The 243,095-nt window shown below is 39.7% G+C and overlaps 3 protein-coding genes and 1 pseudogene across 15 annotated transcripts; 2 read left to right on the top strand and 2 right to left on the bottom strand.

Moving 5' to 3' along the window:
• Positions 1-12,680: 12,680 nt before the first annotated feature.
• On the bottom strand, positions 12,681-15,059 carry DCAF16 (DDB1 and CUL4 associated factor 16). The gene has a single exon (XM_081098590.1). The coding sequence runs from the start codon at positions 14,935-14,937 to the stop codon at positions 14,287-14,289; it is 651 nt and encodes a 216-aa protein (XP_080954716.1). The 5' UTR covers positions 14,938-15,059; the 3' UTR covers positions 12,681-14,286.
• A 14,031-nt stretch (positions 15,060-29,090) lies between these two features.
• Positions 29,091-54,725, top strand: NCAPG (non-SMC condensin I complex subunit G; the record flags this gene model as incomplete). Its single annotated transcript, XM_081098580.1, has 21 exons — positions 29,091-29,201; positions 30,095-30,295; positions 31,199-31,427; positions 34,130-34,275; positions 34,563-34,647; positions 36,500-36,692; positions 37,319-37,468; positions 40,302-40,442; positions 41,184-41,307; positions 42,446-42,535; positions 43,238-43,417; positions 43,760-43,870; positions 45,644-45,763; positions 48,212-48,439; positions 49,316-49,497; positions 50,526-50,700; positions 50,975-51,136; positions 51,351-51,489; positions 51,865-51,951; positions 53,497-53,566; positions 54,509-54,725. The coding sequence occupies 21 exons, from the start codon at positions 29,091-29,093 to the stop codon at positions 54,630-54,632; spliced, it is 3,048 nt and encodes a 1,015-aa protein (XP_080954706.1). The 3' UTR covers positions 54,633-54,725.
• Positions 54,427-204,684, bottom strand: LOC308524245 (ligand-dependent nuclear receptor corepressor-like protein; the record flags this gene model as incomplete). 12 transcript variants are annotated; one of them, XM_081098480.1, is made up of 8 exons in its annotated part: positions 54,427-57,059; positions 72,661-77,465; positions 85,379-85,469; positions 87,253-87,504; positions 131,284-131,413; positions 132,331-132,410; positions 143,119-143,184; positions 204,307-204,460. In XM_081098480.1, the coding sequence occupies 8 exons, from the start codon at positions 204,455-204,457 to the stop codon at positions 57,046-57,048; spliced, it is 5,589 nt and encodes a 1,862-aa protein (XP_080954606.1). The 12 variants fall into 12 exon arrangements, 10 of the variants coding, with proteins under 10 accessions (XP_080954606.1, XP_080954615.1, XP_080954614.1 ...); XM_081098488.1 differs by lacking the exon at positions 72,661-77,465 and adding an exon at positions 65,348-65,374 and having other exon boundaries at positions 55,318-57,059; positions 204,307-204,485; XR_013996393.1 differs by lacking the exon at positions 72,661-77,465 and adding an exon at positions 85,568-85,644 and having other exon boundaries at positions 56,600-57,059; positions 204,307-204,457.
• Positions 204,685-229,011: 24,327 nt separating this feature from the next.
• On the top strand, positions 229,012-230,248 carry LOC308511357 (eukaryotic translation initiation factor 4E type 2-like; annotated as a pseudogene). Its single transcript has 2 exons — positions 229,012-229,178; positions 229,724-230,248. The product of its transcript is annotated as a eukaryotic translation initiation factor 4E type 2-like (transcript).
• Positions 230,249-243,095: the final 12,847 nt, after the last annotated feature.

Genomic DNA, 243,095 nt, shown 5'->3' with positions numbered 1-243,095 from the left:
CGAGTCTTTAGGGACCCAGACTCAAACGGGAGAAGCGGGTCTGCCTGGCTTCGGTCAGAGCGAGTGCAGCTTTCTCTCCGAGCTTTGCAGCGGGGCTGGGACTCAGAGAGGCAGAGCCCCTGGGGACAGGACTGAGAGCCGCCATCACTGCTCTCTCCAGCCCACCCTGTTGATCCTGTGCGATCCGCCCTGCCCAAGCCCTGCACAGAGGCATTTGCCGGATAGCCTCAGGCAAAGGCTAGATTAGCACCTCCCTAGAGGACAGAAGTTCTCTCACTGCAGACACAGCTGATTCTCATAGCCACTTGGCCTGGAGGTCAAACCCTCCCTGGAATTAGCTACAAGATTTAACTATAAGACTGCGCACAAAGACCACTAGGGGGTGCACCAAGGAAGCATAACAAAATGCGGAGACAAAGAAACAGGACAAAATTGTCAATGGAAGATCTAGAGTTCAGAACCACACTTTTAAGGTCTCTCAAGAACTGTTTAGAAGCCGCCGATAAACTTAATGAGATCTACAAGAAAACTAATGAGACCCTCGATGTTATATTGGGGAATCAACTAGAAATTAAGCATACACTGACTGAAATAAAGAATATTATACAGACTCCCGACAGCAGAATAGAGGAGCGCAAGAATCAAGTCAATGATTTGAAATGTGAGGAAGCAAAAAACACCCAACCGGAAAAGCAAAATGAAAAAAGAATCCAAAAATGCGAGGATAGTGTAAGGAGCCTCTGGGACAGCTTCAGGCGTACCAACATCAGAATTATAGGGGTGCCAGAAGATGAGAGAGAGCAAGATATTAAAAACCTATTTGAAGAAATAATGACAGAAAACTTCCCTCACCTGGTGAAAGAAATGGACTTACAGGTCCAAGAAGCGCGGAGAACCCCAAACAAAAGGAATCCAAAGAGGACCACACCAAGACACATCATAATTAAAATGCCAACAGCAAAAGATAAAGAGAGAATCTTAAAAACAGCAAGAGAAAGAAACTCAGTTACCTACAAGGGAATACCCATACGACTGTCAGCTGATTTCTCAACAGAAACTTTGCAGGCCAGAAGGGAGTGGCAAGAAATATTCAAAGTGATGAATACCAAGAGCCTACAACCAAGATTACTTTATCCAGCAAAGCTATCATTCAGAATTGAAGGTCAGATAAAGAGCTTCACAGATAAGGAAAAGCTAAAGGAGTTCATCACCACCAAATCAGGATTATATGAAATGCTGAAAGGTATCCTTTAAGAAGAGGAAGAGGAAGAAAAAGGTAAAGATACAAATTATGAACAACAAATATGCATCTATCAACAAGTGAATCTAAGAATCAAGTGAATAAATAATCCGATGAACAGAATGAACTGGTGATTATAATAGAATGAGGGACATAGAAAGGGAATGGACTGACTATTCTTGCGGGGGAAAGGGGTGTCGGAGATGCGGGAAGAGACTGGACAAAAATCGTGCACCTATGGATGAGGACAGTGGGTGGGGAGTGATTGCGGATGGTGGGGCGGGAACTGGGAGGAGGGGAGTTATGGGGGGAAAAAAGAGGAACAAATGTAATAATCTGAACAATAAAAATTTAATTAAAAAAAAAAAAAAAAAAAAAAAAAAAATTTAAATCACTTACGGTGCTCATGCAATACAAATCTAAGTATTGTCCAGAATATTGACATGGAGCTAGAACTTCTCAAATTTTGCTAAACATAAAAATTATCAGGAGCTTGTTAAAAATATTTATGACTCCCCACATCCGAAATCTTGACTTAGTGCGTCTGGGTAAGGCATTTTAAACAATCGCTTCAGTGATGCTGTTGTGGATGGTACCAGACCCCACCTTGAGAATTGCTTTAATGGTGCAACCAAACCGCGTCATGTCCCTCTATGTATTTTTGCTTTATAATTTATGCTATGACGCGGCAATTTGACTCCTACCCAAGAGGGATGAGTGCACATACCCACCAAAAAACACAGGTATAAGAATACTTATTGCAGCTGTATGTGTAATAGCCAAAAATTAAGAGTGGCTATTTCTGGGGGAGGTACAGACTGGGAAAGGGTGCTAATGAAAAAGAAACGTTTTGCTCTTTGATTTCAGTGTATACATTGTGATATGAGTGTATCCATATGTGAAAAAACATCATGTACACTTATGATTAGCACACTTTACGTACTTCACTGTAGGTTTATTATTCCTTACTTTATAAGAAAGGCAGATGGACAAATTGGTCTGGCATGGTTTCCTTAATGGATTTTTGTTGTTCTTAATCCTCACCCAAGGATATTTTTCTATTGATTTTTTTAGAGAGAGTAGAAGGGAGAGGGAGAGAAGAGAGAATCACCGATGTGAGAAAGATCAGTTGCCTCGTGCACGCACCCCAACCAGGGCCGGGGAAACTGCAACGGAGGTACATGAACTTGACTGAAATCGAACCCAGGACTCTTCAGTCCATGGGCTGACGCTCTATCCACTGAGCCAACCATCTAATGGATTTGATGACAAAGAAAAAAACACATCACCACATAATCGTATGCAATTAAATCAAAATTTATTCTGAGAACATGTAATCCTATATAATAAAAGCCTAATATGCTAAGTGTTCAGTCATCAATTCAACCAATCAAAGTGTAATATGCTAATGATATGCTAAGGCCACTCAACCACTCTCTATGACGTGCACTGACCAGTAGGGAGCAGACACTCTGACCGGTAGATTAGCTTGCTGCTGGGGTCTGGCCAATTGGGACTGAGTGAGACAGGCCAGACCGGCTCTGGAGCCCTCCTGCATTCCCTCCCTGGCTGGCCAACATCCTGTATCCCTCCCAGGCCCCAATCGTGCACAGGTGGGGTCCCTAGTCTTGGCCTGTGCCCTCTCACAATCCTGGTTGAGGGACCCCCTCTCCCAGAGTGCATGAATTTTGTGCACTGGGCCTCTAGTAATAATATAACAAAGTACAGAAAAAACCTCAAACATAAAACTCACAGGAAAAAAATTTAAAGTGCAATGTAGGAGTATATTATGGATCTGTCACTGGATTTAACTATATTTTGATGGCAAAAACAGTATGGAAGATAAAAAACTATGACACTTCAAAATATTATTTTTAAAGATGTAGATAATTTATTATGCTTTTGACCCCAAAAAGGTAAAATCGAAATGAAAAACTCATTGAAATGACTGCTGTAGATTATGCATCATTTTTATAAATAAACATTTTTGAGACTTGCCTAAGCAAGGGACAGTTTCTTTTACAAAATAAATTATTAAATAATATTTATTTTCTGAAAAAAATTTCTGCAGTGCACACCTTATTGGAAAGTGAGCACTTATTGCAATTGTGGTTTATGATGCCTAAAGGATCAATTTGCTGACACTACATTTGTACTATATATTTTTTTTTGGGTGCAGTTATTAACTTTAATGTAACGAATTCTAAAAAAAGAAAGTTGCTTTCCTTTAGAAAGAAGATGACAGAGCAATTCAGGCACATAATTAATACATAAAAAGTCTGGCCTGACCGATTTGGCTCAGTGGATAGAGCGTCAGCCTGCGGACTGGAGGGTCCCAGGTTAGATTCCGGTCAAGGGCATGTGCCTTGGTTGCAGGGCACATCCCAGGTGGGAGGTGTGCAGGAGGCAGCTGATCGATGTTTCTCTCTCATCAATGTTTCTTTTTTCTTTTCTTTTTTTAGATATTCTCCTTAAGAAGTATTTTCATTATCTCCCTGAAACAACAATAATTTTATTACCTTACAATTTCTGTGGGTCTGGAATTCAGAAGGGCTCAGGTGGGTGGTTCTGTCTGAATTTCTCATGTAATTGTATTTAGGTAGTGGCCAGAGCTGAGACAGCAGAGGGCTGGACCATCTGCAAACTCACCATGCAGCCCATCCTCTCTCCTTCTCTCTATCTTCATGTCGTCTAAAAGCCTCTCCATGTGTTCTCTCCTATGGGCTAGTTTAGGCTCTTTCTACCAGGGCAGCTGCAGGGTAATAGAATTTCTTACCCAGCAGCTCAGGGCTTCACAATCTGTGTCTGATCAAAGGAGCCCGAAGCTTCATTGTCACTCATGACCCAGCCTCTGAGGTCACGTGGTGTCACTTCCACCACATTCTATCCGTTACAAAGGAATCACAGGTCCACTCAGGTTCAACTAGTGAAGTTACCTTCTATCCATTATTGCCGGGGTCCAACCCCAGCAGGTCCAGGGGTCCCCAAAGGTGTAGACGGAGTCGGCGAAGAAGGAAGGGCACGGAGACAGCGTTCAGTTGATCAGCAGCCTAGCCAGGATCTCCAGCCAAGTTCTGGTCTCGATCTCCAGAGAGGTTCTGCTTAGGATCTCCAGCCAGGTTCTGTGTCCATGTTCTCTTGCTAGGTTCTCCAGGTTCTCCAGCCAGGTTCTGTAGCCATGTTCCCTCGCTAGGTTCTCCAGCCAGGTTCTGTCCAGGTTCTCCAGCCAGGTTCAGTCACCAGGTTCTAGTCAGGTTCTCTTGCCAATTTCTGTAGTCAGGTTAAGTCCAGGATCTTTTGCCATGTTCTCTCCAGCGAAGTTTTTCTGCCTCTAGAGAACATTCTGTGTAGGTTCTGTGCCAATTTCTGTCTCTCTCTGTCTCTTGCTGTCTTGTTACATCTGTATTTATACCAGTTGATTCAATCCTATCAATCTCTATCCCAAAGGTTAGGGCGTTTCTTATCTCCAATCCAGGGAGTAAAGATTATGTAGCTTAAGCATGATTGTTCGTAGTTAAAGTGATTAATTTCCCACCTGGCACTTAGTTAAGAGGTTTTATTCCCTCCCTAACTTCAGGGGAAAATCCCTACCTGGGGAAACAACCTTTCTCAGAGACCTTGGTTAAAACACACAGTGCCAAGAAGGTGAGCAAACATATTAAGAACAGTATGCCATATATGCCAGGTCCCTTGAAACAGCAAGCATGGACCGGCTCCCGGCAAATTCCCCTTTTTTATTTTTTAAAAGCAGGCATTAAAAAGAAAAACCCCAAATGCTCTCTTGTATCCATTTTAAGAGTAGGATTGACGCTTTCCACTATTACCTGAGTCCTGATCTATCACCCCAGGGAGAGCTTGCCAATCCTGCACTTTCCCGGGGTGGAAAGGCTGCAGTGGGGTTAAGGATAAGGCTCCTTGGGCCTACCTTCTCCCATGCCTTTACATTTACCTTTCCTTCCTCAAAAAAGCATGGACATATTTCTTGTATAAAACGTTCTGTCTGACTGGGAGTAACCTTAATTCCTCTGCTAGCAAACATATATGTTAAAAGATCAATACAGAGTCTTTTTTCTTTAGACTCAGTATGGCACATCTTCTTAATCTACAGATCAATACAGAGTCTTCTTTCTCTGGACTCAGTATGGCACATCTTCTCAATCTAAGTTCTGTACTATCCACCTTCTTACCCTATTTATCCTCTATAGGGGGGTCTGTAGCACCCTGGTGGAGTCCTATCCGTCCCGAGTGTGGGGGTTTTCAAGGGGGGGGGGGCTTACCTAGGGGAATCCTGTTCCAGGGATTCCCAAAGGTGTGGACGGAGTCAGCGAAGACTATCCACCCTCTTCCTACGGTGGAGTCCTATCCATCCTGAGAGTGGGGCTTACCTAGGGGTCCCTGTTCGGGCGCCATATGCCGGGGTCCAACCCCAGCGGGTCTAGGGGTCCCCATGGGTGTGGATGGAGTCGGTGAAGAAGGAATGACATGGAGATAGCGCTCAGTTGATCAGCAGCCCAGCCAGGATCTCTAGCCAAGCTCCGGTCAGGATCTCCAGCGAAGCTCCGGCTAGGATCTGCAGCCAGATTCTGTGTCCATGGTCTCTTGCTAGGTTCTCCAGCCAGGTTCTGTCCCGGTTCTCCAGCCAGGTTCTGTCACCAGGTTCTAGTCAGGTTCTCTTGCCAATTTCTGTAGTCAGGTTAAGTCCAGGATCTTTTGCTATGTTCTCTCGCTAGGTTCTGTCTCTAGGTTCTGAGGCCAGTTTCTGTCCAGGATCTTTTGCCATGTTCTCTCCAGCGAAGTTCTTCTGTCTCTAGAGAACGTTCTGTGTAGGTTCTGTGCCAATTTCTGTCTCTCTCTCTCTCTGTCTCTTGCTATCTTGTTACATCTGTATTTATACCAGTTGATTCAATCCTATCAATCTCTATTACAAAGGTTAGGGCGTTTCTTATCTCCATTCCAGGGAGTAAAGATTATGTAGCTTAAGCATGATTGTTCGTAGTTAAAGTGATTAATTACCCACCTGGCACTTAGTTAAGAGGTTTTATTCCCTCCCTAACTTCAGGGGAAAATCCCTACCTGGGGAAACAACCTTTCTCAGAGACCTTGGTTAAAACACATAGTGCCAAGAAGGTGAGCAAACATATTAAGAACAGTATGCCATATATGCCAGGTCCCTTGAAACAGCAAGCATGGACCGGCTCCCGGCAAATTCCCCCTTTTTTATTTTTTAAAGGCAGGCATTAAAAAGAAAAACCTCAAATGCTCTTTTATATCCATTTTAAGAGTAGGATTGGCGCTTTCCGCTATTACCTGAGTCCTGATCTATCACCCCAGGGAGAGCTTGCCAATCCTGCACTTTCCCGGGGTGGAAAGGCTGCAGTGGGGTTAAGGATAAGGCTCCTTGGGCCTACCTTCTCCCATGCCTTTACATTTACCTTTCCTTCCTCAGAAAAGCATGGACATACTTCTTGTATAAAACGTTCTGTCTGACTGGGAGTAACCTTAATTCCTCTGCTAGCAAGCATATGTGTTAAAAGATCAATACAGAGTCTTTTTTCTTTAGACTCAGTATGGCACATCTTCTTAATCTAAAGATCAATACAGAGTCTTCTTTCTTTGGACTCAGTATGGCACATCTTCTCAATTTAAGTTCTGTACTATCCACCTTCTTACCCTACTTATTCTTTATAGGGGGGTCTGTAGCACCCTGGTGGAGTCCTATTCGTCCCGAGTGTGGGGTTCTCAATGGGGGGGGGGCTTACCTAGGGGAATCCTGTTCCAGGGGTTCCCAAAGGTGTGGACGGAGTCGGCGAAGACTATCCACCCTCTTCCTACGGTGGAGTCCTATCCGTCCCGAGTGTGGGGTGCTTACCTAGGGGTCCCTGTTCGGGCGCCATATGCCGGCGTCCAACCCCAGCGGGTCCGGGGGTCCCCAAAGGTGTGGACGGAGTCGGCGAAGAAGGAATGACATGGAGATAGCGCTCAGTTGATCAGCAGCCCAGCCAGGATCTCTAGCCAAGCTCCGGTCAGGATCTCCAGCCAGGTTCTGTGTCCATGGTCTCTTGCTAGGTTCTCCAGCCAGGTTCTCCAGGTTCTCCAGCCAGGTTCTGTAGCCATGTTCCCTCGCTAGGTTCTCCAGCCAGGTTCAGTCACCAGGTTCTAGTCAGGTTCTCTTGCCAATTTCTGTAGTCAGGTTCAGTCCAGGATCTTTTGCTATGTTCTCTCGCTAGGTTCTGTCTCTAGGTTCTGAGGCCAGTTTCTGTCCAGGATCTTTTGCCATGTTCTCTCCAGCGAAGTTCTTCTGTCTCTAGAGAACGTTCTGTGTAGGTTCTGTGCCAATTTCTGTCTCTCTCTGTCTCATCAATGTTTCTAACTATCTCTCTCCCTTCCTCTCTGTAAAAAAAATCAATAAAATATATATTGGACGTGGAGGGAAACACACTCAACAAAATGATTGTCCAGGTCACATTAGCAGTTCATTGAGTTATCCAAAGTCATGATTAGTTTATTTGTCACATTTAGGACTGAATGTTCTTGAGCATCTCCAGGAAGGCCTGCGGGGATGGTGCCTCCACATTCTGGAAGGTGTTCTGGACTCTGCGGTACAGCATGAAGTATTTCATATTCAGGCAGATGAACCCGAAGTGGTTCTCATCGAACAGGATGAAGACTCCAGGGAAGCGCCCGGTGTAGGCTAAGCCATATGAGGTGTTCATGCCATAGAAACACATCCTGCAGGTTCGAGGGTAGTTCTGGTCTCCTGAGTCCACGCCCACAGGCAGAACAAACGGGACAGGCTGCTCCTCCAAAGCTGCAGCCCCGGACTCCCTGACGCTGGGCTGGGCAGGGCTCTGCCAGCCGTCACCCTCGCTTTCCTCAGTCCCGTCTTCTTGCTGCTGCTGCTGCTCCCGGATCACCTGCTTGTCAATCTTCCTGACCACGCAGGAGAGCTCCTTGAAGTTGCGGAAGAACTCGCCATCTGGCAGCTGGATGCGGTGCATGAGGTGGATCTCTAACCTCTCGATGGAGTTTCCGATGATCTGGGTGACGCTGGCATACTTTCCATGGAAGCTGAGCATGACAGTCGCTGTGCTGTAGAGATTGCAGTTGCCTTGGAAGAGGCCGGGCCTGATGAGGTCGTCCGGGTGGTGCGGCGGGAGGTAGAGGCGTCTGAAGGTCAGGCAGTCATAGTGATGTCTGTCCTTTTGCACCAGTCCCGGCCCCAATTCTCTTCTAAGCGACCTTGGTATATAGGTTGGGCAGTCTGTCTTGCACTGCATGGTGAACCTGTCCTTCCAAATCTGCATGTGGCGGTGGTGGGGACTGCTGACGCGGCCTTCCATGCACTCCACCACGGCTGATTTCCCCTCCGTCAGGCGAATTCTGAACGAGGGCTGGAAACATATTGGGCCATGCACATGGGTGATAAGGCCAGGCCTGTATATCCAGCCAGTAATGCATACACCATACACCACGACATTCAGCAGTCCTCTATTTCCTCTATAGTCATTAACTAGCTGCCACAATCCCAAAATGTGTCTGTATGGGTGGAACAGCTTCAAATAGACTTCTCGATAAGACATACCGATCACTTCCAGGTTCTGCAAGTCTTCAGGAACGCCAAACTCTTTGCGGCAGCGCCGTCTCCAGATGCTGTCGATGTGCAGGATGTGGTGGAATTTGGTGCAGACCTGGGCCAGGCTGAGCAGATCGGTGCCGGGGAGCTGGGCGAAGATCTCCACCAGCATCTCCACCGGTAGGTCCTGCAGCGAGCAGTGCAGGGGTGGTGGGGGCCGCATGTGGCTCTGGATTCCTCCACTCCCCCAATAGCACCCGGCTGCCCTGTCAGCCTCGAGGTTATTTTCTGCAGGGGCCAGGGCCGGGGCAGGCTTGCCCTCAGCCGCAGCCATCTCAGCTGGGCCTTGGCCCTGCTGAGGACATCGACATCCCTGCAGAGAGCCCAAGCCGCAGCTGCAAGCGCACTCCTCCATGCCTCCACCTGTAACAGCCACCATCTGTACTATATTTTAAAGTGACTACTAAATCTTACTACTAAAACTGTAATAATTACATTTAAAAAAACAAAAATTTCAGATTTATTTTTGTGACACAGTGACACCCATCCAAAAATGTGTATTTGGTATATTTCTAATTGTCTCATTTTATTACTAACCTAGTTTTCTATGTAATTATCTTCTTTTTTCCCTAATTTCCCAATATCTGTCTCATTCTTTTCTATGTTTTCCATATGCTCACTTTGTCCCAAGTTTTCTCGAGACGTACTTCCTGAAACCCCATCCTACTTACTTGACACAAGAGTCATCCTGGGATTTTTCCTTCATTGTATTCCTTTGTGAGATCTTATGTTTTCAGGATCCCACGCCTTCTTAGATTACTCCTTTGTTTTGGGGAGGCACATCCTCCAGTAGCCTAAGGAAGGGTACAGGGTAAGGTAAAATTTTGAGACCATGCAAGTCTTGACCTTTATTTTAGCCCCATACTGGATTGGCTGGATATAGAATTCTATATCAGAATTTTTAAATTTGAAGGCCTTACTTTCATAGTCTTCTAACACCCAGTGTTGCTACCAAAAAGTCTAAATGCCATTCTTAAAACACCATTTTCTGTAAACCTTGTTTTCTCCCTTGGGAAAGCTTTAGGATCTTTAACCCTGGGATCCTAAAATATCATGATGTGCTTTTGGATTTTTTTAATTCATTGTGATGGGCACTCCGTAGATTGTTAGCTTAGGAGACTCATGTCCTGTTTTTGGGATATCTTCTTTTTGTTCTCTATTCACCTGTTCTCTCATTTTGAGGCTCTTATCAGATGTTGCATCCCATTCTGATCTTATTTTCCTATTTTTCATGTCTGCCTTTTTATTCTACTTTCAGAAATTTCTTCAGCTTATCTTCCAACACATCTACTGAATGTTTAATTTTGACTTCCCTATTTTTCCCAATACTTTTATTTTCTGATTCTTCATTTTTTAAATAGCATCCTGTTATTTCATGGATGCAATATATTCTCCTAAATTTCTGAGAATATTATAGCTTCTTTGGGAGTTTTATGTTCCCTGCACTATTTCCTGTTTTTTTCCCCCCATGGTTCTTTTGTTTTGGTACTCATCTTTCATTGTTGAAGGTATCCTCAAATGTCTAATGATTCTTAGCCACCAGCTCATGGTGAGTTCAAGTGACTGAAAGCCGTGTCTGAATGAGCAGGGTTTCACTGCTACAAATAATTAAGTGGCCAGTTGTTTTGTTTCTTTTTTAATTGTTCATCTTTCTGGATTGGGTGGACAGGGCTGAGTGCAAGCCTGGCTACCAGATTATGTAGCTGGTGGACAAAAGGGACTGATGGCTCATAATGTTAATACATTCTCTCATCTTCGTGTTTTCAGGATAGTACCTCACTACCACTGTCCCCCAGGTCCCAGTTCTTAGTCTAACTGGGACTTTGGTTCAATTTCTCCAGAAACAAGCCTCCAATCTTTGGCAAGAAAGAGGTATAGTCACCTGGCTACAAAAGGAGGGCACAAATAAACTTTTCAAATAATCCCCTTGCTTCCAACTCTGCTCCTCACCCTCACCTTTCCGGGTACCTTGTGCTTCAAATCCTTGTGTCTTTTGGGGGCTCTGGTAGGAAAAGACAGGTGATCCAAATTTGTGGACTTTTCCTGAAATGAAGAAGAGCTGCCAGAACTGTGCTACTTATCAAGTATTAGAATTAAAATACTTAATTTTTCCCTTCATTGCAAAGAATGAGAAAGTAACTCTTTTAAACACACACAAACAAGAAAACAACAAACCCAATCTACTACCTTTGTATGCCATTGTCTTGTGAACTTAGCATACACAACCTAAGTCTGTGTAAAATACCTACTTACTTTATATCCTTAGCTGATTTTACCTTGCGGGGCTTAACGGTTGGAGTGTACCTTCACATGAACTTACACATTTGGATGGCTGCCCTGCTTTAAAATATTTTAGAACCAGTATACGGATTAAGCTTATTTAATATGATCAGAGAACAGAAATAGTATCAATAGCCAAATGATTTGGGATAATTTATTTTGGCTCAATAGATTTTAAAACAAATATCTTACGTATATAGTATCTTATTTAATTTTGCACTCCCAGTATCTGGATTATAATTCCTAACATTAGATGAATGACTAAATTTCTAACTAGAGATATTTAAAACTAATGGGTTGTCCCAAAAGATAATGAGTTCTCTAACAATGGAGCCCAAAATCAGATAATCATTTATTAAAGATGTAGGAGTATTATGCATATATGTATAACCCATGGACACAGACACTAGTGTGGTGAAGGCCTGGGATGGGCTAGAAGGGGCCAATGGGGGAAAAATGAGACATATATAATACTTTCAACAATAAAGACAATAAATTTTTTTTTTAAAAAAGGAGTAGTTATGTATCAATAAGAAAATAACCCAAGTGACTTCTAAGGTCCATAAATTGCTCTAACAATCTACTCTAACACTGTTTTCATGAGAGTAGTTTAGTCGGATAGTTGTGATAGGAACTCCGGAGGATAAGCCCCCAAAGCTGACCTAACATCTGTCCTCCTCCTGCAATGCATTGATGTTTTTTCTTAGGAAGCAGATGGGTTTAAAATACATGATGTGGTCTTCTGGGCTCAAGGTATTTGGACAACGTCAACAAAAAGGAGGCTGCCTATCCGTTCTGTGAGAGAATACCTTTAACATTAATGTCCACTGGTTTAGAAATCCTGTTTCCTTAGTCCTTTGATAAGTATTTCTATAGAGAATAAATGTGCCCTTCTTTATCCTAATTATGGTGACTGCACTTGACCAAAGGCACATGTAAGGTGAGTATGAAAGCGGTAAACTCACCCCTAACCCCACATCCATGACGCACAAAAAGAAGTGAAGGATTAAGGCTTATTCGGGTGCCTATCCTTTTGTGCAACCTGGAATTACTTAATGTGTAAACAAATGGGTTCAAATGTGGGTCTTTTTTTGTTTGTTTTTAATATATTTTATTGATTTTTTACAGAGAGGAAGGGAGAGAGATAGAGAGTTAGAAACATCGATGAGAGAGAAACATCGATCAGCTGCCTCCAGCACATCTCCCACTGGGGATGTGTCCGCAACCCAGGCACATGCCCTTGACCGGAATCGAACCCGGGACCCCTCAGTCCGCAGGCCGACGCTCTATCCACTGAGCCAAACCGGTTTTGGCTCAAATGTGGGTCTTGACAACATCTCACATTATCCTCTTCAAGTATGTTTCTTTCCCAGAGTTGCCAAGTCACCTCCTATCAGAGACACTGTATAGACACAGGCACTACATATACTGATTTTACTTAGCACTTAGTGAATGTTGAATATGCCTTAAGCACAGCAGGATCTATTTCATTTGTTGAGAATAAATGACCATACTCTGTTCAGCATGTACAAAGCTGTTGGTTTATTCAGCTGCAAAGTTGGGGAAAGGATTCCTTTAAGAGTGAATAGCAAAAACACGTTTATGAACAAGGCATTTTTATACATACACGCACACATGCAACACACACACACACACACAGAAAAAGGAACATATATAAGTACATAAACATCAACATATTTTTAGATTTCTCTATCTTTCCCACCTCCCCTTAAAAAACAGATTGTAACATTTTAAAAACCAGTTTCACAGAAAACATCTACATAGGAACAGTTTCTGATACATTCAGTTACACTAACAGTATGATACGGTTTCAGTTCAATAATTTTCCACTACCAAACATTTTTTCTAGCCCCTCCTTTTTTTTCTTGAAGACAACTAAGGCTCAGCAGAAATACCCATTAGGTTATAAACATCCTTCTATCTCCTAAAGTTGCTACACATTTATAGAATTTGTGATTCCATTAATGCTTTAAGGTTTTGATGCCATAACTGTAGACAGTTATGGAGAATAGGAAAAAGCAAAACTAAAATAAGGGTGTATAAGATAAATCGTTAACAATCTATTTTCTGAATCCTTTAGATGCCGTCAACCAGGATCATACAGTTTTCAGTCTTTATGGTGTGAAAAGATCTAACGGTCTCATGCGTTTTATTTATGTTGACTTCTACATTTTGACTCATCTAAATAAACACTGCAAGGCCCATTTACAAGAGTACATATACTTCCTTGTTCAGATAGATCTAAAGCTAATCTATGTAGGAAAACAATGATACTAAAAAACTCTAACTTCAGGTTATATTAGGCTGAGACTTTCCATAGTAAGGTTCTTTACAGTTAGAAGCGATCCTGGAAAGTTTGCAATGGATGGGAAAGTGCATTAAGTGCTGCTCCAGGAAACATACAGACTGAAACACTTTAATCCACTAGCAGTTAGTATAGAAAACATAAATGCTCTCTTAATAATCCTTTCTCTTTGGTCTTTTGGAATGTATTTTATTTCCTCTTGACTAAAGTCTGGGTGCCAAGACACAGGAAATATATTTCTTATAGAACAGGTGCCTGTTTAATGCCATGTGCAGACCTATCTATATAAAAGCTGTGAGATATATCATATTCCCACCATTTTCTTTTGTAGTTATTCAATTTTAACTACCTCCCTAAAATTAATGTCAGAGAAGAGTATGCTTAGGAAGGTACTATTGGGAGTAGCTAACCTCCCACTTTCCACAATGGCTGTTGTGAAGGCTGGGTAAGAAAAGAGAGAGTAGCCTACTCTGTCCTTCCCATTAATCATTAGATACCTAGAGTTAGAGTCTATTCAGTTAGGCAGAGTAAATTGGGGGGAGAACTGAATGAGAATAGTCAATTGATTTTTTGCAACAGTCCCTTTTTACGAATTCTCTATTGAAGTTCTTGTTTTATCCACAGGGTCTGTCAAAGTGAGTGCTCACATGCATATTTTCTGTAGTTGACTGATGGACCTCTTGGATATTCAGCTTGTCAGGACAGGGCAGTTTGGTTGAGAAGGCATTCCTTTCTCAGCTCTGGGCTGTGTAACTTGTACTACTTTCTCAATCAGAAACATAGGACACCAGAGCAAATGGTGAATCTTTACAGTGATGCAGTTAGGAGTTTGTTAACTGCCTTTTGGAAGTCAGTGTAAGAATAAGTGGTGTTGATGGGTTCAGTGCGGGTTGTTTCCTTAACTGTTTTAGTTAACCAGCCACAGCAACAACCAGAAACACATGAATTAGGGATCTGTTTTAGAAATTCAGGGATGGGAGTGGCTCTACTCAAAGTTCGGCTTAACTGTTTGGTGGCAAATTGCAGTGCTCCATTTAGAGTGGCGTGATCTCTGGAAAGCCGGCTGGGACTTGTCAGCGGCTTTTGAAAAGGTGGGACTCCACAAGAAGCCAGAGGTGGCCACTCAGGAATCGGCTCCAGTTTGGGTACACAATGGGAGCAATAGGAGAGTCTTAGACCTATCTCTCGAAGTATATGGACCGGTGTGTCCTGATCTAAGAGTCTAGCATGATATAACCAGGAATTAGGATTTAAAGGTCTCCAAGTAGTTGAATATTTTAAAAGGCACTTAACCTGCCAGGCAAGACTCTCCAGACGTGTCAGGTTGGGCACTACAGGGTCCTCTTCTTCAGAGTAATCCCAATCTTCCCCAAAACTCTCATTTAGGTAGTTAGCACTTTCTTCTTCCTCACTTTCTGATTCTGTTAAGCGATCAGGAGAGGGAATTCTGGGACCCATAAGGATAGGAAAGAAGGAACCAGAAAGAAGTAACAATTGAAGCCAGCAAAACACTAACACTGGCAAATAGAACAAAAGATGAAAAATCCTTTCACCAAGATTAACTTGCCTGTTTCTGAGTCCGTTACACACACAGGATGCCTTTGGCTTGCACCACTATGCAGTTGGAGATTATGTTGTATAGTCTTCACTTACAAAGAAGACATCGTGGTTCTCAGGACCAGTTCAGTGTGTAAAAGCTAATCACTTACCAGCGGCACAGGTCAGAGTCTCTCCTTTAAATCCTGGCTACCCAAGAAGAGAAGGGGTCCTCATATAGGCAAGCTGATTTTCTTAGCGTGGTCTCACCTGGCTGTGATACTGTGAAGAGACACTTGTGTCCTCTGTTTTGTTGTCAGGGATATTATATCTACTTGGTAATGAAAAGAAGCTCAGTGGTCGGCTTCATAGTCTGCTGGTGCAGCAAATTTTGTGCAGGGGATGGTGGGATGACTTGTCAAGGACATCTGCTATGAACGGATCCGACGTTTTCCATAAGTGGTACAAATGCCCTTGGAAATTGGTGACTTAGCTGTTGGATGTCTGGAAAGGTAGCCTTCACCTGTAAATGAGAAGACTAGACACATGATATTAAAGCCTGAAAGCACTAGGTAACATCACTGTCTGTCTAGCTATGAGTATCCAAGAACATGGATGCTGAACAAGAAATCTTCTTAACTTTCCCATCTCTATTTCATAGGCTTAGGCAGATTTTCCTATTGGGAATGGTTCCTAAAATCATAAAATTGGGAAGGAGAGCCTAGGCCCATTTTAATCCTTTGTTGGTACATATCTGGGCCAGTTTTTTTTTTTACATATGCAGTTCTAGCCCAGAAAATTACTTCCACAAAGCAGATCCCTTATGTCCCAAACTCCAAGTAGAGAGCTATAAAACTATTTTATATTCTTTTACCTTTAGATATGCTTGGTGGGATTAGTTTTAAGATACGTGTCCTGCTTGTACAGCTGCTAGATCAGTGGTTCTCAACCTTTTGGCCCTTTAAATATAGTTCCTCATGTTGTGACCCAACCATAAAATTATTTCGTGGCTACTTCATAACTGTAATGTTGCTACTGTTATGAATCGTAATGTAAATATCTGATATGCAGGATGGTCTTAGGCGACCCCTGTGAAAGGGTCGTTTGTTTGCCAAAGGAGTCTCGACCCACAGGTTGAGAACCACTGTGCTAGATATTAATTAGGACTTCTGCTGGGACCCAGAGGTGGTAGTCATGTGACCCCACTCTACAGATATGAGAAGATGGCAGGTATAAATCTTAATATAATAGGAATTACACTGAATGTAAACAGGTTAAACTCACAATTAAAAGGCACATACACCGAATTAAAAAAATGAAATAAGACTCAATAATATGTCGCTAACAAAAGACATTTTAAAGCAAAAAAAAAACACACAAAAAACACACAAAAGAAACCACGCAGAAAGGTTAAAAAAAAATGATGAAAAAATATAGCAATTTTAACATACAACAACAAGAAAAGATTTTAAGCCAAAAATTATAAGGAACAGAGATGGATGATAATATTGGTAAAAGAAATTAAATAAAGTGATATACAGTTAAATCCTCACTTAACATTGCTAATAGGCTGTGCAATTTTAAACAAAATGATGTTACCATAGGCTAATTGACATAAACAAGAGTTAGGTTCCTATGGCATCTCATCAACATTATAAGGAAGTGACCTTGAATGAAACGATGTTATTCAATGTTACTGAGGACTTGCTGTTCTTATCATATATTCACCTGAAAACACATATTCAAAATTTCTCAAGTAACCACTGATAGAACTGAAGGGGGATATATAAGCAGAGATACAAAAAGCATTAAAAACAGTTAAAATATTAACATACTTTGAGTATTACATAAGTAAACAGGACAATACCAACCAATACAGTGGGGCCTTGACTTCAGAGTTTAATTCGTTCCGTGACGGAGCTCATAACTCAAATTACTCGTATGTCAAATCACTGTGACGTTCGCTGCACCAACTAGCGGTGGGGTATCTGAAGCTGGCTTGTAACCCAAATTCGGCCAAGAGACGGCTCATATCTCAAAAAAACTCATTAGTTGGGACACTCGTAAGTCAAGGCCCCACTGTAGGTATTTGAGTATGCACACACACAAATAGATCATGCATAAGGTTATAAAGTATAATTAGGGTCATTTCATTCAGACTAAATCTCTGACCACAATACAAAAAAAGCAGATATTAGGTGTTACTTAAAAGTAATCCCCTGGGAAGGGCGGGTTCAGGGTGGAGGTCAATGGGAAAAAGACAACAAAAGGGACATCTGTAATACTTTAATAAAGATAAATTAAAAAGAAAAAATAATCCTATGCTGAGACATAAATGATTCAGGGGTTAAAATGGAAATTATAAAGGATATTAAAAATATTAATACCGAATAATAATATAGACTACCTGCAAGGCATAATTTATAGGACATGGCCAAACCAGTACATAAAAGAAATGTATAGCTTTGAATACACTGATGAGAAAAACAAGGAAATTTAAATATCTACAAGTTTAAAAATAAATATCCACAAGTTAAGAATTCAAGATAATGCAAAAGAGCAACAGCAAAATAAGGCAGGAAGGAAATAATAAAGGCAGAAATGAAATTAGTATATAAAATAGTAATAAAGACAGATAAAACTAAAATATTTTCTGAAAATATGAAATAAAAAACAAAACTGGCAAGACTTATCAAAAACGTTTAAAAATAACAAAGACTAAAAAACAAACAAACAGGACAAACATACTAAAGTAGGAAATTCTAGATGAAATGGCTAAATTCTAGAATAAAACACTGAAATTCATACAGGAAGAAACAGGTAATTTTAATAGAATAAATTAGTAAGTATTAAAGAAAGGTAAAAAGACCCTATGGTTTTATAACGGAGTCCCACTAATTCCTAGAAGATTCCTATCTATTTTACATAAATTGTTCCAGAAAAAAAGAAAAATATGTATAAACTGACTAACTCCTTTATGAATATAATAAAATATTAATTCTAAACCTAGATATGAACCAAACAGGAAAAGTATAGGCCCATTTCACTTGCAAAAATTCCAAATATTACCCAACAAGACTAAATGTGTATTAAAGAAAAATATGTTATAATCAGATAGAGCTTATCCCAGGAAAAGACTTTCCCAACTTGGGAAAATTTCTAAAATAAGTCAATAAAGCAAACAAATAAACAACAGAAAAATTTATCAACTTTGGATTTTTAACCTTTGTTAGTTCCTGATCAACACCTATTCATGCTTTAAAAATCAAAGTAAAACATTCTTACCAAACTAGCAAAAGAAAGTTACTTTCTCAACTTGGTAAAGGTTATTAACCAAAATCTTTTAGCAAATAAAGGGTGTCCCAAAATTCACGCAAGAAGTAATTTTGATAGAAAATACAGGTTTATAATTAAAAATTGTAAATTTCTTATTGATACAGTATAGGGTTATGTATGGAATAGCATATCAGGTAAATGGCCTCCACAGCTTTGCTGGCACATACCACACTCTTTTGTTGAAATTTTCCATGACCGTTTTGCATAAATGTGGCTGAATTTCATTGATACAGCACTCAATTTCCTCCTTCAAGGCATGGGTGGTCGTGGGCTTGTTGGCATAAACCTTAGACTTCAAAATACCCCAAAGAAAAAAGTCCAATGGCGTTAAATCGCATGATCTGGGCGGCCAATTCTGATCACCAAAATGGGAAATTAGACGACCAGGAAATGACTCATGCAATATTGAATTGTTTCTCGGGCTGTATGGCATGTGGCACCGTCTTGTTGAAACCACATGTCGTCCACATCCATATCTTGCAATTTAGGTACAAAAAACTGGATTATCATGTCGTGATAGCGAGCACCATTAACTATTATTGCCTGAACAGCCGCATTTTTGAAGAATGGTCTGATGATGCCTCCAGCCCCAAATCCACACCAAACAGTGACACGTTGTGGTTGCATTTGTTTCTCAACAATCACTCGTGGATTTTTCTGAACCCCAAATGCGACAATTTTGTTGATTAACCAAGCCATCAAGATGAAAATGAGCCTCATCGCTGAAGATGGTTTTGTTTGAAAAATCAGCATCCACTTGTTGTTGTTCCATAATGCATTCAACAAACTCTCTTCGCTGTGCGTGGTCAGTAGGCTTCAGTTCTTGAGTCAACTGAACTTTGTAAGCAGGGAGATGCAAATCTTTCGTGAGAATACGCTGTAGAGAGCTTTTTGAAATGTCCAATTCTTGACCACGGCGCCGAATTGATGTCCCTGGACTCTTAGCAACACTCTCACGAACTGCTTCGATGTTTTGTGTTGAACGACTTGTTGAAGGACGGCCAGGGTGTTTAAGATCACTAACTGATCCAGTCTCCCTAAATTTTTTAATTAATCTCTTCACAGTTGATGAAGTTAAATCACTATTCCGACCATATTTTGTACGAAAATTGCGAACTGTGGCTGCCAAACCTTCATTATTTTTAAAATATTGCTCAACAATGAAAATGCGTTGTTCTTTTGTGTAGCGCTCCATTTTTAATAACCCTGAACTGTCAGCTGTCACGCTTTTTTCCCCTTGGCAACACTTTACGGCACAAATGGCGTAAAATTCAAATCTTGTGTGAATTTTGGGACACCCTTTATTATCCTAAGTGAGAAACTTTAGATATATTCCCTTAAAAAAAAAAAAAGAAATTAGATAAGGATGACTATGAAGATTGATAATGACAAAGAACCAAAAGTTCTAATCAATGTTATAATAAATTTAAGACTAACATGTAAACAATTAAAGCTAATAAAGAGCTCAACAAAGTTTCTGGATCTGAGATTAACCATGTATGAATAGTCATTAATTTATTTATATAGCACATTATTTGCTACATACTATTCTAGAAACTGCTTAAATGTTAACTTGTTTTAAAATCTCCTACAAACCCTATTAACCCTTTTCGGTCCAACGTCGAGGCTGACTCGACACACCAGGCGCTAGGAGCAGGTCCAACATCGAGGCTGAAGTCGACACCGCAAACCGGTTCAACATTCAATCCTGTCAATTAATTTGGACCAGACTGTTTGAATTCCAAAAATAAAATTGGACTGCAAAGGGTTAAGATAGGTACTTTTATTGTCCCCATTTACACACGGCTTAAGCTACTTAGCCAAGGTCACACATCTACTGATAGTCAGAATTTGAGCCCAGGGCACACTTAATTTCTATACCAGTAATACTAACTAGAAAATGCATCACAGAAATACCTTTCACAAGGTAAATTACAAGGTCAAAAAAATATGAATTTAATCACATCAAAATAAGAACAAAGTTTACAAATCAACAATAAGTAGCAACTTCAGTAAAGAAATGGGCAAAGGACAAAAACATCCCATTTACAGAAGGGAAAAGCCACAAGTTATTAGCCATGTGAGTAAAGGGATACCACTTTATTCCATTAGTTTGGCAAAAAATTAGAAAGCTGGACAATATCAGTGAGGAGGCTAAAGGAACCCCCTTTAGAAACCAACAATTATAGACTGGGAGAACCTTTCTGAAGAGCAATTGGCAGCACTACTTAGCCAAACTATTTACACACCTCATGATCTAGCAATTCTACTCTTGGGTAAATAAAGCAAAAGAAATTCTCTTAAGACCAACATGCATTCTGGTGCTTTATCTTTGATGGTAAAGAATTAGAAGCATTCTAGGTTTCCATCACTGGAGGAGTGGCTAGGTAAAATGTGATGAAAACACATTAAAGTATACATTGCAAATGGTTGGACTAAAAAGCATAGCTCTAAATGGAAAAAGCAAAACCCAAAATAGTAAATCCCATTTATGCCATTCTGTAGGAGTGATTTAAAAAATGAGTCAGTAAGCATCTCCAGTTTCAAATACACACTGAGTTGTAGTAATAAGGTTATATAGTATGGCTTCATGTCCATACTATATTAGTATGTAGTAATTAGTACTAGTCCTTTAAAAAAGTATTTCTTTGGCTTCTATACGTTCTATTTATCTACTTCAGTTCCCAACAGTGTCTGGTACATATTAGGGACTTAGCAATCTTTTTGAAAAAATTAATGAGCGCCGAGACTGGTTTGGCTCAGTGGATAGAGCGTCGGCCTGCGGACTGAAAGGTCCCAGGTTCGATTCCGGTCAAGGGCATGTACCTGGGTTGTGGGCACATCCCCAATAGGAGATGTGCAGGAGGCAGCTGATCGATGTTTCTCTCCCATCGATGTTTCTAACTCTCTCTATCTCTCTCCCTTCCTCTCTGTAGAAAATCAATAAAATATATTTAAAAAAAAAAAATTAATGAGGGAATGAAGAAGGGCTGCTGTAACTGTATGTACAAATATGTTCAATTTTTATTTGAGGGAGCCAAAAATTCCCAAATTATACTTAACTGACTTGTTAATATGTTGGACAAAAATACATTAAAGTTTTTTAAAGCAAGATCAACAAAGATGATGCTACTAAAGCAATATAAAGGGAACTGTTTATAACTTCATCTTTAAGAGAAACAATGCATACAATTTCAAGTTTACAATATTACCTAGTTCAATCTGAAAAAGAAAAATTCAAAACATACCATAAGTCTTTATTTTATTGAGACAGGAGAAGCTGTTGGCTTTTAATTCTTCTGTCCTCTTATATTTTTATTATTTTCCTTCCAACCAAATTCCATCTGCAAGATCATTGAATACATTTCAGTTAATTGCATTACTCAAAACATGCTGTAAAAGGCTCACTCAAGTAGAAATAAGACAAAGTCTCTTTGCAGGCATATGTAAATTCTAGAATGAACCCATTACTGTTTTTTTCTTTATATCCCATGTGCAGAGTTTTCCCATATCAAAACTGAATTACCACACCTATTCTATATATGCTCATGTATAATTTACCTTTAAAGAATGGGTTTTCTGTAATTTCAGAACTAAACAGCCTTACCATACAAATTCTTTAGTTTTGTTATTTCTTCAATTAAGTTTCCCAAGGACAGGAAAAGATTTATTCCCAAAGTTGCTATTATTTGTTCTTTCCCCCCATAGCACTAAAAGTAAAATTCAAGAAATAGGTTAAGCTTCAAGACAATGAAACTATGGTGTTTAAATTGTGATGTAGCTTTTTTTTTTTTGTTTACCAGCTTTATTCAAGTATAATTGACAAATTAGGTATTTTAACATGATGTAATATTTTGATAAATGTACTCACTACAATTACCACAATCAAACTAATTAACATTATCACCTCAGTTACCATTTTTTGTGGGTGGTGAGAACACTTGAGATCTACACTTTTCAAGTTTCAAGTATACATACTAATTACTAACTATAGTCACCATGCTGTACATTAAATCTCCAGAACATACTCATCACTGAAAGTCTATACCCTTTGACCAGGATCTCCATAGTCCCTCCACCTTCCAGCTACTGGTAACTTCCATTCTACTATTAAAGAGTTTGAATTTTTTAGATTCCACATATAGAAGGATAATGCATTATTTAGCAGAATGTATTCTCGATTGATTCATGTTGTTGCAAATTGTAGGATTTCCTTCTTTTTAAAAGACTGCATATTCCATTGTATCTCACATCTTTATCCATTCATCCATTGATGGACACTTAGGCTGTTTCCACATATTAGTTACTGTGAATAATGCTGCAGTAAATGTGGGAGTGCAAATACATCTTTGAGATAGTGACTATTTCCTTTGAACATATATACCCAGAAGTGAGATTGCTGGGTCACATGGTTGTTCTATTTTTAATTTTAACTGAGGTGATAATGTTAATTAGTTTGATTGTGGTAATTGTAGTGAGTACATATATCAAACTATCACATCATGTTAAAATATCTAATTTGTCAATTATACTTGAATAAAGCTGGTAAACAACAAAAAAAATGCTACATCACCATTTAAACACCATAGTTTCATTGTCTTGAAGTTTAACCTATTTCATACTATTTTCTAAAACGGCTGTATTAACTTACATTCCCACCAACAGGTATAAGGTTTCCTTTTTCCCACATCCTTGCCAACATAGTTTTCTTTTGGCTTTTTGATAATAGCCATCATAACAGGTGCCATGTGTTATCCTATTGTAGTTTTGACTTGCATTTCCCTGATAGTTAGTGATGTTAAGCACTTTTCATATACCTGTTGGCCATTAATATGTCTTCTTTGGAAAAATGTCTATTCAGATCTTTTGCTCCCATCTTTAATTATTTTTTGATATTGAGTTGTATGAGTTCCTTATATATTTTGGATATTAATCCCCTTTGGAATAAATGGTTTGCAAATATTTTGTCCCACTGCAAAGGTTACCGTTTCATTTTGCAGTCTATTATCTTTTAAAAATGTTTCTAGATTATAATGTTCAAAAAGTACTGAAAATGTTATTAATCCTAAAAAAAAAAAAAAAAAAAAGAATTAAAATATAGTTAGGCTGACCTCTGGTGGCCAGATGCCTCATCCTTTGGTAACTGACAAAACTGTATGAAGTTGCCCCTGGCTAGTTTGGTTCAGTGGATAAGTGTACACCTGTGGATTGAATGGTCCCTCAGACTGAATGGTCCCAGGTTCAATTCCGGTCAAGGGCAAGTACCTTGGTTGCGGGCTTGATCCCAGCCCTGGATGGGAGACAAACAAACGATGTGTCTCTCTCACATTGATGTTTCTCTCTGTCTCTCCTCCTCCCTCCCACTCGTTAAAAATCAATGGAAAAATACTCTCGGGTGAGGATTAACAACAAATGAAGTCATTTCTCATTTGTGGCAAGACAGCCAACTAAAATACAGTAAAGGAAATAATATTGTTAGAAACTTCAAACAAAGCAACGAAGGTAGTAGGCACCCAAAGCATAAAGAGAGCTGAGCAAGTAAAGGCCATACAATAAGAAAATGCCTCCAAATATTAGTTTGTTCTAGTAAGTTTAACAGTTGATTGACTTTACATAAAAAACAAATGGAATACATAGAGGTTCTCAAAGTAAGAATAGTTCTGTACTATCCGATACTAGATTCACTTGCTCTAGGTATCTACTGAGCACCTGAAATATGGTTAGTGTAAAATAATGCCCAATTTCAAAGACTTAGCAGGAAAAAATGTAAATTATCTCATTAATTATTTATGTTGATAACATGTTGTGGGATTAAGGAGTGAATACCCTTTCTAGGCTTCTTTCACCACAACTTTCTGGGCAGTCTACATTTAAGCTATAGTGAGTTTATAAATGTTATCAGTATCCATGCATTCTTAGGCCTCCACATGTTTCCTTTAACTTAACTAAAAATGCTTTTTCAGGAATTAGACATCTTGATAATTTTGAAATTATGGGCAACCCAAATGCTTTCACATTCACTACTTTGAATACCTAAAACAGAGGTCCTCAAACTTTTTAAACAGGGGCCAGTTCACTGTCCCTCAGACATTCCACACATGCACACTGCGGGCCCGGGATGAGTCGCCTGCTAAGCAGGACAGGCAGCGGCAGCAAAAACACCCAGCGGGCCGGACAAATGTTTTCAGCGGGCCATATGTGGCCCACGGGCCGTAGTTTGAGGACCCCTGACCTAAAATGCTTAAGGAATTAGGAATATGAAGAGAATGGATGAATAAATTATAGCATATTCATATAACAGAATACTATAGCAACCTGTGCCTCAGTTTCCTCATCTTAAAAGAAGATAAAAGTTACTTCACAGGGGTTGTTTGTAAAGATTAAATGAAATAGAAACTAAGATGGCGGCATAGGTAAACACCGGAAATTGCTGCCTCGCACAACCACTTCAAAAATACAACTAAAAGACAAAATGGACATCATCCAGAACCACAGGAAGGCTGGCTGAATGGAAATTCTACAACTAGAAGGAAAGAGAAAAGCACACTGAGACTCAGAGGAGGTGCAGAAGTGAAGTGAAGAGGTACGGAGGTGCTGGAAAGGGCTGGCAGCTGAGGACATGGTTGTCTTTTTCAATTGGGAGGGAGTCTCAAGTTCCTGACTGCTCTGAACTCGTTCCAGGCGAGTCTTTGGGGACCCAGACTCATATGGGGAGAAACTGGACTGTCTGGCATCGGTCAGAACTTGAGGGTGGCTTTCTCTCAGAGGTGCTTGCAGCGATTACCGGGACACTGAGAAGCAGGGCCTCTTAGGACAGGACTGAGGAGCAGCCATAGCTGCTTGCTCCGCCCTGTTGATCCCCTGAAACCCCACCCCACCCAAGCTGTGCACAGAGGCTTTTGCATATGAAAGGCCTGGCCCTTTGCAATCTGAAATTACCTGACAAACTGCAGCTGGATCAGAGAAACCCAGAACATCCAAAAGAAGGCCCAAGGCCCCAGAGCAGCTTGCACTGCTTCACAGCTGGGGTCCTGCTGGGTATCCTCAGGCAGAGGCTAAATTAGCACCTCCTTAGATCCAAGAGCCAGAGTACCCAGTGGTCAGAGTGGGACCATCCAGATTACAACCCCTCAGATCCATAAGGGACACACTCAGGGGGCAGATTCAGTGAGCACCAAAGCCCCACTGAAGCAAATCTTGCCCCAGAAGGGTGTCTCCAGCACAGAAGTTCTCCCACTGCAGACACAGCTGATTCTCACAGCCAATTGGTCTGGAGGTCAATTCCTCCCAGTGATACCTACATCAAGGCTTAACTACAACAAGACTGCACAAAGCCTGCAAAGGGGTGCACCAAGAGTGTCCACCTCCGGTAATTGGGGAGGCTGACCCACTGGGCCCTATAGGACACCTAGCACACAAAGCCACTCTATCAACACAGGGAAGCAGCCAAAACGCGGAGACAAAGAAACAGGTCACAAATGACAGAAATGGAGGAAAGCAAACTACTGGATATAGAGTTCAAAACCACACTTTTAAGGTTTTTCAAGAATTTTCTAGAAACCGCCGATAAATTTAGTAAGACCCTCAATAAGTCTAGTGAAACCGCTGATAAATTTAGTGAGACCCTCGAGGATATGAAAAAGGACCAACTAGAAATTAAGCATACACTGACTGAAATAAAGAATATTATACAGAATTCCAACAGCAGACTAGAGGATCGCAAGAATCAAGTCAAAGATTTGAAATACGAAGAAGCAAAAAACACCCAACCGGAAAAGCAAAATGAAAAAAGAATCCAAAAATACGAAGATAGTGTAAGGAGCCTCTTGGACAACTTCAAGCGTACCAACATCAGAATTATAGGGGTGCCAGAAGAAGAGAGAGAGCAAGATATTGAAAACCTATTTGAAGAAATAATGACAGAAAACTTCCCCTACCTGGTGAAAGAAATAGACTTACAAGTCCAGGAAGCGCAGAGAACCCCAAACAAAAGGAATCCAAAGAGGACCACACAAAGACACATCATAATTAAAATGCAAAAGACAAAGAGAGACTCTTAAAAGCAGCAAGAGAAAAACAGTCAGTTACCTACAAGGGAGTACCCATACGACTGTCAGCTGATTTCTCAACAGAAACTTTACAGGCCAGAAGGGAGTGGCAAGAAATATTCAAAGTGATGAATAGCAAGAACCTACAACCAAGATTACTTTACCCAGCAAAGCTATCATTCAGAATTGAAGGTCAGAGAAAGAGCTTCACAGATAAGAAAAAGCTAAAGGAGTTCATCACCACCAAACCAGTATTATATGAAATGCTGAAAGGTATCCTTTAAGAAGAGGAAGAAGAAAAATGTAAAGATACAAATTATGAACAACAAATACACATCTATCAACAAGTGAATCTAAAAATCAAGTGAATAAATAATGTGATGAACAGAATAAATTGGTGAATATAATAGAATCAGGGGCATAGAAAGGGAGTGGACTGACTATTCTTGGGGGGGGAAGGGGTGTGGGGGGTGCAGGAAGAGACTGGACAAAAATCGTACACCTATGAATGAGGACAGTGGGGGGGGGGTAAGGGCAGAGGGTGGGGTGGGAACTGGGTGGAGGGGAGCTATGGGGGGAAAAAAGAGGAACAACTGAAAAAAAAAAAGATTAAATGAAATAAAGTGCTCACACCAATGTCTGACACCTAAGTGTCCACAGATGTAAGTTCTTATTATGAAAATATCAATATGAATAAACCTCAAAAACAGTACTGATTGAAAACGGGAAATTGCATATTTGAATATTCATATTAGAACATGACAACAATTGAGTATACTTATTCAGAGATGGATTATAAATTATTAATATATAAAAATTAACAGTGAATTTAGAAAATCCTTTACTACTGGCTCTAACAGTAAAGTGCTCACACCAGTATCTGGCACATAAAGGTCCACAGATGTAAGTTATTATTATGAAAACTAGAAGCCTGGTGCATGAAATTCATGCACGTGTGTGTGTGTGTGTGTGTGTGTGTGTGTGTGTGTGTCCCTCAGCCTCGCCTGCGCCCTCTGCAGTCCGGGAACCCTCGGGGGATGTCCAACTAATGGTTTAGGAGCAGGCCTAAGCTGGCAATTGGACACCCTTAGTGCTGCTGTGGAGGTGGGAGAGGGTCCTGCCACCGCTGCTGCACTCGCCAGCTGTGAGCCCAGCATCTGGCTGAGCGAGCACACTGACCACCAGGGTGCAGCTCCTGCGTTGAGTGTCTGCCCCCTGGCAGTCAGTGTGCATTATAGTGACCGGTTGTTCTGCCAATCGGTGGATTTGCATAGTAGCCTTTTATTATATAGGATATCAACATCAATAAACCTCAAAAACAAGACTGATTGAAAAAAGGAAATTAAATACTTGATTATTAATATTAGAACACAAAACTAAATAGAGTATATTTATTCAGAGATGTATTATCTATTATTAAAACAAAAATTCAGTGAATTCAGAAAATCCGTTATTGCTGGGTAGGGAAAGTGATTCAATAGGAAAAAAGATGTTTGGGCAGCTCTGTAATCTACTTCTTTCTTTATACATATATTTTTCATTGATTTCAGAGGAGGGGGAGGGGGAGGGGGAGGAGATTGGGAGGGAGGGAGGAAGGGAGGGAGAGAGGGAGGGAGGGAGAGAGAGAGAGAGAGAGATCAATGATGAGAGAGAATCACTGGCTGCTTTCTTCACGCTCCCACTGTGGATTGAGCCTGCAACCCCGGCATGTGCCCTGACCTCCTGGCTCAGGTCCAGGCCGGCTGTAATCTATTTCTTTAGATGGCTGAGTACCGAGATACTCACTCTGGTTTGATATAATTCACTTTTTTAAAAAAAAGTTTAAAGGCCTAGTTCCCCCCGAACGCAGCGCTCCAAATTTCTTTATCTCAACGGCCCTGCAAACTTCGGAGCCACTCTGCTCTCCGAGCACACGGTCGCTACGCACTTGGTGAACGAGGCCCGGGAAGCTGGCGCGCCTGGAGGAGGCCGCCTCAGTTAAATGTGCCTGTGTTCGCGGGGTGCCCCGCCCGCGCCCCTCCCCGCACACCTCCCACCGGCCGGGGCCCAAGGCTGGCAGACAGCGGCCCGCCTCCATGAGGGGCCCTCCGGACGGCGCCCTCAGCCCACCCGGAACGTCTCCCCTCGCGGCAGAAGCCAGGCCGCGGCCCGGCCCTCAGCACCCGCTATCTTTCCCTTCTCGACGGAGCTCCAAACGAGTCCCTCCTCCCGGCCTCTCCTGCTCCCCTCCCGCTGGATTCCCCTCAGCAGACTCCCGTTCTCACCCAAGGAGAATTTTTTTTTTTTTCGCCTCACGCCCTGCCGCACAATCAGGCTAAGCCCAGCGCCGCCACTCCGCTCGCCCTCTCCGTCGGGTACTACTTCCGGGCGAGCCTTGGCCCCGCCTCTTCTGAGAAACGCCACTTCCTACCCGAAAACGGTTGGAGAAACCCTGAGCGCACGCGCCTCAACCGCCATGTTGGAGGTGGGTGATCGCTCTTCCCGCTCCCGCCTCCCGCTGCCGGCTCGGCAGTCTCGCGACATTTCCCTCTCCCGCGGGAGTTGTTTAAACGCTCTGGCGGTAACCACGCCCCGCGAGCTCCGCGGCCCGCAGCGGGGAGTCGGAGAGGACTTTGCGGACTGGGCTTGTGGTCAGTGGGTCCGGCTGCAGCCGAGCGCAGGCAGGACAGGTCCTCGCGGAGGCGCGCCACCATGGGGGCCGAGAAGAGGCTGCTGTCCATTAAGGAGGCCTTCCAGCTGGCGCAGCAGCCGCACCAGAACCAGGCGAAGCTGGTGGTGGCGCTGAGCCGCACCTACCGCACGGTAAGCGCGCCCGACCGACCCGAGGCCCCTCCGGACTCGGCGCGCTGCCAACCCCACCTCCTTAAACCTCGCGTCCTGCGGGGATCGCCCCCACCCCCCCTCCCAGCGGCCTCCGGCGCGGACCGTTATCCTTTGTAGGCGGCGAACATGGGAGAGAAACGTTTGCGGGCACCGAGGCGACCTGGCACCTGTGTTGGGTGGATGCCGAGCTGCGGTTCACCCCGCCGACCGTCACTCCACCCATTCCCACCTCTCCCCATGGTTACATGGAATCAAATCGCCAAATAGCAAGTTCATTATCAGGGCCTGGCTCTTGCTATAAATGTATAAACACTTGTTTGTTTTGAATGGAGCCGTGAGAAGACTAGAACAATGAATTTCGGGGAAATAAAGTATTTTTTTGGGGGGGGGGGTCCAAGAAACATTGTAAGTCAATCTAATAGGAGTTGAAGATGTGAGACAGATGTGAAAGTTATAGCAAAAGCAAGTTTCTGCGCAGCAGGAAGGCTAAATAGGATCAAGCATGAAAGCCACTGGTGATCTTGAGTTCACGAAGCATATGTTTACTAAACTGGTACCCAGGCATATTGAGAATGAAAGGATGTTGGGGTGCGGGGGGGGGGGCGGTGTTGGGGTGCGGGGGGGGGCGGGGGGAAGGAACCCTTTCATTGTCAAAAGTCATGATTCCCCCCCCCCCCCCGGAGAAGTATTTAATTTCTCAGGAGAGAAATTCATACACATTTATTTCCCTTTCGATGGTTTGGATAATGCAGAGTTTTCCACATGACTCAGTTTGTCTGAGTTATGGCTCATGCATTGAGCATTCTTAGAGTAATGTTGGTAACATAAGGATTTTATCAGTGCAGTTTGTGAAGGTTTCTTTTGTGCTTCAGATGGAGGATAAAACAATTTTTCACGAGGAGTTCGTGCATTACCTGAAGTATGCTATGGTGGTCTACAAACGTGAGCCGGTTGTGGAGAGGGTGATAGAATTTGCAGCCAAGTTTGTTACTTCATTTCACCAGTCAGATGTGGAAGCCGATGAAGAGGAGGACGGTGGACTTTTAAATTACTTGTGTACTTTTCTGCTAAAGGTATTATGAAAACTAGAAATTGGGGGAAGTAATTGCAGAAAATTTTACTCTATTAAAAGGGCCAGGGGAGTTTGTATATTTTAGAGATTGACATACCTGGTAAATGACAAAATGCCTGTAAAGGAATCTGCTTTTTATAGGAAACACTAAAACTGTTGTTAAGATAAAAAGGTGGACCTTTTTAAAATTTTTATTTTATTGGGGTGACACTGGTTAACAAAATTATACAGGTTTCAGGTGCGCAGTTGTGCAACACAAAATCTGTACACTGCATTATGTGTTCACCACCCCAAATCATGCCTCCATCCATCATCATTTCCCCCCCCCCCCTGCAATGCCCTATAAAAGGTGGACTTTTAAAATAACACCAGCATTAAATTTTTTTTTTAAATATATATTTTTTATTGATTTTTTACAGAGAGGAAGGGAGAGAGATAGAGAGTTAGAAACATCGATGAGAGAGAAACATCGATCACCTGCCTCCTGCACATCTCCCACTGGGGATGTGCCCGCAACCCAGGAACATGCCCTTGACCGGAATCGAACCTGGGACCTTTCAGTCCACAAGCCTACGCTCTATTCACTGAGCCAGACCGGCTTTGGCAGCATTAAATTTTTAATGACCTCTCTAAACCAGTTCTTCCATACATTTAAATGAGTCCTCTACTTTAGAAGTAAAGTAAGAGTTCCCTACAAAGAGGAATATGCTCTTCTAATTTAACAAACACTTCAGACTGTATTTTTGAGAATTTATATGTTTTTAGTATGCATGTGGATCAAGGGAACATAGTTTTTCTGCAAGTATTGAATTGTAATTTCTTGAATTCTAAACATACAGAGTTCAATGATATGTGATTATTTAGTAATGGTATGTGACTACATTTTGGTTTGTATCCATTTCAGTCTCATGAAGCAAACAGCAATGCTGTTAGATTTAGAGTATGCCAGCTCATAAACAAACTCTTGGGAAATATGCCAGAAAATGCCCAGATTGATGATGATTTGTTTGATAAGATTAATGAAGCCATGCTTATTAGATTGAAAGATAAAATTCCAAATGTGAGGATACAGGCAGTTCTGGCTCTTTCAAGACTTCAGGATCCCAAAGATGATGAATGCCCAGTGGCTAATGGTATGTGTTGCTACCTAAATTCTTTTTCAGTTTTGTTGACTTTGTTAAATTATCAGTAGATCAATTTTTTATTATGAACTATATATATGTGAAAGTATAAACATGTATCCTATATAATAAAAGCCTAATATGCTAAGTGTCTAATCCGCCTGTCGGCTGTTCAACCAATCAGAGTGTAATATGCTAATGATATGCTAAGGCCGCTCAACAGCTCCCTATGACATGCACAGACCACCAGGGGGCAGATTGTCAACACAGGAGCTGCCCCCTGGTGGTCAGTTTGCTCCCACATAGGGAGCCCCATGCAGCCAGGCTCATGGCTGGCGAGTGCAGCAGTGGTGGCGGGAGCCTCTTCGCCTCCATGGCAGTCGGACATTCCCCGAGGACTCGCAGACTGTGAGAGGGTGCAGGCCGGGCCGAGGGACCCCCTTCCCCCTTGAGTGCACAAATTTTGTGCACCGGGCCTCTAGTATGAATATAAATGATTAAAAAAGAAAAAACAAAACCCTCCCTAGCCCGTTTGGCTCAGTGGATAGAGCATCAGCCTGCGGACCAAAGGGTCCCAGGTTCGATTCCGGTCAAGGGCACATGCCTGGGTTGTGGGCTTGGTCCAACATGCAGGAGGCAGCCAATCAATGATTCCCTCTCACCACTGCTGTTTCTATCTCTCTCTCCCTCTCCCTTCCTCTCTAAAATCAATAAAAAAAATATTTTAAAAAATAAAATCAATAAAAATATATTTAAAAAACACCCAAGAAGATACCACCCAACTTAGAAAAATAGAGCATTATCAATAACTTTGGAATCTAACTTACGTCCCACCCCACTTACATCACTCTCTCAGAGATAATGATTATCCTGGATATTTTAGGTGTGAAATGGTACACATAATAATAGTGTGTAACACACGTTTAATAAACATGTACTTGATTATGAACCTGGGGAAAATTTGAGATGTAGAGGTAAATACATATTTAAATTCAGGAATGGATTTTGTTTTGGTGAGTAAAACCAGAAGTTATTTCTTTTCAGAACTCATTAAAAATCAAAATAGTAATGGCTCTTCATAAAGCCATATTAGTTTTCCTTTTTGTTTAAACAATTAACTACATGTGCATACCTAAATAATGTTAAGCTTTGCCTATCATTTTGTATGCTATATGTGTCATACTATATTTTTCTGTATTCTTTATTTTTAATTGTAGCATTCATTCATGTTGATCTGTATATTTGCTGTTTTATAGAATGCTGTGGTATGAACATAACACAGTTTATTATTTCCAATACTGATGGACCTTCTAGTTTTTGGTTATTTTGCTTTAAAAAACTTGTTTCTATGAACTTACACGTGGTTTTTAGTGGACAGGTTAGAGTTTTCCTAGGGTATATATGTGCATTCAGCTTTACTAGACAAAATACAAGTGTTCTGTAAAATAGTGTACCAATTAATAGTCCCAATAAAAGTCTTCATTGGTCTATATCCTCTCCAATGTTTAGTATTGTCAGATTTTAAATTTTTTATTTATCTGGGTGTGTGATATACTAGTATGTCATTGTTATGTATCTTTTTGGAAATTAACAACCAGTATTTCTTCTATTATATAATTCCTGTTAATGTGTTCTCCCTATTTTTCTGTTGGTTTGTCTTATTGACTTATTGGAATTCTTTATTCTGTGAATTGTAGATCTCTTCCTATTTTAGATGGCTTATAGTTTCACTCTTTTGGGGATGTCTTTTGTTGGACAGAATTCCCAATGTCAAAATTATCACTCTTTTAATGTTTTGCACTTTTTTAAAAAAAATATATATTTTATTGATTTTTTACAGAGAGGAAGGGAGAGAGATAGTTAGAAACATCAATGAGAGAGAAACATCGATCAGCTGCCTCCTGCACATCTCCTACTGGGGATGTGCCCACAACCCAGGTACATGCCCTTGACCGGAATCGAACCTGTGACACCTTCAGTCCGCAGGCCGACGCTCTATCCACTGAGCCAAACTGGTTTAGGCTGTTTTGCACTTTTTATCTTTAAGAAATCTTTCTCTACTTCTGGGCTCATAAAGATAGCCTAGGTATATTTTGGGCACTCTTCTGTTCATTTTTCTCTTTGTCCCTCTTACTAGCTTTATAATCAATTTTGATAACCAGTGATAGTGGATATTTTTTGGTGTGAAATGGTACACATAATAATAGTGTGTAACACGTTTAATAAACACGTACTTGATTATGAACCTGGGGAAAATTTGAGATGTAGAGGTAAATACATATTTAAATTCAGGAATGGATTTTGTTTTGGCGAGTAAAACCAGAAGTTATTTCTTTTTAGAACTCATTAAAAATCAAAATAGTAATGGCTCTTCATAAAGTCATATTAGTTTAAAAGTAAACTGCCAACTATACTAGACATTCTTCTAAATCTTGAAGAGTAGCAGAGACATAATCCTGGTGGTGGATTTTCCATGTTCTGTAAGGCTGTTTGTTTTTGGTTTAGCCTTCATGCTCAATCCATTGAGTAATTTCCTATTCTGTCCTTATTAAGGGAAGTTGACAGAAGAAAATCTTAAGCTAGAATAAATATGTCAGACTAAAAAGTGATATTTTTATCATTTTAAAGATACTATGCAATATCAAAATGTGCGATATGACTGTGGTTAAAGAAATATTTCTTTAATGTACTAAAATATATTGTTTTATTTTTAGCATATGTTACTTTGATTGAAAATGATTCAAATCCAGAAGTTAGGAGGGCAGTGCTATCATGTATTGTACCATCAGCAAAGACTTTGTCAAAAATTGTAGGACGCACCAAGGATGTGAAAGAGGCTGTCAGAAAGCTGGCTTATCAGGTAAATAAGTTCAATATCTCTTGTAGGCATATTCTTAAAAGACAAAAAGCCATATTTTTAAAATACTTTGAAAAATATTTGGCAAATAATAATGATTTCTTTAATTGAGATTTTTTATGTTCGGAGAGCATAGGTAATTTAAGTAGAATCTTATTGCATTAACTGTATTACCAAATATTAATTTTTTGGAGATTTTTGTGTCATTTTCTTAGATGAAGGTGTTATTGCTAGTTATGAAATGTAAACTATGTTGAGTTTAATGACCGTTTTAATATTATCTCTTTAAGGTTTTAGGTGAAAAGGTTCATATGAGAGCCATGTCCATTGCTCAGAGAGTAATGCTCCTTCAACAAGGTCTTAATGACAGAGCAGGTAAGATAGACATCTTCATATACAAAACTTTTGTAGATTCTGAGTTCAGACTTAAAAAATTTAGGAGACAGGTTTCCTAAATTAAGTCAAATAAGCCTATTATCTCCACAACCTGTAAATATTCATCTTGGTGTATTGTATATAAAACATTTTCTAAAATTAGAGATCTTGATACTTAGAAGGAACAAAGCTTGTTTCAGTTTTCCTGTGTTTTACAGATGGAGAAACTATAGCTTAAGGCTATAGAGCTAATTTATATCAGAAATAGGGCATGATCTCTTTTTCAACTCTCCTTTATTAAAATGCTATCTTGCCCTGGTCTGGTGGCTCAGTTGGTTGGAGCTCCCTCCCATACACAAAAAGGGTTGTCATTGGAGTCCCAGTCAGGGCACATAGCTAGGTTGTGAGTTCTCCAGGGAGTTGGGGGTGGGGTGGGGGTGGAGGAGCAACCGATTGATGTCTTTCTGTGTGTGTCTGTCTCTCTCCCTCCTGCTTTCCTGCCCTCTAAAAATCGAATGAAATCATATCCCTGGGTGAGGATAAAATAAAAATGCTATCTATCCCCTTTGTGGGTATCTTGATATGAATGTTTTCTGTGCATTAGAAACAACAGTCAGGAATGGTCATCCTATATCAGTGATGGTGAACCTTTTGAGCTCGGCGTGTCAGCATTTTGAAAAGCCCTAACTTAACTCTGGTGCCGTGTCACATATAGAAATTTTCTGATATTTGCAACCATAGTAAAACAAAGACTTATATTTTTGATATTTATTTTATATATTTAAATGCCATTTAACAAAGAAAAATCAACCAAAAAAATGAGTTCACGTGTCACCTCTGACATGCGTGTCATAGGTTCGCCATCACTGTCCTATATAATAAAAGCCTAATATGCTAAGTGTCCGACCGTTTGACCATTCAACCAGTTGCTGTGATGCACACTGACCACCAGGGGGCAGACGCTTCCACTAGTAGGTTAGCTTGCTGCTGGGGTCCGGCTGATTGGGACTGGGCGAGATGGGCTGGACATATCCTGGAGCCCTCCTGCGGTCCCTCCCTAGCCCCAATCATGCACCAGTGGGGTCCCTCGGCCTGACCTGCATCCTCTCGCAATCTGGGACCCCTTGGGGGATGTCAGAGAGCTGGTTTTGGCCTGGTCCCCGCAGGCCAGGCCAAGGGACCCCACTGGTGCACGAATTGGTGCACTGGGCCTCTAGTACTAGTATAATTTTCTTAGGTTTTTTTGTTGTTTGTTTTTTCCTCTTCCTCTTAAAACTAGAGAGTCTGTTTATAGGAATGATGAGGAATAATCTAGTTTAAATTTCCAATCTGTGTAAGAAGGCTAAGGTAGCTTAATTTTGCTCTAGCAAGAAAACCTGAGTTTGAAAACATTTTTATGTTACAGGACTAATGATTAGTATGACTTTAAAAATTAATAGGTTTGTTCAGTGGTATATGCTTGTATGATTCACTACTGCAAATAGCCACATGTGTAATAGATAAGTCAGTTAACAAGTGAAATAATAGGTAGTATTATGTAGTCTAGACTAAGACCTGAAGCTTACTGGACCCAGGGAAGAAAGAATACAAGATGTGATAATGGTTGTGTATTTGATTCTAGCCCTTCTCATTTTTATTCAGAAATGGGCATCATGGTGATTTTCACAATATCATTGTACTTCTGTTTTTTTCATTGGCATGCTTTATTCTGCTTCTTAGTTTCTTTCTATTTTTATTGTAAATGTTAACTTTATGTTAGCACTGATCTGATAAATTAATTAAAATAGACAAAATACAGGAAATGGAAGCTAGAGGGAGCCTCTGTTCATCTATGTTTCAAATGACTTAACAGAGGCTGTGAAACAAGCAACACAAAAGCATCTTCTGCAAGGCTGGCTGCGTTTCAGTGAAGGAAATATATTAGAGTTGCTTCATCGGTTGGATGTGGAAAATTCTTCTGAAGTGGCAGTCTCTGTTCTCAATGCCTTATTTTCAGTGACTCCTCTTAATGAACTGGCAGAAATCTGTAAAAATAATGATGACAGGTATATAAACTATTCATTATTTGAAATGTGAGACTGATGAACTTCTATAATGAAAATTAGTTCCCTCCCCCATTACTTCAAATTGCATCAATACTCTTTATCCCTCTTATTTTTTTTTTTTACTCTGGTGGACATCTCCTACCCCCCTTTTTCCTCCCTTGTGTAAGAACTCACTACTTTTTCATAGACTACTTTAGCTGCATTTTTAAAAAATTTTTTTCCCTTTATTGATTAAGGTATTACATATGTGTCCTATCCCCCCATTACCTCCCCTCCCCACCCCCGCCACTCATGCCCTCACCCCCCTGGTGTCTGTGTCCATTGGATAGGCTTATATGCATTTTAGCTGCATTTTTTATTGTTTATTTTGTTACTTTGATTTTTGCATTAACCTACCATGGAAAGTTGAACAACATACATCCTATAGTTTGCTCATTTGATTTTTATTTATTTTTTTTGTTTAAATATTTTCATTCTTTTTTTGTGATAACTTAGTGACTTTGCAGTTTAAAAGGATAGTGGTTTCAAATCAAGTTTGCTTCTTATTCCTATTTTTATATTCAGTTCAAAATTTTAACTGGATATTAAGATCATGCTTCCTTTTATTTTCTCCCTTTTAAATGAAGGAAATTGATTCCAGTGGAAACATTAACTCCTGAAAATGCTTTGTATTGGCGTGTCCTTTGTGAATATTTGAGGTCAAAAGGAGATGAAGGTGAAGAATTTTTAGAGCAGATTTTGCCAGAGCCTGTGATATTTGCAGAGTATTTACTCAGGTAAAAATTTTTCCTTTGGAATGTACTTGTGTTGCCTCCATGTCAGTCTCTCAGCTCCCTCCCTCAAAGGCAGGCTTGATTGGAAATAAGTTGAAAACCATTTTTTTTTTGATAGACAGAGATAAATAGGTATGCACATTGAGTCTTTCTGAAGAAAGAGTAAAGTCAGTATGTTTAGGGATATTTCCTGAAAACTTAAGATGTGATTATGTACATTTTTCCATGAAATTGATGATGATGTGTTACTCTGAAATTGGTTAGAAACCTTTTCTAAGTGGCAGATAGCAAATATGTGAGAGTCTGTGGGCTATCCTGTCTCTGTCACAATGACTCACTTCACTGTGGCAGCGCAAAAGCAGGCAAAAACAAGAGAGAATGAATTAGTGTGACTGTTTTTCGGTAACACTTTTGTCGATTTTATGGATGCTGAAATTTGCATTTCATCTGATTTTCACATGTATATATTTACACATGTATATATTTTCACATATATTAAACTACTATTTAAAAATGAAAAAATCTTAGCTTGCAAGCTATAGAAAAAAACCAGTAGGCTGTATCTCATGCATGGGCCATAGTTTTCCAACTGACAGGGTAGCATTTGTGGCCAGTACTTAAGACTGTAAGCGTTTGGCTTTTGTTTTCAAATTTTTTTCCTTAAATTATTTAAATTACTCTAATTTTATTTATTTCGCATTAAAATTATACAAATAAAATATGAATTCATTTTTGTCAAAATTCCAATACAGATATACAGTATATGTATATGATACAGTATCATATGTATATGATAAAAATGTGGAATTTCCTCTTTTATCTGCTAATTCCTCAATCAGTGATTTCTTTGGGTTAACAACTAAACAATTTGGGGTATATACTTTCAAACCTTTCTCTACATTTACATACATGTATACTAAATGCAGAAATGCTTTTTTAAAATATAGCGCACTATACATAATTTTTTTTGTTTTTTTTAACTACTGGTGTCTGAGATCATTATATGTTGGTGCATATAAATATATCACAGTCCTAACAGCTTATCACTCCATAATGTGGTAGTGTCGTTTGAATTTACTCCCCTGTTAATGGACATTTTATAGGTGTTTACAATTTTCACTGATGTTATAAGTGTGTTAAACTTCTTTGTACATTTTTATGTATGTTTGAGATTTTGTGGGGTTGATTCCCAGAGTGGAATTGCTGGGCCAAAGATTATATATATTTTCATAAATATTGGTGTGTAGATTTTTAACCTTACGTTTTTGATGCATTTATAAAAGCTTCTATATAATATGAATTATAGACCTGAATTTTCTTTGCATAAAACATACTATTCTGCTTTTGATTATAAAGGTCTCACATATAAATTAGGGAACAAAGCTCTAAATGCATTTGAGTCTCATATGCAAAATATTAAATTCAGGACAAATATCTTAAATGTGAGCCAATATGAAAACTTAACAGTTTGAGCTCATAGTAACATCATGAAAAACATGTGTAAATTTACTAATGGTAATTATTTCAGGCTTTAACATTTAGTTAGAATATTCATTATAATGCTGTTTGGATCATGTTGAAATGTTTCCAAAAGAAATGTGTTTGATGTAATGCTTAGTAATATGTATTAATATAGAAGAAATAAGTGCTTATAGAAGATATAGAATATATTAAAAATATGAGAAAATGTTAAATATTTAAATAACAGGGGAAACCTCATCAAAGACTGCTTCACAAATTGATTAATTCTTAGTTCATATTAACATGTATAGAGCGTGGTTACTTATATTTCCTTTGTCATTTAATCTGTGAGTTTTGAAATAACTTCAGTCAATTTGTGTTTTTTTTTACCTACAGAAAAGAAAACTTTAAAAGTTGTATTTTAATTATTATTGAAAGAATACTTAAGAAATAGAATGCTTGAGAGCACTCTCTCAATCTGTTGAGATTTTGCTTCCTGACAATTGTGGTCAGTTTGTCTCAAACTCACAAAAATTCTCTAAAAAAAAAAAAAAAAGAAATAGAATGCTTTTCTTTTTGGAGCAAAATTACTAGGTAGGATTAATTTACTCAAGTAAAGAAATAAAATTAAGTGGAAAATTGTTTCATGATAGTCTCAAGAATATATATTCAGGCATTTTGTAGCAAGAAGAGTTAATTACTCAAGGGTAATTGATGGTGCTACTCAGTAGCACCTACACTAAAATAAAAACAATACAGAGATTAGTAGAGCCCCAAGCAAGGATAATACAAATTCATGAAGCTGTCTGTATTTTCCTGATTTTTAAAAGGTCATTGTATTCATGGATTGCTTGTGTAATTACTATTATTATTACTACTATTCTTTTAAACAAAATAGTGGTTAATTAGGGATTATGGAAGATCAGCTCTTTATGAAATTGGATTTTGGAAAATGGATTCAGAACTTTAAAATTGAGAATACTAGTGACATATACCTGAAACAAATATAAAATACTGAATATCAAGTATAATAGAAAAATAAAAAGATTAAAAATATGAGAATACTGTTGACATTGAAATAGTTATCAGATTGAGAGAACTAAAATATGTACCGCTTGAAAATTTCCCATAGTAAATTTGAATCTTCAATGAAAATACAGTTTTCAAATTCTTTTGCTTCAAGTCAATAAATTTCTGTGCAAAAAAATTCAGGATGATAGCATGGAATTTACTCTGTAAACCAAATTAGTACCACATGGTATAAACATCCATATATTTGGATTACTGTGAACTGAAAAAAAGACTCTCGTCACCTAATGGGGAGCTGTTTAATGTTTCTTAATACGTCCTACATTTATTACTTTTCTTGTTTTAGTTATATTCAGAGCATTCCAGTTGTTGATGATGAATGCAGAAATGATTTTTCTTACATTGGACATTTGATGACAAAAGAGTTCGTAGGTCAGCAATTGATTCTAATTATCAAGTCTTTGGATACTAATGAAGAAGGAGGAAGGTATGTCTAAATGTTAACTGTAGTTTGAATTTGTTCTAATTCTATATTGAAATATAGCCTTGTTATAATATAATTAAATATACAGAGTGGGCAAAAGTAGGTTTACAGTTGTTCCTATGGAAAATCAGTAAAAATACAAGAATAAACTGTTTTGTGTACTCACAAATGTAAACCTACTTTTATCCACCCCTGTATTTATCCTAGTTCTCTAACATGTTAAAAAAAGTATTCTCTCTCCTCATATATATGTAATATATAAAAGGAAGCATACTCTTCTCTCTCTCCTTGTCTCCTCCCTCCCCTGGAGTGTGTGTGCATATAAAATATGTGAGGTCTTTTTTTTCAGGAGGAGTCTTTATTTTTTTGTTTACTTTTAAATTTTATTTTATGAGGTCTTAATTCAATTTCTTTAGAATAAATCAATGAAATTGCAGGTTTATGCATAAAAATATATTTGTCTTCATGACAGGGCTAGTAATACTATCTAAAAGGTTTTATTCACTTCTGGTATTTTGTCATTTCATTATGTTGATTTATAAAAGATTATAAGGCCATTTATGATTTTGTTTGCAGAACATAAATTTTTGATCTAAAATCTCCGTATATTTTTTTGTCTATAGTGATAAATGTAACAAAGAACTGAGACAAATGTGATTTAAGTCTGCAGAAGAGGAGAAGAGTTAGAGATAAAATGTGTTTCTGCTGTCATATTTAAATTAAAATAGTTCTTTTTGAATGCAGGAAACGACTGCTGGCCATTTTACAGGAGATTCTTACTATACCCACAACCCCAATGTCCCTAATTTCTTTTCTTGTTGAGAGACTGCTCCACATCATTATAGATGATAATAAGAGAACACAAATTGTAAGTAATTTTCTTCATTGTTGATAAAATTATGAGGTTTTGGTTAATGACTGAGGATTGTCTTTTTTTTTCCTTCAGTACTTTTGCTTTGTCTTTAACTTTTAATTTAGTCCTCTCTCAAATCAAATCAAACCTCTCTCTCTCTCTCTCTCTCTCTCACACACACACACACACACACACACACACAAAATATCTCCTCCTCTTAGAATACTTACCATTGTGTTGTATCAATTTGAAATGCAGCCGGTTAGGGAAGAGGTGACTTTGGGCATGGTCACTAGAGTATTTGAGAGCTGGCTCAAGTTACACATACCTGGGTTCAAGCCCCCTCTGACATTTTCTGGCTTTGTGATTTTGAGCAAGTTATTTAATTAAGATTTTTTATTTGTCTGCGAAATGGAATAACAATAAAACCTACCTTTCATGAACTGCTTTGTAAATACAGAACTAAATGTTAGTATAATATTACTGTTGCCAAGTGTTATTTTCTCTGGGGTAGCCAAAAAAGACAGACCTTTATTATTGCTTTTTGTAAAATCTTAAGTTAATTCACAGGTTGTCTTTTCCAACCCCTTCCTATAAATACATACTTATACATAAATCCCTTCTACGACATTCCTAGTTAGTGGTTATCCAGTGTCTGCTTAAGTACCCTCATTTGGGATGTAGCCTTTTCCTGAATTGGCTAAATCCAATAGCTCTGAAAGGAAAGTCTTTAGTTATGCTGTTATTATTTATGCATTGTATATCCAGAGGAACAATAAGAGTATTCTATTTCTTATATTTAGCTCCCATGAAACTGAATAAGGGAGGGAGGTGAAAATTTTAAGCAGAGAATTTTAGTTTTATGCTACCTAAGGTTAAGCACAATATTCATTTTTTCTGTTTCTCAAGCATTATTTGAGAACTTAATCTTCAGTATCTGTGTGCCTGTTATCTTCCATAATAATTAGTTTTTAGTCCGATGTATTTGGTAATTTTTTTCTAAAATTGTCTAGCAAATAGAATGTGTACCATTTTTACTTGTATATTTTGCTTTATTTTTCAAGAGATTCTGGATACTAATGAGTTGTATGTCATTTTCTGAAATAGAGCATATATTACAGCATGTATGCTGAATTATAACTTTACTTACCAGGTTACAGAAATTATCTCAGAGATTCGGGCACCCATTGTTACTGTTGGTGTTAAAATTGATCCAGCTGATGCAAGAAAGAAAGAACTCAAGGTAAATCTCTTATGAATTAAAGAAATGCTTGAATATACTAGTAATGTAGTTCTGCAAGTCTTTTATTCCCTCTTGCTGTACATTTTCAGAATTGTTCTCACAAGGTAAAATTATTGATTAACCTATATAGTAAAAGGCTAATATGAAAATCGACCGAACGGCAGAATGACTGGTCGCTATTACACGCACTGACCACCAGGGGGCAGACGCTCAAGGCAGGAGCTGCCCCCTGAGGGTCATTGTGCTCCCATAGGGGGAGTGCTGCTCAAACAGAAGCTGGGCTCACGGCTGGCGAGCACAGTGGCGGTGGCGGGAGCCTTTCCCGCTTCCACGGCAGTGCTAAGATTGTCTGATGGCTTAGGCCCGCTCCCCTTAGGGAGCGGGCCTAAGCCATCAGTCAGACATCCCCTTAAGGGTCCCGGACTGTGAGAGGGCACAGGCCGGGCTGAGGAAACCCCCCTTGAGTGCACGAATTTCGTGTACTGGTTCTCTAGTTAAGCTATAAGAGTATCTAAAATGTTGTCAGATTATGTTAATCAGAAAGATTTGCAGGTCTCTATTTCAGGAAGACTACAACTTTGTATATGCCTGGCTTAACTTCTGGGACATTGAGATGTTATATTGTACTCTTCAGTTTGCTACAGATTTTCATATTAATAGTTTTTGTTTGGTATTTACACAATCAATTTATATCTTTCCTAGATGGCTGAGATAAAAGTTAAACTTATTGAGACAAAAGAAGCTTTGGAAAATTGCATTACCCTACAGGATTTTAAGCGAGCATCAGAGTTAAAAGAAGAAATAAAAGCATTAGAAGATGCCAGAGTAAACCTATTGAAAGAGACAGAGCAGCTTGAAATTAAAGAAGTCCATATAGAGAAGGTATAGATAACTTCTTTATACAAAATTTCAGCTGATATTTATCTCAACTAAACTGGTTTTTTTAAACCCAGAAAGCTGCCAGAATATATTTACTTTGGAGGGCTTTTTCACAGTACCATGAATTAATATTAAAATATTTTTTCCCCTCCTGTTCCTTTCTATTTTGTACTTTGAGAGGCCTTAATTAACTTTAATTATTGTAGCTAGGACTTTATTTGCCCCCTCATGTGCTAAAGTCTTCTTCTGCCCTGGCTGGTGTGGCTCAATTGGTTGGAGCGTTGTCCCATGCACTGAAAGGTCATGGCACATACTAATGCTGAATATATTGTGTTTCATTTTTAGAATGATGCTGAGACACTACAGAAGTGTCTTATTTTGTGTTATGAACTGTTGAAACAGATGTCTACTTCAACAGGGATAAGCGCAACCATGAACGGCATCATCGAGTCTTTGGTATGTTGGTGGCCTTTGAAGCTTTATTTTAGTGCACTCCTTCCTCACTTTATAAGTAAAATTTTCTCTGGGGTTTAAAGGAATGAAAGGATGACCATTTTAAATATCTGGTAAATATAAATGGTAAAAAAAAAAATGCAGTGGTTGCAATAATATTGTGAAGATTAAAGGATCTGGTATATAGTTAATTCCTTTAAACATTGTGAAAAAATTAATTTATGCTGGGAAGAGATATTGAATATTTTAATTCCTTTACGTATTGGAATCTTGCTATATAGTAAGAGTAGGAAAAGATACATGGTGAGCCCTGTGAAAGGAGTTTTTTTTATTTATTATATATTTAAGAGACTTTTTATTAAAGTAGCCCTTCATAGGTAATCTCCATTTTACTGAGCTTAGGGACATAAATACTGCAAGAATCTAGAACAGCATTGTCTGATAGAAATATCATATAAACCTCATGTGACTTTAAATTTTCTAGTGGCCATGTTTAAAAATAAAAAAGGAACAGGTGAAATTAATTTTAATATCTTTAACCCGATCTACTCAAAATATTATAACTTCATCATTTACTCAGTATTAAAACTATTGAGCTATTTTAAATTCTGTGCTGACATACTAAGTCTAAGAGCACATCTCAGTCCGAACTAGAGACATTTCAAGGCTCAGTAGTCACATGTGGTTAGTGGCTACAGTCTTAGACATTGCAGCTGTGGAGTCTTCTTTTTTAGTTGTGTACTCATCCAAACAAATTTTGAATGTGTTTAAGTTCTTCCAGGATTCTCCCAAAATTGTTTTTATTTGGGATTAGTGAAAAACAGCTAATGAATGTGATCTAAAATTTAGATTTTGGGTTGTCATGAGTTTCTTAATTCAGCAAAGAAGACCAATTATTGTTTATAACAGTTTAGAGCTTTTGATTAAAACTAGATTCTATTAAACCATTAGAATTTATTATTATTTTTAGTGAAGCAGATGTCATCAGTGAAAAGTGATGCTTTTAAGGTTCTACTTGCATACTTCATGTCTAGTAGTAATTGAAGTAGTAAATATATACAATGGTGAGGGAAGAAAGAACACAAAATTGAATGGTCCTAAAGATTTTAAGTATATAAACCAGCTACATGTGGTTATTAAAAACTAGTTTAAACTGAGATGTGCTATTAGTATTAAAACATTGGGTTTTGAAGACTATAAATTACCTTAAATTTTAAGTATTGATTACATGATTTATGATAATCTTTGGGCTATATTGACTAAAATAAAACATGCTAAGATTATTTTCACTTGTTTTTACTTTAATATGGCTACTAGAAAATTACAAATGACTTACGTGGCTTGCCTTATAGTTCTACTGGACAGCACTGAGTGGGAGGCATCACAATCAGACCAATGAAATAAGCGAGAGCAAAGGGTAGCAGTGAGATGCTACTGAGGAGGAGTTCACAGTGAGGGATTTCATTTGTCACGTTAAGGACTTTTATCTTCGGTCTCTGAGCATTGGGAAGCCATTGAGAAAGTTTTAGCAGGTGGAGGAGGAGGAATCTCATGATCAGATTATTTCACTCGGGCTGTATTCTTCTGTTTAGCAATTTAATATTTACCTTTTCAATTGGAAATTGAATTCTTTGAGTTAATATGGAAATGTTGGTATACAAAAATCATACAAAAATTATTTTGAACGTTTTTAATATAATATTGTAAACTTTTTTTTTTTTTTTATATTGTAAACTTCTTGTCCTGGTAAAAATTATAACCTCTAATTCATTTTAGATTCTTCCTGGAATAATAAGTGTTCATCCTGTAGTAAGAAATCTGGCTGTTTTATGTTTGGGATGCTGTGGACTACAGAATCAGAATTTTGCAAGTAAACACTTTGTATTGCTCTTACAGGTAGGATTTATCTTGTGACAAAATCTTGATTGCTTTTTCTAATATACTCAGAATCTGTGATGATAATGCTAGTACTCTAAATTTAATATTATTGAAAATGATGATTATGGTGACTTTTAGAGACTCAATTTTTATCTTTTGATTTTTCTTATTCAAACATCTCTGTAGAAAAGGGGTGAAATGTCAGTTATTTAAGGATTTTTAAAATTAATCATATAGTAAATACTTATTGAGTGCAAGTTATATGCCCAGCATTATTCTAGGCTTAGAAAAAAATAAAATAGGGTGGTACATTTTAGAAGAGAAAATACAATGAAAAATAAACAATATATAGTACAGTAGGCATCAGTGATTCTGCTAGTAATTCTAAAGGAAGTTCTTGTTTACTGTTGTGAAATATAATGGCTTTTAGGTGACCAGGAAATAAAATTGTACATTTTTAAAGAGGTTTTGCTAAGAAATTAGAACAGAAAATTCTCGACTTCAGTTTCCTATATTTTTAGGAGTTTAGGGTCTTGAAGTGTTAGATTGACTCTGGTCATTACTTTTTTTTTTTTTTTTTACAATTAAAAAAAATTTATTGGGGTGACATTGATTAATAAAATTATATAGGTTTCAGGTGTGTAATTCTATGACATAGCATCTGTATATAGCATTGTGTGTCCACCACCCAAAATCAGATCTTTTGTCACCATATATTTGACCCCATTTACCCATTACTAACCTTCCCTCCCCCTTTTCCTCTAGTAACCACCATACTGTTATCTGTGTTTATGAATTTTTGTTTATTTTTCTTGTTCATTTGTTGCTTTCAGTTTTATATCCCACATTTGAGTGAACTCATATGGTTCTTTTTCTGAGTTATTTCACTTAAGCATGATATTCTCAAGATCCATTCATGTTGTTGCAAATGGCAGTGTTTCATCTCTTCTTATGGCTAAGTAGAATTCTATTGTATATATGTACCACATTTTCTTTATCCAGTTGTCTATTGAAGGATGCTTTGGTTGTTTCCATGTCTTGGCCCCTGTGAACAGTGCTACAGTGAACAAATGGGTACATGTACTTTGGAAATAAATGTTTTCAAATTTTTTGGATAGATACCCAGAAGAGGGGCTGCATTTTTTTTCTTTTTGAAGTGAAAGAAAAAATCTTAGTAGAACATTTGATAGTGAAGGGTTCATTTATGTCTAACTTACGAAATAGTTCTTTTTGGCTCTAAAACTGAGGTAAAACATTCTTTAAAAGGTCCTATATACCATTGTGAATGCTGCGAAAAATTGTAAGTTGTTGTAGTCAAGCTGGAACCCTGATAGAGGAGATTGACAGTTATGCAAAATTTCTAGTACGGCAGCAAAGGAAATACCATTGAACTCTTTAAAAAATATTTATGTTCACTTGACCTTTATAGAGGAAATGTGAATTTTGATCCTTTTAACTTTTGTTGACATAATATCAGTAATAATAATAATAATGTGGTTTGGTCATTTCAGACAGAAAAAATGGAGTATGAATTTAATGCTCAAGAGTGTCCTGGAGTATTTTGTAGTGATTTAATACTAAGTCATCTCTGTGAGAGCGAGAGAGCGAGAGAGAGCGAGAGAGCGAGAGAGGAGTGCGCTGTGGGAGCCTTGGTTCTGTTTGCGCCTGTATAATATTCTGTAGTGAAAAAGACTTGATTAACTTCTTTCAAATCAAACCAGTCAAGAGCAGCCTAGTCATGGAATTAAAGTTTTATTTTAATTTAAACAACTTTGATCTCTAAACTTACTTTTTCAGGCATTTGATATTAATATTTGCTTGAATAAAATAACTGTTTTTTAAATTAAAAACGTTGTTTGTGAATGCTGTATTCAAATGAAATAAGATGAGTTACATGTGAAATTTTGTACATTCTAAAAGTAATCAATATAGTCAAGCAGTTTATCACTCACCAAAACTTAAGTCATTAAAGATTATAGTAAATCTCTTTATAATAGAAATATTCAGCTCTATTTGTCATGGTTGTGAGATTTGTTATGTAGGAATTCAGTTTTCTTATATCAGGATAGATCACACAAATTGCCAGGCTTTCCAGATCACCTCCAGTCCAGTTCACTGAAAATGGAATTCACTGTTAATGAAATCTGAAATTAGCTAAGAAGAGAAAATCAGAGTTGAACATTTTTTAAAAAAATAAAAGGAACAAATAATATAATTCAGCCTGACACTAGTTCCAGACTTTTTTGACTGAAGATGAACTTCTTCTGAAGAAAATATAACTTATGGTACAAATAAATAAAAACAATAACCAAAAAATGGAAATTTCAATTGGTTTTGAAAAATGTTCTATGTAGGCTTGACACCGTTCTGAAATTAGACTGAGAAAATAAGATACATGTTAATTTTACGCAGCATAACCAAAGTTTACTGAATTCCCTTTTTTTGTTGGGGGCTGTTTCAATTTAGGTTTTGCAAATTGATGATGTGACAATAAAAATGAGTGCTTTAAAGGCAATCTTTGACCAACTGATGACATTTGGGATTGAACCATTTACAACTAAGAAAGTGAAAGCCGTTCAAAGTGAAGGTGTAGAAATAAACACTGATGAAGAGCAAGAGTCAAAAGAAGCTGAAGAAGTGACTGCTACAGCCAAGAATGTTCTGAAACTTCTCTCTGATTTCCTAGATAGCGAGGTAGGAAATCATCACAGCCCTGTTATTCCGAATTGTCATTTTCAGCATGTATGTTTATGTTCCTTATAATGTTTAGGCTACAGTTTAAACTTGGCTGACATTTAAAAATTTTGCCTTTTGACTGTCATAATTAAATTCTACTTTCACTTCCAGTATACCTAGCTCCTTGCTATCAAATTCCATGTGCCAAGAACTGCAGTGTAACAAAAATGAAATGGCTATTGGAAGGGGTTGCATTCATATTTTCATCTTTTTCCCTGTCTTTGTGATTTATGACTTAAAATATTTTTCCCCCAAGAGTCTTAAGAAATATTGATTTTTTTTTACTAAGGTAAAATTGACATAACATGAACTAACAATTTTAACTTGAACAATTTATTGGCATTTAGTACATTCACAATGTAGTACAAGCACCACCTCTAATTTTAAAAAAATGTTTTCATTATCCCAAAAGGAAAGTTAACCCATTAAGCAGTTAGCCTATTTCCCTTCCCACCAGCCCCTGACAACCATGAATCTGCATTTTGTCTCTACAGATGTAACTATTCTAGATATTTCATATAAATGGAATTATATACAGTATGTGACTTTGTGTCTTTCACTTAGCTTGTCTTTGAAGATCATCTATGTTGTAGCTTGCGTCAGTACTTCTTCTTATAGCAGAACAATATTCCATTTTACATACATGCCACCAAGAGTTTAGCTGTTCACTACCTTTTGATTATTGTGATTTGATAGTTCGGCCTTTAACAAATTCATAATAACATGAATGATTTTGGATAGTTCAGATAAAAATATTGTAGGACAGGCTACATTTTAAAGCTTAAAAGGAAATACAAATAAAACATTTCTTTTAATGAAAATCATTTTTATTAGGTGTCTGAACTCAGGACAGGAGCTGCAGAAGGACTAGCCAAGCTGATGTTCTCTGGGCTGCTGGTCAGCAGCAGGATTTTGTCTCGTCTTATCTTGTTATGGTACAATCCTGTGACGGAAGAGGATGTTCGACTTCGACATTGTCTAGGCGTGTTCTTTCCCATGTTTGCTTATGCAAGCAGGTATTTATTCAGCCCTATCACTGAGTCAGAATCTGATTTGAAGTTAAATTCACGTTCCCCAGGATCATATCTATAGTATTGTTTTGTTTATTTTTCTTCAGTGTTAAGTGGTGAAATAAGAACTTACTAGAGTTTATCTACCTGAATTACTTGGTTCTTTCCAGATTAAAATGCACTGTGACTTGATGGGATGAATTTTATACATAATACTAGAGGCCCGGTGCATGGATTCATTCATGGGGTCGGGGCTCTCAGCCTGGCCTGCCCCCTCTCGCAATCCAGGACTCCTCGGGGGAAGTCCGACTGCTGGTTTAGGCCCCCCATTCCCGCATGCCTAAATAGCAGTCGGACAACCCCTGAGGGATGTAGCTGTGCACCAAGTGGCAGGCAGCCAGGGAGGAGCCTGAGCCGGGATCAGGCGCTGTGCCGCTTGCACTCATCCCGGCCTGCTGCGCCTGCTGTCACTGCCCAGTAGTGCTGCCGCAGGGTCAGGAGAGGCTCCCGACGCCATGACAGATATGCTCCCCAGCCGTGAGCCGGGCTTGTGGCTGAGCAGTGCTCCCCCTGTGGGAGCACACTGACTACCAGGGGGCAGCTCCTGCGTTGAGCATCTGCCCCCTGGCTGTCAGTGTGCATCATAGTGACTGGTTGACCAGTTGTTCCATCGGAATGGTCACTTAGGCTTTTATATAGATACTAGAGGCCCGGTACACGAATTTGTGCATGGGTGGGGTCCTTCAGCCTGGCCGGCTATCGGGCCGTCTTGCCCAGACCCCATAGGGCCCAATTGGGGCTGGCTGGGGTGAGGGACTGTGGGAAGTTAGATGGCCGTGGGAGGTTGTCTATGGGAGTGCACTGACCACCAGGGGGCAGCTCCTGCATTGAACGCCTGCCCCCTGGTGGTCAGTGCGCATCATAGTGTTCAGTCTACCGGTCGTAATGATCACTTAGGCTTTTATATATATAGATATTTTTAAGAATCATGTGCTTTTTCTTTGAGAGTATACTTTCAAATTGTTTTTCAATAGGACTAATCAGGAATGTTTTGAAGAAGCCTTTTTCCCAACTCTGCAAACACTGGCCAATGCCCCTGCGTCTTCTCCTTTAGCTGAAATAGATATCACTAATGTTACTGAGTTACTGGTAGATTTGACAAGACCAAGTGGATTGCATCCTAAGGCCAAGAATTCCCCAGATTATCAGGTGGGTGTGAATATGTCAGCCTATGGATGGTAGGGCTGATTAGGATGCAGGTCACTGTTTTTTGTTTTTTTAAAAAATAATCCCTCTGATGCCTTGAATAGAAGATACATTTTGATCTTGAGATTTCTGGGAAGAAATATGTTAAATTTGGTTTTAGACATTTTGCATTTGGGATGATGGCAGATAATTAGTTGGAAATGTTTGTTAGATGTGTAGGACTGTAGTATAATCATGCCATTTTCAATTTACAAAGATTTTTCTCTTGCGTTTCCAGGCCTTAACAGTTCATGACAATTTGGCTATAAAAATTTGCAATGAGATCTTAACATGTCCATGTTCACCAGAAATTCGGGTCTATACAAAAGCCTTGAGTTCTTTAGAACTCAGTACCAATCTTGCTAAAGATCTTTTGGTTCTGTTGAATGAGATTCTGGAGGTAAAGTAGTTTCTAAGTACTCTTATGTATATATTCTTATCAAAGTAAAATTATACATGTTAGCATACTGTGACTTTGCTCATTTGAAGTAAATATTTTCTTCATAGTTTAATAGAATTTTAGAATGTCTTAAAACAACTTGATACCAGCATACAGCTTTTTTGCAAGATTAGAAAATGCTGTATTTAAAAAATGTTAATGTTTTCTATTATAGCAAGTAAAAGACAGGATATGTCTGAGAGCTTTGGAGAAAATCAAGATGCAGTTAGAAAAAGGAAATAAAGACTGTGATGAGCAAGCTGTGGCAGCACAGGATGCCAGCACAACCACGACTGTGTGTGAAAACGAAGAGGGTAACAGCAAACTAACCTGAATAAGATTCTGTCCTTCTCATCTTTACTGAGACACATTTTTTTATCTTATAACATGTGGTTGGGTTTCAGAAATGAAAAGGAAATTTTTCTAATTAATCACCTTGGGAAAGCATATAACTGCTAAGTGTTTATTCTACTTTTACAATTTTTTGGTGTACATTTTTCACCATATGACTGGGAGTTTTGCTTACTTGCCACTATTCACATCTTTTGGAACACTGATTTATGATAAATTTTCAATAGCTGCTAATGGGGCTGGTTGTGATTTCTGTTTTATGAAAATTTGACTTAGACCATTTAAAGTATTTCATGAGGCTATTTTTTATTTACATTGTTGCATATTTCCTATAATAGAAAAGAATAAAGAAGTATGTGTAACTCCTCTCAAGGATGTAAAAGCAACCCGAGCGTCAAAATCCACTCAGCGAAAGACTGTCAGAGGTAGTGCACGGATTAACTAATTTTATAATACAACTTTCCAAGCTTGTTTTCCAATGAACTACTTACTTTGCAAGTTTCCTTATCTTTGTTTCCATAGGGAAAAATGTCTTAGGTATTCTTTGCTTTTTAATTCTTTCAGCTGATAATTAGGTTTTGCTGTGTCATCTAAAAGATGGTCAGTGTTGCTCCAAGTGCTTTGGTATGAAATATGATGCAAAAGATCATATTGTAAAGGATTATTTGGATTAAGGTGATTTTTATCAGTAAATGATCAGTGATGATTTTATATTATTAGTTATGTTCTAGTCTTTATATGGTTAAGCAATTTTGTACCTTTTATTTGCCTAGTATTTTTCTGAGTTTCTGTTTTCCTTTTTTCCCCATTTTATTTTTCCCCAACATAATTTATTTCCCAAGGGATATCCATTAGGGGACTTGTTGGAATAATGTAAATGTTGACTATTAGGGGATCACTTGGGAAAAAATCTGTAATTCAAGACTTTTTTATTGTTTTATTATGTTATTACAAAAGCAATGCATGCTTATTACAGAAAATCAGGAAATACATCCAAGCATACCAATATAAAGAACACTAATAATACCACCCATGAGCCAACAATTATTTTAATCCTTGAAAATGTTTTTGAGGTCTTTTTCTTATGCATTTTATATTTTTGTAAATAAAATCTGTCCATAATATTTTGTAGCTAGTCAGTTAATTAAGTGCTAATTGCTGGGTGTCCCAAATTAGTCCCATATTGTTGGATATTTTCTTGGGGATAGTTACATTAGAAGTAAAAGCAAATACGTAAGGTTTATTGGTGAAAAACCAACAAGTCTCACATGAAAAAGTAGGGTTTACAAATTTCAACCAAATAATCATATGAAAAATATAGTTTTAATAAGATTGCTTTTAGTTAGATACTATCCCATTAGACTACCACCTTTTTTCTGACAGCTCAAACTTTTAAAAATGTATTGTTATAAATGGGGAGCATCCCAGGCTAACCTTTGTCTTCTTAACCTTGTAAATTTCTAGCAAGTAGAATTTTTGCAACTTCCAAAAACAATGAAGATTAATTTTTATACTGAAATATGTTTTAGAACATATTTGGATTGGCCATGTTTATGTTTGAATATTTTCCAAGAAGCCATTACTTTATTGATTCAAGTTCTGTTTCTTTAGGACCTGTTATGGGCTTAACCTTCCTACCTTTCTGCTTTAATTTTCATTAGCTTCTCCATACACTGTACTATAAGCATAATAGAGGTTCTTTCTTTACATAACATGTTTTTCACATGCGTCTTTCCTCATTATTAACTGAAACTTGCCTATTTATAACTTAATTTCCCCTTGCCTATTATCAGAGCTTACAAAAGAAATTAATAAATTAATAAATTTTAATCTTAAGTTCCTTTTCTCTGTTGATAATTGGTATCAAGGAGGAAATGTGTTAAAGAGGGAAAATAAAGGACTTAGGTAGCCCAGAAATAGATTAAAAACAATTAAGCAATTGATAATTTTGATAACAAACTGTCTTTAAGGACGGAGAAAAGTGACAGCTGCAGCCAGGATTAGCAGGAGACGACAGACTTCTGAGGCTGACTCGGCAAGGTATGTTATGCATGTGTAGAGTATGTAGAGGTCTACTTTTTTTTGGGTCTAGAAGTAGAAAAAAATTGTATGGTGCTTCTACTGGGACAGAAAAACTCAACAGATAACAAGATAATCAGTGAAAACCATACATGGCTATGTCTTGGACTCCACTATCAAGAGCATTTGACTTCCTATGGCTTATTTGCTTTTTCTATTAGTTGGCATGGCCTTTACTTCTAGGTAGTCATCTTTAATATGTTCGTTCAATTTATATTTCCATGTATTCTTCTAATTACATGGTCATGTGTATATGACTCCTCTAATCTTGAATTAGCAACTCTTGAGATTTAGGTTTGGGTTCTCTACATTTATACTTACAGAATAATTCTGCCTATAATTTGGGTATATTAGTATAGGGCTTATATTTGGTTTCTGCCAATTAGCCACTGTTGGAAGCCAACAGTTGTAGCTCTCTTGCATTCATTTATTCATTGGTAAAACTGTATACTTTCAGTATATACTTTCAGATTAAGTTTTGACTAAATTTAAAAATCTTTTGGGGAAACATGCTGTTTACAGTGTTTTAGGATTTTATTGCCTAAATCAAAAGAACTTAATTTTTTTCTTCCATTTCTTAAATTCTCAAAAAAACCCTCTTTTGGGCAGTTGTTATGGTCCCTGTTTAACAACAACCTTCACTACAAAAGTTTTTTTTCCTTTTCCTTATGTATAACACCAGGTTCCACATAGATATAAAAAGAAATTAGCTACGTTTCCCATACTTTCAGTTTGCTGGATAGCCAGTCTAAGTGTTTTGGTTTTGGTTGAGATTTTAGTTTTAAGCTTACTGGAATCAGGATATCAATTACACACTGTCAGAAACAAAAAACGTTTTATTTACAAATAAACTGTGGTTTTAAAGCTTGTATTTAAATTGGTGTATTTTCAAAATCTGTTTAGTGATCATGAAGTTCCAGAGCCAGAATCAGAAATGAAGATGAGATTACCAAGACGAGCCAAAACAGCAGCACTAGCAAAAAGTAAACTGAACTTGGAGCAACTTCTCAATGAAGATATAAATTAGGCGAAGAGATGATGGAGGTGGAGTCCTTTTACAAATGTCTTTTACAATTATTTTAGTTCTTTGTTTAATAAACTTAACCCTTGTGTCAACATTAGAAAAATTTTGCCTGATGTCTTATAGGACTTTCTGCCATGTGATTCCACGTGACTTTGGCCTGTATGAAAGCATCAGGACACGTCTGTCAATGCGCTCCACAAGCCATCTGCATCAGTCACAGGGATTCCATCAGAATCCAAAGTGGGCCCAGGAACCTGGTTTTTAAACTGGCTTTCCAGATGATGCCTATGAACTCTCACATTTAAAATCATGGCATTGTGGGCAACTTTTAAGTGTAACTAGCTAATGGTTTGCATTTGAGAAACTTATGGCAGATCAAACACAGATGAACACATTTCCAATCTCAGAACACATTTAAAAAACAACACCCCAAGGGCAAGTGAAGTACCACAAACTTGCTAGAAATGAGCTCACTTTCAGGGAGGAGGGCTAGTATAATGAACCAGAGTCCTCATCGTCCAAGTTCAACAGTTCTCATTTTGATTTTGTTTTGCATTTCTTATACTAAACACATTTTTGATATGCTGTCTGAATGGGTAATCTCTTTTCCTAAAATGATGCTGTTCCCTGGGCTGGGGAGATGTTCACATGTACATTTTAATCATATACTTGCTTTCTGTTTTTTTTTGGCATAATACTATTGTGGATAAAAAATACTAGTGGGAAAATAATGTGACAGGAAGTCCTCTACATACTAATTTATGGGCGTTATTTTTTCATTATCAACTTATTTTCTGAAATTGGCACTTGCCTAACTTATGAAATGTACTGTATGAAATCAGTCCCCTTTCCTCAGGCAACACCCAACAAAACACCTTTTCTTATCCATCTGTTAATTGACTTTTCTCTTTATTATTCAGAATAGAAATGCCCTAACTTTGGATCTGTTTTAATAATTGTGCTTTATTTATCAGAGGCCATTTATTTAAAGTGATGTTCTAAGATGGAGCTGAAGATTATTGTGCTTTTTAGAACCAAATTGCTATATTACATACATATATATGCGCTTTATAAAACTCAAAAATATAAAAGGAGCCTGAAAGTTACAAAGAATGCTTATTAAGCAAAAAGCATGATAGTGATATAAACAATGAAAAATAGGTGAGTTCCATTCTGTTGGCTCTTTTTCTGTGCTTCAGATTCTTTATGTAAGTCTTCTTTTGTTAAATCCCCATTTAAAAAATTTTTGTTTGGGGGTGTGTGGAGTAGGGAGAAATAAGGACTTAAAATGTCCACAAATTAAATTCCATTTACCTCATAGCCAGGCTATCAAAGAGACTACCATACTTACATGGACCACCAAATCAAAGCTTTCTTTATCTGGCTGGGGAAAAAACAAATTAAGCACCAAACCTTTAGTATTCTTACTGTTCAAGTTTTAGACACAATCACAAAGCTATTGCTGAAGCTATGCTTTTGCACTTTTAGAGTTAAAGGTAAGGAATATCCTGATTTAAAAGAAAAAATCCCTTTCCACTTTAAAATAAATGGCTAAAATACCATAAAATCAGTAGATATAAATCCATTTACCATTTTTCTTTCAAAACTGGTAACTTACAGAAACCAAATAGTATTCTTGTCTGTAAGGGGCACACATTTGCTGAAGAGTAAATGTGCAGTTGTGCTATTGTTCTCACAGACTTGAAAGGTTTAAAAATACAGAGAAAGAAAACTGATCAGCTCAAATTCTATGAATGGAAACATGCTACTTGATAAACTGTGATCAATTTTTCTCTCTATAGATAACGTTGAAAATGATATACTTCTAAGAGAGACCCTTGCCTTTCACCAATTCGAGGTAGTTGGTATCCACCAGCTTTATAACTGTTCATGGGTCAGGTCATCATCACGAATCTTTACACTTCCAAATCACGCAGTACGTCATATATTAAAACTTTGTGCACAGAAATAAAATTGGGGACAACTATGTATTTAAACTTAGGGCATACAAATTTCACAAAATACCATTAAAGAGAAACATCAAAATCCATCTGTACTGCAAAATTCCACAATGGTCTGATGTAAAACATGTAAAAAACATACAAAGAATATAATCAAAGTGATTAATGCTAATGATATATAAAGACAAATCACAGGACTAGAAATATTTCAAGATCAATTGGTAAATGCTTATTGTTCAGCAGAAAGAATATTGACGTACAAAATAAGGATAGTGCAAGGAGAACTGCAATCTATTTCTCTTCACTTGTGAGATTTTGGTTTTGAACTGTACAGCTTGCTAGAGATGCTGTCAAATTCAGATTCCATTCAGTGGGATGATTAAGGCACATCTTAATGGGGTTCAAAGGGCTACTTGCTGTATTCCCATCAGACAAATTCAGTTTCTCATCATTTTTCATTTGTAGCATGCTGGAAAAAAAAAAAGTGTAAAGCATTTCAGTTTTACTTCGGTTTCAAAGAAATTATCAACCTTGTAAAAGAAAATTTAGTTTTATTATTGGGACCTCTAAACATTAGAGTGGACAGAGCATGTATTATCCTGAAAGTATTTTTTTGTTTATAAATAAATCCTGCCTCCTTACTGAACTGAATACACAATAAGCCAGGTACTTGAGAAGTCAGTCACTCAGATACCACTGGATAAAGATCACTGCATTTACAGATTTCGTCAGTATATTTCAGAACTGAACTTGGCAGGATTCGTCCCTACCATGAATCAGAGCCACTTTGAGACAAGAAGGAATTAACCTTTGTTGAATGCCTACTAGGCACATTCACATGTATTATCATTGAATTTCATAACAAGCAAGGTTAGTATATTCATCCTCATAATAAATGATAAAAGTCAGTCTTGGAGACTTATGTACAAATATGCCTGAGGTTATGAACTGGACTACAGTCCCTGCTCTTGCCATTATGCCTGCCTACTAGCTCTCTGATGAAAATCTTTAGACTCAGAAACTTGAGTGTCCACTCGACATGCAATGCACATGTAATCCTGAGCCTTAATGAGTCAGTTCACATCTTCAGATGTGAACATTGCTTATAAACTAACGGCTCGCTATACATTAGTTGATCCTTCTTAAGCTTTATGTAACCACACAGGTCTACGATCCTGTTAGTAAAGACGAAAATGAGCTGTGTAGCTAGTGTTAAGTGACTTGGAGTTGGTAAATGGCAGCAGCATCCAGACTTCAGTAGCATTTCCTGATGTCATTTAAAAATAGTAAATCAGTGTTGGTGAAAGTCAGAGGTGGGGTGAGAGACTGGTGGAGGGGGAGGAAAGGGGAGAAAATGGGGGACATCTGTAATCTCAACAATAAAAATAAAAAAATATAGTAAATCACTTAAGCCAAAACATAGAGATGTGAATAATAGGATTCTATTTAAAGTAAATCATGGCCTGATATGTGACAAATCAGAGATCCAAAACAACATCTTCATTCATATCAGAAATTTTAACTGATTTTTGATAATATTTACATTGGTTACTATTAGACTGGTGTGTCCGCATGGACCTCAAATTCTTTTATTTTTCAAGTTGACAAAGCTCAGATAAAGCAGTAATGTTTTCCCTTCCTCCAAGGACTCTAGTCTTCAAATTTTTATTATTTGTGTTTACAAAACAAAAAAATCTGATGTACACTTCTCTGAGAAACTCTAAGGCAGGCCATGAAAATAAAATTATATTAATTGTGGTAGATAAGTACATCAAGTATCCAACAAATCATGGTCATAAAAACCTTGTTTTCCGTTAAGTTATTTGACTGACAAAGGTGTATTCATTACAGAAGAATACTTTAATAACCACAGGATTCTTTGCAATACTGTAAAGACAGTTTTTTAAAGAAAACTTCTAGAGAGTGTAGTCTAAATTTGGGCACACAAACTCCAGGAAGGCACAAAACTACATATGCATAAGAAGAAAAAAAATGTTAGTGCTAATACAGATTGACATGTATAATTAACAAATATACACTTAAACCTAGAATTCTATCAAAATCTCAGCAATGTTTACAGTAGCATTCTTGAGAGTAAAGATTTAGGGGAAAGAATGTAAAGACCCGGATTCTAATTCTGACACTAATAATAATCAGTCTTATTCACCTTGGACAAATAACTTTAGCCCCTTTCAGTTTAATTTTCCTCATCTGTAAGAAAAAAAAAAATGACAGCTTCCCTGCTTACCTTCTATATTCCTGATGATCTAATGAGAGCCCATTAACATGCTCAAACCACACAGAGCTATAGAAAAATGCAAAGGGTTAGTTAACACTGCATATTTTGGTGAAAGGAGGAAGAAGCTGGAAGAGAGGCTCTTACTGTAAACTAGATGGTAGGTGAAAACAAGGGCAAGGGGTGTAGAAATGCTTATCTCAGCATCTGTTTTTAATGTTTCTGGGCTTTAATCCACCCTAAATGACAGCCTCTATACCATTTGAATGGAAGCTTATAGAATACTAGAGGCCAGGTGCACAAAAATTTGTGCACTCAAGGATGGGGAGTCTCTCAGCCCGGCCTATGTCCTCTTGCAGTGTGGGACCCCTTGGAGGATGTCCACCTGCTGGCTTAGGCCCGCTCCCTGGGGGATCAGGCCCAAGCTGGCAGTCAGACATCCTCTGGAAGCCCAGCAGCCTTCAGTGGATGTCCACTTGCCAGCGGGGAGCAGGCCTAAGCTGCAGTCGGACATCCTTAGCGCTGCTGAGGCGGGAGAGGCTCCCACCACCACCGCTGTACTGGCAGCTGGCAGCCTCGCTGTGGCTAAGCAGAGCTCCCTCTGTGGGAGTGCACTAACCACCAGGAGGCAGCTTCTGCATTGAGCGTCTGCCCCCTGGTGGTCAGTGTGTGTCATAGTGACCAGTCATTCCCAGCCTTTCTGCTGTTAGGGTCAGTTTGCATATTACCTTTTTACTATATAGGATAGAGGCCTGGTGCATGGGTGGGGGCCGGCTGGTTTGCCCTGAAGGGTATCCCGGATCAGGTTGGAGGTCCCGCTTGGGGTGCCTGGCCAGCCTGGGTGAGGGGCTGATGGGTGTTTGCAGGCTGGTCACACCCCCTTTAGGGTGGGGGGGTCCCCACTGGGGTGCCTGGCCAGTCTGAGGGGCTGAGGGCCGTTTTCAGGCTGGCCAAGCCCTCCTGGCTATGGAAGCTCCTAGCCTTTTTTAAATTTTTTTTTTTTTATTCTGGGATTTATTTACCTTCTATAATTGAAACTTTGTAGCCTGGGTGGGCAGGAGGGAAGCTTGGCTTCCTCCATAGCCAGGGGAAACCCACTCCTGCTCGCTCCAGCTTCGAGGCCACGACTGGCTGAAAGCAGGTACCTTGAAACTTTGTTGCTTTGAGTGGAGCTCAGAGCCGCCGTGGCAGCTGGGAAGCTTGGCTACCTCCATCATTAGGACAACCAAGTGTCCTGCTTGCTCCAGCTCGTGGCTGCTGTCCGCCATCTTGGTTGGGTTAATTTGCATATAGTCGCTCTGATTAGCTGGTGGGCGTGGCTTAAGGCATAGCAAAGGTACAGTCAAATTGCATGTTTGTCAGTGTAGACTAGAGGCCCGGTGCACAGATTCATGCACTGGTGGGGTCCCTCGGCCTGGCCTGTGGGGATCGGGGCCAAAAATGGCTCTCCAACATCCCGAGGCAGTGGTCGGCAACCTGCGGCTCGCGTGCCACATGCGGCTCTTTGGCCCCTTGAGTGTGGCTCTTCCACAAAATACCACGCAGGCGCGCAAATACAGTGTGATTGAAACTTCATGGCCCATGCACAGAAGTCGGTTTTCGGCCTGGGCGAGTCTATTTTGAAGAAGTGGCTTTAGAAGAAGTGGGGGTACGTTCGCTGAAGTCGACCCCTCAGATTGAGGATGTTTTTAGCAAAGACCAGCTTAGGAGTACCCTAATTAATAACAATGTACCTACATATATAGTTAAGTTTAAAAAATTTGGCTCTTAAAAGAATTTCAATCGTTGTACTGTTGATATTTGCCTCTGTTGACTAATGAGTTTGCTGACCACTGCCCTGAGGGATCCTGGATTGCGAGAGGGTAGTCCTCGCATGACACACCCCAGAATCAGGCTCCCTCCTCCCTGGTTCCAGGTGCGTCACCTGAGAACTGCAGCTGCTAAGTCACCGCAGCTCGGCAGCTCCTGCGTTGTGTCTGCCCCCTGGTGGTCAGTGCGTGCCATAGCTACTGGTTGGAAAGTCTGCCACCTGGTGGCCACTGTGCATCATAGCTGCCGTTTGAACGGTTGCTTAGGCTTTTACATATATAGATATGCATTTGCAAAGTATAAGAGATGAAAAACTTTTGTGGGTCATAGAAATACAGTTATCATTTGTGACTTAATGGTTACTGGTAATTCTAACAAAAACAATGTTTTAAAAATCCAGCTCTAATAACAAACTTGCTTTATTACTGGAAAAATGTTATGGTTCATACAGACAACACACTTTAATGCAAGCTAGCAACTGTAGGAAACAATAAAGTTTAGTGTGATTAAGGTCTGAAAATATTTATGGAGCAGTTGCTGTATGTCAGGCACTATGCTAAAGGTCTTTTTTACATTACCTCATTCAATTCTAACAGCAACACATTGAGACTCAAAGAAGTAAAATGACTTATCCAGGTCACATAACTGGAAAGTAGAAGTCTTCAGGACCTATGATCTATGACTGTACCCTGCATACTAACTCTTGGGTTGTAATGTTTTCATGATTCTCCATGTTAATATCCATTTATATACTACTTCAAAAATACTTAAAATATGGTAAGTGTCTGATCCGCAGATTTCAGACAGAAAGGAATCCCAAAGGGCTACAGCGATAACTAGGTGAGCTATATATTTAGAGTATGAAGTTTCCTCATATTTAACTAAATAAGGAGCTGCTAGTCATATCTTTCAGTTTCTCAAGGTAAAGAAAGAAAGTGTTAAGGCATAAACTAATATTTTTGAAAGCTACCATTTAGGTTGGGTTTCACAAACATATTGATCTTTTCAAAGGGAGAAAGAAGTCAGTTGTATCGGGGGGAGAAACTGAATTCTGTGTTGGGACTTGGAATTGCAATAGCTACTAAAGTAACTGAAACCATTGAATTTGAACTCATCTGAATTTTAACTTCAAATTCTGGAGTTAGGTTACTTTGATGAGTTACTCTATTCTTTTGCTATCACCATTTTCTTCTTATTCCTAACCCACTCCAATCTGGCTTCTAGGTCTTTGACTCCATGGAAATAGCACTTACTAAAGTGACCAATGATGTCTAAGGTATGATGTTTAAATCAACTTTTTTGCCTTCCTAACATTAAACACAGTTGACCATTTCTTCTACTATGGACTTTACTGTGTATCTCCCATGTTTACATGTTGAAGCCCTAACTCCCTATATGAAAAGATACAGGGCCTTTAGGAGGTATTTAAGGTGAACTGAGATCAGAGGGTGGGTCACTATTCTGATGGTATTGGTATGTCTCTAAGTCAGAGGTCTTCAAACTTTTTAAACAGGGGGCCAGTTCATTGTCCCTCAGACATTCCACACATGCGCACTGCAGGCCAGGGACGAGTTGGCTGCTAAGCAGGACAGGCAGCCGCGGCAAAAACACCCGGCGGGCCGGATAAATGTTTTCGGTGGGCCGCATGTGGCCTGCGGGCCGTAGTTTGAGGACCCCTGCTCTAAGTGGAGGATACACCAAAAAACAGGAAGGTGGTCATCTGCAAGCCAGGATGAGAACTCTTATAGAAAAGGAACCCTTCAGACCTTGATCTTAGATTTTCCAGCCTCCTGAACTGTGAGAAAATAAATTTCCATTGTTTGCCACACAATCGATGGTTTTATTTATTAATTTACTGTTATTTTTTTTATGGCACCTCAAGAAGAGTAAGACAACCTCTTTCTTGAAACATTTTTTTTTTTTTTTTGGCTTTTGAGACAAAACACAATATTGGCTCTCCTCCGCCTCTTGTTTCTACTGTATGTCCTGCTCTCCCTGGCCAAGGAATGTTGAAATTTCTCAAGGCTGAGTCTATCTAGGCTTTCTTTTCTCCTTATCCTATAATCTCTTAGGGGTTCTCCTCCTAATCAGTTTCAGTCAGCAATGATATCCTAGATGTCTCCACCCCACCACCGCTATGCAATACTTCTTCAGAAAGCATTTTTCCGAGTACTCAACCTAAATAGCTCCTCTGAGAAATTTCTTAAATCTTCTGATTTCATTACCAGAATTTACCACTGTCTTGTGTTTTCTATTTTATTTTTCCTCCCACTAAAATACAAACTTGGTGAAAGTAAAGATGCTTGCTGGTCATACTATTTTCAGCACCTAGCATATAGAAACTGGATAAATATTTATTTATTTAAAAAAAATATATTTTATTGATTTTTTACAGAGAGGAAGGGAGAGAGATAGAGAGTTAGAAACATCGATGAGAGAGAAACATTGATCAGCTGCCTCCTGCACACCTCCTACTGGGGATGTGCCTGCAACCAAGGCACATGCCCTTGACTGGAATCGAACCTGGGACCCTTCAGTCCGCAGGCTGACGCTCTATCCACTTAGCCAAACCGGTCAGGGCTGGATAAATATTTATTAAAAAAAAAATCTGGGACTTCTGGCCACGAGGAAGAACTGAATTTTATTGTAAGTTGCTCACCTTAAGCAACTTACAAAAACAGACACAATATATGAAATACTGTTTTTTGTTTGTTTTTAAGACTGGGTGACAGAAATTGCAAGATGACAGTGATCCCCGAAAGCAGGGATGCAAAGGATGTTAAGTGCTGAATTTTCTCTGGCTACTGCTTGGCGAGTTTCCAGGCCCCAGTCTAGGAAGAGGAACCCAAAATAGCTTAGCTTGGAAATCTTCCTGAAATGAGAAGACAAACTTTGGAGGTGAGGGAGCCCACGTCAGCTAGATTTTGTGGGTCAGTACAGGAGAGAGAGCTGTACAGAAGGAGCTCCAGAGATCTATGTAGGGTTCCCCTGGCTTCTGTAGATACTGATTTGTGCATGACTGTTTCCCAAGGCTTTGAAAAAAAACTACTGAAAAGGACCAGGCAGAAAATCCCTAGATAGAGACTTTATAGGATTAGATATAATCTATTTTCCCACCAGCAAGAATGGAAAGACCTTCTAATACACGGGCAGGATACAGTCTTAAGTTATTGGTACTGCCTACCAGGTGGCATAAAATTAGCTCTAGGACAGGGTTTCTCAACATTGGAACTACTTATATTTGGAGTCAGATGATTCTTTTTTTTTTTTTGTTAAATATATTTTATTGATTTTTCACAGAGAGGGAGAAAGATAGAGAGCCAGAAACATCGATCAGCTGCCTCCTGCACACCCCCCACTGGGGGCGTGCCCGCAACCAAGGTACATGCCCCTGACCGGAATCGAACCTGGGACCCTTCAGTCCGCAGGCCGACGCTCTATCCACTGAGCCAAACCGGTTAGGCAAGTCAGATGATTCTTTATTGTGGGGACTGTTTTATTATACATTGTAGAATGTTCAGCAGCAACCCTGGCCTCTACCCTTTAGGTGTGGCAATAAAAAATGTTTCCATACATTGCAAAATATCCTCTGCAGGACAAAATCATCACCAGTTGAGAAACACTGTACTAGACTAAAGGCTATTCTGGCTTTGCCTAACAGTGCTCAAAAGCAACATTTGAAAGAATAAAAATGTTTCTCAAAAGTTAATGATGCCTAGAATAGAACCCTAATACATTTAAGGCATTGAAAAAAAAAAAATCCAGCATACAATGCAAAAGTGACAATGGCTAGCATCAAATCAAAATTTCCAGGCATGCAAAAAACAGGAAAACATAGTCCATAATGAGGAGAGAAGTCAATCAATAGAAACTGACAACACAGACTGTAAAATCAGCACACAAGGAAGTTAATGCAGGTTATTTTAAATAGACTCCACACAGTCAAGAAATTGAAGAAAGCACAAATATGAGGAGGATGTATATGGCAGATACAAAGAATACTAAATCTAAATTTCTGGAGGTGAAAATACAAGCGTATGAAATGAAAAATCACCTGGAATTTATCAACAGCAGATTAGACAATGCTAGAGAAAAGGTTAATAAACTTAAAAACACAGAAATAGTATAATCCAAAGTAAAACAAAATAAATGGACAAAGCGTATTTTACAACCATAACTGAATTAAATTATAAATCAGGAGACATTTCTGAAAGAATAAATTAATGGGGGTCTAGATTTCTATATTTATATAACATAAAAACAAAGTTAGAAACATGAATTTTCCAGGTTGCCTGAATTTGGAATTGTGGGGAGGTAGAAGCCAAGGTTTTGTTTAAAATTAAACAAACAAACAGAAACACAAGATAAAACCTGGCAGGATGAAATCATTCAGATACCTAGTCTGCTTTTATTTTTGTAATTAAATGACAGGTACATTCAGCAGACTTAACATTGTAATCACAGAGTGCTCAGCTCCACCACAAAGAAAACTGTAGAAAGCCTAGGAAAGTGAAGTGGGGAGGGATGGCAGCCAGTAGAGCTGAACTAAGATTTTGAATTCCTATATGAAGAAATAGAAAAGAAAAAAGGGGTAGAAAAGGAGAGAAGAGAACACTTGGGGAAGAACATAAGGTGTGAAGCACCAAGATCAATCTCTTTCCAACAGGTGGTAGGGCCTGGTTAAGGAAAAGAAGGATGACCCTTGAACTTACCTGATATAGACAAAGCAGGTCTGGAGGCTGCAGGGAGAGAATAAAGATTTACAAAACAATAAAATTGGCACTCATGGCTCCCCTAGCATCACTCTGCTGGATGCAGACAAGTCCTGTCCCACAGAGAGAAGACAACACTACCTGTCAGAAATACACTGCATTGTATGGGAGGAGGGAATGGACAACAGGAGGGAGTGGATGGTGTTGGGTATGAACTGGATATAATAATCTACTAAAAAAAAAATCCAATGACTTTTTTTCTAGCCACTCATATAAAAATTCTATTGATATAAACAGGGGTGAGCACACTTTTTCTGCAGAGGGCCAGGTGAATATTTTAGGCTTTGGGGGCTCTATATGATCTTTGTTGCAACTACTCAGCTCAGCTCCTGTGGCACAGAAGACGTGTCTATGAAAGGGCACAGTGGTGCTCCAACAGAGCTTCACTTACAAGTGTGCCATGGGCCAGACTCGATTTAGAGAATTATCTTTAAAAATAATTTTATACTCCATACCCACTGGTATGGAAAGTCAGCCACATTATCTTTCTTTAATTTATACTTAATTATGTTGCCAAAGTAAAAACAATTTGAAATATTTGTTGATTAAAGGGAATGGTTTTCCATGAAAGACATGGAGCAATTAGTGAAGCAGGATATCCTAAAATAACTCAATGATGGTTGACAAAGTAATGGCATATAGATATTCAAGAAAAAGTCTAGAAAAAACACCAAGACAAGGAATTCTCAAAGTAGCTGATTTATCTATATATATAAAAGCCTAAGTGATCGTTACAACCTGTCGACCGAACACTATGATGCGCACTGACCACCAGGGTGCAGACACTTAATGCAGGAGCTGCCCCCCGGTGGTCAGTGCACTCCCATAGCCAACCTCCCGCGGCTGGCTAACTTCCCGCAGTCCTTCCCCCAGGCCAGCCCCTATCGGGTCTGGGCGAAATGGCCCCAATAGCTGGCCAGGCTGAGGGATCCCACCTGTGCACGAATTTGTGTACCAGGCCTCTAGTAGTTTAATAAGTATTATGGTAAAAATCAGAAGCTTTTCATGACCTAAATTCTTCTCTTTACTCAGTTCCTATGAAAATGACAATAGGGAAAAAATTAAATTGTAAAGAGAATAACTTTTAAAAAATTCCTGATTTCATTATAATACTTTAAATAACAGAATAAAAGTTTTAATAGTTTTACCTAAGGCACTGGCAATTAGCAAAGTGGTAATATGAAGTCCATATAAAAATGAATGTCAATGAATTTACTAATTTTTACATTAATCCTACCAGACCTGAGGCCCTGAACCTAACTGTCCCCTATACCTGGGCTCCTGAGCATTAAAGAGAAAAAAACCAACATGATATAGAAAAATGTTAGTTACATGCAAACAAGTGGTTAGAATAAGATGGAACTTGGAGACATTGTAGAAAATAGGTCTACCTTTCATCTACCTTTCATCTAGTGCCAATATTCCACCTTTGTGTGGAAATTACTGAAAAATTGGCACAGCAGTCTGGTAGGGTTAAAATATCTCTCTTCCTTTCATCTAGTTCTGACCAAGTTAAAATTGTGGATTAATTGAATTGAGAAGACACTGATCTCATATTTAAATTCACAAATTATTTTCTCATGATTTGCAATACCTACAGTAAAGCCACCTGAATGCACTGCCTCCACACTCTGCCTTTAATTCAGCACTTAAAATCCTATACAATAAAGAGGTAATACGCAAATTGACCATCACTCCAACACACAAGATGGTGGCCCCCAGGTGGACACAAGATGGCCACCACAAAATGGCCAGCAGGGGAGGGCAGTTGTGAGCGATCAGGCCGGCAGGCGAGAGCAGTTGGGGGCGACCAGGCCTGCAGGGGAGGGTAGTTAGGGGTGACCAGCTGGGAGCGACTAAGCCTGCAGGGGAGGGCAGTTAGGGGCGACCAGGGTGGCAGAGGAGGGCTGTTAGGGGTGACCAGGCTGGCAGGGGAGGGCAGTTAGGGGCAATTGGGCCGGCAGGGGAGTGGTTAGGGGGTGATCAGGCTGCCAGGCAGAAGCGGTTAGGGGCAATCAGGCAGGTGAGCGGTTGGGAGCCAGCAGTCCTGGATTGTGAGAGGGATGTCCCATATTGGAAAGGGTGCAGGCTGGGCTGAGGGACACCCCCCCCCCCCCGCATGAATTTTGTGCACCGGGCCTCTAGTCCTATATAATAAAAGGGTAATATGCAAATAGACTGGACAGCAGAACAACCGAACAACCAACCAAAGTGTAATATGCTAATGATATGCTAAGGCTGCACTCTCTGTGACGTGCACTGACCACCAGGGGGCAGACAGTGGACCAGTCAACCAGTCACTATAACGTGCACCAGGGGGCAGATGCTCCCACTGGTAGGTTAGCTTGCTGCTGGGGTCTGGCCAATCAGGACTAAGTGAGATGGGCTGGACACACCCTGGAGTCCCCTCACTGGTCCCTCCCAGCCCGATCGTGCACAGGTGGGGTCCCTCAGACTGGCCTGCACCTTCTCACAATCTGGGAACTCAAAAGAAAGTAACTAAAATTAAAAAAGACTACATTATTATTTCCAATAGTCATATTCCATTTTCACCTCAAAAATCATGTCTTGTAATTAGCCCTTCACATACCCCATTTTGCGCTCCCCCCTCAAATATATACTGCATGCTATTAGAAAAGACTCTTTAGAATTACACCTTGATCATATAGTTTCTCATTATTCACTGAATGAATTCTTGGCTTGATCTCTTTGTCCTTCTATTATACCCACTTGGTGGTCCCAATAACTATCAAACCTACGGGTCCATCTTTCTCCATGCTTAGACTCTGGCTGCAGAGATAAAATCACAAAACTGTTCAATATTGTTATTTCTTGAGACGGTATTTTTAATCTTATCCACATTATCAACATCCATTATAGAACTCTTGATTCATAGAAAATACTCAAATATCCTCAATATTTTGCCTATCCTATATAATAAAAGCCTAATATGCTAAGTGTCTGGTTATCCGTTCAACCAATCAAAGCGTAATACGCTAAGACCACCCAACTGCTCGCTATGATGTGCACTGACCACCAGGGGGCAAGACACTCCAACCAGTAGGTTAGCTTGCTGCTGGGGTCTGGCCAATTGGGACTGAGTGAGACGGGCTGGACATGCCTTAGAGCCCTCCTGTGGTCCCTCCCCAGCTGGCCAACCTCTGCATCCCTCCCCAGCTGGCCAGCCCTTATAGGCTCCAATTGGGACTTGGCGAGACAGGGCTGGACATGCCCTGGAGCTCTCCCGTGGTCCCTCTCTGGCCCTGATTGTGGGGTCCCTTGGCCTGGCCTGTGCCCTCTCCCAATCCGGGACCTCTCGGGGGATGTTGGAGAGCCGATTTCAGCCTGATCTCGCAGGCCAGGCCGAGGGACCCCACTGGTGCATGAATTTGTGTGCCGGGCCTCTAGTGAATTTATAAAGTGTTTTGTGTCCTCATACATACCCCACTCTTCTTATGTTTTAGGAAAGAAGTGACCCTGATGGCCAAGGCTAATCTCGCTAATGATGCCTCATAACATCCAATAATCAACTCAGGGGCTTCAACCCAACTTTCACTGCTTGCCATCTCATTTTTGTATCTTCAACCTTTTATTTTCCACTGATCTTCCTATTAGCATTTAACATTTTTTAAAAACCTGCCTTTAACAGGGCTTCCCTTTCATTACTTCCCTATCTCCTCTCCAATCATAGCCATTTATAGTTTCTGTGCTAATTTCCTTCATTTCTTCGTCCTGCGTGTACTCAATCATTAGGTTCCTTGCTCTGTTAGCCCACAAAAACTGCTTCCTCCCAAGTCAACTATAATTGATCTGTTATCAACAGTCCACACTGCTATTTTCTCCACTGTTGTGACACATTTCCTTTTCATCGCCCTCCCCTGGTTCCCTCTCACCTCCTGACTAATCTCATCAGTCTATTGTACACATCTTTTTTTTCTCCATATTTTGGGGCTCTGAGATCCTAGGCTCTTCTCATTTCACCTGAATAATCTCTCCCACTCTCATGGCTTCAATGACTTGCTGATACCCAAATCTTTATCTCTAGCTCAGACTTCTCTCCTGAGCAAAAAGGCCCTATTAACTAATTGCTTTCTAAACACCTTTTCTTGGGTATCTCACTGAATACCTCAAATTCCTTATGTCTAAAATCGAATACCCTGAGTGTTCTTATACCTCAGTGCAATTACTATCATTTGTCCAGATACTTAAGCCAAAAACCTGGATGTCATCCTTTATTCCTCTACTCTCTAAGATGTATTGATTCTACTTCACAGAACTTTCAAATACATCTATTCTTCTCCATTAATGTCACTATTAGGGCTCAAATCATTTCTTTTTTTTATGAACGTACAATTTGGACGAAGCTTCCCTAGGTAGCTTCATCTTTTGCCATTTTCCCATTCACCCCATGCCCCATCCTTAATCCCTATTTTATGACTCAGCTATTTGGACAAAATTATGTAGTGTTCCAAACAAGCCTTTTTGTCACCCTGATTTTCCACAAGCATTTTGCTTTGCTGAGACACTCTCCCAACTTCTTTCTACTACTTTGGCACCCTTCTAATCTCAGCTTAGATATAACCATATAGGAATCCTTGCCCAATTCTCCAAACCTGGGTTCAATTTCCCTCCCATGTGCTCCTACAATCCACCTCCCCTGCAATCATAGCACTCATCTTTCCACTGGAGTTGCCTATTCACTGTTCCCCAAGAGATGATGAGCTCCGTGAAAGAACAAACCATGACTTTAACCCTTTAGCCATTAAAACATATACTATCCCTCTTAAAACAGAAAATACACTGTATTTGTTGGATAAATAAATGATGTCGGTCTTGTTTATCTACTTAAGTAGAAAGAGAACTTTTTGAACCTGCTACATGCCTAAGAGCATAGTGTAGGCATTCATTAAATATTGAACAAAGAATAGAATGGAATTGTATTTCTTCTTCCTCCTTTCCACGTCTACAGATATATAGCAATACAAATGTAGTAAAGTATAAATATTAAAACTCCTATGTATTAAACTATATCTGAACAGTTAATTTTGAAATGTACAAAAATAAGACATTCATTCATGGTAGAAGCAAAACTTTCCATCAATAGAAATAGTCTATAATACATTATATACACTGAACTAGAATCTTTCTAGAAAAGCCCTATTGTTAAAAGTCTCTCAAGTCTCCACTCACTAATTATTCTATGAAAAGAAGAACACATATAAAACTAATAATGAATTTTAGTGTCATTTCCAAAAAGGCAAAAAGAAATATGAAATACCAAATATCATGAGCAAAAAAATATTTCAAGAAACATTTAAAAATTAGATAAATATAACAAATATTGTGTCAAATACAACTCTACAAAAATGTCTGATTAAAAAAAGAATGTTAAAAAATAAAGAAGGAAAGTTATCAGTAAAGGATAAATAAAACTTTAAGCAGAACAGGAAAATAGTACTAATAATTTTTAAAATGTAAAAACAAGTCTTGCTCTAATACTAATTTTCTTTTTACATAATACAAAATGATTTTGAACTTAATTTGAAAAGTAATAATTAGGCATCTTCCATCCTATTTTTCTAGGGTAACCTAATATTTAGTGCGATGAAGAATCATATTAAAATAAATTTTATACTTAGACCTTAGGAAGGTACAATGGCTAAGAAGCTGAAAGGACAAAATACAGTTCTTTTGTAAAATGAATTAATGCAAACTACCTTTGGTAAACTCAAACAGCATGAAATGAGGATGGTATAAAGAATTAAAAACGAAACACTACTTTATTCTCCACTCATGACAGTCTTTTAAAAAGATGTGTGTATATTTTTAGGTGACTTTTTTTAAAAATCACTATCAGGCTTCCCCTTTTTTTCCTGACATACTATTTGTTATAATGTTATTTTTAGTTATCCTGAAGGTAAAAAACAAAGAGTATAACTTTAGATTTGATTCTTGTTTCAGAATGGGGACTAATTTTAAAATTTTAATAATTGAATTTAGTTAAAATTTTTAATCACTGCATGTTAGATATTATTGAAACAGGTATTTTAAAGTTACCTCTTTAGTTAAATAATTGACTCTAGGGGGCCATAAAATTCAAGTTTAATTACTACTTTTAATATTTTAATGTAAGATCTGATAGTACTTTTTTCACTTATAAAAATGTTTTAAAAGGTAAAAATAAAGTCACCAATACCTCCCCAACCCCCAGAAAAATCCCCTAAAGTATACAATGTAACAATGCAATCACATGAAAAAAATCCTTAAATTTCCAGTGTAACCTGGCACTCTTTCGTGTCAAGAAAGAAATCTACAAGCACTACCATACGTGTACTTATCTTGAATTATCAATAAGCAGAGTTAGAAGTGGCTACATTAGCAACTAGTGTTCATAGCCTATTTCTGCTAGGTTCTAAGAGTAACAGTTTCCCTGAGGCACCAATGTCAGGTTAGTATAACAGAGAAAAGCATATAACTGCTTGATAAAGTAATTTCAGTTTGCATTACCTTAAAATTATCTATATATGACTTTCTCCCTAGATAGGCTATGGATTATCTCTTGAAATAAATCCTTATCTTTATATCCATGCAGTCTAGTTCAGAGTCTAATAGGAATAAATCTATTCAACAAGTTTGATTAGTTGAAAAAAAAATTTTGTTCCTTGACACTATTTAAATAAGCTGAGTATTAAAGTGGTTCACAAAGCAGTACCAAAGGGCATAATGACTTAATGGTGAATGTGAGACTGATATCCTAGAATTATTATATATGTTATAGCCTTTATTAATTTAGTAATGAGACAGAGTCTTCTTTCCACATGTCTGATCTCAAAGCTATTATCAGATGATAAACATAAATTAATCTGTAGTATAGTAAGTTTTAGATTGTTACTTGGGCTTATTTATCTATCAAATTGTTTTCTGTATTTTATATTAGATTATATTAGATAAAATGCAAAAGTAGATAATATAACTTTTATATTAATGGTACATGTTTAGAGACTTTCTATGTCTCTACTAAATATATTTTAATTTGCTTGAAATACTGAACACATTATATGTGGGGAAGTGCACTGGTACATTTAGCAGCACCTAATTTCACGAGTTTCATACTAGGTGCCAAGAAATTAGGTTGTCCAAATATTTTGGAAATAAATGAAAACTCAATCAGCTGTTTCTTTTCTACCCATTATCTTATACTTTACTCAAGGCACCTACAATGAAACTTTAAAATTAAGTAGAGAAAAACTTACCTACTTGGGATTTTGAATAATAGTTTGCCATTTGTCCACTGTTGCAAGACTGTCGTTTATGTCTTTTTGTTGACATTTCTGTGGTCTTCCATGGTGGTCTTTTTCTTTTCTTCAATTTGCTAAGAACTTCAGAGCCATCAGGAGTCTTGTCATAATTAACACATTTATTTAATTTACTACTGTCAAGTTGGCCAGGAAATTTATCAGCTGCAGGACTATTTGATTTAGCATTTTCTATTTCTTTAGATTGCTTTTTAAAAGAATGTTGCCTAGCAGAATGGGATCTTAAGGTAAAGCGCTTTGATTCTTCCATATGAGTCTGATGATTACTTCCACTGTTAACAGATTCAGGTGAGTAAATGATTGTATTTAGCTTAAAAGTATTTCTGTGTTCAAGGTAGTTGATTTTTCTCAAAAATATTCTACAATCTTTTAAGGTTTTTGACCTCCAATTACTTGGACATACATTTCCTAGTCTTGGTCCCCTTTCAAAATCTTTTTGGCTGCTATTTGTTCCATTTTCCTTTGCTTCCGACTTATATTTATTCTCTAAACTAGCATGTGTTCTAACGTCAGACACTGCCACCCTCTGTTGCAAAAAGTCATTCCTGATCTCAGGTGGCAAAATAAACTGATTACCTACTGCATTTTTTCCTTGGAGTGGGATATCAGCATTTGGTCCTCCCTCAGTCTTACTAAAATATTGGTTCTGGCAGTAAAATCTCAGGTTCCTCCTTTTAGAGATCCAATTAACTGTTCCGTGGTTGTGCAGCTTTCCCTCTCTTCTCCACCTTTCATGTCGCAACCTCTTAAACTCTGTTCTTTTGAATCTACCTAGTGTTAAATTATTTTTCACATTTAAGAGTGGAGAGCTAACCATTTTATGCAGTATATGCAACTTCCCTGATTTTGAAGGAGAAGATAGTGCAAATTTTTTAAAGTGCTTTCGGAAGGGGCTGGTATTAAAATCAGAGTATTTGGTCCCTAATTTAATTCCTCTGGTATTTATTACTTCGAAAGGGTTTCGAGCATTTGCTTTTCTAACTAGTGAAAGAGACTGTGTTTCTGTCGTTTGCATAAACCAGGTACAGAGTTCATTCAAATCATATTTTTTCTGAAAAAGCATTTTTACAGGTGAAACGTCAAGTTCTACAAGACAGGTTTCCAAAGGGTTTGCTATTTTGAGATTATTACTTTCAGTGTCTTCCCTTTTTGTATGAACATAATTTTCAGCTTCATCTCCACTGACTTGTACCCAAGCATTTGTAATTTGCTCATATCTATTATTTAATGCCTCTAATAAGGAATCGTTCGAAGCAGAAGCAGCCCACCACCTGAGCAAAGGGTTTGATGAAATTATAGGGTCCAAAGATACTTCAGAAATGGGTATTAATTTATCTTCCAAACATTTTTTTGCATTCCTTAAATTTCTAGCTCCTGGTGTACCTTTGGGAGCTATTTTTAACCTTGACTGCCTATTTTTTTCCTTCTGACTTTTGCCTTTCTGCAAATGGAGTTTATATGATTTATGAAGCAGAGTATTTCTATAAATAAGTGAGCTAGAAGATGCTAATGAATGTAAGAAATGCAGAGATGGTTTTCGGTCCCTAATAGAATGTCTCAAAGGTATAGCAGCAACCATACTTTTTGATCCATTCTTGAATAGGTCAGCTTCAGCGTGCCTTGTATCCATCTTATTGCATTGAGAAGCATACTTTTCTTCAGGCAAACTTTTTTCCAACATAGTCTCTTGTTCTAAAGGAGGTAAACAGCTGCTAATACTCACTGCTCTCTCCTGAGGTGAAATTCTATTAATAGTTACAGATATACCAGAAATTTTCACTTTTGCAGGTCTACCAGGCTTCCTAATTATTGCCAAAGGCTTCTGATTTGGTCGAACAATGCTCTTAGAAGGTTGAGGTATCACAGACTTGTTCTTGATAGGTCTAACATATTCAAAGCCCAAGATCTCACTTTCAGTTGTCAAACTTGAAATGGCACTTATTCTTTCACCCGAGTCAAGTTCAAATTCTCTAATATTTCTGAGATTATTACATTCAGTTGGAAAATCAGTAACCTTACTGTTTAAAGATGTAACATTGCTGATGCTTACACTTCCTTCAGAAACATGCCTTTTAGTTCTTCTTGACCTTCCATAAATAACAGTTACAGTAATAGTCTTTTTACAAATACCTTCCTTTACTTCTGATAGGGGAGATTCTGGGCTTTTCTTTCCAGCACTAAAGGACTCATTTTGGCAAATGGTAGTGTCTGTTTGATCAGTTTTCGGTTTGGGTGGTCTTCCAATTGGTCGCTTAATCTGTTTCACAACCTGGGGACCTATTTTTTTAGGTCTACCTGGTTTTCTTTTAAAAGATGAATCAATTGCACTGTTTGAATTTTCCATAGGTTCTTCCTGTGGCTTATCGCTATTTGCATGATCGATAAACGTTTCAGAAGATTCTGCTGTTTCTGTTGCACAATTTAATTTTAGTTCTTTTTGAAGGGTGTCACTACCATTACGATTAGAACTAACATTTTCCAAGTTAGCATTTGGAATGTCCTCATTTGTTTCTGTTTTTTTTTCAATTATATGATGGTTTGGACATTTTTCAGAAGAAGGAAAATCAATGTTTGATTCAGAATTATTGACCGAAGTTAAAGTATATTTGACTCCTTCACTGCTTTTAACCTCAGATAAAAACATGAGTTTGATAGGACTAGAATAATTGGAAAAAGAAGAGCTTTTGGTGGCTTCATATTTTGTTGGTATAGTCTCAACAGAGGAAATCAAGCTACCTGTATCTAAAATAGATGACTTTTTCAGATTATCAAGTCTTTTGTTATTCAAATCTATTGGATTGCTTTGGATATTGTTGGATACTGCCACAGATTTTGATAAACTCTGCTCTTTGCATGTCATTCTACTTACAGTAAGAGTTATATTTCCACCAGCATTTTGATCTTTACCATCAACTTCTTTCAATTTTTTGGATGCTTTATATCCTTCCAACAACGACTGATTATTCCAAGACTTCTTGGCCATATTTATTGTATCTTCCAAACGTTCCACAATAACTTGTAAATTAGAATTCATTGCAATTTTGTTTAAATCTATACTGTGTGAGCTTTCAGTTTGAATACATTTCACCTGATCTTTTTTTTTTGTAGATTCAGAAACCTTTTTGGCCTTAGGGGATTTTTTGAGAACATAATTATTTGTTACATATATAGAATACCATCCTGGAGGCACAATATTTCGTTTAGTTCTGCTCAAAAGTCCAGGAACATCACATTTCAAAGAAGTTTGAGTATTTTCTAGTTTTGAATTCTCATGATTTTGCAAAAAACTTTTTCCAGCTGCAGATTTCTCCTGTGAATTTCTTATGCTCATTTTCTCAGGAATAGTTGTTTTGAAGCTTTCTGAAAATGTGTCAAAAGCCAGGTTAGTATCTAAATTATGAAGGGGTAGTTCCAAGGACTGTAATGCATAATCTGGTGAAAATGATATTTCTGCATGATTGCTGTCTTGAAGGTTTTTAGAATTTTGTAAAGAAGGCCCTTGGCAATTATAGAATTCTTCTTTGTCTGTTGAAAGTATCACATTATTGCATACCAATTTCCTTGAAAATTTTTCACTGCATTTTTTTCTTACAAAGTTTTCATCAAGACTAGCAAGTTCTCTTTTTATCTGTAAAGCCTGCCTTCTAAACATGGGTGAATCAGGAGAGTGGTGCATTGCAAATAATGTTTCTTGACGCTTTCGAAATCTTGTCTGAATAATTTTATTTTCTAGCTTTTTATCATGTTGACTCAGTAATTCCATAAAACTGTAATCACTGGCCTTTGCATTATGCAAGAGGGAAGTTATTAAATCTCTCAGTTTTAAATCATTATCTGTATTACAATCACTGCTAGATAATTTTATAAGGTTTGTCGTATCTGTAGTTTCTATTGATTTTAATTTTTCATTAATACGATCCATTAAATCTTGAAAAATTACAGTAGTTTCACCTTTTTCATGATTTGTAGTACAATTATTGCTGCCTTCCAAGAGCAAAGAATCAGAGTTACTGGATATTTTGGTTTTATGTGTTTTACCTTCATGATCATCTTTGTCATTACTTATTTCTGCTGGTGTGAGGAATGGAGGTTGGTTAATGTTTGTTTCAAGTCTGTTATTTTCTAAGGCTGAAAGCTCTGAGATGACATCTTTCAATTTTTCAAATCCTTCAGTCTGTACAGGTGATAATGGTGGGGGTGAGGGACTTCGAGATCTACAAATATCTTCAAGACTAACCGAAACATCACTGAGTACTTCCCTCGATGAAAAAGGAGTATGAAAGGCCGATTTTGTAGAGTGAATGTTTGGAAACAGTCCAGAACAGCACCTGTGAGAAGTATAACTGTTTGCAATTCCTCTATTCACTACTGTCTTAATGTGTTCAATAGTTACAGTTTGGCAAGACAAACAATGTAAATCTTTAATACAGACTGGCAGAGGCACAAAACTAGGGCTTTGTCTTTCATTTTGTAAACACCCTCTTTCTGCCAGCCTATATTCACAATGACAGAATAGACCATGTATATCATCTTCAATTAGAGGCTTTTGAGATTCTGAAGACACAGTATAAGATGTATTACAACAGCAAAGAGAAGCAGCATTCTGCTCTTGGACTAGAAATTTCAACATTGCCAAAACTTGTTGCTGGTGATGTATGCACAAAGATTCCAAAACTTTGCTTAATGCTGATTTTCCTTTTTCCATTTTAGTAGCTTCCTCTGATTTTGCATCAACAGTTGAACTAAAAATAAAAATCAAACAAAAAATGAATTACAGTAAAAATATCAATATTATAAGGAGTTATAATTTTAACAGAGTTTGAACAAAAGATATTTTGATATTGCTGGACTCCTAATTCCTGTAGAACTGCAATAATGGCATCTTGATTATTGTTTAGCAAAAATATACTGAAGCACTGATGATAATTTCCTGTGACAAATGAGTCAAAACAAAGCCCAAATTTTTTGATATAAAAGTTGATGATTATAGATATGACTATATTTATAGATTGTTAATGTTTAGTTCTTTGAATATATTAAGAATATTTAATGGAAAGTGCTTCACCAGGAGTTAAATTTTTTGTAAACATTCTGTTATTTTGATAATTATCAGTCTGTATTACTGCAAATAAGAAAAATAAGATGTATGAGAAAAAGCTTATCTTTATTTAAATATATATTTTTTCAAGGTAATGGAAATACAATTATTAATAAAAGCTTTGTCACAAGAAAAATTAAGGGATTTAGATTTCATAAATAACAAAATATCTTTTCTAAGATTAAGCTCCAGGCATTTTAACCTATTAAGAAAATTATTTAAGCTATTTAAAAATGAAATCTATTTTTAATTGATTTTAAATACTAAAGTAATTACATTGAAACTAAAGGCATTACTTACCTAATTATTTAATTTCAAATGGAAAATGTCCACTTCAGAAACTAATATACATCTAATTTTAGCTAAGGCTCATTATTACTTAGCAACGAATGTAGAAATCTAAATTTTTTTTTAAATCCAACTACCAGCAGTAAGAAGATAAAATATATAAAAGAATTCTGTTTCAGAAAAGTATCCATTTAAATTAAACATATCACCAAACTCTGTACATGAAAATAGCCTCCCACTCCTGACTTGTTATATTTGTTAGTGCTAGTAGCTCCTGGTTTGCAAAAATTTAGGGTTGGAATTGGGATATGCTGATTATGAATTGCTACAGAAGAATGTATTTTATTTAATAAAAAGTTATGTTCATGTATATTAAAAATTAGAGAATTTTTCTTTTAAAATGAAAAGTGAATTTTTTTATTTTGTTCCCTAAATATCACTTAATTTGTTTCACAGTTAAGTATGCAATATTTTATCTACATTTTATAAAAATTGTTATTTGAATAGGAAAAATACCAAAGCAAATTTTGAACATTAGATCAATTTTTGCAAGGAAAAACGACAACACTTTACTAGATTCAACCAATATTTCACTAAAACTAGCATATGATTTAACATAAATAGTTATCAAAGTGAGAATAGATATGAAATTACAATAAAACTTCTTAAATCCACTGCCACCTCTAGACAGATGAAAATAGGACATGACCCCTGTAACTTTTCCTTTCTGAAAATAAATTTTCATAAGTTTTATCATGGCTGGGAGTGTAAAATGATGCAACTAACTCCCAAGATTCAATATTAGATCATTTAAAAAATATATGTAGAGAATAAAAGCAGGAGGAAATGTTAGCTATCAAATATAAATATAAAAATAAAATTATGCTCTTTTTCAGCAAATTAAACATTATAATTTTCACATAAGCAAATGAAAACCCAGAAAAGTTCTGATAAGCACGATTCAACAGTTTCTTTAGTTATGTTATGGCCTATTAAACATATCTGTGACTAACCAGTTAAACAGAGATTTGACATGGTTCTAAAGAAAATACATTACACTGTATTTTAAGGATTAATATGCTTGCCTAATAGTTCCTGAAATGCTTAAGTGATTTTTTCTATTAGTAAAGCCAAGTAAAATAATAAAAACTAATGGCTAGTGTTAACTATTCTGAGCTGCAATAATCTTGAAAACCACAAGATTTTTATATTTCTCTTCTGACATTCTAAGGATATCTATCTTTTAAAAGAGTTTCTTATTCAGTTTATTACTTCTATTAATGACATTTAAAAAATACCACAGTGGCTAGTAATTTCCACCTAATGCTATATGAAGAATAGCTTAATAAAGTTCCTAATTAGATATTCAGATTAGATTAAATTCAGTTATTAGATAACTAAGTCCTCAAATCATAAAACTACACAATATGCTTGTCTTCAAAATTCTTTTTCATATTTAATGCATGTTAAAATCTCAAAACCCAATATATGAAACCTAATATAAAAAATAGTTGAATACACATACGTCTACAATCTAGAATTTATTCCCAAATGATTACATAAAGGTTCTAAGATTGTACCTTTCATAGATGCCTTTTTTTGAATGCTAAGAAAGTTTCAAACCTTTTGCTATTTGATTTAGAAACCAAAACACCCTGCCTATTCTTTCTATGTTACTATCCGTTTTGCCCATTACAAGTTTTGTTGTTGAGATAGTTTTGGAGAAAGTCAATTTCTAATATTTAATATTAATAAAACTGCTTCCTAAAATGATTAAAGAAGTCATGTAGTCAGTCTTTTTCTTTGCTTTTCTTTTTTTTCTTTTACTGAATGAGTAAATCAATCACACACAAACAGTGTTGTAAATTTAAGTGCAAAAGCATTGAAGTGCTTTACTACAAATTACAACCTAGAAACACGTTAACTGAACAATTAAAATTCATACAATCAGATTTAGATATATAACAACACAAAGTAGGAACAGAATTACAGTACATTACAACACAAGACAGATACATGAATTCATTAGAAAATATTGTAATAAATAATTCATGAATTATAGTGCAATTGATTTATGCATAAATATAACTAATTGCCTAACAATCAGTTTATATTAACAAAATCTGTCAAAATCAAGGCAGCACAGAGTTTTACTAAATTACTGCAACAATGAAAATACTGCAATTAAAAAACAAATACAAGTATTTGTACTGTAAACTAAAAAAATCAGTCTCACTAAAGTTAGTATACAATTTAATATAAAATTGTCATTAGCTACCAGAAGTAGTTTAAACAACTTTACTGAACAGTAGTTTTCTAAAAACAGAGGCACTGTTTTTTTCTTTTCCTTCTTTTTTTTTTTTAAATATAAAATACTTGAGGAACATTCAAATAAGTAGAAAGCACATAAGGTTTGCTTTCACCTTCATTAAAAGTCTGCTGAAACTGGATATTTCAGAAAATTGTCAATTGATAAATAGTAACTGGTAACTAAATTCATAAAGTACTTTGAAAGTTTAACATAAAGAACATCTTAATAGAATCACTGGGGAGAAGGGGCACCCATAAATTTCCCTGCCTTTCCTAGTTTGTATAATCAAAAGTTAACTCAATAATTAGAAACACTTTGTTTCTTTTCAAAGTCATGGGTTATTACCTATAAACTATCAAAAAATATTTAATTTACTATTTCTGACCAAAAATAAATAATACAAGTACTAAAATGCTGCAAATGAACTATAATATTACCTATAAAACTACTGATCACTGTGAAGTCAATAGCAAAATGATCCCTGATTTTATGAATCCTGTAAAGTTTTTGGTCAGGTCATCTTTTAAATGATATAAAAGTTCTGTTAAGTATCCCTTTACTATAAACTTCTCAATCAATTTGTTAATGTAAATATACTGTGAGGAATAAAAAAGCTCAATACAATACAAATGTTATGTAATGCATTCAAGCCCCCAAATTTTTGCAAGTAAAATTCTGTATAAAGAGGTCAATAAAATTGTGTTGAAACATTACTTTATCTTTAACTTTGTTTTTTAGTGGGAAGAGGGGTAATAGATTAAATAATCCAAGTTCTGGCCCTCACAAAATATGGCTTAATTCTTTAAAAAGAAAGATGACCCTGACATCTGCTGTTTTGCAATCTATTATGTATACTTTCTTGAAAAAGAAAAGAGCAAGAGGATTCATCATACCCTACTATGCAGGTAACATTAATAGCTAAAGAGTGTTCAGTGTACATCTAAGAGACCAAATAACTACTTGTTTAGTTCCCACTCTTCAGTTTCTTTAAACATATGTAAGCAGTTTTAAAATGTAATAGCTGAAAATCTCTTTAGTATTACATGTATATGTGATTATTAGATACACACAAACACAAGTGTAATAACACAAGTATTTGACAAGGTGCACTTTTTTTTTTTTTAAATTCAGCTTTTGGATTTACAAAAAGTGGCTTAGAGAAATGATTAAAACCTGAATTTTAACAGAGAAAAGGGGCACTCAGAGAATTTTGAATATATGAAGCAAATCCCCATTCTTTAAATGGAGGCACATGCTTTATAATATAATATTTTACTACTAAAACGGCATACTCCATAAAACCAACATGGATACTCTGAACCACATTTTTAAACTGCTATATAAAAATTACTGGTCTCTCTACGAGTCTGGTAAAAGTTAAAATGCACTGCCCAGCTTCTAACTACCCAATTAGTAGAGTTTACATTACTGAAAGTTCAAAACAGCTTCAGTGTTAAATATTTGTAAATCTATTCAAAACCCTGAACAAACTGCAAATTTGGTTATTAGCAAAATGATAATGTTTCGCCCACCAAAATGAAATCTGTAATTCATTTTGATAAACTGAAAATGTTTTGAAATGTCACAGCAGCAAATATATTAAAGTTACACTGAGGTTTTTCAATAGTAGGAGTGTATCACAATCCTTAAAATTTAAAGTAGTCATAACATCAACTAACCAGCACATTTAAACCAAAATTATCATTCTCAAGCTTTTTCTGTGCACATTATAAACATGCTCTAAGTTGCATTCCAACTTTCTTTTCTAACCTTACAAATTAGCTTATTTTTCAAATAAAAAACAAAATTAAATTATTTTAATAATTAAATTTAAATTACTTTTTGTTCTTAGTATTCCACCTTATATTAAAGAATTCTATAGCTTCTGGGGTTAACCATGTGTCAGTTTTTAAAAAAAAGCATATATCTTAAAAACCCCAGCATCCTGCTAAATCAACTATTAAATGATAAATATTGAATTTCATTATATATATAATTTAAGGTTTTCTTTTCAATTCCTGGTGGATGCACTTGAGTGCATTTCATATTTCATAGAATGCACTACAGTGTACTAATACTGTATATATTAATTTTTCTTAGTATGGAGATAGGTCTCTATTTAAACTTTGATTGGTTGTTTGACATACTTACAATCACTGTAAGTATGTTATATTAAAATGTCTACAAACGATTAGTATCATCTTTCCATTATAAGATGGTTCAACTGAATGGCTGGAGTGGTCTTTCACCAATAAAAATGTTTCACTTGACAATTACTTGTTTTCCCACAACGCTTTATGCTATTGACTACTAAAGAAAACCTGAATCTTTTTCACCTATTTATACAAGGATTAAATACAAACTATCAGAAGTAAGCAATTATATAATCTGTCCACAGTGAAAACCCTGAATAAAACTTTTTCAAAAGGCATGTAAGTGGTTTTTGAACTGTAAAATTTCATGTCTCCTGTCAGAGTGAGCATCTGTATTTCCCACATGTGTGTATATAGACATACAAATACACACCTGTGCACGCACACACACGCAAACACACACACAAACACACACACACACAAACATTTTCCTAACAAGTAATCTACACAGGCTTGCTGCTGTTTTTGCAGCTGCCAGTCCCTGAATCTGTCATATTATATAACCCAGTGTCTGGTAATCGGAGTTTCTTCTTCGGAGGAGTCTTCAGTGTTCCAGATCTTTCTTTTACCTTGTATTCTAAAGTGCTGTGAGGTACCCCATAAATTCCTTGTGCTTTGGAAACACTCATTTTTCCGCTCATTACCATTGCAATAGCCTCTTCCATTATTTCATGATCATATTGCCGATAACGGCCACGTTTTTTCCTGGGCTGCTTATTATCTTTTCGATCCAATCCATCTTCAGTATTTTCAGAGGTTCCATCAACTGTTCCATTTTTAGAATTAAGACACAAAGGAGAGAGGTCCCCATGTATAAAATAAGAGTCAACACTTGAGTGAGTTATGGGCCCAGAACATTCTATTTTGTTCTGTTTAGGGAGTATATTTTTCAGTTTTTGGAGAGCTGATCCTTCAAGGACGGGAGAGGTTTTGGAAACTTGATACACAACATCCAGCAGACCAGGACCATCAGGTTGTGGTTTTGAAACAGAGCTTACTCGTAGCTGAGGAATTTTTAACTGTACAGTAGGATGTGAAGTTTCATATTGTAGGCTTTCATTTTTTTCTTTAAATTGAGTAACCATTTTCTGTAGAGTTAACTGATGGAGGTAACTGGAAGCTGTTGGGAATTTTAATTCTGAGGTTTCAAGTAGATTGAGTTTACTTTTTTCTGTGCGCTCTGCTTGAGCTCTTGCCCACAAGGCTACTTTCTGCAGCACTGCACAAGTTTCTTTACTGTCTTTATATGAATAACTATCATTGAAATCTCGAGTTTTGTTTTTAAAAGATGCAGGCTTCCCTGCTGGTAAGGCTTCTAAGTGGAGAAGTAAAGTTTTTTGAGGTATGCCATAAAGTATGCCTGCTTTATTTATGTCCAGTGCTCCAGACTGAATGTCTTTCAAAGCTTTTGAGAGCAAACCATCTGCAAACTCAGCACTTCTTTCCACATAGTCCTCTCTGTTTCTGTGTAGTCTCCTGGATGGATGGAATGAAACGATGGTAAACTGATGCATGAGAGACTCTCACACAGCTATGGAAGGGGAGGGTCCACTCCTTTATTATACTCCTTGCTTAGGTAACATCACTGCTTATACACTTTTAAGTCTGTGAGATGTAGTAGTTACTCCTTATCAAAGCAAACGCTACAGTCCTGGTAGGACAATGTGTCAATCATACGGTGGCCTCAACAGGCAGACCTTCCAAGAACATAAAATCCTAATTCAGTATTTGTAAAAATATTCTCATGATGTTGCTATTCCTGACAGATGCTTGCAGAGCAACACTTAGATTTTTTACTTGTACAATTAGAGATCCATTATAAAAAAAAAACCCAACCCAAATCCTAAAGGAGTTTTTGTTAGTAGAAACGTGACGTTACCACTAAACAAGTAATAAAAGAGTCAACCCCTTTAAAGGAAATTTGTAGCAGTAAGAATACTTCCAAACACAATATCTCATATTTCCACAAGACCCATTTTTCTCTAGACAAAAACTTACAATTGGAAACAAGTAGATAAGTTATATTTGGGTAAAATAATTTTAGATTTTATAAATGTTTTTTTCTATTTCCAATGTATCATTGTAATTTCAAAGTTTCTCAAACAGAAAGCTTAATTTACCTCATGATTCAAAACCTACTACAGCTTTAGTTTAAACAAATTACACTCTACATCTAAGATTTAAATGTGACAAAAAAGCTTTCCGTGTAGTTTGTTAATGGGAAGATGCAAGTTACAAAAAAAATCCAAAAATCCAACAGAACAGCATTTCACTACTAATTACTTACTAATTTAGTAACAGATTTTAATCAAAGCATAGAAGGACTTTTTGTGGTGATTACTAGATATATTACATAGTCTGCCACCACGCCTAAAGCATAATGGAAAAACACACAAACACTATAAACTAACTATAAGAATTAGTTAAGTACAGTACTTTTAAAATTTATTGTTTTAAAAAATTAAATAGTGAAATTACATATTTCCCTTAAATTTGTCTCCTGAATATGGAATTTAAATCCTCTTTACTTGTCCTGCTTCTTAGTTTGTATTCTATGGTTAAGTTGGTAGTTCATTTTAGTAACATGAACTAAAGTTTGGTGATTGTTCTGATAACTTTTCTTTAACAGAAAGAATAAAAAAGAAAGAGAAAGGACAAAATGGAAGGTATGAGAGACAAACACTTATGAGTGACAAAGCCTCTGGAGGAAACTATATATGTCAATCTACTCAGAGTAGCATTACGAGTTCTCTGCAGAGATAATTTTATATTAATATTAAGTTATATTTCCTGGATATTGCTTACCCAGCCATTGAATTTTCAGAAGGATCACATATGGATGACTCTTCAGATTTTATGCTGATTTTCTTTGTAGAGAGATCTAACACTCCATCCCCTATAATTTTTGCAAGAGAAAAAACTTTATATTTGTAACAGATTAATGAAACAAACAGGCTATGATATAAAACCTGTTTAAAATCAACCCTTTGTCACCTTTCCCACTGTTTGCAGTGCACAGCCATCTGACTGCTCATCCATGACTGTTTCTATTCAAGGCTGCCCAGACGATACTTTGGGAAAGTAGGAATGATGTCAATTGCACAAAAGAGAGCATAGAAAATATGATAATAAGTAAGAACAATAATTAGCATTTATTAGAACTAACAATATGTGGAACATATACTTTAGGTAAACTGTGACTGCATAACCAGTGTGTTTTTAGAAATTACAGTGTAAAATTTTACTATTTTAAACAACTGAAATGAACAACAGTTGAGTCAGTGCCTATATAATATGTCATGGTTATATACGTGATTGAATGAAGATATAACTTATAACAATATAACACTTTAGGAAAAATAGCAGCTAGAAAACACTGCCTAAGTATTTGTTATTAAAAGATAGTTATTTTAAATTACTGTTATAATAGTGAATTTACATGAGTAAGATTTCAATGATTCAGATATACTGTAACAGGACAACTTCAGGATCAAGGAGAATAAAAATAAACTCTGAATTTATAACACATCAATAAATAATACTGTTAATACTACTATATCTTTACTGACAGCTAAAAATTGAAAATTTAAACTGTAAGAAAGGAGTCATTATAAAAAACATATGCTTAAAAATATACTCAAAAATACTGTTGGGTTTTTAAAAAACAATCAAGTGGGTTTTACTATTATTATACAAATCTACTTAATACTTACGTGCCCTAGCAAGACACAAAGATGAAAAAAATAAGAACATATCTCGCCCATAACATACTATGCATAATTCAATAATAATTTTATTGAGTGCTTAGTATGTGCAAAGCACTATTTTAAGAATTTGGAGAGCAGCAGTAAAAATGGCATACAAAGTACCTATTCTCATGGTGCTTAGGACCTAGTGAGATAAGTCATACATACACCACCCCATCACCACCCAACATATTTTAGATTGAGGATAAGGGCTCCTTAAAAACAAACAAAGAAGAGTAAGCTGATATTTTTCTGGCTTCAAGGATTGACAATAATTTTCTTAACTTGTGTTAATAAAAGCTACTTGTTTTATCTTTTTGAGTCAAACACTTATTTGGTATCCTCTATAAGCACTTAAAAGGCCCTTGCCCCCTTTCCTCTGTAAATTATGGCTCTTCTTTCAATCAACTATTAGATAAATCCAATACAGTTCTCATCATTCAGGCTCTTATGAAAAACAGATCTCTATATAGTTAAGTACAAGATTACATTATATTTATCACATATATTACCTTTTCTTTTTCCCCAGTTACATCAACAATTGAAGATAAATCAATTTCTTTTTGTTTTTCAACTAAGTGTAAAAAACTGAATAGGAAGTGTTTACTAAATGTTCTCAGCTGTATATTTTTAAAAATAATTTTTATCATATACATCTCTTTATTGTATACTTTGCTTTTAAGTTGCTTTTAAGGATTCTCTCACCATATACTTTATTGTGAAAAGAGATTGAGAGCAACTCAAATTTCTTTTTTTATAAACAAAAGTCAAATGCAATACAAAAGCTCAAATTCAGCACTTCTTGCTAGTCCATATACATAGGCTAATCACAAGTAATATTACTTCTGAAGTTTATCTATAAATATAACATTACATATATTTAAGAATATTAAAACATAAAATTATATATTACACAAACACAAAAAGTCTTACCTTGCTGAGTATTTTGTTCTTGCATTCGATTCACAGTGAGGTCTAAGGGGCCTTCCTGTTCTTCCTGAAGGGAGTTTTCTGCTTGGTTCATTTGGATACTTTTACATATTAGACTTGGTCCAATTGAACCATTTCTATTCTCTTGAATTTTACCACTTTTTGAAATATACTCAATTGCAAACTGACGTATCATCTTTTTCATTAATTCCTGAGCAACTAGGGGAATGTTAGGATCACAGTTCTGAGGAAGATCTAGAGAAGAAATAAGTATAATAAGCATTAAAAACGGAAACGCAAAATAACAATATTTAAACTTATCATTTTTATTACAAATTAATAATTTCAGAAGTCTTTTTAGTGTCAGTCTGTAATTGCTAATGGTTCCTAGGACTTTGCAATAGAAACCCTATAGATTTAATTAGTATTATGATAACAACTTCAAACTTGGCACATTTAACCATTTCTTCAAAATAACATTTTTGTTCACAAACTAAAATATAAGTAAGAAATTAAGACATAGAAAGCTCAGCAATATGTCCAATTATTAGATTTTTAATTTAAATGTGTTCTACTAGATATTAAAACACTTTAGTATGTGAATATAAACTATACATAACCAAATAAATTTTAACTTAATATACTAAGTGCATGCATTAACTATTAAAGAAAACATCTAAACTTTCATGATTGTTAATTACTATTTAATTCTTCAATTCTGTCAAATATGCATTTCTTATACAGTTTAAATGTCATCATCAAGGATTTATTTTTCTTTTTAAATATATTTTTATTGATTTCAGAGAGAAAGGGAGAGAGAAAAACATCAACGATGAGAGAGAATCATTGATCGGCTGCCTCCTGCATGCACTTTTCTAGGGATCTAGCCCACAACTCCAGCATGTGCCCTTGACCAGAATCAAACCCGGGACCCTTCAGTCTGCAGGCCGACGCTCTATTCACTGAGGCAAGCTAATTAGGGCTGGATTATTTTTCTTTCCTCAACATTTTATACTTAGAAATTTAAATCATAAACAATATTTTATTTTAAAGAACAGTATAATCACACAGACAGCCTTGACCAAGTTTCAAGAATTGTTAGCATTCTGCCACAATCACTTTCTTTTAACTTCTTTTGGTTTGCAGAACTACTAAAAATTGTAGAATTATGACATTTCACTCCTACATGTTTCAGCAAACATATACTAAGATTCTCCTATAAAAATGACAATATCATTATTACGTGCCTTAATTAATCCTTGATCCCCAAACATATTGATCAGGTACAACTATAATGATCAGCAATGATTTTCAGTTCTACTTGAAACTTGTACAAGAGGTCAAAACAGTTGAATGATTTTAGTGAGAGGTACAGCATAAAGACAGACCAGTTATGAACACAGCATATAATAGTGATAAAGTATTGGTATTGGGGAGGGGGATTGTTGGTGGCTTTTCACATACACTTCTGGCCTCAATCCAATGCTTTTATTTACTCTGTTCCTTCAAAGGTAGAATGGCTGGTAAATTGGGAAGTATGATTATACTTGATTAGGCTCCATAGAAGTGGTCCTACTTCCTGAGATACTAGTAACTAGTTCAATGCTCCTTAAATGCCTCAACTCTTACCCAGGCAGATCAGTGTTATGTTAATAGGTCTGCATTGATCCAGGGCTATTTGAGACAGAAGGGTCAACTCTCTTTAGTTTGAGGGTTCAGTATTAGCTGGAGAACTTGCCTAAGACATGTGAAGGCAAATCTTTGAACTAGTATTTATTGTTACAGATCCCAGATTCTAAAATGCAAGAATGTTTGAAAACATACTATTTGGAGGTGAGAAGAGGCAACAAACACCTCCACTATGATCAATTCCATATTTGGTAGCAAAAAGTGACCTATGATAGCAGGAATCTATTTATGGTCCTTGCAGAAATAGAAATATATTTGATCAATGGTGCTGAACCAGCTGGAGATGTTACATAATAAACTTTTCCATTATATTACATCTTTAAAAAATATTTTAAAATTCAGAAGAAACATCTGAGAAAAGGGACTGTGGGCCTATTTAAAAAAGTTAACATTTTAACCTTTACATTTATTCTTTGACCCAGTAGGAAAGAGAGACAGTATTGGTTTGGGGGTACTGGAGAAAAATAGACTTAGCTTATCTCCATTTTATAGTTTCTTTGTTCACAAAAATGGAAATAACAGAACCTTGAAAATCATAATAGGACTTGTTCACAGCATATTTTTTTTTTTAAAAAATATATATTTTATTGATTTTTTACAAAGAGGAAGGGAGAGGGATAAAGAGTTAGAAACATCGATCAGCTGCCTCCTGCACACCCCCTACTGGGGATGTGTCCGCAACCAAGGTACATGCCCTTGACCGGAATCAAACCTGGGACCCTTCAGTCTGCAGGCCGATGCTCTATCCATTGAGCCAAACCAGTCAGGGTGCTCACAATATATTTTAAGATTATATAAGATTGCAGATCAAATACTTGACATTTTTACAGTGTGGTAAACATTAGCTCTTAATTATAGTGGAAATAACAAGATAAAAAGATGCAAGCTAAGCAATTATATTTTATTTAAATCACAAGATGTCAAATAAGTAAAAATATTAAGGCAAATATAAAATTATTAACTGGGAAAATAAAAAGGCATAATATCTAAGCCCATGTGATATTTTTTGGTATAGCCCAGTGGTCGGCAAACTGCGGCTTGCGAGCCACATGCGACTCTTTGGCCCATTGAGTGTGGCTCTTCCACAAAATACCACCTGCGGGCGCACACGTACAGTGCGATTGAAACTTCGTGGCCCATGCGCAGAAGTCGGTATTTTGTGGAAGAGCCACACTCAAGGGGCCAAACAGCCACATGTGGCTGGCGAGCCACAGTTTGCCGACCACTGGTATAGCCCATTACCACATGTAACCTAAATAAAGTGATTTACCAAAACAAAAAATTTCCATGCTGCCCATAAGGATTTCAGTTTATACCACTACTTGATTATTACCTCCAGGAATCTTTGAAGGTTTCTGTGAACAATCTTCTTCACCTTTTTTCAAACTTAATTTTGCTTCACATTATGTGTTAAAAGGAAATACTGAATGTACTTCTAGGTATTTTGGTTAACTGTTCTGTAATTTATTGATCAATGTCACCTTATAAATTTAAAATAATTAAATTTTCCAAAAAGAGCAAACAAATACTTTATGATTGAGTTTAGAGCTAAGTTTTTAATGCAGAATAGATATCACTATTCTATTCAATTCACCTACTCAGATTTTGCCCCTTTATATTGGGGAATAAGTCTATGTGTGAAACCAAAGGACTTGGCAAAAAATAAATTAAAAAATAAGATAAAAAAGAGAAAAAGAGAGACAATAAAAATGCTGCTCAGTTGCTAATTAGCTAATGAATCTTCTAAATTACATGTACAAGCTATTATAATTACATAAAGCAAATGAGTTAATTAAAGATCTAGGCCAGGGATTAAACTCGTTTTGAAAGATCAGGCAAATAAGAAATATTTGGCTAGAAGATAAAATGTTGCCACCTGGAAATGGTGTCTACTGCCCTCAAGAAGACAGAAGAGCCTGGCTGGTATGGCTCAGTGGTTGAGCGTCAACCTATGAACCAAGAGGTCATGATTTGATTCCTGGGCAGGGCACATGTCCGGGTTGTGGGCTCAATCCCCAGTAGGTGGTGTGCAGAAGGCAGTCAATCAATGATTTCCTCTCATCATTGATGTTTCTTCTATCTCTCTCTCTCTCCCTTCCTCTCTGAAATAAAAAATATATTTAAAAAAAAGACAGAAGAAACTTATTTTTGCCCTATCTTTTCTTTTCTCAAATTTAACTAATTCAAAGTTTAACATGCTCTTTGTGGTAGCCAGTATCAAGACCGTCTGCAATGATTTCCACATCTTGGTTTTCTATTGCTGTGTAGTTCCTTCCACATTGTATCAGGGGTGGTATGTGTGATTAATAGCATAGCACAGAAATGTAACTCATTTCTGATATTAGGTTATATAGGTATGTGGTTTCTATCTTGGATACTCCTGAATATTGATGTTCGCTGCCTCCTCTCTGCTCCCACCCTTACTCCATCCTTGCATCTCTCTCCCTTTCACTACAATTCTGGAGGAATCCATACTGTAAGCAACCCTATACTGAGGCTCATAAGAGTTTGATGTTCTTGAGCCAAATGAATGAAACTGGAAGAAGGTACTCCAGATCAATCAAATGCCATATGACTGCAAACCTACCTGACCCCTTGATTGCTGCCAAGTGAAAAACTGCCAGAAACATCCAGCTGAGCCTCTCTCAGATTTCTGGCTCAGAGAAAATGTGTGATAATAAATGTTTGTTATTTTAAACTGCTAAATACTGGAGGTAATTTGTTAAACAGTAAAAGAAAAATAATAAGATTATGGTATACATTGGTGGGATGCTGCTGTATTAAAACCTAAAATGTACATATCGCTTTAAAACTAGACAGTGGACTTTGGGGAGAGTATTAAATATAAGTCTGAAATACATTGAAGAAATTGTGAATAGAAGCTTCCTGGTCTTTGATAAAGCTGGAGTGTGAAGACTTGTAGAAAAATGAGGTAAATGTTATTGGAAAGTGAAGGAAAGAATATACTTATGTAGTGGCAAAAAGACAATACTTGTTTGTAGTAAGTTGGAAAGTAAAAAATGTGCCTAATGAATTGGGTCATCTATTTAGGGAAATTTCTAAGCAAAGTGTTGACATGCCTTTTGATTTCCTCTTGCTAATTATCTATACTAATAAAAGCCTAGGTGGTCCTTGCATTGTCACAAGATGGTCAGCAGGGGAGGGCAGTTGGGGGTGACCAGGCCTGCAGGGGAGGGAAGTTAGGGGTGACAGGCCTGCAGGGGAGGGCAGTTGGGGGCGACCAGGCCAGCAGGGGAGGGCAGTTGGGGGCCATCAGGCTGGCAGGGGAGGGCAGTTGGGGGTGATCGGGCAGGCAGGCAGAAGCGGTTAGGGGCAATCAGTCAGGCAGGCAAGAGGTTAGGAGCCAGCAGTCCCGGATTGTGAGAGGGATGTGGCCTAAACTGGCAGTCGGACATCCCCCGAGGGGTCACAGATTGGAGAGAGTGCAGGCCGGGCTGAGGGACACCCCCTTGTGCACGAATTGCATGCACCAGATCTCTAGTAGTAAAATATAAGGAGAAAGATATACACTAAAGGAAGGACTATTAAATAAACAAAAAAACAGGTCTTAATTGTTTTGAAAATTTTCAGTCAATACAGATAGTAAATGAGTCTAAAATTAAGAAAGGTTGAGAGCCCTAGCTGGTTTGGCTCAGTGGATAGAACATCGGGTTGCAGACTGAAGGGTCCTAGGTTCGATTCTGGGCAAGGGCATATATCTCAGTTGCAGGCTCAATCCCCATACGGGAGGGAATCAATCAATGTCTCTCTCTCTCTCACATTGATGTTTCTCTCTCTGTCTCTCCCCCTCCACTCTCTCTGAAAAATCACTGAAAAAATATCCTCAGGTGACGATTAACAAAAAAGAAAGGTTGGGCAAAGGCTAAACCAGGGGAACAACCAGGAAAATATGGTTCAGAAAGCTGATGGGTTTTCTCCAAATTTGACCTTCTTAATAAAGTTTTGGGTATCATTTGAATTTTTCATTTTCATTGTTTTGTGGGAGGAATTTCACTCCACTCTTCCAAACAAAGAACTCTGGAAGTAACCAAAATCTTTTGAGAAAGTGTCTATTCAAGAACACTGGTTAAATCTCTGTAAAAACAACAAGCTATATAACATTTCAAATTGCCCTATTCCTATCCTCCCATGATAGTTCTGAGGTAGCCTTCCCCAACACACTCACAGTTCCTAAGCAAAGACAGAATCTCATGGTCCTAGAAATTTAAGAAAATCTCTGTTCAATCAACAGTTAACAACTACCTAACTAAGAAATGTCAGTGGCCACAAAATAAGAAAAGTGACTTCACAAATCAGTCCAGGAAAGTCACTTACCAAATAAGTGACAATAACACACAGTAACAACAACAAACTCTGAGGTGGGGGATAATCTGATTCCCATGGCTGTCACATTGTATAATTTAAAACATCCAGTTTTTGAAACAAAACATTATGAGAAATGCAAAGCAAGAAGTAGGGCCTATACCAGTGGTTCTCAACCTTCTAGCCCTTTAAATACAGTTCCTCATGTTGTGACCCCCAATCATAAATTATTTTCGTTGCTACTTCATAACTGTAATTTGGTACTGTTATGAATTGTAATGTAAATATCTGATATGCAGGATGGTCTTAGGTGACCCCTGTGAAAGGGTCGTTTGACCCCCAAAGGGGTCGTGGCCCACAGGTTGAGAACCACTGGCCTATACAAAGGAAGAAAAAAGTCAATAGAAAATGTCTCTGAGGAAGTGGAGATATTGGACCTACTGGATAAAAAGTTTAAATTATCCATTTTAAATATGTTCAAAGAACTAAACGAAACCATGTATAAAGGAATAAAGGAAAGCATCAGAAGAACATCTCACTAAATAAAAAATATAAATAAACAGAAGTTTTTAAAAAAGAACCACACAGAAATTCTGAAGTTGAAAAGTACACTAACTAAAATGCAAAATCATTAGATGGATACAATAGCAGATTTCAATTGACAGAAAAAATAATCAGTGAGCTTGAAAGTAGGCCAATTGAGTTTACCCAGTCTCGGGGGAGAATGGAAAGAAGAAGGGAATAAAGGAAGAAAATCAGGCAGGTAGTAAGATAGGTAGAAAAGAAGAAGGGAGGAGAAGGAAAAGAGGAGGAAAAAAATAAAGACAATGCCAAGTTCTCTTTTAAAGAAGCAATCTAAACAGAGCCTCAGAGATCTGTGAAGTGTACCAACATACACAAATGATAGTCCCAGAAGGAGATAAAAGAGGCACAAATATTAGAAAAGATGTCCCAAATTTTATGAAAAACATTTATTAACATATCCGAAAAGCCCAATGAACTTCAAGAGGAATGAAAGAGAAGTCACATTTGGATGTACTTAGACACATTTAGATGCATTCTAACCAATCGATCAAAAACCCAAGACAGAGTCAATCTTGAATGCAACAAGAAAAAAATCAATTCATCACAAACAAGGAACCCTCAATGAGATTACAGCCAATACCACATCAGAAGTCATGAAGTCCAGATGTCACAGTGGGATGACATATTCAAGGAATTGAAAGACTGTCAACCAAGAATTCTATTTTTAGCAAAACTATCCTTCATAAAAAAAGGAGAAATTTAGACATCCTCAAATAAAACAGATTTTTTTTTTTTTGGGCTAGCAGACCTGATCTAATGAAAGGACACTAGACAGTAAAGCAAATTCACACAAAGAAATAATAAGCACCAGTATAGTAACTACATAGGTAAAATAAAATATAAACATATTTGTAAATTATAAATGTATTTTTTTTTGTTAATCCTCACTGGAGGATATTTATCCATTGAGTTTTAGAGAGTGGAAGGGAGGGGGAGAGATAGAAAAACATCAGTGTGAGAGAGACACATTGCTTGGTTGCCTCCTGGGGCCAAGGGTGGAGCCTGCAACCAAGGTATGTTCCCTTGACCAGAACTGAACCACAACCCTTCAGTCCATGGGCCAACACTCTAACCACTGAGCCAAACCAACTAGGACTATAAATGTATTTTTTTGTTTTTAATGTTTTCCCTCCTATTTAATTTAGATGATAACTGCACACACCAATAATTATGAACCTGTCTTGGTGGACAAAGAATATCTAAAGATATAACAGAAAGGACAATACAACATAAAGGAGGAGAAATGGAATGGACACATGTAGAATCAAGGTTTTTGTATACTACTGATATTAAGTAGGTATTAAGCTGAACTAGATTGCTGTTTATTAAGATGTTAATTATAATTCCAAGGCAACCACTAAGAAAGTAACTGAAAACCATACAGTAAAAGAAACAAATAATTAAAATGGTACACTAGAAAACTGTTATTTAACACAAAAGAAAGTAATAATGGAGAAATAGAGAAAACAAAAAATATATAAAACACTAAAAATAAATAGTAAAATGAGAGATGAAAATCCTACCTTACCAGTAATTATAATAAATGTAAATAAAAAGGAAAAGATTGGCAGAATGGATTAAAAGTATAATCTAACCATATGCTGCCAAAAGAGACACTTTAAATTTAAAGACACAATCATGTTAAAAGAAAGGATGAAATACAGTCAGACCTCATATCTTGAACATCTCTCATCTTGAATGATTTGGTTCTCGACCAAATTGTTCACAGAAAAAAATGTCTGGGTTGTAGAACCAAACTTTGGTTTTTGAGCTGACAACCCTTTCATGCTAATACCTCAGCATGATACAAAGCTTCTCCCTGGCAACAACCAAAGGAGAGAATGCTTTTGTTGCTAGTGAAATCAATGATAGCACAATTTTAAAACATAAAGAGGCCATCAAGAGTGCTAATGTTGCTAAGGGTCTGAAAGAAGCAATGATCACAGGGAATTGTTGATTTGGATAAACAAAAAGCAGTAAGCCAGCGACAGTATCTCAGAGGTAGTGATGTATGTTCTGCAGGCTAACCTGAAAGACTCCCCTGGAACGACTGCCAAAAGTGGTTCCTTTAAGGCTAGTAGAAGGTAGTTTGAAAAATTTAAGAAAAAAAGTGTTTATTTATAGGTTGAACAGTATATATTAGAGATGCACTGTATATAAGAAAGGTTAAAACAAGGAATTATTTGGGGGTCTGGAACAGATTAATTAAATTTACATTGTTTCTAATGGGAATCACATAGTAGGTAGCCTTCTCAGATTGACTTCTTTCACTTACTAATATGCATTTAAGGTTGGTCCGTGTCTTTTCATGGCTTGACTACTCATTTTTTTTTAAAGCTGAATAATATTGCATTGTCCAGATGTATCATGTAAATAGTAGTAACCAAAAGAATGCTAGGGTGACAGAAATACAAAGGATTGTAAAAAAAAAAAAATAGTATGAACAACTCTATTCCAACAAACTGGCCAACCTAGAAGAAATGGACATACTCCTAGAAAAATATGACCTTCCAAAACTCAATCAGGGAGAATAAAAAAAAAAGTGAATAGGCCAGTAACTATGGAGGATATTGAAGCAGTAATCAAAAAACTTCCAGAAAACAAAAGCCGTGGGCCAGACGGCTTCACAGGAGAATTTTACTAAACATCCAAAGAAGAACGAAAACCTATTTTCCTCAGACTATTCCAAAAAATTCAAGAGGAAGGAACAATTCCAAGCTCTTTCTATGAAGCCAGCATTACCCTAATCCCAAAACCAGATAAAGACACTACAAAGAGAATTACAGGCCAATATCTCTGATGAACATAGATGCTAAAATCCTCAACAAAATCCTAGCATATCAGAACCCTCATTACATTAGAAAGATCATACACCATGACCAAGTGGGATTTATTCCGGGGATGCAAGGATGGTATAATATCCGCATATCAATAAATGTGATACATCACATAAACAAATTGAGAGGTAAAAATCACAATCATATCAATTGATGCAGAAAAAGCATTTGACAAAATACAATATCCTTTCTTGATAAAAACTCTCAGCAAAGTGGAAATAGAGGAATCATACTTCAACATAATTAAAGCCTTATATGACAAACCTACAGCCAACATCATACTCAATGGACAAAAACTAAAAGCATTCTCCCTAAGAACAAGAACAAGACAGGGATGCCCACTTTCACCACTTCTGTTTGACACAGTACTGGAAGTGCTAGCCATAGCGATCAGACAAGAAGAAATAAAAGGCACCCAAATTGGAAAAGAAGTAGTAAAACTGTCATTATTCGCAGATGACATGATATTGTACATAGAAAACCCTAAAGACACCATAAAAAAACTACTAGATTTAATAAATGAATTTGGCAATGTAGCAGGATACAAAATTAACACTCAGAAATCTACGGGTTTTTTTATACACCAATAATGAACTCACAGAAAGAGAAACAAACAAACAAAAACAATCCCATTTACCATTGCAATAAAAAAATTAAGATACCTAGGAATAAACCTAACCAAGGAGGTAAAAGACCTTTACTTGGAAAACTATAGGACATTGAAAAAAGAGATAGAGGAAGACATAAACAAATGAAGAATATACCGTAGTCATGGATAGGTAGAATCAACATCATTAAAATGTCCATACTACCCAAAACAACCTATAGATTCAATGTAATCCCCATTAAAATACCAATGGCATATTTCAGAGACCTAGAACAAATTCTCCAAAAATCCATATGGAATAAAAAAAGACCATGAATACCTGCAGAAATCTTAAGAAAGAAGAACAAAGTTGGAGGGATCACAATACCAGATATCAAGCTATATTACAAAGCCAGTGTTCTCAAAACTGCCTGGTATTGGCACAAGAACAGACATACAGACCAATGGAACAGAACAGACAACCCAGAAATTGACCCAAGCCACTATGCTCAATTAATATTTGATGAAGGGCCGAAACCGGTTTGGCTCAGTGGATAGAGCGTCGGCCTGCGGACTGAAAGGTCCCAGGTTCGATTCCGGTCAAGGGCATGTACCTGGGTTGCGGGCACATCCCCAGTAGGAGATGTGCAGGAGGCGGCTGATCGATGTTTCTCTCTCATCGATGTTTCTAACTCTCTATCTCTCTCCCTTCCTCTCTGTAAAAAATCAATAAAATATATTTAAAAAAAAAATATTTGATGAAGGAAGCAAGGGCATACAATGGAGTCAAGACAGTCTCTTCAATAAATGGTGTTGGGAAAATTGGATAATTACATGCCCCCCAAAATGAAACTAGACCACCAACTCACACCATACACAAAAACAAACTCAAAATGTATCAAGGACTTAAACATAAGATGGGAAGCCATAAAAATCTTTGAAGAATCAAAGATTCTTTCCTGGGGCAAAGGAAACTAAGGAGAAAATAAACAAATGGGACTACATCAAAATAAAAAGCTCCTTCACAGCAAAGGAAACTATCAACCAAACAAGAAAGTCCGCTGAACTGGTTTGGCTCAGTGGATAGAGCGTCGGCCTGTGGACTGAAGGGTCCCAGGTTTGATTCCAGTCAAGGGCATGTACCTTGGTTGTGGGCACATCTCCAGTGGGGGGCACGCAGGAGGCAGCTGATTGATCTCTCTCATAGATGTTTCTAACTCTCTATACCTCTCCCTTCTTTTCTATAAAAAAATCAATGAAATATATTTAAAAAAAAAGAAAGAAAGCCCACTGCATGTTATATCTGATAAGGGCCTCATCTCCAAAATTTATAGGGAACTCAGACATCTTAACAAAAGGGAGATAATTCAATCAAAAAATGGTCAAAGGACTTAAATGTACACTTTTTGAAAGTGGACATACAGAAGGCCAAGAGACATGAAAACATGCTCAAAGTCACTAGTCACCTGAGATGCAAATCAAAATGATAATGAGATAACATCTCACACCTGTCAGAATGACTATCATCAACAAATGAACAAATGACAAGTGCTGGCAAGGATGCGGAGAAAAAGGAACCCTAGTGACTGCTGGTGGGAATGTAGACTTGTGCAGCCACTTTGGAAAACAATATGGAGTTTCCTCAAAAAATTAAAAATGGAACTCCCATTTGACCCAATAATCCCACTTCTAGGAATATATCCCAAGAAATCAGAAACACCAATCAGAAAGGATATATGCACCCCTATGTTCATAGCACCACAATTTACAATAGCTAAGATTTGGAAACAGTCTAAGTGCCCATCAGCAGATGAATGGATTAGAAAACAGTGGTATATCTACACAATGGAATACCATGCTGCTGTAACAAAGAAGGAACTCTTACCATTTGCAACAGCATGGATAGACATGGAGAGCATTATGCTAAGCGAAATAAGCTAGTCAGAGAAAGATAAATATCACATGATCTCACTCATTTGTGGAATATAATGAACAACATAAACTGATGAACAAAAATAGATCCAGAGACAGAAGCATCAAACAGATCGTCAAACTTCAGAGGGAAGGTGGGGATAAGGTGGGGTTGAGGAGGGGTGGGGGGAGGGAAGAGATGAACCAAAGGACTTGTATGCATGCACATAAGCATAATCAATGCACAAAGACATTAGGGAGAGTGAGGGCATGTGCTGGGCGGTGGGGGTGGTCTGGGAGAGGTCAATGGGAGAAAAAGGAAATATATGTAATACTCTATGTAATACTTTAAACAATAAAGATTAAAAAAATAAAATAATGCTAGGGTGGTTATACTAATATCAGACAAAATCTATTCTAAGACAAAACTGTCATTAGAAACAGGTCTTTTTATAATGAAAAATCCAAAATACATGAAGAAGAAACTAACAGATTTAAAGGAAGAAATAGAATATTCAATAGTAATAGTTGGACGCTTCAATCAACTACTAATAATGGATAAAAAAGTAGACAAAAGATCAACAAGCAGGAGAAACTAAGATGGCGGCATAGATAAACACCGGGAAATTGCTGCTTCCCACAACAATTGATAAATGCATTGCCGGGAGCCGGTCCATCCTTGCTGTTTCAAAGGACCTGGCATATATGGCATACTGTTCTTAAAATGTTTGCTCACCTTCTTGGCACTATGTGTTTTAACCAAGGTCTCTGAGAAAGGTTGTTTCCCCAGGTAGGGATTTTCCCCTGAAGTTAGGGAGGGAATAAAACCCCTCAACTAAGTGCCAGGCGGGTAATTAATCACTTTAACTACGAACAATCATGCTTAAGCTACATAATCTTTACTCCCTGGAATGGAGATAAGAAACGCCCTAACCTTTGTAATAGAGATTGATAGGATTGGAATCAACTGGTATAAATACAGATGTAACAAGACAGCAGGAGACAGAACTAAGAAGACAGAACGAAGAGAGGCAGAACCTAGGCACAGAACCTACACAGAATGTTCTCTAGGGACAGAAGAACTTCGCCGGAGAGAACATGGCAAAAGATCCTGGACAGAAACTGGAGACAGAGCCTAGAGACAGAACCTAGCGAGAGAACATGGCAAAAGATCCTGGACTGAACCTGACTACAGAAATTGGCAAGAGAACCTGACTAGAACCTGGTGACTGAACCTGGCTGGAGAACCTGGACAGAACCTGGCTGGAGAACCTAGTGAGGGAACTTGGCTACAGAACCTGGCTGGAGAACCTGGAAAACCTGGCTGGAGAACCTAGCAAGACAACATGGACACAGAACCTGGCTGGAGATCCAGAGCAGAACCTCTCTGGAGATCCAGACCAGAACTTGGCTGGAGATCCTGGCTGGAGATCCTGGCTAGGCTGCTGATCAACTGAACACTGTCTCCGTGTCCTTCCTTCTTCGCCGACTCCGTACACGCCTTTGGGAACCCCTGGACCAGCTGGGGTTGGACCCCGGCAATGCATCAAAAACACAAGGTGGACATCATCCAGAACTACAGGAAGGCTGGCTGAGTGTAAATTCTACAACTAGAAGGAAAGAAAAGCACACTGAGAGCCAGAGGAGCTGCGGAGGTGGAGTGCAGAGGTACGGGGGCTCACGCGAGCGGAAAGGGTCTGGCACCTGAGGGTGCGGCTGTCTTTTTGAATCCGGAGGGAGACACAAGCTCCCGACGGCTCTGAAATCCGGTTCCGGGAAGTCTCTGGGAACCCAGGACTCATACGGGGAGAAACTGGACTTTCTGGCAGCGGGCGAGCTTGAGAGCGGCTTTCCCTCAGAGGTGCTTGCAACCATTGCCGGGACACTGGGACTCGCGACTCCTTAGGGCGGGGCTGAGGCTCCGCCATAGCTGCTCTCTCCGCCCTTTGATTCCTTGAGACCCCGCCCCGCCCAGGCTGCGGCAGAGGCTTTTGCATATGAATGCCCTGACCATTTGCAACCTGTAATTACCTAAAAAACTGCAGCTGGGCAAGACAGACCTAGAACTTCCAAGAGAAGGCCCAAGGCCCCACAGCGGCTTGCATTGCTTCACAGCTGAGCCTCATCAGGGCACCTCCAAACTCCAAAAAAGGAAGGGGAAGCTGCAGTTCTCTTCATAGCTCCTGCTGTGTAACCTCAGGCAGAGGCTAAATTAGCACCTCCTTAGATCCAAGAGCCACTGTGCCCAGTGGTCAGAGGGGGGCCATCCAGATCACAACTCCTCAGATCCATAAGGGACACACTCAGGGTGCAGTCTCAGTGAGCACCAAAGCCCCACTGAAGCAAGTCTTGCCCCAGAAGGGTGTCTCCAGCACAGAAGTTCTCCCACTGCAGACACAGCTGATTCTCACTGCCAATTGGCCTGGAGGTCAATTCCTCCCAGTGATCCTGCAACAACCAAGGCATAGCTACAACAAGACTGTGCACAAAGCCCACAAGGGGGTGCACCAAGAGTGTCCACCTCAGGTAACTGGGGAGGCTGAGCCACTGGGCCCTACAGGACACCTAGCACACAAAGCCACTCTATCAACACAGGGAAGCAGCCAAAATGCGGAGACAAAGAAACAGGTCACAAATGGCAGAAATGGAGGAAAGCAAACGACTGGATATAGAGTTCAAGGCCACGTTTATAAGGTTTTTCAAGAATTTTATGGAAACCGCCAATAAATTTAATGAGTCCCTCAATAAGTATAGTGAGACCATGGAGGACATGAAAAAGGACCAACTAGAAATTAAGCATACACTGACTGAAATAAAGAATAATTTACAGAGATCCAACAGCAGACAAGAGGATCCCAAGAATCAAGTCAAAGATTTGAAATACAAAGAAACAAAAAATACCCAACTGAAAAAGAAAAAAGAAAAGAGATTCCAAAAATATGAAGATAGTGTAAGGAGCCTCTGGGACAACTTCAAGCGTACCAACATCAGAATTATAGGGGTACTAGAAGAAGAGAGAGGGCAAGATATTGAAAACCTATTTGAAGAAATAATGACAGAAAACTTCCCCCACCTGGTGAAAGAAATAGACTTACAAGTCCAGGAAGCGCAGAGAACCCCAAACAAAAGGAATACAAAGAGGACCACACCAAGACACATCATAATTAAAATGCCAAGAGCAAAAGACAAAGAGAGAATCTTAAAAGCAGCAAGAGAAAGACAGTCAGTTACCTACAAGGGAGTACCCATATGACTGTCAGCTGATTTCTCAACAGAAACCATGCAGGCCAGAAGAGAGTGGCAAGAAATATTCAAAGTGATGAATAGCAAGAACCTACAACCAAGATTACTTTATCCAGCAAAGCTATCATTCAGAATAGAAGGTCAGATAAAGAGCTTCACGGATAAGAAAAAGCTAAAGGAGTTCATCTCCACCAAACCAGCATTATATGAAATGCTGAAAGGTATTCTTTAAGAAGAGGAAGAAGAAAGGAACTCTTACCATTTGCCACAGCATGGATGGAACTGGAGAGTGGATAAATACCACATGATCTCACTCATTTGTGGAATATAATGAACAACATAAACTGATGAACAAGGACTGATCCAGAGACGGAGAGGCATTGATTGGACTGTCGGGCTTTGGAGGGAAGGTAGGGGAGGGTGGGGGTAAGAGGGAAAGATCAACCAAAGGACTTACATGCAGGCATATAGGCCTAACCAATGGACACGGACAACAGGGGGGTGGGTGAGGGCATGAGCGGGGGGGAGGGGGGGGCGGGTGGGGTAAGAGGGTAACGTGGGGACAAGGACACATATGTAATATCTTAATCAATAAAACTATATTTAAAAAAATAATAATAAAAAAAAAGATCAACAAGCAAAAGACATACATAAACCAACTATGCCTAACAGACATATATAAAGCACTCTATACCAAACAATAGAATATATTATTTTCATCAAGTACACATGAAAATTCTCCAAGACAGACCATATGTTACATCACAAAACAAGTCTCGATCAATTTTTAAAAATTAAAAATATACAAAATGTTTTTCAAAATTAAAGAAGTGAAAAAAATATCAGTGACAAAATGAAATGTGGGAAATTAACAAATGTGAAAATAGAAAAACATACTCCTAAATATCTAATGGATGAAACATGGAGTCACAAGGGTTATTAGAATACACTAAAAGTTGAATGAACAGGAAAACACTACATACTAAAAGGTATGAGGTATAGCTAAGAAAGCAGTGCTTAGAGGACAATTTATAGCTATAAACACATATTAGTATAGTTAAAATTCTTTTTTTCACATTTAATGACCCAATAACCTAACGAGGGGTGGGCAAACTTTTTGACTGGAGGGCCACAATGGGTTCTTAAACTGGACCGGAGGGCCGGAACAAAAGCATGGATGGAGTGTTTGTGTGAACTAATATAAATTCAAAGTAAACATCATTACATAAAAGGGTACAGTCTTTTTTTTTTAGTTTTATTCATTTCAAACGGGCTGGATCCGGCCCGCAGGCCGTAGTTTGCCCACGGCTGTCCTAACCTTTCAACTTATGAAAAAATAAATTAAAAACTAAACCCAAAGCAAGTATAAAGAAATAAAAAGTTAGAAAAGAAAAAATAGAGAATGGAAAAACAACAGAGATCAATGAAACCAAAACATGATTCTTTGAAAAGATTGAAAATTTATAAAACTTTAGACTACCAGAAAAAAAACTAGAGAAGATTTAAACTGTGAAAATCATGAATGAAGGAAAATATATCAACATTATCATTAAAGAAACACAAAAGATAATCAGAAAATACCATTAAAAATGTTACCTAATTAGATCTTCTAGATCAGCAGTTCTCAAAATGTGGGTCGCGACCCCTTTGGAGGTCGAAAGACCCTTTCACAGGGGTCACCTAAGATCATCGGAAAACACATATTTTCGATGGTCTTAGAAACCCAGACACCACTCCTCTATCCGTCTCCAGGTGGATCCGCACACATGCAGATATGCCCACATACGAATACCTGGCATGATGACATCATCGTGCCAACCCCATCACATACACCCCGTACAGATACAGGTGTATGTGACAGCGTTGGCACCATAATGTACTTATGCAGACAAGTCACACCTGTGTAGAGAGCAGCTACTGTGTAGAAAGCAGCTGCTGTGTTGAAAGTAGCAGTATTGGAGGTAAAATGACACTTCATGAATTATAATTACTGAGTAAATGTAAATTCATGTACTGTAAAATCATCAACTACTGCAAAAAAAAAATATCTGTACCATGGGAACTTAATCTGGATGCTGATGGGTCTTTTTATATTCAGCTGTGGTTGATGTGAATACTGCACCCTTGTGATAGTAACAGGTATGAAAAACCAACAACACAAAGACTGGTAAATCATAGGAAACTTTAATGAACTGTATTGACTGAACTATGCCATGTATCATCTTTTGTATTATTAAAGCTATTGTTATATATTATTTTCATTAGCAAACCATCCCATGACAATGGATCGTGTAGAGAAGAACGTTAAGAAAAGAAAATATAGTGAGGATTTTTTACAGTATGGTTTTACCTCAATAATTACAGCAGGAATTGAGAAACCGCAATGTGTTATTTGCTGTGAAGCTCTATCAGCCGAATCTATGAAGCCGAACAAACTAAAACGCCATTTTGATAGCAAGCATCCGAGCTTTGCCAGCAAGGGTACCAACTATTTTAGAAGCAAAGCTGATGGACTCAAGAAAGCCAGACTTGACACTGGTGGCAAGTACCACAAACAAAACGTAGCAGCTGTTGAAGCTTCATATTTGGTGGCACTCAGAATCGCCAGAACTATGAAACCTCACACCATTGCTGAGGATTTACTGTTGCCAGCAGCCAAAGACATTGTTCGAGTTATGATCGGAGACGAATTTGTTACAGGATTGAGTGCAATTTCTTTATCTAGCAACACTGTCCGCAGAAGAATAGATGACATGTCTGCTGATATTCTTGATCAGGTAATCCAGGAAATTAAATCTGCTCCACTTCCAATATTTAGTATCCAGCTTGATGAATCTACAGACGTTGCAAACTGTTCACAGTTACTGGTTTACGTGAGGTATATTAATGATGGCAATTTTAAAGATGAGTTTCTTTTTTGCAAACCTCTTGAAACGACAACTACTCCACATGATGTATTTGACACAGTTGGTTCATTTCTAAAAGAGCGTAAGATCTCTTGGGAAAAGGTTTGTGGTGTTTGCACAGATGGTGCTCCAGCTATGCTAGGATGTCGATCTGGATTTCAACGTTTGGTACTGAATGAGTCACCAAAAGTCATCGGAACTCACTGCATGATTCATCAGCAAATATTAGCAATGAAGACGCTGCCACAAGAGTTACAAGAAGTAATGAAAAGTGTCATAAGTTGTGTCAATTTTGTAAAGGCGAGCACTTTAAACAATCGACTGTTTATGCAACTGTGCAACGAGTTGGATGCGCCGAACAATGCTCTGCTAGTTCACACTGAAGTGAGATGGTTGTTGAGAGGAAAAATTTTAAAACGTGTTTTTGAGCTTCGTAATGAACTCAAAACGTTTTTTAATCAGAAAGCAAGACCACAGTTCGAAGCACTTTTCAGCAATAAAAGTGAACTGCAGAAAATAGCTTACTTGGTTGACATCTTTGCCATCTTGAATGAGTTAAATTTATCACTGCAAGGACCAAATGCAACATGCCTCGATTTGTCTGAAAAGATCCGATCACTCCAAATGAAACTTCAGCTTTGGCAAAAAAAATTGGATGAAAATAAAATTTACATGTTGCCTACCTTATCTGCTTTTTTTGAGGAACATGACATTGAACCAGACAAAAGGATTACGATGATAATTTCTGTGAAAGAACACTTGCACATACTTGCAGACGAAATTTCATCATACTTGCCAAATCTACCTGACACCCCATTTGCACTTGCCAGAAGCCCATTCACAGTCAAAGTTGAAGATGTTCCTGAGACAGCACAAGGGGAGTTCATTGAACTTATTAACAACGATGCAGCGAGAACTGATTTCTCTACAATGCCAGTTACAAAATTCTGGATCAAGTGTTTGCAGTCATATCCTGTTCTGTCTGAGACTGTGTTGCGCCTTCTTCTTCCATTTCCAACAACATATCTTTGTGAAACAGGGTTTTCCAATTTGTTGGTTATCAAGTCTAAATACAGAAGTAGACTTGTTATGGAAGATGATCTTCGTTGTGCTCTTGCAAAGACTGCCCCGAGAATTTCTGATCTGGTGAGAAAGCAAACTCAACCTTCGCGCTGACGTTGGCTTTTTACGCATACTGTCACATAATGTAGCAATGTAGTTTACTGTTGTTATATTAAGACTGTTACCCATGCTACACCATGCTTCAAGACAAAATTTCATTTATTTGTAATTAGAAATAAATATTTCACAATATATAATTACATATTGTTTTTGTGATTAATCACTATGCTTTACTGATGTTCAATTTGTAACAATGAAAATACATCCTGCATATCAGATATTTACATTACGATTCATATCAGTAGCAAAATTACAGTTATGAAGTAGCAACGAAAATAATTTTATGGTTGGGGGTCACCACAACATGAGGAACTGTATTAAAGGGTCGCGGCATTAGGAAGGTTGAGAACCACTGTTCTAGATGAAATGGAAAAATTCCTAGAAAGACAAAACTACCAAACGGATTCAAGAAGTAATATAAAATGTAGCCCGGCTGGCATTGCTTATTGGTTGAATGTTGACCTATGAAACAGGAGGTCATGGTTCATTTTCTGGTCAGGGTACATGTCTGGGTTGCAGGCTCAATCCCCAGTAGGGGGTGTGCAGGAGGCAGCTGATGAATGATTCTCTCTCATCATTGATGTTTCTTTCTCCACCCTGCGCGGTCCCCACCAGGCCCCCCGTAACAACAGCTTGAATCAATAACCAAAAACTTGCCACAAAGAAAGCCCAGTGACAGACAGATTAACTGGTGTACTGTATACTGTTACAGTTAGACACTTAATGAAGAATTAACACCGATCCTTCAACAACTCTAAGAAACACTTCCCAACTCATTCTATGAGTCCAATAAGTAGCCTGATATTAAAAACAGAGAAAACAACAACAACAAAAACCTGCATGAAAAGAAAACTACCTAACCAAATAAGAAAATTATCCATTATGAATAGATACAAAAATCCTAAACAAAATACTATCAAACAGAATCCAGCAACCTAAAGAATACAAGGTCAGTTCACAGATAAAAACCAGTCAGTGTCCTGTTTTTGAAAACTTCCTTATTTTGGGGCATACAAAAAATATCCTATATCCACTTTCTACTCTTCCTGTCCCTGGTGTAGTTAGAATCTACCAATATTTCAAATATTCAACTTTTCCTTCATGTGGTAGGGATTGTTATTTAGGCATAAGTGTGGTCATTACTATTTTATTGTCACTGCTTATAGAATCTCTGGCAGGCAAAGCTTATAAATGCCACACACAATATTTCCCGTGTTCTGTATTATCAATATGATAATACATCTTCCACAAAAATCAACTCAAAATAGGTAATATACCTAAATGTAAAGCACAACTATAAAGCCACTAGAAGATAACACAGGAGAAAATGTTGGTGACCTTGGGTTTGACAATGACTTTTTAGAAAAAAAAACATAATGCATAAAAATATTAAGACAATATTAAAATTTAAGAATTTCTGGTCTGTGAAAGGCTGTTAAGAGAATGAAAATGCAAGCCACAGACTGACAGAAAATATTTGCATAATCTGATAAAGGGGTCTTATGTCCAAAATACACGAAGAACTCTTAAAACCAACAATGAGAAAATGAATAACCCAATGCAAATGGGTTATAAATGTGCAAAAGATCTGAACAAGCAACTCACCCAAAGAGATATGCAGGTAGCAAATAAGCATATGAAAAGGTGCTCAATATCATATGTCAAAAAGGAATTGAAAATTAAAATAATAATGAGATACCACTTAGAATGGCTGAAATCTAAAACATTGGCAACAACAAATTCTGACAAGGATGGGGAGCAATAATAGTTCTCTTTCATTGCTGGTGGGAATGCAAATGGTACAGCCACAGTGGAAGATAATATGGCAGTTTCTTTTTTTTTTTTAATATATTTTTATTGATTTCAGAGAGGAGAGGGATAGAAAGATAGAAACATCAACGATGAGAAAGAATCATTGATTGGCTGCCCCCTACTGGGGATTGAGCCTGCAACCCAGGCATGTGCCCTTGACTGGAATCGAACCTGGGACCCTTCAGACCACAGGCTGACGCTCTATCCACTGAGCCAAACCAGCTAGGGCAATATGGCAGTTTCTTACAAAGTTCAACAGTCTTATCATAGGATCCAGGAATTGTACCCTTAAGGTATTTATGAAAATGAATTGAAAATATAGCTACACATAAAGTAGTAAATATTTATAATTGCTAAAATTAGAAACAACCAAAATGTCCTTTAATAGGTGAGTGGATAAACAAACTCTGGTATATGCATAGCATGGAATATTATTCAGTAATTAAAAGAAATGAACTATCAAGCCACACCAAGGGGGAAAAAAAGGAACCTAAAAAAGGTTACATACTGTAGCATACCAACTGCATAACATTTTGGAAAAAAGCAAAACCATGGAGACAGTAATATCAGTGTTTGACATAGGTTGGGGGCAAGGGGTAGAGGGACAAATAGGTGGAGTAGAGGGAATTTTTAAGGCAGTGAAACTATTGTGTATGACACTGTAATGGTAGATACATGAAACTGTACATCTGGCAAACCTCACACAACTAACTGTACAAGACACAGAGTGAACCTAAGGTAAAGTATAAGCTCCATTTAATAACAATGTATCAATAGTAATTAATCAACTGTAAGAAATGTAGGGGGAAGGAGGGAGCTCGAATATGGTGATGGGAGAAGATTTGACTTTGGGTGGTGGGCACACAGTATAATATACAGATCTTGTAACATAGAAACCCACACCTGAAACCTCTATGTTCATGTTAACCAATGTCACCCCAATAAATTTATTTTTTAAAAAAGAAATGCAACACACTAACGAAAGACTGTTAATAACAGGGAACACTGAGGGGGGAGGAGATGAATTTTCCACACTTTCTGCTCTTTTTTTCTGTAAACCTAAAAATGCTCTAAAAAATAACCTCTATTAATCTAAAAAACAAAACAAAAAACTGGATTAAGTGAAAAATTCATCTGACTTCATATACTTTTCTTCCTTTAAAAACTATTCAGTAGATGGCACCAGAGAACCTTTAGAATAAGAAACTACAAGATGGCATTGTACTATTCATAAAGACTAGTTTTGATGTTGATACATGCTTTGAGACTGTATTTAATCATTAATAAATATAATTGCCATTCTTGAAAAAAAAAGATGTGTTACAGACAACTAAATTTAGATGCAACTTATATAATTCCAGAAGATGGTAAATAATTATGGGACTCTAGGAAAGCAGATCTGAAGAATGATGTTGCAAGAGTGATTCTACATTGAGTAAATAAAAAAGGTGCAATGTTAAGCTATTTAAAAACCAAATCCTAACTCACATTTTGACAACTACATAACACATCCATCTGACACTTCTTGACTACTAGTGAGCAAGTATCTCATTAGTAAATTGTCTTTCTCCACAGGCTAAAAGCATTTACTAACTGTGTCATCAGGGCATTTAAAAATTCTTTTCATCCTCAAGCTAGGACAGAAAAAGTATTCTTTTTCTAAAAAGCAGAGGGTAAAAACATACCTACCAAGCAACCACTGCTTATCCACCCACGAACTTTTAGACTGACAAACCAAATATGCAGTTTTATATAGAACAAATGAGGTAGCCCTGACTTATCTGTAATAATAAAAGCATAATATGCTAATTTGACTGGATGTCCTTCTGGACGAAGTCAGGCTACGAGGGAAGCCCTGGTCCCGGGTGCCAGAGGGAAGCTGGTGCCGGCAGCCGGGGGAAGGAAGGCCTACTCTTGCATGAATTTCGTGCATCAGGCCTCTAGTAAAAAATAATCTCTTCCCCCATATTCTTACTATTATACAGGTATCCAGGTTTTCTGTACTTTATCCATTAACTGCCGGGAGCTGGTCCATGCTTGCTGTTTCAAGGGACCTGGCATATATGGCATACTGTTCTTAATATGTTTGCTCACCTTCTAGGCACTATGTGTTTTAACCAAGGTCTCTGAGAAAGGTTGTTTCCCCAGGTAGGGATTTTCCCCTGAAGTTAGGGAGGGAATAAAACCTCTTAACTAAGTGCCAGGTGGGTAATTAATCACTTTAACTACGAAAAAATCATGCTTAAGCTACATAATCTTTACTCCCTGGAATGGAGATAAGAAACGCCCTAACCTTTGAAATAGAGATTGATAGGATTGGAATCAACTGGTATAAATACAGATGTAAGAAGACAGAGAGAGAGATGGAACCTAGGCACAGAACCTACACAGAACGTTCTCTAGAGACAGAAGAACTTCGCTGGAGAGAACATGGCAAAAGATCCTGGACAGAAACTGGCCTCAGAACCTAGAGACAGAACCTAGCGAGAGAACATGGCAAAAGATCCTGGACTGAACCTGACTACAGAAATTGGCAAGAGAACCTGACTAGAACCTGGTGACTGAACCTGGCTGGAGAACCTGGACAGAACCTGGTTGGAGAACCTAGCGAGGGAACATGGCTACAGAACCTGGCTGGAGAACCTGGAGAACCTAGCAAGAGAACATGGACACAGAACCTGGCTGGAGATCCTAACCAGAACTTCGCTGGAGATCCAGACCAGAACTTGGCTGGAGATCCTGGCTAGAGATCCTGGCTAGGCTGCTGATCAACTGAACGCTGCCTCCGTGTCGTTCCTTCTTCGCCGACTCCGTCCACACCTTTGGGGACCCCTGGACCCGCTGGGGTTGGACCCCGGCAATTAACAAAGATCAAACACTATAAACTGCCACTTCAGTGGGGATAGGAGAGAAAAGGTGGAAGAAAGAAGGGAATCAAAGAAGTATTTTGGGGAAAAAGTAAAATGTATTTTTACTTTTCCAAATTTAGACTTCAATTCTCACAAAACCAATTATCTAGGATAGTAATATAAACAAGTACATTAACCTTTGATTACCATTATAGACTTCTGTATACTCCTGAATTACTATTTAACATTTATTTCCAAGAAAAAAATACTATTCAGAGTTCCAAACAAATTAGTACATTTTTGGAACATAGTTTAACGGTTGTTGTGGAACAACAGAAATGGAAAATACAGCAGGAATACTCTTGGCCCCCAAATTAAGAGGTATAGCTAAGCCATATAAAAAGGAGGTTCTTCCCCCCCCCCCCAAATATATTTTTATTGATTTCAGACAGGAAGGGAGAGGGAGAGATAGAAACATCAATGATGAGAGAGAATCATTGATTGGCTGCCTCCCACATGTCCCCTACTGGGGATCAAGCCCGCAAGCCAGGCATGTGCCCTTGACCAGAATCGAACCCTGGAGTACAAAGGCCGATGCTCTATTCACTGAGCCAACCCGGCTAGGGCAAAAGGAGGTTCTTAAGTCATGATATTAATTATCAATTTATTTATTGAAAAGCCTACCTACATATTTCTCAAATAAAAAGAACTAAAGAATGATAAAGTGAAACAAATCTGGTCTAGTTTTATATCTAGCATAAAAACAGCCAGGGTCATTTGGCCTGGGTCTCACATTTAAAAACTTGCCACATATTTAGAATAAGATTATATATATTTTATGCAGGATTGAGAAAAGGCTATAACCTTACAACTTCAAATTTACAGCCATCTACTGGACTACCTGGATAAATCTAATAATGATCTCGTGAAGACAATTTTATTTCATTTTGTAAATGTGTTTAAAGTTAATTTGTTACAGAAAACATTTAAAATATACATCAGTTTAAAGCCCATCTTAAAAAAATAAACTTGGAAGATTCTCAACTTTTCAGAGATCCCCTTTTTATTTTCTTAGGTGTTAGCTTAGTTTCACCCACGTGTCTAGTTTCTTTAGCTACCACATGGAGGATATTGAAACTTTATTTTCAACGTCACAAAGCACTTCAACAAGATTAAAGCACTATTCAACAAAAATACAAAATACAAAACATTACTAATGCTCTGATAAAGTCTGTGCATATTAAATTTACAAAAATCACATACATATCAATAATTGAAGGCAAACACCCCACTAAAAATGAGTCAATAATCTCTCTATTTAAAAGCCTAAGTGACCTTTACGACCGGTCGACCGGTCACTATGATGATGCACTGACCACCAGGGGGCAGATGCTCAATGCAGGAGCTTGCCCCTGGTGGTTAGTGTGTTCCCACAGTCAACTTCCTGTGGCTGACCAACCTCCCGCAGTTCCTCCCCCAGGTCGCTGGCCCTGATCTGCCCCCATAGCCCTGATTGCCAGCCAGGCCAAGGGGCCCCACTGGTACATGAATTCATGCACTGGACTTCTAGTATTCTAATAACTATGTATGGTGTCAGATGGGTATGAGATTTATAAAGATGATCACATAGCAAGTTATATAATGTCTCATCATTGGGGTGTACATCATAAACTAATATATTGCATGTCAACTGTAAGTGAAAAATAATAAATGATTTAAAAATGGGCAAATGACTTGAACAGATTCTTTAAAAAAACATAGAAATCACCTATAAGAATGTGAAAAAGCGCTCAATATATGTTATCAGGGAAATGCAATTTAAAGCAAAATGAGATAGCATTTCAACCATAATAGAATTAGCTAGTAACAAAAATTGTTAACAGTAGTTGCTGACAGGGATCTGGAGCAACTAGAACTCTCATGCATTTCTAATGAGTCTAGGCAGTTTCTAATATATTTTAACTATACATTGACACTATGTCCTATGAATTTTCCTAAAAATAAAGAAACAGTTGTCCAAAAGAGTATCATAATGTTCATAGCAGCCTTATTAATACTCTCTGGTGACTTATTAATAACCCTTGGTGACTGATTAATAACCCCTTTCAGATCAAAAGTGATTCTTGCACATTAATCCTCTGTGAGTGGAAAGGTGTCAATGGCACTGATTAATAAGGAACACAGGAGGAAAAGAATATGTTTAAAAGTAAAACAGGTTTAGCTTAGATTCACTGAGCTTATTTAAAATTCCTCCCCCAACATATATATGGAGATGTCTAGAAAATAGCATGGAGCTTGGAGAGAGGTTAAATGTTAAAGCCAAAAGAGGGAATGAGATAGGAGGGGGGAGTGGATAATGCATATATGTACATAAATATACACATATATGTGTATATAAATTCTAAGGACACAGTCCTGAAGGTATGACATTCTGGGGACAGCTTGAAGACCAAATAGTAAAGGAGGTGGATAGGATTCTTACCCCTTTTTGTGAAAAGGGTCCTTTGGTAGTGTGGAGGAAACTATGGGCTCCCCAGAGTCATGTTTTCAATACTCAAATATATAGGATTAGGAAAAAAACCCAAGCATAGTAAATATAATTGTAAAAAGATATTTTTAATTGAGATACAGGGATATGTGCTTTTTTCTTAATGAATTAAAATAGAAAATCTGGTAGAGTATAAGTTTACTATGTACCATAATTTCAAAGCAGTGAGAATATAAGTAATAAGATATCATATGACATGGAAATATCTGCTATTTATTGCTAGACCAGGTATTACTAATGTTACTACTGCTTGTTGTCAAAATTTATATTTGAAGAAAATGTTAAATTTCATCTGAGGGTTAATGAAAGTAAAGGTATAATTTTTCCCCCATTTAATTTCATGGACCTAAGAAAAGCCTACCCATGAATGTGTTGGGAAGTATCCTAGGTTAGAACCCCTGAGCTAGGAAGTAAAATTAAAGAGAAAGAAAAACTTGACAAAACAGTATCTTGGAAATTATAGCAGCAAAGTGGAATGCTATTTTTAAACTGCCATGATAAAATACCATACCCACTGTTTCATTTCTTACAATTGTTAAGTAGAATGAGAAGTCAGACAGAGAACAACACGTTAAGCAAGTTCCTGAATATTTTCAGAAAAATAAATCACAACTATATTTAGACTAATTTATAAAAATGTATCCCCATTAGGAATCACCACCATAGACTGCCAATACAATGATCATTCTATGTACCAGACATTCTACTCCCAACCTGCTTCATCCAGCTTCTACTTTTTATACAATCTACTTTTATATTCTGCCATGAAAGCCAGGGTCAGAACAGATGAATAATAATGGCCCATGTCTTTCAGCTGGCCTAACTGCTACCCTAGGGATAGGAAACAATCTAACAGGATACTGAACAAACAGGAGGGGTGAACCATTTTCCTCTTACAGGGATGCAGTCAGGCAAGTTACTCTAGGTACACTACGTCTATGCTCGTATTTCTCTATATGATTGTGTTATATAAAAATCTGACTAGAAATTATTTGGAATGCTAAGACATTTCGCATGACAGCCTTTTTTCTGCCTCCTCAGTGGCTATGACACTTGCTATTAAGTAGGATCAATCTCTGACCCAACAAAGTAGTTGTTTAGATAAAGCCTTTCTTATACCACAGCCATCTTTAATAGAGCATAGAAGTACCAGTCCAGAGGATATTGTGGGGAATGATGGCTGGCAGAGGCACAAGTGTTTGCAGAACACACCCACTTGTAGAACATACCCACTGTAACCAATGTGGCACTCAGAGAGATACCAACATCTCCAGACAAGCATTTAGATCTGCTAAAGCTGGGGCATTCCTGGGAATAATCGAAAAACAAAATAAAAGTGTTAAAAGGAGACTCCCTAACAAAGAAATCTAATACAATAGAGTAAAACCCAAATAATGTTAAAAAATTTATTCTAAACAAGTCTGATAAAAACTACCATGGACTACTATAGGATTTAAATGTACTCTTCTCTGGGCATGACAAAACATTTAGAATCTCTAATTGCTACAGTAATGGGCACAAAGATAAACTGAGGAATGAGGCTTAATACTCAACTGACCAGGTGAGAGAAACAAAGAGAACACAGAACCATAGAATCTCTGCCTTTATAACATTTTAGGATTGTGGGGGTTTTTTTTGGGGGGGGGAGGGGCTGATGGTTAGGGAGATAGAACCACATTATCATAAGAATTCATACAATTATTATACTAAAAGGAAACCCTTGCTGCACCCGTTATACTTCCATGTTTCTTTTCTTATAGCCTATGAGGTTTTAATAAAAACCATGACCTACCACAGCTTAATGTAACTATTTATCTATATGGTTTTCCTTAAAAAAAATGTATGAACATATTCTCTTTTAGTCCAAAATCATTTTGCCCCTCCTCACCCTTCATGCTTCCCATGTTTTTTGTCTCTGTAAAGCTATGACCAACCACTGTATTAGTCAACTCTCCTGTGACTACAACTTTTCCTATTAGACCTTTAGCAATTAAATATTCTTTGTAAGTCAGCTCACCGATTCTGGACTCTGAAGAATCAGTTTCTAAAATCTTCAGAGTAGTTCTTCAAATTTTGTTGAACATTCATCTCATCAATTAACAAAATTGATAATGTACCTTAAAATATGTATATTCTATATAAATTACATAGACATTCTTATTATGAACCACATATTTCAAGGCACAGCATATACTTGGACAAGGTTTGTCACTGACAAAACCTTAAACCCTACTTTTCAGACTTAATTCAGTAACTACAAAGTAGAATATGTATATCCATGTTACCTTGGCCATGTAAATTACAATATATCACAACACTCAGAACACAAACCAAAGAATGAGCCCATTAGAAATATGTCACTAAGCTGGTGTTTCATTTACATTATATTAATCTTCACAGTGATATATCACTCAGTAACCTGATCAACATAACAGCTATTTAATTAAAAAAGCAACAACTAGCAACACATTTAGTTTTGACTCTGTAGCCCATATTCTTTTTTCCACCAGAAACTACTACAGAACATGGTATATCTATCAATGATTAAAACACTAAAACCTAACTAATATCTTGTTTTAATAAAACTATTTTTTAGTGGGTAACTATAGACAACAGAGTATAATGCCTCTTCTCTATACGAGAAAACTAAGTCACAAAAAGGGTAAGCAGTTTGTCAGAATCACATATCTAACATATGGTGGGGCATAATTTGAGTCAACATTTGTTCAATGGTAGAGCTTATGCTTTGCCCGTTCTACAGAGAATATAAACATTTTATAAGACTTCACTCAAAACACTTTAAGGAGGAAAAGACACACACATAAAAATGTAAGTTCATATGGAGAAAGGCATGGTTGCTACTTAGTACTAACAAATGAATGAACTCTAATCAATAAATAAACTTTATAAAACTATCTGTACAGGATGTGGATATAATGTACAATTAGCCAATAGCAAATAGTAAAATGTAGCTGACAGTTCATAATTATATGTAAACTAAAAATAGTGAGATGATAATTTATAAAACTAATTTATCACATTTCACACCCTCTGCTAGAGTCCTGGACTCCTTATATCTCAGTAAGTGACATTCAAAATTCATCAGCCACTCGGGTTCCAAAATAACACAGAGAATAGGTAATTCTTTAAAACAACTTTAACTATATCACCTATATATATAGCGAGCCAGGGGCTGTCACATCTGAAACAACGGAATGTACGACTGAACAGGCTGAGTGGGGTGACAAGGCCGGCAGGGGGGTTAGTGAGGGAAACCAAACAACTGAGCAGCAGGCTGTGTGGGGCGACCAGGCTGGAAGGGGGGTTAGTGAGGGACGATCAAATGACTGAACAGCAGGCTGCGTGGGGCAACCAGGCTGGCGGGGGGGGGGGGGGGGGCAGTGAGGGGCGACCAGGCCGACAGAGGGGGCAGTGAGGGGTGACCACGCCAGCAGGGGGGCTAGCTGAGGGTGACCAGGCCGGCAGGGGGGCTGTGAGAGGCGACCAAGCCAACAGGGGGGAGGCAGTTGGGGGTAGCCAGGCCAGCAGGGGAGCAGTTGGGAGCAACCAGGCTGGCAGGGGAGGCAGTTAGGGGCAATCTGGTCAGCAGGCAGAGGTGGTTAGGAGTGATCAGGCTGGCAGGGGGGGCCAGTTAGGGGTGATCAGGCAGGCAGGTGAGCAGTTAAGAACCAGCGGTCCTGGATTGTGAGAGGGATGTCAGACTGCCTGGGGATCGGGCCTAAACTGGCAGTCGGACATCCCCCAAGGGGTCCTGGATTGGAGAGGGTGCAGGTTGGGCTGAGGGGACTCCCCCCACTGCCCATGCACGAATTTTGTGCACCGGGCCTCTAGTATTAAATAAAACAAAAAGGAAAGCATATGTGTTAGAGCATATTTAACAAACTATTTGTATAAAAATTGCATTTTTAAAAATGATCTTTTTTGTGAAAACAGGACTCAAAATTACAAGACAAAACCTTTTATAAAAGAGTTGAGATGTGGTTGGTTTATAACTCAGGTGCTTTTTGTTTTGTTTTTACACTGTAGTTTATCATCCATAAAACTAAAATATATGAAAAAAAATTATCTGGGAAAAAAATAGGTGACCAGAAACATCTCTCCATCTCCCTTTTTATTTTATTACACATGAAGACTTCAATCCTTGACCATTAAAAGTTTTCTTTTCTTCCTTAAAAGCCTTAATCCTGAGATCCTAATATTACCCAATTTAATGTTAGGCTCTCTTAAATTTGCAGGCAGACTACAATCAGGTTTAAAGTTTTATAGTTGAATACTAAGAAGAAACATTTTTAAGAATTCTAAATTAGACTTGTAGGGGATGGGTGGAGGTGGAAGAGAGCATAGAGATAAATAGTGATGAAAAACATAAAAAATAGAGTTGCACATGCATTATTTACAAGGGCAATGAAAATTTTGTGTATTTATGCTTTATAATGTACAATTAGCCAATAGCAAATAGTAAACTAGTAAATCTTTGGAAAAAAGTAGGCAAAAGAATTGTCTGAAGCCATCTAACAACCCGGTCTTTTAGGTACATTCACAACAGTTAACACTTTTTAAAGTATACAAACTAATAAATGTTGTGGTTTAATTTAAAAAATTTAAAATACCATGAACTTGAAAACCTGATGCAGAATTTAAAAAGAAAAAACATCAGAGAAAATCTACTCGAAGGCATGTAGATTTTCCAAGAAGTTTTAAAAACACCAAAGCCTTATTTTCACACATCTAACAAACACAAAATCTGTGGCAGAAGAACTGAATGAATGTGTAAACACCAGTTCTCATAAAAATAAAAAGTTTTTAAAAAAATCTTTATTGTTGAAAGTATTACTTATGTCCCACTCCCCACCCATCCCTACACTAACCCCTTCTAGCCTACTCCTGCCCCCTGCCTTCACCACACTTATTGGCTGTGTCCATGGGTTATGCATAGACATATACAAGTTCTTTGACTTCTTCCCAGCCCCCCACTCCAGTCTTCCTTCTGAGATTCCGCAATCTGTTCCATGCTTCTATGTCTCTGGATCTACTCTGTTCATCAGTTTATTTTGTGCATTAGATTCCACATGACTGATATCATGTGATACTTGTCTTTCTCTGACTGGCTTATTCCACTTAGCATAATACTCTCCAGGTTCCTCCATGCTGTCTCAAAGGATAAGAGATCCTTCTTTTTTACTGCAGAATAGTATTCCATGGTGTAAATGTTGCACAGCTTTTATTTTATCCACTCATTTACTAATGGGCACTTGGGCTATTTCCAGATCTTAGCTATTGTAAATTGCACTGCTATGAACATAAGGGTGCATATATTCTTTCTGACTGGTGTTTCGGGTTTCTCAGGATACATTCCTAGAAGTGGGATCACTGGATCAAATGGAAATTTCATATTTAATTTTATTGAGGAAACTCCATACTGTTTTCCATAGTGGCTATATCAGTCTGTATTTTCACCAGCAGTGTACTAGGGTTCCCTTTTCTCCACATCCTTGCCAGCACTTGTCATTTGTTGATTTGTGCATGATAGCCATTCTGACAGGTGTGAGGTGATACCTCATTGTCATTTTAATTTGCATCTCTCTGATTAGTTACTTTGAGCATTTTTTCATGTCCCTTGGCCATCTGTATATCCACTTTGGGGAAGTGTCAAATATTTAGGTCCTTTAACCCATCTTAAAACATTATTTCATAAAACAAAATTTTAGGACACCTGAATATATTGCAACTGAGAAGGTGAAAGCTTACCAGGAAACTGGTTTTGCATCAATTTTTTTTCTCTCTTTATTGTTGAAAGGATTATAGACGTCTCATTATTTCCCCTATTGACTTCCTCTCCGCCCTGCTTCTCACCCCCAGGCCTTCACCACACTATTGTCTGTGTCCACGGGTTATGCGTATGTGCATATAAGTCTCTTATTAATCTTTTCCTACCCCTGCCCACCACTGCCCCCTTTCCTCTGAGATTTGCCAGTCTGTTTCATGCTTCCATTTTCTCTGGCCTCCCTTTCATATGGCCATTACCACACTGTCTGTCTGTGGGTTATGCATAATTAAAAAATTTTAAATGTCTTAAAAAATTTTTTTTACTACATGCTACTGGCAATCATTAATTATCTCACATTTTTCATTATTTATTGCATTATAGTATATGTTCCTTGGTCAAATTATATTTAACCAATATTTCTTTGTATGTAAAGAAACAGACAAATAATCCCTTACCTGCTTTAAAATTTTATAATTTTAGATTGGTCTTAAAAGGAAAATAAATAACGTATAAAACTGAGGAATAAGAGTGGCAATCATCTACCACATGCCTGATCTAAAATTTTTTAAAACTGGTATTTTTAATTCTTAAAACTTATTTCCCCTAGGATTTCTGTAGTTTGCTATCTTAATTTTTTTTAAATATATATTTGCTTAAATGTATCTCACTACTCTTTATAAAATTTCAATCACCACCTCTTTTCTGGCAGTCCCCAGGCTCCTCTTCCCATTTGTTTCCACAGCATTTACATAAAGGGTGGGGCAAAAGTAGGTTTACCTTTGTTCATATGGAAAATGATATAATAAATAATAAGAATAAAGTATGTTTTGCATACTCACAAATGTAAACCTACTTCTGCCTCACCCTGTATTCATACATATCGAGCAAGAGTGTGAGAGGTGTGTGTACATGTATATAACACAAATATAATTTCCTTGTTTACTGTCTGCCTCCCCTCACTAGAACATAAAGGCCCACGAGGACAGGGATGTTTTTTACCTTTTGTTCCTGGAACAGTTCCTGGCATGTAGATCCATTAGAGGATCTTTGTAGAATGAATGAACTTCTCTAATCATGAACCAAAAATAGGTTTCATAAAGCCCAACACACTAGTGTTGATTTGGGACAGTCATACTCAGGGAAAGAAAAAGAGGGCTACAAAAGTATCTTTTATGAATACAGAGGTTTTAGTTCAGCAATAAAATAAAGGGAAAATTAAGAGAAAAGACTGAGGACGTAGGGGATTTTGCTGATCAAAGACCACAAATTCCAGAAGACACAAAAAGAATTTGGGTGCTTGTAAAGGGTAGATGACTGGGTCAAATTAAAGAATAAAAAAGTCAAAAGAGGTAAGAATCTAGGTGATGATGAATGACCTGGTAGTTGGCTTTTAACTCCTGCTATGGATGGTGTTGCAGGTAGAAAGGTGATTTTCCCAAAAATGCAAAAATCTTAAATTCAGTTCTAATTATAGGTGTGTTCTTACAATTTCATTCATGTCCTCAAAGTAATGTAGTTCATAATGGTATGTAAATTATTTTATGGCACTAACATACAGTTTCCTGAGAGTTCCAAAAAGGCAAGAAGTATAAGAAATTCAATATATGACCACAACTGTATCATAAAGGCACATTAAACACTTAGGACCTAAATGAATCAGGTCAAATTTACAGTTACTCAAAGATGCCTGCATTTAGAGAAAAGTAATCTAAAAAATTAATACTCCTGTTTCTAAGAAGTGAAATGCTATATCATCAGTCATAAGGGGATGGTGAGCAGTATTAATATCTATTACATTGCTATAGTATAAAGCTTAAAGTTTAAGAGTTTAGCAGGCAAAGGGTCTGTGTTCAAAAAAGGCCTGGAAAACTTTATATAAAGCCTGGCTATCAATTAATTTAAGGGGGAAGGGTGGATTAAAGCAGCTTTCAACTAAATGCATCAAATACATCAAGAAAGTCTTTTAAAAATATGTATATATTTTATTTTTTACAGAGAGAAAGGGAGAGGGATAGAGAGTCAGAAACATCAATGAGAGAGAAACACTGATCAACTGCCTCCTGCACAACCCCCACTGGGGATGTGCCCGCAACCAAGGTACATGCCCTTGACCAGAATCGAACCTGGGACCTTAAAGTCTGCAGGCTGACGCTCTAGCTACTGAGCCAAACCAGTTAGGGCTCAAGAAAGCCTTTGGAAATAGAAGGCCAGGCCCGGCCAGCATGGGTCGGTGGTTGAACATCGAACCAGGCAGTCACCTTTGATTACTGGTCAGGGCAATTCCTGGTATAGGGTGTGTGGCCGCCAGCTGATCAATGATTCTCTCTCGCATCATTGTTATTTTTGTCCATCTCCTTCTCCCTTCCTCTCTCTGAAATCAATAAAAACATAATTGGAAAAAATAGTACCTATATATATAAAAGGCTAAGTGACTGACCGTACGTCCGGCTGGCCGACTGACTGGTACATATGACGCGCACTGGCGACTTAAATATAAACATTGACTTGCGCATGCGCAGTATATATAAAGCTCTCGCTGGCACCAATCACACGCGTGTATTTCGATCTGTCAGTGATATTAAATTATTTCTTCTAATTAATTTCCTTTCAATGTGCATGAATCTGTGCACTGGGTCACTAGTCTATCTATCTATATATGTATATAAAAGGCTAATATGCTAAGTGTCCCTCCCTCTGTCCGACTGGTCGCTATGATGTGCACTGACCACCAGGGGCCAGATGCTCAATGCAGGAGCTGCCGTGACATGCACAGAGAAATGGCACTGCGGACCTGGCACCCACAAAGTAACACTCAGCTTCCCCCAAGTGGGACACAGGCCCTGCCACCACCCAGGAGCAACAGCCCATCAAATCACAGCCAAGGCTGCCAAGACCCCATGGTGCAAAATGCAGCCCACAGCCCAGCCCAGCCCCGAAAAGGTTGCTGTGGGCACCGGGTAATGATGTCACATAGCAATGCCCAGGTTCCTCTCCCTAGTGACAACTAGCCTCCTTGCAGTTTCTTCAGAACAGGAACACAACTTGCTTTATAGCCAGGTGCAAACATTTCACACTTTAACCAAATGTCTGTGAAGCATTTTCTGTGCCCCATCTCATTTGACCCTCACAGAAGTCCTGGAGTAGGTAGATAGGAGACTCGGTGGAATCCTAATTTTCATTAGCCGGAAAACAGAGATTTAGAAAGCTTAGAAACTTGACCCGACTGAAAAGAAGAAATGGTGGACCTTGAAAATGACTTCAGGTTTTCTCACTGCAGAATATAGTCAAACACTGCTGCAGTTAAATGTTTTACCGTTTGTTCTCCCTGTGTGATCTACAATAATAATCTGCTTCATGTTGATATTTACTGCTGTGTTGCTGACAATTACTAAAAGAGAAGTTGGGGTGCTTCACTGGGCTGGAAAAAGTTTAGCTAAACCAGAAAGCATGTCTAATTAAGCAAGTTTATTCTATATCTATAAAAAGTTGACTCGTGCATGCATGATACACATAAAGCTTTCACTGGCACCAATCACATGCATGTATTTCCATCTGTCATTGTCGATCGTGAATTTGGTTTACACTTCTAATATAGAGAAAGGGCGAATAGCGATATTAAAATATTTCTTCTAATTAATTTCCTTTCAATGTGCACGAATTTGTGCACCAGGCCACTAGTTAAGAAAATAAAAGGCCAGAATAGTAGTTACATGAATGCTAAATATGTTGGGGGTAAAAGATAAAGCAGGAAAAACATTGTTATTTTGATTAAGGATGGTTTCATTTTATTACATATTTAGCAGTACGATGCATTCAGCTACTATGTGCATACTGTGTATCCAATGTAGTCAAATCAAGTAGCCTTCAAATCAAGAGGAGACATCTTCCTGAATAATAAACCAGTGACTTACACTGCTTCAGTCGATCAGAGAATGTGAAGTTAAAAGTCAAAATAATTTAGTGCACAGCTCTTGGGGATGGCGTTAGAAAAGGCCTATCTATACGCTTATGTTTATCACATTTCAAAACAAATAAGATGACTGATATTTAAACTATACACAGTAATTAAGTACAAAGTAGAGAAAGGTAAACTATATATACATGCTAAGTAATTTTCTTCTTTAAACAGAACAAATAAAACTGCTGAGTATGTAAATAAACTGGAAAATATATAGACAGTTTATCTTAGTATTCATCCATCCAGCCATCCATCCATCCATCCATCCATTTATTCATTTATTCATTCAAGAAATAGTTAATGAAATCCAGAATTGTGACAAGTACTGTTCTAGATACTAAGGATTCTGCAATTAACAAAGGAAAGTCCCTGCTATCAAGACACTTTCACTCTACTCTAGCATTCTAGATAATTTTAGGATTAACTTCTAGAAGAAAATTCAATTCTGAATAATTTCTAAAGTAAAGAAGAAGTACAACTAGTTAAGTTCACCTCTGTACTAAAATTTCCCTTTCCCTGATTCTATTTATCAACCTGTAAGATTATTTTTGAATAGCTTCTAATTACAAGGGATCATCCAAACAGTATGTAGCTTAAATAAGTTTCCTCAGTTCTATTTCTAAACACTGTAAGGTAGTGATTTTCAACACGTGTACTGCAAGAATTTTTAAAACATGTAATACCTGACTACTCAGCAGCATTGACCTCTTTTCTCTTAGATTATAAAAAACAGTAATAATAAAATGACAACAGCCAGCACAATAGCTGTCTGGTGTGAATGAAACAAAATTACACCTATTTTTTTGTCAGAGTGAAAAAAATATACTATATATGTATATATATATATATACACATATATAGTATATACATATATATGTATGTGTGTGTGTGTGTGTGTGTGTGTGTGTGTGTATATATATATATGCCATGAGATGAAAAAGGTTGAAAATCATTACTATAAGGCAGTGGTTCTCAACCTTCCTAATGCCGCGACCCTTTAATACAGTTCCTCATGTTGTGGTGACCCCCAACCATAAAATTATTTTCGTTGCTACTTCATAACTGTAATTTTGCTACTGATATGAATCGTAATGTAAATATCTGATATGCAGGATGTATTTTCATTGTTACAAATTGAACATCAGTAAAGCAAAGTGATTAATCACAAAAACAATATGTAATTATATATTGTGAAATATTTATTTCTAATTACAAATAAATGAAATTTTGTCTTGAAGCATGGTGTAGCATGGGTAACAGTCTTAATATAACAACAGTAAACTACATTGCTACATTATGTGACAGTATGCGTAAAAAGCCAACGTCAGCGCGAAGGTTGAGTTTGCTTTCTCACCAGATCAGAAATTCTCGGGGCAGTCTTTGCAAGAGCACAACGAAGATCATCTTCCATAACAAGTCTACTTCTGTATTTAGACTTGATAACCAACAAACTGGAAAACCCTGTTTCACAAAGATATGTTGTTGGAAATGGAAGAAGAAGGCGCAACACAGTCTCAGACAGAACAGGATATGACTGCAAACACTTGATCCAGAATTTTGTAACTGGCATTGTAGAGAAATCAGTTCTCGCTGCATCGTTGTTAATAAGTTCAATGAACTCCCCTTGTGCTGTCTCAGGAACATCTTCAACTTTGACTGTGAATGGGCTTCTGGCAAGTGCAAATGGGGTGTCAGGTAGATTTGGCAAGTATGATGAAATTTCGTCTGCAAGTATGTGCAAGTGTTCTTTCACAGAAATTATCATCGTAATCCTTTTGTCTGGTTCAATGTCATGTTCCTCAAAAAAAGCAGATAAGGTAGGCAACATGTAAATTTTATTTTCATCCAATTTTTTTTGCCAAAGCTGAAGTTTCATTTGGAATGATCGGATCTTTTCAGACAAATCGAGGCATGTTGCATTTGGTCCTTGCAGTGATAAATTTAACTCATTCAAGATGGCAAAGATGTCAACCAAGTAAGCTATTTTCTGCAGTTCACTTTTATTGCTGAAAAGTGCTTCGAACTGTGGTCTTGCTTTCTGATTAAAAAACGTTTTGAGTTCATTACGAAGCTCAAAAACACGTTTTAAAATTTTTCCTCTCGACAACCATCTCACTTCAGTGTGAACTAGCAGAGCATTGTTCGGCGCATCCAACTCGTTGCACAGTTGCATAAACAGTCGATTGTTTAAAGTGCTCGCCTTTACAAAATTGACACAACTTATGACACTTTTCATTACTTCTTGTAACTCTTGTGGCAGCGTCTTCATTGCTAATATTTGCTGATGAATCATACAGTGAGTTCCGATGACTTTTGGTGACTCATTCAGTACCAAACGTTGAAATCCAGATCGACATCCTAGCATAGCTGGAGCACCATCTGTGCAAACACCACAAACCTTTTCCCAAGAGATCTTACGCTCTTTTAGAAATGAACCAACTGTGTCAAATACATCATGTGGAGTAGTTGTCGTTTCAAGAGGTTTGCAAAAAAGAAACTCATCTTTAAAATTGCCATCATTAATATACCTCACGTAAACCAGTAACTGTGAACAGTTTGCAACGTCTGTAGATTCATCAAGCTGGATACTAAATATTGGAAGTGGAGCAGATTTAATTTCCTGGATTACCTGATCAAGAATATCAGCAGACATGTCATCTATTCTTCTGCGGACAGTGTTGCTAGATAAAGAAATTGCACTCAATCCTGTAACAAATTCGTCTCCGATCATAACTCGAACAATGTCTTTGGCTGCTGGCAACAGTAAATCCTCAGCAATGGTGTGAGGTTTCATAGTTCTGGCGATTCTGAGTGCCACCAAATATGAAGCTTCAACAGCTGCTACGTTTTGTTTGTGGTACATGCCACCAGTGTCAAGTCTGGCTTTCTTGAGTCCATCAGCTTTGCTTCTAAAATAGTTGGTACCCTTGCTGGCAAAGCTCGGATGCTTGCTATCAAAATGGCGTTTTAGTTTGTTCGGCTTCATAGATTCGGCTGATAGAGCTTCACAGCAAATAACACATTGCGGTTTCTCAATTCCTGCTGTAATTATTGAGGTAAAACCATACTGTAAAAAATCCTCACTATATTTTCTTTTCTTAACGTTCTTCTCTACACGATCCATTGTCATGGGATGGTTTGCTAATGAAAATAATATATAACAATAGCTTTAATAATACAAAAGATGATACATGGCATAGTTCAGTCAATACAGTTCATTAAAGTTTCCTATGATTTACCAGTCTTTGTGTTGTTGGTTTTTCATACCTGTTACTATCACAAGGGGGCAGTATTCACATCAACCACAGCTGAATATAAAAAGACCCATCAGCATCCAGATTAAGTTCCCATGGTACAGATATTTTTTTTTTTTGCAGTAGTTGATGATTTTACAGTACATGAATTTACATTTACTCAGTAATTATAATTCATGAAGTGTCATTTTACCTCCAATACTGCTGCTTTCAACACAGTAGCTACTTTTAACAGAGTAGCTGCTTTCTACACAGTAGCTACTCTCTACACGTGTGACTGGTCCGCATAAGTACATTATGGCGCCACCCCTGTCACATACACCTGTATTTGTATGGGGTGTATGTGATGTGGTGAGCGAGATGATGTCATCACGCCGGGTACTAGTATGTGGGAGTATCTGCATGTGGGCGGACCCGCCTGGAGATGGATAGAGGAGCGGTGTCTCGGTTGTTAAGACCATCGAAAATATGTGTTTTCCGATGGTCTTAGGTGACCCCTGTGAAAGGGTCGTTCGACCTCCAAAGGGGTTGCGACACACAGGTTGAGAACCGCTGCTATAAAGGCATTAATCGCTAAACCTATTCAGTCCACATAAAGGTAAAATGGAAACCCATGAGAAATATAGAATATTTCTCATAGGTCCCCTCTAGCCTAGCTAATTAAAAGAATTCTAGTCCTAGGCTGCTAAGTAGCAGAGAATAGGGTTTCTCTACTTAATGCTTAAAAGGATCTAGATGCTCCTCACACAGGACATCTTATACCTTTTAAAATTTATTCTTGAGGACTCACATGTTCATTACACAGAACTGAAAGACACTTAACTTCTGTGTAGTTTATTGTCTCTACCTGTTAGATAACTGTACCTACCTCTTAACATTGTTTAACTAAATGAGATAAGGAAAAAAAGGGCTTAGTGCTCAATCATAATTGATGACATTCATTATCACCATCCCCAAAACCACTGTTAGAAAAGATAATATGTAAGCTACAATAAGGATATTAACAGATTTCTTACGTTTAGGCAAGATGATCAACATGCATATGTCACTCAAAATAGTAACAGTTTTAAAGTGTCAGTAACACTAATGTTACTAATACCCAGTAACTAAATGTTCAAGTTTGGGAAATTTTCAGGAATCCAATACAAACTTACCCAGTAAGATGTGCTATTAACATATTATTTGCTACTCCAAAGACTCAGAAGTACTTACTGTCTTTTAAACACATTTTTTGGCCTTTTATTTCAAAGTAGAGTTAATAGAACTAACTAAACAAATGAAAATGTTGAGACTATTTACAAGATATTACTATTCTAGCCTATTCCTACTCAGAACATATTGGAAATCTCTAAAATGATTTTATTCAAAGAAAATTAAAAAACAAACAATTGCCTGGCTCGTGTGACTCAGTGGTTGAGCATCAATCCATAAACCAGGAGATCATGGTTTGATTCCCAATCAGGGCACATTTCCTGTGCTATGGGCTCAATCCCCACTAGGGGGCATGTAGGAGGCAGCTGATCAATGCTTCTCTCTCATCTTTGATATTTCTATCTCTCTCCCTCTTCCTCCCTATCTCTGAAATGAATACTACTAAAAACATATTTTAAAAAACCCCACACACAACAAAAACAACAAAAACCCAAGTAGAAAAATTGTTATGTTTAATTAAATCTGAAAAATTATGAACTAAAAGTAAAAAAATTAACAAATATAAGACCAAAAGTAAAGCAAAAATACTAATAAGAATCTTTCATTTAAAAACTCTGTGATCCTTCAAAAACCTTGAAAAAAGCCAAAAATCCCTAATTGGAGTGGTCACTAAATATCCATGAATACTTACCCACTAGATCCAGATGCTTGAATCCACCAAAACAGTCACAAGTTTTTACTGATTACTATAATAGGGCAGTGGAGCACAAGTTAACTCCATACTACCCCAAATTAAAGGTTATTATTACTGATAACTCCAGCGACCATTACAAATTACTCAAAGGAAAAGGAGATTGAATAATGAGTTCCAAGGTGAAACTTACTGTGTGCATGTGTGTAAATGTGTACATTTCCTCTAGTTCTCTTAGTGATATAAATCTGATAATATAATTCTTCTTGTAAGTGTAAATATATTGGCAGAATAAAATTTTTAAAACTAATGCTATAAAATTCCTAAAGAAAACATGTAAACTATTTTTCATATTGGTTCAGATAGAAATTTGAGAAAAGAATTTGTTGTTTAACACATTGTTTGCGGGGTAGTTTTATCGCACGCTAACAGGTGGCGTCGGCCATTTTTGCTAATTTTTTGCGCAAATGGCAACATTCAGTAAAATTATGATAACTTTAGTTTATGTATTTATACGTTACCTGCATTCTACCGCTAGTCTATAAAAAAATGTATTAATACGTGTCCCGCGCTCTACTACCAGTCAACGTAAAACGTATAAGTAAAACGTATAAATACGTTTCCCGCATACAATGTGTTAAAGACTGCCTATTTCTCAACACAGTATGTCAGTAACACAAGAAAAGATTTTCAGTCCCCTGCACTAAATATATATATATATATATATATATATATATATATATATATGTATATGTATATGTATATGTATATATGTATGTATATATATGTATACTAGAGGTCCAGTGCACAAAAATTTGCGCACTCGGCAGGGAGGGGTGGTCCCTCAGCCCAGCCTGTGCCCTCTCGCAGTCTGGGACCCCTCAGGGGATGCTGGCTTTGGCCCGCTACCCGGGTGATTGGGCCTAAGATGGCAATCAGACATCCCTCTGGCAGCTGGGCAGCCCTTGGGTGATGTCCACTTGCCAGCAGGGAGCATGCCTAAGCTGCAGTCAGACATCCTTAGCGATGCTGAGGAGGTGGGAGAGGCTCCCACCACCATCGCTGTACTGGCAGCCATCAGCCTGGCTTGTGGCTGAGCAGAGCTCCTCCCATGTGAGAGCGCCCTGACCACCAGGAGGCATCTCCTGCATTGAGCGTCTGCCCCCTGGTGGTCAGTATGTGTCATAGTGACCAGTCATTCCCAGTCATTCTGCTGTTAGGGTCAGTTTGCATATTACCCTTTTACTATATAGGATAGAGGCCTGGTGCACGGGTGGGGGCAGGCTGGTTTGCCCTGAAGGGTGTCCCGGATCAGGGTGGAGGTCCCACTTGGGTGCCTGGCCAGCCTGGGTGAGGGGATGATGGCTGTTTGCAGCTGGTCACACCCTCTTCAGGGTGGGGGTCCCCACTGGGGTGCCTAGCCAGTCTGGATGAGGGGCTGAGGGCCGTTTTCAGGCTGGCGGGCAACTGAAGCTCCCAGCCTCTCCTTTTTTTCGTTTTTTTTTTTTTATTCTGGGATTTATTTACCTTCTATAGCTATCACTGGAGCTGAGAGCTGGCTCCAGCTCTGAGGCCCAGCTCCAGCTCTGAGGCTGCGGCTGAAAGCTGGTATCTGGGTTTTTTTAGCTTCTATAATTGAAACATTGTTGCCATCACTGCCGCTCTAAGCCCTGAGGCAGAAGCTGGCCAAAAGCAGGTTTCTGGAGCTTGTCTAGCTTCTATAATTGCAACATTGTTTCTTAGAGTGCAGCTCAGAGGCCGGCAGCAGCAGGCGGGGAACGCTGGCTTCCTCCATCGCTGGAGCAAGCAAGCCTCCTGTTCATTTCAGCTGCGTGGCTGCCGGCCGCCATCTTGGTTGGCAGTTAATTTGCATATTGTCCTGATTAGCCAATGGGAAGGGTAGTGAAGTTACGGTTAATTACCATGTTTGTCTATTATTAGATAGGATATATATTTATATAAATAAATATAAATATGTGTGTGTGTGTGTGTGTGTGTATATATATAATTCTTATGCTAGGCCTTTTAATATACTAGTGATTCTTCTAATCAGAAAATTCTCATATTTCAACACATAAAAGACCTCCTAACATTTAAGATTATACAAAAGCCTGCTTTCTTAAAGATGAGGACTGTTTTCAATATTATTAAAACTTGCAAGTTAACAATTTAACAGAAAATATTTGATATTACCTAATTTCAAACAGGATTAAAAGCAAAACCGGGTCAATATCTAGAAGAAGACAGTAATGTTTTTCTCAATCTCTGGAAGTTGGGGTTAGAATGATCTCCCTCCCATCCTGTATTCCTCTATACCATGACTTACTATGTGGTGAAAATTAAGACACACTACTACTGTAGAAATGGCCAAGAACAAAAAATGGAAGATTCTATATTTCTATATTTTCCCCAGGTAACAAAGATGTAAAAGCTACTTCTACCTGATAATATGTAGCAAGTAAAGTAACAAATGAAACAAGCCTCATTTGGTTTATATAGTTTAGATAAACAGGAATTAAAAAAGAATACTGACATCTTAATGTCAAGTAAGCTACTCAAGCTACCAAAGAAACAGCTGATAAATGCTATAATTTATTCGAAAGAAAGTTTTGCAATGTAATATATCTATCACTTATTAAACATGAAAGAACATTTGAAGTCTTGAAAACAGCAACAAAATAAGGAACACCAGAAGCATAAAAAATGTGTACCAACATTACCTTTCTTTCGAAAGAGTGCATTTAGGTAATTTTCTGCTTGGCATTCAATCTTTTCAGTGTTGGACTGGCCCTGAGATGACAGTTCCTCTGTTGGTGTTGACTGTGAAGAATCAAGAGATGGTATACAATCCTAAAATTATATATATATAAAAAAACACCAACATTAAAAAAATCACTTTGTAACTGTGGGATTCCATTAAAAATGGCAAAAAATTTAACTCTCTAAATGCTCATTTGTTCTATCTTTTAAATATATCAAATTATATAGAGAATATTAAATTTGAAACAGGAGTCAGGAAAAAAGAAATTTAGCTCTAACAGAGGGCCAACTTAACCTTATTTTTTAGCAAAACTATAATCAAAAAAGAGGGAAGAGCAGATAAGATATATTGCTGAATTATTTCACTATATAACATGCCAGCAATGAGAATTTTAACAACAAAGCAGTTATGTTTACCTACTAATCTGACCAAAATAGGTTCATGTTCTTGAGTTCTCATTTCCTCTCAGCCCTCTCACAACAGTACGTAAAGAATTAAGATGCAACCATACAAGAAGATGCTGCTTGCCTAGTTTATACCCTGTTTACAGTAGACCCTAAATATTTAATAATTTACACAGGAGATGATTACGATATCCAAAAGACTTCAAGAGAAAGGAGAAAGTTAAAATGTAATACCACATTATCCTCCAACTACTGATTCCTGAGAAATCAGCCTGTAGGATGGTCTCAGACCAAACCAGACCTCCAAGATCATCAGCCTTGTCTATATAAATACAAAACAGATCTGAACTGATTTCATGAGTTAGGGAGCTATGAGAAAAAAATGTGAAATAAGCAAAAAAGATGAGTAGTTTGGGATTTTCACCTACTAGATAAGCTAAATGTTAGACTTCTAACATGAGACTTTAATTTTCTTCTCATTGCCAAAAATCAAGTATTTATATTCTACTATAAGTCACAAAGTTTCAAAACAAATTAAGTTCAAAAATTGTGTTACAATTGTGCAAATAGTTTAGAAATAATTTCATAGCACTAAAACTTACACTGACTGCTTCTCTTTGTAGGTTACAAAATGAACATTTTTCATCCATAGACCAGTCAGTCAGTTCTTCTGGTTCACAGTCTTTAAAAGAGGGAAAAATATTCATTAAATACACTAACTTTATTAAAATAAATAAAAATACCACTCTCCAGAGCAATGGCTCATGTAAAAAAAACTAACTACTAACAGTAAGGGGAAAACACCTAAATTAAATTGGTGACATCTAGAAAGAAATAAACAGGGAAGGCTGTAAGGAGAGTATTTTTGCACTTTTAGGGGATAAAGTAGCAAGAACAATGAGCTGTTTATAAATTAATTTTCTAACAATAGGGTTCATATAGCCTCTGCAAGATTCAATTTATCACTGCCTATTAATTTTTTATTTTCACTATGAAATAAATCAGAACAAAGAGATATGGGGGAAAGGAATAAATTTTGCATATTATGAAAGACAACATAAAACAGAGAAATGGAATAAAGCACCAGAAAAGCCCACAGATTTGAGAACATGGAATGCTGTCCAAGATAAAAGTAGAAATCCAGCCCTGGACAGTTTGGCTCAGTGGATAGAGCGTTGGCCTGCAGACTCAAGGGTCCCAGGTTCAGTTCTGGTCAAGGGCATGTACCTTGGTTGCAGGCACATCCCTGGTGGGGAGTGTGCAGGAGGCAGCTGATCTATGTTTATCTCCCATCAATGTTTCTATCCCTCTCCCTTCCTCTCTGTAAAAAATCAATAAAATATATTTAGAAAAACAGAAGTAGAAATCCACAGCTAAAAAGTCAGACCAGATTTTTATTACATTGTTTAAAGGCTTGTTGCAAGAGTTAAAGCAAAAACCAGGTAACCAAGTTATATTATTCAACACACAACATGACTTTTTTCCCCCAGAAGAATGGTCTTTTATAATTCAACTAGAAGCCCGGTGCACAAAAATTATTTGTGCACTGGGGGGGCGGGGGGGGGGTCCTTCAGCCTGGCCTGTGCCCTCTTGCAGTCTGGGGCACTTCGGGGGATGTCCACCTGATGGCTTAGGCCTGCTCCCTGGGGGAATGGGCCTAAGCTGGCAGTCAGACATCCCTCTGGCAGCCGGGCAGCCCTTGGGGGATGTCCACTTGCCAGCAGGGAGCAGGCCTAAGCTGCAGTTGGATATCCTTAGCGCTGCTGAGGAGGTGGGAGAGGCTCCCACCACCATTGCTGTGCTGGCAGCCATCAGCCTGGCTTATGGCTGAGCAGAGCTCCCACTGTGGGAGCGCACTGACCACCAGAGGCATCTCCTGCATTGAGCGTCTGCCCCCTGGTGGTCAGTGTGTGTCACAGAGACCAGTCATTCCCAGTTGTTCTGCTGTTAGGGTCAATATTACTCCTTTATTATATAGGAGGCCTGGTGCACGGGGGGGGGGGGGGGGGGAGGGCCAGCTGCTTTGCCCTGAAGGGTGTCCCGGATCAGGGTGGGGGTCCCACTGGGGTGTCTGGCCAGCCTGGGTGAGGGGCTGATGGCTGTTTTCAGGCTGGTCAAGCCCCACAGTGGGGACCCTCACCCCATGGGGGTGTGGCCAGCCTGGGTGAGGGGCTGATGGCCGTTTTCAGACTGGCCACGCCTCCCGGTGACCAAAGCTCCCAGCCTCTCCTTTTTCCCCCCCTGGGATTTAGTTATCTTCTATAATTGAAACTTTGTATCCTTGAGCAGAGCCCAGATCCTCCTTGAGCAGAGGCCACAGCCAGCTGGAAGCAGGTATCTGGGATTTATTTATCTTCTATAACTGAAACTTTGTAGCTTTGAGTGAGCTGAGGGCTGGCGGGAAGCTTGGCTTCCTCCATCGCCGGGGGCAACCCAAACCTTCTGCTCGTTCCAGCTCTGTGGCCACCGCCATCTTAGTTGGGTTATTTTGATTGCTCGCTCCTGATTGGCTTGAGCGTAGCAGAGGGACGGTTAATTTGCATGTTTCTCTTTTATTATATAGGATTACTATAATATAGAATATTTGTGGAAAACGAACATTTTGTGATGAAAGATTTTCTGAAGATATAACATTGTCCTCCCAACTATACTTAGTATATACAGTGATTTTTGAAATGTACTCCCTGGAACAGAACTCTCCCCTCTCCCGCCAATTTCTTTTCCCAAATAACTTCACATGAAGAGCCTCAAACCATAAAGCAACCATTATCAATCTGAGGCAGTTACACTAGGACTAATTTGAAAAGCACTGGTGTACCACAGTAATTTACTCTCATACTTTTGAAATACATAATTAAGTTTAATATGTTTCTGGTAAACTACACAGAAAATACCCTTATCTGTTTTTGAAGTGATTATGAGTAAAATTTAGTTAGAATCAGCCCTTAGGATACTGTCGCATCAATCCAAACACACATTTGAAGATAATACATAATAGATAATATAATTTTTGGAATATAAAGTGTAGTGATAGCTTCCTTTGATTTTTGGCAGTGGTCCAGAAATATTCCTGCTATTTATCTGAACTTGGAAAAAGCAGCAAATTGGAACATAAGATCCAGTACAGAATAAAGGAAAGATAACTGTGTTTGAAGTCTATGAAAATCTAGGACTTGAACTTACTAGCTGTAACTAGTCAAGCCATAAAGTTTGTGTTTTTTAAAATTTCCACACCTATAAAATAAGGATCCCACCATTACTTATTTGTGGATCAAATGAAAAAAAAAAAAAAAGTGAAATAATAATTATAAACTACAAACATGATGCAAAAGCTATTAGCAAGGTAGAATTACCAGTCTATTTTAACTCCTGTGCTATCACACCTATATTTAATAAGGTTAGTTTGCAGAAGGCAGATAATTTTAATTTAATATCCGCTTAAGATATTAAACACGCCTTTTTAAACAACCTGACAAATCAAAAAGTTTATGCAATCTATACAATTATAAACCCAGAAGTGTAGTTATATATATTTATAACTTTTTTCAACCTTTCACTCTGTCACTGGAACAGAATCATACATTTACACTCTTGAATACAGGATCATGCAGTGTCTTACTAGGGAGCCAGAGCTCTCTGACCGATGGGATGAATACGGAGAAGTGACAGTATCCAATTCTAAACTGAGGAATAAAAATGCATGGTAAGTTCACCCAGTTCTCCTGAGCTTCCACCATCCAACACGTGAAGAACTTGCTTCATATAATCATTACGCCTTCAGTCTGTGACCTGGAGTCATGAGGTGATGTGATCCCCATCCACAGCCTAGAGTTCAGTGAATCTGATCACGCATAAGCATGGAACAGATTTTGAAGCTGTTTGTTATGCAACATTAGTGTAGCAAAAACTTGACTCATATGTTAAGCAGAAGATAATTTTGATAGATCAATGAAATCTAAACTGCTTTTTTATTATAACTACATGAATGGCGAATATGAAAGCAATCTAGCATTGTGATTTTTGAAAAATAGGTGGTAGGCTAGGGAAGGGGTATATCCGAAAAATCATTGTAAGGTTTCATGAAGTTTCAGTGATAAAATATGTTGATTCAAAGGATAACTGGATTAATTAAAACCATTATCAGTTGTAAAATAAAATTGGGCATGCTGAGATTATCCTCATTTATTTCAGAAGTCCTTCAAGGAAATGTTAATTAAAATAAATGTCTACATCTACACTAATAAAAGAGAAAAATGGTAATTGTTGTACGGCGATACCGTTTTCATTGGCTAATCAGGGCTATATGCAAATTAACTGCCAATTAAGATTGGCAGTTAACTGCCAACAAGATGGCGGTTAATTTGCATATGCAGGCACAATGCAGGGAGGCGAAAGGGAAAGCAGGAAGAAACCCCCTGCCACTGACAGTGATCGGAAACCCGGGGGGGGGGGGGAGCTAAGAGCTGGGGGGCAGGGCAAAGGCGGCCCTGGGGCTGCCTTTGCCCTGCCCCCAGCCATGATCGGAGAATCAGGCGCCTTTGCCGCCCTGGCCAGTGATAGCAGGAAGTAGGGGTGGAGCCAGCGATGGGAGCTGGGCACGGTCGAAGCTGGCAGTCCCGGGAGCTAGGGGTCCCTTGCCTGGACCTAAAGCAAAGCCCACGACTGCGGCATCCCCCGCTGCCACTGCGGGTCCCCGCTGCCTGGGCCGGACGCTTAGGCCAGAGGCGTTAGGCCTGGGCAGGGGCGGAGCCTGCAACCGCGGGGAGCTGGGGGTCCCCTGCCCAGGCCTGACACCTCTGCTGGAGGCCTCAGGCCTGGTCAAGGGGCCGATCTGGTGATTGGTGATCGGAGGGTGATGAGGGTCAACTCCTCTGGCTGAGGCATCAGGCCTGGGTGGGGGGCGGAGCTGGGGATTGGGGGGATATGATGGTCCCCTTGCCCAGGCCTGAAGCCTGGGTCAGAGGCGTCAGGCTTGGGCGGGGGGTGGAGCAAGCGATCAGAGGGAGATGGGGGTCCCCTGCCCAGGCATGATTCCTGGGCCAGAGGCCTCAGACCTGGGCGGGGGCCAGAGCCAGTGATCGGGGGGAGATGGGGGTCCCCTGTCCAAGCCTGACACCTCTGGCGGAGGCGTCAGTCCTGGGCAAGGGGCCGATCAGGCGATCGGAGGGTGATGGGGGTCAACGCCTGAGGGCTCCCAGTATGTGAGAGGGGGCAGACTGGGCTGAGGGACACTCCCCCCCCCCCCACCCAGTGCACGAATTTCGTGCACTGGGCCCCTAGTAGTTAAATAAAGAGCAATGAATAATCAATGACTACATAAATGCCAGTAAATTTTGCTGGATTCAAAAGATCTATGACTTTACAAATATTTAAAAATTACTCTTTCTCCAGCAACTTTTGATTTTTGAATCCAAATAAACAATGGTAGGATTATATATATATACACTATATATGAAAACAGATTTTGAAAAATCAACGATAGACCCGATTTCTCCCTCTGTACAGGTTGTCTGTTCATGTCATAAAAATTAAATAAAAACTAAATAAAAACAGAACATAATCATTTTCTCTCTCACATACACTTTGACAATGAATCAGGTTATCTTCTTTAAAAAAAAGTTGTCTCTCATTTTGAAAATTTTAAAACATGATTGTATAAGTTCAAAAGGGTCAAATTGTGTACTTTACAGGAACAACCATACTAATGTCATGCCCTAGCCAATTTTCTCAGCGGATATATAGCGTTGGAACTGCGGACAGAAGGGTCCCAGGTTTGATTCCAGTCAAGGGCACATGCCCAGGTTGCGGGTCCTATCCCCAGTAGGGGGTATGCAGGAGGCAGCCAATCAATGATTCTCTCTCATCATTGATGTTTCTACCTCTCTCTCCCTTCTTCTCTGAAATCGATAAAAATATATATATTTTTAAAAGGGTAATGTCATAATGAAAACTGATAGTAAATGAATGACCATCCTTTCCACTGCAGGTAAGTACTCTTATAGTCAGTTTCCCTCAATCATTTAACCTAATCTATCTTGGAAAGATAACAGACTTTGAAATTAGAAAACCTTGGTACTGAACCATGGGTTTTCCACATTCCAGATGTCGCCTTGGGCAAATTACTTTCTCTGAGCTTCAGTTTCCCTCTCTGTAAAATGATGATACAGCTTAAGGCTGTAGTATAAATTAAATAAAAAATATGCAAAGCACCTAATAAGCCCTAATAAGATTTTACTTTTATTTTATTTTAAATAATAACACTTCTTTTGAATGTTTTTATTGTATTCAGTAGCCTTTAACCATAGGAAATAAATCTGGAATTCCCAAAGACAAAACCCAATAAAAAGTGAAAGAAAAATACTGAACTAGATTTTTCATGAAGGTCATGAAAAAGTGATTATCACTATGTTGATTTTGAGGTAAGAGACTGAAGAGTGGGCAATTTTAAAATAATTTTCAAGGGGCTGGGAGGAAGGGACTGTAAAGGGGGGGAAAATGGGAGATATCTATAATACTATCATTAATAAAAAATATATTTAAAAAAAGAACTTAAATAATTTAGCCTGTAAAAAGATAAAATAATTTTCCATTATGAAACTACATATTAACCATATTGAAAAAAACAAAAAAGAAAAACTATTCTGAATCCCATCAGCCAGAGATAATGATTAACACTTGCAATATGTCCTTCCAATTTATCTATGCCTTTTTAAAAATTAGAAGCAACCGATTATTTGAGAAGAACAATAAAATTGGGGATAAATCTCTAGCCAGAATAAGCAAGAAAAAAAACCCCCAGAAAATAATGGGAAATAAATGATGGGCCATCACTATTGGTCCTGTGAATATTAAAAGAATATTGTGAACATTAGTTGTCCACAAATTTTATAACTTTAGATGAAATGGATGAATTACTTGAAAGACACAGTATACCAGATTTCACACAAGAAAAAATAAAGAAGCTCAATAGGTCATTTCTATTAAAAATTTAAATCAATAATTAATAACCTCTCAAAACAGAAAGCTTTAGCCCAGATGGTTTCTCCACAATCTGCTCCAGAAAAAGGAAATATTTCCTCACATACTCTGATTCCATCATTACCCAAATAGCAAAACCTGTCTGAATAGATACCTCACCCAAGAAGATATTCTGAGAACAAATTAAACAAATGAAAAGGCACTCAACATCATATTCCATTAGAGAATTGCAAATTAAGATAAGAAAATACTACACACCTAACAGTATGGTTAAAGTCCAATACACTGACAACATCAAATGGTGGTGAGGACGTAGAGCTAAAAGAAATGGTGGGAATGCAAAATATTATGGCCACTTTTGAAGATAGTCTGGCAGGTTCTTCCAAAGCTAACCATGGTCTTCCCAATGCCATGGTGCTCCTAGGTATTTACTCAAATGAGGTGAAAAAAAGTCCACACAAAAACCTACACACAAATGTTTACAGCTGCTTTATTCGTAACTAGAGGCCCGGTGCACAAAAATTTGTGCACTCGGGGGGTGGCGGGGGGGGGGGGGGGGTCCCTCAGCCCGGCTTGTGCCCTCTCGCAGTCTGGGACCCCTCCGGAGATAACGACCTGATGGCTTAGGCCTGCTCCTGGGTGGCAAAGGGCAGGCCCAATCCCTAGGTGCAGCCCCTGGTTGGGCTCAGAGCAGGGCCGATTGCGGAGTTGGGGCGCCGCCCCGTCATGCACAGAGTAGGGCGGATTGGGAGGTTGCGATGCCACCCTCAGCCACACTCAGGGTAGGGCTGATTGGGGGGCTGGGGCACCGCCCCATGTCACACTCAAGGCAGGGTCGATGGGGAGGTTGTAGTGCCACCCCGTCACACACAGAGCAGGAGAAATCAGGGGGTTGGGGTGCTGCACCCTGTCACCCACAGAGCAGGGCCCATCAGGGGGGTTGGGGCTCTGTACCCTGTCACGCACAGAGCAGGGCCAATGAGGGGGTTGAGGAGCTCCTCCCTGTCACTCACAGAGTAGGGCCGATAGGGGAGTTGGGGCACCGCCCCATCACACACAGAGCAGGGTGGATCAGGGGGTTGGGGCACCGCGCTCTATCACCCACAGAGCAGGGGCAATCAGGGGGTTGGAGCGCCGCCACTGTCACACTCAGGGCAGGGCCTATGGGGAGGTTATGGCTCTACCCCACCACACACAGAGCAGGGCCCATGGGGTGGGGGTTGGGGCGCCACTCTCTATCACCCACAAAGCAGGGTCAATCAGGTGGTTGGGGCGCCGCCACTCTCACACTCAGGGCAGGGCCAATGGGGAGATTATGGCTCTACCCTGTCACACACAGAGCAGGGCCGATCAGGGGGTTGGGGCGCCGCCACTCTCACACTCAGGGCAGGGCCAATGGGGAGATTATGGCTCTACCCTGTCACACACAGAGCAGGGCCGATCAGGGGGTTGGGGCACTCCTCCGTCACACATAGAGCAGGGCCGATCAGGGGGTTGGAGCACCACACCCTGTCACACAGAGAGCCGCAGGGCGATCATGGGGTTGGGGAGCTCCCCCTATCAGGCACAGAGCAGGGCTGATCAAAGGGTTGGGGCGCCTTCCCCTGTCACAAACAGAGCAGGGCGGATAGGGAGGTTATGGCCCCGCCCCCTGTCACACACAGAGCCGCAGGGCAATCAGGGGGTTTGGGCGCTGCCCCATCACACTGATCCCAGTGCCGGGAGGCCTCTCGGCTCCGCTGATCCCGGTGCTGGGAGGCCTATTACCCTTTTACTATATAAGATAGAGGCCTGGTGCACGGTTGGGGGCCGGCTGGTTTGCCCTGAAGGGTGTCCTGGATCAGGGTGGGGGTCCCCACTGGGGTGCCTGGCCAGCCTGGGTGAGGGGATGATGGCTGTTTGCAGCTGGTCACACACTCTTCAGGGTGGGGGTCCCCACTGGGGTGCCTGGCCAGTCTGGGTGAGGGGCTGAGGGCTGTTTTCAGGCTGGAGGGTGACTGAAGCTCCCAACCGCTCCTTTTTTTCTTTTATTCTGGGCCAGCTTTAGCTCTGAGGCTTGGCTCCAACTCTGAGGCCTCTGATGCTGAAAGCAGGTATCTGGTTTGTTTGGGTTCTATAATCGAAACACTGTTTCAACTCCAGCTCTGAGTTCCCGGCTGGCTGAAAGCAGGTTTCTGGGGTTTTGTTTAGCTTCTATATTTGTAACAATGTTTCAAACTGCAAGCTCAGAGGCCGGCAGCGACAGGTGGGGAACGTTGGAGTCCTCCGTCACTGAAGCAAGTAAGCTTCATGTTCACTTCAAGCTGCCTGGCTGCCGGCGGCCATCTTGGCTGGCAGTTAATTTGCATATCGCCCTGATTAGCCAATGGGAAGGGTAGCAGATGTATGGCTAATTACCATGTTTCTCTTTTATTAGATAGGATTAGTGCAATCATATTTATGCAACTTTAATTAGAAGTCTTTTTAATTAAAAAAAAGCAAGAAAGAATTATCCTATGAAATTTGGAGAAAAGCTAGAACATTAGGGATGAGAAAGGGCAATGAAATTATGTGCCTATATAAGAAAAAAAGATTGAGTTCCAAAGCTTAGCCAATTTTATAAATACCCTACCAAGGGAAAAAAAAATGCACAAAAGCGGAAATAAAGTACAAAATCTATTGGAATAAAAAAATAAATGGAATAAGATATACAGCAGTAGGGTATGAAATCAATTAATTAATTAAATTTGTCATAATAGATCCAAAATGTAATATTGTGCAGCCATTTAGAATAATGACCAAAAACTTTATATACCCAAATGATATACTAGTGTACAAACATAGTAGATACAAAAACTATATACTATATGGACAGTATATACTACTTTAATAAAACAATAAATACATACAAACATATTTTAAACTTAATTATAAAAATGTTAAAGGTTATGTGTCATGGACTAATTTTTTACTTTTGGGCTCATTTATATTTTCTAATTTCCTAAAATGAACATGTGTTATTTGTACACAAAAGAAATAATCGTCAAAAAATAAAATACACGTATTTATTTCCTTAGAAAATTCTGTCCTTTGTATAATAACTAATTTCTGAAGGAACATAAATTCATACATATATTCAAAACTATATATGTAAATAAATGAAAGCAAGAGGCTAAAAATCACAAGCTGGACTTTGGGTTATCAGAAAGCAATTAAGTATAATGCTACCTTCTGATATGAATGAAAAACAGCAGGCTGGAGAAATACCAAGTATAGGTTAAACTCTTATTTCTTAGATTTTTCCTTTATTTATAAGCTCAGAAAAAAAAGGTGAAACTATAGTCAGTTTTGCTTATAACAGGTAAAAATATTTAATTCAGTGTTAAGGTATGACACAGTGAGAGATGTTGAAAGTTTAAAAGATAAGAAGATAAAGATCTTAGCCATAAGAATGATAAAATATTGGAATGGGAATATTTTGGAATCTTGATCCTTATTGTCATGTTCTGCATGGATATCATTCATCTGATTGAAGATGGGTGGTTGGGACAAATGATCTTGCATAGATACTGTCAGCTCTATGATTCATAGCTCAATCATCCTCCTCAACATTAACAAAGAATGAGCAGAAAACTTTTGACTACACCAACTATCACTGTAACTACCTCAACTCAACAGACTTATATACACAGAGGGAAGGGCCTTTAAGTCTACTAGATAGGACTTTGGTCTTAACAGAAAGGAAGGTACCAGAGTAGGGCAGAAGGTAAAAGAGTTAGCATTGAAAAGTGACAAGATACAGAAATAATTCAATCAAAATCAAACTAGAAAATCTATTCTAGCATTACCCATTTTGTAAATGAACTGTACTATAAACTTTCACATGCCTACAAAAATGTTCTCTCCTAGTGCTCTAGGTTTCCAAGCAAGCAGTAAAACAGCTAAACTATGCTACCACAGCAATTATAATACAGATCAAAATCGTATACCAGGATTTATGCAACAACATTTGGAAGGGTGGGCTATAATAAATAGAGGAGGCTACACATAAATAGAAAACTCTGAACACATATATGGCAGGATTTCTCAGAGTGACAATCGGAGTTCTAGAATGCCTGTATCATAAGCAACAGGCAACTGAACCCTTTTAAGTCCTCTTTAAGAAGAAGTCAGGGAATGTAATGTATAAAATGACAAAAATCAAATTTTACCACTGAGCCAAAACAAACTTCATTTACAATTTTGATCAGTATACTAAATTTTTTAAAGATTATAACATCATGTAATAATAGGAATCACTTTTATGTATTCATTTAAAATATTTTTAATTAAACAATAACACAAATTCATGTTTAGTATAAAGTTAATGTAGAACAACCATTTCTCATCTGTTAAATGGGACAGAAGGTTAAAATTTTGAAATAAAACGTTACCTTCAAATAAACTGAGGTCTCTTCGTAGCCGTGGTCCATAAAGCCCTTCTAAAATACTCTCAAAACCTGTGTTATTAAAGAAAGAAAAGAATATTAACTACGAAAGAAAGCTTAATTTTACAATAACAAAAAAACCATAAACTCTATAGGAATCAGCAAATTATAAACTTAACATACTATAAGGTGTCATTTTTCCTTTAGTTGAATTAATCTGAACTAGAAAATACATAACATAATAAACAATCATATAATAACTATCAGAAATTACATGATTATAAAGAAACATTCAAATGTAAATGTTCACTACTAAAACAGGTAAACATTTTTGTCATTTAGAAATATTCCCAGGTTAAGTTATTACGGGCAGATTTCTTTTGTAATAATTTTGTAGAGAGGAGAAGAATAACTAGAAAAGATGTATAATTCTGTTTATATTTGTTAACAACCTATGTTAGCTTATAAAAAGTAGCATCTTGAACCTCAATTACCAAAATGAGTAAATGAGTGCCAGTGGAGAGAAATTCTTGCTATGAAAAGTATGATGGCCCCGGCCAGGTGGCTCAGTTGATTGGAGCATCATCCAGGGCACCAAAAAGGCTGCAGTTCAATTCCAGGTTGGGACACATAACTAGGCTGTGGGTTTGATCCCTGTAGGGGCGCCTACGGGAGGCAATCAAGTGATGTTTCTCTTTCACATGGATGTTCCCCCCTCTGTCTCCTCCTCTCCCCTTTCCCCTCTCTAAAATCAACAAACATATCCTTGGGTGAGGATTAAAAAAAATATGAGGTATAAAATGTTAACCTACTTGTAAAAATCATGACAATAATTTCTTCATGGGTATGGACTATTTTAAAAAATTATTGAAAATCTTGTCAAGTTAAAAACCTCGTTCATGTAGTGTCCTACTTTCTGGATATACTAATTTTAAGATTTTGCAACTTTCTTTTTGAAATCTGTATTATATTAAATTTTAAGCAGTTTTTTGATAAACTACAAGGCATCCAAAGGAAAATGACCAGAATGGCAAAATAACTGGGAAATTAAGAAAAGGAACTACTTAAAGAATGCTTAAATTAGGGAGGGAAAATATTAAAGGTAGATTGATAGATCTGAAAAATGAAGATAAAGGATATTTTCTCAGTGATATTCCTAAATTGTAAAAATGCAGAAATACTACTATAGAAACGTTCCATAAATCATGCTTTAAAAAGACATGTTAACATCTCTATAATCAAGATGCATATACAAGTCAATGATGTGTCATAGTAAAAAAAAAAATTACATTTTTTCACATAGAACATGAAGAAATGATGCATCTTATCCTACGTAATAAAAGAGAAACACGGTAATTGGCGTACGACCGCTACCCTTTCCATTGGCTAATCAGGGCGATACGCAAATTAACTGCCAGTCAAGATGGTGGCCGGCAGCCAGGCAGCTTGAAACTAACATGAGGCTTGCTTGCTTCAGTGACGGAGGACTCCAACGTTCCCCGCCTGCCGCTGCAGGCCTCTGAGCTGCAACTCTAAGCAACTATGTAACAACTACAGAAGCTAAACAAAACCCCAGAAACCTGCTTTAGTCGGCCGAGCTTCAGCCAGCAGGATCACAACATTGTAAGCAAAGGCCAGAAACCTACTTTCAGCAGTGGAGGCTTAAGAATTGGAGCCTCAGAGCTAAAGCTGGCACAGAATAAAAAAAGAAAAAGAAAAAAAGGAGCGGTTGGGAGCTTCAGTCATCCCCAGCCTGAAAACAGCCCTCAGCCCCTCACCCAGACTGGTCAGGCACCCCAGTGGGGACCCCCCACCCTGAAGGGTGTGTGACCAGCTGCAAACAGCCATCATCCCCTCACCTAGGCTGGCCAGGCACCACAGTGGGGACCCCCACACTGAAGGATTTGTGACCAGCTGCAAACAGGCATCATCTCCTCACCAGGCTGGCCAGGTACCCCAGTGGGGACCCCCACCCGATCCAGGACACCCTTCAGGGTAAACCAGCAGGCCCCCAACCGTGCACGAGGCCTCTACCCTATATAGTAAAAGGGTGATATGCCTCCCAGCACTGGGATCTGTGGAGCCGCGAGGCCTCCCAGCACCGGGATCAGCGTGACAGGGGGCAGCGCCCAAACCCCCTGATCGCCCTGTGGCTCTGTGTGTGACAGGGGGCGGGGCCACAACCTCCCTATCCACCCTGCTCTGTTCGTGACAGGGGAAGGTGCCCCAACCCCCTGACGACCCTGCGGCTCTGTGTGTGACAGGGTGCGGCGCCCCAACCCCTTGATCGGCCCTGCTCTGTGGGTGACAGGGTGCGGTGCCCCAACACCCCCCCCCCCACAACGGGCCCTGCTCTGTGTGTGACGGGGTAGAGCCATAACCTCCCCATTGGCCCTGCCCTGAGTGTGAGAGTGGCGGCACCCCAACCCCCTGATGGGCGCTGCTCTGTGCGTGACAGGGGGCAGCGCGCCAACCCCCCTGACTGGCCCTGCTCTGTGAGTGACAGGGGGCAGTGCCCCAACCCCCTGATTGGCCCTGCTCTGTGCGTGACAGGGGGTGGCGCCGCAACCTCCCCATCGACCCTGCCTTGAGTGTGACAGGGTACAGCGCCCCAACCCCCCAATCGGCCCTACCCTGAGCGTGACTGAGGGTGGCATCACAACCTCCCGATCGCCCTGCTCTGTGCATGACAGGGGGCGGCGCCCCAACTCCGCAATCGGCCCTGCTCTGAGCCCGACCAGGGGCTGCACCTAGGGATTGGGCCTGCCCTCTGCCACCTGGGAGCAGGCCTAAGCCAACAGGTCGTTCTCCCGAGGGGTACCAACTGCGAGAGGGCACAGGCCGGGCTGAGGGACCCCCCCTCCCCCCCGAGTGCACAAATTTTTGCGCACCGGGCCTCTAGTCCTATATAATAAAAGGCTAATATGCAAATAGACCAAATGGCGAAACAACCAGTCCCTATGACACGCATTGACCATCAGGGGGCATGTGCAGAACATGTGGGCGTCAGCTGCGGCAGGATGGTGGAGCAGGTGTGTGTGGGCGTCAGACCAAGGCAGAGGGTGAGCCTCTGGTGGTTATTGAAAATTCTTTGGTCCTGTGCTCAGTGGTCTCGCCTGGTGCTTGTACCCACGACTGGCACCAGAGCTGCGACTCAGAACCACCACCGACGCCCAGCACTGGCCCCGATCACTCGGTGACATCAGCGGGAGTCGCAGCTGCCTGCACCAATTGCCCCTCAGGGCTTCTCCACCTCCCCCTGCTCCTGAGGGGAGATTGGGGTTGGCAGCTGCCTCTCCCACCTGCTGCTGGCAATGGCCCTGCTTCTATCCGCTGCTGGTGCTGGAGCCACCGCTCATACCACTGCCAGTGCCGGCTCCGCTCACACTCGCAGCTGGAGCCGCTGCTCGCACCTACTGCTGGTGCCTAGCGCCGGTCCTGATCGCTCGACATCATCAGCGGGTGTGAGCAGCGGCTGCCAGCCCTGATCGCCCCTGAGGGCTTTTCCACCTCCCCCTGCTCCTGAGGGGTGATCAGGGCAGCAACTGCCATTCGCACCTGCTTTTGGCGCCGGCCCCAATTGCTTAGTACCTTCAGCAGGTATGACCAGGGCCAGTGGCGGCGCGATCGGGGCTGTGGGCAGACAAGTGACTGGGGCCACGGCAGGAGGGGCTGGGCGGGGGCGCGAAGGATGGGCTGAGACCCGCCCCTGTGCCTACCACAGCCTCATGGTCCACAGTTCCTTTCAGGTGCATGAATTCGTGCACTGGGCCCCTAGTAACTTATGATGTCATAGATTTAACAAAGTAGTTATGGAACTTAGGATATATGCACTTAATAAAATCTTTGTGAAATAATTCAGTACTAGTTCTCAGGAGTGGACATTTCAGGCAGAGAAGTGAATGAACTAGAACCAGAGAGCGCTTTCAAGAACACTATCAAAAAGACTTTCCTACTGGGTAAAACCTCAGAGCGAACAAGCCCCAAATCTCTTTCTATTACTAAGATAATCTAATTCTATTTTGCTGTGATCATGGACTCCAAAAATTAACAATGCAAACAAACTATTTTAGGATGTCATTCTATTGTATATCGAACAAAATATACAGCCTCAGCCTACCTACATAAGTTTACTAAATTGGATTTCTCATAAATTGTTGGTGGAATGCAAAATGGCACAACCATTTTAGAAAAGTTTGACAATTTCTAGTAATTTAAACATGCACTACCACATGATCAAACAATCCCACTCCTAAATATTTACCAAACATAAATGGAAACTACACTTACACAAACACCTATGCACAAGTATTCATAGAGTTTCATTCACATTTACTCCAAACTGGAAACAATCCAATGTCCTTGAACCATTGAATGAAAAAACAAACTGGTACAATGGAATACTACATAGCAAAAGGAACAAACTACTGATACATGCAACAACATGGATATATTTCAAATGCATATAGTTAAATGAAAAAACACACATCAGACTCAAAGCATATACTTTATGATTTCACTTATTATTCTCTGGGAAAAGCAAAACTACAGAGTCAGAGCAGACCAATGGTTGCTAGTGCCATGTTACCTAGGTAAGGAAATAACTATGAAGAATCACAAAACAACTTTTAGGGATAATGGAACTGTTTCATATCTTGTTTATTGAGAAGTTGGTTATCCAATTGTGTTTGTGTGCCAAGACTCATAGAACTGTATTCTGTAAATTATATGTTAATAAACCTTGCTAAATTTTTTTTTTTTAAAGAAAAGGCATAACAGTTTCTGTAGCAGAGAAAGGTGAAGGTCAGTAGATGACTTGATGGGTTCATCCTTAGAAAACAAACACGCAAACTAAAGTCAATCATGAATAATGGTCAGGGTTTAGAGTAAAGATGGAAGACTAAAATTCAGGTGTCAAAGTCATCAGTAAATTTAATAGGGAAAGGTAATTAGACATATGAAAACATGCTAAAAGTCACTAATCGTCCGAGAGAAGCAAATCAAAATGACAATGCAGTCCCATCTCACACCTGTCAGAATGGCTATCATCAACAAATCAACAAATGACAAGTGCTGGCAAGGATGTGGAGAAAAAGGATCCCTTGTGCACTGCTGGTGGGAATGCAGACTGGTGCAACCACTGTGGAGAACAGTATTGAGTTTCCTCAAAAAAACTAAAAATGGAACTCCCATTTGACCCAGTAATCCCACTTTTAGGAATATATCCCAAGAAACTAGAAATAGCAATCTGAAAGGATATATGCACCCCGATGTTCATAGCAGCATAATTCACTATAGCTAAGATTTGGAAACAGCCTAAGTGCCCATCAGCAGATGAATGAATTAAAAACTGTGGTACATCTACACAATGGAATACTACGCTGTTGTGAAAAAGAAGGCATTCTTACCATTTGCAACAGCATGGATGGAACTGGAGAGCGTTATGCTAAGTGAAATAAGCCAGTCAGAGAAAGATAAATATCACATGATTTCACTCATTTGTGGAATACAATGAACATAAACTGATGAACAAAACCAGATCCAGAGACAGAGAATCATCGATCAGACTGTAAAACCTCAGAGGGAAGGTAGGGGAAGGCAGAGAGGGGGAGAGATCAACCAAAGGACTGGTATGCATGCATATAAGCCTAACCAATGGACACAGACACCAGGGGGGTGAGGGCATGAGTGGGGTGGGGTGGGGGGACAATGGGAGGATAAGGACCCGTATGTAGGTCCCAGCAATCGGATCCTGAGAACCACTACAGTACAGGAAACTGGGATCTTAAGCCAGCCAAAGGAACACTCACTTTTTCATTTTTATTTCGTTTTATTTTTTTTATTTCTTTGTTATTTCTTTTTTCTTTGTTTTCCTGTTTTTATTAATTGCTTTATTTTCTATTTCTTTTCACATTATTTTTCCATCACTCTATTTTTATTTGCTATTTTATACCATTTTTGATATCAATTTTTTTGTAAACTTACATTATTTTTTCTCATTCTCTTTCCTCTTATCCACCCATCCTCTTTCTACTTCCTCTATACTGAACTGAGATCCTCCCCATATTCATCCAATTCTTAACCTTATCTTCTATATATAAGCTCAGCATCTACAGATTCTGCCCCCACCCTCTTTGCTGGGGATTTGGATTTTGTATTTCTTTTTAATTATTATTATTTTGTTTGTTCGTTTATCTATTGGTTCTGTGGTGTTTATATATAATCTCCTTTTTCTTTTCTCTCATCTTTTTTGCTCTCTTCGATATCACTTACACTCTATTTTCTCGCCCCTAATTCTCTTTTCTCAGGTGGTCACTTATAGTGGGGTTATTATTGTCGTGAATACATTCGTTCTTTGGTCCGTCCCTTTGTGTTGTGTACTGTCGAGGTGAATTTTATCCTGTCTGGCCAGGTGCTAGAGAGTGAGCCTCATAACCAGAAACCTAGAGAGGAAACTCCATCCACAAATGGGTCAATAACATCTCAGACCCAACTACAGAGGCAGGAAGAAGGCGGCAGTGAGGGAGAGAGTGTGAGTCAGTGAGGGACCAAAAGAGGAGTGTGTGGTCATGTGGGATGTGTGTGTGTATGTGAGTGAGGCACAGATAGATCCCGCAGGACCTTTGGAGTCAGGCTAAACGGACTCGCCTAACTAGGCAGTCTCTGCTACCGTTGTAAGCAGCTCCGGGAAGCCGGTTCGCCCTCAGAAGCCTAGTGTTTTTAAGGGGAGAGCTGCTGTAACTGGGAGCCAGGCCTCACCCCCACCCAGGGTGCCCTCAGATAACACCTGGGATTCTACAGACACCCCTGCCAGGGACCTGCTACCTCTGCTGTGGTCCCACGGTCAACGAGTCTCAGCCACCCTGGGCAGAGGCTCCTATGAGTTCTGAAGCGTGCTCCCCTCTGACCGGCCCAATGCCTTAGCCCGGGGCACTGTAACCACGCAAGCAGCAGACACGTGAGCAGTCCACTCCTGTCCAAGGAGCAGCAGCCCTGTGAGCAGCCTGCCCCAGGCCTAAGAGCAGAAGCCTTACGTGGCCTGCCCCCGCCAAAGAAGCAGCAGCTGTCAGCTGTGTGAGCGGCCTGCTCCCTCATCTGAGGAGCAGCAACCACGTGAGCAGCCTGCCCCGTCTGAGGAGCAGCAGCCGCACAAGCAGCCTGCCCACGATTGAGGAGCAGCAGCCCCACGCAGCCCGCCTCCATCCGAGGAGCAGCAGCTGCGCAGCTCACACCCTCCTCCTGTCTGAGGAGCAGTAGGTGTGCGAGAAACCTGCCCCCATTCAGGGAGCAGCAGCTGCACGAGCAGCATGACCCCATACGAGGAGCAGCAGCGGTGTGAGCAGCCCATACCCATACAAGGAACAGCATCACTGCGAGCAGCCCACTCCCATTCAAGGAGCAGTAGCTGCCCGAGCAGCCTGCCCCAGTCCGAGGAGCAGCAGCCACACGAGCAGACCACCCACGTCCGAGGAGCGGCAGCCCTGCATAGTCCACACTGGTCTGAGGAGCAGCAGACACACGCAGCTTGCACCTGTCCAACGAGCAGCACCTGGGTAAGCGGCCTGCCCCCATCCAAGGAGCACCAGATATATGTGCAGCTCGCTCCCGCCCAAAGAGAAGCAGCCACACAAGGAGCCCATCCCCCGTCTGAGAGCAGCAGCCAAGCAAGCATATAGCCCCCATATGAGGAGCAGCAGCCACACGAGCAGACCGATCGACCACATCTGAGGAGCGGCAGCCCTGCGCAGCCCACACTGGTCCAAGGAGCAGCAGCCAAACCCAGTCTGCACCTGTCCAACAAGCAGCAGCTGGGTGAGAATCCCACCCCCATACGAGGAGCAGCAGCCACACAAGCAGCACGTCCCCCATCTGAGGAGCAGCAGCTGCGCAAGCAGCCTGCACCCATACGAGGAGCAGTAGCCCTGTAAGCAACCTACCCCTGTCAAAAGAGCAGCAGCCTCACGAGCAGCCCGCCCCATCTGAGGAACAGCAGCAGCGTGCAACCAGCCCGGATCCAAGGAGCAGCAGCCACGTGAGCAGTCCACGCCCATTCGAGGAGCAGAAGCCATGTGAACAGCCCACCCCCACCTGAAGAGCAGCAGCCTTGTGATCAGCCCACCCCTGTCCAAGGAACAGCAGCTGTGCAATCAGCCTCACCTACCAGCCAGAGGAGACACCACTGCTGGGAACAGCACCCACCAGAGGAGCTGCTGCCAACTGAGGAGCAGCCACTACCGCAACTATGTGAGGAGCAACTGCAGCCCGAGGAACCACTGCCACCCAAGGAGCAGCCCCTGCACCACTCGACATCTAGATCAATCAGTGCGACCAAAAATGGGTAGACAAAGAAACCCCAAAAGGAAAGAAAATGAGGAATTGCCAGAAAAGCAGCTTAGTGAAACAGAGGCATGCAATATGTCAGAAAAAGAATTCAGAATAAGTGTCCTAGAGTGCACAAACCGGAAGGAGGAAAACATCAACAACTTCTGTAAAAATCAAGAAGAAATGGATGAAAAAAATCAATAAATTATGTAAGAATCAAGAAGAAATGAAGAGCGATATAGCTGCAATAAAAAACACCATGGAAAGTTTCAACAGTAGACTAGGAGAAGCAGAGGACTGAATTAGCGAATTAGAAGACCGGGAAGCAAAACACACCCAAACTGAACTGCAATTGGAGAAAAAAATTAAAGACAGGAGGAGAGCCTAAGGGAGCTATGGGACAACATGAAACGAAGCAACATACAAATAATAGGGGTGCTAGAACAACAAGAAGAGGAGCAAGGGTTAGAAAACCTATTTGAAGAAATAATGTTAGAAAACTTCCCTCAGGTGGGAAGAAAAAAGTCACACAAGCACACAGAGTCCCAAACAAGATGAACCCAAAAAAACCCACACCAAGACATCATAATTACCATGGCAAATGTTCAGGACAAAGAGAGAATCTTAAAGGCCGCCAGAGAGAGACAGAAAGTTACATACAAGGGATCTCCCATTAGATTATCAAACGATTTCTCAACAGAAACACATCAGGCCAGAAAAGAATGGATGGAAATTTATAAAGTGATGCAAAGCAAGGGACTGAATCTAAGAATACTCTACCCAGCAAGGCTATCATTCAAAATTGAAGGGGAAATAAGAAGCTTCACAGATGAAAAAAGGCTAAGGGAGTTTATCACCAACAAGCCAGCAGTGCAAGAAATGCTAAAGGGACTGGTGTAAAAAGAAGAAATAAAAAACTAAGAAAGAAAACAGGCACAAAAAATAAAAGTGGCTACAAATAAGTACCTTTCAATAATAACTTCTTTTTTATTAAATATATTTTATTGATTTTTTACAGAGAGGAAGGGAGAGGGATAAAGAGTTAGAAACATCGATGAGAGAGAAACATCGATCAGCTACCTCCTGCACAGTCCCTACTGGGGATGTGCCTGCAACCAAGGTACATGCCCTTGACTGGAATCAAACCTGGGACCCTTGAGTCTGTAGGCTGATGCTCTATTCACTGAGCCAAACCAGTTAGGGCTCAATAATAAATTTAAACGTAAATGGACTAAATGCTCCAATCAAAAGACATCGAGTGGCTGAATGGATAAAAAAACATGACCCATATATTTGCTGTCTACGAGAGACCCACCTCAGAATAAGGGACTAACACAGACTGAAAGTGAAAGGATGGAAAAATATCTTTCAGGCAAATGGAAGTGAAAAGAAAGCTGGGGTAGCAATACTTATATCGGACAAAATAGACCTCAAAGTGAAGGCCATAACAAGAGATAAGGAAGGCCACTTCATAATATTAAAGGGATTGATACAAGAGGATATAACCCTGATAAACATATATGCACCCAATGCAGGAGCACCCAAATAGATAAGATATCAAGGGAGAGATCGACAACAATACAATCATAGTAGAGGACTTTAATACACCACTGACATCACTGGATAAATCCTCTAGACAAACAATCAGCAAAGAAACAGCAATCCTAAATGACTCACTAGATCAGACGGACTTAATTGACATCTTCAAAACATTTCACCCCAAAGCCATGGAATATACATTCTTCTCAAGTGCACATGGGACATTTTCAAAAATAGACCACATATTGGGTCACAAGCAAAGTCTCCCCACATTCAAGAAAATTGAAATCATACCAAGCATATTCTAACTCCATACTGGCATAATATTAGAAATAAACTACAATGAAAACAATCCAAAACACTCAAGCACTTGGAAGCTGAATAGAATGTTATTAAATGTTGATTGCTTTACCAATGAGATCAAAGAAGAAATTAAAAACATCCTGGAAACTAATGACAATGAAAACACAACAATCCAAAACCTAGGGACACAATGAAAGCAGTCCTGAGAGCGTAGTGTATAGCTCTACAGGTCTACCTCAAAAAACAAGAAAAAATGGTAGTAAATCATCTAAATCTACAACGCAAAGAATTAGAAAGAGAGCAACAAGAAAACTCCAGAGTGAGCAGAAGGAAGGCGATAATAAGGATTAGAGCAGAAATAAATGACATAGTGGCCAAAAAGAGAATACATAAGATTAATGAAACCAAGAGCTGGTTCTTTGAAAGGATAAACAAGATTGATGAACCTCTAGCCAGGCTCACCAAGAAGCAAAGAGAGAGGACCCAAATAAAAAAAATCAGAAATGATAGCGGTGAAATAACAATAGACCCCACAGAAATACAAATGATTGTTAAAAAATATTATGAACAACTCTACCCCAATAAACTAGACAACCTGGAGGAAATGGACATATTCCTAGAAAAATACAACCTTCCAAAACTCAATCAGGAAGAATCTAAAAATCCCAATAAGCCAATAACTATGGAAGAAATTGAAGCAGTCATCAAAAAACTTCCAGCAAACAAAAGCCCAGGACCAGACGCCTTCACAGGGGAGTTTTACCAAACATTCAGGGAAGAACAAAAACCTATCCTCCTCAGACTATTCCAAAAAATTCAAGAGGAAGGAACACTACCAAGCTCATTGTATGAAGCAAGCATCACCCTAATAACAAAACCAGATAAAGACAACATAATGAAAGAGAATTACAGGCCAATATCACCCATGAACATAGATACCAAAATCTTCAACAAAATCTTAGCAAATCGGATCCAGCAGTACATCAGAAAGATCATAAACCATGACTTAGTAGGATTTATCCCAGGGAAGCAAGGATGGTACAATATCCGCAAATCAATAAACGTGATACATCACATAAACAAATTGAGAGAAAAAAACCACATAGTCATATCAATAGATGCAGAAAAAGCATTTCACAAAAATCCAACATCCATTTTTGATAAAAACTCTCAGCAAGGTGGGAATAGAAGGATCATACCTCAACATAATAAAAGCCATATATGACAAACCCACAGCCAACATCATACTCAACAGGCAAAAACTAAAACCATTTCCCTTAAGAACAGGAACAAGACAGGGATACCCACTCTCACCACTACTGTTCGACATAGTACTGGAAGTAGTAGCCATTGCGATTACACAAGAAGAAGAAATAAAAGGCATTTAAATTGGAAAAGAAGTAGTAAAACTGGCCTTATTTGCAGATGACATGATATTGTACATAAAAAACACTAAAGACTCCATCAAAAAACTTTTAGACTTAATAATGAATTTGGCAATGTAGCAGGATACAAAATTAATGCCAAGAAATCTATGGCATTTCTATACAGCAACAGTGAACTTACAGAAAGAGAGACTAAAAAAGCAATCCCATTTACCATCACAACAAAAAAATTAAGATACCTAGGAATAAACTTAACTAAAGAGGTAAAAGACTTCTACTCAGAAAACTACAGTACATTGGAAAAAGAGATAGAGGAAGACATAAACAGATGGAAGAACATACCATGTTCATGGATTAGTAGAATCAACATCATTAAAATGTCCATACTGCCCAAAGCAATCTATAAATTCAACACACTTCCCATTAAAATACCAATGGCATATTTCACAGACCTAGAACGAACTCTCCAAAAATTCATCTGGAATAAAAAAAGACCTCGAATAGCTGCAGTGATCCTGAGAAAGAAGAACAAAGTAGGTGGGATCACAATACCAGATATCAAGCTGAATTACAAAGCCACTGTTCTCAAAACTGCCTGGTACTGACACAAGAACACACATATAGATCAATGGAATAGAATAGAGAACCCAGAAATTGACCCAAACCAATATGCTCAATTAATATTTGACAAAGGAGGCAAGAACATACAATGGAGTCAAGACAGTCTCTTCAATAAATGGTGTTGGGAAAATTGGACAGATACACGCAAAAAAATGAAACTAGAGCACCAACTCACACCATACACAAAAATAAACTCGCAATAGAAAAAGGACTTAAACGTAAGATGGGAAACCATAAAAATATTAGAGGAATCCAAAGGCAACAAAATGTCAGACATATGCTGAAGCAATTTCTTCACCGATACAGCTCCTAGGGCACTGGAAACTAAAGAGAAAATGAACAAATGGGACTACATGAAAATAAAAAGCTTCTGCACAGCAAAAGAAAACATCAACAAAACAACAAGAAAGCCCACTGCATGGGAGCACATATTTGCCCATGTTATCACCGATAAGGGTTTAATCTTCAACATTTATAGGGAACTCATACAACTTAACAAAAGGAAGATAAACAATCCAATCAAAAAATGGGCAAAGGACCTAAATAGACACTTTTCAAAAGAGGACATTCAGAAAGCCAAGAGACATATGAAAACATGCTCAAAGTCACTAATCATCTGAGAGATGCAACTCCAAACAACAATGAGGAATCATCCCACATCTGTCAGAATGGCAATCATCAACAAATGACAAGTGCTGGCGAGGATGAAGAGAAAAGGGAACACTCGTGCACTGCTGGTGGGAATGCAGACTAGTGCAGCCACTATGGAAGACAGTATGGAGTTTCCTCAAGAAGTTAAAAATGGAACTCCCATTTGACCCAGTGATCCCACTTTTAGGAATATATCCCAAGAAACCAGAAACACCAATCAGAAAGGATATATGCAACCCTATGTTCATAGAAGCACAATTTACCATAGCTAAGATTTGGAAACAGGCTAAATTCCCATCAGCAGATGAGTGGATTAGAAAACTGTGGTACATCTACACAATGGAATACTATGCTGCTATGAAAAGGAATTCTTACCATTTGCAACAGCATGGATGGAACTGGAGAGCATTATGCTAAGTGAAATAAGCCAGTCAATGAAAGAAAAATACCACACGATCTCACTCATTTTATGGAAAATAAAGACCATTATAAATTGATGAACAAAAATAGATACAGAGGCAGAGCAGCATCGAACAGACTGTCAAACTACAGCGGGGAGGCTGGGGAGGGCTGGAGGGGCGGGGGGTAAGAGATCAACCAAAGGACTTGTGTGCATTCATATAAGCATAACCAATGGACACAAGACACTGGGGGGTAGGAGAGGCCGGGGGAATGTCAAAGGGGGGGGGGGAACATATGTAATATTCTTTGTAATATTTTAAGGAATAAAACAAAATTAAAAAAAAAACTTGAAAAAAAAAGAATGACCAAGAGTCCAGCCTGTGTGACTCAGTGGTTGAGTGTCCACCTATGAGAAAACAAAAAACACCCATATGTAATACCTTAATCAATAAAGGAAAAAAAGGAAAAAAATAAAACCATTTAACCCTACTTAAGAAAGAAAGGTAATTAGCAGTCTACATGCTCATAGCATACTAAAAATTCCACAATTCTCAAAAATAAAGCTTTCTGTATCGGACAGAACATTGATTTGAAAGCAAAATCATAATACAGACTACACAGAGAAACAATATTTGGGGAAAAATGCTTTTGAGACTAAAAGGATAAAAAGACAAATATAAGGAAAATGTGATATCTACACTAATAAAAGAGAAAAATGGTAATTGGCGTACGGCGCTACCCTTTTCATTGGCTAATCAGGGCTATATGCAAATTAACTGCCAACTAAGATTGGCAGTTAACTGCCAACAAGATGGCGGTTAATTTGCATATGTAGGCACAATGCAGGGAGGCGAAAGGGAAAGCAGGAAGAAGCCCCCTGCCACTGACAGTGATCGGAAACCCAGGGGGGAGCTAAGAGCTGGGGGGCAGGGCAAAGGCGGCCCCAGCCATGATTGGAGAATCAGGTGCCTTTTCCACCCTGGCCAGTGATAGCAGGAAGTAGGGATGGGGCCAGCGATGGGAGCTGGGCACTGTCGAAGCTGGCAGTCCCAGGAGCTAGGGGTCCCTTGCCTGGGCCTAAGGCGAAGCCCACGACTGTGGCATCCCCCGCTGCCACTGCGGGTCCCCGCTGCCCGGGCCGGACGCCTCAGCCAGAGGCGTGAGGCCTGGGCAGGGGCGGAGCCTGCAACCGCGGGGAGCTGGGGGTCCCCTGCCCAGGCCTGACACCTCTGCTGGAGGCCTCAGGCCTGGTCAAGGGGCCGATCTGGTGATTGGTGATCGGAGGGTGATGAGGGTCAACTCCTCTGGCTGAGGCATCAGGCCTGGGTGGGGGGCGGAGCTGGGGATTGGGGGGATATGATGGTCCCCTTGCCCAGGCCTGAAGCCTGGGTCAGAGGCGTCAGGCTTGGGCGGGGGGTGGAGCAAGCGATCAGAGGGAGATGGGGGTCCCCTGCCCAGGCATGATTCCTGGGCCAGAGGCCTCAGGCCTGGGTGGGGGCCAGAGCCAGTGATCGGGGGGAGATGGGGGTCCCCTGTCCAAGCCTGACACCTCTGGCGGAGGCGTCAGGCCTGGGCAAGGGGCCGATCAGGCAATCAAAGGGTGATGGGGATCTACGCCTCTGGCCGAGGCATCAGGCCTGGGCAAGGGGCAGAGCCAGCAATCGGAGGGGTCTGGGGGTCCCCTGCCCAGGCCTCATGCCTGGGCCAGAGGCGTCAGGCCTGGGCTGGGGGCAGAACCAGTGATGGGGGGAAATGAGGGTCCCCTGCCCAGGCCTGACACATCAGGCCTGTGCAAGGGGCCGATCCTGCGATTGGAGGGTGATGGGGGTTAACGCCTGAGGGCTCCCAGTATGTGAGAGGGGGCAGGCTGGGCTGAGGGACACTCCCCCCCCAACACACACCCAGTGCACGAATTTCGTGCACCGGGCCCCTAGTCTTATCTAATAAATAGGGAATATGCAAATTGACTGTCATGCCATAATGGTCAAGATGGCTGCGCCCACAGGGGAGGCTGGAATTCAGTAACGCAAGATGGCTGCACACACAGTGGAGGACGAGTTCCCATAACGAGCCTTAACAAGCAATCAGCAGGGACCTGAGGCTGCGTCCCCTGCCTGGTGGGGCTTGACAGGGGACCTCAGGCTGCTCCCCTTGCCCTGGCGCCAGGCTGGGGGACCTCAGGCCATGCACCCCCGCCCCAGCTCTGGGCCAGGAGATCTGATGCCGCGCCCCTCGCCTGGCAGGGCTTGACAGGGAATCTCAGGCTGTGCCCCTGCCCAGCGGGGTTTGACGGGGGAACTCAGGGTGCACCCCCCACCGGCCCCGATTCTGGGCTGAGGCTGTGCCCCTGCCCCAGCACCAGGCTGGGGGACCTGAGGCTATGCCCCCCCCGCATGCGGGGCTTGACGGAGGACCTCAAGGCACGCCCCCCCGCCCAGCCCGGGGGACCTCAGGCTGCACACCCAACCCCAGCGCCAGGCGGGTGACTGAGGCTGCGCCCCCCCTCCTGGCGGGGCTTGACAGGGGACCTCAGGCTGTGTTCCCTGGACTGGGCCAGGGGCCCTCAAGGCATGCCCTCTGGCTCGGGTTGGGGGACTTCAGGCTGCACCCCCTGCCCCAGTGCTGGGGGACTTGCTGGGGAACCTGAGGCTGTGCCCCCCGCCCAGTGTACACCGGGGGACCTGAGGCTGTGCCCCCCACCCAGCGCTGGGCTGGGAGATCTGAGGCTGTGCCCCTTGCCTGGTGGGGTTTGACAAGGGTGGGGCCGGCTAGGTCTGAGTATAGGTCTCGCGTGATTTTGAGGCGCTGCAGGTGTGCAGGGACTTGACTCTGGGTCCCGCAGTGTGCCCCAGACTCTGACAGGAGGATGATTTTCATATACATTTTACTAATTTTCTTTCATCTCTGACACTTCTATTATAGAGAAAGGGCTAATAGCAATATTAAAATATTTCCTCTACAATCCCCTTTTAATGTGCACAAATTTCATGCACCGGGCCACTAGTGTTCATATAAATATGAGATTTATAGAAGAGTTTATCAGATGATCTTAATCCCCTCCCTGATAAGTGAAATCAACTTCTATATGTACAGGTAGAAATTAGAAGAAATACTATTTTTAAAAATTAAAGACTAAAAAAATAAATTTTGAGGTTATTCTACTTTACATAGCCTCTTTTACAACTAGTCAACCCTCTACTCTAGTAAGGTGTTCTTATCCTGTCTCAACTCTATTCCGAAAACACTCTGTTCATTCCTTTTTCTTTGCCTCTATAGGCCTCTCCTTCTTTTCCTTCTCCATTCCTTATTTTGCCTGGCTTAAAAATTCGAGGTCTTCTACGAAAGCACCTGTAATTACACCATTCCTCATTAATATCTATTTGTTTTGAAATGCCTGTTTTGAAATACTTGTGACACACAATTGAAGTATCTTAATCTCTATCAATGAAGCCTCTCCAACTCCAAGTGTGGCTAACTCAACTGAATTCAGAAATGTGGTGTTTTGGTAGTTATACCTTTCAAATTTGAATATTTGAAATCATAAATATGTTGGGAAATCTATTGTTTTCATAAGCCATAAAGTACCATTCTAATATTTGGCATCTAAGTCTATCCCATGATAGTCTCATTTAGCTGGGTAGATTAACAAACCCCCAATTAAACAAGAACAAAAAAAGATGCATATTATTAAAAGATGCTTCCAGATCTTTGATTTGGAAAATACAGTCACCAAATCTATTACAAAAACGCAAGAATTTGTCTTTTATCCCTTTCCTAGGACAAAAGACCAATCCTACCCAAAAATTTTAGTCTTCTCCAACAACAACAAAATAATCATATTTTTCTTTATCTTCTCTTTGGCCCACTAATAATACAACTTCTGAAGGCCTAAACTTATGCTGAATCGAATCTCTCCTTTTCCTGGTCAAACCAAGTAATGGTGAGATACAGGGATTAGTGGGTAACTAAAAGTAGAGCAGTGGTAAAACTTGTTAATAATGAGTATCCATATTATAAAGTCCAGAATAGGTTTCCATGCTGAAAATTTCTGCATTCCCCACTCTGCTTATCATAATACTAATGATTAAAGTTGAAGTGATGGCTACAAATGAAATGCTAAATTTTTGTAATGAAAATACATTTGATGCAATGCTTTTCTAGTTAATAAATTTACCTTCAGATGGATTCTTGAGTTGCTAGAGTCAATTCTATGTTTTAAAATCTGATTAAATGTATGCAATCATCATTCAAGTAGCAAATCTGGTAACTTTGACCTACATAACTGGCTGTCTTTTCCTACAGTCACAATTATTTACTGAAGTGCTTCTTCAGTTAGTATTCAAGTGATAAATCCATTTAAATGTATCTTTACTTCTATGGTGGTGAATCTATGCACTATCGTATCTAATAAAAGAGAAACATGGTAATTGGTGTATGACCGCTACCCTTCTCATTGGCTAATCAGCGAGATATGCAAATTAACTGCCGGCCAAGATGGCGGCCGGCAGCCACGCAGCTTGAAACTAACACGAGGCTTGCTTGCTTCAGTGACGGAGGACTCCAACGTTCCCCGCCTGCCTTGCCGGCCTCTGAGCCTGCAGTTTAAGAAACAGTCTAACAAATATAGAAGCTAAACAAAACCTCAGAAACCTGCTTTCAGAGAGCCAGGATCTCAGAGCTGGAGTTGATACAGAGTTTTGATTACAGAACCGGAACAAACCAGATACCTGCTTTCAGGAGCGGAGGCCTAAGACAGGGGTGGGCAAACTTTTTGACTTGAGGGCCACAATGGGTTCTTAAACTGGACTGGAGGGCTGGAACAAAAGCATGGATGGAGTGTCTGTGTGAACTAATATAAATTCAAAGTAAACATCATTACATAAAAGGGTACGGTCTTTTTTTTCAATAGTTTTATTCATTTCAAACGGGCCGGATCCGGCCCACGGGCCGTAGTTTGCCCACGGCTGGCCTAAAAGCTGGAGCCTCAGAGCTAAAGCTGGCCCAGAATAAAAAAAAAAAAGAAAAAAAGGAGCGGTTGGGAGCTTCCGTCACCCGCCAGCCTGAAAACAGCCCTCAGCCCCTCACCCAGACTGGCCAGGCACCCCAGTGGGGACCCCCACCCTGAAGGGTGTGTGACCAGCTCCAAACAGCCATCATCCCCACACCCAGGCTGGCCAGGCACCCCAGTGGGGACCCCCACCCTGATCCAGGACACCCTTCAGGGCAAACCAGCCAGCCCCACCCATGCACGAGGCCTCTACCCTATATAGTAAAAGGGTAATATGCCTCCCAGCACCGGGATCAGGAGCTGAGAGGCCTCCCAGCACCGGGCTCAGTGTGACAGGGGGCAGTGCCCAAACCCCCTGATTGCCCTGTGGCTCTGTGTGTGACAGGGGGCGGGGCCACAACCTCCCTATCCGCCCTGCTCTGTTCGTGACAGGGGAAGGCACCCCAAACCCCTGATCAGCCCTGCTCTGTGCCTGATATGGGGGAACTCCCCAACCCCCTGATCGCCCTGTGGCTCTGTGTGTGACAGGGTGCAGTGCCCCAACCCCCTGATCGGCCCTGCTCTGTGTGTGACAGGGTGAGGTGCCCCAACCCCCTGATCGGCGGGTGATAGAGGGCGGCGCCCCAACTCCCCTATCGGCCCTACTCTGTGAGTGACAGGGGGGAGCTCCTCAACCCCCTGATCGGCCCTGCTCTGTGCGTGACAGGGGTTGGCGCCGCAACCTCCCCATCAACCCTGCCTTGAGTGTGACAGGGGGTGGTGCCCCAACTCCCCATTCAGCCCTGCTCTGAGCCCAACCAGGGGCTGCACCTAGGGATTGGGCCTGCTCTCTGCCACCCGGGAGCAGGCCTAAGCCAGCAGGTCGTTATCTCCCGAGGGGTCCCAGACTGCGAGAGGGCACAGGCCGGGCTGAGGGACCCCCCCTCCCCGCCGAGTACACAAATTTTTGTGCACCGGGCCTCTAGTACTTAATATAAAACTTTACAGACTGAAACTAAAATTAGTACAAAAATTTCAATATTTTGTGTCTTCTCGAATTTTGTTATTCAAAACTAATTCTTGTACTTAAATACAACAGACACTAAGGCAAAAGGCAAGAGTTCAGACTTTTGGGATGGGTGACAGGAAAAAATAGTGTCAGGGAAGGTTTTCCAGAAATAATGTTATGCAAACTGAGTCTTAGTGAAAGAATGAGAGTCAGCTAGACAAAACATGGAAGATCACATTACACATTTAGAAAAGGAGAACATCATGAATAAAGTCATAGGGAAAAGAGAGCTCAATACCCTCAAGAACAGCACTTCACAATATAACTTTGTGTAATGATGGAATTTATCTGAATCTGTGCTCTCCAATACAGGGTGGGGCAAATGTAGATTTATGCTTGTTTGTATGAAAAATAATACAATAATTAGTAAATAATAATATGAGAATAAACAGTGTGTTTCACATACTCACAACTGTAAACCTACTTTTGCCCCTCCCTATTTGGAGTTGAAAAACTTTTTACATTTTATTTAGTTTTGTTAATTTAAATTTGAACAGCCATGTCAAGAAACTAAAAAAGTATGGCAAAAATAAAGACTGTGATGTGAAGGAAGAGCAGCATAAAAGGCTGAAAAGATATGCACAATATGGATCTTGAAAGGGCTAGCATGTTTTGCCAAGCAGTTAATTTTTAACCTGAGAGCAATGGTAGGCCTTTAAGTAGTCAAGAGACAGGATTAGTTTTGCATTCAGAATAGATCACTCAAGCAGCAGTACCAACAGGCTAAAATGGGAAGAGAATAAAGACAGAATGGTTAGAACACTTGCAGAAATACAGCAAAAGAAACAGAACATTAATTTAGAGAGAAGTTTACTTAAGAGAAATAGGATAACTTTTAGTGATATAATACAATAAAATGGACTAATAATGATACCACAGCTTCATTATTTTAAGGTGGGCATGCAAGAAGTAAATACTTTATCACCGTAAAAGTAAAGATACACTTAAATGGACTTATCATTTGAATAGTAACTGAAGAAGCACTTCAGTAAATAATTGTGACTCTAGGAAAAGACAGCCAGTTATGTAAGTCAAAGTTATCAGATTTTCTACTTAAATGATAACTGCATACATTAAATACAATATTAAGTAGAGCAGTATAGAAGAAAACTTGATATGTCTTCAGATACCATCCTACCTCCTACCCACCACTCTTGCCAATACTCAAACCCTAAAAAATGCCACACTGTATCCCACCTCAGGCATCTACACAAAGCTGTTCTGTCAGCCTACTTACTACACACATTCCAACCCCTATTCCCACCCCCAAACATGTCTGGATAAATCCTACTCAATCTTAAAAAAAAATTATGGTTTTAAGAATCACTGAAACTGTAAAATTCCTAGAAAAAGCACAGGAAAAAAGATTCTTCACACTAGTGTTGGCAATGCTTTTTTTTGTATATACCAAAAGCGCAGGCAACATAGTAAAAAGAAACATGTGGGACAACATTAAACTAAAAAGCTTCTCCACAGCAAAATAAACTAGCAACAAAATAAATAGGCAACCTACAGAAAATATTTGCAGCCTTGTACTTGGTAAGAGGTTAATATCCAAAATATATAAAGAACTCATACTACTCAACAGCAAAAAGCAAACAATCTGATTTTAAAAATGGCAGAGCAACTGAACAGGCATTTTTTCCAAAGAAGAAATACAATGGCCAACAGGTTCCTGAACAAGGTATTCAGGGCAATCAAATAAAAACCACAAAGAGCTCAGCCAGTGTGGCTCAATGGTTGAGCGTCAACCTATGAATCAGAAGGTCACAGTTCAATTCCTGGTCAGGGCACGTGCCGGGTTGTGGGCTCGATTCCCAGTGTGGGATTTCTAGTTGGTAGCCAATCTATGGTCCTCTCGTTATTGATGTTTCTATCTCTCTCCCTTCCTCTCTGAAGTCAATAAAAATATATTAAACAAAAAATCACAATGAGATATCACCACACCTATTAGAATAGCTGTCATAAAAAAAGCAAAGAGGAAGTGTTGGTGAGGATGTGGAGAAAAAAGGAACCCTTGTGCACTGTTGGTGAGAATGTAAATTGGTGTAGCCACTACGGAAAACATTATGGAAGTTCCTCAAAAAATTAAACATAAACTATCATATAATCCAGCAATTCCACTTGTGAGTATACATCTGAAGGAACAAAACCATCTCGAAAAGATATCTGTAACCCTATGTTCACTTCAGCATTATTTACAACAGCCAAGGCATAGAAATTACCAAAGTATCCATTGATGGATGAATGGATAAAGAAGATGTGGTATGTACAGACAATGGTATGTACAGGCAATGTACTCAGTCACAATAAAGAAGGAAATTCTGCTATTTACAACAACATATATGAATCTAGAGCAGCAGTTCTCAACCTGTGGGTCACAACCCCTTTGGGGGTCGAACTACCCTTTCACAGGGGTCGCCTAAGACCATCAGAAAATACATATATAATTGCATATTGTTTTTGTGATTAATCACTATGCTTTAATTATGTTCAATTCGTAACAATGAAATTGGGGGTCACCACAACATGAGGAACTGTATTAAAGGGGTGTGGCATTAGGAAGGTTGAGAACCACTGATCTAGAGGATACTATGCTAAATGAAATTAGCCAGAGACAAATACCATATGATCTCACTTATATGTGGAATCTGGGGGTGGGGGTGGGGGTGGGGGAATTAAACTCATAGAAACAAAGAGTAGAATGGTGGCTAGCAGGGCTAAGGGCTGGAGAAAATGGGGAGATGCTAGTAAAAGAATACAAGCCTTTCATTATAAGATGAACAAGTTCCGGTTATCTAATGTACAGCTTGGACATTATAGTTAGTAATACTGTGTTGTGTACTTGAAATTTGCTAAGGGAAATTTTTAGCTTTACTCTCTCTCTTTCAACTGGGGTGACAGATGTGTTAACCTGTGGTAATCATTGCACAACATATAGATATTGTTAAATCATGCTGTACACTTTAAATATACATACTGTTATTTGTCAATTATGCACCAATAAAACGCGGGGAAAAGAATCACTTCCTTAATTTAAAGTTTCATCTAATTTAATTGATTTAGACTAGAATAGACCTATTGTTATATGTTGTATATTATATAATACCTTGCATTATTCCCTTTGGAGAGCTTACCACAATTCCATTTAATCATATGCAATTTGTAAAATTTCTCTTCCCAACTAATCAATTATTCGTTTAACAAATATTTTTATGTCTATCAGGTGTTCTAGAAGCTGGGATACATTGGTGATTAAAAAGAGTAAAACATTCTCCCCTAACTCAAACTGGGGAAAAGGAGTGATAAGGAGAAAAAAATCAAGTAAGTTTTTATTTGATATTTTCACTTAATAAGTGCCACCACATTTTCATGTCATCTTGCCTGCTATGCTAGCCCCAGTACTGGCTCATATCAGGCACTCAAATATTTGTTTGAGGGAAAAATGTCACTTTGAGAGCAAAGACATTCATTCTCAAAATAACTTTTAGAGTACATCCCAATTTTAAAGTTAAAAACTGTTATTAATAATAACAGTTGGTGCATGAAATTCGTGCAGGCCTGGCCTCTCCATCTCCTCCTTCCCTTGCTCCCTCAGCACCCTGCTGCCGCTGCAGGTTGCCCACCATGTTCCACGCTGCCCGCCTAGTGGTCAGCGCATGTCATAGCGAGTGATGGAACTCCTGCTCTCCCGGTTGAACTCCCGAGTGCACAATTTGCATGCTAGCATTTTATATATATAGATTATCTTTCTTCACATTGAGTATCATTCTGAAATTCACAGCCATTTCTTCACTTACAGCCTACCTTGTTCTAAGAACCCATATTTGTGTCTTATTTAGTTTAGTGCTTTTTCTATTTCTTAAAATCTAAAACACTTTAGTTTTAGTCTAACAACTGCCTCTTTCTTAAGTGTTTTTCTACTATTCTGTCTTTTCTGAGAGCATATGTCAAATATATTTTCCATTTTGACTTAATGGTTGTAGTACCTTATTAATAAAGGTGTCTCTGCTACAAACTTTTGTAATCTCCATAATCTCTAAACATGAGCATACATATGGAACTACTGGTTATCTACTGGTATCATAGATGCTGCTAAACACCCTACAATGCACAGGACAACTCCTCACAACAAAGAACTGCTGAGCCTAAAATGTCAATAGTGCCCAGATTAGTTCAAAGTCAGTATTAAGGAACTAGATCAAATGTCTGAATAGGTTAAAAAAAAAAAAGGAAACCCAAAGAATACCTTAATTATATACCTTTCTCTCTCTCTACACTTATATAACAAGTGGAAACCAAATTGGTCATAAAGAATTCCTGAGGAAAAGCACATGTATAAGATAAATGTTTACCCTGTTCAAGACTTAAACACAACTGATTTGATAGTGGAATAATTATTTCACTGTATTTAAATGCTTCTTGGTTACTGTAGGAAACTAGATATATATAATTAATTTACTCCTATCTGAGTTCACAGGCACAAATTCAGGAAATAGAGTATGACCAGGCTGTGTTCAAATTATTTCCCTATATCTTTTACTAAGTTTGTAAGTTACTCTTATAAGGTTATAATACAACAATGTTCATATTTTATAGCACTGATTTTTAAGCAAACCTAATAAATAAACCAACTAGATTTATATTCAAACTAGAGGCTCAGTGCACGAAATTTGAGCACTGGTAGGGTCCCTAAGTGGCTGCCGGATGGGTACTCCCTCACTTCCCCCAGCCAGCCCACCCCGGGTGGAACTCCAGGAAGAACTCTGGTCGAGGGGACAATTTGAAAAGACAAAAAGAGGGATGAAAAGACAAAAGAGGGGGTAATTAATATGTTTTAGGGAGAAAACATATTAATATAAATATAAGCTTTGTCAAGCATTTAAAACGGAAAAACAATATGCAATTTCTTTGAAAGACACCAAGTACACAAAGTATATCTGACTCTTGCACTGAAATAACTTATAGAAAGTAGACTATGAATACTTTATAGAAGACTGACACCAACAGAAAAATTTATACTTCCAGATTAGAGGAAGCAGAATGGGACTGGCAAATGATAGAAAAGAATTTCAATTCCATCTGTCATGATTTACTCCATTAAGATGTACATTATATTACTCTCTAAATTTGTTGGAAGTTTGATATAATCAGTTCATAAATGGAAAAAAGTTTTATAATTCCAAACTGTAAATGTGTTACCTTAAAGATTCACCTCTACTGAACATTATTTTCAGCAGTACAGAAATATGAAGTTTACTGGAATACCTCTAATTACCAAGGCTCTTATAATGGATACTGGAATCACTGTTCTTTTTTTAAAAGTTGTATTTATTTATTTGTTAATCCTCACCTGAAGATATTTTTCCATTGATTTTTAGGGGAAGTGGAAGAGAGAAGGAAAAGACCGAGAGAAACATCATCAATGTGAGAGAAAATACATTAATTGGATGCCACCTGCCTGAGGCCTTACCAGGACAGGGTGGGGGAGGAGCCCGCAACCAAGGTGCATGCCCTTGATGGGACTTGAACCTGGGACCCTTTGGCCCATAAGCCAACGCTCTATCCACTGAGCCAAACCGGCTAGGGCTAGAATCATTGTTCTAATCAACTTTCACTATCTAAAATGGCATAAGACTATATTAATTCTGCTTAAAACTCTCCAATGGGTCCCCACCGCTTATAGGAGGTTCTAAGATAGCATACACAGCCTTTCCTGAACTAGCCCCTGCCTATTCTCCAACCTCATTTTACATCACTTCATAAGTAAATTGCATGCCACTTATAAGAACAACCAACTCATTACACTGTTTACACATCTGAGCTTTCTTTGTTCACAGTCAAGTGTCACATCTTCCAAACTAACCTAAAACATTTTCTTTCAGCTTTCTAACTAGCTGAGTAATCAACCACATTAAGCAGCAGTTTGTTCATGTGTAAAATACACAGATCGCTATACAACAAGTACTATCTGAATGGTATAAAAAGACTTTTCCAATCTTATTTGACAGAATTCATTGTTAACAGCATCACATTCTCCAAGTATGTTTACATCCTAATTTCGGACATTTTCTTTCTTCCTTTTTTTTCTTCTCTTCCTTTTTTTTTTTTTTTTTGATTGAGGAAAGGGAGCTAGAATGTTTAGGTCAGTGATGGCGAACCTATGACACCTCTGACACGCGAACTCATTTTGGGTGACATACATCGACAGAGACAAAAAATTGCATAATTCAAATATTTGTCTCTCGCAACGGCCAGAGTTGGGCATCACTCGAGTAATATTATTACTCACGTTACTCATGATCAATAATGCAATTCTAGCCAAAACCGGTTTGGCTCAGTGGATAGAGCGTCGGCTTGTGGACTGAAAGGTCCCAGGTTCGATTCCGGTCAAGGGCATGTACCTGGGTTGCGGGCACATCCCCAGTAGGAGATGTGCAGGAGGCGGCTGATCGATGTTTCTCTCTCATCGATGTTTCTAACTCTCTCTCTCTCTCCTTCCTCTCTGTAAAAAATCAATAAAATATATTTAAAAAAAATAATGCAATTCTAAAACCGGATGTAAACATGTACATCGGTGTTGCGTAGCAAAGATACATAGTGAAAACATCCAAGATACACGGTTCCAATATTGACATTAATATAAAAAGGTTAAGAATTGCACTATAAAGAGATTAATCTTTACTCATGACATTTTTTTTTTTTTACTCGAGTGACAAAATGTCCAATTCTGGAAACGGCCTCGTTATTGTTAACACGTGCCTCAGGTAAGCTTCCTGTGCGTTTGGGTGCATTCGGCAAGCGGACGCACTTGATCGCCATGTTCGTTAGGAGACAGGAGTGGGAGGGTTAGAAGAAAAAGATATACAGTGCAACAGTGCTCGACAAGACATTCTGCGTGTCAGATAATTGATTACAGCACCATATATTTGTTGGTTATACATACTATCTTTGAATTGTTTTGCACCAGGAGTCAGTGCAACAACACTGCAAAAAGTTAATAGGTAAGAAACCTATCAACCTTTTATAAAAAACGCCGTGATTTATATTTATTTTTGAAGCCTTGTGATGGAGAATCAAAAAAAATAAAAAAGCAAGACTGAATGATAAAGGAAGTGGAAGTAGCAGCAGCTGACCTTTTCAAGACATATGGACCAAGATGTATGGGATTGTCAACAGAAACAATAGATCATTGTGCATACTGTGTAATGAAACGGTGGTAAGCTGAACGTGGAATGTAAAGAGACATTTTGAAACTAATCATTGTCAGCTCTTGAAAAAAAGGATCGATGAAAGGAAGGAATACATTTCTAGGCAGCTACACCTCTATAAAAGTCAATCAAATTCCATCATTAAATTTGTAAGATGCTCTACAAATTTAACATCAGCAAGTTACTGTATTGCTCACTCCATAGCTCAGCATGGAAAAGCCCTCAGTGACGGAGAATTTATTAAGGAAACATTTCTAAGATGTGCACCAGCTCTATTTCACAATATAAAAAATAAAGATGACATTATTAAAAGAATTTCTGAGTTACCACTCAGTAGAAATATTATCAAAGACAGAAGAATAGATCTTAACAAAAACGTACAACATCAATTAAAAAAAGACTTAAATAGTTGTAAATATTTTTTGATTTCTCTTGATGAAACTACTGATGTCACATCAAATGCTCGGTTGGCCATTATTGCTAGATATTCTGATGGTCTCACAATGAGAGAAGAGTTGATAAAGTTAGAATCAGTGCCAATAAGTACATCAAGAAACGAAATATGTAAGGTTGTTATAAAAACATTCAGTGACCTAAACATTGATATCTCTAAAATTGTGTCAGTCACGACAGATGAGGCACCAAATATGGTGGGAAAAAATGTGGAATTCCTGAAATTTGTTTATGGAAGCTATTAGACATCCACCTTTTCATTGCATTATCCATCAGGAGGTATTGTGTGCCAAATCGGGATTCTCAGAATTGAATGATTTAATGTCAGTTGTAACAAAAATTGTGAATTTTATAGCTTCTTGATCCCTTCACAAGCGAGAATTTTCTGCACTTTTACAGAAAGTTGATTCAACCTACAGTGGACTACTGATGTTCAATGATGTGAGATGGCTGAGTCGAGGTAAAGTACTTGAGAGATTTGTGGAGTGCTTTGAAGATATTACGGTATTTATTGAGAAGGAGGATCTGACAAACTTTCCTCAGATCAAATGATCATAAGTGGGTCAGCAATTTGATGTTTTTTACAGATCTCTCTGTTCATATGAATGAACTGAATTCAAAATTACAAGGTTTTGGCAAAAGTATTGACGTTATGTTTGGATACATCAAATCTTTTCAAAGTAAACTTAAAATTTTCAAGCGAGATATTGAAACTAAAACTTGTAAGTATTTTCCTCGGATAAAAAAGTATTTCGAGAAGGCCACTACAACGAGTGTAACAGAGTCCATACTTATGTACCGGAATATAGTAAATTCGTTATTTGAACAGTTCAGCGAAAGATTCAACCAATTTAGAAGCCTAGAACAGACCATTAAAATATTAAATATCTGGATGTAGTGATGTAGTTGTTTAGAATACTTTGGAATTAAAGGATTTCCAATGGATGCAAATTGACGATTTAGAGATGCAACTTGAAGATTTTCAAGGTAGCATTTGGACTCGTGTTTGTCAACTTAAGGCTGACACTTGAAAATCTGGAACGAAATCGTTTGACTAATGAAGAAGGGTGCAACTACGAACAAGAAATTTTGAGTGCTTGGAACAGAGTACCTGACACTTTTAGTGACATAAAAAATCTAGCGATGGCTTTGCTAACAATTTTTTCACCAACATATTTTTGTGAGACTTTGTTCTCAGCATTAAATAATATTAAAACGAACAAAAGAAACCGGCTAACAGATGAAGTTAGTGGCACTTGCTTGGCCTTAAAGTGCACCAAGTATGAACCTGCAATCGAAGAATTAGCAGATAAACTTCAGCACCAAAAAAGTCACTAATTTCTAGTTTTCGTGCCATTTGATTATCATTGTTTTTATTATTTTTTTTCCTAAATGTACATTGTTTTTCTGTTTTTGTTCATTTTATACATATTTTTGGTTGATTTTTCTTTGTTAAATGGCATTTAAATATATAAAATAAATACCAAAAATATAATTTTATTTTTACTATGGGTGCAAATATAAAAAAAAAATTATATTTCTATATGTGACACGACATCAGAGTTAAGTTAGGGTTTTTCAAAATTTTGACACGCCGAGCTCAAAAGGTTTGCCATCACTGGTTTAGGTACTCGACAACAGAATATTATTGCTTCTGTATTATCCCTAAGACTTGTTATAGTGATTCTCCTAATAAAAGTAGTTTAATTTCATGGCCTGACAGAGGATTTGGCTAAAAGGGAGAGAGGGACCATTTTTTCCCAATAAAGAGGCAGAAGAGTTGTTGTTGTTGTTGTTTTAAATATATTTTATTGATTTTTTACAGAGAGGAAGGGAGAGGGATAGAGTTAGAAACATCAGTGAGAGAGAAACAGTGATCAGCTGCTTCCTGCACACCTCCTACTGGGGATGTGCCCGCAACCAAGGTACATGCCCTTGACCGGAATCGAAGCTGGGACCCTTGAATCCACAGGCCGACGCTCTATCCACTGAGCCAAACCGGTTAGGGCAGCAGAAGAGTTTTTAGTAAGAAAGATGACTAATGTAAAAATGAGTATTTGTGGGAAATGAGAATACTTTAGAAAAGACTAAAATAGGTGACAAAGCCTTCATATGGTCAAAAACATTTTTGTTAAACTCCTAATAAACACCTGCCTGATGCTCAGTTTAGTGAGGAAAAAAGACAAACTCAAGAAATATATAGAATGACTGAGATGAGCAAGAATGGAGAGATCAAGCCTAAGAGACTTGGGAGAAATACGATGGTAGAAGGTACACTGTTATTATTATTTAATTGGGGGGTAGGGACAGGCACAAATGTTAATAACAGGCATAGTGTTAAAGCAAAGATGAAAATGTTAATTTCAGAGAAAACAAATTCATAATAAAAAAGGCTAATAATAAAAAAGAAAACACTATTATAAATTAAATTATCTCAAGTATAAATTAAGTATGAGATAAATAACTTGTAAAAATAACCAGTTTGGAAAGCACAAGAAACTCAAAAGCACATTATACTATAAGCTCTGGCGTGGTATCTCAGTTGGTTGACCTGATACATCAAGGTTGTGGGTTCAATTCTTGGTCAGGGCACTACAAGAATCAACCATTGGATATATAAATTAAGTAGAACAACAAATTGATGTCCTCCCCCTCCCTCCCTTCTTTCTAAAATCAATCAATAAAAAAAATTTTTTTAAAGCACAATATACTATAAACTCTGGCTTATTTCAGTGGCTTAACTCTACCTGAATTCAGTGACTTAACTCTATAAAAGCAAAGTTTTTAAAGCCACAAGAGTATGGGGGCAAGGAGGAGAATCCATGTATCTTGAAATCTCACTTTAGATAGTTTATCATTCATAAAATTCCCTTTTTGGCTCCAAATCTTTTGGCTATTTTCAAAAATTCAAGACCACTCTCAAAGAACAAAGAACATTATTTGCCACAAATAAAGTTATGTATTAAATGTGCCACAAATTATTTTTTAAAATTTCAAAAATACTTTAATACAATAGCTATATGGTAGAACAAAATTACAAAAGGGACAACAGAGATGCCTGATAGATTTTAAAATGTTAACATAACTTGGTAATAATCCTCTTTTTTATCCTTACCCAAGGATACGTTCATTTATTTTTAGAGAGAAAGGAAGGAAGAGAGAGAAAGGAACATCAATTAGAGAGAGAAACATAGATTAGTTGTCTTCCTTATGCACCCTAATAGGGGATGGTACCTGCAACCTAGGTATGTGCCCTGACCAGAAATCAAACCCACCACCTTTTGGTGTATGGGACAATGGTCCAAGCAATTGAGCCACCTGGCCAGGGCAATAATCCATTTTAAAGTAACTAACTCTGTACATCTAACTAAAGAGAATAAAATAAAGGCAGAGAGCAATTAAGTATATTAACAAATTTCCATTATACAGGGGTGGACAAAAGTAGGTTTATAATTATGAGTACATGAAACAGAGTTTACTCTTATATTACTATTTATTGTACTATTTTCCATACAAACAACTATACACCTAACTTTTGCCCACCCCTATATTTATGCCTATTTTTATTTTTTAGCAATGAAAGAGTGAAAGTATTACAAAACTCATTCACTCAACATTTAAATACACAGTGTGTGCCAAGATGACAAGGAAGGAGAAAACATGGTTTTATCTTTACACACACACACACACACACACACACACACACACACACACGCACACTCTGAACTTTGTGGAAAATATAGCATAAAAGTTTATGACAAAAAAAAAAAAAGTTTATGACAGAAGAAAAGAATGACATCAGTGCACATAGAGTCCAAATCCAAACCTGGAGAGATTAGGAAAGTTTTCCTGCAAAAAAGGAAACTTAGCCCTGACCGATTTGGCTCAGTGGATAGAGCGTCGGCCTGCGGACTCAAGGGTCCCAGGTTCAATTCCAGTCAAGGGCACATGCCCAGGTTGTGGGCTCAATCCCCAGTAGGGGGCATGCAGGAGGCAGCTGATCGATGTTTCTAGCTCTCTGTCCCTCTCCCTACCTCTCTGTAAAAAATCAATAAAGTATATTTTTAAAAAAGTGAAATTTAGTTAGCTAAAATAAGGCTGAAAAATATTCCAGGAGTTAAATTAAAATAAAAAAATATATAATGTATAAGAATATCAACTGTATTGTTTGTAATAATGTAAACTGGAAATAACGCATATAATTTCAAAACAAGAATAGATAAAAAAGCTATAACATATTATTAGAGTATTATAAAGCAATGAAAATGAATATAGGCAACAACATGAATGATTTTCTCAAATATAATACTGAGTTAAAGAAGCCAGACACAAGAGAATAAATGCTACACAATTCAATTGAAATAAACTTTCCAAAAATAGGCAAAAATAATCCATGGTATTAAGAAGTCAGAATACTATTCACATTTGGGGAGGAGGGAGAATTTATTACAGTGATGGCGAACCGTTTGAGCTCGGCATGTCAGCATTTTGAAAAACCCTAACTTAACTCTGGTGCCGTGTCACATATAGAAATTTTTTGATATTTGCAACCATAGTAAAACAAAGATTTATATTTTTGATATTTATTTTATATATTTAAATGCCATTTAACAAAGAAAAATCAACCAAAAAAATGAGTTCACGTGTCACCTCTGACACGCGTGTCATAGGGTCGCCATCACTGGACTAGGTAGAGGTAAGAAGGGACCTCTTAATCTGTGGTGGTTATAAGAACAGGTTAACTTTGTTGAATGAAGTTTAGGATCTGCATACTTTTTTTCTATGTAGTAATACTTTTTAAAAATGTTTACAAAAAGAAGTAACGAAGAGCAGTTACTGGTAATCCAGAAGGAGAAAACAAATATGGAAAAGCCCAGAGGCACAGTGCTTGAGGATCCAAAAAGGGTTAATTGTGACTCCTCTGTAAAATACTAACTACAATACCTATGCTCAAGATTATTTTGAGGACTAAAAGGTAGATTACATGTAAAGTGCATACCTGGCACAAGTACTAATACGTGTTCAGCAAATGTTAGCGGCTATTACTACCATACTACTATTTCTGTGCCACTGATGCAGGTGCTTGATGGTAGTGCCCAAGGTAGAATGATAAAGCCATATTATGAAGTAAGACTTTATGCTAAGATCAGTGGGGAACCAAAGATTTTTACACAGAGAACAATATGATCACATTTGAGTTTAGGAAAATTATAGGTAAGAAAAAATATAAACCTTTTTTTGAAAGATGTCAAGAAGAGACTGTCAACAAATCTTGTAGGGAAGTCCAGTACAGAGAAAGGAAGAATGAAAAACACACACACTGATTTGAAAATCGAGATGATTAGTGATGTTGAGCAACTTTTCAAATATCTGTTGGCCATCTGTATGTGCTCTTTGGGGAAATGTCTATTTGGGTCCTCTGTCCATTTTTTAAATTGGATTGTTGTTTTCTTTATTTTATTTTTTTTAGGGTTAAGTTATATGAACTCCTTATATATTTTGGATATCAATTAACCCCTATCTTCTCCCACTGAGTTGTCTTTCATTTAGTTTGCAAAGTAAACTGTGCAAACTTTTTAGTTTGATGTAGTCATATTTTATTTTTTCTTTTGTTTCCCTTGCCTGAGGAGACATATCCAAAAAACTATTTCTGTGAGTGATGTCGAAGAGTTTACTGCCTTTATTTTCTTCTGGGTGTTTTATGGTTTCGTGTCTTACTTTTTTTTTTAGGTATATTTTATTGATTTTTTACAGAGAGGAAGGGAGAGGGATAGAGAGCTAGAAACATCGATGAGAGAGAAACATTGATCAGCTGCCTCCTGCACACTCCCCACTAGGAATGTGCCCGCAACCAAGGTACATGCCCTTGACTGGAATCGAATCTGGGACCCTTGAGTCTGCAGGCTGACGCTCTATCCGCTGAGCCAAATTGTTTAGGGCTCGTGTCTTACATTCAAGTTTTTATTCCATTTTGACTTTATTCTTAAGTACTAGAGGCCCGGTGCACAAAAATTTGTGCACGGGGGAGGAGGGTGTACCTCAGCCTGGTCTGTGCCCTCTCGCAGTCTGGGACCCCTCAGGGGATGACCACCTGCTGGTTTAGGCCCGCTCCCCGGGGGATTGGGCCTAAGCTGGCAATCAGACATTCCTCTGGCAGCCCGGGAGCCCTCAGGGGATGTCCATTTGCCAGTGGAGAGCAGGCCTAAGCTGCAGTCTCACATCCTTAGCGCTGCTGAGGAGGCGCGAGAGGCTCCCACCACCACCACTTTACTGGCAGCTGGCAGCCTGGCTTGTGGCTGAGCAGAGCTCCCCCTGTGGGAGCGCAATGACCACCAGGGGGCAGCTCCTGCATTGAGCGTCTGCCCCCTGGTGGTCAGTGTGTGTCATAGTGACCAGTCATTCCCAGTTGTTCTGCTGTTAGGGTCAGTTTGCATATTACCCTTTCTTATATAGGATAGAGGCCTGGTGCATGGGTGGGGACTGACTGGTTTGCCCTTCAGGGTGGGGGTCCCCACTGGGGTGCCTGGCCAGCCTGGGTGAGGGGCTGATGGCTGTTTTCAGGCTGGTCACACCACCTTTAGGGTGGGGGGTCCCCACTGGGGTGCCTAGCCAGTCTGGCTGAAGGGCTGAGGGCCATTTTCAGGCTGGCCAAGCCTCCCCAGCGACAGAAGCTCCCAGCCTCTCCTTTTTTTCTGGGACTTATTTACCTTCTATAATTGAAACTTTGTAGCCTGGAGAGGAGCTCAGAGCCAGCCAGGGCTTGGCTTCCTCCATCGCCAGGGGCAACCCAATGCTCCAGCTCAGTGGCCATGGCCGGCGGAAAGCAGGTATCTGGGGTTTATTTACCTTCTATAATTGAAACTTTGTTGCCTGAGTGGAGCTCAGAGCTGGCCAGGGTGGGTGTGAGGGAAAGCCTCCTGCGCTCCAGCTCCATGGCCACGGCTGGCTGAAAGCAGGTATCTGCTTTCAGGGTTTATTTACCCGCTATAATTGAAATTTATAATTATATAATTATAATTGTAATTAAAATTATATAATTATATAATTATAATTTCAGGGTTTATTTACCTTCTATAATTATAATTTCAGGGTTTATTTACCTTCTATAATTGAAACTTTGTTGCTTTGAGTGTAGCTTAGAGCCGGCTCCAGCAGGCGGGGAAACTTGGCTTCCTCCATCACTGGAGCAAGCAAGCCTCCTGCTCGTTCCGGCTCCGTGGCTGCTGGCCACCATCTTTGTTGGCACTGAATTTGCATATCTCGCTGATTAGCCAATGGGAGATGTACCGCAGGTATGGTCAATTACCATGTTTGTCTATTATTAGGTAAGACTAGAGGCCTGGTGCACAAAGTGCACTTGGGACTAGGGGGTCCCTCAGCCCGGCCTGTGCCCTCTCTCAGTCTGGGACCCCTCAGGGGTGATCACTTGCTGGCTTAGGCCTGCTCCCCAGGGGAGGGGCTGACGGCTGTTTTCAGGCTGCCCGCACCCCCTTTAGGGTGGGGGTCCCCACTGGGGTGCTTAGCTAGTCTGGGTGAGGGGCTTCGGGCCGTTTTCAGGCTGGCGGGTGACTGAAGCTCCCAGCCTTTTTTTTTTTCTTTCTTTCTTTTTTTTTTTATTCTGGGATTTATTTACCTTCTATAGCTGTCACTGGAGCTGAGAGCCGGCTCCAGCTCTGAGGCCCGGCTCCAGCTCTGAGGCCGCGGCTGGCTGAAAGCAGATATCTGGGTTTGTTTAGCTTCTATAATTGAAACTCTGTTGCCATCACTGGTGCTCTAAGCTCTGAGGCCCCGGCTGGCTGAAAGCAGGTATCTGGGGTTTGTTTAGCTTCTATAATTGAAACATTGTTGTTTCTGGAGCTCAGAGCTGGGCCGCGGCAGGCGGCGAACCTTTGCTTCCTCCTTCACTGGAGCAAGCAAGCCTCGTGTTTGCTTCAGCTGCGTGGCTGCCGGCCGCCATCTTGGTTGGCATTTAATTTGCATATCCTGCTGATTAGCCAATGGGAAGCGTAGTGGAGGTATGGTTAATTACCATGCTTGTCTATTATTAGATAGGATTGTATGAGAAAGTGGTCTAGTTTCATTTTTTTTTTTTTTTGGCAGGTATCTGTCCAGTTTTCCTAATACTACTTAATGAAGAAACTGTCTTTATTCCACTGTACATTCTTGCCTCCTTTGTCATGGATTAACTGACCATACAGGTGTGGATTTATTTCTGGGCTCTCTTTTCTGTTCTATTTTCTGTGTGTCTCTTTTCATGCTAGTAACATGCTGTTTTGATTAATACAGCCTTGTAGTATAATTTGATATCAGGTAGCATGATACCTCCAACATTTTTCTTCCTTTTCATAATTGCTTTGGAAAATCAATGTCTTTTGTGGTTCCATATAAATTTTAGGGTTAATTGTTCAAGTTCTTTGAAAAATGCCATTGATATTTTTATAGGGATTAAACTGAATCTGTAGACTGCTTTGGGTAGTATGACTATTTTAATAATGTTAACTCCTACTAATTATCAGGACAATGTAAATTAAAACCACAATGAGCTATCACCTCACACCTGTCAGAATGGCTATCATCAATAAATAAACATCAGTGTTTCCAGGATGTAGAGAAAAAGAAACCCTACCACGCTGTTGGTGGGATTGTAAACTGGTACAACCACTATGGAAAACAGTGTGGAGGTTCCTCTAAAATTTAAAAACAGAACTAGCATATGACCCAGCAATTCCACTTCTGAGTATTTATCTGAAGAAATCCAAAACACTAATTAAATAAGATATATGTACTCCTACATTCATTGTAGCATTATTTGTAACAGCCAAGATTTAGAAGTAACCTAAGTGTCCATCAATAGAAGAATGGATAAAGGAGATGTGTATGGTGTGTGTATATACATACACATATATATATGGATTTATTTATTTAGTTATCATTTGTGACAACATGGACAGACCTCAAGGGTATTATGGTAAGTGAAATAAGTCAGACACAGAAAGACCAATACCATATAATTTCACTCATATGTGGACTCTAAAAACTAAAATAAACAAATAAACAAAACAGAAACAAACTCACAGATACCGAAAATAAATTGATAGTTGTTAGATGGCAGGGGGTTGGGGGACTGGGTGAAAAAGGTGAAAGGGATTAAGTACAAATCACTAGTTATAAAAATAGTCACACTATAGAACAGGGAATATAGTCAATGATATTGTAATAACTATGTATAATGTCAGATGGGTACCAGACTTATCAGAGTGATCACTTTGTTAAGGCATGTAAATGTCTAATCAATATGTTGTATACCTGAAATTAATATAACATTGCACTGTTGACTATAATTGAAAAACAAAATTTTAAAAAATCAATGTGTAACAACTTTTGACGGAATAGCTTGTAATTTTCTCAACGTTACACACAGTTAATAAGTGACAACTAGAATATAAGGTATTCAAAATTAACAATTTACTGCAAAATCTCAATTTAATACATTTTATATAATTGTAACTTTAAGCACACAAATGGCAACAGTACATTCTCCTCAATTTCATTAAAATTAAACTAACAGTACTTATTTTTTTAAGTCTCCTGGAATCATCAAAATTGTTATTACTAAAGGCAACTTACACACATGTGTGTATCTACATATAATCTAGTTATCTATAAATATATATCTATCATTCTATACTTTCTAAAATTCAGATTTTCCAAGGCCATAAATTCATTTGGTATGAGTTTTTAATAAACACCCAAGATATAAATAAGTACTACCAGATTATCATAAGTGCTGTCCAATATAACATTAATGTGAAAATATTTTTAGTAAGTTAGTGTTATATGAACAGCAATCAAGTAAGATGAATGATCTGAGGGATTTTGACACATTAGCTATTAGAAGGGAGAGAGGAAGGTAAGAGTGGCAGGAAGGGAGAGGAGGAGGAATAGAGGGGGAGAAGAGAGAAAGGAGAAAACAAAGAAAGAAAGAATAGGCTTCTGGAGACTAGAGCTCAATTTTTTTTGGCTTAAAACCATATCATATGCAACCCAAAATTGCTTATATTAAACCTAAATGCAAGCAGTAAAATATCATGAACATCATAATATTTTTCACAACTCTGGCATAAATCCACAACTACTGCACAAAATGTGTAATCTGGGTTCATTCACTTTAGATCATAGAATGGATTATAGCATTCAGACAACCAACATATAACATTTTTGTTCCAACTGAAAACTTTCATATCAAACACTAGGTCAGAACTTGTTAATACTATTAAAGCTGGATCACAGGAATATGGAGATTCATTATGCTTTCTTCCATATTTGTATATATTTGAAATTTCCCACAATGGATTTTACAAATTACGCCCAGTTTTTCAAACAGTCTCCCAGGAAAGTTACTTTTGATTTCCCCAAAGAGTAATCAGGGTTTGCATAGGGTTGGTATAAAACAGAAAACTGAAACACTAAATTCACTGAATACATTGTGTAAAGAGGCATTCTTATGAACCTCCCCACTTAAATACAAGCTAACAAAAATGTCACTTGACTCCCAATTAAACATCAGAGTAAGCTTAATTCCTCCAACTTTGTTCTTTTTCAAGATCACTGTTGCTATTCAGGGTCTTTTGTGGTTCCATATCAAATTTTGGAATATGTGTTCTACTTCTGTGAAATACGCCCCTAATATTTTGATAGGAATTGTGCTGAGTCTATAGATTGCTTTGGGTAGTATGGACATTTTAATTATGTTAATTCTTCCTATTCATGAACATGGAATATGCTTTCACTTATTTGTATCTTCTTCAGTTTCTTTCCTCAGTGTCTTATTATTTTCTGAGTACAGGTCTCTTGCATCCTTAGTTAAGTTTATTCCTAGGTATGTATGTTATTCTTGTTGCAGCAATTGTGAATGGGATCATTTTTTAGCTTCCCTTTCTTATAGTTCATCACTAGTATATAAAAATGCAACTAATTTCTGGATACTTATTTTGAATCCTGCTACTTTACTGAATGCATTTATCAGTTCTAGTAGTTTTTGATGGAATCTTCAGAGTTCTCTAGTAGATAGCATCATGTTATTTACAATAATGACAGTTTTATTTCTTCCTTTACAATTTGGATGCCTTTTATTTCTTCTTGTTAGCTAAAGATAGTCTATTCAATAAATGGTATTGGGAAAATTGGACAAATACATACAAAAACAAAACAAAACTAGACCATCTTCTTGCATGTACACAAGAATAAATTCAAAATGAACTAAAACTTAAATGTTAGACTTGAAACCCTAAGAAACCTAGAAGAAAACATAAGCAGTAAAATCTTGGACATTTCTCATAGCAATATTTTTTTCTAATATATCTCCTCGGGCAAGGGAAACAAAAGAAAAAATAAACAAATGGGACTACATCAAACTAAAGAGTTTTTCACAGCAAAAGAAATCATCAATGAAATAAAAAGACAATCCACTGAATGGGAGTACATATTTGCCAATGATACATCTGATAAGGGTTAAAATCCAACATTTATAAAGAACTTACAAAACTCAACATCCAATAAACAACCAATCCAATTAAAAAATGGACAAAGGACATGAAAAGATACTTCTCCAAAGAGGACATAGAGATGGCTAATAGTATATAAAAATACTAGGGGCCCGGTGCACGAAATTCGTGCACTGGGTGTGTGTGTGGGGGCGAAGTGTCCCTCAGCCCAGCCTGCCCCCTCTCACATACTGGGAGCCCTCAGGCGTTGACCCCCATCACCCTCCGATCGCCTGATCGGCCCCTTGCCCAGGCCTGACGCCTCCGCCAGAGGTGTCAGGCTTGGACAGGGGACCCCCATCTCCCCCCGATCACTGGCTCTGGCCCCCGCCCAGGCCTGAGGCCTCTGGCCCAGGAATCATACCTGGGCAGGGGACCCCCATCTCCCTCTGATCGCTTGCTCCACCCCCGTCCAAGCCTGATGCCTCTGACCCAGGCTTCAGGCCTGGGCAAGGGGACCATCATATCCCCCCAATCCCCGGCTCTGCCCCCCACCCAGGCCTGATGCCTCGGCCAGAGGAGTTGACCCTCATCACCCTCCGATCACCAATCACCAGATCGGCCCCTTGACCAGGCCTGAGGCCTCCGGCAGAGGTGTCAGGCCTGGGCAGGGGACCCCCAGCTCCCCGCGGTTGCAGGCTCCGCCCCTGCCCAGGCCTAACGCCTCTGGCCTAGGCGTCCGGCCCGGGCAGCGGGGACCTGCAGTGGCAGCGGGGGGCGCCGCGATCGTGGGCTTCGCTTTAGGCCCAGGCAAGGGACCCCTAGCTCCTGGGACTGCCAGCTTCAACCATGCCCAGCTCCCATCGCTGGCTCCACCCCTACTTCCTGCTATCACTGGCCAGGGCGGCAAAAGTGCCTGATTCTCCGATCATGGCTGGGGGGCAGGGCAAAGGCGGGTTTCCGATCACTGTCAGTGGCAGGGGGCTTCTTTCTGCTTTCCCTTTCGCCTCCCTGCATTGTGCCTACATATGCAAATTAGCCGCCATCTTGTTGGCAGTTAACTGCCAATCTTAGTTGGCAATTAACTGCCAATCTTAGTTGGCAGTTAATTTGCATATAGCCCTGATTAGCCAATGAAAAAGGTATTGCCGTACGCCAATTACCATTTTCCTCTTTTATTAGTGTAGATGCTCAATGTCACTAATCATCAGAGAAATGCAAATTAAAAATCACAAGGGGGCTATCACCTCACACCTGTTAGAATGGGTATCATCAATAAATCAACGAACTAATGGTGGCAAGGATGCAAAGAAAAGGGAACCCTTGTGCATTGTTGGTGGCCATGCAGATTGGTGCAGCCACTGTGGAAAGCAGTATGGAGTTACCTCAAAACATTAAAAATGAAACTGCCTTATGACCCAGGGATTCCACTTCTAGGAATATATCTGAAGAAACCCAAAACACTAATTCAAAAGAATATTATGCACCCCTACATTCATTGCAGCATTATTTACAATAGCCAAGATTTGGAAGCAGCCCAAACATCCATCAGTAAATGAGTGAATAAAACAGCTATGGTACATTTACACAATGTAATATTACTCAGCTGTGAAAAGGAAGAAAATTTTACCCTTTGCAATGGCATAGATGGCCTGAAGAACACTATGCTACGTAAAATATGCCAGTCAGAAAAAAACAAAACTGAACCAACAAGCAAGATAGAGACAGACTCGTAGAGAGCAGGCAGACAGCTCAGGTGGAGATGTTGTGGGTGGGTGGGGAGTGGTGGTGGTGGGATTGAGCAAAAAAGAAAAAAAACCCTCATGGACATAAACAATGTGGTGATCGTTGGAGGGTGGTGGAGGTGAAAGAAGGTATAGGGGGATAAATGGTGATGGGAAAAAAATTAAGTAAATAATAAATATCAGAATAAGGACTAATTCCTTAGGACAATATATTTTCTAAAAGTTCACAATTTGGCCTTAAGCCAATAATTTAAAAAAACCCCACAAACAATGTTATACTTTCATGCTTTTGTCTCTGATGCAAAAGGAAGTCATTGCTGGATTGAGAGTGGAATAAGTATGTCATCAGATTTTTGTAGCACAGAAGATTAAAGAAGAATCAGAGCATAAAAGGGGAAATCATGAAGAATTTTGCAGTAGTCCTGGCAAAAAAAAAAAAAAAAAAAAGTACGACTGACAGACTGGAGTGGAAATGGAGGGAAAGGGTGTACTTAAGATATATGTGGAAGTATCATTGGTGGAATAATAATTGGTGGCTGGGTGTAAGAGATGAGAAGGAAGTGAAAGATAACTTCTAGTTCTCTGACTTGTGAAACTAGATGTCCCGAGATGAAGAACACCATAGGAACAGATTTGTTACTTGGTAGAAGGAAATCAAGAGTTCATTCTTAGATATATTAATATTTAGGATATTTGAAAGACATACAAGTAAGTGGAGAGAGATCAAGTAAATCAAATATTGAGATAGGCTAGTGACTGGGAGGAGATAGAGAAAATAAAGGTCAAGGAAGTGTTTGGGTTTTCTTTAAAGACAGAATCATATGCCAAAGCTATGGGGATCTAAACCTACAGTGAGCCATGTTACATTCACTCTACTGACTTCAACATAATTAGTGAAAACTGACTTGAGGGAGTCTTTCCAATTACCTATATTTACTATAAAATCATGTACATATCAAAAAATACAACATAAAAGTTAGTCTAAGTAAGCTAAATTTTCCCAAACAAATAATAGGGATCAAATTTGGGGGCCGGGGGGGGGGGGGGAGACAAAACACCACCCCACAGATAATCAAGATCCAAAACCAACTCTCAGCTGTCAAATATTAAGAATACAAGAATGCAGAAGTGCCACATTATTCATGAAGTAGAAGTAAGAGCCTTTGACCTACTATGAAAGCTTAGAATTTATATGACTAGAGGGAAATTTCCATTCTATAGTTGATTGCCTTAGAGTTCATGCAACAACTGGCTTTAAGGCAAGTTAGCAAACCTAATATGTTGGTCTTAGACACACAAGCTCATTTTTTTGGTTGATTTTTCTTTGTTAAATGACATTTAAATATATAAAATAAATACCAAAAATATGTCTTTGTTTTATTATGGTTGCAAATATGAAAAAATTTCTATATGTGACACGGCACCAGAGTTAACTTAGGGTTTTTCTTTTCTTTTTTTTTTTTAATATTAAATCTTTGATGTTCAGATTATTAGAGTTGTTCCTCTTTTTCCCCCCCATAGCTGCTTCCACCCGGTTCCCCCCGACCCTCTGAACTCACCCCCTCCACTGTCCTCATCCATAGGTGCACGATTTTTGTCCAGTCTCTTCCCGCATCCCCCACACCCCTTCCCCCCAAGAATAGTCAGTCTACCCCCTATCTATGTCCCTGATCTTATCTAATAAAAGAGAAACATGGTAATTAGCGTACGACCACTACCCTTCCCATTGGCTAATCAGGGAGATATGCAAATTAACTGCCAGCCAAGATGGCGGCCGACAGCCAGGCAGCTTGAAACTAACATGAGGCTTGCTTGCTTCAGTGACGGAGGACTCCAACGTTCCCCGCCTGCCTTGCCGGCCTCTGAGCCTACAGTTTGAAACATTGTAATAAATATAGAAGCTAAACAAAACCCCAGAAACCTGCTTTCAGAGGGCGGGGATCTCAGAGCTGGAGTTATACATTGTTTCGATTATAGAACCCAAACAAACCAGATACCTGTTTTCAGCAGCAGAGGCCTCAGAACTGGAGCCAGAGCTAAAGCTGGCCCAGAATAAAAAAAGAAAAAAAGGAGCAGTTGGGAGCTTCAGTCACCCGCGAGCCTGAAAACAGCCCTAAGCCCCTCACCCAGACTGGCCAGGCAACCCAGTGGGGATCCCCACACTGAAGGGTGTGTGACCAGCTGCAAACAGCCATCATCCCCTCACCCAGGCTGGCCAGGCACCCCAGTGGGGACCCCCACCCTGAAGGGTGTGTGACCAGCTGCAAACAGCCATCATTCTCTCACCCAGGCTGGCCAGGCACTTCAGTGGGGTCCCCCACCCTGGTCGAGGACACCCTTCAGGGCAAACCAGCCAGCCCCACACATGCACCAGGCCTCTATCCTATATAGTAAAAGGGTAATATGCCTCCCAGCACCAGGATCAGCGGAGCCGCGAGGCCTCCCAGCACCAGGATAAGAGTGAGAGGGGGCAGCGCCCAAACCCCCTGATCGCCCTGCAGCTCTGTGTGTGACAGGGGGCGGGGCCACAACCTCCCTATCCACCCTGCTCTGTTCGTGACAGGGGAAGGTGTCCCCACCTCCTGATCAGCCCTGCTCTGTGCCTGATATGGGGGAGCTCCCCAACCCCCTGACCGCCCTGCGGCTGTGTGTGTGACGGTGCGGCGCCCCAACCCCCTGATCGGCCCTGCTCTGTGTGTGACAGGGTGCGGCGCCCCAACCACACCCCTCCCCCCCCCACGGGCCCTGCTCTGTGTGTGACAGGGTAGAGCCATAACCTCCCCATCGGCCCTGCCGTGAGTGTTGACAGTGGTGGCACCCCAACGCCCTGATCAGCCCTGCTCGGTGGGTGATAGAGGGCGGTGCCCCAACCCCCTGATCTGCCCTGCTCTGTTTGTGACAGAGGGCGGTAGCCCAACTCCCCTACTGGCCCTACTCTGTGCGTGACAGGGGGGAGCTCCCCAACCCCCTGATCGACCCTGCTCTGTGCATGACAGGGTAAGGAGCCCCAACCCCCCGATGGGCCCTGCTCTGTGCGTGACAGAGGGCAGCGCCCCAACCCCGATTGGCCCTGCTCTGTGTGTGACGGGGTGGTGCCGCAACCTCCCCATCAACCCTGCCTTGAATGTGACAGGGGGCGGTGCCCCAACCCCCCAATCGGCCCTACCCTGAGCATGACTGAGGATGGCATTGCAATCTCCCAATCCGCCCTGCTCTGTGAATGACAGGGGCCGGTGCCCCAACTCCCCAATCAGCCCTGCTCTGAGCCCGACCAGGGGCTGCACCTAGGGATTGGACCTGCCCTCTGCTGCCGGGAGCCGGTCCATGCTTGCTGTTTCAAAGGACCTGGCATATATCGCATACTGTTTTTAATATGTTTGCTCACCTTCTTGGCACTATGTGTTTTAACCAAGGTCTCTGAGAAAGGTTGTTTCCCCAGGTAGGGATTTTCCCCTGAAGTTAGGGAGAGAATAAAACTCCTTAACTAAGTGCCAGGTGGGTAGTTAATCACTTTAACTACGAACAATCATGCTTAAGCTACATAATCTTTACTCCCTGGAATGGAGATAAGAAACGCCCTAACCTTTGAAATAGAGATTGATAGGATTGGAATCAACTGGTATAAATACAGATGTAACAAGACAGCAAGAGACAGAGAGAGAGACAGAAATTGGCACAGAACCTACACAGAACGTTCTCTAGAGACAGAAGAACTTCGCTGGAGAGAACATGGCAAAAGATCCTGGACAGAAACTGGCCTCAGAACCTAGAGACAGAACCTAGCGAGAGAACATGGCAAAAGATCCTGGACTGAACCTGACTACAGAAATTGGCAAGAGAACCTGACTAGAACCTGGTGACTGAACCTGGCTGGAGAACCTGGACAGAACCTGGCTGGAGAACCTAGCGAGGGAACATGGCTACAGAACCTGGCTGGAGAACCTTGAGAACCTGGCTGGAACCTAGCAAGAGACCATGGACACAGAACCTGGCTGGAGATCCTAAGCAGAACCTCTCTGGAGATCGAGACCAGAACTTGGCTGGAGATCCTGGCTAGGCTGCTGATCAACTAAACGCTATCTCTGTGTCATTCCTTCTTCGCCGACTCCGTCCACGCCTTTGGGGACCCCTGGACCTGCTGGGGTTGGACCCCAGCACTCTGCCACCCAGGAGCAGGCCTAAGCCAGCAGGGCGTTATCTCCCGAGGGGTCCCATACTGCGATAGGGCACAGGCCAGGCTGAGGGACCCCCCCCTTCCCCTCCGAGTGCACAAATTTTTGTGCACCGGGCCTCTAGTTCTATTATAATCACCAGTTTATTCTGTTCATCAGATTATTGATTCACTTGATTTTTAGATTCACTTGTTGATAGATGTGCATTTGTCGTTCATAATTTGTATCTGTACCTTTTTCTTCTTCTTCTTAAAGGATACCTTTCAGCATTTCATATAATGCTGGTTTGGTGGTGATGAACTCCTTCAGCTCTTTCTTATCTGTGAAGCTCTTTATCTGATCTTCTATTCTGAATGATAGCTTTGCTGGATAGAGTACTCTTGGTTGTAGGTTCTTGCTATTCATCACTTTGAATATTTCTTGCCACTCTCTTCTGGCCTGCATGGTTTCTGTTGAGAAATCAGCTGACAGTCATATGGGTACTCCCTTGTAGGTAACTGACTGTCTTTCTCTTGCTGCTTTTAAGATTCTCTCTTTGTCTTTTGCTCTTGGCATTTTAATGATGTGTCTTGGTGTGGTCCTCTTTGGATTCCTTTTGTTTGGGGTTCTCTGCGCTTCCTGGACTTGCAAGTCTATTTCTTTCACCAGGTAGGGGAAGTTTTCTGTCATTATTTCTTCAAATAGGTTTTCAATATCTTGCTCTCTCTCTTCTTCTGGCACCCCTATAATTCGGATGTTGGTACGCTTGAAGCTATCCCAGAGGCTCCTTATACTATCTTCGTATTTTTGGATTCTTTTTTCATTTTGCTTTTCCGGTTGGGTGTTTTTTGCTTCTTCGTATTTCAAATCTTTGACTTGATTCTTGCGATCCTCTAGTCTGCTGTTGGAACTCTGTATAATACCCTTTATTTCAGTCAGTGTATGCTTAATTTCTAGTTGGTCCTTTTTCATAACCGAGGGTCTCACTAGATTTCTTGAGGGTCTCACTACATTTATCGGCGGTCTCACCAGACTTTTTGAGGGTCTTACTAAATTTATCGGCGGTTTCTAGAAAGTTCTTGAAAAACCTTAAAAGTGTGGTTTTGAACTCTATATCCAGTCGTTTGCTTTCCTCCATTTCTGTCATTTGTGACCTGTTTCTTTGTCTCTGCATTTTGGCTGCTTCCCTGTGTTGGTAGAGTGGCTTTCTGTGCTAGGTGTCCTATAGGGCCCAGTGGCTCAGCCTCCCCAATTACCTGAGGTGGACACTCTTGGTGCACCCCTTTGTGGGCTTTGTGCACAGTCTTGTTGTATTTAAGCTGTGATTGCTGTAGGTATCACTGGGAGGAATTGACCTCCAGGCCAATTGGCTGTGAGAATCAGCTGTGTCTACAGTGGGAGAACTTCTGTGCTGAAGACACCCTTATGAGGCAAGACTTGCTTCAGTGGGGCTTTGGTGCTCACTGAGTCTGCCCCCTGAGTGTGTCCCTTATGGATCTGAGGAGTTGTAATTGGATGGTCCCACGCTGACTACTGGGTACACTGGCTCTTGGATCTAAGGAGGTACTAATTAAGCCTCTGCCTGAGGCTACCCAGCAGGAGCTACAAAGAGATCTGCAGATTCCCCTTCCTTGTTTAGGGTTTGGAGGTGCCCAAATGAGGCCCAGCTGTGAAGCAATGCAAGCTGCTATGGGGCCTTGGGCCTTCTCTTGGAAGTTCTGGGTCTGTCTGGCCCAGCTGCAGTTTATTAGGTGATTTTCTGATTGCAAAGGGCCAGGGCATTCATATGCAAAAGCCTCTGCCACAGCTTGGGTGGGGCGGGGTCTCAGGGAGTCAACAGGGCGGAGCAAGGAGCTATGGCTGATCCTCAGCCCTGCCCTAAGGGGCCCCTCATCTCAGTGTCCTGGTAGTCGCTGCAAGCACCTTTGAGAAAAAGCCGCCCTCGAGTTCCGAATTCTGCCTGCTGCCAGACAGTCCAGTTTCGCCCTGTATGAGTCTGGGTCCCCAGAGACTCACCCGGAACTGGAGTTCAGAGCAGTCAGGGCTTGTGACTCCCTCCCAATTCAAAAAGACAGCCACGTCCTCAGTTGTAAGCCCTTGCTGCATGCGCCTCCGTACCTCTGCACTTCTGCACCTCCTCTGAGTCTTAGTGTGCTTTTCTCTTTCCTTCTAGTTACAGGAATTTCCACTCAACCAGCCTTCCTGTGGTTCTAGATGATGTCCATTTTGTCTTTTAATTGTATTTTTGAATCTGTTGTGGGAGGCAGCAATTTCCAGTGTTTACCTATGCCGCCATCTTGGTTTCTCTCCAAGTTAGGGTTTTTCAAAATGCTGACACACCGAGCTCAAAAGGTTCGCCATCACTGCTCTAAATACTGACTCTACTACCTCTACTATGAAAATATGCTGTTGTGTATCCTATCATGGATAACAGTCCCACAATTCAATCTGGCCTCCTAAAGAGAAGCCTGGAAATGAGTCTCTATTCTTCCTCCTCCTCCTGTGTGCCCTTAGTTCATCAATGACTAAAATCTGTTGATTATAACACCTCATGTCTTTTGAATTCTTCCCTCCTCCTCCATTTCTATTACTACTTTTATTTCAGACCTTCATAATTTCTTGGTTGGGCTATCTTGAAGAACTCCTGATTGATTTGCCTGTCTTAGTCTCCTATTACATTACTGGTAAATTAATCTTATAAAACTACAAATTAAACTATATTACTCCCATGTTTAAAACCCTTGAATGGTTTTCCTCTACCTTTAAGATGAGTTATTTAACTTCCCTATCAGTAAAGTGGGGGAAGATAAAAATAGTTCCTACTTATATAACTATTGTGAAAATCAAATGAATTCAAGTGTAAGCCCTTAATGAATAATCCACCGTAAAATACAATAATTAAAAATACCAATACACCAAGGTTCTGGGTTCAATTCCTGGTCAGGGTACATACAAGAAGCAACCAATGAATGCATAAATAAATGGAACAACAAATCGATGTTTTTTTCTCTCTCTCTCTCTCAAAATCAATCCATACATTTTTAAAAATAACAGTAATTACTACTGTATTCTGCTCACAAGTTTCTCCACAATTCAACTTTTATTTCTCTTTTCTCATTTTCCACAATCGTACTATAATTGGTGTAGACCCATACAAGAACACCTGATCCCTCTCCTTTATACCACAACTTTAATAATGTATATGCTTCTATTATAGCCTTTACCATATTCTATAGTAGAAGAGCCTTGTCTTCACTATAAGATTGTGCTTCATGAAGACAGTGAAATGCATTAAGTCCCCTAGCACAGTTCATGGCCCATAAATATTTACTGAAAAAAAGTATGAGAGGAAAAGATGCACAAAAGGACTCCGGCAGATAGCCATGCTCCCTTCAACCATGATAATCCTATTATTCTTGAAATAAAATAAAGTAGTACTTTTAGAATAGGTCTAAAGAATGAGAGTCAGCAAAAACTCACTTTATAACTGAGGAGGAAAGGATCTGTGTGTTCAGAATGATGAGAATAATGAAGATAAGTTAGTTAACTTAGTAAGACAAATTAGATAAAGTAATGTGTACTCACTCAACCTTGTTAGGGACTAAGTTGTTTTCATGGCCTTCAGGCTAATAGCTCCTACTTTAGACATGCTAATCATTAGAGGGATTCTGCTTGGGACTTGCCTTTTACAAAAATAGCCCCTCCCATTTTCCCTTCCCTTGACATAAAAGAAGCCTGAACACTCTACTTTCTTAAGATCGATTTGAGGTAATGCTAGCACTCCCATCTTCTTGGCTGCTGCCTCCTGGATCAACAAACCTTTCCTTACTCCAAACTGTGACATTTTGAGTTTTGGCATTTCAGAAGATCAGGCACACAGGTTTTGGACTAGTAACACTCATAGGGAAATTCCACCCTACTTATAAGTTATATTTATGCCAGAATAGATATACTAAAAGGTCAAGTAATAAGGCAAAGGAGAAAAAATAGGTAATGATTAGGCTGATCCCATAATATTGTTGAAATTATGTTTGAGATTTTACCAGGGCACTATTTTCTTATACTCTTAAATGGTGAGAAATAGAGTGAAGAAATAAAATGGACCCATTATATTCAAGCTGGTAAATTACTAAAATCAAGTAGGTTGAGACATCATGCAAGGAATCTCTTCTTTTTTTAACTAACCTGGGAACTTTAACTTGCATCAATGTCTGAATTACATCTAAATTCCAGATAACCCTCTGGTTAACCCCTGAAGGACTAAGGAAAGAATATTCATGCATCTAGACTATTATTCAGAACATTAGGTCATCTCAAGGATCACCATCTTGAGTTAGTCCAGAAGCTAAGGATGCAGGAATGATTCTTAAGAAAGTACTTTTTATATAAGAACCATCAGCTTTTCTTTCTTCTTTGGGACACTCTATTGCCTAGTTGTATTTCAAGTTTGCAAACCCAAGATCCTTGAACAAATCACATTTATTTCTAGCCAAAGCCTCCAGACCCTTTTGGGGGTTCATTTGACAAATAGTACAGAAGAGCACAAGCAAAGAAAAGTTAAAATGAAATAATAAATTTTAATGAGCTATATTCCACTTCACCATTTGTCATTCTTGGGATAAGTTCAAAAGATATGGAAAGGTATGGCTATAATTTTTGGAACTGGGATAGAAGGTTAACTTTATATCCAGACAAAAACACTGACAATCTATGCTGGGAAAAATCCTTGTCCCACTAACTTCATGCTCTGTCCACCCCCTGTCCCCCAGGCATACAAATGTGTGTTGTTTTTAATATTTTTATTAATTTTAGACAAAGAGGAAGGGAGAGGTAGAAACAGAAACATTAATGAGAAACATCAATATTGATAGGCTGCCTCCTGCATGCCCCCCAGCACATGCCCTGACCAGAATGAAAACAGTGACCTCCTGGTGCATAGGAAGATGCTCAACCACTGAGCCACACAGGCCTGGCCAAACAAAATGTGTTTTAACTGTTATTGGTAAGGCTCTGAACAACAACAGGCTATTTGTAGTTAACTTTTTGGGGAGTCAAAATTTATGTGGATTTTGGACTGCACAAAGGATCAGCACTCCTAACCCCCAAATTATTAACACATTGTTTGCGGGTAGTTTTTATCGCGCGCTAACAGGTGGCGCAGGCCATTTTTGCAGTTGAATAGATTGATTACCATTATACCTGGAAGTACAAACATAATTCACCATTGTATGTGTTAGAGACCCAAATTTTGTCCTTTGGAATTCGTATATCTGCATGTTAGCATCCCTTTAGAGCAATAAAAAAGTATAAAAATAAATGTATTTATATGTTACCCGCATTCTACAGCTAGTCTATAAAAAGCGTATTAATATGTGTCCCGCGTTCTACTACCAGTCAATGTAAAACGTATAAATACGTTTCCCGCATACAATGTGTTAAAAGGTTAACTGTATATAGGCACACACATTGACTTCTATATTTCGGTACCTTTCTCTATAGATAAAATGAAAATCAGGATTTCACACTAATATCTCCAATTTCTAACTCAACACTATAGAGAGCATTTAAATTTTCTCCATATTTATAACACTTCGCAGACAGTGGGAAGCATGGCTCCCATTATCATTAATATTGGTTACAACAGGAAGACCAGGCAAATTAACAAATCTCCCGTATGGCTGCCTTCCCCTCCCCACACAGATGCTCTCCTTTTATCCCTCCCTGACTGGCCTAACACTTTCACATTTCTTCCATGAGTATAACCTTGTCACTTTGTTCAGGCCTTTATTCCTCATGCTTGGCACCCCTCCTACAAGAATACCCTTCTCATCCTGCTCAAGCTCTAACATCCCATACTGAGCTTGCCTTTCAAAGGATACCTTCTTCTTCCCACCCTTAGGCTCTGATATCTTGTATTAGAATGCTTCCATGCATGGATTTCATCCTCACCCCAGCTAAGCCTCAGTACATCCACACCAGTCTACCCTCCTGCATGTGGATGCCTTTCTACACCCTCATACCACCTGCTCCTCCACACAGATTCCCTTCTCATCCTCTTACCCTATTCAAGTCTGGACACCCCTCCCTGGGAATAACTGATCCACACCAATATCAAGCTACACTCTTTCAGAGATACCATACTGACCCTGTTTGGGCTCCAACATCTTGTACCAGTGTGCCCTCTTAGGGAGACTGCTCCTCACCCCTCATAATTCCATCAACTCTCCCCGCTCTTGTCAGGCTCTTGATATCCCCCTGCCCTTCTCACATATCCCACCTGGGTAGACACTTACCCTTGTTTGGTTCCTCCTGATAGTTTTAACACTGAATTGTTCAGAAAGGGAAGGGAAGAAGACAGGAAGAACTGATGACATTTTAAATAAAGATACCAGTGAATAAGTTGCACAAGTACCCATAACAGAAGTGATATTTTGACTTTCATCTTCTCCTTGTTTTAATTTTTCAAGTTGTTCGGAGTCTAACTAGAAAAGAAGGGTGCCATGTGAGAGTAATTCAGCAATTTAATATTTTAATTAATATACTGAATATATAATAGATTGCTCATTTTCCCAACTTTGACTTAAAAGGGCTAATTCAATTTGAGCATCTTTAAAACTATTATGACAAAACCCCCTCAAACCTGAACCAACAGCAGATGTTCAAAATGAAAATAAGCAGACTTATCTGATCATGCTTTTTACCCATAAAAAAACTTCAAAGGCTCATAATTTCTTCCCTATGGAGGCCATAATTTATACTTCCAATCCTACTTCCTACGCCCATCCCATATTCCAATGATAGTTGATTACTGAATAGTTTCAGAACATATTATCATTTAGACTTCTATACCTTTGCTTATTCTATCCCTCTGCCTGTCCCCTCCAACCTACTCTCCTGCTGGATCATTTAACTTAGGGATCAGCAAACTGTGGCCTGTAGGCCAAATCCACCTATTTTTGTAAGGTTTTTTTTTGTTTTTTTTTACTGGAACACAACCATGCTCATTCATTTATGTAATGCTTACGTGCTACAATAGAGACCATGTGGCCTTCAAGGCTAAAATATTTATTATCCAGCCCTTTACAAAAAAAGTTTTCCAAGCCCTATTTTCACATAGGCTTTTGTAGCCTAGTAATTTCAGATCCTTCTAATCAAAATTAATTGCTCCCTCCTCTACCTTTCCATTATATTATACCAACTCTAATGCTTAACATCCCTGATAATTGTAAGCTCTTTAAAAGCAAAGTCTAATCTCTATTCCTAATGTAGACAATATATTTTTTTTGGTCCAACCCGAAGTTCCCACCTCTCCCAACACTTATCACATTCTTGGGGGGAAGTATTTTAGAAGAAACTTCCGCCCTTTTTCTCTATCCCTTATTCAGTCCTCCCAAAGGAAAGATGAATGACTAATACTGGCAACATCCTGATAGTGGGATGGATTAATGTTTTAAGGTCATTTTTCATGCATGACCTCCTGCTCACTTTGTCTAGATAGATATACCTACCAATAAGCAAATCACATGGTAAATTCACTGGGGTAGAACTTATTTTACCTGTAATTCAGAAGAGGCCCATAGCTCCAGCTGCTCTGTCTTTGATAGATTGGTAAATTCAATCCAGGGGGATAAGAAGTAAAGAAGTCTCCGATGTCTAATTTTGGTCTCAGTCCAAGTCAAGTTCTTCAATACAAACTTATCATTTAGAAAACTAGTATTTTTTAACCAAGCTCACAGGTACAGAGAACATATTGGTGGTTGCCAGATGTAGGGAATTGGGGGCAGGTGAAATGGGTCAAAGGGTACAAATATCTAGTTATAAAATAAGTCATGGGGATGTAATGTATAGTGTGGTAACTATAGTGAATAATACTGTATTGCATAACTGAAAGTTGCTAAGAGAGTAAAAAAACCCAATCAGCTAACAAAGTAGAACTCAAAATATCTGATGATTGAGAACTGTAAATTAACTGAAAAAAATCATTCCTTTAAAATGTATAACACACTAATGCCACACACATATCTTAGTGATAAACTTATTGGGAAAATGTTCTTTGAAGAAAAAGAAGAGATAACGTTTTGAATCCACATTCAGTGATTCAAACCAACCCCATCCTATTATTCATCTAATTTTTCTGACTCAATATTTTATTATCAAGTCTCAGCTTAAGTAAACATAAAATATCATGAATATTATTGACTCAAAAAACTATTCTTCATATTACCTAGTATTGTAATGGTATCTCCCATCTAAAAAAACCCCACAAACATCCCTATACTCCAGATCCTTTCAATTACTACTCCATTTATCTATTCTTCCTTAAAAATGTAACTTCTCAAATGCATAGTCTACTACAAATGTCATCTTTATTTATACACTTAGTTACTTTCTAACCTATTACAATATGGCTCCCATTCCCCACCACTATGCTGAAATTTATTTAGTTAAGATCACCAAGAATCTCCATGTTGCCAAAAAAATGTACACTTCCCCGTTTCATGGTAAGTGACACCTCATCAACATATAACAATCTCTCTTTATTTTAACACTAGGGGCCCAGGGCACGAATTCGTGCACCCTGAAAGGAACTGTGGGCCCATCGTCCACACCCCCGCCTGGTCCCTTCCACCACGGCCTTCCTCATCCCGTCTGCCAGCAGCCCCACTCCCACCGCTGCCGCTCCCACATGCTGACGGCGCCCATCCCACTTGCACCTGCTGACAGCGCAGAGCGATTGGGGCTGGTGCCCGAAATGGGTGCAAGTGGTGGCTGCTGCCCTGATCACTCCTCAAGAGCAGGGGGAGGTGGAGAAGCCCTCAGGGGTGATGGGGCCAGCAGCAGCAGATTGCACCCGCTGACAGCACCAAGTGATCGGGACCATTGCCAAGTGCTGTCAGTAGATGCGAGCAGTGGTTCTGGTGCCAGCTGCGGGTTCAAACAGCAGCTGCTGGCCAGAATCACCCCTCAGGAGCAGGAGGAGGTGGAGAAGCCCTGAGGGGCCATCAGCCGCTGCTCACACCTGCTAATTGGGGCCAGGCGCAGGCGGCAGGTGCAAGCGGGGACAGTGCCAGCAGCAGGTGTGAACGCTGGGTGGGATCGTGGTGCGCAGGAACAAAGAATTTTCAGTAACCACCAGAGGCTCACCCCGATGACAGCGACCAGCGCCCTGCCTTGGTCTGGTGTTCCTGCTCACCTGCTCCACCATCCCGCCGCAGGCAATGCCTGCCATGGTTAGCGTGCGCCCCCTGGTGGTCAGCGCATGTTATAGCGACTGGTTGTTCTGCCGTTCTATTTGCATATTAGCCTTTTATTACATAGGATAATTCTCTCTTCTTAGATTTGGTGATACTACTCTCCCTGCTCTTCTACTTAGCCAATAGACTTATTTTCCAGTGTAAAAGTTCAGCAGCCTTACTAATCCTTTGCCCCCAAAATGTTAAGATTACTTAAAGCATGGAACTGAGAACTTTACTTCTCTCATTATACTATTTTTTACCCCTGTGTGATCTCATTCATTTCCATGGATTTAAACATCATCTTTATGCTGATAATTCCCTAATTTATATATTCAGCAGAGAAACCACAGCTATGTAAGCATTACAGCACCTTTCATTAAAAACAAAATGTAGTGAACACATGAGGACCAATATTATCCTAGTTTCAGATTTCCATCTGTGAAAGGTAAAATGACTTGTGCCTAAGGTTAAGATGATGGAGGTTAAGAAAGGAAGTGTGCTCTTTCAATTCTTCATTCTTTCTATCATTTAGTCCCTTGTTTATTTAAATACTAGAGGCCCAGTGCGTGAAATTCGTGCACTCGGGGGAGGGGGGGGTCCCTCAGCCCAGCCTGCACCCTCTCGCACACTCGGAGCCCTCGGGGAATGTCCAACTGACAGCTTAGGCCCACTCACCATGGGGGCGTGCCTAAGCCGGCAGTTGGACACGTTAGCGCTGTCGTAGAGGCAGGAAAGTCTCCTGCCACCACTGCTGCACTCACCAGCCATAAGCCCGGCTCAGGGCTTCTGGCTGAACGGTGCTCCCCCTGTGGGAACTCACTGACCACCAGGGGACAGCTCCTGCATTGAGCATCTGCCCCTGGTGGTCAGTGCGTGTCATAGTGACCACGGTCATGCTGCTGTATGGTCGATTTGCATATTAACCTTCTATTATATAGGAGGAAGTCTATTGGACAAAGTTACTTCTTATCTACACACACCATACACATGCATCAGAGAAGAATTGGATTTGAATTAATGGAGAAAAGATCTCAAAACTTGTTTTTCAATAAATACTTAAGGAAAGACTCCAGGTTACAACTGAATTATGAAGGTTAGTATGTAGGGTAGGAGATATGACTAAAACAATACTCAAAATTTTGGGGCAATGGGTGTAATAGAGAAGTAAAAGTAGATGCAAATGGTTGGGCTGTCTAAAGAAAACTAGAAAAACAAATAGGAAAGAGCAGTCTGGTAGACTATGATCAACTAATTGAAAATGGTTAGGAGCCTTACTTGATGAAAAAGAACAAATGGGAGATACTACTGCTTTGTAAACTATAAAATCAAAGCAGCTATTTCAAATAATGATTTAATGTAAGGTTATAAGCTAGACTGAACGACAGTAAAACCAGCAATGCAGATACTGATATAAACAAGAATCTTACCTGAATCTGCTCAAGTGTACTTACTCTATTAGAAAAACTGAATCCAGGAGGTATTTTAAAGAAAGTAATAATATTTTCTTTAAAATAATGTGGCAACACATTAGGGTAAAGAAAAAAAAAAGGAAGCAAATATAAGTAAGCAGGATAGGGTTGTTGCCAAGTAGGAAAAACTCTATGAAAGGAAAGGAAAGGAAATGAGATGTTTAGAAAAATGATTCCAGTCTGGCCACTGTGACTCAGCGGTTGAGCGTCAACCTATGAACCAGGAGGTCACGGTTCCATTCCTGGGCAGGGCATGTGCAGGAGACAGTTGATCGATGATTCTCTATCATCACTGATTTTTCTATCTCTCTCCTTCTCCCTTCCTCTCTCTGAAGTCAGTAAGAAAACATTTTTTTAAAAAAAGTGATTCCTCTTAAGTTTTATTTTCTAGAAAACAGAAAATTTCTGAAAGCAAAATTTTTATTTAGCTTTAATTAAAAACAAAGTGTCATTCTTCAAATACAAATATGACATTATTTTGTTACCTTAGTTTCCTAGTGGGAGCAGTAGGTTGGTCTGGGCCTATTCACATTCTCCTATCTATACTCTGTGGTGGGAAAAAAACAACTCTTTTGAATGAATTACTTGATACTACGGTACATTCAAACTCAGTATGGACTCTCATAATGTGAAAGTTAAATGGGTCTCCAAAATGTTGAACCTATGAATTTGGTGCTCTAACCAACTGTTATCACCCACGAATGCTGGCCATTTGATAAGGATTATTATCAAAAAAGGAACTCCACACATAAAAAATGTAGGTTATTATAATTAAAAGACTGGATTTACTAATAAGGAAAAAGAAATTACATATCCAAATATCAGCATGCCTTTGTTGCTCCTCCCAGGACAGCACTGTGATAGAACCACCAGGGTTCAAAGTCATACAAGTCAGGGGAACATACAGGACACAATAAACACCAACTTATCACTGTGCAAAGCCAAACAAGAAGGCGTACATGCATGTGATCAGCCAAGGAAAGTAGCATGGACATGAAGAGACAGCTCCACGAAGAAAGGATGCTATACTATGCTCCAGCCTGTAGCCCGAATCTAATATCTGCAAAAACACAAAATTCACACAGGTGGCAGAATTTTACACTTCCAAGTATAAAATAATTCAGGAGTACTCAGAATTTCAAATCTTGCATGCAAAATTCATTGATATACTTATTTTACAGAGATATTTGGATGTATATCTTACCATCCAACTACTCGTTATATTCTTAGTTCCATTTGTCTAATGTATGCTATTAGGCAGTGTCATAGTTTACATCTTTTTAAGTGGATAAAAAACTTGCTAATGCTTGAAAAAATAGTTGTATAGCCAAGGTTTTAGGGTAGCTGGCCCACCACACCAGTCCTTATCAAATCCAGATTTCTAAGTGAATCCACTCTTCTGGGATTTATATTGCAACAGTGACAGATGAACTAGACATTAGTAAAAAGTCAAAAGAGGAGAAAGCCAGAAGCAGTCAGAAAGCGCTATTAGGTTGATTATCTAAAATTTTATTTACGGGCTATCCCATCTTTAACTATTCAGCTCTAGGAAGTACTCATATAACTTTTTCAGAGGTTAAAAAAAGAAATAAACATTCTCTGACACTGATACTGCTGATTATAGATGGGGCAGGTAGTTTGGAAGAAAGTCCATTCTACAAACACTTGCAAGTGCAGATCTCTAAGACAGTTATGAGGTTACCAGGAAAATTTACTTAGAATGTAATATCTTTTGGTCTCATATACAAAATGCTAGGGTTCGGCTAAGTCCATGGTCGGCAAACTGCAGCTCGCGAGCCACATGCGGCTCTTTGGCCCCTTGAGTGTGGCTCTTCCTAAGCCTTAGGAGTACCCTAATTAAGTTAATAACAATGTACCTACCTATATAGTTTAAGTTTAAAAAATTTGGCTCTCAAAAGAAATTTCAATCGTTGTACTGTTGATATTTGGCTATGTTGACTAATGAGTTTGCCGAGGCTAAGTGATACACTGTGATTCTTAAACTATGACTCTAACACCATAGAAAACAGATCATTCAAACCCTTACTATCTTTTCTTCTAACATGCCTCATGATCTTTTTATTGTTCATCAGCATTCCCACCAGAAAGAATCTATTGGCAAAACTCAAAACCTGCTAATATCCAGTGTAAATCAACAACAGCAAAATTTATGGAATGCTATGTGCAGATACATATTAACATATATTTCCCCCCAAATTACATATTGATTACAAAGGGATAAGTGATGACTTTCAAGGGGAAATATGGGGAATAATGCTTTAACCAAATTTTCAAAGCTAACAATATGAAGCTCAAGATATGATGTACTAGCATTAAGAAGCACAGAACATCTCTTCAGAGGTATTACTGGCCAAAAAATAAAAATAAAAAAATGCATAACCAATCTAATCATGAGAAAACAACAGACAAATTCAAATTGGGAGACAATCTACAAAATAACTATCCTGTACTTTTCAAAAATGTCAAGGTCAAAAAATACAAGAGGAGCTGAGAAAGTGTTCCAGATTAAAAGAGACTAAAGAGATGTGACGACAAAATGCAATGCCCGATCCTGGACTAAGGAAAGGAAAGCTTACAGATAAAATAGAGAAATAGATAAAATTTGAATGTGGATTATGATTGAGATAACAGTATTATGTTAATATTAAATCTCCTGGTTTTAATAACTACACTGTGGTTAGGTAAGCACAATGTCTTTTATTTTAGAAAATATACACTTAAGAATTTAAGAGTAAAGAGGCACAATATCTGCCAACTACCCTCAAATTATTTCAAAAGAAGACAGAAGGATGGATGGGTAGATAGAATGATATGGATATAAAGCAAGAATGATAAGGCAAATGCAGCAAAGTATAATACAGTTAGTGAATGTGGGTAAGCATATATGAATTCCTTGTACTATCCTTCCAACTTATCGTGGAAGTTTGAAATTATATCAAAATTAAAAGTAAAAAAATCAAAACAATAAAAATAAAAAACTTGGCCTATCTCCCAGATCAAATATCTTAACAGACTATACAAGTTCTGGTAGTGTTTAAAATTATATTGATGCATTTCTTTTCTCCTGGACTTTACTGTGTTTTAAATTTTATAACTTATCAGTTACTAATTCTATTATATATGCCACAAGATTCAGGACTATACGTTATACCTCAATATTACACCGAGCACTAAGATACTGTTTGCTATATCCAATAAGCACTAAAACATCTGTTAGATGAGTATACTCCAAATTATAGCACAACATATGATGATTATAGAAAAATAATTAAATTATAAAAAGTACCACATTGCAAATAGAGGTATTGAGACACAGAACGTATAGGACACCTCTTAAATTATAAAAAAAGAATAAATCATAATCATAAATCTAAAGAGATGAGTTCCACAAATAGAGAAAAGTAAACATTTTCCTTATCAAGAGTTATACATCTTCGCTAACTACAAGGATGATGAACTTTCCCCCCATAAAAGAATATTATATATGTTATAAAAAAGTGAATCAAATGAAAGACTTATCCGAGGAATTGAGATTTAAAACACTACTACGGGGTTAATACTGAGTTGTGGTACAATCCTAAGATATTGCTTGCAATTTCCTTATTTAAAAATAACGCTTTTGAATAATTTTCTTCCCCAATGGCAGAAAGGATCATATTTTATAAAAACGATTTCAAGTCGTGAGAGCACTGGATATGCCACACGGAAATTTATATATACACATATATATTCACAAACATACAAACATGCAAAGGAAAAAGAATATGTCGGTTTGCAAATGTTTATAACGTGAAATATTGAATGTAAGCACATTAATAGCAAAAGATAAATTGAAATAAGTACACAAACTACATGTAATCCCAATTCACACTATGAATAGATGCTTCACATATAGGGTACTGAAAAAAACAAACAAAACCTAAGCAACAAGTGAATATCCGGCGTAAAAGAGTTTCATTGTTTATTTAAAAATAACAATGCAAAAACAAAAGTATGAGACGGGTCTTACTAGGTCTCCTGACTAAGGCTGGGACTGTGGGGGAAAATTCGCAATATAGTTAGAGCCCAGTTAAACATTTCCTTTCTAATATGGTATAATTATATATTACATTAAAAATGTAATACAGAGATTGCATGTTAGACATAACAGCATGAACTCAATTTTCAATGTTTCCCAATCTACTTCAGTATCCAAGTAGGTAAGGCAGAAAGTCCTTTTTCCCATGAAATTCAATTAATTTTGTATTTAATTAAAATTTGACTATTTTTAAAATCACATATTTTTAGATACAGAACATACTTAATGTACCCACATAAGCAAAAAGATGAGGGGATAAAAACCTTAAAGGATTCAAAAACTTAACATTGACCAAAAACATCGTAAAATCACTGCGTGCCTCGGGGAAAACTTGACACAATGTCTCCAGCCAGTGTTACAATGCCATTACCCTGATCCTAATTCAATGAACCCAGTTTCTAAACAGGTTATTGACAGAAGAGATCTTTCCAATAAAAACGGGTCCATTTTGTATTCTGGAAGCACTAATAACACTTACCCTTAAAATTTTATATAAAGAATACCGTGTGTTTTTTTCTACAATTTTTTAAACTAAAATCACTTATGAGAACTCCATCAAAGCTATTTTCCAGAATGTCTCCTTAGATAAGACCAAAACCTATTTTATAAGGGTAAACAGTAAATGGCTTAAACATAAAAGTGCCCCTAGTAATAGTTCCTATGTCCACCGTATTCTGCAGTGCACGCCTCTGAGTTGAAGTTGTACTAGTTCATCCTACTGCGACCTCCTGCTCACTAGCCGAAAAGAAGGGTCTTCCTCCAGGCGCTAAACGAACAAACCGGGGTGGGGGTGGGGGTGGGGGTGGGGGCGGCTCGAGGTGGCGCAAGAACAGATGGAAACAAGTAAGAGGAGGTTAGTGCCTCCACTCCAGGTGCCAAGATTTAATCGCCCACCGAGCCAGCTGCTTCCACCACCCACACTTCATCCCTTCCTCTCTCACCCCAAATCCCCTTCCAAAACACACGCGCACAGCACCCCCCGTCCCTGTCCCCGCGTCGCCCCCTTCCTGCCCAGGACACCAACCTGCGGGAGAACAGCTCCCTGCACACGCCCCACTCGGACAGAAAAGCGAGCGCCGGCGGCGAAGGTCCGGAGGTCCCGCCACCGCCCGCCGCCCCCGGCCACCTGCAGAATGACAGCTCCGAGCCCAGAAGTTTGAGAAGCACGAACGACGCCGACCCCACCGACTGGGAAGACGGACGGTCAGGAGGACGCGGGAGGGAGGCGGGAGGGTGTCGTGCGGGTAAGTGCGGGGACGGGTCCATCACATGACAGCGAAAGAGGACCAGAGTCGCCGGGGCGTCCGCGCAGAGAAGGGGGGTGAGGGTGTCATCTCTATGGCAACAGCCCCCCCGGCTCCCCGCCGTCCAGACTTCCAAAGAGGGAGGAAGAACTTCAAATCCCAACCGTCAGCGCTCCAGCGGCTCCTTCTTAAAGGGGTACACACCGCGCCGCCGCCGAGCGCGAGAGGGCAGAGGAGGGCGCCCCCGCCCCTCGGGCGCCGCCCCCGCTGCCCCGAGCCCCCCGCCGGCCCCCCGAGGTCCCGGCCCCGCGAGCGCCGGGGGGCGGGGGGTCGCCCGGGATGCCCTCCTCTGGAACTCGGTGGCGGCGGCCGGCCCGGCCCCCGGCGGCGAGAAGGGGGTGTGTGTGCGCCCGGTGGGGGCGCGGACCAGCCCGCCTTTCTCCCGCCGGCTCCCCTCCGCCCGGACGCCGACCGCGGGGCCGCTTCCTCCCTCCAGACCGGGCGGACGCCGGGCGGCGAGGGGCGCCGAGGAGTTTGGGGGACGGCGCGAGCGAGCGGTTCCCCCGGGGGCTGGGCGAGCGGGTCCGAACTAACAGTTCCCGGGGAGCCCAACAGCTCCGACGGGGAAGGAGCGCGGACCGCGCCGGGCCGGGAGCCCCCAGACAAAAGGCGAGCCCGGGCCGCCGCGCCGCCGCCGCTCCCAGCTCGCTCCCCCATTGAACTGACCCGAACGGGAGATTCAACTCAGCCCCTCAGCCCCAAACTCCTCGGGTCGCGGCGGACGCCGCCGCGCGGAGCCGCGGCCCAGCCCGGGTCTCTCTTACCTACACAGTGCATGAGGCGGTGGCGCCAGGAGTCGAGTTCCCGCCGGAATCCTCTCCTCTCCGCCGCGCACCGAGGGCTCCGGCACTGAGCGGCGGCGGCGGCGGCAGCAGCGGCGGCGGCAGCGGCCATTCTCTCTCTTCCCTTGTCCATCTGCGTCCCGCGTCACGCGCCCTCATTTACATACGAGCGGCGCAGGCACGAGGCAGGGGCGCGAGCCCTCGGCGCGAGCCCCGCAGCGCGCGCCCCCCGGAGGGGGGTTGATTGACACGTGTCACTACCTTCCCTCGGCCCTGCCCTCCCCCTCCCACCGCTCCCTCCGGGAGAGGCGGGGAGGGAGCCCGAGGAGAAGGAAGCAACCTGCCGCTTCCGCTGACCCCGCCTCCCCATTCCCTCGCCGCCGCCTCCTCCCCCCGGAGTTTACTCCAGCGAGCCATCCTGCTCCCGCCGCCCGCGAAATCCCTGAGCGACAGCGAGAGGCTCCGAGCCCGGCCGGGAACCGGCGTGCGATGGAGCGGACTAACTACTCCTCCCTTCAGCCTTCCCGAAGCGACTGGGGCTGCGCGGAGACTTCACTTCCCAGGCTCCGTTGCGCCGGAGTCCCAGAGTGGAGCTGGACCCCGCGGCGCCATGCATGCTGGTCCTTGTAGTCCCGCAGGGATGGGCACTCTTCAGTCCTCCTTGCACACTTGGGCTTCTAGACCGGCCCTGGACTCCTTTGCGCTGCGCCTTTGGTGGACTTGGCCTCGGACGCCCTGCGCCCGGCACTGCTCTACTCGCGTTGCCGGGTCTGACCGAGCCGCCTCAACTTCTTTAGGTTCTGCTATAGAAGGGCGGTGCAAACCGCAAGGTTGACCGCTCCTTGATGGTTCAAGCTGCACTTTGTGCTTTAAGTGCTGGAAATTTGGAGGGGGGAGGGGAGGTCACTGTCATCCAGCCACTGCCGGGAAAAAGCAAGCTGGTCATGGGGCCGCATCCCAAACAACTGCGAAATATCCAGAGCCATCCCGCCCTAACATTAGTTTCCAGGGCGAAGAGATTTCGGAAAGTGTGAATATGTGTAAGGGTTAAGGAAAGATGCGGGGCTTTGCACCGAAAATTATTTACGGAGGGCATTGGGTGTGACTGGATGAAAAACCCCCAAAGAGGAAACTCTTTACCCTCTGCAAAATGTAAACTCCTGGAGGACAGCGACCATTGAGACTTCTGTACCGTGACATCTTTCACTTGCCTGACCTAGTACAGTGAGTGGCGTGGTATTTAGCACTTTACAAATGTTATGGAATGAATGCTACACTATGCTAGAGAAAATATTTTTTCTTGTTCAGAATGAGCTTTTCATTTAAAATAAACTTCAGTGACACTTTTGACTTTTGCACCACAGAAATTGTGCATGTGTTTCTGTATATGTGCAGGGGGCCGAACCCAAAATTTACTAAGAAGTTCTGTGTATTACTGCAAATTTATGCACAAGTATGTGGGCAATATGTTTTAATTCTTCCTGGAAACTCCTGGTTTCTGAATTCTGTACTACCCTCCCTGTTTTGTAGTTTATCCTCATCCACCTTTCCTTGCTTTTTTTTTTCCTACATGGAAGTATTTCATTGCTCATCACTACCTCTCGACAGTGAAGATATAGTTTACATTTTCACAGATTAAGAAAATGAAGTTTAAAATCTCATAATCTCCTTTCTAGAATGGTCACAATTGGAGAGGTAAAATTACTTGTGAAGGTGCTTTAGGAATTATCAGTGGATAGTTTCAATTGCTGATCCCACTTATAATTGCCAACGATCAGCATTTATAGCTTTCTGATCACTTTTACAGTAATTGACATTAGTTAGGATGGTCTAATTCCGTGGTCAGCAAACTGCGGCTTGCGAGCCACATGCGGCTCTTTGGCCCCTTGAGTGTGGCTCTTCCACAAAATACCACGTGCGGGCATACACATACAGTGCGATTGAAACTTCGTGGCCCATGCGCAGAAGTCGGTATTTGTCTGGACTAAATATTCAGTGCTATAGCTTGCATAGCCCTGACCTTTGCCAGGGCTTCAAGAGTCACCAGCCTTCCGGGTTCCTTGTCCACACCTCTCTGCTAGTGAAGACAATAGGTGGCTTCCCACACCAATGATTACTGCAATCTACCTTTCTAGTCACCAATTTACGGTTCACTCTCTTTACACTACAAAATATATTCACCCCTGTCACAAGTGAGACAATCCAAAAGTTCTATTCAGTAATGGCATTTATCTCAGTCTGGGTGATGGCTGATGGTCCTTGTATTAGGACAGGAATAAGCTTCTATTGTTATAGAGACCTCAAAAGACAAAGAATCATCTCTCTCTGCTTACACACACACACACACACACACACACACACACACACACACTCAATGTACAGTGGTGGGACAGAGTCAGAATAACCACGGTAAAGGTAAAGAATGAGAGACACATATTTTACCACAGCTAACATGGACTACTAACTTTCCGGCCTCTAACAGGTTCCTTGCCACCACCCACTGAGCCTCTGAGTCACAGCCACATATTTTAGGTTTTCCGTTGGCATAACTCTACCTCCTTCCGGGCACCAATTTCTACATAGAATGGGCTAGATTATTCTCTAGTAACAGAGACTCAAAACCTCAGTAGTTTAATACAAAGATTTAGTTCTTACTTAAAGTCCATGTCCTCCAAAAATCAGTGTGAAGGAGGGGGGGAGAACTGTTCCATGTCCATTCAGGAACCCAGGTTTATGGAGCACCACCACCTGGAACCTCCCCAGTCACCATGACAAGAAAAAGATGTTAAATCACTGTCCAGCTCTTAAAGGCTTCTGCCAGAAGTGACATATTTTACTAGGTAAAGCAAATCAAATGGTCATGCCTAACTTTAAGACAGTAATATATCAGACTAGAGGCCTGGTGCACAAAATCACGTACAGGTGGGGTCTGGCCGGCCCACCCCAATAGGGGCTGATCAGGCCGGGCTGGTGGCGGGGAGGAGATGTGGGAGGTTGGCCAGGCCCACCCCGATGCCCCAGTCGGGGTTGAGGGGAGCTGATTGGGGGCAGGGCTGGCCAGGGGGGAGCTGAGGGAGGTTTAGGGGGTGGCGATCAGGGCCACAATCGGGCTGGTTGGCTGCCACCGTATGTGTCATGGCAACTGGTCGTTCTGGTAGCTTGGCATATATATCCTCCTATCTAATAAAAGACAAAAAGGGTAATTAACTGTACCTCCACTACACTTCCCATTGGCTAATCAAGGCGATATGCAAATTAGCCGCCAACAAAGATGGCGGTTAATTTGCATACACAGACTCCAAGCGATGGAGTGAAGCCAAACAGCCCCTAAGCCGCCAAGCAGCGAGGCCTCCTGGCACTGGGATCAGCGGAGCCGTGAGGCCTCACACTCCCCGGGATCAGCGGAGCCCGCGAGGCCTCCCAGCCCCTGGAGCAGCATGACAGGGGGCGGTGCCACAACCCCCTGATTGGCCCTGCTCTGTGGGTGACAGGGGGCAGCACCCCAACCCCCTGATCCGCCCTGCTCTGTGCGTGACAGGGGGCGGTGCCCCAACCCCCTGATCTGCCCTGCTCTGTGCGTGACAGGGGGCGGTGCCCCAACCCCCTGATCTGCCCTGCTCTGTGTGTGACAGGGTGCGGCGCCCCAACCCCTCGATGGGCCCTGCCCTGAGCATGACAGGGGGCTGTGCCCCAACCCCCCCCCCCCATCATCCCTGCTCTGTTCCTGACAGGGGGCAGCGCCCCAACCCCCAGATCAGCTAGCTCTGTGTGTGACAGGGGGCAGCGCCCCAACCCTCCGATAAGACCTGCTCTGTGAGTGACAGGAGGCGGCACCCCAACCCCCCCCCAACATCGGCCCTGTTCTGTGCATGACAGGGTGCAGCGCCCCAACCCCCTGATATGCTGGCTGTGTGTGTGACAGGGGGTGGTGCTACAACCTCCCCATCAGCCCTGCCTTGAGTATGACAGGGGGCAGTGCCCCAACCCCTCAATCGGCCCTACCCTGAGCGTGACTGGGGGTAGCATCGCAACCTCCTGATCCGCCCTGCTCTGTGCATATATTAGAGGCCCAATGCATGAAATTTGTTTAAGTGGCTTGGTCCTCACATCCCTGGCTGCCTTGGCCCTCACAGCCACAGCTTCATCTGGAAGGTTGTCCGGATGGTTGTTCTGTTGTTCAGTCTAATTAGCATATTAGCTCTTTATTATATAGGATAGCTTGCAGGTGTAACCAACTACCCCCAAACTTAATAGCTTAAAACATCAACAATTGATTTAGCTTATAATTCCATGGAGTGACAATTTGTTTGGTCTCAGCTGGATAGTTCAACTTACCTGGGCTGTGCTCACTCAGATGTTTGTGATTAGCTTCCCGTTAGAGAGGCAACTCTGTTTCTGAGGGTGAGTTGACTGTCACCTGGGACAACAGACCAAGCAGGCCAATAGTCCCTTATCATCAAGAGGCTAGCCTTGGCATGTTCACATGGATTTCAAGGTCAGTAAAAGAGCAAACCCTAATGCACAGGCACTTTTAAAGCTTTGGCTTGGGTCACATTTGCTCCAGTCCAAATGGCTAAAGCAATCATATGGCCAAGCCCAGAGTCAATGAGGGTAAGTACCTTTTAACAAGAAGAGTTGCCAGTCACATTGCAAAAGGGTGTGGATAGAGGGAAAAAAATAATCTGTGGCCACTTTTGTAATCAACTGCAGATGGGAAAGTGTAATGTTACCATGTTCCCTAAAAGAAAGGGGAATAGAAATGTTAATGAACAAAATTAATGAATATAGTATCTCTAGAATTTCTAGGCCAGCTATCCACAAATCTAAGGATAGAAGAGGGTCATATTCAAGATTGTCTCCTACACTGGAAATCTAGTTACTCTCAAAGGAAATGTTACTGTTCTTTGGAAAGATGTTTTTGTTCTGCACTCCATTTCCTATATATAGTGTATCATTTGTTTACTAGAGGCTGGGTGCATGACATTTGTGTACAGCCTGGCCTGCACCCTCTCGCAGCCTGGGAGCCCTCAGGGGATGTCCGACTGATGGCTGTCAGTCCAACATCCTTAGCACTGCTGCACAGAGGTTCCCACTGGTGGAGAGGTTCCCACCACCGCCGCTACACTCACCAGCCATGAGCCCGGCTCAGGGCATCTGGCTGAGGGGAGCTCCCCATGTGGGAGTGCACTGACCACCAGGGGGCAGCTCCTGTGTTGAGCATGTGCCCCCTGGTGGTCAGTGCGTGTCATAGTGACTTGTCATTCTGCTGTTCGTTCTATTTGCATAGCCTTTTATTATATAGGATTAGAGGCCCGGTACACAAAAATTTGTGCACTTGGGGGGGAAAGGGAGGTCCCTCAGCCCGGCCTGTGCCCTCTCGCTGTCTGGGACCCCTCAGGGGATGACCACCTGCTGGCTTAGGCCAGCTCCCCAGGGGATTGGGCCTAAGATGGCAATCAGACATCCCTCTGGCAGCCCAGCAGCCCTTGGGGGATGTCCACTTGCCAGCGGGGAGCAGGCCTAAACTGCAGTCAGAAATCCTTAGCACTGCTGAGGAGGCAGGAGAGACTCCCACCACCACCGCTGTCTGGCAGCCATCAGCCTGCCGTGTGGCTGAGCAGAGCTCCTCCCATGTGAGAGCGCCCTGACCACCAGAGGGCAGCTCCTGCATTGAGGGTCTGCCCCCTGGTGGTCAGTGTGTGTCATAGTGACCAGTCATTCCCAGTCTTTCTGCTGTTAGGGTCATTTTGCATATTACCCTTTTACTATATAGGATAGAGGCCTGGTGTATGGGTGGGGGCCAGCTGGTTTGCCCTGAAGGGTGTCCCGGATCAGGGTGGGGGTCCCGCTTGGGTGCCTGGCCAGCTGGATGAGGGGATGATGGCTGTTTGCAGCTGGTCACACCCTCTTCAGGGTGAGGGTCCCCACTGGGGTGCCTGGCCAGTCTGGGTTAGGGGCTGAAGGTCGTTTTCAGGCTGGTGGGTGACTAAAGCTCCCAACCTCTCCTTTTTTTCTTTTTCTTTTTTATTCTGGGATTTATTTATCTTCTATGGCTTTCACTGGAGCTGAGAGCTGGCTTTGGCTCTGAGGCTTGGCTCCAGCTCTGAGACCTTGGCTGCTGAAAGCAGGTATCTGGGTTTGTTTGGCTTCTATAATTGAAACACTATTGCAGCTCCAGCTCCGAGGCCTGGCTGGCTGAAAGCAGGTTTCTGGGGTTTGTTTAGCTTCTATTATTGCAACATTGTTTCTTAGAGTGCAGCTCAGAGGCCGGCAGCTGCAGGCGGGGACGTTGGCTTCCTCCATCACTGGAGCAAGCAAGCCTCCTGTTTGCTTCAGCTGCCTGGCTGCCGGCCGCCATTTTGTTTGGCAGTTAATTTGCATATCACCCTGATTAGCCAATGGGAAGCATGTCGGAGGTATGGTTAATTACCATGTTTGTCTATTATTAGATAGGATTGCTGTGTAACAACCAATCCATAACCTAGTGGCTTAAAAGATTACTGCTGGAAACTCTACATGTCAGATGGGCAGTTCTGCTGATCTGGCAAGGTTCTGCTGATCTTGGCTGGGATTGTTAAGCTGGAAACTGCATGATCTAGGAAGGCTTCACTCTGGTCTGGAGTTTGGCTCCTATGTGCTGAAATAATGGGAATGACTGAGCCATGTGTCTCATGCGTCTCATCACTCAGAGGCTAGCTAGAGCTTATTTACATAGTGGCAGCATGTCAAACACAGCAAGAGCGTAAGCACTAATGTGCAAGTGCTTTTCAAGTCTTTGCTGCCTTATATGTGTTTGCTGCTGTCCCATTGACCAAAGCAAATCAGATGACCAAGTCCCATGTCTGGAGGACACTAACAAATGGCATGGATACAGAAAGGTGTGAGCAAATTGGGGTCATTACTTCAAAGACATGACCATTAATATCCATCAAGTTCACTATTATTTACCTAAAATTGATAAACACATCTCTAGAGTTCTTATACAGTATCAAGTATAGATATAAATTGCTGGGCAAATTAACACTTTCATGATTTATTTGACCATTTGGAAGCCAAAAACCTATTCTTTTACTTTGCAACAAAAATAAACAATCCAATATACTAGTAGGGTTGTAAAATACTGATTCAATGATAAATTATCAACACGTAACAAAAGTAACATACATTTTCTAATCTAATATTCTAAATAATTTTGTATGAATTAGATATTTGTAATTGAAGTCATAATGATTAGATGCCTTAATTAACTATAAAATGATACATAATGCTGAAAAGCCATTTTTGAGTAAATTTATTACCTGCTTTAAAAATATCACACTTTACTATATTTCCTTTATTCCTGAACTGTAATGCACTACAGTTCTATAAATCAGATATATTTGATCAACCAGCTATTTAGAACATGAAACATAGCCCACTTCCAGAAAATTTCTGGTCAGTTACATTATCATTATGCTAAATTATAGCAAAAATCTTAGATTCATCCATGTTTATGAGCCAGAGGTTTCTCAGCATTGTTTTTCTTATGGGAGTTTGAACTCCAAGGACATCATCATCACCTCAGATGTACATGCTGATGCATTTCATTTCAACAGTGCAGTCAAATTTTAGAAATATCTAAAACATATGAATGATTTTGTCTTCTTGATACATTTCCAAATATCATCAATGTCTTCTTTGTACACTTGGTAGAGAACAAAGATAAAGTTTCATAGGAGGGAATAAAAATTGAAGAAACAGAAACGTAATGGTGATATATTTCATTTCTTAAACTGTAATGTCCACCTATTTTCTATTCCAAGACTGCCCTTACAGTACAAAAAATGGGCAAGATAGTTGATCTAATACTGACCCTCATCTCTGGGTGGTATCTCAGATTTTTGTTTTTTTATGTTCTTTGTTTAGTTTAATCTTTGGTTATTTTTAGAACTTTACTATTACACCCCATTACTGTCTTCAGATTTATTATATTCTAGTTGGTTCTGGCTGGTGTGGCTCAGTTGGTTGAGCGTCATTTTTTGCACCAAAGGGTCACGGGTTCGATTCTGAGCCAGGGCAAATGCCCAGGTTCTGGCTTCCATCCCCCATCAGGGTGTGTGCAGGAGGCAGCTGATTAATGTGCCGGGGTCCAGCCCCAGCGGGTCCAGGGGTCCCCAAAGGCGTGGACGGAGTCGGCGAAGAAGGAATAACACGGAGACAGCGTTCAGTTGATCAGCAGCCTAGCCAGGATCTCTAGCCAGGATCTCCGGCCAAGTTCTGGTCTGGATCTCCAGAGAGGTTCTGGTTAGGATCTCCAGCCAGGTTCTGTGTCCATGTTCCCTCACTAGGTTCTCCAGCCAGGTTCTGTCCAGGTTCTCCAGCCAGGTTCAGTCACCAGGTTCTAGTCAGGTTCTCTTGCCAATTGCTGTAGTCAGGTTCAGTCCAGGATCTTTTGCCATGTTCTCTCGCTAGGTTCTGTCTCTAGGTTCTGAGGCCAGTTTCTGTCCAGGATCTTTTGCCATGTTCTCTCCGGCGAAGTTCTTCTGTCTCTAGAGAACGTTCTGTGTAGGTTCTGTGCCAATTTCTCTCTCTGTTCTGTCTTCTTACATCTGTATTTATACCAGTTGATTCCAATCCTATCAATCTCTATTTTAAAGGTTAGGGCGTTTCTTATCTCCATTCCAGGGAGTAAAGATTATGTAGCTTAAGCATGATTTTTTCGTAGTTAAAGTGATTAATTACCCACCTGGCACTTAGTTAAGAGGTTTTATTCCCTCCCTAACTTCAGGGGAAAATCCCTACCTGGGGAAACAACCTTTCTCAGAGACCTTGGTTAAAACACATAGTGCCAAGAAGGTGAGCAAACATATTAAGAACAGTATGCCATATATGCCAGGTCCCTTGAAACAGCAAGCATGGACCAGCTCCCGGCATTAATGTTTCTCTCTCTCTTAAAAAAAATCAATAAAAGCACATTTTTAGTCTGGCCGGTGCAGGTCATAGTTCGATTCCTGATCAGGGCACATGCCAGGTTTCCATGCTCAATCCCCAGTTATGGACTTGCAGGAACCAGCTGATCCATGATATATTCTCTCATCGTTGATGTTTCTATCTCTCTCACATTCTCTATTTCTCTCTGAAATCAATAAAAATATACAGTTTTGGATACAGTTTTCACTGCATTAGGAATATTCAGTCCTAAACTGTCAAGATAACCAATTAATAGGGTAAACATATTTTTAATAATATTCTATAATTTTTTAATATATTTTTTATTGATTTTTTAAAGAGAGGAAGGGAGAGGGATAGTTAGAAACATCGATGAGAGAGAAACATCGATCAGCTGCCTCCTGCACACTCCCCACTGAGGATGTGCCCGCAATCAAGGTACATGCCCTTGACCAGAACCGAACCCGGGACCCTTGAGTCCACAGGCCGATGCTCTATCCACTGAGCCACACCGGTTAGGGCTGGGTGAGCATTTTTTAAAAAAATATTATACATCTTTGAACTTGGCATCTGCCTTTTTAAAAAATACCATTTACCATCTATTTTCTCTTACATTCAGGCAGATGATAATAGGACCTGATCTATCACTACTCTTTTTGTGTCCACGTGAAATCACTCTCCCAGCCTAACTCGTTATCATTTTCAGCCTTCTAATAAAATTTCAATTTATTATATGTTTACATGGGTGTTTTTTTTCCCCATTTAATCCAATTGCATAGTTCAGTATCAAAGTCAAATAAAAAATGTTGTCTATAGCACTTACACCACTACAGTTTAGAGAGAGTACAGATCATCTAGGTCAGTGGTCGGCAAACTCATTAGTCAACAGAGCCAAATATTAACAGTACAACGATTGAAATTTCTTTTGAGAGCCAAACTTTTTAAACTATATAGGTAGGTACATTCAACTTAAAATTCACGGTTTTTGTCTTCCGTTTTTCTTTGCTTCCTCTTTGTAGCCATGTCAAACAGGGCACCTAAAAAAATGTTTCATTTTATAATAAAGCCACCAACACAAAAGAATTACAATTCTTGAATTGATGACAAAAATACCTGTAGGATTTGCAGCTGGTTGGAAAAATACAGGTAACTTTATGCTTCAAGTAGGTACTTTTGTCACCCTCGTGAGACTTGCGGACGCGACTAGCACTAACCACTGCACAATGAGACTGCTGACTGACTGGCTCACTCAACTCGTGCATGAATCGTGGACGCCTCCCCCACGCTGCGTATCCTGCGGCCCGCCCGTGCCACGTCTCCTGTCGCCTGACCTACCGACACCCCCCACTTCTAAAGCCACTTCTTCAAAATAGACTCGCCCAGGCCGAAAACCAACTTCTGCGCGTGGGCCACGAAGTTTCAATCGCACTGTTCGTGCGTGCCCACACGTGGTATTTTGTGGAAGAGCCACACTCAAGGGGCCAAAGAGCTGCATGTGGCTTGAGAGCCGCGGTTTGCCGATCACTGATCTAGGTCAATGCCCTATTTCTGCAGAGAGAGAAATTGAGGCCCAGACAGGGTGAGCAATTTATGTAGGCTACACAGCTGATAAGCAGTAGTACCCAAACTAAAGATCAGATTTCCTGATTCCTAATCTTGACTCTTTTTGCTATAATTAAGCCATCATTTTTGAACACTGACATACATTATTAATTCATTTAATCTTTATCATAACTATATACAGTAAGTACTACTATTGTTATCCCCATATCACAGGGAAGGAATTAACAAATTGGCTCAGAGAAGTTAACTTGTCCAACATCTCTCAGCTAATCTGTGGTAGAACTGTATTTTAAATTTCTGTCTATCCAAATTTAACCACTTCTTTACACTGGAAAGCAGATTTCAAGGTGACAAAGCTGTCTTGAAAGGAATCAGAAATGGAGGAACTTGGACTTGATCTGATTTTCATGAGGGACAGTGATATTTGGGGGGAAGGCAATGACACAAACACAAAAGCATGGTCCCACAGTATTCAATCTATCACTCAGCCAACCTGGGGTGTTTGCTGCTCCCCGTCTGATACTTCCGTGCTACTCTACTCTCATGGAATTGTTCAATAATTCCCAACTATATGATAATTACTCCTTTCTGTGCTCTTAAAACATTTTATTTATATATTTTCCCATTGCTCTTACAGTCTTCTATGTATTGTAATTGCTGTATTTGTGAATGTATTTTATTGTTTCACTCTCCCACCTTGAAGATTGTGAAGTCAAGGCCTGTATGCCTGCATTCTACGTTTAGTTGGTAGCAAAGACACTTTTGTTGAATTAAAATGAAAGGGATTTCTAAAATAAAATATGAAAGATATAGGTCTTTCACCCACATACCCACCATCATTCTATTCATAAATCTAAACTTATTTTTCATCCTTGACGTTAAGACAATGACAAAAATAGATGGCATGTTTATAATTTACAGGAATTATGTTCCAAACCAGAGATTAACACCATTTGGCCTTTCTGCTTGTTGAAACTACTAATATAAAATAAATCACAATGTCTTATATAAATAAAGCATATCACTTACTAAAACATCTTAGGGAAAAGAAATATGAACAATTTATGAATTTTAAAATGGTCTTCCATGCTATTGATAATATTTGGGTTTGGTCTTATGTTACAACATATAGAAAATGTTTATTTTGATATGAAAATAGTACAAAATACCAATATTTGGTAAAGAAACCCAACAATAAAGCTCTGAAGTGAAATCCAGTGAACTGAATACCTTCATTTAAAATTATTATCATAAAGCTTTATTAAAACAATGAAATATGATAAGGATCTATATTAATGCCAACCTAGAGAATAGAGGTGAAATAAAGATAGAAAAGTATGAAGCAATTCAATTATACTATGATTTAGCCTTATAAAATAGAAGAGATAGAAATTAACTATGACGTTGGTATAGTGTTAGTACCTTTTAACTTAGTGGTCAATATGTCAAGGTCATATAATATTTGAGGATTTAAATTATAATAATAATCTTATACTAATAAGATTTAAATTATAATTAATAATCACTTATGCAACAGTGAAAGGTAAAGAAAAGTTTAATATTATCCTATTATAGGCTTTCAAATTTAATAAGCAAAGTCACCTGATCATATTCTTATAAAGTCATTAATCTCTAAACTGAACACTTGAAAGAAAAAGAAATCTAAATATAAAATTCAGCAACTATTTTGAGTATCATTGCTCTCCAATCCCTGTTTCTCCATTGTTCCCAGAAAATAGAATTTCAAGACAAAAGTTAGAGGTGAGAGCATGGCTGAAAGCCTACGGCTTGGTTGAAAGATTGTGTAAGAAGCTGTGAGAACCACCCACCTTCTCCTCTAGCCTCCCTCTCCATACGTGCAGCCAGGCATATTTATCCCAACCTTTTTTGTTTGTTTGTTTAAAGTATTACATATGTCTCCTTTTTCAACAGTTGACCCCCCCCCCCCCCCCCCCCCCCGGCCAACTGTGTGGACAAGGAACCCGGAAGGTTGGTGACCCTTGAAGCCCTGGCAAAGGTCAGGTCTATGCACCCTCTGTTTAGTCCAGACAATGGTAGCTGAAGCAACTTCCCCATCTATTATCATGTAAATCCTTGCTGATAAGATAGTCTGCCTGTTACATTACGATTCATAACAGTAGCAATATTACAGTTATGAAGTAGCAACAAAAATAATTTTATGGTTGGGTCACAACATGAGGAACTGTACTTAAAGGGCCAGAATGTTGAGAACCACTGATCTATATCATTTAAAATTTTCTTGTAGTTGCATTTAAAATGTAAAAGTGAAATAAATTTTAAGAATATATTTTATACTTGTACACATCCAAAACATTATCAACATATAATCAATATAAAAGTTATTAATGAGATATTTTTACATTCTTTTTTCCACCACCATTCTTTGAAATTCAAAGTGTATTTTACACTTCCAGCACATTTCAGTTCAGATTAGCCACATTTCATAGTCACAAGTGAACAGAGGCTACCAAACTTGGCAGAATATTTCTAGACTATGAAAGCTTTTATATGTTATTAAGTAGAGTTAGTCTCCCAACCAATTTCCCATCTTAAAAACCTTCTTTTCATTTTAGCCATCTTTCTTCCTTCAATCAAATGGTATAATGCATCAAACAGGACAATGTTAGTTTATTCACAGTCTTATGATTTGGAAAAGGGAATAAGAATAAGTCACATATTTTTTATTTTTCAAGAGTAAGAGCTGAAATGAAATGGCAAATCACACTGGTGCTATCATTCAGCGTGAGTTAAAGCCATATGAAACAGATGATCACATCTTGATGACAATTATGGTACTATTTGGCAGGAAAAAAGTGAAGAAAGAATTTGGCCTGGTAGCATTAAATAGCTGCCCAAATAGGTTCTACAAGGAATAGGGAGAGTGAGAAGAATCAAGTTACCCACATGCAGCTAATGAAATAGTTGTATCATGCTGTTGGGGGAATCTCAGTTGCTAAGATAGAATGTCCGTTAGCACACCTTCATTTCTAAAAGAGGTCTGCTTTGCACATACAGTACTCACTTTAGAGAATAAATCTTCAGATGTACTTCTTTGTATGTTTAAAAAGTAGGCTCTTTTTCTATTATGAATCCCTTGATCCAAACGTTTATTTTGGCACCTTGAGGATTATGTAAAATTTATTGCCGAAGCAGCATTTTCTGTTCAAGCAGTGGTTTCCAAGCACTTTTTAAGAAAGATTAAAAATAAAATAAAATAAAAAGCCCTCTAAAATGTCAACTACTTTGGGGTGGATTTTTAATTATATTTTCAATTCAAACAAAACTGCAGTATATATAAAAATGTGACAGATTTTTGTTTTGCAAATTCAGCATCATTAGAATTTATATTCAGCTATAAAAATACTGTTCATTTTCATGGAAATGCCTTAACTTGAATTTGTATAAACTGAGAGATTTGATTTTCAAATGTCAATATTTAAGGTATATACCATATCATAAAATATATCTTTTAGTCAGAAAGCAATACTCCATACATAAAAATTCAGTGAACATTTTGGGCACCTAACTTTAGTCAGATACTACTCCAAGTGCAGGGTCTTTGGTGTTGTTACAGTATCTAAAATTGTTATGTTACTTATTTGTTTAAGGCCTGATTCCATAAAGTAAAACTCAAGGTACATGCAGGCAGGACCTTGTCTGCCTTCTTTATAGTTTTATCCACACCCAGCACGGAGAACATAACTCATAGGAAATAAGTATTTGATAACTACATGGGATTTGATAATGAGGCCAATGCTATGAAACAGCACACAAAAGGAGAGAGAGAAACCAAGTTCTATAACGAGCTCTGTCTAAAGCCAATAACCTTGGACTAAAGGATGAGAAGAGAATAAAACAAATGAAAGGCAATGAGTTGAGGGGAAGAGGGATGGAGTTTAGAAGAGGAAAGAGCATTCCAGCCTGATAATCCTATATAGTAAAAGGCTAATATGCAAATAGACCAAACAGTGAAACAACGGAACAACCGAACAATGGAACAACTGGTTGCTATGACGTGCGTTGACCACCAGGGGGTGTGCACAGCACATGGCAGGCATTGGCCGTGGCAAGATGGTGGAGCAGGTTAGCGGGGGCCCCAGACTAAGGTGGGGTGCCGGTCTCTGTCATCGGGGCAAGCCTCTGGTGGTTACTGAGAATTCTTTGCTCCAGCATGTGCCGCGGTCCCGACCAGTACTCACACCTGCTGCCAGTGCCGGCCCACTCATACCCACTGCTGGTGCCCGGCCCCGGCCCCAATTGCTCAGTGCTGTCAGCGGGTGCGAGTGGCAGCTGCCAGCCCCAATTGCCCCTCAGGGCTTCTCCACCTTCCTGGGCTCCTAAGGGGAGATTGGGGCCAGCAGCTGCCTCTCGCACCTGCTGCTGGCACCGGCTCCAATCACTCTGCACCTTCAGTGGGTGCAAGCAGGACCAGCACCATCAGTGCATGGGAGCAGTGACAGGAGCAGGGCTGCAGATAGACAGGGGGCTGGGGGCCATGGTGGGAGGGGCTGGGCGGGGGCTCAGAGGATGGGCCAAGACCCACTCCTGTGCCTACTCCAGCCTTGAGGCCCACAGTTCCTTTCAAGGTGCACAAATTCATGCACTGGGCCTCTAGTATGAGACTAAAGGCAAATATAGCATGCTGAAGGGTTAGTTTGGGGAGGACATAAAATGACAATAGATAGACTCTGTTTTAAGTATTTTTAAAATAGATCATCTTAATGTATATCTCACAATAACTACAATTTGCTTACAGTTTACTCAGGTGATAAGTGACAAAGCCAGAATTTGAACCAAGTAAATTTAATTCCTGAACCTATCCCCTTAATCTCAATCCTGTATTAACTCCGGGAACATATGTTCAGGCAACCAGTTGCTCCTATAAAACAATGAAGCCAATTACTTAACACATAATAAGTACTCAGTGAGTGTTCTTCAAATCCCCACTTTTTAAAATTGTACATCTTTGAAAGACTTTGGCTACTAAAAGTTTTTTAAAGGATTAAGATATGTCATCAATGAAGGACCATGACCAAAGTTTGGAAGACAATTCTAGACTAATTATCTCAAAAATGTCTTCTTGCAGTATGAAAAAATGATTAGACTGGGCTTTAGTGTTTTCTTAGTCAGAGTTTCTTTATTTGCAAGTAACAGAAACCCACACAAAATAGCTTAACAGAAGGGGCAATTTATTTGAAGTAATCAAGGCTATCTTGGGGAAATTCAACTACCAGAAGTAGACTTGTGTTTTGTAAATCTAAAGGGATTTGACCAGTGATCCAAATCTACTCTTTATCTCTCTCTTCTCTCCCTAGAACTGCAAAATCAATTATAGTTTGTATATCTTCCTCATTATTTCTCATTCCTCCTCCTTCTATAGTTGCTCAGCTTCTCTGTGTACAAGGCAATGGAGAATAAGGGAGCAGATGGCTAATCCAAAAATGGAGTCCCAGGTCTTAGTATACAAGCTCAGCACCTGCAGATAACTGATGTGTGCTCCTTATCTCAGGTTCTCAATGACAAATTCCCAGTAGAGAGAGTTCAGTAGTCCACCTGGGTTTAGTGCTAAACCTGGTCTCATTGACTATGGTTAGGCCACGGAATGGACTCAGTAAAAAGGCCCAGAAAAGGTGAAGTGGGTATGGGAGATGTCCTCAGAGAAGGGGAACAGGAACTGGGCATATGTACCAGATGTGTTTACTATGATTTCAAGGTGACAGTCTTAGGGGAGATGGTCATTTAAAATTATTATAAATTCTTGAGTATTTTCTTTAGAAAGCCAGTTTAATTTCTTTATAGTCACCTTGTCTTTACAATTTGTGGAATTTTGGCAGAGTTAATGTGCAAATAATTCATAGCTGACTGTAAGAGGGTAGGATAAATTAAGTATATGGAGATGAAACCTTACAAAATCATAACAGTAGGTACAGATTCATCATTTTTTAATATTGGAAACAGGAGGATTTTAATTATCACATTCAAAATAAGAGAGAAAATAAGAGAGTTCAGAAAGGTAACCAATAAACATCCCAAATTAGTCAATATATTTTCTATACTCCCAGCAATAATTACTGAAATAAGAAGAAGGAAAACTGGAATAAGAAATAGACCTAAGAGTAATGTTAACAAGAGTGTAATATCCAGAAAACTATGAAACGTTGCTGAGAGATAATTAAAAAAAGACTTAAATAAATAGAGAGAGATACCATGTTCATGGATAAGATGGGTACAGTAGATGCAAATTTGGAAGGCATGCACAGATGAGTGCATATCCAAGCCTGGGCCAAATGCAGTACTTCACATTTCCCTTGTTAGAGTAGTTAGTCCAAAAATTGACTGCTCAAACCAAACAGGAGCTTTCAGATACCATTTTGAAATTTTTAAAAATTAAAGCAAAAGAGATATTCCACTGGCTTTTAGGTCTTGGAACTGAAAGAATAAATCTGGGTCTTCTGGAAGTCATGTGCCCTACCATTTGGAGAAAAATCTATCGGTGATAGCAGAGAACAAAGTCCAGAGAGACAAGCAGTGATGAGACTTAAAGTCAGCAATGTCCTGGAGGCGTCAGCCCCCTGGTTCTAGTCTCTGAGCTCTCCAGAGCTACTTTAATCCTTATTTTATTATTTATTTATTTCTGTGACTACTTTAGAAACCTTCCAGGAAATCCTTAAATCTTTTTAAAAATATCTTACAACGTTTATTGAATATCTAGAAGATTTGAAGTATGAAAGGGATTATTCTATTTGAGGGAGATTCTCCTTTGCCAACTTTGCAGAAACATGGGCAGCCTCTGGGAGCTAAGAGTAGCCCTCAGCTGACAGTCAATGTAGACTTCGGTTCTACAACCAAAAGGACCTAAATTCTGCCAACAATCTGAATGAGCTTGAAAGCAAATTCTTCTGAAAGAAAGGCTGTACAGCTAGTACCTTGATTTCAGCTATGCCAGATCCTGAGCAAAGAACTCAGGCACATCATGCTTGGACTTCTGACCTACATAGCTATCAGATAATAAATGGGTACTGCTTTAGGCTGCTAAGTTTGTGGTAATATATTATGCAGCAATAGAAAACCAACATATTAACTTTTTGGAAAAAAGTAAACATGTTCAGTCTTTGTATTATATTTGGTCAATATTTGTATTCCAACAGGAAGCATGTGATGGTGTATCTTGGGTCATGGATGTGCTATTGGGAGCTGGGGGTCTGATCACCTTGATTAACAGTTCCAAATGCAATAAAAGAGAGGTAATTATGTACAAGAAAATTGGGGCAAAGTTATTAAAAGAGAAAATGTCCACAACAAACGTGTAAGGGGAGAACCTAGAGAAGGGATCCAGTGAGAAGACCATTTCAAAAGTACCATATGGGGCGAAGAGATATTGGAGTAGGATGAAGGAGATACTTCCTATAAGGAAACAGATACACAGTTGATGATTCGGGGGATGCACGTAGTGATTTGCGGGTGGTGACATGACCAGGCAGTAAAGCTGGTTTTATAGGAAGGTGTAGTAATGTATGTTGTTTTTGGTTTCCCAGCACCCAAACGTTCTTTATATTTTGGAAGAACCCCAAATAGGAATCCTACCTTCCACCATGGGAGCCAGAAGAAGTGTGTGCAGGAAGTCATGTGTCCTACCATTTGGAGAAAATCTATCTGTGGTAGCAGAGAATAAAGCCTAGAGAGACAAGCAGTGATGAGACATAAAGACTACCTCTCTGCCGGGGTCCAGCCCCAGCGGGTCCAGGGGTCCCCAAAGGTGTGGACGGAGATGGCGAAGAAGGAATGACACGGAGACAGCGTTCAGTTGATCAGCAGCCGAGCCAGGATCTCTAGCCAAGATCTCCAGCCAAGTTCTGTTCAGGATCTCCAGCGAAGTTCTGCTTAGGATCTCGAGCCGGGTTCTGTGTCCATGTTCCCTCGCTAGGTTCTCCAGCCAGGTTCTGTCCAGGTTCTCCAGCCAGGTTCTGTAGCCATGTTCCCTCGCTAGGTTCTCCAGCCAGGTTCTGTCCAGGTTCTCCAGCCAGGTTCAGTCACCAGGTTCTAGTCAGGTTCTCTTGCCAATTGCTGTAGTCAGGTTCAGTCCAGGATCTTTTGCCATGTTCTCTCCAGCGAAGTTCTTCTGTCTCTAGAGAACGTTCTGTGTAGGTTCTGTGCCAATTTCTGTAGGTTCTCCAGCCAGGTTCTCCAGGTTCTCCAGCCAGGTTCTGTAGCCAAGTTCCCTCGCTAGGTTCTCCAGCCAGGTTCTGTCCAGGTTCTCCAGCCAGGTTCAGTCACCAGGTTCTAGTCAGGTTCTCTTGCCAATTTCTGTAGTCAGGTTCAGTCCAGGATCTTTTGCCATGTTCTCTCGCTAGGTTCTGTCTCTAGGTTCTGAGGCCAGTTTCTGTCCAGGATCTTTTGCTATGTTCTCTCCAGCGAAGTTCTTCTGTCTCTAGAGAACGTTCTGTGTAGGTTCTGTGCCTAGGTTCTGTCTCTCTGTCTCTTGCTGTCTTGTTACATCTGTATTTATACCAGTTGATTCAATCCTATCAATCTCTATTACAAAGGTTAGGGCGTTTCTTATCTCCATTCCAGGGAGTAAAGATTATGTAGCTTAAGCATGATTGTTCATAGTTAAAATGATTAATTACCCGCCTGGCACTTAGTTGAGGGGTTTTTATTCCCTCCCTAACTTCAGGGGAAAATCCCTACCTGGGGAAACAACCTTTCTCAGAGACCTTGGTTAAAACACATAGTGCCAAGAAGGTGAGCAAACATATTAAGAACAGTATGCCATATATGCCAGGTCCTTTGAAACAGCAAGGATGGACCGGCTCCCGGCACCTCTCCAAGCTTCTACATACAGTAGCTAAAGCGAAGGCATGCCATCTAGGCTGGGCTCATCAGATGCTTCTATCTGGAGCTTTGGTTCTTGCAGGAATGATAGATTGGGGTAGGAATGGTTAAAGATTATTATTTTGTGGCAGAGCTGTGAGTCCAGAAGGATGAGAGTGTTTGGTGGTGATGACACAGGGACAGCATCCCTCGCTGCCTGGGTCTGTGGTGGGGTTGTGGCTGTGTCTTTGATCTCCTTAGTTTCTGCCTATTTTCTGAGGCTGGTTCTCCAGCCCTTCCATCGATCCTGTGAGCTAGTCCACATAGACTTCCAATCAATTCATTTTCTACTTAAGCCAAGAGTTTGTTCCTTTGGTTTGGAAAGATGGATGATGATGTACAGAGGCCATAATAGGGTTGACAGTGATTGGCATTTTAGTCATGACATGTGAAAGCAAAGAGCATAACAGTCACATAGAAATGTCCGGAGTCAGCTGGATATGTGCAAGGAGTACGTGCATGGAATCTTGGTGGAGATGGAGTTGGTTGTTATCTACCTAGATGTGATTAAGGCAATTATGACAGTGGAAGAGAGAGAGAGAGAGAGAGAGAGAGAGAGAGAGAGAGAGAGAGAGAGAGAGAGAGAAGAGAGAGAGAGTATTAAAAGAGAAAAGAATACCAAGGGCTAATCTTTGGGTACCCCATAGTGAAAAAATAGAAGAAAGGAATGAAAAAGAGTAATCAGTGAGGTGGGTGGAAAGACAATACAGTTCAATCATATATATTTAGCAAGGCGAGAAGTTCAAGGAGAAGTTGAAGGGTCAAGTGGGTCATGAAGTGTTCAAGAATGATAAATAGGTATAATGTAGTCCATCAGTCATTTGAAGCATATAAAAATTATACATATCAAAGCAAAATATAACCTATGTGGTGCTAACCCTTATTTGAATGCCTATTATATGGTGGGCCCTGTGATAAACACTCTATGTATATCATTGTATGTGAAATAGATAATATTATCTGCCTTGTGTGTATAAAGAAACTGAAACTAGGTGAAATGAAGTAATATACCTGTGTTCCCAGGACCAACAAGTTTCACATCTAGGACAGAAACAGGTTTGTATGATTCCAGAGGTCATGTCCTTAATCACGCCACTACGTGGAGTGGCAACATGGCTGTATTTGAATGGAGACCTCAAAGGTAAGCTTGCCATTGATATAACACACTCATCTCTCATTCCCTTTGCTATTGATTCATTTGCACCTTGCGCCATTTTACAGTTTCAGGCTACTGGATCTTTGCAATTTACAAATGCAGTCAGATAGGGCTCTGTTTATGTTTGGATTGTGATTATGTTTGGAATCTTTGGAATAGAATGATTCTTAGTACCAGAAAGTTGATAGAATTTTTGTAAAACATGGAAACCTCTCCCCTCATATGTTAATTGTTTCAATTTAAACAAACTTGTACACTGCTTTCAACAATTTCCAGAAAATAGATCAGAAAATGGATAAAAATCATGTATGCAATGATTTATGTAGCTGTACATATGTCTACATATATGCAAAAAACATCTTTAATACAACATTTTAAGTCTACAAAAAAGAAAAAAAACTTTCAGAAGTCATAATTTCCCTTGCTTTTCCCCTCTCCTTCCCTTCCACTCTAGCATAATAATTAGTTTTGGACCTCATGTTAGACCTCTTGCGTCTAACATTCTTGGCTGTATAACTTACTATTTGGCCTTAGGCAAAATATTCAACTACTTTGAGCCCCTGTTTTCTCTCTGGAGTGAAGATTATAATTGTACTTTATTGAGTTCCTACGAGAACTTAAAGAGATATGTTGGGTAGAACTAAGAATAGTGACTGATACACAGTGAGTCCTCACCCAATGTTATCATTATTCCAGGTTGCTTCACTCTCCATTGTAGGAAAACTTGTTTGTTGATCTTGGTATGTAGCTTATTTAGAGCCTTCAAATGTCTGCACCCACCTCTCTCTCCCACCTGCTGCCTTCTCCTTTCCATCTTTCCATGTTTCCCATTTCCTCACAATAAGATTTAAAAAGTATTCTTGTGTGGCCATCCTAACTAACCTTATGAATATAACCATTTCATTCACTCAGGTGTTTTCTCAACTCCTAAGTCAATTGTTTCTCATAGCTGCATCAACTTATAGTTCCTTTGTACATCAAATTTTATGTGTATTTGAGTTATTTTTCCCATTTCTATTTTTTGTTGTTATGATGTGTTGGAAAGATAGCTGGACTAGTGTTCTAAGAACTTAAGTGACAATGCCTCGTCTGATACTCACTAGAGGTGTTGCTTTGGACAAATCCTTTATGCTGCCTTGGTCGGTCTCATTTTCGACTTCAGGAAAATAGGGATTGGGCTAAGAATAAAAGCTAACATTGACTGATTTCTGTAAGCCAGACGTTGTTCCAACAGTTTTACAATAACCTATAAAGTAAAATCTATAATTATGACCATTTTACAATGACACAACTGAGGCTCAGACTGCTAACTAGTTTGCTTTAGCTGAGCCAGATTTATTTAACATTTGAGTTTGTACTTTTATATTTATGATGATCCTAGAAAGTAATAAATTTCTTGGCATCTAGACTGATATTTTGTTTGTTTTTTTAAAAATAGAATTTCTTTTGTTTAAATCAGGGACCAAGTGCCTTGATTCCTACCAATCCACTTGAAAACTAAAAGTGTTAAGGTCTATTTTGAGGAAATGAAGCTAAGCAAATTTTGGGCACACACACACACACACACACACACACAACCCTGATATAGGTGAAAGAGCATTTTCAACATTTTTGAAAGAATGCAACTCATTTTTTTAATCTTTGGTTTCAAAAAGATTTTTAAAAAAATATAAAACTTAGACTTTTGAATTTAAAATTCGTTGGGGATTTTTAGTTCGTTTTGTGCATGTAGAACTAGGTCACTGAGTAATGTTCAGATTTTTTTTGGTTGTTAACCTTTAAGAAATTATGTTGACTTTGAGATAAAGAGTTGTATTTTTATCTCAAAAATATGATAAAGATGGTAAATTGGTGTTTACACAGTCTAAGAAAAATAGACCATTAGAGAACCCAGAGCTGGGCTATATTCTACAATCAAGCTGGTTAATTTTCCCATAATGTCAGGAAACTAAATAAAATTTAAGAAATTTTAAGGCCTCTCCATCCTTCTTGAATGCCCCTCTCTAATAGGAATTATTCAGACCACTGAATAAGAATATGATTGCCTTCCAGTGCTAGTCAAGAGTCTAGAGAATTCAAGCAAAATGTTCCCTAACCTTTAGAGCAAATGGGTTTTCTTTAGCTTGATTTACTCTGCCCATCAACATTTCGCAGAATATTATCCACAAAGCACTATTTCTTTCAAAAAAAATTCTGTGTTTAGATATATTTGAGTAAGTCTGGGGGAAGCCAAACTGAAAAAAAAAAAGTTTAAATTGTACTTTTTCTTAGAGTATTTAGAATAAAAAATACATATAAGTTTTTGATCAATAAATACTTTTTTAAACACTTTCCATGGACTAGACACTCTACTACTAGCCTTTGGGGTATAGTAGAAGCATCATTTCTGCCCTTAGGAAAGTAAGGGCTGGTATGCAGTTCTTATACTTATTTTTGGCCTTTTTTTTTTTTTTTTGCCTTCCCTTTTTTTTGGGTGTGTGTGTGTGTGTGTGTGTGTGTGTGTGTGTGTGTGTGTGTGATCTCTGGAGACTATTTTTCTGAGGAATGTGCTTTGGGAAATGCAGGACTATAGTTATTAATTGATTCCCTGGATATTACTTTTCTCAGTGATTTCCCTAGAAGTCCAGATGCTCGAGAACAAAGCCAGGATGAGCAAGCAATGAGGTAGATTCAACTGTTGACTTTACACACCAGTCTTCTCTGAGTGCACCCAGCCATGGTGAGACCAGCACTGGGAGCATAGGGACAAGATGGGAAACAAGTACTTGAAGCAGTGAAATCTTTCAATGGTTTAATGTCAACAGAGATGCTGATGGACAATACTTATATTTGGAAGTTTTCAAAATATCGATTACCAATTTGACTTCTAATCAGAGTGATTCTGGGGGTTCATTATCTTTTTTCTGGGTAGATTCCCCGGAAAATTTCCGGGTAGATTCCTCCAGGTAGGGAGGTGCCACCAGGAGACTACTCTGTGCTCATAGGGTTAAAGGACTCTGGTGATCTTTTCTTTGTGAAGAAAGACCAAGGAGGCAAGGGTTTGAGATGGGGAGAGAGAGCAATGTGGTTGGATAGGAGAAGGACATGAGTCAGTAATGCAAGAGGTTGGGGAGCTGATATTACTTCCAACCTGAGGCCAACTAACTTAAATCTTACATAAAACTGTAGGCCTGCTGTCCATAGAACCCTGACCACTACTTTACAAAACGAGTGACTAGTTTATGGTAATAGGGTGGCATCAGGAAAGGACATGTTTTCAATGTTAGATAGACCTGGATTTGAAACTAAGCTGCTTCGTTTTTTATTGGGTGGCCGTGACTGATAATTATTATGCCCTCCACTATGTGCAAAAGCCCTGTGAAGAGGTTACAAAGATGGAACAACAGGAACTTTGTCCTCGAAGAGCTTATGCTTTGAATGGGAGATAAGGCATGCACTTTACCCATGATAGAAGGTAAAAAATGAATAAGGATCAAAGAGTGTTATGAAGTGCCTTTTAACCCTATATTTTCCATTTAAATTTCATTTGTTTGAAATAACAAAGGCCTTTCCAGCATTTGAATATTGTATCACTGTGAATCCAATTTCTTAAGAAAAAAGTATTTTGTTGTCAAACATATCAAAATCACATCTATCTATCTGCACTTTGGCTGCATTTCTAGCAAGTTTTGCTTTTTTTTGTTAAAATTAGTCATTAGTTAAACAGTTAATTTTAGTTCTACTAATAAATAATTTGAATAATGTATAGTGCTTTCTAGCTTTCAACCTGCTTTCATATCTATCTTCTCATGTGTTCCTTCTAACAGTTAGATGTGGTACGAAAGATGTGGCACTCCTATAAGATGAGAAAACTGAAGCACAAAGTCATTGGGTGACTTACCTAAGTTCAGCAAATGAGGTAAAAAAACCAAAATTTATTGGTTCCAATTCCTGTGTTATTTCTTCCAGACTGTGGTTTCCCAACTTTTGGGCTTCAGAATCTCAGAAAAGCTACAAATTTATTGCAAGAGTTTAGTGAATCCAAACATACATTGAAAATGAATGGTAGTCTAAAGAAATACATTCTCATGCATATATTCACTATTATTTCTCCATGCAATTAAGATGCTATTGTGAGACTCTGTGAGGCAGTGGCGGCGATGGTGAGGATGAACAACAAGTTCGAGGCATTGAAAGATGATGACAGTGGTGACCATGATCAGAATGAAGAAAACAGCGCACAGAAAGATGGTGAGAAGGAAAAAAATGGAACGGGACAAAAGTCAGAATAGCAGCAAGAGAGCATCCCTTGCAGTACAACTACACTTTCTGGTACTATAGGACAGTGGTCGGCAAACTCATTAGTCAACGGAGCCAAATATCAACAGTATAACGACTGAAATTTCTTTTGAGAGCCAAATTTTTTAAACTTAAACTATATAGGTAGGTACATTGTTATTAACTTAATTAGGGTACGCCTAAGCTGGCCTTTGCTAAAAACGTCCTCAATCTGATTGAGGTACGTTCGCTGAGGTCGACACCTTCCAACTCTGCTATCCACACTTGTCTTGCACACTTGTTTCAGATAGACGAGTGTGGATGAGAGAGTTGGAAGGGGTCGACCTGGGCGAATGTACCTCAAAATAACGTACCTCCCCCGCGTTGCTTATCCCGTGCCCACCTGCACCACGGCTCTTGTCGCCCACCCCCCACTTCTTCTAACGCCACTTCTTCAAAATGGACTCGCCCAGGCCGAAAACCGACTTCTGCGCATGGGCCACGAAGTTTCCATCGCACTGTACGTGCGCGCCCGCAAGGGGTATGTTGTGGACGAGTCACACTCAAGGGGCCAAAGAGCCCATATAGCTCGCCGACCACTGCTCTAGGAGAACCCCCGGCCCACCCACCAGCTCGCAGAATACGAACAGAATATCAAACAGATTGGCACCTTTGCTTCTGCCGAGCAATTCTGCAGGCTTTACAGCCACATGGTACGTCCTGGGGACCTGACAGGCCACAGGGACTTCCGTCTCTTCAAAGAAGGAATAAAACCCATGTGGGAGGATGATGCAAATAAAACTGGTGGCAAGTGGTTTGTTTGGCTGCGGAAGGGCTTGGCATCGAGTTGCTGGGAGAATCTCATCGTGGCCATGTTGGGGGAACAGTTCATGGTTGGGGTGGAGCTCTGTGGGACTGTGGTCTCTGTCTGTTTTAGGAGAACATCATTTCAATATGGAATAACACTGCCAGCGACCAAGCAACCACAGCCGAATCTGGGATAGCTTCGGCGAATGCTTAACCCACCTCCCAACACCATTAGGGAATACAAAACCCACACCGACGGCACTGGGCCCCGAAAGGCTCCTTTTTCAAAACCTCTGGAAGCCACGGCTGAATGTGCCATGACCCTCTCCTGCTCATTGAAGCGGGCATCAGCGGAGTCTCTTGTTCTGTCAGCGTGCTACCTGGAAGATTCGTCTGTCCTGGACAAGAGGAATTGGAAGAGCATTTTATGTTTTAACAACAGGCTGACACACAGCAGCTACGGCAACAGCTGAGATCATTTAATAAATGGTGCTAAACTAAAAAAAAAAGAAAAGAAAAGATGCTATTGTGATAAATATAATGTAATCTCATTTAAGAAGGTAATTAACTCATACCTTATCTGTTGTTATGCATTTTCTGGAGCGCCTATTATTATTGTTATTATTTCTTTTTAAAAATATGTATTCTTATTGATTTCGAAGAGGAAGGGAGAGGGAGAGAGATAGAAACATCAATAATGAGAGAGAATCATTGATCAGCTGCCGCCTGCACGCCCCACACAAAACCCGGGCATGTGTTCTGATGGGGAATTGAACTGTGACCTCCTGGTTCATAAGTCAATGCTCAACCACTGAGCCACACTGGCCTGGCATTGTTGTTATTATTTTTAAATTGGAAAAGGAATCCTTGCTGCCTACTCCTCCAGAAGGGAAATTATCAATTATTTTAAGTAAAATGCAAATAAATCCACTGAAAACACTACAAAGAAAGCTAGTTTGCTTCTTTCTTCCTTCCGTTCTTTCTTTCTCTCTTTCTTTCTCTCTTTCTTTCTTTCTTTCTTTCTTTCTTTCTTTCTTATTTATTTTTAAAAGAAACTTCTAGCTGGTTAATGCTTCGAAAGCCTGTAGTTTCTTTGTAGTCTAATGTGCTATTTTTAGTCTACACCCCAAGGTCTGGAATTCTCATATTGACCCAGATGACCAAATTTTCTTTCTGACTAAGCTGTTGATGAGACAGGATATAGAAGTCTGTTTCTACCTTCTTTTTGCGATTGCTCTTAGGAGATATTAAGTATTTATAAATAGGCGATCCAGAAAACACACAAAAAAAATCACCTTATAATGTTATATCAGATTAAACAAATAACTGGTTCTGCTACTGTTACATAAAATGATAAAATATTTCCATTTAAATCCTCAATAAAAAAGTCGCAGCTTTTAATTGGGGTTTTAAAAAATATGTATTTTCTGGGGCCAGAAAAAAAACAAACAAAACAGTGGCAGACTATAGGGAAGAAAACCACACAGGAGAACAGTGAAGTAGGAAAGAGAATCATACCAGCCCCCTCTCTCTACTCCCCTTTGCCACAGGTCCCTCATTGTGAGGACACTTTGCAAATGAAAAGAAGCACTATTAAGAATTATGCTGGTATATCCTGGACAGTATCCCCCTAGCAAACTTGGAACCTTGGTCTTCTTACTTATCACCACAGACACAAACAATTAGGAATTGGCTTCTGTAAGGTACATTTTAAAACAGTTGAAAAATTTTAGAATTCCTTTTCCACTCTCTCATACTTGAACTTTGAGCCCCTGTAATAGCAAAATGGTATGCAAGTTTAGTTGCTTTATTGTTCAGAGAGGGTAAGATTGGAAATGCCTTCAAAATAGGTTAGAGTGATAGCAGTATTCATCCTTGTTTGCTCTTTATAAGTTTTAGTACTACAGATATGAGGCTGAAAGAAGGAAATCTTGCCAAACATGCAAATGAAGGAGAATAATTACAGTCAAAGTTCATTTCCATTAAAAATGTGTTTTATTTTCTAAGGAAGCAAAACCTAATTTAAAATTTGTTGCAAGAATTAATATGAATATAAAGTTTCAAAGCGTTTAAGGTCTTTCCCCAGTTTTCCTTCATTAAGCTCACTGCTTCTTGTACTCCGTTTTTTGTTCCATTAATTTCATTTGTTTGTGCGTTGCCACTTGTTGCTGGTTATTGGCTAATTTATAAAGAAAATGATGAAAATGGTTGACTATTCAGATAACAGAGATTTCCCTCTGGAAAGTGGAAGATGTACTGAGACTCCTACAGAAATTACAAAAGTATCCAAAAAATAATTTATAATAATTTTGAAATAAAGAGAAGACACAGTGTGCTTTCATACCCAGAAAAGAAGGCTGATGTAATCACATAAATACTCTGACATCTTTTCAGGAATTTAAGGAGGCCAGAACATTATGATTAGAACCTGTTTGATATTAAAAGAAGAGGGAAAGCAGCTGGTAAAACTGAAAGAATATACCTAGTTGAATTTTGTTTCAGGCTTTTAGATAGTTTATATTGTGTTTTTTTTTTATTCATGCAAAATTTTATATTTAAAAACATTGTGCTGTGCTTAAGAGAAAACAATATTCAGTTGATTTTCCCCTCTTCTAGGAATATATCCCAAGAAACCAGAAACACCAATCAGAAAGGATATATGCACCCCTATGTTCATAGCAGCACAATTCACCATAGCTAAGATCTGGAAACAGCCTAAGTGCCCATCAGTAGATGAGTGGATTAGAAAACTGTGGTACATCTACACGATGGAATACTATGCTGCTCTAAAAAGGAAGGAACTCTTACCATTTGCAACAGCATGGATGGAACTGGAGAGCATTATGCTAAGTGAAATAAGCCAGTCAATGAAGGAAAAATACCACATGATCTCACTCATTCATGGATAATAGAGACCATTATAAACTTTTGAACAATAATAGATACAGAGGCAGAGCTGCCTCAAACAGATTGTCAAACTGCAGTGGGAAGGCCGGGGAGGGTTGGGGGACAGGAGGTAGGGGGGTAAGAGATCAACTAAAGGACTTGTATGCATGCATATAAGCATAACCAATGGACATAAGACACTGGGGGATAGGGGAGGCTAGGGGACTGTCTAGGGCGGGGGGGGGGGGGGGAAATGGACACATATGTAATACCCTTTGTATTACTTTAAGCAATAATAAAAAAAAATATTCAGTTGATTTTCATGATTTATGGTGGTTATTTCTATAAAGTCACCAGAAACACTGAATTATCTGCTCCTGGGGGGAAGTTCAGGGTTAGTGTCCTATGGAAGCTCTGGTCACATTTCCAGCGTTGATGAATACATAACCTTGTTTTTAATGTGTGTCTCTGTTTAAAGCCACCTTTTTGATAGATATATTGTTGATTCATTAACATTGAACTCATGGCCGTCAGCACTGTAACCCATGCCTGAGCAAAGCTTACCTGAGACATATGGCAGACTTCTTGTGCTTAAGAACACTAGACAGCACTACAGCACTGTGTGTGGGGACCACTTTAAACAGAGAAATCACCTGCCCGCCCACTCCCCCCCGCCCCTCCCCAAGAAAAAGAGCACAAAAATGAGAAAACGACACCATGAAACAGACACTTGTTTACTATGAGAGCTGTCTTCTTGTTTGACCTCAGTGGGAATGTGCACTAAAATTTTCCAACCGGTGCATGCCTACAGATGACCATGAAAGCCCTGTAACTGCGGATTTGAGGGTTGCAAACAAATTGTACTGAGGAGGCAAATATGTAAATACAGAATCCATGAGTAAGGAGAATGGACTATATTATGACACGTGTGTCAGAGGTGACACGCGAGCTCATTTTTTTGGTTGATTTTTCTTTGTTAAATGGCATTTAAATATATAAAATAAATATCAAAAATATAAATCTTTGTTTTACTATGGTTGCAAATATCAAAAAATTTCTAGATGTGACTGCCGGGGTCCAACCCCAGCAGGTCCAGGGGTTCCCAAAGGTGTAGACGGAGTCGGCGAAGAAGGAATGACAAGGAGACAGTGTTCAGTTGATCAGCAGCCTAGCCAGGATCTCCAGCCAAGTTCTGGTCTCCATCTCCAGAGAGGTTCTGCTGTTCATTGTCTTGTTACATTCGTATTTATCCCAGTTGATTTTAATCCTGTCAATTTCCACTACAAAGGTTAGGGCGTTTCTTATCTCCATTCCAGGGAGTAAAGATTATGTAGCTTAAGCATGATTGTTTGTAGTTGAAGTGATTAACTACCCGCCTGGCACTTAGTTAAGGAGTTTCATTCCCTCCCTAACTTCAGGGAAAAATTCCTACCTGGGGAAACAACCTTTCTAGGAGAGGCATCCCCTCCCTGACTTCAGGGAAAAGTTCCTACCTGGGGAAACAACCTTTCTCGGAGAGGTGACCTTGGTTAAAACACACAGCGCTAAGGGGAGCAAACATATTAAGAACAGTATGCTATATATGCCAGGTCCCTTGAAACATATGCTGTGCAGATGTTTCTTTCCTGCAGCGACTGTGTCAAGCAGCAAGGATGGACCGGCTTCCGGCATGTGACACGGCACCAGAGTTAAGTTAGGGTTTTTCAAAATGTTGACACGCCGAGCTCAAAAGGTTCGCCATCACTGGACTATAACATATTCACCTTAGTGTCACCTTTCTGTCACTGGTAAGTACAATGTTGCTCAATCCGTACATGCTACATAAATGGAAATAGTGTCCCTTAATTTTTAAATCCTAATTTTATTGTCCTATTCTGCTTTATGCTCTTAGGAAGTTTGTGGTATACTAACTTTAAGGTGAACATTTAGAAGAATATGAGTGCCTGTTTAGTTAAGCTCACAATCTTTGCCCCTTGGGAGTTAGAGATATTGCTCCCTTATTTCTGGCATCTAAAATTAATGACAATTCTGATGCCAATCTACATTTCATAGTTGTTAATTTTCTCTCCCCACCACCCCCAGTTGGAAGCCGTTAGGATTTTTAAAATTTTCCTTGGAATACTGAAAATTCATATGTATTTAGATACTTTGAATTGGAACATCTATATCTTTCTTTGGTTCTGGGAAGTTTTCTGCTTTTATTTCATTTGTTATCTCTTCTCCTCTATTCTCTCTGCTATTATTTACAGAAATCCTGTTAAATGAGTTCAAAACTTCTGAATCTAGTCAACATAACTAAGTTTCTTTTATACATTCCCTCCCTGTTCTTTCTTACTGTGTCTGGAAGCACACATTGGCTTAAATTTCCAACTCCCATATTTATCTTCAGTCTTATCCATTATTCTCCTCGGTCAATGTGTTGAGTTGTTTTTTTGAAAATGGCATGTATTTTTTTTTGAGTTAACTTTTATTTATCATTTATCACTTTTTCTGCATGTGGATATCCAGTTGTTCCAGCACCATTTGTTAAAATGATTATTCTTTCTCATAGAATCATCCTGTACCCTTGTTAAAAATCAGTTGACCATAAATGCAAATGTTATTTTCTGGACTCTCAATCCTATATAATTGATATATATGTCTATTCTTATATCACTATCACACTTTCTTTTTTAAAAAATATATATTTTTATTTATTTCATGGAGGAAAGGAGTGGGAGAGTGAGATAGAAACATCAATGCCAAGAGAGAATCATTGATCGGCTGCCTCCTGCACACCCTACACTGGGAATCTAGCCCACAACCCGGGCATATGCTCTGACTGGGGATCGAACTGTGACCTCCTGGTGCATAGGTCAATGTTCAACCACTGAGCAACACCATCCAGGCAGTATCACACTGTCTTGATTACTATAGCTTTGTATTAAGTTTTAAAATAAATAAGACTTCTAACTTTGTGGGGTCCCCCCAAGATGATTTGGCTTTTCTGTATGCCTTGCATTTCCTAAGGAGCTGTAGAATCAACTTGTCAGATTCTGTAAAAAGTGCAGCTGGGATTTTGATAGGGATTGTATTGAATCTGTAGATCAATGTGGGGCATATGACAATGTTAACAATACCAATTCCAATACCAAGTTCGAGTCCATCAACCTGAGATGTCTTTCTGGTGTTTGGATCGTCTTTAAATGCCTTCAACAATGTTTTGCAGTTCTCAGTGTACAACTATTACACTTCTTTCGAGAATGAAATGAGGAGCTATTAGGCAATTTCAAGCAGAAGAGTGAGGTGATATGATTTATGTTTTAAAAGGATTCATGTGATTTATGTTTACTGAACAGGTCTGGTTTGGAAGGCCAAAAGTTTCATTTTATCCATCTTAAGTTTGAGACGCCTGACATCTCCAGTAGAAATATTGAGCAGGCAAATTGAATATAGAGTCTGGAGTCCAAGGGAGAGGTCTGAGTTGGAGATATAAATTTTGAAATTGTCAGCACATAGATGGTATTTAAAGTAATACGTTTGCATGAAAGCCCTAGAGAATGAGCAGACGCGAGGAAGAGGTCCAAAGATTGAAATGTAGGGCTCCAGCATGAAGGGAAACCCACAAAGGAGCCTGAGAAGGAGTATCTGAGAGGTAGAAAGATGACCAGGACAATGCGGTATCCCAGGAGCCAAGAGAATGAAGTGTTGAAAAGAGAAGAATAGTCAACTATGGAAAATAATCCAGAACTGGTGTGTGCAGAAGGGAGAGGGGAGAGAGAACTATTGGGGATTTGTCCCTCTGTTTCAGCTACGAACGCTTTTCTTTCTCCCCAAATCCTCTGTCAGTTCAGCCATGTGGTGACGTAAGGTGATGGGCTGGGTTGGGCGCCATGGTTGACTTGTTTTTGGTATGTGTAATCCCCCTGTCCCTCTTCTGCCTTGATTACCGAGGATCCTGGCGAGGAGCATTTCCATGGGGATGTGTGCATTTGCTATGCCTGGCATGTAGACAAGTAAATACAAATGCTGCTTTATCAATTTACAGTACAATTGCTCCATGGCCAAAAGCAGAGTTGGAAGTCTGCCTCCAACTGCCTCCAGGATAGAGGCCAAACTCCTTAGCGTGCCATATCAGTCTTCATCAGATGGCTTCGTTTCTTGCCATCCTCCCACTTCTCCACCTCCTCTACCTTCCCCCACGACTCCTCCGCCCACCGCATACCCCCATGCTCCACTCACTCGGACCTCTTGCTCTCCTCTAGGCACACCGTGCTCTTCTATGCCTCTGCCCCTTAGGTTGGCAATGCCCTTCCCTGCTTTTGGGCTCAGGAAGGTACTGCCCGGTCCTTGGAAGCCCTGAGCATGTGGACTTTCCACCGTAGAGGCTTTCTGGCCTGTAGGCTGCAGGACCTAGTCCTCTGCCTGCTACCCGCTCTCCTGTTGCATTCCCACATTGTATTGAAATGGTTTATATGTCTGACATTTCCACTGGATTTTATAGTCCTCAAAGTCAAGGAACTTACTTTTCTCAGTATCTCCAGCTCTGTCTGGCACATAGTAGGTATTTCATGATAATAACAGCAAACTTAAGAAATAAAAAACTTAACAGCATGCTTGTCTCTGTGCTAAGTGCTTTGCATGTATTTTTTTCCAGTTTATCCTAAAAAAAAAGATAAGATTTCCTATTTTTTCCCACGTGATAGATGAAAAAGTGAGGTTCACAGTGGTTATAAACTCGCTGAAGGTTATATAGCTTATATTTCAAATCCAGTTGGTTGCAGGGCTCAAGTACTTAAATTCTGTTCTATACCCTTAAATAAAGGAGAATGACAGGCAGGGTTATGATTGAAAGTTCTTTTTTGGTTTTCTGGTCCCAAACTCCCATATTTCATCTCTTATTCATTTTTAAACTAATGTGCTTTGCATCTTCCCTCTTTCAAAATGAGTATGTGGCATTCTCTCCTTCTTCACATGTATGACAATAATCTGATTTTTTTTTTTTAATCCAGGAAACGTTAAGTAGGGATCTGTGCACTGGGCATGCCCACACAGATGACTGGAGCCCGGCCTGAGTCGGGGCAAAGGCTCCCACAATCAGGAGTGGTGGGGTGGGAGAGGAGGGAAATCAGTGAAGAGGCAGGCCTCCCACATTGCACAATTCCTGGAGGAATCTATCTCATTGTGATCTTTCCTGAGTGGTGTACTTGGGGTAGATGGCTGAAAGAGATGGATGAGTGTGATGATCAATTGTATGTGTCAAGGTGGCTAGGCTATACCCTACAATTATTAACCACTCCTCTGGGTGTTTCTGTGAAGGTCTTTTGTGAATCTGAGTAATATCTACAATCACTTGACTATAAGTAAGGGGAGATTATCCTGAAAAAATCTGGGTGGGCCTGATCCAATCAGTTGAAAGACCTTAGGAACAAACTGAGGTTTTCCTGAGGAAGAAGAAATTTCACCTCTGGACTGCAGCATCATCTCAGGCAGGGGAGTTTCCAGCCTGCCTTCCCAGCAACCTGCCTAGCCAGCACCTACAATTGTGTAAGCCAATTCCTTGCTCTCTCTCTCTCTCTCTCTCTCTCTCTCTCTCTCATCTCTTTATCTCCTTATATATATCCTACTGGTGGTTGTGTGTGTGTGTGTGTGTGTGTGTGTGTGTGTGTTGGGTGAAACCTTGACTGAGACAGTGAGCAAGTAAACAAAGGGTCTATAAGAGAAGCCACAGGGGGAAAAATTACTGAGTAAGGAAAGGGAAGAATATAATACAGTATAATAGATGTGTGAAGAGGCGTCAAGGGGTGGAATTGGAGAATTCACTGTCATCCTTTAAGACTCTGCCTCGATGCTTCCTCATCCACCCCGCCTTCCTCTGCCTCCTGGCCTAGGCAGTTCTTACTCTGCCTCACCTGCTGTCAACGATAGGATAATTCCATGCTGGTTTGTTTGTGATTCCCCACTCTCCTTCCCCATCCCTGGTATGTGAGTTTTGAAACCTCAGGATACAATTCATCTCTTTATCTCTAGCACTTAGCTCATCATAGGAGCTGAGTAAACATTTACTGATGAGTGAAAGGGAGGTCACAGCCTTAGGTGCTCAGAGACACCCAGCCCAAGCCAGACCACAGACCAAGGAGGGCTTTCCTGAGGAAGCAGCCTCTGAGGACCATCAGAAGGGAAACTGCAGCCAGTTGTTCTGGCTCTCTTTCCCTCCATCCATGTCTGGTGCCTTTAGGAGCACACAGTTCGCTGGGTCCCCTTCTCTGCAAGGTGGTCTCACCAATGTACTTCTGGAGCCTCTAGGAAATGGTAGGCAGTGCTTCTTACTTGATACTGCTTCATTGGAAGACTCGCTGGCCACCTTGCACACACTGGAAACTCTCATAGGGCATCTTGGTATCTTGAAAGGCCTGTGGATATTTCCATCTTCACCAGTGACTTTCCCTGGGCTCCTTTCATTCTTCTCTTTGGTGGCACCAGAGTTTGAACCATTTCTGGAGGACAAAGGTGTGCTGGATGGGTGCCTTTGCAAGGTGAGATGCAAGGGCCCTTCCCTGCAGTAAAAAGAGAGCAGAGGTTCTTCTAGAGGTAGAGCACCCACCCCAGGGATGCTCTGATGGGGTCCAGGGAGGGACTTCCTCCTGCACATGGACGTTCCCCTCAGACAGTCTGGACGTATGATTCACTTCCTGGTAATATACAAAAAGGAAGGAGAGAAGCCCTTTCTTCTTTTAGGGATCTGCATCTTTTGAACTTATTTTGTTATGTTAAAATAATATGAAGGAAGAGCGAAGGAGAGAGTAAGTAGCTCACAGGCTGAACTTTTAGGATCTTCTAACTCTCACTCTTGAAACTCACCACTGCCTTGGATGAAAAGGAGAGTAGATATTCAGTTGAAGGCAAATACCATTCCATATGAAGTTTAATATGCTCTCTTGACGTATCTTATGAAGTATGGTCTGGCAATAGTTCCAAACCCTCAAGAATGTTAAGCTGAATTACTGAAAAGAACAAAAATTTGACAAAATGGTCCAAAAAAAAAAAAAAAAAGGAAAAGAACAGAAGGAAAATCTGGAAGAGGACTTCCTGGGACTTTAGGTTCAGGGTTAACTGCCTAAATTGAAAATTGAGAGGGATTGCGGGATTGTTGAAGAATATACCAGAAAGTAAGTAAGTCATTTATATTTACACATATTTTCCAGTCTAAAGTCAGGACACAGTTTACAGGGACAAAGGGAAGAACATTCTCCACTGAAGCTGCTTTGGGAAATCTGGGTCACAGAACCAGTGAAAAGTGAAGAGGGTGAGAAAAGGCGAAGGTAGATGGATAGGTAAAGGGTAGATAAGCTGTTGATCCTACCAGTCCTGCTTATCTCTTGTGGTGGATGTTCATAATTGCTAAACTAATATTCATTCCTTTTTTCACACTAACTGAACCCTTATTTTGTTGTGGGTAAATATGCCTCACTCCAAAGGACATTTCCCAGCCTCCCTTTCAGCCGTGAGTAGCCACAGAACACAGTTCTGGACAATGAGATGTAAGCAGAAGTTGCTGAGAAGGGATCCTGAGAACATTCTTTGAAAGGAAGAGAATTAGCTGCCGTTTGTCTTTCCCCTCTTTTCAACGAGAGGATGGACTCAACATTTAACATGAAGAAACAGTCTTGCCACAAAGAGGCAGCATGAGAATAGGAGACACCTCGAAGGAAGAATGATGGAGTGGAAAATCAGAAAGAACCTAGGTCCTTGAGAGCATCAGAATGTTACCATACATTCTTGGACCGTCAAACGGTGGACTTGTTTTCTATGAGAAAAATAAACTCCCTAATTTGTCTGGGTTATTATTTTAATGGTTTCTTCCAGCTGACCTCCAACTTCAATAGATAGACCTCTTAATTAGAGTATTTTCTGAGCATGCCCAAAATTCTTTTAAGCAATGACTAAGAGCAAGAACTGCAAGAACTAATAGGATCTCTGCTATACCAATAAGAATGTAAATCTTCATAGGGACTCAAATTTTACTAGAGTTTTTTGGATAATCACTTGGTAAGGTGTATACACGTCTAGTGACTATGTCATACACCCAATATTGTATGTCAACTGTAAGTGAAAAAATATTTTAAAAAAGAATATAAACTTTGGTATATAAACCTTTCCTGAGTAGATCTCAAATGAAGTTGGTGCTGACACTTTGGTTTCTTTCTTAACTCATAGCCCTGTGGCTAAGCAGTGGCATGACGAAATGAAGTCAGATGTTTAAGAATTCTGTAGTTGCCATCAGTCTATGTAATATTGGACAACTCTCTTAACTTTTTTGTACCCTCTGTTTATTCATACATAAAATGAGGCTGACAATACCTATCTTGTAGGATTGTTGTGAAAATGGAATGAGATCTGTTGTATATAAAATTTAGCCTGGTTCTCAGCATGTTGTAAATTATTTCCTCAGTAGTAAACGATGATTATTATTTCAAATACATTTTTAAAAGCTTTACAAATTGCAAAGAGTATACAAGTATAAAGGATCAGTCTTCTGATTATAACTGTGCCAGTTATTAAGTTACCTTTCAACTCCAAACCCTCCTTTCTAGACTCAGCTCCGCAATGTTGGGGTTAGGACTCAGCAAATGCCATTGGGGTTGCAACCATTCCACTCCTCTTCCATCAGGCGGCAGTAGAGGGAGACTGGGAGGCTGGAGGAGGAAAGGGGCAGGGTCCTTTCCGTCTACTGCCTGTTCTGTGAGTTGTGCTCCAGGGGCTCTACCCGTAAGGCTATTTCTTTCCATAGTCAGAATTGACTCCATGTTACAGCTTCTCTGACACTTGGAAATATTGTTTCCCCTTCAGAGTCACCAGCCACACATCCATTTTGTTAATGTATTTATTATGCATTTATTTATTTTTCAAACTTGAACAGATTTATTTTATTGAAAGGGATAGATTTTGACGAGAAAAACCATGGAGCAGAGAGGTATGGAATAGAAAAATACAAATGTAGCTGTTTCGCTAATTGTTTTATAACCACAACAAATTCAGTGCAGAGAATGCCTTGTAGGAAACAACATAATAAAAGTTCAAAGGTCTAGGTGTCCCTTAGGAAAGGCTGAACATGGCAGTCTCTGCTGTTTGGGATTTAGGCTGCAAGTCTTGTTTTGGGGTGGATCATGGGATGTGTAGCACAGTCCATGCTTTCGACCAGATTTGAACAGAAGAATGGCCACTTGGCCCAGGTAGAGTAGAGGAAGTGTTTGGTTTTATGTGTCATGTAACTACTGGAGTTTCTCAATTTGGGTCATGATATCTTCCTCTATGTCAGTGGTTCTCAACCTTCCTAATGCCGCGACCCTTAAATACAGTTCCTCATGTTGTGGTGACTCTCAATTTCATTGTTACAAACTGGACATAATTAAAGCATAGTGATTAATCACAAAAACAATATGTAATAATATATGTGTTTTCCAATGGTCTTAGGCGACTCTGTGAAAGGGTCGTTTGACCCCCCAAGGGGTCGCGACCCACAGGTTGAGAACCGCTGCTCTATGTTATATTTCTCCAGCGCCTGAGTAGCACACTCCATGGAGTCCTGTTGCATCCTCTCTAACATATCTGCATGCTTGATCGTGGCCTCTCGGTCATGGCTCGTGGTTGCCTTAGAGCAGGGGCTGCCCTTCTGCAAAGGTCTCCTGCCAGAGGGGCTGGCGAGGCTCAGCTTTGGCCCACACGTCCTTTTCAGAAGTGCCTTCTTCTTAGGGTCTCAGGCCCATGGACCTCCTTTCCCTCCACCAACACCAGCTGATCCCCACTCCCTTAGATCTTTGCTTCAGCTCTGCAAGGCTCCTCCTCCAAGCTTCTAAATTTTGATTAATTTCAGCTTCTCTGTTCCTAAACCCTCGGGGTATTAGCTGTTTCCTGCAGTTGCTATCTCTGAGCTAGAGCCAGCCCATCCATATTGGCTTTCTAGAGTTGATTGCTAAAATGTTGGTAGCTAGAAATCTGCCATGGTGGGAGTATATACATCAGGGAAATTGGCCAATGCTATAAATCAGGTTTCTCCCACCATAGAACTGGTTGAACTGAGCAGCTCACCACTACCGTAAAGTTCTCTTTTTACTCCTTCAGTTACTTAGTTAATCACTTTATATCGAGCTAGGAGTACTTTGTATTCATTCCTCTCTGGTCAACTAACTAGTGTGGTTTCTATATCCTGAATGGATCCTGAATGTAGAGCTGTGCCTCTACCAACCCAGATGTACTCCAGGAAATCTGGTAAGTGTGTGCAGTTTTTTGTTTTGTTTTGTTT

Source organism: Myotis nattereri (assembly GCF_964212035.1).
Source record: "Myotis nattereri genome assembly, chromosome: 1".
Taxonomy (NCBI): domain Eukaryota; kingdom Metazoa; phylum Chordata; class Mammalia; order Chiroptera; family Vespertilionidae; genus Myotis; species Myotis nattereri.
The sequence above is the reverse complement of the archived record's forward strand: the minus strand, read 5'-3'. Positions and strand labels throughout refer to the sequence as shown.

What these genes read in the sequence shown, in the direction of transcription:
- DCAF16 (XM_081098590.1), bottom strand. Translation starts at nt 14,937, where the DNA reads ATGGGTCCCAGAATTCCCTCTCCTGATCGCTTAACAGAATCAGAAAGT.